Source organism: Netta rufina (assembly GCF_964035555.1).
Source record: "Netta rufina genome assembly, chromosome: 3".
Taxonomy (NCBI): domain Eukaryota; kingdom Metazoa; phylum Chordata; class Aves; order Anseriformes; family Anatidae; genus Netta; species Netta rufina.
The window spans coordinates 51,609,094-51,850,521 of record NC_140125.1 but is presented as its reverse complement, the minus strand read 5'-3'; the positions used below and the strand labels follow the sequence as shown (position 1 = coordinate 51,850,521).

At 39.2% G+C, this 241,428-nt stretch overlaps 1 protein-coding gene across 2 annotated transcripts; it reads right to left on the bottom strand.

The window, feature by feature from the left end:
- Window positions 1-48,455: 48,455 nt before the first annotated feature.
- Window positions 48,456-230,750, bottom strand: GRM1 (glutamate metabotropic receptor 1; the record flags this gene model as incomplete). Of its 2 annotated transcripts, none has more annotated exons than XM_084283902.1 (8): window positions 48,456-49,278; window positions 76,767-77,697; window positions 82,923-83,049; window positions 84,694-84,862; window positions 90,615-90,861; window positions 111,116-111,351; window positions 196,343-196,592; window positions 229,988-230,750. In XM_084283902.1, 8 exons carry the CDS (start codon window positions 230,748-230,750, stop codon window positions 48,456-48,458), a joined length of 3,546 nt encoding a protein of 1,181 aa, XP_084140028.1. The 2 variants fall into 2 exon arrangements, with proteins under 2 accessions (XP_084140028.1, XP_084140029.1); XM_084283903.1 differs by lacking the exon at window positions 48,456-49,278 and adding an exon at window positions 59,602-59,662 and having other exon boundaries at window positions 229,988-230,687.
- Window positions 230,751-241,428: the final 10,678 nt, after the last annotated feature.

The following is a 241,428-nucleotide window of genomic DNA, read 5'->3' as shown; positions in this document are numbered from 1 at the left end:
AAAATAACAAGCAACAACAAAAAATCATCTTTGGTAACTTGGAGCCACAGCATCCATCCGAGCCCCAAGGGAGGCAGCTGGGTGGCTCGGTCTCAGTGTCACGGCTGCTCCCCTACACCTGTGGCTGTTCGGTCACCAGTATGCTTGGGAGCGAAATGTCACCAGCAGGGTTAAAAGCCCTGGCAGCTAATCTGGCAAGCAGTCATCTGTTCACCCTGCTTTTATACTACTTTACTGCGTATGGTGATTCCTTTGCCATGCTTTCAGTTGGTGGCTTGAGTGCGACAAGCCCGGCTTCTTCAGTCAGCCTGGAGCATGCTCACTTCCTTGTCACACAAAGGTGATGCATGGAGTATAAATGGAAGCAGGTGGAGAGACTGGCAAAATGAGGCAAAAGAGCAAAATTTGTATTTAAAGGTTTTGGTCTAAAATTATTAATTTAAGCTGTCATGCTGTATTAACTTGAAGACAATTGCTTTAATTAGAATTTACTTTCCAGCAGCAGCAAGAACATCAGAATATAAACCAAGGACAGATTGGTACTCAACAATGAAATTATTATTTATTATTTATTTTTATTTTTTCTAGTGGAGGGTGGCATGGAGTAGCATCGGTTCTCCGGCAAGAGGTGGGATAGACAAGAAACACAGTCATTAGTTAGGAGGTTGGTAGTGAATGTGGGAGACATTACTTCAGGTATACACACCTTAACCAGCATGGGTTCTGGTAAACCTCTCTAACTGTATCAAGATTGACCTCTGTGTGCCCAGTTGTTGTCTGTTCAGATTGGGATTTGGCTGGTTTCTCTCCTTCTGGCAAAATCAAGGTGGGATGGGAGTACGCTGTCACATGCTCAGGTGGTGGTATGGCTTGGGGTTTAATATGGTTGCAGAGGCCTAGTTCCTCAGGCTGAGATACACATTTTGTGTCTTCATTCCATGCATGTCAGAGGGTGATTATGGTACTTTCCAACCTTACAGGAGCATTTCATTAATGGATTACTAGGCACACTCTGACATTATGTAGCCCAGGGTGCAGTGCTTGCTTATTCTAATTGCAGGCTTCTGATAATATTAGATAATTTGGTTTTGCATGCATAGATGGGATGGAACTTTTAGGCATTTCCTACCATTTGTTAGGCCTGCCTACTACCGTCTTTGTCTTACATGCCACAGAAATTCATTACTGCCATTATTTTCTTCATTCCTCCTCCTCATTTTGCAAAAGTAAGGGAACATAGATCATATCAGACAACTAAGTGAGCAACTATACTATCATTAAGAAGCTGAATACAAGTACTTCAGTATACTTGAAACTTGATATCAACAATTCAAAAGAAGCCTGTAGGTTGTTGTTTTTTGTTTTCTTTCTTTTTTTTCTTTCTTTCTTTTTTTTTTTTTTTTTTTTTCTCATGTACTGATTTTAAGCAATTAGAACCAACATCAAAAATAAAGAAGTCTGTAAAAGTCATGATCTGCTCACAGAAGACTCACAAACAGAAACAAGGGCAAAATGTGACTGATAATTTTACACAATTAATAGCTTGATCAGTTCTAATTACATTACAGCGTGCCAAACATATAGCAGTAGATCTTGCCTGAACTAGTAATTTGCCTTAATTTCATTATTATTCATTTCATTCAAGCTGGCTGATATCTATGTGGAACAGCTTGGCAAAATCCAGTCATTTGCAGTCCTGTTATTACTGTTCTGCCCCTCTATGGTGCAGTATAATCAACCATGCATGAGGTTATAGAATAAAGTATAATCACCATCTGCCTAGCACAGGGTAGATAATCTTTATTCTGTGAGTTAAATTTTGGTGTCACTTGGTCTTTTGCATGTAATTCTACTTTTTCATTGACTCCACTTTACTAGCTGAATGTCAGCAAAATTCCCCTACTGAACAAGGGTTGTTGGCATCATGGTATGGTAATTGGGATTACATTAAATTATATTGTTGCCTTCAGTTGCCTACACTGGCAGACAAGGTTATTATTGTGCCATTTTAACTAGCTTAGCTAGCTGGTTGCCTTTAAGTAAGGCTTCATATTTCAAATAGCAATTGTTGAAACTGTTTTTTTTTTCTTTCTTTTATTTTTCTTTCTTCTCTTTTCCATGCACTGAAGATGTCAAAAATGAGGAAGAAGAAACATAAATCTTACAAAACAGGCTTTTGGTATATTCTCAACCTTAACACTGAAGGCCAGTCTGAATAAAAAATAGCTATTTTTTTTACCCTTACTGTTTCCTGGAATTAGCCTTCCCATCCACTGAAGCTATTTGCTAAATTATCAGTTTATCCCCATTTCAGAATACTGTCTTCCCAGCGCAGTGGGGTTTGAGGAGCTGGATGCACAATGGAAAATTTTTCAGACTTTTAGTAACCTAATGATCATTACATGATGAATACCAAAGTACTGGTAAAATAGCTTTACTTGTAATAAGACATTTTGGCCTCCTTTTTTTTTTTTTTTTTGATCCTCAAAGTTGTTTTTTTGTTTGTTCTTTTTTTTTGTTTTGTTTTGTTTTTTTTGAATCTCTCTTCCTTCAAGACAGCCTCTTCTAATCTTTCCCATGTATGTTAGTCTATCCTCTACTTCCTCTACAACATCATTTTGCCTTATCAACCTTCTATTTTCATCATACCAACAGTAATTCTTCAATATCTTCCTACTTTGTCTTTTTTGTTGTTGTTTTCTATTTATATTTCCTTTTCCCTTAAATGTTCCCTTAAACCTCACCTCAGTTTAACCCTTTAATTTTTTAATTTTCTGTTTCATGATTTCTCCCTTTCATACTCACCTTCCTGTTCTTCTGAGCTTTTTATTCCCTGAGGTGAATAAGGGCTTCTCCATATTTCTTTGTGTCAGACTGCAGTGAGGAAGGGATAGCAGGTTCAGCCAGTCAGGTCAAGAGAGCTGCAGGAGGTGCTTTATTACCTGAAGTGCAGGGATGCATTTTGATTACTCTCTCCCGTAGTTGCATTAGAAGTGAAATTTGTAGCTGAAGGGGTGGTTAGGAGCTTGAAAAGTGGAAACTTTGGGCATACAGTGCAAGGAGGATTTCTCCATGCCCAGACAAGGAAACACAGCTGCTTGGGTTTGAAGACTAGGCAGACTAGCACATAACATTATAGGTCTCCATGCGCTTCTTTGACCAGGTAGAGCATACTTTCTCTTTTCTATGTAGATTTCCCAACAGTCATGAGTAGAGGAGAGGAGAGGAGAGGAGAGGAGTGGAGAGGAAAGGAGAGGAGAGGAGAGGAGAGGAGAGGAGAGGAGAGGAGAGGAGAGGAGAGGAGAGGAGAGGAGAGGAGAGGAGAGGAGAGGAGAGGAGAGGAGAGGAGAGGAGAGGAGAGGAGAGGAGAGGAGAGGAGAGGAGAGGAGAGGAGAGGAGAGGAGAGGAGGAAAAAAAGAAAAAGAATGTGTTGTAAAATAATATTGTTATAAGAGACAGATTGTACTGCCTGGAGCAGTGTAGGTGACAATGCTTTCTTTTAACTGTGCTTTTCTAGGAAAATAACCCAAAGTACTACTTTTAGTGATAGTAACATACAAACAGCAGAAATCAAAAAAAAAAAAGGCACACAAAGCTGGGGTTGGTCAGAAAAATACTGTGTCCAGTAATAATATGGCTAAAGCATATACACAACAGGATTGAATTGAAGTTACGTGAAAATTACATATGAGTTTACAATCCACAAACACATAGTTAGGTTTTGTCCACTGAAAATATTCTCCTTCAGTTATCAGAGAGCACCCATGAACATAAAGCTAAGATTATATGTAAGTGTTAGCCTCTCTGGGACTTCACTTCCTGCATGTTAATATGATATACTATCATCTCCTGACCACAAATGTAACTGTATTATGTAGACTTGAACTTGTAATGAGCACATAGCCTACATATATAGGACAATTCTACTTATACTTGAATGATGTGACTGTGGTAACACAGATGCCATATCTCTGTCAGTTGTAGAATGTAGCTTGGATGCCTGCAGGTGAAACTATTATTAGACAATCTTAAATGTATACTGGAAAATCTAGAAGAATAAAAATATTAAGCTTTTGTTAAAACCCATAAAATGGGCTATACGCTGAAGTTACAGATGAGTGCTTTTGTCTGGAAGAGGAAGAGAAGCCAGCCACGAGGAAGGTGTGTCAAGCACAGTCCTTGGTAAACCTCTGGAGAGAGGCCTGATGGTCTTCCAAAGAGGACAGGATATTCTCATTGAGACCAACTCTTTTGCAATCCGTGCAAATAAATGGTGCAGATCTTGGCCTGCCATGGCAATTGAGTGTGCTTGTTCCCCACTTACAGGCCTCCTGGCAATCAGTTTTTGGGCTGTGTTTGTTTTACCATGAAGTCTGCTCTTTGAGACAGCCTTTTGTAATAGTAATTTGCAGTAGTCAGGAAGTGAATGGATACAGTACTGCTGGGGCTCGAAAAGAGACTGGGAGACTGTCTAGTCTTCTTGCTGTGACTGCTTCTGTTGATGTTAGGATAGGCAACAACAAAAATGTTAGTATCTGTTGAAGTTTTCCTTGCCTTCTTTTGGTAAATTTAAGTCAAGGTAGACAACAGAATAAGAGAAACAGATTTTGAATTCTCTCTACTGCATTTTTTTCCTCTTTGCATCCTTTGCTTTCATTACAGCACTCTAAAAAAGTTAGTGGTTCAATCCTCCATTGTTGAACCAGTGTAATGCTCCCCAAATGTCATTGACAGGCAGATTTGTGGCAAAATCTTGCAGATTATCACTGCAGGGCTGAAGACTGAGGACCAAGAAGGAGGAAAGCAATTGAATGGAGTTCAGAGAAGCAAGACGGAACAATGTATGAAATACTGAGGGAAGCATTATTGTGTGTGGGTGCAGAAACCTCTTCCCATACTAACTGTTCCCTTCAGTTTGTGTGGGGATCTTATTTCCCCAGATTCCCCCAATACCTTTTCCAGTCTTCACTAGCCATAACACACATTTGTCCACAGTACTGCCAAGCCATGTGCTGGGAAGAGAACAGAAGTTCTTCCATGCAAGGCCCTTACTTTCCATCCACAATGCCTCTGCCTGGTCTCCTCCACAAAGTCAGGGTCATTTTGATCTCTTTTCAACACAGAACACTAGACAATGGCCTACCTGATGGTGACTAATGGGACTTACAGCCAAATACCATGGCTGCAAGTAGCCAAAGGTGGGGTGAGGTGAGGAGATTTACCCTAGCAGCACTGGTAACATATCCAGCTGTGCAATGGAGGGCTCTGCAGTAGGCACCAACCAGACAAAAGGCAAACACTTTTCATATGTTTTAAACCAGCTCTGATATTTGAGTTACCAGAAAGCAGTAGAAACTCCCAATTATTATGTTTACATTGATGCGTCACCATAATGTTTTGTGTCAATCTTATCTAAAATCCTTATCATTCTTAGCTCTTCTTGGTTGCTAAGTGTATTTTTCCTGTACTGCACTGAACAATATCTGCAGCTGTAGGAGTATGACAGAAGTAAGCTGACTTCGATAAACGGATAACAAACCACAACCATAATTAATGCAACAAGAATGAAAACCAGACTCTACTATACATACATATTGGAAATACATATTGGTACACATTTTTAATTGTAATTTGTTAAAACTTATTTCACTTGTAACAACCCTTTAAAGCAGCAGAATTTGTTATGTATTACATGTAGACCAAAATAGAAAAATTGAAATGAAAAGTATGTAAACTATGTTAAGCTAACTCCCCATTCTGCTTGCACATCTAAGCACATGTAACACTTCTGACACTGTGAGTCATCCCATAAGCTCCACTTTCTAGAGGTTATTCTTGTGCATGAGATTCATCACATGCAGCCAGCTTCTTGTTTTTTTGTGGTGAAGCAACAGAGAATAAAGAAGATCAATATTACATAAACCAGACCTGCAAATATAGCTAATACACATGTAAGCATAAATATACATCATACTTACTCATCATGGATTCAGCAGAAAATTTGGGTGCTTTCCTCTGCATCCTTTGCTACACAGTTTCACAGCTATGATAGGAGAAATGAAGAGGTATAAAATTATAGGCATTACTGAGGTATAAAATAGTTTCAATGTAATTTATATAAAGATTATGGTGGAAGTTAGGTTGTAACTGTTCCCCCTTCTTACGACTGATTTTAACTGCCAATCGCTAAAATAAATGTTCAGACTGAGGTGTCTAAGAAGCATCTGACCAATTTTGATATTATTTTTTTAATAGAGATGTTAAATTCAATTTATACTACCTCTGTGTCAGTGTTCAAGATCCTGCTGCTGAGTGGGGGAGTTCAAACCTTTCCAGTAAAAAGAAAGGTTTTGTTTTTATTTTTGTGTGGTTGATTTTTCCTTAACTTGGGACAGTCATTTTTTTCCTCTAATAGAAATGGTTGAACAGGTCTTGCTGACAAGTTCTAGAGGTTTTCAGCCTGAGGCTGACACCTAGCATGGATAAAGCTTGCTTAACTTTCATTCAGCCTACACAGCAGTAATGAAGATTGCCAGCTTTCATCATTGGGAAAGCCAGTAGCTTCCTCTGCAACACTGTGTCACCTTAAATCCACTGCTTCTCAGGGTTGTAGGTATTTGGATAGTGGTTTTGTAGGTGTGTCACCACTCCCATATATATACATATATAGAAATGCAACAACAACAACTTACCTGTTTCCATATTGCATCCAAATATTCTATCTGTTATTCTTTCTTCTTCAAAGACTTCCAGGACTGATGTATCTACATTAGCAAAATGTCGTCATATTAATTTTACATTCAGCATTCTTTAAGTGTGGAAATAATATATTTGGAATATAAATAAAGTGTGTGACTACCACGAGTGTGAGAATGAAGCTGGGTTTAACTCCCCAGTTGCTCTATGTGTATTTGGAGACAAAGCAGTCTACAGGCTCTATATCATTCACTGAATAAAGCACTTTTAGTTTGTTTGTTTGTATGTTTATTTTTCTTTTCTGTGCAGGGTTAGAGTGTCCTTGAAGCCAGTTTCTTTTCTTTTCTTGAGTGCATAATGCATCACAGTGCTCCAGTTCTTGACTTGCCCCCAGCCATAAGTGCCTTGCTTGGCAGATCCTTCCTGAGGAGCACTGCCACTCAGTCCATGGAGAGCTGGCAGACAGGAACTGGGACTGGGAGCTTCTGCCAGCTGGCTGATCAGCTGAGGGACAAAGACAATAGTTTATCTGGTTGGTTCCCAAGACATTCTTGTCCTTCAGACTGGCATCACTCTTGGATCTGTGAGGAATGTTTTAACAATTCGTGTCCATAACGAACAATTCTGTTTGAATCCTGTCTGCCTCTGGGCCCTGCACTGGCAATTTAATTCTTGAACCACAGATGCAGTGTGTCCCAGTCTCCCCCTCATTCTAGTCAATTTATCACTTCTTAAATTTATGAACCTGTTTGCTTTTGTTATTCCGGACTTCTATTTCTAACACTGCTATAGATGTGTCTGTGAATGGCTGGGGAAGAATGTTTTAATTACTCGTGTGTTTGGGAGTTTCAGAACAACTGATAACAACTAGTGACTGTTATGGGATACTATGTGGATCTTTGGTATCTGGTTAGGGGGGGCCGAGAGATAAAGAGGAAGGAGAAAGAAGCTGAAGGATGGCTGGGAGACAAGACTTGAAGAGGATGTTCTATAAACTTGGCATGGTGCCCAGTAAGTACAAAGGGGGAGAGGAAGACTACGAGCCTTCAGCATGAAAGACCCCTAGAGACCCCCAGAAGAGACCCCAGAGGAGACTGCGCATGCTCCAGTAGGAGGGACTGGACCCCGGAAGCTAATTATAATAATCTATTTTTTTAGAAGTAGTAATGAATATGTATTAGTCTAGGAGCATAAAAATCAGCTGCTTGATGTAACTGGGGTGCATCCTGGTGGAGCGGAGACTCCCGGTGCACCCAGCGCTGTTTGCTTACCTCTATTCCTTTATATTCTTTCAATAAATCCTATTTCTTTATTTAATCCTAATTTGAATCCTGAGCCATTTATAACAGATCCACGACAACTTTCATACTGTACTGCTGACCTATCTACATTTTGCTCCTTCTCACTATAGATACTTATCTTTTTTCCATAATTTTACTTTCATTTGTGGGGACTATCCCAGGCAGTGCTGCCTTTCATCTGCATTGATACAACAGATAGTTACATTTAAGCTACCATCATTTCAGTCTGCCTAAGGTACAGCATTATTCCCTCAACTTCTTACTTATTTTGTGGATAACTCATTGCCTATGCATTCCTGAACTGTCTGAACATAACAGAAAATAAAGAATTTACTCTAGGCAGAAGTTTTGGCAACTGGAAACCTGTGTTTAATGTTTACAATATGTTCTTCTAAAAGGTAACACTGCAGGATTTTATTATTTTTATTTTTTTTTTAATAATAGTTGTACACTTTTCCATACCTAAGTTTTCAAAAACTCTGGTTCATTATTATTATTTTTTATTATTTTTTTGCTTGCCTTTTTTTTTTTTTTTTTTTTAAATTTATTGAACTCATCAACTAGAAGGTGAAAGAACTAATTAAACAAATTATTAAGCCTAATTTTTGGAAGCTGAATAACAGTTATGTAAGATCAAACATTAGGATGTAAATGTTGCTAAACCCATGAGCAGCAATGAGTAAGGAAAAGGGCATCTGGTTTATTGTTTGTTATGAAGTTATATTACATATTATTAATGACTGATTATTTATGCTGGTTTTCAAACTACCATCAAGACAGTATGTAAAACTGCCAAGTTACATTGTTCGATTTTAGGATTATTCTTCCAACTGGACAATTAGAATCCTGACCTCACTTTCCATCTCATAATAGTAAGATTAATTATGTAGCAAATCTCTTTACTTGCAAATACTTTGTTTTGTGAATACAATCAGTTTATGTCTGAGATAATGTTCTCAGGCTTTACACTTTACATAATTCACAAGCAATAAATTCAGCACAGCCATCTCACAGTTCAGTCATAATGGTTCCCTAGCAGCCTATGAACAAGCTTTTGATTCGCTGCAAGATTTCCAACACATATTTGTCTCTAGGTTTACTAGAGGAGACTGATCACTCTTTATTAAGAAGACAGCAATTGCCTTTTAGCCTAGGAATCTGGAAGACGGTGTTTTCCTAGAGCTCTTTTGATGGGGGAAGAACCTTTCATCCCATAGTAGTTCAGGATAAACCTAGGGCAGTTTAAAGGCCTAGCAAAATTTGAAAAGATAGCAAATATGATGAATTCCTAAATTTGGACCAACCAACACAGCAAACAAATATGGTAGAAATGGAATGTATTCAATTACTGGCAGTTTTCAAGAAAATCAATGGAAGAAAGACAGACAAGGGAGAGCAAAATAAGATAAGATGCACACTTATTCCTAATCTCATAATCTTCAATTTCAGAAAGTTATCATATTGTGAAGAGGGACCCAAAACACACAAATCAAACACACAAATCAAAACCACAAAAGAGACAGAGACAATTGTACCAGGTTCCCGAAGAAAGTAGAAAGAGAACAAGAATTTTCTGTCACTCAGTGTAACTCATCACGGATTTAAAAAAAAAAAAAAAAAAAACGTTATCATGATGTTTGCCTGGCCCTCAGTCCTTAATAATCTCTAATTTCTAGGAAGCCACCACAATGTGAAATGTCAAACTCAGAATCTTGTTTAGTATTTTATTTTCAGCCACTATCAATTAGTCTGACATTTAATTTACAGAAACAAGAAGTTCTGGAATACTGCAAAAGTTGTGCGGTGTCTGTGGTTTGTTCCCTAGTTTGTTTAATCTACTCTTCTAACTGCTGGTATCAATCTCAGTTTTAAGGGCATCTAACCACTTTTGTCAAAGAAAAACTTCCCAACAGCACACAGAAAATTCAGTGGGACAAAGTATTTTAGGCTGCAAAGCACAAACCCACTCCTTTCCATGCTTTGTGTCTAAGACTTGTCTCTGTGATGGAGATACTAAAATCTTTGCACATGGCTTCCAGATGACATACATTTATTTTCCTCCTGACAACAAGCTGGCTGCTCGTTGATCTCAGGTATCAGCCCTTCTTAAATACTTTTGCAGCTTCTTAGCGAAGAAACAGGTGTAAAACATAAAAGAATCTGGTTCTTGGCAGAAAGAAACTCGCTCAAACAGTTTTTTGCTTTCTATACAGAAGTTCCATTTATTACTAAAGGTGTTTATTTTAAATGGCCCAAAGCTGCACTCAGAATTACTTCCTTTTGCTGGACCTAGCAAATGGTTTCTTTCTTATTTGCTTACACGTGCCTTGCAGATCAGAGAGCCCTTCTTCAAAAATAGTTTCTCAGATATGTATGAAGTCTTAACAGCCATAAACAGTCTTTTCACATAGCACCTTGTCACATGACACTAGATACCTGCCAAGATGCCTTTTTTTTTTTTTTTTCTTTCTTCTTTTTTAAGTCTTTTTGTTTAGTTTGGTTTGGTTTGGTTTTCAACTGACCTACTATTCTGTTTCTTCTCTCCAGAGAAATACCCAACATATTTGAAATTTGAAATGTTTAACCTAATAGTAATTTTGATTTTTGAAAATTACAATGTATTTTGAGATTCCTTATTTTAATTCCAGTGATTTTTCAGTTAATATCTATCAACTACTGTGAAGATCTATTCAAAAATATGGCTGGAGCAAATTCAATAGTTTTTGAAAACCACAAGGCTAACAAAAACAGTCTTGATCAAACAATATGTTTCCATAAGCTAGGTATTTAGCTATTTAGTTATTCAGGTAAGCTGAGGTGGTGCTCATGCCTCAAAGTTTACATGTATTTAAGTGCTTTATCAAATGACCTCTGAAAGAGCAAAGCCTACAGTTAGACCACATACAGCAATGGGTTTTTCTCCCATTTTACTCATTTTCTGGATTGAAGAATCTTTCATTGAGCGATGTCTTCACCTCTTTGTTGAATATGCCATTAAGTAGTGCCAATTATACTTAATGCAAATTCTAACCCACTGTTGTCACTTTAGTGGGTATTCTTCAGTGCACTTTTATGCACAGTACAATTGACTGAAACTAATTTTTGCTTTTTTATTATTTTTATTATTATTTTTTATATGGAAAATCCACTAAAAAACTTTAATTAAGAAATAAGGTTTCATTTGAAAAGTAAAGCTTTCAAAGTTTTGAAAAATTAGGCTGTTCATCCAACCTGAATTTGGAACCATATACGTACATTATAATATAATCTTTAATAACACAACCACCTCCTTCCCTACCTTCCCCTATTCCCAACTTCATTCACTGTAGTAGGCTGTGCTTAGAAAATCCTGCATCTGTTCAGTGTTTTTATCCATATCGCTTAACTAGTGACTACACCATATAATGAATGCAGAATTATTCCACTCGTTGTAATCCTTTCTAGAGCATTCTTCACAATAGTGCCCAAGTGAATCATAAACTTTAATGATTATATCTCTGCTATGAGATGAAATGCATTTTATCTCTATTTACAGTCTGTGGAAGTGGAAAAAAAATCCCTCTCTGGCGGCCATGCAGGGAATCAATAGCAGAACTGAAACCACAATAGAGGGCCCAATCCAGTGCTTGTTTCCCTGGATCAAACCACTTTGCTCTAGGAACTGCCAAGAAGCCTCAGCTCTCATTGACTTTGCAGTTTTGAGCATTTGTAATGCCTATTCATGCTCACAGCACTGGTAATTTGAAAAAGGTTGACCAGAAAATAAAAGTCCTAACAGGTAAATTTGTACCTGAGCAATGGAAATAAATACTTAGACTAAGCAAGTTTTTCAATGAACTGATGAAACCCGTTTAAGTTCTATGTTGTTGTTATCATTGTCATAATGATTCCCTATTCTCATTTCAAAAAATGCAGTTCTTCCTTGTGATTCCTGCAGTATGACTGCTGGGGAAGAAACCACATGTGCTAGGGTTGGCAGAGAACTACACTTGTGCTCTCAGGCCAAAGCAGATGTGACAACTGACCAGCACACCACTGACAAACTGAATGAGGGGTTGATGACCTTCATCTGCTTTTAATTATTTTTATTTATTTTTTTTTGGATCTTGGGCATGTACTCTGAATCTAGTTCCTGACTTTCATGTGACTTTTCAGGACTTACCCCTGTAATGTCACTTCCCTTTTCTTCATTTACATAAAACTAAAATGAACCAGCTTGTTCAACACCTAGTATGTTCAACACCATGAGCAAATGAATACATATACAACGTAAACACATAAGATGTCTTTCTGTAGCAAGCCAGAAGCGATATCAATTTCCTACCAAAAATAAATAGATAAATAAAAATCTACAGTAAGAGTTTCTAGCACCGAGAAGGCAAAAATATCTGCAGTCACATAAAGAGATTTTTTTCTTTCTGCCTTCTTTACATGGAGGCTGTCCAGGTACTTGCAGGGATAACAGCACTATAATGTTTTGGGGTAGATAAATAAAAGTAGTTTTCTTTCAAGTCTTATGTTGCCAACCTAGACAATAGAGTGTTGTTTTCAGACACAATAAAATGACATAAATTGGTCTTAAAAAAAAAAAAAAGTCTGAAAACCAAAAGCTCTATACTTTAGTACCTATGACTGATGTCATGCAGTTTTTTAACTTTAGAATTTCTGATAAAGTATTCCTTTTGATTCTTATAATATAGTTCAGTTAAGCTTTGTTAAAAAATAAATATAAAATTTCCTATGAAAATCTCTGTATGATAACTGTACAGTGACACTGCATTTTTTTGCTAAAATGCATTCCTCAGTGTGATTAGAGTTCATATTTTTCAAAGGAATTTCAGACAGTCAACACATTTCCTGGGCTTGTCTAGAATTTACATGTTCATGGCATAAAAGCTCAGCCAGAAAATTAGTCAACCCTTCATCTTTCTGGAAGCAGATAATTGGGTTTGATGTGGTATATGCCTGAGAGATTTTTCAGATGAGACATTAAAACTCAAAATCAGATCATATGTGCTTTGATTTCCACACATTTTTAGTAGCCATAACGGTTACATAAAAGGAAGCTTTAGTGGAGACTGGCAATGCTCAAGACCAATTCTGGCTGAAAGATATAACAAGAAGTGAAGTCATCTGGATCTTCTCCCTGTTTATCACTGACTAGCATGTTCATTTGCTGTCTTTCTCATGCCATGGTCACTTCTCTTCAAAAATAGTTCATTATGATAAAAACTTGCCACTGAATAATCATGGAATTGGATTCTGAATTTAAGTGCTTCATGTGCCATTAGATATTGCTCAAAGTTTGAATGATAACTCTGTTTGCCTTAAGCTATCACTGTATTACTTTAGTATTTTTCATTTTTCATTTCTCACACAAGAACTCTGAACAGCTGTGAGAACAATAATTTTGGGGCTACTGGTGTCTGCTACAGTATTTTAAACAGTCCCAAAATGAAACATCTAAATCATTGTTTTTTAAGTACCTGCAGCCTGTGTACAAAGAGTGGAACTAGAGACTGTAGCATATGTGTGACATATAATTAAACCTCTTTAGTGACACCCACTAAGTTCTCAGTGGAGAAACACCTCGCAGCAGTGGAAATATTTTCAGTTGCAAGGGGAAATTGCTTGCCACTGTATCTGCCAAGAACATGCCGCATGCTTGCGCATAGAGTAGACAGCAAGAAAGGCAAATGTCCCACAGTACAAAGTCCAAAATCTAAACAAGGCCAATGCACAAGTCAAGAGGAACTACAAAAGGATTTTTACATAAAGCACATCATCTATTATAATCCATTTTGCTTTGTTCTGTGTTTTGCAAAGTAATAAAAACTCACTCCCTTAATGGAATTGAGCTCATGGATATAATAGTAAAAAGGGAATTCTAAAGAGGAAATGTTCCCAAAGAACTTAAGCAGCGTATTATTTGAAGAGAGATTGTACAATGCACAAGGAAGTATTTAAAATAATTATCACACAGCATGACATGCAGATAGGTTGTTGTTCCTTGACAACTCTGACTATTTGCAATGAAATAAATCCATTCTGAACCTAATGAGCAAGATGTGGTTGTCCTTTCTTTTCACCTCTCCTTTCAGTTAGAAATGACTGTTAGGACAAGGAATGACTTTTGCTGAATTACGGAGCTTGCTTGACGTTATTCCTTGCTTTACAATGGGTTTCTTGAATTGTAGGGTTGCTGTGAAATGTAATGAGCGGACTGTGCAGATATGAAACTTCACACCAGAAGATCTAATTCCTTTATGTAATCATTCATTTCAACTCTGCAAGCTTTTGCTTGTACACCATGTTTCTCATCTTTGTCACCCTGAAATTAAAAACAAGCCTGCAGGGACCTATTTCTATTTAATAATGATCTGACTTAGTTAAGTCTCATAAGGTATAAGTCTACAAAGAGTGTAAATCTTTCTTACATTTCAGTTCCTCTCTGTAAACTAATCACTTTTTTTTTTTTTTTGAACTTGTTAGAAGAGGTAGCTGTAGTTATTTGAATGAATCAGTTACTTCTTCAATTCTAAAGAGTGATGATAAACCTTGTTCATAATTTAAAGTACTTACACTACATTTTCCACTAAAGAGCATGGATCAATAAGGATATCATGTCTAATTGCACAGGTGAATCATTGTAAGGCTCAGGATTCTTATTGTCACAAATTCTTTCTGGTAATCTGATATTTTCTCCCTGCGACCTAACTTACAGAAGACTGAAGCACCAGTGATATATCTAATTATCATGTTATCATAGCACATTGTCATTTCATTACCTGTGTTCAAAGTCTATGTGCACACATCCAACTGTTGAGCTCTAGTCAAGATCTAGGCCAGGAGAGCCATCAATTAATTTTTTTCCATATGGAAGCTGTCAGGCTATTATAATTTTTAATATATCTAAAACAGGTGGAAACAAACTTGTGCCTAATTATAATGGAATGTAATAAATTAGAATCTATTTTCACTCTAACAACATTTTATAATTTATACTTCCCATTTCTGCGATCTTTTTTTTTTTTTTTTTTTTTTTTTTTCCCCCTGAGAGCAAGACAATGTTCATGCAAAAAGCAATAGCAGCATTAACTATGCACCAGTTTTCTTCCATTTTCCCATCTTTACTTCTGAAAATAGTGTAAAAGTTTTTATTTTTCTAGACTATTTTGAGATACATTGAGTCTCTAGCTCAGATTCTTTTTCCTACTTATTGGCAATATACACAGAGGGTTTTCCCCTTGACCACACACCAAAAAGACACAAGATCTTCAGACAGGGGCATGGTTCCAGTTTTATGACCTATCATAGCAAAACTGATTTATAACTTTCTATTGTGCATATCAGACAAAAAGTGGTCTTCATCCTGTGTTTTTTTAACCATCATTTCTTTGGTTTTATTCACACAGTATCAGTTCTGGAGAAAGGGATACCAGCATTTCTGTTTGATCAATGAAAATCTTTTCTAAACTATTATTTTGCTTCCTCTCACCTCACTACATTTTTTTCTATTGGCTAAAACAGGAAAAGGATCTTCTGCTGAAGCTAGGTCAGCCACTGCTGTGCTAAACAGCTCTTCCTATTGATGTATTTGAACACAGGATTTGAACAAAACATTTGGGTTTTTTAATGGGGTAAGTTCTAGTTTCACAGCAGTCAGGTCAAATACATAACAATTATTTTGAGAATAACTAATCATTTATGGTTGCTGGTTTTATAGGCTGACTTACTCCTTTGCTGTGAACTACCAAGGTTAAAGATGCGTCTGAATCCTGCGGATGCAGAGAGATATGTCCAGACTGAATGCGGCTTTTTGGCAGGGCAGGTCTAGTGTGATCTGCATAGGACAGCAGTGTCAGCTGGTGTTGCAGAGTTATACCACCTTGCTGGATAACCCTATGCAGCCAGCCTCTCCTGGCAGATGCACAGAAGGAAGAGAGTTTTTGTCAGCTCCACTTGTGTTTGTGTAGCTGATACAACCAGATCAGCAGGGAAGCTATTCATATATGCTCTGTTTCCTTTCAGGGGCATTGCAGAAAGTCTTGCTCACAATTCAAAAATTTTGGTACTGCTTCTCCCATCAAAATCTGTGTGTGTGAAACAATAAGGATTGTCATGTCTAATTACATATTCACAAAGTATTGTTTGTATACATCAAGCCATCTGTTCTGATCTTTTTTTTTTCCACCTGTGTCAACTCAGAGCAAGACAAGGTTATGACTATCTTTATTTATAATATTACCCTCTTTTCTCTATCATGCTGACATTCATTTGTCATCTGACTTCCCACAATGTAAATTAGTTATAGCAGAAGGAACTCTGTAGTGTGAGCAAGAGATCCTTGCTACACTATTCCCAAGATCTGAGGGATGAGCAACAGCTCAGTCAACTCTGTGCAGCACATCTGGAGGGGAGCTTCAAAAAGACAAGAAAGTAGTCCATGTGGGAATGAGGCAGGAGCTGGGCCCTGGGTGGCAAAGATTTTTGACAAAGGCACTTTTCAGGTGAGGCTGAGCTACACGAAGATGAAAATCCATGACTTAGCATTTTGGGTCATTGCTTTTGTTATTGGCTCTATTATTATTTAAACTTTGTGAATAAAATTGCATACCACTTCCTGTGAGAATAAATATTTGAACTTTCTTATTCTTAAACAGTCCAATTTAGGTATTATTTAGGGGGTCCCTGGACTCTGAGGGTATAACGGAAGTAATTTCTGAAGCTAATAAGGAGACAACTTGCCACAAGCAGTTGGAAAGAAAAGAGGGAGCTAAGGTACGGCAAGAAACAAGTACTGAACAAATGAAGTTGAAATTGTCTGAAAGAAGGGAGTGGTTGAAAATGTTCAGCTAAGATGCGAAGTACAATCTATGGTCTTTGCACTAAACCTATGCAGTCTTTGTACTAAACTAGATCAGCTTTGTACCATGTCCAAAGAGAGAAATTGTGAACCAAGTCACCAAGTCACCTTCTTTTTCTTTTTCCTTTTTTTTTTTTCTTTTTTCCTCTTTTCTTTTTTCTTTTTCCTCTTTTATCTTTTTTCTCTCTTCTATTTTCTTTTTTCTTTTTTTTTTTTCTCTCTTTTTCTTTTTTCTCTTTTCTTTTTTTCCCTTTTCTTTCTTCTTTTCCACAGGCATTTTGATCCACTTAGTGAATAAGGTAACCCAGCAATGTCCTGTATACTGCTGGAGTTTATTTAGCAGCACACTGTGCATGTCTTACCAAGAATCCACAAAGTCCATTCTAGTCTATAGACACTCATGGCACTGCAATGGGCACCTTAAAGAAGGTCTCAAAGACAGTCAAGAAATACAGAACTTCACAAATGATGATAACCGGATTTAATCTGTCTTACCCTTTCACATGTGAATAGATTGGTATTCAAAACACAGAGCAAGTGTAAAGAAAATATGGGAGCAGGACACAGCCCCATGTTATAACCACTGGATAATCACAAGAGGATCCAAGGATAGGCAGTGCTTGTGTCTTCAGGTGAGCTTTGAGTGTATGCCTTCTGGTATTTTTTAATATTGCTGCTTTTATTTCTATAAGTTGTTTACTGCTAGAGCTTATAGGCATGAGTGGCATTAAGAAACTGGATTTCTTATTAGTGGAGAGAATCTTAAAATTATTAAGTAATTAAATATTGCTCTAAGCACAAAGAAATAAGCTTACCATGGAAATATTGCTCGTGCCATTGTGATACTTGTATCTCTTAACCTAAGGGAATCAGTTTAATAAAGTGAAGACTCCATGTGGTTTAATGAAAACCTATATGACAAAGTCTTAACTGCATTATGAAAATAAGGTCAATAGAAAGTAGCTTTAGTTTGGAATGGCTGTCTCAGGAGCAAAAATGAAAGCTTTATTCAGTTTTAAATATACTGAGAATCTCTATGAAATTACATTTGCCAGATCAAGTTTTAGGTTCTCATAATTACCGTAATTATTAAGCAAAACAGAAAGGCTTTTTTTCATTTGTTTGTTTGTCTGTTTTTCTCCACTTGAATGATACTGAATTTATTATTATATATAGTCCAATACCACTTGCAAGATGGGCATCCCACTGTGCCAAGTGTGATACCTGGGAATAGTGAGGAAGAGTCTCTCCAGCAAAGACAGACCAAGGGTTACAAGTCAGGATTGTTGTTCTCATTTGATATGAAGAACTGAAAGTCAGATCACATTGTTTGCAGAGAACCAGCCCTCACCAGAAAAAAAAAATAAAAAAATTTGAAAAAGATATTAAATTCACTTAAAGTTTGGACAAATTGAAAAAATGTTTTCCAGCAAAATAAAAATATAAAGATTAAAAAACAAAACAAAAAAAAAAAAAAGGAAAGAAGAAAAAAAGAGTATTATGAACATTTAGAAAATTAAGTAGAAGATAATTTAGGGAAAACACTTTTATATCAGAAAGTCAGACTATTTAACTATCAGAAAATTAAGAGAAAGTTCTAACCGTTAGATAATAAATTTTCTTCTTAAAATACTTTATGTAAAATGTTTTTTTGTCTTTCCTACTATTTGCTTCCTTTTCTAGGAGCAAATAGTAAACCAGTTAAACCCATACATGCTTATACAACATGGATATATACCCAAATCAAACAATTTCACATCAGAAGTGTGTTTATTTATGAACAAGAGATAAACTTCAGTGCTAGGAGCTGAATGCCATATTGACCTTCAAGTTCAAGGATGTCTTACAAACATGGTCTTTCAGCAAATTCTGAAGTTTATGTATATATTTCCTGGATCTTGATAATATTCATTTTTAGATAGCACTGACTGACAACATATTTAAGAAAAACGTTGTAGTTGGAAACTAATTAGCTGTAACTGTAAGTTGATTAAATACTTTTGATCTTAGAAAGAAAAGAAAATAGTAAATCCTGGGGGTAGCTTGAAGAAAATAGTCAAGCCTGGTGTAGTGGGTTTACGTGGCAAGGTTTTGGTAGCAGGGAGCCATAGGGGTGGTTTCTGTGAGAAAGATCTAGAAGCTGCCCCATGTTTGGGAAGGGCCCCATTGTTTTCCAGAGCTGAGCCAATAAGCGATGTTGTTTTGCGCCTCTGTGAGAGCATATTTAAGACAGGGAAAAAAACGCTGCGCCACACAGCAGCCGGGACAGTGAGAGGAGTGAGGAACAGCCTTGCAGGCGCCAAGGTCAGTGCAGAAGGAGGGGGAGACGTGCTCCAGGCGCCAGAGCAGAAGTCCCCTGCGGCCTGTGGTGAGGACCATGGTGAAGCAGGATGTCCCCCTGCAGCCCATGGAGTACCACAGTGGAGCAGGGTTCCACGCTGCAGCCCGTGGAGGAGACCACGGTGGAGCAGGTGGCCCTGCACCGACGGAGGCTGCCGCCTGTGGAAAACCCCTGCCGGAGCAGATTCTGGGCCGGACCTGTAGCCCGTGGAGAGGAGCCCACGCAGGAGCAGGTGACCTGGCAGGAGCTGCTGCCCGTAGGGGAGCCAGGTTGGAGCAGTTTTCTCCTGAGGGATGGACCCCGTGGTACGGACCCATATCTGGAGCAGTTCTGGAAGAGCTGCTGCCTGTGGGAAGCCCACACCGGATCAGTTCATCAAGGACTGCATCCCGTGGGTGGGACCCCACAGCACAGGGGACAAGAGTGACCGAGAAGGAGCGGCAGAGAAGAAGTGCTGTAGACTGACCATAACCCCCATTCCCCGTTCCCCTGCGCCGCTCGGGGGGAGGAGGTGGAAGAGGGTGGATGGGGGGGAAGGTGCTTTTGTTTTTTTTTTTTTTTTCCTTTGTTTTCTCACTTCTCTCGCTTGTTAGTAATAGGCAATAGATCTTACTATCTCCTTATGCCGAGTCTGTTTTGCCTGTTACAATACTTATTGCGTGATTTTCTCGTTCTTATCTCAACCCTTGAGCCCCTTTTCACATATTTTCTCCCCATTCCTCTTTGAGGAGGGGGAGTGAGAGAGCGGCTGTGGTGGAGCTCGGCCACCCACTCGAGCGGAACCACGACACCTGGGGATAGCTTTTCTGTCAAAAATCAGGATAATATCACTGATATATAATTGCCAGGGATTAGGTTTAGGCAGCATAATATGAAGAAGATCCCCTTGATCTATAACAGGGCCTTGAATGAAGATCCTGCACGGCTTATTATCACATGATGAATGTAAGCCAAGGACTTGCCTGGGGATGAGTATAATTTTGTGTGAAAAAATTCAGTAACCAAGTAACTAAAGATAGGAAAGACAGAGGTTTCCTTGTCTACTGGTATTGGTCGCATATGCCTTGAAGTTGTCCTGTCACTGTAATCAGAAGTGTTTTTTTTGTTGTTGTTGTTGTTTGATGATTTTTTAAAAAATACTGTTTCATCTTAAATGTAATAAGGAAACTTCAAAAATGTGCACATGAGCAAACACAACGAATTTGGCCATTGGTAAGCGCTGGACTGTTGAGCACTAACTGCAGGTACGAAGCCATACAGCCCATTGCATGATATGGCTCAGAGGGAAAGAGATGTTGCAATGAATTTCATCTTAATGCCCCTGCTTGTTGACTTCTCATCCAAATATCTTGTGGGGCTCATTTAACTTGAGAAAAGTCTCTAGAGATGCTTTCTGTGGGCTGCTCCAAATGCACAGTATTTTTGAACACTGAGAGACATTCACATGTCTCTGACCTCTACCTCTTGGAAAAGGAGCAGATAGAGTTCTGCTATAGAAACAAACAAACAAACTAGTATGGGTAGTTTTTGCTGAAAATCCACACCTTCTGAGGCCAAAGGACAAAAAAAGCCCCCATGCTGAACCTCAGGCCTTGTCCTCAAGACTCAGGTGCCTGGGCTGTGGGCCCTGGGGTAAGAGGTAACTTGTAAACATTGCACCTGCCTCCATGCACAGTCACAGGCTTCAGCTCGTAACTTCACAAAGTGCAGACAGGCTCTGATTTAGTTTTAGGGTAAAAGTTGATAGGGGGGGGGATTGCTTTTGCAAAATCACCAATGAGGAATGTGGAGAGTGTTTTATCCAAGCAGTGTCAAAAACAGGAGTATCTAATTGTGAGGCCTGTGTGTGCACCAGGCCTCTGCTGCTGGACACCACTGCTTTCCTGGCTGTGCCACCTCCTGTCCCTGTATCCTGGTCATACATGGATAATCTGTCCCTTACACCAGGCTTTCTTTCCTGAACCTGCCTCCCTTTCATACCTCCAATTTCTCCTATGTCTAGGAGATTTGTATCAAGCTGGTCACTTTTTTTTTTTTTTTTTTTTTTTTTTTTTTTTTTTCCAGGACTTCAACCTCTTAACAAACCTTGAATGCCTGCAGTGTCAATAAAAAATATATCTAAGCAGCAATGTCCATGCATTAAGAGATTTATAGACTTTCAGGACGATGGAGAGTATCTGATCAACTACTCTGGTCCTTGTGTAGCATCCACAGGTCATAGTATCCTTTCAGTATCGAGCTCAGTAACCAATTTTGACTGGTTCAGAAAATAAACTGCTTTGCTCTTGACACCAATTGATTTGGAAGTGTGGAAAAGTGCTAAAATATATCTCCACTAAGGAGAGAAGAAAGTTTTAAAAGAGAGAAGCCTGGATAGCTCAGAGCTTGAGTAAGCACAATCTATAGCATTTCCAGCTGTCTCCTTTTTTTTGTCCAGATGTCTGCCACTATCTAGGTCCTGCTGGCACCCTTGAGCTTGAAAATATTGTGAAATGTAAATGCCATTATTCTGAATGAAAATGATGCAAATGAGATAAGGCATAGATAGTGCCTGAAACTAGGGCCAGAATAAAGCAGGCACTAACAAACCACCATCTGCACAGCCTGAAGAATAATAACTCTGAAATGCTAATCTATGGATTGGTGTTGCTATCTGCTGTGGTTTCCAGCAAGCTTTCACTGAATTTTTCACTGCAGCTGATACCTATTGTCATGTATCCTTTAAAAAAGGCCAGTGATTAAGCAGAATTAAATTTTGATTTTGTGCATGACACTAAAAACACATCAGAGAGCATCATGTTCCTACCACCATTCAGGCACAGTCCTTTGCTCAGTTTGCTTCAGTGATTTTTGAATTTCCTTGGTTTGCCAAGCTCAAACCAACTAATTTAAAGGAATAAGGAACACCATCAGTTGGTTTGGTCATTTTTAATTTTTTTTTTCTTAAGAAAATAAATTAAGGAAGAAGTCATTTCAACATTTAATATGAGAGCCTCTGGGAATTTTAAGAATATTATGTTTTTCAAATATTGAGCAGTGTAAATTAAATAGTTTCCCATTGCTTTTCAGCATCAGAAAGACTTTATTTCCCTTTGAACTTTGTTCTTCACAGCACTTTTCAACCAGCTCAAATATTCTGTATATCAGGCTCTGGCAGGGCTACAATTCTTTCAATCTACTGTGGGAGTTTCTGAAAGTAATCTGTGATGTATTTTACTCTGCACACCTTTAAATCCTGGCTGCCATGGCTCACTTGGCACTTTTAAAACCGACAGACAACACCTTACGTCTGGACTTACTTCTTGGCATTACTGGGCAGCAGCAAATGCTTCAGTAACTTTTTTTCCCAACAGGACGTGGCTTTCAACAGGCTCTGACTGGGGCTGAGCTTCCTGTGATGCAGCCTGTGCCGAGGCATTAAAAAGAAAAACTGGTGTGGCCATCCCGGACAAGGGAAAGGGGAGGAGGGGACAAAGACAAAAGTCCAGGAACATCCTGGCTTGGAGCAGGAGAGAGCAGTGCCAAGCTGTGGCAGATGAGCCTGTACCTGGGAAGGCTGAGATCTCTGCCTTCATCCCCTCCTGGAGCATGGATGGTGCAGACCAAGGCAAAGGCATCCCCCAAGCAATCCCTGAGCATGGGGCATGGGTCAGCATCATCCAGGAACCATTCCCCAAGGCAACCTGAGTACAGCTCCTTCATTATGGAGAATAAGGGACTTTAGCTGTGGGGCTGGAGTTTAGGTCTGAGTCAGGTCATTAAGCACCCCTGCATCCCTTCTTGCAGGGCAGAGAATGTTTGCCTGTTATGTGCTGCCCTCTGACACTTGGACCTAGTGAATGCAGTGGTCACCTGCGCTGCCTGGTTTCAGACGGCATGCTCTGAAAGCTGCTGACTGGTTTTGTGTGGTGACTGTAGTGAGGATGAAATGAATTTGAGAGGTTGTATGGTGCCACCTACACCAAAAGCAAGTCCACTAGAAGTGGTCAACCTTGGGCACTTGGGAAGAAGCAAGATCAGACTCACATTGTCTCCTGAGCTCTATGACACTGATTCAGGACATGCCGCCCTCTTGCCTGAGACAGACTTTCTCCTCACCCAAACACAAGGGCAAAACTGAAAACTCAACTGAAATTGTCCTATAGGGTAATGTAGAGGGAAGAAACATGACTAAGAACACACGTGAAATCAGATTCTTCATAACTCTGGTAGGCTTATGAAAGCAGTTGGTGTGTAAAAGCTAATGACCCTTTTTCTATAAAAAAACAAATATAAAAAAAAATTTTGATTTGTCATCCTATGCTTTTGAATCATGTTATAAATTGTTTCTGTGCCCATATTTGGAATCAGCATTCAGGGGATACTGACACCATTAATAAAAATGGTAGTTCAGATGCCACTATTAATTATGCGCTTTGATCTGCAACATTTTCATATTAGTTTTACAATCTATTGAACTGACATTGCAAAGACAAAAGCTTTTGACAGCTGATTTTGTTCAGCTTGGATTCAAATGAAACAGTGTTTTATTAAGAATCCAATGAGATCTGTGCCTTTTTTCAATTCTTCTGTGAAATTAATTGTGTTATAGCTAGCAGAAGCTGAATTCTGACTTCTTCCTGTGTTTTGTTTTGTTTTGTTTTGTTTTGTTTTATTAATCTGAACACAAAAATAATGGTTGAATCAAAAATTGAATGCTTGAATTGTGGTCTAAATTAGAGCACATAATTAAAACACTCACCTTTAGTAAGACTAGCATTGAAAATTAGAATGCTAATAATTTCTATTCTTTTACTGATTTTTTTTTAATTATTTAATTTAAATTACATCAATGTTTTGAAACTTCGTTTGTTAAACTAAAAAAAGAATGTGAAATTTGTTTCTCTCTACTCGTTATGCAGTTTGTAGACGGGATGTGTAATATTTGCCTCCATATCTCACCATCAGGATCACATGGTAATTTAGTAAATATGACTGATGGTAGCTGAGGGTTCCAGTTAGACTAATCTCCAAAAGCAATAAGATCATCCATCATTTCTGCCTCATATTCAGGCTAGATTGGCCATTTATCTTGTTTGTTCTCAACAGGTATTCTATCTAATACTCTGTCAATAGTATCATTATAAATACCAATTTCCAAGAGTTTACACAAAGACCATCTTTCAGTTTCTTACATCCCACAGATCTTTGCTGAATTTTATTTTCTGCTAAATCCATGTAGCCTCCATGGGCTGCTCAAAAACAGCAGCAGATGTTGGGGGAGAGATGGAAGATACCTCCTTTATGTTACCTAAAAAGTGGGGAAAGGAAATTGTGGTTTATCAGGAAGGTTCAGGTCTAGCTATGAGGCTTTGCCTGTAGAGAATACAGAAAGCTCAAAGCATGCAAACTACAGATCTCATCAGGTACAGATAGATGCAGACTAATAGCAAAACCCCTCTAAAATGAAGCACTCTGATAGTTTTTCCGTGGAAAGTGATGATAGATAGCTCCTTAGTACCGAGGAATATTCCACATGGACAATTTTAATTGCACTGAAAATTCATTTTCCTCAAATTAATCAAGGTGTACTGTTCTCAGCAGCTCTACTCACAGACACTCCCCTGTGCACTCTGTGCACCCTGTGCAAAGTCTGGGCATATGCATGAATTTTTACAATTAAACATTTTAATGGAGCAGCTAGTGGTCTGCTTGGCCTGGAGCATTCTCTGATTTACTTATCCTTTCATTACTATTATTTTTTTTTTTTTTTTTCAGTTATCAGTATTCAGTTATTCTGTATTATTCAGTCCTATCTCATAAGAAAGTGGTAAAGTACTACAGTGGTATCTCCAAGTGTTATCATTTCACGGACTGCTCTTAATCTTCCCTTGAATATGTTCTTTCACCTCTGAGGGTTACAAAGGCATCCAAACAGGAAGGTCCATTTTCTATTTGTGTATATTTCAATCACAGACCTTGATCCAGTCTTCACCAATAGAAACTCTATCAGCTGTACTAAGTTCACATTTAATTTTTTGCCTTCAGTCTGACCCTGACAGAATTACTCCAATAATCTTTCTATGATGCTTTGCATAGAAAATCTACACAACTTAATTATTTGGAATAACTTTGATTACTGGAAAAAAACAGCAGCTCGAAATCCCTAGAAAACCATCTCTTTCCTTCAGCTGTTATTCCGCATGCAGCTGTGGAAATGTCTATTGTGTTCTTCTGTCTATTGTGGCTCCCCAGGCTCCCCAGGGAAGTGGTCACTGCACCGAGCCTGTCTGAATTTAAGAAGAGATTGGACTGTGCACTTAGTCACATGGTCTGAACTTTTGGATAGACCTGTGCGGTGTCAAGAGTTGGACTTGATGATCCTTAAGGGTCCCTTCCAACTCAGGATATTCTATGATTCTATGATTCTTTTGACAAAAGGTGCCTACCAGTGCAAGGATCTAGCTGTGCTGGTTTTACCAGCAGCCTCTTTCAAGTTAGTCACTGTGCTTAACAACAGAGGAGAGCTCAAACCTCTAGGCTCAATTGAGAATACTGCTTGTTGCTAAATATTCAGGATATTGTTGGCTACTAATAATGCCCACCTACAGGAATAATTATTCTTTTATAATTCTGAAATGTCACATGATGAAATTCAACTCTTACTCGTTTCTTCTCAGTCACTCTGTGCAAGTTATTTTGCTAGTTAGCACCAATGTTCCCATCAAGTTTCTGAATTTTATTAAATCATCATGTGACTTGCAAGTGACTGAATCGCATGGAGCTTTTAATGAAGTATTTAATTGGAAGGAAAAGCTATTGCCTTTTCAGCCCCAGCTCCCACCCTTCTTTGTTAAATCCATGATCTCTCTCTCATAAGTGTAGAGGACAGCAATTTAATAAAGAACTAGGTAGTATGATGCTAATGGGCTGCCATTACTCGGCAGCTTGCCAAGCTGTGCAGCTGTGTGTCCCAGCCAAAGATCTATTTTGATTAGTTACCACAACCACACTTGCTCATGCTGCATAGTATCGTTTTTATGAATGGAAGAACCACTCATGCCTTTAAACAGTATCCCTTTGTCAGACATCTGTGGTGTTGACTCCTTTTTCAGGAAAACAGGATTTTTCAGAGGTGTCATAGTAAAATGGCACTGGAAACTGAGTAATGGTAAAAGCAACAAGTGACTTCAGAACATACGTAGCAAATCAAAAATAATTAATAAATAAACTCGGAGCATTTTTCCAGAATTATTAAAACCTAATAGCTGAAAAGTAGGCTCACGTGTGTTTGCAGTCTCCTTACCACTGTGAGAGAGAAGCTATTGCAGGGTACATGTTGGTCTAAATCTGCAAAGCACTTACAAGCCTTGCTGGAAGAGATATCTCCAGAGCTGTGGTAGTATCACAGGAGATGTGCTCAGAGCTTTGGTGTTTACAGACATTGGGTTACCTCACTTTGGCAAAGTTTCTATGGACCTCAGATACCAGGGCAAAGCAACACTGCTATTGTGGGATTGACATCCTCTCTGTAGTCTTCACAGTTGTGTCAGTTTGAAACATTTAATATTACTTGAATAGGTTTTTAGATATACATTGGATATTTGTCTGTGTATACAGATATTTTTATCCTACCAGAGACTTAATCCTTTGGCAGTAAACTCTAAAGTGCTTTGGAGCACAGCCAAGATAATACTTTCTGAAATGTTTTTGAAGTTCTCCTTTTCTTCAAAACTGTGAAAATATATATATATATATATATTTTACCTCAGACTATCTTTTCTTTCTTTCTCTTATTTTTTAAAGGATACTGGCAGCCTTGTCAGCTTTGCATTATATATCACCAAGCATGCTTTGTGAACAAACCCAGATGTAAAGATGTCTGGCATTAAACCGAGTGTGTACTTTGGCATCCTACGGAGAGGACATTTTCAAGGACTCCTTATAGATGACTGGGATCTGTGTGTATAATAATGGATAGAGAAGGATAATAAAAGAGTAGCTTCTTTAATGATGTTACAACACCAGAGCACCTGATAGATGACCTTTTTTTTATTAAGATTATTGAATGTCAGTGATTTACCTGTGTCTCCCACTGACCCTGTAGACCCAGAGATGAGACATCAGCTAAAGTGGATTCGTGCAACAGACTTGGCCTTCTATCTTCCAACACCAGCAGGCTCAATTATTTGTGCAGGAATGAGTTATGCATTAATGAAATCAAAAATCTTCTCTGTCTACGGGATGAAAACTTGTGTTTCAGGGAGGAGAAAAGAAGGGAAGCAACACTTAAGCAAATGGCAGAAGCTCACATTCTGGTTCTTCCTGATTACTGCTAGACTTCTCTGTTGCTCCTGGTACTGCTTGCTTTGCTCTTCCTAATTACACTAAATGATTTTTCTTTTTTTTTTTTTTTCTTTTTTTTTTTTTTATAAGGGGGAGGCACAGGGGCGACACTATTTAATTTCTTCCTATTAGATGATATATGCATCTTTTTAACTTCAAACATATAAACCAAGGGAGAGTTAGAATAATTCTAAGCTCATGGAAGATTTAATTAAAATACTTTCAAACTCCTGATCTTTGTGCCTTATTTCAAATAGGTTGCTAAAGCTATAAGGAAATGGCCTAAAATACCAGATTTTTCTAATTTTTTTTTTTTTCTTCCCAGACAGATGCTTGTCTGTCTTAACAAACACAGGACATGATTTATCCCACTTTTGACCAGAAGAAAAATGTACTTGGATTTTCCTTGTTTTCACATTGCAGATGGAAAGAATTTTCATTTGCCATGGAGAAGCTCACTGAATATTATTCTCATTGTGAGAAAAGATTGAGCTGGCAACACTAATTATTTGTCATTCATAAATGATTCATTAAGGACTCTTATATCACATTACATCTATCTGCATAAGATAAGAAGCACACCCTCACGAATAATGTGAATTAAGGGTTAAAATATTAGAGCTTTTTGATGTCCTCATAAATCTGCCTTTTATTCCACCCCCACACAGACACCGGAGACCCAACAGCCCCTCTGTGGCTCTTTCCCCCCTGCCACCCACAGCAGTTTATGCTCCTTTCCACAGAGATGTACTCAGAAAACTAGGCCCCCACCACACAAGTACAGATTTAAAAAATAAACGGACCTGGCACCACATATATGACACTGTCCCACACAATATCCTTGTGTCTAAATTGGAAAGACATGGATTTGATGGATGGACATGCAGTGGGTAAGAAAATTGGCTGGGTGGTCTCACTCAAAGAGTTGTGGTCAACGGCTCAATGTCCAGGTGGAGATCAGTGACAAGTGGTGCTCCTCAGGGGTCAGTCTTGGGACCAGAATTGTTTAATGTCTTTGTCAGTGACATGGACAGTGGGATGGAGTGCACCCTGAGCAAGTTTCCCAATGACGTGAAGTTGTGTAGTGCAGTCAGCACACTGGAGAGAAGGGATGCCATCCAGAGTGACCTGGACAGGCTTGAGAGGGGGGCTTGTGCCAGTCTCATGAAGTTCAACTAGGCCAAGTGCAAGGTCCTGCACCTGGGTTGGGGCAATTCCAAGCACAAATACAGGCTGGGAGGAGAATGGATTGAGAGCAGCCCTGATGTAAAGGACTTTGGGGTGCTGGTAGATGAGAAGTTCAACATGAGCCATGTTGAACATGAGCAATGTGCGCTTGCAGCTGTAGTGGGTTTACGTGGCAAGGTTTTGGTAGCAAGGGGTCATAGGGGTGGTTTCTGTGAGAAAGATCTAGAAGCTGCCCCATGTTTGGGAAGGGCCCCATTGTTTTCCAGAGCTGAGCCAATAAGCGATGTTGTTTTGCGCCTCTGTGAGAGCATATTTAAGACAGGGAAAAAAACTCTGCGCCACACAGCAACTGGGAGAGTGAGAGCAGTGAGAAACAGCCTTGCAGGCGCCAAGGTCAGTGTAGAAGGAGGGGGAGAGGTGCTCCAGGCACTGGAGCAGAAGTCCCCTGCGGCCTGTGGTGAGGACCATGGTGAAGCAGGATGTCCCCCTGCAGCCCATGGAGTACCACGGTGGAGCAGGGCTCCACGCTGCAGCCCGTGGAGGAGACCACGGTGGAGCAGGTGGCCCTGCACTGACGGAGGCTGCCGCCTGTGGAAGACCCCTGCCGGAGCAGATTCCGGGCCGGACCTGTAGCCCGTGGAGAGGAGCCCACGCAGGAGCAGGTGACCTGGCAGGAGCCCGTAGGGGAGCCAGGTTGGAGCAGTTTTCTCCTGAGGGATGGACCCCGTGGTACGGACCCATATCTGGAGCAGTTCTGGAAGAGCTGCTGCCTGTGGGAAGCCCACACCGGATCAGTTCATCAAGGACTGTATCCCGTGGGTGGGACCCCACAGCACAGGGGTCGAGAGTGACCGAGAAGGAGCGGCAGAGAAGAAGTGCTGTAGACTGACCATAACCCCCATTCCCCCGTTCCCCTGCGCCGCTCGGGGGGAGGAGGTGGAAGAGGGTGGATGGGGGGGAAGGTGCTTTTGGTTTCTTTCCTTTGTTTCTCACTTCTCTAGCTTGTTAGTAATGAGCAATAAATCTTACTATCTTCTTATGCTGAGTCTGTTTTGCCCGTTACAATAATTATTGTGTGATTTTCTCGTCCTTATCTCAACCCTTGAGCCCTTTTCACATATTTTCTCCCCATTCCTCTTTGAGGAGGGGGAGTGAGAGAGTGGCTGTGGTAGAGCTCAGCTGCTCACTCGAGCGGAACCACGACAGCAGCCCAGAAAGCCAACCGTACCCTGGGCTGCATAAATTCAAAGAAGCATGGACAACAGGGTGAGGGAGGGGATTCTGCCTCTCTACTCTGGTCTTGTGAGACCCCACCTGGAGTGTGTTCAGCTCTGGGGCCTCCAGCACAAGAATATGGAGTATTAGAATGAGTCCAAAGAAGGGCCACATGTATGACTGGAATCCTGGAGCACCTCTCCTATGGAGACAGGCTGGGGGAGCTGGGGTTGTTCAGCCTGGAGAAGAGAAGACTCTGGGGAGACCTTACAGCAGCCTTCCAGTATGTAAAGGGCGCCTACAGCAAAGCAGAAGAGGGACTCTTTGTCAGGGGGTGTAGTGATAGGACAAGAAGTAATGGTTTTAAACTAAAAGAGCGGAGATTTATATTAGAGGTTAGGAGGAAATTATTTACTATGATTGTGGTAAGGCACTGGCACAGGCTGCCCAGAGAAGCTGTGGATGCCTCATCCCTGGAGGTGTTCAAGGCCAGGTTGGATGGGGCTTTGAGCAACCTGCTCTCATGGGAGGTGTCCTTGCCCATGGCAGGGGGTAGGAACGAGATAATCTTTAAGGTCCCTTCCTACCCAAACCATTATGTGATTCTGTGATATAGAATGGGGCTGCATAGGTGCCCCGATAGCATGTGTGGGGAGATGTGGGATAGAATAAGCTTTCTCAGTCTTCGCTGCATGTTTTTCGCAGATGACACCAAGTTAGGTGCGTGTGTCGATCTGCTTGAGGGTAGGAAAGCTCTGCAGGAGGATCTGGATAGGCTGCACCGATGGGCTGAGGTCAACTGCATGAAGTTTAACAAGGCCAAGTGCCGGGTCCTGCACCTGGGGCGCAATAACCCCAAGCAGAGCTACAGGCTGGGAGAGGAATGGTTGGAAAGCTGCCAGGCAGAGAAGGACCTGGGAGTGATGGTGGATAGTCGGCTGAATATGAGCCAGCAGTGTGCTCAGGTGGCCAAGAAGGCCAACGGCATCCTGGCTTGTATCAGGAACAGCATGACCAGCAGGGCTAGGGAGGTGATCGTCCCCCTGTACTCAGCTCTGGTGAGGCCGCACCTCGAGTACTGTGTTCAGTTTTGGGCCCCTCGCTACAAGAAGGACATGGAGGTGCTTGAGCGGGTGCAGAGAAGGGCGACGAAGCTGGTGAGGGGCCTGGAGAACAAGTCCTACGAGGAGCGGCTGAGGGAGCTGGGCTTGTTCAGCCTGGAGAAGAGGAGGCTCAGGGGTGACCTTATCGCTCTTTTTAGGTACCTCAAGGGAGGCTGTAGCGAGGTGGGGGTTGGCCTGTTCTCACACGTGCCTGGTGACAGGACGAGGGGGAATGGGCTTAAGTTGAGCCAGGGGAGTTTTAGGTTAGATGTTAGGAAGAACTTCTTCACTGAAAGGGTTGTGAGGCACTGGAACAGGCTGCCCAGGGAAGTGGTGGAGTCACCATCCCTGGAAGTCTTCAAAAGACGTTTAGATGTAGAGCTTAGGGATATGGTTTAGTGGAGGGCTGTTAGCGTTAGGTTGGAGGTTGGACTCGATGACCTTGAGGTCTCTTCCAACCTAGAAAATTCTGTGATTCTGTGATTCTGTGATTCTGTGTATGTCCTTCGTTTTGTGTCTTGTATATTGTGTCTGGGTATGTGACACAATTAAAAGCTGCTATGGAATTGTCTTTGCTAAGTTGGTGAGAAGTGACCTTATAATGGAACAGAGTATCAAAATTAGCACTGCCTAGCAAAGGAAGTTGCCAGATTTCTTAGGTGAACTATAGCATAAGAAAAAAAAAATGTGATTGTCTCTCATTTGATTAATTGTAGTGGCAACAAAAGCCCCAAATAACACCATTTATATTGTCAAATGATTCCTTGATGAAAAACTTTTCTTTCATCTAAATAGCACACAGTCACAATAAATGTCAGGGGATAATGGATGCATCTAGATTTTCAGCAAGACAGGCTGCTTGACAGTGGCTTAGAACTGCAAGAAATATACTGCTGAACAGAAATCAGAACAGCAAAGGTGCTTTTCTACACTTCTGAGTCTGGCTGACAGTCCACCCCAACACATGTCACTGAGGACTGCTGCCCTGACACTGAAAGCTTTACGGCATCTAGTGATATAAGGCTTTGCTTGCTGCTGCTTGAATTTTTTTTGAACTGTTTGGGCTGAGATTTTCCAACAGCCCAATTCCAATTTACTAAAATTTTAAAAGGCAGAATAAAATATTTCATTTTGTCAGTTAAAAAGAAAGTCCAGCAGCTTCTTTAACAAGCGCTGAAATTCAGTCTGCATTGACTATGGAGACCAGGCCTGCAAAGTGTGTGCCACAGGGATAGGACATAATGGAGATGGAGACTAGGACCCTCTCCCCTAAGCAGGGAAGTTTTAGGAGGTCAGTGGGGAAGGTGACAGATGTGTCAGGGAGATTAATTCTTCCAGAGGGAGCCAGAGACCTCAACACATGCCTGCAAACTCCCTGATCAAGTGTCCCACCACCTTTAGTTACTGGGGTGAGAACCCCTTTTTGCCACCTGGTTACTGTGAGAAATCTACAATGAACCAGCATATTCCAGGTCACAAGCAGCAGCCTCTGAGGCTGTCACTGCTCTGCTGCTGGGTGCAAACTGCAGGCTGTGCTGTGGATTGAAAAAGATGGTAAATTCTGTCCATAGGAACAACATTAACATGGACCTTCTGCAAAATTAAACTCTTAAAATGCGTAACATTGTTTTGCTTTCTTTGCACATACATGTGAAGACAGCTTTAAAAGATGGAGCAGACACTATTTTCCCATGGGCTACTTTCTATTCAATAACAGGATGAACTTGTTTTAGGAATGAATAAGGTTCATGTGGTAAATGAAATGCGTGCACTAAATCATGAGGGAGTTTAAGGTAGACAGAAAGACTGTCTTTCATCAACTTGAAATACTAGGCTTGATTTTCCAGCTTTGGGCAGTCATATGAAGTACTGAAGTAACTGGAAGCTGTGCTTTTATGTATGACTTCTATATAACATTATAATGTGATGTAAATTGAAGTAGGCTGGCCAAACTGAGGACCTAAAGTTAATGATTTGACCTTTCTTACTCTGTGTCTCCACTTTACATACAGCTTTTTGGGACTAAAAGTGTCCTTGTGTCTTACAGGAGAGTTCTGAAATAAAATTTATTTGGTTAAATTGAATGATGCATAGTAAAGAAAGCTTGCTCACATTCTCAACAGTGAAGAGCAAGAAAATATTGAGAAGCTATTCACTATCTGAGCACTGTCCAACTCCTGCAATGAAAGAGAGATCCTGTAAAAATCAGCTGGTTATGTGGTGACATAATTAAAGGCTTTGTCCCAGTGAATGTCTGAAAAGAAATCAGAACTATAGGTGAGTAAGCAGTCTGACTTTGGGCACATCTTATTATAGAATGCTAGCTGTGGGGCTAGATGGTACCAAGCTACATTACTGTAGCTTTTAATGTTCAAGATCAATATTGATAAATAATCATCCACAAGATGAAAGAGGAGAATCACTCCTGTTTCTGCTATGCTATAGGTCCCCATTTGTGCTACTGGATCCTTCTGTTGGGGCAGTAGTTTGACATATTTGCTCTGAGAAGCATCTAAATCTATTTGAAGCTAGATCAACAACAAAAATTTTATGCATGTGCTTAATATCTGCTGCTGCCATTAACTCCAGGAGAAGACAACGACTGAAACAGTACTATTATTTTTTTTCTTTAAATGTCAAAATAAGAATTTAGTGCTTAGCTTTAGGAAAATATTTGCAAATGTTGGTGTTAGTATGTGATGCATCAGCCTCCTCACCTGCCAAATGGGGAGGACAGTGCTACATCCCACACAAGCATGCTACATTGCAGACAGACTGAATCCATGATTATTTATGCTCTGTAAATCTGTAGGAGAGGAGCGCTTGTGGACATCCAGTCTTTGAGGAGCACAAGTCTAAGATGTTCTTCAAGGCTGAATAATGACATAAATCTCAGAGGCAGAAAAGACCTGTGACTAAGCTGCTTATATGTGAACACAATATTTTGGAAGATACGAAGTGGTCAGTTGAAAAAATCTTCAATGCATTTGTGAGCGAAAATGTAGATATTCATGAGGCTTAAATCTGTCTTGAGTAACTTCAGTGTTTCACTGGACATGATGGTAAATATTGGGTAAATATTTTTGCTCCCTCTTATGTTTTCCAATAAAAGTGCTGCTTACTGACAACCAAAAGGTGGGCTCATGTGTCTTAGTGATTAATTAAGACCAGTAACTACATTTTCTGCATGGCTTGATGGGAATGTCGATGATGAAGACTGACCGGTACAACCATTAGCAACTGAATATTGTCTTATAAATGTCAGGCTTTCTTACTAGAATACAAAATCTCTCTTTCCCCCCAGGGAATCAGCTTTACCCTATTTCTTTCTGTAGGGCAAACATGTCTTGGAGGTTGTCTTTTGCTGACAAACATTGAGCATATTTGTAGGAAAAGATGCAGCAGGGTGTGTAATTTTTCCATGGGCTTACACACAGCAGTCCTCTTGAAATAAAGGAAATAAATCAAACCTACTCTTCTGTTAAGGACTATTTTTCCTTGTCTGAACCTCTTTCAATGCATATCAGCCACTTGTGACAGTTATGAGTTGCCAGGAGAGGAGCTACCTTTGGGGAAAGTTAGCAAAACTGGCCTGACTGGGTGATTCACACCAGGCATTAACTCACTACGTCAGGTGTTCAACCTCAGCCAGGCAGCACAGAAAGACTGCAGACTGCATCTTTAAATGGAGTTGTTTTAGTAGAGAGTCAAATATTACCAAGGGCCTCAGGAAAAATACAAGCGGAGAATCATCTCCATTTTCTCCTTTAAGCCAAGCAGTACAGAACAGGTGACCAACACCTGATGTAAGAGCTGTGAAACAATTTCTGTACATACCTGATGATCTTCAGGAAGCTTAGTTTTGCAACATGTAAACTAATAATAAAATAAGCATCTCACTGCTTGAGAGAACCTTTCCGGATAGGGAGTGATACAAGTTTCCTTTGAAGTATTCGACAGACGCAGTGATGCTTTCATATTTAGGTTAAAGAAGAAAAAGACTTTTTGCCACTGTCATTCTATAACTTTCATATTAGAAACCGGATCCTGATGCCACTGTCCTGGCCACTTCACATTAATAACCCCTTTGAAACCTGGGGGTTTGAGTACCACTCAAAAAAATAAGAAAAAAGTTCAGATTTCCTCAAAAGTGCCAAAGATGGAGAAAACCTCAACACAGTGTTATTGCAAAACAAATATGAGATTTCTTGTTCCTTGATACCCTGCTAAGCATTGCTCGTAGTTTTTGTTTTGTTTTGTTTTGTTTTGTTTTATTTTCTGGACTGAACCTAAAGCACTAGGAGGAGAATCTTGAAAAACAAACAAACAAACAAAACAAACAAACAAACAAAAAATGTAACTCTTCAGCTAATGAGTTCAGTATCTGATATGGTCCCTTTTAAGAATTAGGTCTTCTAGGCAAGAGATGCACTGCTTACACTGGTAGGGCTTCTTCTCCTTTTGTGTTTTGTTGTCATTTCCAATGTGATCCACCACAACAGTGGGTGCTAACTCAAAGAAAATCCCCACTGACAGGGCCATCTGAGCTCAGCCCATCAGGGACAAGACAGAAATGTCTGATGGACAGAGTGCACCCCTTCACCCATGCAACCTAGTCCAAACTCTGAATATTCATGACGTAGCCCTGCTTTAATACACGCCAAAGTGAAACAACTTGGAGTGGCCTTTCATGCAGCACATACAGCCTCTCTCCCTTTGTTTCCACCTCTGTGTGCTGTCACTACAACACCCGCATAGCAGCCAGCACCGTTGCTCTCTATTCTCAGCTGGGACAGTGACAGCAGACCACCCACTGCCTCTTGTGACCTCAGAGGCAAGCACCACTTCTGATTTTGGTTTGTGTTTTGGTTAGAAATGTTAGTTGCATTTTGGCCAGATAATGCATCAGCAGAGACCCCTGGAGCAAACAAAATAACCAGGCATCTTCACCCAGGGCAGAGGAGAAGCCACGGAGACCTCAGGAGCTGCTTGGGCTCCTGTGGGCATGGGGAACCCTCCTGAGGGATGGGTTGCACTTCTGTAAAACAGTGTTCCTGTGCCACCTGTCCTTAAGTACTGAGAAGAAGTCTGTGCACAGAGTATCTTCTCTATCCCCTGTTTTTTCATTCGGGCTAGCTTCTTTGTGTCATAGGTGGAGTTATTTGTGACAGAAAGATAACACAGAGGTAAGGGAAAGTCCAAGCAATTGTACTAGGGAATTGAGGTTAAAAGGTAAATATTGCTGGCTGCAGTGTTTTCTGCCAGCTGCCTGTTTTTCATGCTGTTGTGAGCAGAGGTGCTGAGGCTCCCAGCTGCCAGCAGAGCTCAGAGGGCTCCAGATGCTGGAGGAAAACATGCACAACACAAATTTCTCAGTACAGTGTGCTGTGCAAGGCAGCTTGTTCTCTCCTTGGGTCCTGCTCCCAGGCTGCGCAGGGCCCAGTCTCTTGTAAACAGAGTGTGCCCTACCTTGCAGAAGATGACACCTGTCTCAAAAAACAGTAAGGAGAACGAAAAGGCTCTGAGTGTTTTGCAAGTGGTGCTATTGCAGCTGGCAATGAAGAGTTATGCTGTCTGGGCTGGAGCTGGGGCTCAAAGCCTAGTTCTCACAGGGAAAATTACTTCTCTTATACCTACTGCCTTTTCTGTCCTCTTGGGAGTTAACTGTGCTGTGGGTTGTGGCTTTATTTGATTATTTATATAGCTGCAGCACCTGAGCCAGCCCCAGCTGATACATCTGTTGTGGTTGGCTTTGTGTGGCCTTTTTATTCCACAAGTCTTCACAGACCTCCAGCGTCTTGCTTTAACATTGAACATGAGGTAACTGGAAACATGAATGAAAGTGAGGGATCCGACGTCCAGCCAAAACTATTGAACTAGGTGGTACCAGTTCTGCAGCCATGCTATATATGCTGTTGAAAAAGGCTGGAAAAGGTAACTAAGAATGAGAAAAAGTGAAGTAGCATTCAGATGAAGCTGTGAAAGAGAATAAAAGGGCTATGGAAACCCTAATGTCTTTATACACCCCTCTCTTGCATCTGGACATGAAACAGAGGGTAAGACAGTGGATGATTTCTCAAAGGTGTCTAAAGGATTTCCATACACAGCTTTTACTTGTATTATTTGTAAACTGCCATCCAGCTCCCTTGTTCAGCTTTGAAACACCTCTGTGTGGATGGATGGATGTCCTGAAGTCATTAAATGAGTCAACGGCTCTAATGGGGACAGAGCTCGTGGCCAGGCAGTGATGCACCAAATTTGTCCCCAGCAGCACGGCTGCTGCCATATATTAGCACCATACTAATGGTTCTGTGCAAATCCTGCTGTCAGGGACCATGGAAGGGCAAAACTTTCTTGTTCTGCATTTTTGAAAGTGAACAACTGTATTACCCAAGGGCAAAAAGCAGGATGGAAGGCAGGGCATGCAGCATAGCCAACTCTTTAAAAGGGAATACAGCTCAGAAGGAGAAGTTCTAAGCATTTTTGGGTGACTGCAGCCTAACACGCACAGGCACCCCACAACCGAGGTTGGTGAAAGCATGGCACAAAATTATATGACTAACAAGTGCCAGCAGCAAAAAGAGACAGATCCAAAGATCTTCATGACTGTAAAATGGAGCTGGGAGTGAGAAATGGTCTGTTAGGAAACTTAGAAGTTTAAGTACTCAAGGAAAATGATACAAATCAGGGCATTGGGTGATTCATACATTTTGAGGATCACACACTTAAAGACTTCAGCTTCTAAATGAACATTGTACAGATGCACATGGGAATCCCAGCGCAGTTACTAGTATTGCTGGCTATCCCAGGCAGTATTTTTAAGCAGAAAGAAGAAATACTTGCTGAAGTACATTTGAGTGTACGTTTGGAAGTAGTTGAATGGGCTTTACTTAGGTGTTTAGTACATCCCAGGAAAACACATCAGTTCTTGCCTCCTTCCTCAAACAGAAATACCTCTACTTGTCAGTGCCTTTTTAAGTCTATAAGGCACATTAAAAACCTCCTATACTATGATGTTGAAAACATTGTTCACATTCAGCTCCCATGACAGCTGCTACTCCCAGAGGTGGTTTTTACACATTTGCTTTAGTAGTTTTGTAGTCTGTCCATCTGAGTGTTAGCAAACAAGGGCAGGCAGAAGGGCCACGGGCCACCTCTTCAGATCCGTCTGAACACGAGTCACAGCAGCACAGGGGATTTTGTCAGATTGTAGGACCTAGCTGAACCTTTAGGCATACGCTCTGGTTCCCTCTCTTCTCCTTTCCACTTAAGGAGGGTGAAGGCTACAGGTAGCCCTCTGGGCTGCTCAGACCTCCCAGCAGTGGCAGCTCAGAGGGCAGCAGGCAGGACATTCCCATCGAGTGCAGGTGCAGGATCTGTGCACATGCCACAGGCATTTATGTGGCAGCCTGTGCTGCTGGGCATTCGGGAAAGTGATAGTCCATCACCTCCCAAATGAGGAGAGGGGCAGAGAGGTCTGCTCGGCTGCAGTGGGGGAGACTGGTCTCACCTCAGTCTTCATGGACTCTGTCAAAGGGAGCTGGGGAAACAGCTCTTGCTCGGATATTGTCTTCTTTTGAGGCCCTCCGCAGCACTGAATCCCCCATCATACATGGTGCCTGCAAAGAGAATACACTCTTGGTGCATTGCAAAGATGTGTACTGAAAGCGGTGCATCAAAGGAGTGGACCAGAGCCTCCTCCATGCCAGCCAATCCCCTGGGCAGACCACCTCTCCAGGGAGGAGGTCCCCTGGGGCCCTACCCCGACACAGATGCAGAGCAGCACAGGGCGCTAGGAGTCCCATGCACCATACCGTGGCGTGGGTGGGGGATGGATCTCATGCCACCTACACATTGCATGGTGTGCAATAAATAAGTAGGTGGATTGAATGTCATAGATGCATACCACTCCTAAACTCTTATCTGTCTGCACTGGTATCTGTGCCAGCTGCTTCTCCACCTACCTAGAGGCCTTCTGGTTATGGAAACCCACAACTCACAATGATATTTTACTTCTGTAGAGATACACTGCTTACGCCCACCCTTACAATTCAGTAGATAACAGATGCTCTTTCTTGGTACCCGTGACCTGCTTTCTCAGGTTGGAGCAGTCCTTTTCTGAGTGATTTACTGGAAACTGGAAGCTGAATTAGCGAAGACAAAGAATACTTTTATTGCTTATTGAGTTGGATAGGATTTACCTGTAGCACTGGAAATGGCAACAAGTCCAATCATACTGTGGGAAAGCATCGGAAGTAGAAGGGTGCTGTATGGAGTCCTACACAAGAGTCTGGGACACCAAAGAACAGCAAAACAACCAGCAAGTGGATCAGGCTGCTAAGACTGAAGTGGGTCAGGTGGACCTAGACTGGCAACGTAAGGGTGAATTATTTATAGCTCAATAGGCCCATGACACCTCAGGTCATCAAGTCAGAGAAGTAACATATAGATGGGGTCATGACTGAGGGGTGGACCTAACCATGAACACTATTGTACAGGTTATTCATGATATTAAAACATGTCCTAGAGCAAGTCCTATGGCAACATGGCACCCTGGAAAGAATCAAGTCAAACAGGATTCATTTCTAAAAAAAATTCATGGACAGGTGGGCCAGGCAGCATGGCACTGAGTGGGTATACCACATTCCTTATCATGCACCAGCCTCTGTAAAAATCAAATGATACAGTGGACTGTTACAGCAACTACACCATACTGAGAGCAATGGGTGTGGGGACATTCAAACATTGGGATACACATTTCAGGAAAAGACACCTGGTTAACTAGTTAACACTAGGGGATCTGCCAATTGAGCTGGCCTTACCCAATCAAAACTCCTATGTACTACCCAATCAAAACTCTTATGTACTGTAGAAGGGAATAAACTCCCTACAGTGCACATAAATAACATGCCGAGGAAGACAGCTTGGTTTATTCCTGCCTCATGCAAAGATAAACCCATCCAGGGGATTGTTTTTGTTAAAGGACCTTGGTGCACTTGGTGGGTAATGCTAAAGGATAGAGAAGTCCAATGTGTACTTCAAGGGGGTTTGATATTGGGTGAGAATAGCCCATGATTTGAATTGTATGAAGTTAAGTGCTACGTAATACTGTATGTCATCACTACTATGGTTGCTATATGCCATACCAACAGTACTGCAGTAAGAATCACCCATATTAATGAAAAATGAATTTTGACAGAACTGGAAAAGTGCAGCAGCGATGGAACCAGAACTGGCTTCAGCATTCAACAATCCAACACCACATACCTTCTCTCCTGCCCTGAAAGACTGTTATGACAAATGGAGCTCAAAGTCAATTCAACAGACATTTTAGGGGGGTGGCCCATAGACTAGGGGAACGATATGTGTGTGCATATATCAAAAGACAGAAAACATGGTGGTGATTAATTGGGATGTATTGGAAAGTCAAATAAAAAAGGGTCTAGAGCATGATGTAGATGACACTGAATAAGGGGTGGGTATTGTTCTGGTTTCAGCTGGATACAGTTAATTTTCTTCATAAGGGCTGGTATGTTCTGTGTTTTGGATCTAGAATAAAAATATTGCTGACAACACGCTGATGTTTTAGTTGCTGCAGAGCGATGCTCACACAGAGCTGAGGACTTTTTAGCTCCTTGTGCTGCCCTGCCCACAAGGAGGCTGGGGGTGCACTAGGAGCTGGGAGGGGACAGAACCAGGACAGCCAACCCAGGCTGTCCAGAGGGATATCCCATGCCATGTGGCATCATGCTGAGCATGGTGCTAAATCTGGGGGGGTTGCCTGGGAGAGGAAGGCATTTCTCAGGGACATGCTGGGTTTCAGTTGGAGGGTGGTGAGCAATTACATTGTGCATCACTTGCTTTGTATATTCTTTTATCATTGTCATTATTATTTATTGCTATTATTTACCCATCCTTTTCTGTTCTGTTAAAGTGTTTTTATCTCAACCCACGAGTTTTCACCATTTTTTTGATTCTCTCATCCCACTGGGGGCACTGAGCAAACAGCTGTGTGGTGCTGCATTGCCTGCCATGTTAAACCACAGCAGGTTTGGAGTTGTAGCTCTGGAAATGGCAACCAGTCACTCCTGCTCTCATCCACCATTTGGAATCTCATCCACTGTTTGGAATCTCGTAGCATTTGCCAAAACATGGGCTCAGGGCCAGCCATGGGGCCTGTGGCAGTACCACGCGCCTAGCTGCATGACAACCCGTCTCCATTTTTGCTAATATCCCTTTTGAAAATCTTGTGCAGATAAAAATAGGCCTTGATATTCACTAAAGAGTCTGCTTCTTCTTCCAAGTGATTTACAGACAGGTACTTGCCAAGTGTCTAGTGACTCATTTATTTGGAAAGAAAACCACCACAACAATACAATCTGCAAAACCACGCTTCTCCCACTCTCATGTAAGAAACATTTTCCACAGCCGCCCAGACCTTGGGCAGGACAGCTATTAGCAACCTGCTTCTCTCTTATTCCCTACAGAGTGACAAACACAACTCCAGAGGCCAAATTCCCATTGCCATTTGCTGCTGGTAGCCTTTTTGTGAGAAGTGGAGGCAACACACTTATCCTGGGCCCAGTGACCCAGCTTACAACAGGAGCTGAAGTCGTGTGGGCCTATCTGGTGGAGACTCCAACACACTGTGCTTGACAGGAGGCTGAGACTAAAGCAGAAACATGCTAAGCTGCTTTGCTGCTCCATGGTCCTGGACAATGATCCATTTGCTCAGTGCAAACCTTTTTTAGATGAGCTTTTTTGGCAGCTTGTGAATATTGTGTCCATTTCATCTGACCCCCCCTGCATAGTAGAAGCCTAGCAAGTATACTCTGTGAATTCTTCCTTAGTTTGAAAACTTGAAATTTGCTAAAATCTCCTAGCCATCTGCTGCAGTGCCCAATTATCTTGACAATTCAGATTTGCTTATTTCTAATTGAAAGCTTTCAGATTTGTGTCTCCCCAGTCTTGGATTTCATTACGCCTTTTCTTAGTTTAGATTAAGAGATGCGGTTGAAGGCATGTAACTCTGGTGCCTTTCTACCAGTCACATTACCAGCCGTTGAGGCTGGGGTCAAAGGACTTTGGAAAGACTATGTAGCACCAGAGTAGTCCTTTCTTTGTCAGACTAAAGCACATTTAGAACTGTTCTGGAAATCTAGAGCCTAATAAAGCAGCTTTAGCAGGCTAGAGCATCTGGCCTTCTACATATTTTCCCTTAGCACTTCCACCAACTGTTGTTTGCTCATATCTGCTGGAGTCTGTTTACATAGATTTTGCCCCAATCTGCTCTTTCTGGTAATGTTCATATCGTTGTATGTTTATGTGGAAAAATTAAAAAATAATAACAAAAATGAGAGAGAGGGAAAGAGAAAGATAGAATATGAGCTGAAATATTTATGTGGTCTAAAATGACTTCAACTGAAATGATCCTCATCCATGCTGGAGGCTCAAGCACAACAATACAAAAAACTGAAACTGTTGAAAAAAGTAAGACTTGCTGGGTTTCATTACATTAGTCAGGCTGTTTGGAAAGCCATGCATAAAACAATTAGTACTAACCTCCTATGAGAATACTGCAATTTGAAAATGAACTCATTTGCACAGCATATGTGTAGCTAGTTAGAGACCAGATAACAATTGTTATAATATTTCTTAGATAATTCTCAGATGTTACCATCATGGTTATTCCTGCATTCATTGTACTGGGTTTACTCTGGATGTTGATCTAGTGACAGAATGAGTACAATTTAACATTCCTCTAGGTAAGTGAAAAAGGATTAGGCCCATGATTTCAGGCCGTTTTTTAAAATACATATATATTGAAGGGAGAAGAGAAGAGAAGAGAAGAGAAGAGAAGAGAAGAGAAGAGAAGAGAAGAGAAGAGAAGAGAAGAGAAGAGAAGAGAAGAGAAGAGAAGAGAAGAGAAGAGAAGAGAAGAGAAGAGAAGAGAAGAGAAGAGAAGAGAAGAGAAGAGGAAGAGAAGAGAAGAGAAGAGAAGAGAGAAAGAAAGAGAAAGAGAGAGAGAGAAAGGAAGGAGGGAAGGAAGGAAGAAAAAGAAAGAAAGAAAGAAAGAAAGAAAGAAAGAAAGAAAGAAAGAAAGAAAGAAAGAAAGAAAGAAAGAAAGAAAGAAAGAAAGAAAGAAAGAAAGAAAAGAAAGAAAGAAGAAAGGAAGAAAGGAAGAAAGGAAGGAAGGAAGGAAGGAAGGAAGGAAGGAAGGAAGGAAGGAAGGAAGGAAGGAAGGAAGGAAGGAAGGAAGGAAGGAAGGAAGGAAGGAAGGAAGAAGGAAAGAAGGAAAGAAGGAAAGAAGGAAAGAAGGAAAGAAGGAAAGAAGGAAAGAAGGAAAGAAGGAAAGAAGGAAAGAAAAGAAAGAAAGAAAGAAGAAAGAAAGAAAGAAGAAGAAAGAAAGAAAGAAAGAAAGAAAGAAAGAAAGAAAGAAAGAAAGAAAGAAAGAGGGAGGGAGGGAGGGAGGGAGGGAGGGAGGGAGGGAGGGAGGGAGGGAGGGAGGAAAAACTGCAACAAAAACTCCTGCTCCTAATAAAGCAACTTATATTTGAAAATGTTATATTCTAATGTAGAAGTGTAGGTATATAGTACTGTTCATTTTCATAGGAATTTCTACAGTAGTTTTTCTCACAGATAATACTCTGTTGTATATTAAAAGTATTAGGACCTTAGCAAGTACAAGAAACTGAAGAGCTGATTCCAATACCAGATCTCTGTTACATATGGTAATCAGTACTGAATTAGGTTTTTAAGAGTTTTAGCATAGACGAGGTGAAATAAAAGCAAGATGAGGCATAAACCAGCAAAACCAAAGATGTGCGTCTTCACTATTAGGCTATGTTTCACATATTTTCCAGAAATGCATTGCAGGAAGCATACTTTGTTGCTAGAAGGAGCAAAGGCTGTGGGACTGGTTGCTGCTTCACCACAGATAATTGCAGTCTGCAGGGGGCTTCACCATGTGGGTACTGCAGCCTGTGGCCACCCCCAGCCCTCTCTGCTCCTGCCCAGGAACTTCAGCCCAGCAACAAGTCTCTGTCCCCAGCCCACACTTGCCTGCGAGTAGGAATAGCGTGCAAGGAGCGTGTTGGGATCCCATCCTGGGGGATGTCACCTACAGCCCCTGTGATTAAACAGCTACACAGGAGTAGCCTCCCAAAATGCTGCAGGTGAGTACTTATACATGCAGCATGGACAGGATCAGCTGCTGTGAGCTGGCTCCCCCAAACTGCAACTGGTTGCAAGGGTGGTGCTGGCAGCAGACTGGGTGCTCCGGAAGGGAGTGGTTCTGCTGTGTTAGCCTGAGGATGTGTTTATAATTATTAAAAATCCACTTGATCATCAGAACCTTTACTAAGAAATAGATTGCCTACTCTTAAATAAATAAAATGGGGGAAAGAAAACAAAGCAAAACAAAGCAAAAAATTCAAAACCTCTATGTGAAGAGACCAAACTTGTTGGCACTTACTACTGAGTCCAATGTCATTCTCCGTACTCCAGCAGTGCAGCAGTCATAGGTGGACTGACTCCTCAGATGTGGGCTTCTGCAAGGCCAGATCCAAAACAGGGAGCCACTACAAAAATGCCCAGTCGCAAGCCTAAAGAGAAAAAGAGCTAGATTTTCTGTTTAGTCACTTGGGCCTAAAAAATCTCAGTTGTGCTCCAGAAAAAGCTTTTATACTCCCATTTTAGCGAGCCCCTAGATGAGGCATATTGCAGTTCAGGGGTCACCAAAATGCCACATTGTGTGTGTTGCAGAGCAGGAAGGAGTCAACAGTCCCAGTACTATGCTCTAAACAGTGTCACTAAAGGAGGTACAAGATGTCTGGGATGGGTCAATGCCTATCACTTATAGCTGTCAAAAAAGCATATTCAAGCTTCTCTAATGGGACCTGACATCACACAGAGTCAAACATACATAGCGGACTTCCAGCAAAGGGCTGATATTTCTCTACGTCCTTGGGAAGCAAAATTTCCTGTCATTTCCCATTGAATTGTCTTCCACAACTTGTCAGCCCAAATGTGCACCTCTGTTGCTCCTGCTTTTTATGAGGAAGCCAAACAGCTGGTTTTGTTGTTGTTTTCTAAACAAAAATCCCCCAGCCCTCCACTGTCTCACCTACATGTCATAATCTAATCAATACCTACCTCCATTTGAGCATCCCACCGTCTCTCTCACAGGATGCTGAAAAGCCCTGGAACAATGTATTACTACATTGTAGTAATGAAATTTCTATTCTATACTTTGACTAGACATTTCTAGTTTATACTTTGGAAGCAAAAATTAACAATCTTGGCATTCTATTTTTAAATAATAAATAGAAAATATTTATTTTACAGCATTTTCAAGATCATTTTGACAAAAAGGCAGTTTTCATCAAGCATTTGACAGACCAAAAGAAAGAACTTTTACAGAAAGCTTCATAGCTCATACAACTACATACACAAGGTGAGTTCTTGCTCTGTAGATATATTTATGTATGTGTATGTTTCCAGTTTCAACAGTTACAAACTAAAAGCTAATATACTGAATTTCAAGAAAACTCCTACTCATGATATAGTTACATTGCAGTAATAAAATCAGTGCTTAATATGTTCAAAGTAGACAGATATGAAAACCATAATACTTTGCCATGTTACCATCTCCTCACCTATATGAGCCTTTTATGTTTCTTTTTCTCCTATATATCATTTATTCAAAGATTGGCTTCCTATTACTATCCCTGTGCTACTGACAACATATGTTCTTGGAAATAGCACAAGAAATCTTATACTAAGATTGTAAGAAGACAGAATTCATTGCCAGTGCAGTGATCAGCAAAGAAAATACAGCATTTTTCTCATTGTTTTCAAGAGTAATGTGCATAAAATAAAATAAAATAAAATAAAATAAAATAAAATAAAATAAAATAAAATAAAATAAAATAAAATAAATAAGAAACAACAATAACACACACACACACAGACACACAAAAAATAATCCCCCTAAAAGCTCCAAGCAGACAAAAATCAGCCAGCTGACCCTCAGGTGTCTATAGTTCATAATAAAGTAGAGACATCAATCTACTGACAAAGACATAACTGTGCCTTTGGGCAAAGTCAATTCATGCTTTCCACATAGGGTTGATGACAGCAAATGGCCACTAGTCATATTGAAAGGAGCAAACACTGTGAAAAGAGGATGAGGAAAAAAAGAATCCATCCCATTTTGAGAATCAGCCAAATCTCCCAGTACCACTATTATATTAGGTCAAAGTAAAGAGATTTGGATTTTAAGGGAAGAATTGAAGACCGGCAGCAGGACTTATTAAAATTCAAGTGAAAAGAAAGAAAAAGAGTAGAAATATGATGAATTTAGGGAAAAAAAAGGTTGGAATACTTACAATAAACATGTTTTAAAATATTCCTTTAAAATATCTTTGGAAGTAAATTATAGAATTATGGAACATATACTCAGGTAAATTCAAGATCACAAAGTTCATAGCAGCTAAAATTCTGTCCTGAATATATTTAATATGTACATTTATAAATTGGGTAATAATAATTATGATTAAATTCAAGCTGCAGCAGTTAGATCCAGACTTTGAACATGCCAGCCATTAGGGAACTTTGGATTAGGTCCATCTCTAGGAAAATATATGAAGGATAGAGAAGGAGGAATGAATGGCAGAGTATAGCTCCCTCAAAGTCACCTTTAAGATACAAGATTGTATATTAAATAGAAGTGAACATGTATAGAAAGAGCACAAAACTGAACACAACAGATTAAAAGAATGATTTAGAACAAACCCTGGGAATTTATGCACACATTAAGCACTGATGAAAGTTCCTGTCCAGACATGATTTAATTTTTAATTATCTGAAGCAACAAAAATATTTTAAGTACTTTTGCTTTCTCACCATTATAGACTTATACTGTTAAGTGCAAGATTCCTAAAACAGACTTTTTTCTTTTTCTTTTTCTTTTTCTTTTTCTTTTTCTTTTTCTTTTTCTTTTTCTTTTTCTTTTTCTTTTTCTTTTTCTTTTTCTTTTTCTTTTTCTTTTTCTTTTTCTTTTTCTTTTTCTTTTTCTTTTTCTTCCTTTGTTAACCACACTTGCTACAAACACGTAAAGTAACAAGTTCTCATTGCACTGGTTATAAATACTGTAGGTCTACTTCATAAAATATCTGCAAAATAAAGCACCCTATTATAAGGGTAACAACTGTCTCAGCTTGTATATGAAAAAAATGTGTTAGCACAGCATACAAACCTCCAAAGATCTATTGAATATTTGTAACAATGAGATATAAAACATGATTGAAACATAAAAATATTCATAGTATATTTATAAGACAATCTTCCAGTGGTAGTTATTGGACATTACGTTTCACACATACTGTACACACGCATACAGAGACACATACGCTCACTCTTGCTTCAAGACTGACTCTATAGCCCCCAATGAAGAATGGCCTTTCTTTCAGAATAATAGTTTTTGCTCTAAGTATACAGCTATTTTCCAATGCATTTGATTCCAAAGTAACACAAAGGAATGATGTACTCACATGGCAAATATGTTGTATTATGAAAAGTTAGTCAATAAATATTGTTCTGCTACAGTAAATGTTGTGTAACAGTTTAGCCAACATGGTTCGCAATTGTATACAAAAGGGCAGTTTTTCTAAGTCCTTATCATATTACAAGTACTACAGCAAGGGCTTTCATCAGAAACCTCTCAAGTGTTGGTGATATTCCTCCCTTTGTTCACAATCAGCCTTAAAAAAAAAGCCCAAATCCCCCAGAAAGCAGCCTAGAATGAAGAATAAATTGTTCCAACAAATGTCTTTAAGAGCCATGTGCTTTCACATTATCTCAGCTTCCCTCTCCCTAACACGTTATGCATGTATACCACCTGCAGAAATCAGAAAAAGATGATTTATGCATATATGTGTTGTATACAAGGAGCTTTGTTCCTCCTCACCACACTCCGCCCTTCCAGCTCCTGGACCAACTGGTGCTGTAGCAGGAAGGCTGCAGTCATGAGATGCACTAGGGACTTCTCCCAGGTCACAATTCCCAGAGTCCTTTTCAAGCATTGTCAAGAGAGGGTGTGTCTAAGTGTGATTTTTTTTTTTTTCCCAATGTATTTATTCATTTTTTTGCTATAGAAGTTGTCTTTTGGGTTTGTGCTTTGTTTTTTCCTGTCATTTTCTCAAAGTACAGTATTTTTAACAGCTAGAGAATTTTGAGCCCTCAGAATGGATTTTTTTTTTTCTTTATTTATTCTTTAAGTGCAGGATAAAGTTTTTGCCCTGTCATATGTGACTTTGCTTCCTCTCCCTCCACTGCCTCTGGGGAATACATCTCCCCAGGACCTAACAGCAGGCAGCTGCCAACGTCCTTCCCATCACGTCTCTCGCAGCGTCTGTGCTCTACAGGGTGGACGAGCTTTGCTTATAATCCCTCAGGATGACAGAGGCATAGGTCATGTCTGGGGGGGTGCAGAGCACCGACTCTGACACGGGGGAGCTGGGCACGGAGCTGCCCGAAGCCACCGAATCCCGGAAAGGGGACGGGGGCGTCAGCGCCGGTGAGTCTTCCAGGGTGAGCTTGCTGGTGGCCGGCTCCTCCTCCTCCTCGTCCTCTGGGTTCTTCTCATAAACATATCCCTGAATGAGCTTCAGCTTCTCACTTTCTGCTTCCTCAGACGGGGGAGACAGGGGCTCCCCGCTGAAGGCGGATGCCTGGAGAGGTGGCAGGGGTGGCTGCTGAGGAGGCCGCACACCGTTCCCTGAGCCAGGCGTGGGGAGCACGGCGTTGAAGTCGGGGATGCCAGTGGCCAACTTGTTGACCACCCCTTGCAGCTGCTCCATGAGAGATCGAGGCTGCAGGGGCAGGGTCTTGGGGGACTGGTCGGGCAAGAAGAGGTGGGTCTCCTCCGCCGAGGCCTGCAGCGGGGGTGTCGTTGCCACCCGCCTGTGCACCACCATTGAGGGGCTGCCTGGCTGGTTGAGGCGGACGGGCTCTCTCTCTTCTTCCTCCACCACATTGTACAGAGTCTTGCTGCTGATGTCGGTAAAAGTCAGGCTCTTGGTTTGGCCGTGGTAGCTTTTAGTGAGGGGTTTGATCACGGCTGTCTGATTGCACCCTGTCTCCTGGCTCTTCACATGCACTGAGAGTCTGTGCCACATGTGCTCGCCCTTGGGAGCTTGTCTTCCACCTGGTTCAGACCATGACACAGACTTTCCATTAGAACTATGAATAAAATAAAGATGGGTTTATTTGCATTTACATTACACAGACATGGGCAATATAGCAAACAAGCCTACATAAATCCCAATTGTTTTGCCTCTTTAACATGCTCCCCAACCCCCGCCCCTCTCCCAGTTCTTCATATCCTCCCAGAAATACTGCAGAAGGAAACAACAGCATCTTTTAACAACAGCAGTTACAGCAATTTTCATCCAAAGGAAATTACTCCACAATGGTTATGTGCCCCTTGGCCACCCTGGAAAGCCCAGCCTATGGAAAGGGCTCTGGGAAGACTGGCTGTGGTTTGAGGACCCTTAGCCTTTTCATTTTTTATCTAGGTTTGCTGACTGCACCTTGCAGGGGAAAGAGAAAAAGAAAAATAACATCACAGGAAGAGCTTTAATTAAGCCTGATTTACAGCTTATAGGAAACATTTTCAAACTGTTGAAAGATAAACATCCCACAGCCTTAGCCTTTGGCACCCTATATAGCAGGAGGAAGCATTAATAACCCCTCTTTTTATTCCCTACTCCCCATCACACTTGGGAACACATTAGCTATCACAGAAATGACAGGCACCCACCAGGGCCTCCTTCAGGTAGAAGGCAAAAGCATGCCCAATTCCTCTGCCTGCCCATCCCATGTGTCAGCCCTTTTTCACCTTCCCATGTCCAAACAAAGCCCCCTACTTAGGGACGTGCTGACACTGCAGGGACACCTTGCTGGCAGTCAGGACAGACAGAACATAGTTATTCCCCAGTGACCACTATTTACAAACCAGGATAAAATGTTGGGACTGAAAACAGTCGGTTTGTGTGGGCAGTGGGAGGAACAAGCAGCAACACGATCACAGTGAGTCGAACCCTCCAACTCCTCATGTGGGCTGGATCCCAGTGTTTGGACGTTTGGCTGAGGGGAAACTGGAGGGTCAGATCCATAGCTGAGGAGTGACAGTGTTTTTACAGCTCCCTTGGCCTTGCAAAGAGCAGCACTCAAAGCAGAGTGATACCTCATTAGCAGCTGGTGGGACGGAGAGCTGAGCTTCAGAGGACCAAGCAATTGTTTAATTGCAGGTCAGGCAGTGGAGATCATTCATAAATTACAATATGCATCACCTGGGTGGAAACCAAAGACTAGAGAGAAATTCTGAGATTATGTGTATGAACCAGCCTTATCTCAGGGTTTCATCCCTCAGGGGGCAGAAGTAAACAAAGGATTAAAATTCAGGCCCTGTGATTGCAGTGCAGGTGGGAGGCAGGGGTGGGAGGCTGGCACAGCAGTGCTGCCTCGTGGTGCTGCACACACCAGGGGAGATCACTTCCCTTACATACAGCCTGCAATATTTTTCTTAGTATTTTGCTTTTTCTTGCACTTCTCTTTCTCAGGGAGTAAATAATTACCCGTTGAATTTTGTGAAAATATTGTTGGCTAACTTTGTCATAACTGGGAGAAATTGGTACAACACAGATAATGAAAAACTGGCAAAAGGGAAAGAAATGTACATAATAACGTGGCACTTTTCTGCTTAGCAGTAAATATTCCTAGAGAAAAAGAGAATTTGTGCAGGATCCAAGCAGTGAGGTTCATCTCCAACTCTGGACCTATGACTCATTATCTTGGTAGGAACTGGCTCACCAGAAGAGGCCAATCTAAAAAATTCATAACTCCCCCAAGCACGTAGCTGGTAGGACCTGGAGATGTTTGGATTTAGAGCTTTAACATGGAGAAAAACAAAGTAGATGAGTTCCCAGCTGGCTAGAATGAAACCTCTTTATAGTTATTAATGAAAAGATAAGAATGAAGGTTTAGAAGCACACATTTTTGATCAAAATGAGGTCTGATATGACATTTTTTTGAAGTGCTATAGGGATAAACAAATTACTATAGCTGTTGGGTGTGAAAGATTTTTAAAGTAATGTTTTAAAATATAGAGATTTGCAAACTCTTCACACAGAAACATTTTGTCTGCTTTGAGTACAAAACAAGTCTGTTCTTGTAGAGAGGAAAATAAGTCAACCGCTCTCATTGTATTTTTGCTGATGCTATTGCTTACAAGTACTGCAAAAGGCTTTTCTGGAAAAACATGATGATTATCTGCTGTCTTTTATGCTAAGTCCACTTCTGCATCATTTACTTCTTCATATCTAGCTCTGGTGCATCATCGCACTTTCGAATCCCTCCTCACACCATCTGTTTAGTATCTATCTTACTTTGTTCCCAAGATCTTGTATTTTACATCAAAGGCAAGCGCTGTTATTTTAAGGAGCTCACTACCTCTGCCTTCAGATCTTCCTCCTATTCAGTTCTTTTTCCTCCCCCTCACTCTCAAATCCTGCTCTCCTGACTTCTTTCTTCTGTAGCACTCTCCATAACATACTTAATTGAGCCCAAGTCAACAGCCATACTTAAATCAAACTGTGCTGGGACTACAATACCCACCCGTGAACAAACCACTTAATCAGGTTTCATCTGTTACCAACTTGCTCTACAGGGAAAGCTGGTGCTGCTGGCACCTTGCCTCCACCTGCCAGGCCTCCAATAGCCTTGTGACAAATAGCTTTAGAGCCGCAGTGGCTCTTCACGGGGTCATTCAGGCGATTTCCACCAGGAAAACCTCTTTCTGTTATGACTCTCCTCAGTCTTTTGTTCTGGCTCTTTCCCTCAACTTACTCTGCTTGCTGTGTCCGTGCACCACGAGCCTGTCAATGAGTTGTATTTGAGATGGAGTCAGGAGATTGTTGTGGCAGTACCTGGGCTCTATCTTGCTGGGCAGCAGGCAGGCAGTCATGCAGTTGGTGCATTTAGGCAGAATTAACTATTAACATACAAGAAAAAAAAAACTGCTATCCTGAAACAAAGACTAGTCACCTTGAATGGTATTAATTGACACTTAGGCAAAAAGTAAAGATGGGGCTGGAAAAGCTCTGACCAGAAGTGAATATTGGCTGGACATCAATCAGCTCACATGTGCAAAGCAATGTGACAGTCCTAACTGCATGGTCACCATTTGCTAAGCAATCATCACACTTTTTTTGAAGGCTGCACCAATGGGAGAAGGTTAAAATCAAAATTATCTTTCATAATGGGGGAAAGGATGCTTTTCAACACAAAGGACAGTGTCATGGCTGGGTTATAGAAAACATGATACTCTCTGCTCAGTGAAAACTGGTGTCTTCTTGCTTTTGTCAATAAGAGATGCCTATGCAGGTATTTATTTGCCTTTCCTAACTTTCTCTCTCCATTATAAAATTTCCTACAGAGTTTAGACTTCGCACACAGTGCTTGGCAGTGAACTTCTTGGAGTCTCAAGTGACATTAAGGTTTATAGTCATGTTTATCCAGCATAACTATTTCTTCATATCTTTGTATCTAGCCTAGATGTCTAGATAGGCCCTTGGGTACCCTTTTAACACATAAGATGGGTTTGGTTTCACTAGATAGGCAACAGCATATATGGATTTTCGCTGCAGTTTCTGAACTTTCTTCACAGCTTTGTCTAGAACTTTTGTATTTTAGGGGAATAGGCACAAGTACATTACTGGTGTGAGTTTGTGTTACATGTGTGAGTTCCGTCAGCAAATCTATTGCTATTTTTCCTCAGTAATTCAAAGTGCTATTTTTAATACATGTACCAATTTTTACAATGTTTTCACTGCACGACTCTGGGCTAGTCAGTCACTTTCACGTATTTCCAGCTGATGATTATAGACACTAAACAAGCCAGAAAACAATTTCAAACCTTAATAGTTACTTACAGAAAGTCTTTAAAAGAAATGATGTGCCCAAATCCGAAACAGCAATCCAAAATATCCCTGCCCAGCCATTCCTCAGCTGAGGACATGCCTACAGCATTTTAGGTGGTTCACTGTTTTTTGTTAAGGGTCTCCATATGCCCAAAATCTTGTTCCTGCTTGTGACTAGGACTGCCTCAGTCTGAAGTCCCAACACAGTCAAAGAGGAGAGTCCTGCTCCTGATAGTGCCTAGGGTATTCGACCTTGTTGGCTTCCTTGGAGTGAAACCTGGGAACCCTGCAACAGTTAGTTCTTCCTCATACAGCATGGTCCTGAAGATGTCTTGGTTCAGACATCGGATGGCAAAGGTTTCTTCATATTTTAGACACTGAATGTTCCTGAGGTAGAAGGTGGTTGGCCCATCTCCAAATACCAGTGGTCTGTAGTAAACTAGTCTGTACAACTCTCTGATCCTATTACATTTCGCCAGTGAAGTTATAGCCTGAGACCCAGAGCATAAAGAATTTGGTGAACTTTCCATCCCGTGTGCTTGAACCTTTGTCTTTTTTGCCTTGATTTTTTTTGTGCATAAAAATCCTTAAATGACACCATAAGGAAAAGTTAAACCCAGTGATATACCCAGGTTGCTTCAATGAGGTTAGCTTTAGGAACCTATATGATATTGAGAAATGGCTCCTCATCTGATGTAGTGTTTGTCACTGCCAGAGTGAAACAGCTGGGGATGCAGTTAGGCAAAGTGCTTGAGGATGAAAAAGAAGGGACATTTCAGGAAATGCTAGATTTAATTCCTTGTTTCCTTTTGAGATACAAGAGCTTTGTTTGGTTACCTTTAGAGGGCAGATATATAGGATTGTTTTTGTTTGTTTGTTTGTTTTGTTTTGTTTTGTTTTGTTTTGTTTGTTTTGTTTTTTGTTTTTTGTTTTTTAAGCAGCAGTGGCAATCAATCAGCAGAAAAGATTACAGAAGAAAGAAGTTCCCTTTCTTTCATTGTCAGACTGATGTTTTGGTCAAGCCTACCTCCTCATAATCACTATAGTAACTGTTTGAAATGCCACTGCTGGTAGGAGGCATTGGGATAACCTAGTGTGAAACTAAAATTTTAGGAATGAACAATAAATGCAAGGGGCTGTCAATTTTGTAAACAAAAATTGGGTCCAAACCAAACCCTAAACTATCTGATCAGCAACCAGGTAAGACCAGTGTCAAGTGCTGCCCAGTCAACAAATGATGCTCTCCCCTTCACAGATTACCCTTCTAGGCAGGGGAATTTCTGCACTGCCTACAGAAAAGCAAGTAGCCGTTGACAAGCTTTCTTCAACTCTGCAGCCATGTAATCAGCAGTAATGAACCCAAGCAGAGCTCTGTCCCACAGCAGCCTCACCGCTCCCAGGACCCAAGCTAAATAGTTTAAGATTTAAGGCTAGTACCTGCACTGCAGCACACTGCAGTGTTTCGCTTCTGTCTCTAAGGTCTCCTCCATCATAGTATTCACTGCAGTAAGGCCGCTGTGGCATGAAATTTGACCTAGGGAGTGAACTGTCTTTCATCCAGCTTAGGGATATCTCCCTGTGCTAAGAAGGACCCTCTCCTTCGGGCCTTTAAGCCAGTGGGAGCAGCCAGCCCCGCCACTCATTAGCAGAGCAGGGCATGTTGGTTAACATGTTCGTGCAAGCGTGATTTTTAAAAGCATTCCTTCCAAGGGCTTATCTTTTTTACTAACCCAGGTTTAACCTCTCTGTGGTTCACCCTAGAGTGAGGGGCCCGTCACCCTCCCACCACACTCTGGGCATACACAGTCTAAGCATACACAATCCGGTGTATGCTCAGGATTTTTGCTGATAAATATCACTTTTTATCACCTAAAAAAAAAATAATAATAATCACAAAACAACTTCAGTGTTAGTCCATCTACAATGCAATCTCTTCTTCAGTGATAAGAGGATCTTACAACAGTTCTCACAGCGTGACTCCAACTCTTTCTTTGGTGCTGTATAATTAGAGCAAAGTTTAACCTCCCACTGGTGTTTCTGGAAATTCAAATTACTGAACTAACTTTTCTGTGTCGTTCCCCTCCCTTCCTTCAGGACAAAACAAATTGCTTGCCTTGCACATGGGACACAACGTTCTATGTAAATTAGAGAGCTATTTTAAATGTACCATGGAAGCAGCTACACAAAAAACAGGTATACACAAACTGCAGGAAAACATAACGCTGTCCCACTATACCACAGGGGCAGAGCCTGATGAGACCTGGGGTTGCAGTGGGTGTGCACAAACCCAGAGCCACCTTTCTAATCCCCTGCCTTGCCACAGGCTTGTGTCAAGTAAATCTAACCTAGTTATTCCTTGTTACTCTGCTGCAAGAGGTAAATGTTACTTTCATAATAACATTTCAGAGAACAATTTCAGAGAATAATTCACTGATAATACCAGCAAATGTAATTATAATTGCTAGTATTAATTTTTAGTCTCATCTGAAAATGCAGAAGCTATGTCACACTTCAGTCATCTATCTAATTATTAGTGACAAAACTTTTGGTTCACCAGTATGTTTTGCTACACAGAAATGATTAAAAATAAGTTACTGCAAATAATTTGGAAAAATATATTTGCAGAACTTGCAAAGAACTCCTGATCTGATAGCTTTGACATTATTAAAATGTCCCCAAATTGCGAAGCAGGTTGCAGCTTGCAAACTGTTCATTAAGTATTTTGAGAAGAATAACAAGTAGCTACTAAATAAATATGTGTTGCTTGGAGAAAACAACTTATTATAACAGATAATACAAAGTTCAGGATAATGAACAGTTTGTCCTAAACAGCAGGCAAATTCTTCCAGTGTTCAAGAAATGAAGATCAAAAACCTGCAAATCAAAGTGAATTTTAAAAAGTAATCTTATTATTGAAAAAAAATAATAATAATGAAATCTGTTTATTTTGTTGTTACTGATAATTTAAAAACAGCCAATATTCAGAATGAGTACATCCTACAGGATGACCATTGTATTGTTTTAAGGTTTTCAAAGTTAGTGCACAAGAAATGCGTGGTGTAAATCATCATAGATTCTCTGTGGCACCTCTATCAATGGAGAAGCACATTTGTATTACTTGAAGATGTGCCTCATGCTGCACACTTGAATAAATGTATACAGCAGTGCAGTCATTGACAATACCTTAACTGAAACATTTTTTTTTCAGACAGGCTTGAAAAGGAACACAGCTAATGCAACCTGAAAACTGAAAATTACAATGTGTTGAGCAAAGGAACCTGGAAAGCTGAGGAACACAGGAAGAAAATGATAGAATGAAATTAATTTAGGAAAAGCGTAGGCAGCAATAACTAAGACAAAATAGGCTGTAGAACTATAAAGCTATAAAGATCAACAACCTTCAAATACATTATTTTAAAAGAAGTATTGCAGAAAAAAGATCTAGAGCTGCTGTTGGATCAGAAATTAATGGGTTTCATATATAAACAAGCCACAAAATAGTTGACAAATTTTGTGTTCCCCACTCAAAAGCACCATAGCATGGTACAGAGATTCCTTTAGGAATGTGTAGGGAAGACCTTTCCTATAAATGCAGATTCATATTAATTAAGATTATGGTAGATTTTTCCTTGCTTTCTTTAATTCCTCTGTGGTTCTGTGGACACCACATTTTTAACCAGAAAGATATTGGCAAATGGGATGCCATATAGAGAAGAGCAATAAAAAGCCCCATCAGGAACAGAGAAAAAAAGTTCATGAGAGAAAGCTGAACTAACTGAATACGTTCAGTTTGATGAAAGAACTCGGTAACAGATTTCAAACATCTGAACGGCATTAACACGGAGAATGGAAGATATTCCACATAATGAGTAGATGCACAACTGAGAACCCTAGGTGAAGTTACAAAGGGGAAAATTATTCTGAAAATCCAGAATATTTCCTAGCCAATAGCTATATCATGACAGGAATAAATTCCTAATAGTTGCTCTGGATATTTGTTGCCAAAAAGTGTGCAGCAGTTTTATAGCAGTAAATGAGGTTTTTCTCCACCATAACTTGGCAGATTCTCTGGTATATTTGTGAATAAAATAAACTCCCGTCAGGTTAAACAGCGCTCAAAGAGACACCAGACTTGTTGTAACATGCTGCTGGTGGGAGGGCCAGCATTTCGAATGCAGCCTTAACCCAGTTGCCACAGGAAGCTTAGTCATGAGGCACCCCTTTTTTAATAGATCTAGCTCTAATATGCTGCAGGAGATAAACCAGCGAGCAAGGGCTGTGGCTTTTCTGGGTGTATCCGGACATTTCCATGGCAACGAACGTGCAGCTTCAGGAGAAAAGAGCCCTGAAGCTCAAAGCTGATGTTTCTGAGTTTATTAAGATGACAATCAGTTTTTATTATTCTATATTTTCATGGCTCTGCATTTTTGGCCATCTCCAGGATCACACGGAAAATTGAGATCAATGTTAGCACAATAACCAATGCTAAGTATTGCGTGCATCAAACACAAAAGTTTGGAGCCCCTCCAGCTATCTGCCTGTAACTGGAAGGCGAGGGAAAATGTAACAGCCTTGGTGATTTCTAGCATGTTGGGGCAGCAAAGTGAGGCTTCCCCAGCGAAATCCAGACTGGCTGACTGCTGCGGTTTTGCTGGCTGAGACCTGGGCACGAGGCCAGGAGGTGGTGATGGACATCCAGTGAGATGGCGGATGCCTGACTTTGTGCAGCTCAGCCTGGCCGCCAGGCCATGGGTTGGCAGAGGAGGATGCCCCTTCCCCTGGCTGCAGTGCAGCACTGCTGAGCCTCTGAAAGCACTGATTCTGCTGGAGGGAGAGGGAAGCCTGAGGGGCAGAGGAGGCGGAAGAAGCCGAAATAGCAAGCTTCATGCTCAGGAGGTCTGAAAAGCTCAGCTGCTTTTTAAAGCCTTTCTTATGTGTGCTGCTGCCACAAGTGTTTGAAGTCCCATGGACTGCTTGGCATCGCACCAGAGGTGCTTCTCAGGAGACCATGTGAATGAGGATTTTTTTTTTTTTTTACAAACTTAAAAAAAAAAAAAAAGAAATCCCAAGCGCTGTCATGCAAAGAGCATGAGCTTCAGCCTTCCCCATGCTCAGGAATTTTATTATTTGTATCCATGCTTTTTGAATATAATCTGTTGTTGCATTTGCCTTTCTTTGATTCCTAATGGTCAGATTCCTATTTCATCACCCATTTCTGTCTCCAGATATACAGTTGGCAATCTGTGCCCTGCAAATCTGCAGCATTAGCTCTACACCAGAAAAGAAGGACGTATTGTTAGACAGAAGTTAATAACAAAATGTTTGTACTTCTTCTTATGCTGGCTTTGCAAAATTTTTGTTTCAGGGAGGCAAATCTGGTTGCTGCCCAGGCCCTGCATAACCATCACTGCTGCGCCAAGTCTATGATGTAGACTAACTCTATTTCTTCTGATCTGCGAGTCAGAGGGGCAGATTTGGTTGAATTAACATCACTGCTACCTGTCCACAAGTTGCACAGCCTGTGCATTCCAGAGGCTGGAATGTTTTGTGGCTGATTATAGGAGCTGAACGGCAGCTTGGGCTGCACAGGGACTGTGCTGCTCAAAATGCTGTGTAAGTGCCTCAGAGGCAGATTTCTACCTCATCACTGCACAACCTTCCCTGGGGCAGGGAGCAGGACTGCTTCACATCTGCAGTTTATCGGATGGAAAAGATCATAAATCTGTCCTGGAAAAAAAGGAGGCGAGGCCTTTCCGTTTCTGCAAGAGCTAGCATGTTTTCTCCACTGAGTTTGTGTATGCTTAAGAGAAGGCAGTATTTGCACTTTTATTTTTGAACAGCTGAACTTTGTTCCTGTTCACTGAATGGAGAATATTCAGAAGCTGAATGTCTTTCAAGATCTGTAACAGTAAAATTTTCTCTGCTATTCTTTAGAGATATGCTAGGGCAGCTCTTTGTTCCTGTGTCAGATTCTGCAGTTTTTATTTACTGCACATCATTTCCCTACTCAGTGAATGCCACCAAACCAGCGTTTTCTGTGTTCCCTCTGCTGGCTTTGGAGCAGCAGTTTACTAACGAGCGCAGTTAGTGAGAGCTGTGCACAGCAAAGGTATCTTGCTATGAGACAGCCACTGGATTTTTGTTTAAAGCACACAGATTAATGTCATCTCCATGCAAAACTGTAAAGAAAAAAAAAAAAAGTTGGCTAAATGGAAAAAAGAAGATACAATTAGTACAAAAAAGGATGTATTTGCAAAGTTGCAAGCATTTACAAATAAAAGTGAAGGCTAGGCTTTTTCTTTTTTTTTTTTTCTTTTTCTTTTTTTTTTTCTTTTTTTTTTTTTCTTTTAAGTAAAAGCTGCAAAAAAAAAAAAATGTTGAGTGTCCTCTTCATCACATCTGGACAATCAGATTAAGGCATTGTGTGAAACAGGGGACATAAGCAAATTTCCCATCTTTAATGGCATGCACCACATTTGTCCCATCATTAGACATGATAAACCAATGAGAAAGAGAAAGCAAGGGGTAAAACCACTCTTTGTCATGCAGCTTCTCTTACACATTCACTGCAGTGTGGGATTTTTCAAAGCTGCACATGTGCCGACGGACACTGGCTGGTGGGCGAGAACTCTGGCTGCCTCTTCCTGAAGATTGAAAAGAAAAAGACACCCAGTGAGTGGTTATACACATGTGCACACATGGTGGTTTTACCACTCGATAGGGTGCCTGTCCCTGACCTACGTCTAAGGCTCACTGTGGTCCTTCCCGTATTTTTTCTTCTTCCTTGGGCCAGTCACCTCAACCTCCATGTAGGTTTCTCCTTGGCTCCAGCATGGTATTGTGTAAAATGGGTTCTTGTGGTGGTTGACCCCATTTTGTCTGCTGAGCCCTGATGCACTTTATGCCCAGATGGCAAGGGCTGCTGTGCACTCAGCTGTCAGTGGGAATTCTCCCCTGGTATTCTCAACACAGGGTTAAATGATGAAAAAGGAGCATCTGCATTTCTCATCTTATCTACAAAAGCATCAACAAAATTTTTGTTGGTGTAGTTTTTAATATATACAGCTCCTGATTTTTCTCTGTGTCTCTTATTCCCACAATATGGTTTTCTAACTGTTTGTATTTTTTTTTTGTTTGTTTTGATTTGTTTTGTTTTGTTTAGCTCTAGCTAAACCTAGTCACTAGGTTTCATTATATGTGATTTCAACGTATGTGTTTCTTTTTTCCTATTGACACATTGGCCTTTTTGAGGTAGACGTGAAATGAAGTCTCCCAGCCACTCTATCTCTGAAGATAATTCCAAAAAGGATTGCAGATTTCAGTTTTGGACATTAATGTAAGACAATTTCCACTATATTTTCTCCTTTCCCTTGCCCTATAAAGCAGACGCAAGCTCTCATTTATGTTCCCCAGTATCAATAAAAATATATTAACACGCGCGTGCTTTGACAAAAATGTCGGGTATTTTTGCACATGAAATGTGTCAATGAATTTCTGAAGAAAAAAAAAAAAAAGTTGTCATTGTATTGCAAATAAAATGCAAATAAAACTCAGCATTTCTCCCCATCAAACAAATAATCATTGTGCATGCTTGCCAGACTTCTGTTTACCTCAAAATAACAGATTCATGGATGGTATGTGCACATACTACATACTCAGTACATCTGCCAATAAGCCAAAAAAGCCATTCTTTTCACCACATACTAAAGCACAGGAGCACAACATGATGTACACAGAATACATGCATACCCATTTTGGAGAGGTAGATGCCTTGAGATGACTTCTGAACTATTATGAATAAAACACAAATAAGACATACTGCTGAGCAATTTTGTAAACCTACTCACTTTGAAGCTTCTAGAATAATTAAATTCTTTACCAGGAGTAATGACATCTCTGAGATTTAACAGTTTAAAGGAGGTAATAATTAGGAACTTATCTACTGTACTCTCTCCTACATCCTATTGAAGTTACAGAGATTATTAAACTTCTGATTAAACAGAACATCCAACATAACTACAGACCTTTGCTTTTCTTCACCTATTGACAGAACAAGAGCTTCCTACTTTCTGTGGTTGGTTTGTAAAAAGTTGAAATTAGTAGTTTATTCAGTCACAGGAGATAATTTTACAAAACATGTAGCAAGATGAGATTGATTATCCAAGAGAAAAATACCATTCTGAACATATTTCACATATACACACATGCCGTATGCACAACAGAGGGCACACAGCCACAGACAACCTTGCTCAAGGACCTTGGAAAAGGTGGAAAACTTCTGTTTCAGAATACTTCTTTGAACCTGCATCTTTGTGAGGCAACATGCTTTACCAGTCATTGTTCTTCAGCTAGTGCCATATGCTGCCACTTCTGGCTTCTTTAGCTGCATTCCTTGTTTCCCACCCTGTACTTCTTTTTATGCAGATACATCCCCAGAGTGAGCCCAGAGCATTTTGCTCTCCAAGCTCTGGGTATCTGTAGGTCTTGTTTTGAAATCCTGCTATGTGAAAGGAAGAAAGAATCCTGCTTCCTTAGTCCAAAATGCTTCCTACCATTCAAAGCACAGTGAATTATTTTCTTACTGTCATTGCAGATGTGCTCCTCGGCCAAAATCAAACACATATGCTACATATGTAGCAGCATGCAACCTCCTAAATGCCTTGTCAAGTTTGCATTTGGTGGGAGACTGCTGTTTGAACTGCTGCCATGCTCCACCAAAGCAGTGGTTTGCCTGTCGGTCAAAGTCAGGGGGATCCCCACATGGTGATACACAGGATATGCACTACAGAAATCAGAATCCCAAGGTTCACACTTCAGTAGAATTTGGATTTGGATTTAGAGTGAAATTTAGATTTATAGTGTTGTGGGAAATTCAGTGCACATGCTAATTATGCTTCAGTGAACTATTTTGCCATAATTAACCATTGTCAGCTGTATAAGTAATGATAAATGCTCTTGCAATATTCAGTTTGAAGTATCCTCATAGGCTTGCTTGCTTTTACTAGTAGTGTGTGGCAATACTCTCTTTACTTTTTTTTTTTTTTAATCCTATTTCTAATTAGGATGTATCTCCTCCCTTCTTCCTCCTGGCTTTGCAGGCAGTGATGACATTTCACACATTCCTCTGGTTACCAAAAATTAGGTAGCCTGCCCACCTTTAAAAATTCTGTTTAAAGGGCCATTTTTGGGGGCTGTCTTCTAAACAATAAAGGTAATTCCCATTGAGTCAATGACACTTATTTGTTTCCTGAGCCCAGAGGCAGGATGGATCTTCTGTGTGTTTGAATGAGGAGTTGCCGTACCATAGCAAAAGCATATGAACTGCTTTCTGATGAAATCCTGGGTGCAGTAACAGGGAGCCTGCCAGAGAAAGCAGGGTGACAGTGCAGAGGGGTCCTGAAGGAAGAGGATTAATTACTTTACATTCTTTGAAGCAGAAACATGCTTCTAGACAGTTGGTCAGAACTCAGGCTAGGAAGCAGGGCTGTAGAAATCTGCAGTGAGGAAAGTAAAGGGAAAGGGTCTGAGGGAAAAGTCACTCTTGCCACTATGTTTTCTCTTAAGTGTAAATGAATCATCCCATGAGGCAAAGAGCTGTGTCAGGATTGTAGGAAAGTGTAAAATTTCTATCTATAGTGTTTTCTATCCGAATAACTATGAAACATTCACCTTCTGCCCTGGAATTACTCTCTCTGTCCATCTAGACTGTCCACACAGACACAGACTGAATGAATCTGTCTGGTATCCAAGATAATATAAACGTGGGATGCTGTGTTACCTATCATCTGAAGCCAGTCAAAGATCTTCCACACTAGATGTTGTCTGAGCCATAAGAAAGACTTTCACATCTGATTCCATGATTTCCCATAGTCAAAAATATACAAGAAAGCACAGCCCCAGGTTTAACACAACCTAATTTGAAACAACTGAGCATTGATTACATTAGGAAGATAGTAAGTGGACAGAATTAAAGAGAAGTGGTGGTGGCATCACGCTGATACTTACAGTGGCATGATTGTCCTGAATCATTTCCTAGTTTTTATTCTTTATTAATTTATATGTAACCCTTAACTTCAGTAGAGGGAGGGAGAAGGCTTGTGCCACCTGCCCTGTGCATACTACCATCACAGCCTGGACTATTGCCTGCTCTAGCATTCAGACTGACTGCCCTCCTCACCCCAAAGGGGCAGCTCTGCAACAACACAAACTTTCCAGCCTGCTGTCTATTTCCTTGACTCCTTAGCAGCCTATGAGGTGACTGGGGAGGTATGCATACTTTGGATGTAGAATCAGATCAGTAAAGTGCTCAACAGAACTCCCACCCCCAATTCTCTTGCCAATCTAAATCTAACATCTTCTGAAGCAGAAGCATCAGCTTCTGATGTTTGTGTCCTTTAAAGTTCAGGTTTTATGTATAATTGTCATAGCTGGATCAAAAGCTATCCATTATAAAAGAAGCAAGCCCAGGTCCTTCTCCTGTAAGAAGAGGAGTTGAATTTCAATACCTTTTGCAGGAACCAGAATCTGATAGAAGATTTCTGCAATATTTAAAGCAATAGATAAGGTTGGGAAGATAAACTGGTTTTCAGTACAGATTCCTTTTTAAAACACAAACCCTGCCTTCTAACCAAGTGAAGGTTAGAAATAATTGCTCTGAGTTTTAACTTAATTATGCTAATCAATTGGACAGTGGCAGTTTTTGGAAAGAAAGAAATCATTAACAGCTGCAGAGCAGAGAGAGCTGTAAGTAGGAGGGAGGCTACATTGTCATTTGCCCTTGCCAGGCAGGGTGAGGCACACGGGTAGTTACTACCCATGGAGGACAGAGGAGCAGGAGAGATTTTTGCAATGCATTTTCTCTGTTGAATTGTGGGCATCTGCTGAAGAGGACAGAGGGGTCACTGGGCTGAACACAGTCCTAGTAAGATGCTCGGAAAGACTCAGAGCAGAGCTAAAGCTGCACCTCATGTCACCCCAGGCCAGCATGAGCCAGCTGTGTGCCCAGGGGAGCATCCAGCCCTCCATGCCAGCACAGCCCTGGGTGTGATTGCTCAATGAACTGGCAGGGTATGATGGGGACAACTAATGTGGGTTGCAACTAAACCAAAAAAAAAGGAAGAGGGGAGTGGGGGAAAGATGAGTTCCCTGCTCCAGTTAACAGCATCCAGGCACTTGTCCCTGTGTAAGTGAAGGGGCAGCACGGGGTAAGGAAGGCTTTGGGTGTCATTTCCGGCTTAGGGCAGCTTAAAGCATTTGTGGATTTATAGGCTATGATAGTCCAAAGCAGCTGCAGGCAAATATCTCGGCTGTCCAGGATGGCAGCAGGAGAGATTTCTGAGGTAAGATGTAAAACTGAAGACTGAGCAATGTGTATAATGGACGTTTCAGAGAATATTAGAAAGTAAAGAAAGTCCAAACTTCCTGTCAACTACAGATATCCTTGGGGCCATACATTGCACCTGCTTGAGCCTACACTTCCCCTCCACAAGGTCCCAGGGTGCAGAGGCAAGCCCCCGCTGTGCACACATGAGTTTCAAGGACCCTTGCGGAGCTGCTGGCCTGTCCCTGCACACCCATGGCATTAGCCTGCCACCGGGGCACAAAAGCTGGTGGCAGCACCCACGATCCAAGAGCTCACAGGGCTCTTCCTGCAGTCATCTGTGCTGCTGTGTATACTTTCAAGCATAGCACCTCATTGCTCCCAAGTCTGCTCAAGGTAGCTAATCCCTTCATGGGAGGTTACTCAGATTCTGGGATCTGTGTCTGTTTTTTGGTGGTGGTGGTGGATGGTTTGAAGGTATTTTGGGTTTCCTGTTGGATGGCTGTTTTGGGGGCTTTGGGATGTACAAAAGGGATAATGTGGAGTGAGTTCCAGTTTCCAAGCAATCCTAGATCTGGGAATGTAGGGCTTGTAAGTCAGCCCAAACTGGCTGGACCAAACCATCTGAAGGGACCTAGGTTGTGCCATGAAAAGAAATGGCCATAAGAGAACACAAAAGGAAGAATATTTTCTACAGAAGTAGAGTGGAAGACTACTGTCCTGAGCTTGAAGTAAGAAAGTGACAAGAGCAGAAATTCCTGCCTTTAACACACCCCAAGGATACGGAAAGATTAATAGTCTGCAGACAGCTCCGGGTTGAAAGGAGAATGGTGTTCTGGATGGAAGGTGGCTCCTGGATGGTCATTTACACCGAATCTGTGATTCTCTGGGGATACCTGCGACTGAATGGAGTGAAACTGTGAATACCAACAAACCACTGGCCAGTGAAAGGCTGCCAGAATCAGAGCTGGGGCACTTGTTTTGCTGGAGGGTAAGATCAGTGTTGACATCTCCAGCTGTGGTGCTGCAACAGAGCTGAGCTAACCTACTGGTTTGCTGCTGAAGGGGACAACTCTCACCCATGTTACCCAAACCAGGGGCAGCAGGGACAGCCTCTCTGTTGCTGACATTAATGCTTATCTGACCCTGAGGAGATCAGGCTCAAGGACAAACTTCCTGGCAATGACTCACTTGACTCACATTTTTTTCTTCTGTAAAGTTAATTTTGCAAGGTGGCAGAAAAATACAGCCTGCACGCCACAAAAGAACCACACAACAGAGAAGGGGAAATGACTTAAGAAGAGATAACTGAAGCAGTAAGCTAGAAATGGTAAATTGTTTGTAATGCAGTAATAAGGATCCTGGAGCTTTTCTTTCTCAAGTGGGCTTTTAAGTGACAAATTGTGTGATTACTTCTAGCCTGCACAATTATTCGCAGTTTATAGTGATAATGCCTTTTAACCTGTGCTTGTCAGGTGTGGGAGGCTGAATGCCAGAGCACATATATGCTTTGAAGAATTAGCTGACTTGTTATTTCAAAATTAAATACTCCTTAACAACTCTAATGTGGAGGCAGATGTTCTATTGATGCAATATACTTTGCTTTCAATTTCAACCTTTACTCAAAGTGGTTTCTTAAAGTCCTTTAGGTCTCTGAGAGAACATAACCCATGTTGTTGGCCACAATCACTAGTCATGCTTTGATAGTGGATGTCCTTCTGTGTGGACATTAACTCTGTCATAATGTCTGTTCTGCAGGCTTCCAGACTCAGGTCTGGAAACCCCAAGGAAATATCTGGTAGTACCAATTTTGCCCGTTCAGAGTCCTCAGGATGCAAATCTAATAACCAGGAGAACACAGAAGAACATGGTCATATCTCTGCTCTGGATGTAAATGGTACTCTGTGCACTTGGTGCTGATAGAAAACTGTATCAGATGGGTGGAAAACAAACCTTATTGCCTAGAAAAAGTATCAAAGTCAAGCAGGAAGTGAAGATGGAAGTTTTATAATTCCTCACTATTCTGCTTACAAACTCTTAAATCACCACGAAAAATAAAAAAAAAATAAAAAATCAACAGCCAAGAAAACATCTCTATTACAAACAGCAGTAGGACTGGCACTTTAGCAAAGACTGCATCCTGATTTTAGGCTGAATAGTGCGCCCGGAGTTAGCCTCTGCTTTGCCATGCATCATAACCAGCACAAATCTCTGCATCTTCTTCTGTGTTCAATGAAAATAAAATGAAGAATGTAAAACTTTTGGATGGCATAAAATGTCAGGGGAGGTAGTACATTTATCTGTAAATAAATGCGTCTGCATTTTGAAGTATTTTAGAAAAAAATGAACTTCTGCAGGTACCTAGATAATGTGCCGTGGCCTGTCCCTGCAATAGCTGGAATTCAGCTGATAATGATAAGGCACAAATGTTTGGAGGTTGTGGTCTCACAAAAGCTGGTGCAATTGGCAGTGGTTTGTACTGCTGGGACATATGTAAGCTGAGACTACTTGGTGTTTGTTTCCAAAGTTTAGTAATACTCCCTTTGCCATAAATACTTGTAGCTCTGAGAGTACCATGTGGGACAGGGGCTGTGCTACTGCTGGTGAGAATTTTTTTCAAAACCTTCCCTGAGATATGGAAGAGACTTGGAGAACATCCTAAATTTACACTGATGACCTAAGTCAGGGTAGACAGGTTTTTGTGTCTTGGTAACAGTGAGCATCATCCCGACAAATTTGCTCCCAAATACATTACTGATCAACTGACAGATCAAAGTGTGGACCTCTTTATTGCAGCCAGCAAAATGTATGTGCTGGTTTCTTCCACCAAGGTCTTCAAAGAAATTTCTTTAATAAAATATAGAGTGATATGGTGCTGAGACTAATTCTTTATTATCAGGATTAAACCCTGCTCAGATTTCATTTCTAATAGTGTGGTAAACCATACGTGCCTGACCAGGGAACTCTACAGTTCCTTAGCAGAGGTGGACCATCTTCTCTCTCCAGGACTGCGATTCACCTATGCATTACAAGGTCTTGATAAAAATCAGGTGCTCTGTCAGATGTTGCAAAAACATGCTGTAGTTTGGTTTGCAGCATTTAGCTATATGAGGGAGTCCTGCACTAAGGGGGGGTGCTCATTGCCAGCAGGTATATGTTTGGTGGGCAGAATATGAGATGCCTTTTTACATCAGTGGAAGAGGTGGAACAGGTGAACAAGAGATGTGGTCCTCTTTGTGGGCTCTCATGCTCATGTATTCACAAGCACTAAAAAGGATTAAATAAATTAGCAGCAGTTCTGCATTTCACACTAGCAACTTTGCACTAAATTGTTGGAATGAATCAAGAATATTTTTCAGACTACATCTTAACTTCAGGGGAAAACAAAACAAAACAAAACAAAATAACAACAACAACAAAAATTGTGCTTACTCTAGACAGTTATGTATAGTGCCTATGCTGTTTTATAGCTTTACCTTCATCCAGAGAGTATTAGAGATAGCAACTCTATCCTTCACTACCTGAATTTTTGTTCACCTCTACATTAGCTCAAAGATGTATGAAATTGCAAGGTGTCTCAGAGATCCTCAGAGAATAAGCACTTGCAGAATATCCTATGTGTTTATTCTAGCAAGTATTTGTACATGAATTATCATGTGTCCATGAAAAGTCACAGCTCTATTTCCTTCTGCTGAGGAAAGGTGAATAACTAAAGCCCAGGGCTGAAACATCACACCTTTGAGGATATGAAGGAGGTAAAATGCAATCTTGACTTAATCTTAAAATCTTAAAATTAGATTCTAGGAGACTTTTCATTTTGGTTCTTTATGCTGTTTCCATTTTAACATGCTGAATTAAATGAATAAACCTGTTATGCTTTTTAAAATGATATTTTAGTCACCCCCACTGAATATCTTTTTTTTTTTCTTTTTTTTTCTTTTTTTTTTTTTTTTCCCTTAGTATGTGCTTGTGGGTGTTAGAGTCTGATATATGTAATACAAGGAAATATCTAGGGTTTTATGTACTTACCAAGATGCAACCTGCAACACCAATTTATTTACCTGATGCTCTGAACAGGAGAATATTCCTTCCTTATTATTCTCACAGAGAGAATTCTAACCAAAACGATGTGAGATTATGGTGCTAAACAGATGAACAGCATTTGCTTATACCTACAAGTGAAGGCAATTGTTTGTATCACTCACTACTGAGTTGGTGCATTTTTACAGCATCCAAACTGAATTGTTATGACTGCATTTCAGAATAAAAAAGCAATAAATAATACATACAAATACAAAAATACAAGGAAATGTAATAAGTGATCAGTCAAGCAAGAAATTAAATTACAAGTGATGTTCCTATTCCTGTGTTTTATGCCAAAAAAGATGCTAGCCTCCCTCAGGCTTTCTGCAGTAGTGTGTTTGCTCCCCTTACAACAGGAAGCAGAGAAAGTGGTACATAGCTGCAAAGCTCCCCTCTGATATAATTGTGCATCTATGCATCATTGTGTTTGGATGGTAAAATTCATTATACAAGGCTGTCTGGTGCTACAGCAGTGCCCATAAGTAAAACAACATTTTATGATTCAGCATTTTGAGTGCAGCAAAATGAGACAAGCTGTAAAGTGAAATTCTCCACAACTCCTTTGATAAGAACCAGGCTGTATTCAGAGACCATTCCTTAGGTCTATCTCCTGTCAAAAGCCCCTGGGAGAACAGAGTAGTGAATATCCATGAAAAGAAAGTGGCAAAGCTGCCTGGGACAAGTACTTCTGAGAAAAGGAGGAAATCACAGAAAATCTTACACAACAGTCCTTTCACCTGAGGGAACTGACCAAATAAAATGTAGTTCTGACGGGTGATGAAGAAGCGGAATGCTGGATGGGAGCCCAGGGTACAGGTTCTGTGCCCAGTACACTGAATAATCTTGGGTTTTGTCTGTGGCTGGGCAGAGTGGGGAGGCTACCCTCACTGCCTTTACTGGGAGGCCACTGCAGAACCTCATAATTTTTCTATTTCTCTAAAATATAGTCTTGGCTAGCGTTTGCTTCATCACAGAAGTAAACCCAGAGGAATAAGCCTAGATCACCAGAACCCTTGTGCTGCACTGCATGTAAGCACAACTGTCCCAATGGTGTTGGATATCTGATCCTGTCCCCTCTCCTCAGCTTGTCTTAGGAGTGACTTGTAATTGTGCATGTGTTGGGATGTTCTTTAGCTGGGATAACTTGCAAGGAATACTTACAGTGACTTACTCAGCCTCCCCCTTATTTTTCATTAGAAGGAAAAGATAAATTCTCTATCTTCATACTAGCTATATTACATATATATAAGCAGGTACATCAGGTACATAGCTTGGTATATAATTTGGTATACACATTTGCCATGTCTGATTTTTAAATAAATATGATTTTTAGTATTTATTTAAATCACTAGGGAAAAAAAATGTAAGTGTGGAAGACACATCTCTGACTTATTTATCACCAATTTTATGGTTTTTTTTTTCAGATGTTTGGGATAGAACTACATCGTGTCTATTAAAGCAAATGCAAATTCAAGCTACCTAGCACAATGTTAGATATAACTATATAGCTCAAATTTAATAAACAATGTTGCAGCAAGGCTAGAAGAGATTGCTATTGGATTATTAAGTTTCAAATTCCCTTATTCTGTGTTTCTTTCCAATTCTTTCACATCAATTGTAAGAGTCCCTTGGAAATAGGTAACTGTCTTCTGGGAGTTTTAAATATTCACTTAAATCAATACACTGACAAGGACTGAACAGCTTGACTGAGTTTGTTGAATTTTCTTATTTGAAATTCACATCACATACAAGAGAGAACAGGGTAAGGGCTGTTACCTGTCACAGTGCTGTGTGTCCACAAAATCATTAATGGTTTAATCCTAGTAAATAGCCCAGCAAAGCCAGGAAACATACCAACTGCTGAGAGAGAGGTTTGGCATTAAAAACCTTCAATTATCCCTGTGAGCCTGAAAGATGGTTTCCCAAAAAGGTACTGTGACCTCAGAAAAGGGAGAAGGACTCAACTGCATAAGAATCTAAATGATCACTGGGGAGGGCTGCAGTGAGTGCAGCAATGGGTGCAAGTTGGCCTGCAGTAGGTGCTGCCTTCCTTCCCTGGGACAACTGTGGCACCATGGAACCAGACAAGAGCTGCCACATCTTCATCAGCGCTGTGAAGGAAGTGGACTGCTCTGTGATATTGCCTGGATCGGATGAGGCAGCACACTGAGAGCCCTGTGGACATGGTGCTCTGTGTCCTGACGGGGAGACAGGGGCCACACAGCCACATGCATGCTGCCATGGAGCAGCCCTGAACCAAAAACTGGGCCTGGACTACATAGTGGTTTTTGTTTGTTTGTTTGTTTGTTTTTATCTCTGTATTATTTCCCACTTTCAGGAGCTTACAGCCTCTGCTGTTTCAAAACTCTCTTCCATAATCTGCCTTACTCCTCTGGGTAAACCTTAGCAGGATGGCTGTGCAGACACAGCACATTTAAAGACTTTCTTGTAAATGCCTTGGAATGCAGTGTATTCCAAGGTCTGTAATGGTCAAAAAAAAAAAAAAAAGGGCTGTTGTATTGTGCATGCAATACTATCACAGTATATGGAAAGTTTACCCACAGCATCAATTTAATTCTCTGAACTGCAAAGCAAGCTGGCATACCATTTCCTTTTAGATTCAGTGATTGTCTCTGTACTGACCAGCTGTATGATAAGAAGGTAAAATTACAACATACAGTTATCTGTACAACAAATATTTAAAGATAACTCTTACAGGCTAGGAGTTGCAGTTTAGGACCAAAGAAAAAACTCTGTATTGCAGACATCTCAGATTGGGCTCACGTCCTAGAGTGTAGAAGTTTAGAAATATATATATATATTTATTTTTTTTTTGTAGGAGAAGGTACAATGCTTATTATTAGTCCTCCTTGCACTTTCCACTAAATCCTCATTTCAGATCTTTTGATGCATTTCAACCAGACAGAGTGAAATTATCTCTGTACAGCTGTGCCAAGTTGAGATTGTTTTTTATTTGATTTCACACATTTTAGCCTGCTGAGGTCAGAACAAAAGACATTGTTTTCCTTACATTACAAGTTTTTTCATCTTCTGTTCACACTTCTCTGCTGCCCCTTTGCTTCCGTAATACCCTACTTAAAGATAGCATATTGGCTGCATGGAGTAGTAACCTGAGAATGAGAAAAGGGAATACTCCCAGGCATCTCCTCCTGTGATGAGGTGCTCCAGTTGGATCAAGTGAGAGGCTGTGAATGATCTGCATTTGTATGACTGCAACTGAACATGCTGAACATTTACTCTCTGTTTCTGGAAGCTCCAACTCTTGCCATGCTGTACAGTGCAGTTGCCTCCTCCCACCACCATAAAAACAGTGAAACAAAATGTCCTACCTTCTGGCCATACTTATGCTAAGATTCCCCTCACTGCTTGTCTGTGGGAGGCTTTGAAACGGAAGGAGCTGAAGAGCCCAAAAGCCTTTTTGGACTGTGAGTCGCCAAGTGAAATGCATCCCAGAAAAACGTGGCATGTCAGCACAGCTTGCTCAAGATGAAATGGCAACTCAGCAAGTCAGTTTAAAGAGAAGGGGTAATTTAAGAATACCTGGAGAGAATTTTATAACTTGCAAGACAAAAAAGCAGATGGTTTCTAAGTCCTGGTAAGGGAGTACACATGAGTTACTAGAGGTAGCTGAGAAACATATTTCCCAGCTAAATTTCCCAGTACACACAAAAAAAGGATGAAGAACAGGAACAGGCTCATGTATAGAAAACCAGAGAGAATGTACTAGGAGATGCTGGGTTGCCTGACTCCCTTTTATTGGAATAAAATACAGCCACTTTGAAAGACTTTTTGTCCAAGTGACCGCCTGGACACTGCTTAGAGATGCCTGGGTGAGCAGACTAGAGGCATGGACAGCCAAAACAAGTCAAAAGCATAAATAAAAAGTATGGGCTTAGAAATATTTAAAAACAACCATTAATTTCTCAGTGCAGGCAGCTGGAGGAAAAATAACTGAATGCAAGTGTATTAAAAGGGTATACAAGGGTATACAGGTGGCTCAAGCACTAATGTGGAGTCCTGGCCACAAAGTGAGTCTTGCTAGTTGGCCTTCCCATCACCTCAAATTTTGCCACACAACTTATGCTGACAGCTAAATCCTTGCTTATTCTGATTCAAAATGCACTAAAATGGTGTCCAGACCTGGGCTCTTTACCAAAAATTTAAAATAATTTATGTGTGAGGACTGAGGCAGTAGCTCAGCATTACCACCAAAATGGCAGCTAATTACTCAGAGGTGCACAAAGAACTTAACTCCTATGTCCTCCTCAGCAATCCTCCTCCACTGATCCTTCTCTTGTGCAACCCACAAGAAGTCTCAGGTCTTGCTGAGTGTCTCAAGCTCTACCTGACATGCATGTGTGGACTACAGAAAAGCCATGCAAGAAACCCCACTCCAGCCTCCTGTACCTGACCAGGGTCCATTTGAAGCAGTGGCTGGAAAAGGCTGGAGAAGATCAGTATCTTCAAAATCAATGGTTATTTTTTTCTGCATGTAGCCCAGAAAGGAGCACTGCTTCCTTGGGGAGACATGTTGTAGGCTATGATGAGGGTGGAGGGAGCTCACTACAGAGTGAGAGACACATCAGGCAGGGCTGCATCCCACCTCAGCCCTTCCTCCCTTACATCTGCCCTTGATATCTGACAGGCATTTTCTCAGAGTGCTACTCTTCAAGCTGATTGAGCCTCATAGACCAAAGTACGATTCATGGTCAAGTACTAGGCAAGTACTTGACCACAGCAAGACCCATATTAGAAAGTTTCAATCTCACAGCTGGAAAAAAAGATGAAAAAGGCTCTCCTAAAAATGCTGCTATGTCATCATCCTGTAACAGCCAAGATCTTATAATGCCACCAAGCTGCACACTCTAACAATAACTGCCCCACCCCCAGCCTCAATAAATGCAGCAGAGATCACTCTCTCGATCTCTCCTGATGGAGCTGTTCCATTTTTTATAAATATTTAAATATTCATTTGACAAGAGGAAGAGACTGACAATATCTTAGTACTGAAGACATTCACAAGGGATCTCTCAGCCCCAGATTTGAGTTGTCTCACAGAATAATACAGAGTATTTCTCTAGGGTTTGCATCAGGATTTTTTTCCTCTTTTCCAGGACACACTGCTGGTCAAAAACAGAGAGAAAGGGGGAGACTTGCCCTGGAGCAATGTGTTGTCCAGCTATAGGACATTCATCTGGAATGTGAAGGAGATGTTCTTACCCTAAGTGAATACCTTAACTAGTGTCTGTTGGGGTAAAGATCCCTCACACCTTACCAATTGCTTCATCCCTACATGGGGAAAAAAAGTCATCCTGGCCCAGAGAGGATCTTTCCCATCAAAATCCAATTCTATGAAACATTTTGAGAGGCTAGAATTTTCTGATGGGAAACATACCCTACTGGAAAGTTCCCAGCAAGCTCTATTTAAAACAGTGTTGTCTGTAATCACTCACAGTTCAACTCAGCCAAGTAAGAGAGGGTTCACACCTTCATGATTGCACACAGCATCTTCAGAGTGCCACAGATAATAAAAGCAGCACACTTTGTTATTTATGTAAAGACCAATGTTACCGAATAATTTATTTTCATTGAAAGGTGTTGGTAGTTCAGCTGGGACAGCCATTTTCCAAGTTGACCTCTGTAACAGCACCAGATATAGCTGAAGGTTTTCTATTGACTAATAGATCCTATGTTAATGGATTTCCCTAGTTAATTCTTCTGCTCTACTTTACAAAGGAGAAAGGAAGAGCAGGTTGGCTGGCTCTACTTCTAAAGCTAGTAGTTAAACTAACAACACAACATTGAAGATTGGTCTTTTAACAAGGTTTGCGTAAGTTTGATTTGCCCTTGTAAATATAAACTAGCTTCCTCTATTAAAGTTAACTCAATTTAACTCTATATCTGCACACTAATGTAATTTAAATGGATACCACTTCTCTGTTTAGAGGAAGGAAATGGAATCACTAGATTAGCAGAGGAGAGGTTCAATGCAGACAGAAAGAGAAGGATGAAAATTGAGGAATAGTGAAAGAAAAACAATTTGGCAAGAGAAGGAAGAGATGACAAGAAAATTGAAAGTTTGTGAAAAACAGCTGGAAAACAAATCCTTTATGTGAAACTGATAGCCATTTACAGGGAGGGACATGTGGCTATATGGACGGACAATTACAGTATTAAGAATATCACTGCACTCAGGGATCTGACTTATTGAAGGAAAACTCAAAAATAAATCCCAAATTTCAATAGGAAAATAAAAACATTGAAAATCAGTCTGCAGGCCATTCCTATTGGCATTAAGCATGTTTCAGTTCTTTCAAACCCTGTTTTAGGAAAGACCTTAACACACATTTTAGTTAACTAAGTGCTTGCAAAGCTCTAACAAATTCTACCTTTTCCTTCTTGGTTTCCTCAGTGGCTCCCAGTTCTGTGCCTGTCAGCACAATGTCCTTAGAAACTTTGCAATAGACTCTGTTAGGAACTAAAATATCCTCCAAAACCCTAAAATGACCTTTTGTACTTCTTCGTGTCCATGTATGGAGAGGTATGCTGTCCTTCCTCATAAGCAAGCCTAGCATGCCCCTACCTCTGTGTTGGTTTAGGTGAGGAATATAGCAGTAACTGTGCAAGAGGTTTAGATCAGAGATTGACATTTTGCTTTGTAAAACAGCTGGCTGCTTGACCTGAGACTAAAAAGCAAAATTCATAGTAACTAGGTTTTGAGTTTTGAGTTGAGAAGAGTACCGTAAAACTCTGTATTGGCTTTCTGTCTCTGTTCCACTCACTGGGGCTCACCAGAGGCCAAGAAATACTTATAAAAATTATGCAACAAAGAATTTGATAAAAATCTCAGGAAAGCTTCATTGTTTTATGAAGGTGACAATGCTTAGGGGAAGCTGTTTTTTCAAGTAGAAGAAATCTTTTCTTATATTGTGAACTGTATTTGAAATTTACTAGATTTAGATATTTTTAAGCAGAGGGTGGTTTTGTTTTGTTTTGTTTTGTTTTGTTTTGTTTTTGTTTGTTTGTTTGTTTTTTAATTATTATTATTATCGTTTGTTTGTGGTTGTTGTTTTTTGTTTGTTTGTTTGTTTTCAGGAAGGTAAAAGAACAGTGAGGACTCCATGGCACACTGAGTTGCATATATGGGTTATTTATGTCTCCGTTCATTTTTTTTCCAACCCCTTTTCTGGTAACAAAATAAAATGTACTGAAGTAGCATAAAGTAAAAGTTAATTACAGCATCAGTTCTGTATGGTATTACCTTCATCCTTATCCTTTTCATCTCCAGGACATATGAAAACAGTTCTTATGCAAACTGAATCAAAACCAATTCTCAAGTGACTCAGAGAAACCTACAGATCCTAAAGAGATGGAAATTAACCAAATTTTAATTCTATCAGGAAACTCACTGGTTCTTCATTATTTTGATAAGTTTTTTCAAATTGTGACAAAAATAATCTAAGCTTATGTCTAGCCCCATGGTGCTTCTTTAAAGATTAAGAAGCAATAAGATAATAAAGATTGCAAACATTCTGACAGCTGCTCAGAGGGAGATGATGTTTAAAGTTCTCTCTCCCCCTCTCCTGCAGCATGGTTGTTTTTATTCTTTTACAAGGAGAATAACAGGCTCAACAGATGTGGATGCAAGCTCGTGTTCACCTTCAGTTGACCTCTACAACTTTTCACACCAACACTGGGTTTGGGAACATGGACAAGTTTACACTGCTGATGATTAAGAGACTTGTTCATAATTCTGAATATTAAATAGAGCACAGGCATAGTATGAAGGGTGCTTTTGGATGACAATCATGAGGACTGTAACAAAACACTACCTTACAAACTAATGTTCAAACCCCAGCTTTCACACACAGATCCCAATGGTCTCAGACAAGTACATGTGATTTACAACCACTCAGACACAGATTTCTGCTCCCCTTTCCCAAAAGGCTACGTTTGTACTTCAGTTTGGAGAGTAATGCAGAGCATCTGCTCATAGGGGTTTGTGACCCCTGTCTCATGAAGAGAGATGGGAGAAGATGGAATTGGAACTTGGTTTCTCTGCAGCGTAACCCGCCTGAGTCACCCCAGAGGTAGAAGGGGTTGTGTACAGGGCTGCCTTTAGAGCAGGAGAGAAAATGAGAAGCAACATGTCAACATCCATCTAAGATTTAGATCTAAAGGATCATTTCTACCTTTTCTGCTACACGTGAGATGAAAAAACTTTACATACCTTACTATTCAGCAAACTATGGTCAACCAAGAGAGGATGGCAAAGAGAGAGACATAAAATACAGATAGATCTGTACCTGCAGTCAATCACTTACTTTGGATTTCCAGCCCCTGGTTTCTTTCTCCGGAATATGTTGAGGAAAGTGTTGGACTTGCAAGGTGCCTTGCCGTCCCCGACATGCATACGCACCACATCTGAGGTGGTGAAGGCACTGCGGACATTCCTCTCGGGCTTGGCTATGATGATGTACATCTTAGGAGTGAACATGCACCCCAGGGCCACTGTCACACTCAGGCTCACTGCGAAACAAGTGGTGATAATCTTGTAGTTGCTCCCAAAATAGATAGGCACAAAGGCCAGCCAGATGATACAAGTGGTGTACATGGTGAATGCAATGTACTTGGCCTCATTGAAATTGGCAGGCACATTGCGAGTCTTGAAGGCATAGTATGTGCAGCTCATGATGAGGAGTCCATTGTAGCCCACAGGAGCCACAACTCCTAGGTTGCTGGTGTTGCAGATAAGGTAAACTTCCTTAATACTGGGGTAGGAGAGGATGGGCATTGGGGGCTCCAGGATGATCAGTGTGACCACCAGTGTCAGCTGCACACTGATCAAAATGGAGGCAATGACCACTTGGGCCCATGCACTCATGAAACGTGGCTTGCGGGTACAGATCTTCTTTTTGCTGCCTGCCAGAATGCGTGCAATGCGGTTGGTTTTGGTCACAAGGGCAGAATAACACATGGCAGAGGAGAGACCCACCAGAAGGCGCTGGAGGTAGCAGGATGTTGTGGTGGGTTTAGCTATAAGGGTGAAAGGGCAGACGTAACCCAGAAAGATGCCAGCAAGGATTATGTAGCAGAGCTCCCGGCTGGAGGATTTGACAACAGGGGTGTCCCTGTAGAGCACAAAGATAAGGGTGACAAACATGGTGACCAGGATCCCCAGGCAGGAAAAGACCACAGCCACAATAGACTCTATATTGCTCCACTGGAGGTACTTTACAGGGATGGGTTCACAGCCTGCAGTGTACAGAAAAGAAACAGAGTGTTAGAAAAGTATCTGCTTGAAGAAATAACTTTTTTCTTTTTTTCTGGCTTCCAATATAATCTAAATATTAGCTTATGCTTATGTGCCATCGATTATTAAAACCATTTTACAAATGGCTGAACTGCAGCATGAAAAGGTTTAGATGAAATATGCTCAAAAACACAGCCATCAATTTTGGGTGACCCAAACATTTGCTTATGATGCTACAAAGGGAAATGAGATTTAGAAAATATTTTCTTATTCATGTTGGAAGGACTGCATACAAGCCCAGCAAATCAAAGGCGGAACCCAACACCATCACTTCATTTCAGCATGAATGGGATTATTTCAAGTCAGAATGGCAGCTTTTTAACCTCTTCAGATTAATTTATTTTAATCTGCATCAAAACAAGTATAAAAACCCGCTACATTTTTCTGAGGTGATTTTATAAAGAAAATAGAGTATTTAAATATCTGTTACAGGCAGAAAAATCATAAATCCAAAGTCATAATGGAACTGCACCATGGATACCATACCTTCTCATATATTTCTGCTTCTTTTCTTTTTTTCCTTAACATTACCTTATTTTCACTTTTTCAAACCCTCTGCTCTTTGTTTTTCTTCTACACTCCTTTCATCAGCTCTATTAAATAATGTAATTCATTTCTTATGGAAAAGTCAAACCCACAAAACCTCTCTGCCTTTAGAAAATAAATGGAAAAGGACTCCTTTATGACTAGTACAGATGTGCAAGTATACGTATCAGTTCAAATGGTGCTTAACTGTCAGAGCTCTCTCTCACACCTCTCACCACAAAAAGGAATCTGTGCTGGAGATATAATATCATCAGTAAATATTACATAGCAAATAAAATCTTTTATGTTAATGGGATGTTGAGGTTGGGAAGCTGAGCTACTCTGAACTTTCATTCTGGCATTTCCTGATTTCTGTTCTTGACTTAGCAGTGTTAACATGCTTTATGGTTATTTTCTGAGGTTTAAAATAAAACCAGAACGAACAAGAGATCAGTACCTCCATGAGCCATTGGCAGAGCTGGGGTTGTCAAGCCACCAGACTAAAGGTGGTGGTATTTACCTTGCAAGAGAAACACTTTTTAACTCGGTTTCATTGCTGAATCTTAGCAAGTGTCCCAGTATTGTGATGAGCAAGAGTCATGCTCAGCCTTTTTCTCTTCAATATGGAGTATATCTTCAGAAGTCATCCTGTATGAACTAAGAGCTTCTGAGGCCCAGAATTCTGCCCAATCTGAATGTATATTCCACATGTTGACAAAAAAAATTACCAATCAATACTTATAACAAAATGTAAACTCCTCCCTTCTAAATACAGAATAAGTAAGCAGAGGTATGGATCAAGGCTGAGCAAACAGAGTTTTGCTGTAACCCCACTGTGAGAAAGAAAAAAGTTTTTTTTTGTTTAAATTAAAAAAAAAAAAAAGAAAAAAAGAAAAAAGAGTAAGCCTGAGGCAAAGTCATGACATGGAAAATTTCTGCATGAACTTTTAATGTCTTCCAATGTCATATGAACTGAAACAATGCCTTATAATTCTGTACTCGTTTTATCTAAGAGTGCCAGCTTGACTTAACTACAGGTAATGCTACCGCCTGTAACATCAAAAACAACAGGAATGATAGTGTGTGCATCTGGATGTCTTATTTTATAAAGGAAAGGGATTCTCTTTTGCTCAGAAAGATCTGTTCAAGACTCAGACGGGTGAGGAAAAACTGTTCTTCCAATCAGTATGTTTCTGGTGAAACGTAATTAAGAAAAAGCTTTTTATTAGAAGTAGGAGCCTCTGGCCATTAGCTGCAGCAGCCCTGAGCAGGAATTAGCTATTATTTTCATTTAATAGTGGACTAACAGTCAGAAGCTACTGTTCTTTGATTAATACATGCAGAGCTCTTTTCTTAAACCAGAAGAAGGTCTGTGGTTTCTGGAAGGCTTCAGTTTTAATGTGTGTTTTAAGCTTAGCAACATAAGCCATACTCATATTATTCTATCTTAACGTGTTTGAAAACTTTGCCCTGATTCAGCATGTAGGTAAGTCTATTGATCGCTTTAAGCTTATCCTGTGCAAGGTTTTAGAAACCTGTTTTGTTATATCAGTGCAATTCCTGCGCACTGTCAAGCCCCAAGAGCCACGTATGCTACAAACATTGCAAAAAACAGCCTGCACTGCTTATATCAGCAAACAGTTGTTGGTTGTCAGCATCTGTGAAGGTGGGTCGTTTCCCAGCTAAGAGACAGTAGGCTCAGGAAGCTTGTCAAGATAGGGGGAGGATGCTCAGGAAACAGTGTACTTACAAGTTGCATACATGAAATAAAAATAAAATAATAATAATAATAATAATAATGATTTAAAAAGAGAAAGAATCATTGTCAAAAACTTCACAGTTAAAAGTTTCTAGTAAAAAGCTTTTTGGTAGTTTTCATCTTCTATTGCACTTTAACCATGAGTCATTTCCCAGAGCAGGCTAATCAATTTTTCTTTTTTAAATTTTATTTTTAAATTTTGTTCATAATTCAAGGCCAATAAGACACTCCAAGATATTTTCTGAGGTCATTAACACATCCCAGGTAGCTGATAGCCCCAAGCCTTTGTAATTCGTTTCATAATAGCTCTATAAAACTTCTTCTCTTATCTTGTTTTAGTGCTTGTTTAAGATGGAGAAAAGTGGGTTTACTAGCCTGACATTCATTGCTCTTATACAATTTCTATTACTATAAAAGATCTCTCTTCTTCCTTGCACAAGACCTTAAGACACTAGTTTTAGTGATGATTTGTCAGATCAGTTTAACTGTACAGTTTACATTATTTATGGTGAGAAATTTCTTTGTGCCTGCTGACTCCACTTCACTGAATGCATATTTAGCAGATGTAATCTAAAAAATATTTTATATTTAAAACTAATATTTAAACCTCTGGAAAGGGTTGCTGAGCAGCAGAGACTAATTTCAAATGGAGAAAATATACATCTTGAAAAGTCTTAGGAAATAGGTTAGTATGCAATCCATGTTTCTTAAAAGGACTAAGGATTTTAAAACCTCCATCTGTGATGGAAAATAAGACTAAAATTGCACACATGTGTAGCATTTATGACTTAAGGTAAAGGGAAAAACAATCTGGAATGCGAGATGTTAACGTCTGTGTCTAGATGCTACAGTGACTGGCAGGGTATGAATACAACACACAAAACCAAATTATAAAAACATATTTGATGGGGGAAATACTGGCAAGGAAAAAGAATTTCATACTAAATAGCACCAACAGTGACTCAAGCAAAGCCCAAAAGTCAGAGTTTGTCTAGCTCAATTTCCCTTTCTGTAACCCTGATATAAGGGTTAAAAAAGAATCTTTCTCCTCGATTGGAAGGAATGAAGGAGCTGTACAGAAACAGACTGCCATTTTGATGTTCTCTAGGAAATCAGTCGATGGCTATGCTGTCATTTGACTGATGCCACTGTGATTTTAGAACAGCAGCAGCCCAGTCTCCTTGCTGAGAAGAAACACAAATCAGCAGGTCACTTACTGATTTCATTAAAAGTTAATAGATTGCAACATGCCCCTGAGATTTTTTCCAGCACTCATGCTTTCTTCAACTCCTTTCGGCAGTGTCTGTCATTTTGACATGCCCCCTTTTGAGCTATTTTGGGCAGCTAGTAGCACTGAACCATATTCGCTCAAGTGCACATTGATCTCTCACTATGTTCTTGTTCTGCCTTATTGATTAAAAAGAAGTCCTAGTTTTCTTCCCTGAATAGTAGATACAAACAATTCTGTGAACCTCCAAGAATGTGGTTCTCTGTGGATATCTGCTTTAAAATTAGCAGACATTGGTATCCCAGAAAGTGGGGGTTGAATCTGAGCTTTTCCAGTGATCAGGACATTTATAAAGGATGCTGTAGATTTTCTAGTGTCTAGAAAAACAATATGCTTTTCCACAACTGGGACCCTTATGGAGGTGTTTATTAAAAATTCCTCTTCTTTCAACCCATTTACATGAAACTTAAAGGAACCAAATGATCGTTGAGATCTCTGTATCCTGATAAATATGTTTGAAATAGGTTCCGTTGCACACCACAGAAAAAGAGGGAAGGAGACTGTTGGAGTCAGAGGTATGGGGTACAGACACACATATGGGAACTTGGAGAGCTTATTTTCCATTAAAAAAAAAAAAAAAAAAAAGTCAAATTTTCTATTTTGTTGTGATTAATAATACACTTTTTAGCTGGAAAAGTGGCCAGCTTTCCCTCCCAAAAGAAAACCCCTGAAAGTTCACTTGGCTTCAGTGACTAGCTATGTGTTTGGTGCTGTGGGAACATCCAGTTGCCCCCCAGTTATATTGAAGGACCATGATGTGATAAGTTGTACAGTTGATCGTCAGCTAGGTAGTGAAATCATTTCTCTGACTATACTCTGCTGAATACTGGCAGCAAAATTTTGCAGATGCAGCATGAGGCAAGGTCTTTCATAGTGATACAAAGTAAACCCCAAGGTCAAGGTGGTGCTTCTGAATGCATTATGTGTATTGTCTTGAGGTAATAGTTACTGTAAAGCCCAGAGCAGGTGTGAGCAGTTGACCTTGATAGGTAGAAAAGATCAGAAGGATGCCATAGCATACAACTCATTCAAAGCATATTCACAGGGGAGACAAATTCTAATTTTCCCTTTCCAAATTTTCCCTTTGTTCTGCCAGCCTTTTTTAAGATTTTATTGATGTTCCTTTTGCTGGTGGGTGTAGAAAGAATGATTTTTATACAAAAGGAAATTCTGATAGTTACTGCAAGCCTAGAAATCCCAAATAAATTATTACTAATTGCAAGATAGAACAAGAGGAAAGAGTTTCATGCCAAACTGACAAAGATGCACCGAGCTCTTGTGATATTCAGTGCTAAAATTGCAGCAAATACTGCTAAGTTCATTGGTAGTTTTAGCAGCTTTATTAATGCTGTTGCTACCTAACGGGGAGGAACAGACAAAATATGTCATTTCTTCTTGGTAAAATTTCACTGTCTATTTTCACTGCTGTTGAACTGAACCAAAACATGTAGCACCTTTCACCCTAACCTACACTGGGATGTGTGCTTAAATATGTCCCTTTACTATCTTTGCATACTATCACCTTACTCTCCACCACATGCCATTCTCATTGTGCCCTGTCAAATGGGAATGCATTTGGAGGGACACATCCCTACCTGTCAGTTCAGCATTCGGCCACCAGCCAAGCTCACAGGCTTTACAGGTGAATTCATCCTGAACAAATTCATTCTCCTTGCAAGCAGTGCAAATCCAGCAGCAGCTCACTTCTCCTTTCCTGATGACCTGTAATGCAAAACATATCCTCAGCAATGAGCCTCTATAAGAGAACACAGAACCCCCCACAGCAAACAGGCACTGCCTGCATTGTTTAAATGACAGGATTCCTGCATATGGGACATTGCAAACAATTAAAAAATGTGTCCTGGATTTATGTTTACCCCTTTGTGTTAAAAATTGTGCTTACAGGTTCAAAGATAATCTCTTAGGACAATTTATTTATTTATTTTCCTGAGTTGAAAGTGCAAAACCATTTTCCCTTTTAGTACAGTGTCACAGTAAGTGTTATATTTTCAACCAAACTTGAGAAGAGGTTTAGTCTGAGAAATGACTCAGGTTGGGACAAAGTCCTTCAGCTCACACTTAATATCTGTTGAATAGTAAAAAGCAGTAAACAAAGTCAAATATTAGAATAAAGACTGATTCATGCATTTACTTATATATTTTATAATATTATTTAATATATTTTATATATTATGTATATATTATATATATATACACACAAGCACAAGCACAAGCACATAATTTCTAATTTACAATAAAAATTGTAAATTAGATTCTGTCTCTGTTTGTCAGAAAGGAAGAATCCAGCCTTCTCTTCAGAATCTTCCTATCCATCTATATGCAGAGCTAAGAAAAATACAAAATGTTGTGGTTTTTTTTGTTTTTTTTTTTTTTTTTTTTAATTGAATGATGTATATATATTTTTGGTTAGCATTTCCTCCGGCATTCTGTGGAAAGAGTCCAATAGACTTCAATGGGAGATGAAGCTGGCATTTTGTATGCATGTTGTTTACATATACACACATACACAAACTGCACAATCTCAAAAACAGAAAAGATATTTTGGAGGGCAGTAAATACTAGTACTGTTTCCCCTCCAAGACTGCTGGAGTATGTCACTAAGCCTTTGCCAAATCAATCATCAATCATCTATGGCTCATAGTAGCAATATACAATTTAAAAGCTGCAGATATGTTTATTAAGTGAAATTAGAAAGGAGAATCTTTTTTAAGGTGATATTCCTGAATGGGCTTCTTGATATTTTAAACTTACTGTGTCCATAGCATTTTAATAGTGGTAGAACAGGTCTTTATGTCATCCAGACCAGATATGGCAGGTGGCAAAGTACAAGCTTGATACAAGTGCTACTGTTTGGTAAACAAAGAGTGATTTCATTTGTTTTTCCATACCTCCTGTTATGAACATGAGATATAAATGTGCTTTTTAATTATTATTTTTTTCTCACAGGTGCTATTTTTGGAACAAAATACTGGATTCCCATGGGTTACATTATTTTAATGCCCCTGAGTGAATCCCAGCCACTGACCAGTGTAGGCAATGACTAAGAGAAAATCTTGTTCTTTCTCACATAAAGGGAAATTTAATTCAAATCTTGTCATACTGAAAGATTCTGCATCAATGACAATTTTAGAAAGCATGGGCCTTTATATGGGATTTTAAGAATAAAATGTTGATCTAGGAGTCTTTCTACAATTTCGGCTTTCCTGCAGAAATTGTAGAAATATAATTTCCTGTTCTAAGTAACACCCTCTGTTTCCCTTGGCTTGAAAGAAGATTGCTTGGATTTAGTGAAAAAGCACTGCCTGGTTATTCACATTTCTATGGAACAAAGGATCTGATGCAAACCTTAATTTGCCCCTTCAAGCAAGGCTCGCTGCACACTGATCGGACCATCCCACTCTTGTTCATCTGAATCCTGTAGTCATCAATGTTGAGCACACCCTCGTGCCAGGTTCCAATGAGGACATAGTCATAGCGGTTGGGCTCTATGTACTGCAGGTTCATGATGTCATACCTGAAAGGGAAAAAATAGGAAGCTAGTCACTGACCTGCGATAGAAAGGATAAAACTCCCTAGGGACTAGGGTTTCACATTGTCAGCAAATACTGTGAGATTTGCAGTAGAATCATGGTAAATAACAACTCTGATTGTCACATAATTACTGATCGACTGCCCCATTCACATAAAACTGTGCGTAAAAAGTTGTGTGTCCAGGAAGAACTGTATACCAAAGAAAGAAAGCTCTGCTGAAGATTCACATACATGTATAAGCACTGTTTGGATGATGTGCTGTCTGGCCATTTTTCAGAACTTTAACATACACTCGGTGCCTACATATAGGTTGGTTGCAGTACTGCTTCTGCTGAGAACCGTGAAGTAATCATCCAGTAGAAGTATTTGAACTAACTAAACTGGTATGCCATAAGTTAACTGTAAGCACTAGTTCACTATTTTCCTTACCTAACTCAGTGAAACTGTCAGGAAAAGTTAGCAGCCCAGAAACAATATTTACTTCCTCTCCCTAGGCATACAGCATAGAACTTCCCAAGGCTAATATAAAAGAACCATAAAACACTGTTACAAAAGCATTCAATTTCCCTACTTCCATCGTTGCCCTCCATGTGATGTACCTGATGTGTGCACATCCCTTACTGCTAAGTGTTTGTCTCCTTCTTTTACCTACAGAATATGCCTTGTGCAAAGCAGTAATTAAGTATGGTAATTTCATAATAGGAAATAAGCAAGAATGGGAGAATGAATAGTGGAGAGAGGGGGAAAAAAAAAAAAAAAAAAAAAGAGGATGGACCTACAGGTTGGCCTCTTCAGACAAGAAGGTAAGTGACAGGTATGTGTGGGAGGGCTTTAGAAAAAGAGGATTGCAAACCAGAAATCAGTATTGGTGCTGAAAATAAGAAAGTGTCTTCTGTTTTACAAGCCTGGGAATTAGTTACTACCTTGTTTTTCTCTACTGGATTGTCTCAGTCTCTGGACAGAAAATTCTTTAGGTAATAATGAGTGTTGCTAATCTGTATGCACATTAGGAATGAAAGGCAAGAAAAACATGAGCTGTAAATAAAACCAGGATGCTTGTTTGCGGGCAAAGTGGGAGAAATATCTTTTCCCTTATTGAGATTCAAACATGCAAAATTTCAACTCTGCAGTTCACAGAGGAAAGGTGCTCAAACTACTCTCTAGATGCCTAGTTTTGGTAATTGAATCTTTGAGATCTCTCTAGCAAAAGATAGTTTAACGAAGTGCTTACTTACAACTGTATTTAGATCTCAGTCTTGCCAATGTGCATGCTCAGACGATGTTAGTGCCACTGCATGGCTCCACTGAACCATGTAGGAAATGGGACTCCTGCCATTGACTTCAATGGAGCTCCAAGCAGGTGCTTAAAAAGCAGCTCTATAGCTCCATGGTTATCAACTGGGTCTTAACTGAGGAGTTGCTATGGAAAGGGGTTAATTTCAAAGTCACCAGGAAACAATTCCTTCTCATTTCACATCTCTTACAAAGGAATAACATAAAAAGTCATTCTTTTTTTCAGCATTATGAAGAGTCAGAATAGCAAGAAGCAGTAACAGCAGGGCACTTTATAATGTAGATTCAACAAACAGGAGTAAAATTGAGCAGGGGTGTACGTGCTTCTTGCTAGCAAGCAGAACCTAATTGTTTTTTAGTGTGATGTTGAATTAGACCAATACAAAATCAGTTAAAATGGGCTGGAAAATTAATTCAGGAAGGGGAATAAAAGATTACTAAAACTTCATATTCCCTTAATGGAACTTTCTAGCCTACACAGATCGTTTTAATTTTTGCAAAAATATATTATAAGGCACAAATGGGCATTAATTTAATATCATTCAAGAGCTGGCAAATTCAGGAATATGATTTTATTTTAGGTTGGAAGCCATTCTTATGTTTTCCTATAACACTGTTCCCTTTTCTATCAGTTAACCATCAAAGAATAAAGTATGCAGTCTAAAAGATCTTAACACAGTCTTGCATATGACAAGATGTAGTACAATACTTGCAGCTTTGATATGCAGCTTGAATTTTAAGTGGAAAAATGTGATCTAACAAATATACTCGGCATGGAGGCATGCATAAGTTCTTTATCCTTTCTTCTTTTCTTAAATGAAAAATTCCATCTTTGAGTAAGGACAAATTCAGTGCTTCAATAACTCCCTGTCACCATTCCCCCAGCTACACATATACAACTTTAACAGTTTGGGGCTGCGTCCAAGCTACAAATGATTATCCCAAAATAAGTGAATTTGACGAGAGTTGTGAAGCTCCAAGAAAGTGAGGACTGTGGAGGCAGCTGGAAGCTACACGCATACAGCAGCATTTACAGAAACTATGAAAACATTCTGCACATAAGAAAATAAAACTTTATTTTAATGTAAGGATAAGCTCTAATGTATATTCGGAAATGTTATGACCAAGTCCTTGAGGTCATATGAACAAGACACTTGTGAGCCAAACTGTGATCCAGCTGGTCACAGACACACTCATACCCTGAGGTAAGTGCTGGTTAGCCTGAAATAGCTGAAGTTACCTTTCTCCACAGCTGTAGCACAGAGCTGGCAGTAAGTTCGGTATCCTGGAAGGCAGAATGGCAAACAAGATTGCTGAACCATGCTGGGATGTGACTTGACAAAACAACTACCCATGGAGCCAAACTCCAGAGCCAAAATCCAGTGTATATTTGCCTCATAGTTCTTTATATACTATGTGTTTTAAGTCTCTGCACTATGCATTAATAATTTACACAAAGCATAACAGTTGATTAAGTCACCAGATTTTAAGCCAGAACAGCTACTGGGTAGAGTTACATGGGTCTATATCTAAGTTTAGTTAGGGTAAAATGAACAACAATACTTCTGTTAGCTTGTGAACACGAGCATTTCTCCACACATGAAAGGTCAAGCATTGGTGCTGGACACTGACAGCTCCTGTCAGTTGTCCCGTAGTATTTTACAGTCAGAGGTCTAAGCGCATTGTTTGTCCTTGAGGGGTAAGCTTCCTCCTACTAGCCAGAAGGTAAAAGTAAGCAGTTACCCTAGACCAGACAAGAACTTGAGATGTTCTGTCCTGAAATACATGGCTGTCCTCTGCCCCTTGCATAGGCCCAAAGAAGGATGTGGTGTGGACTTTTGCATCCCTCACAGCTTCTCCAGACATTTCTTGGAATTTGGGTGATATGATCAATACTGAGCAAGCAAATGGGATGTACTCTATGAAAGTCAAATGTTGACAAAGCTGTAATGGATTCAAAACAAAATTTTATGAGTGTCTGCCAAGAATAACTACAGGCATCTCTACCTGATCTACCCACGACAAGCATAAACAGGAGGTTATGAGGATCTGTTGCTCAAAGAACCTTACTGATCTTGCAAGTTACTTCAGGCTTTTAAAAGGGAACATTGCCTTATTCCATCTTGTGAAGCTGATTTGTTTACATTATATGGTAACAAAACACTGAAAAACTGTGCATATTTATGATGCATTCTTTCACTGGCATAGAAAAGCCAACAAACCACATCTGTCTCTCTCTGCTTTATTTAGGTGTCATATGTGGTGTATAGTTTTTCATATAGCTGAGGTACACAAGTTCTTTGGCGTATTGATAGAGTGGTGTGGCACATTCACTTACCCACAAAGAGCTTTACTGTGTGGGACACTAGAAACACTAGGATGATTCTAGAATGACATACTGATACATACAGATCTACACGGGCATAAACTACTGCTGGTGTACAAAGATCTCACCAGCTGTACAGATATAAATGCCACAGACTGATACAAGGATTACAGCATGAATAACAAAAAGATTGTCTGAATTCTCTTGCCCAAACCAATGCTAACTTTCCAGCTGTGAAAATATATTAAAAAAAAAAAAAAAAAAAAAAAAGAAAGAAACTCTACCAAAAATAACTCATCAAATTCTAAATAGGCCAGGAAAGCAAGAGAAATGAACCTTGCTACAGACCAAAATTATAGAAGGGAGAAATTTTATCATCCTGACCTACTCTGGAAAATATCCTGATATAAACCCTCCTATATTTTGAATTCAGGAAGTGTTTGTTCTAATTCTGGAATTTATACTGATGAGAGTTGATGAGAGTCTCAGGTTACAAGATAATGTATAATATGGGACAAAATTGGAAAATGACACATAAACACCAAACTACATAGCTAAAAACTAGATAATGCAGCATATGCAAAGCTGGAGTAATGCTTTTATGGAGATAAATAGTGCATAAAAAGTTTAAAGATATGCTAAACAGTACTTTCTCAATATTATCTAAACTATATGTAGAAATATCTGATTTATACTTTTGTGTTAACAAGTATGTGCAAGAATGTAAGGGAATTGCTTGCCTCTAGTTTCAAAGTCTGACCTAGTTCATTTATACCTTTGACTAAAAAAAATACCGTATGCAGCACTTTATGAGAAACAAGACCAAACTGACCAGGTTTTTCTTATTTTAAATGTAATGAGCTGATTAAATGTATATACTGTGTTAATATAACAAGAAATGTAAATAGAAAATGGTAAAAAAGTTTGTCAGTTTTGATAACAAAAGATAGCAAGAGGAGTAAGAGTTGCTTTAAGGCCACCATGTCTTGCAAATACTCTTTGAAGGCATACACCACGCTGCACACTCTTGTTTATTCCAGAGCTCTCTCTTTGTGCAGTGTTGGCACTTAGATGCATTTATGCAATAAGCCCAAAGATGGAGTGAGAGAGTCTTTTATAACACTTTAATAACTCAGTAACAAAACTAACTTAAATGAAGTAACCCCTGAGTAGGATTCAGTTAATAATGAATCATGTACACCAGCAGCTAAATTAAATTTATTTAAAACAAATAAATAAATAAATTCATCTGGGAGATGCCTCACTTAAAAGAATTGGACAGAGTCCACAGACCTAAATGAAGAGGAAAAGATTTATCAGCTGGCTCCCTTAGGAGAAACAAAGGTGATGTCCAAGTTCACCAAATTGTTGTCTCTCTCCTTGCTTGGGTACATATTGTGTCTTCTAGGGAGGGGTAGACGGTAGCAACTAACAAAGCTGGAATTTACTGGACCCCAAATGAGTGAAACACTGTACCTTCTGGCAAACACTATTACTTATCCTGTTCTGTTCTGACCTATCTTTGAACTCTGGGACAGCTGAGCTTATTTGAAGCAAGATAAGGAAAGCACACAGGAGTTCAGCAAGCAAGACTAAATACTGTCTGGCACAGATGTACAGCTGTCTCACGGGGCACTTGGAGCAGCTGAGATCCAGTTGGAAAAGGATGTGCTCTATGGCCCTACCTTCAAAACCTCAGCAAGCAAATGCTTTGTTAAATTCCAAAAAATTGCAGTAGGCCCTTTATGTAATAAAGCCCTGGTGGTGAGCCCCAGTGCTAGCATAGACACCAAAAGTCTGTGAGATACATGGTCCGTCCTCTCCCAAAACACTAGAAATGTTACAGGCTGTAACAAGTACAAGTACTAGTAACTAGTAACTAGTACAAGTACTGTAACTAGTACAAGTAACTAGTACAAGCTGTAGCTATCAATGCACTATGTGTTACCAGTGTTATTCCTACCTGCTAGTAAGACTAACCTAGATAACTCTGTTTCTGTCTCACAATATGCATGCTTTTAGCAAAGCAGCCAGAGAAATCTCCATCACCAAATCCAGGAACATTGCCTCCTTCCCAGCGTTTGGTACAAATAATTGAGATAAAAAATCTCTTTACCTTCCAGGGGCATCTCCCTTTTCATCAAACCAAACTTCTTCTCCAGAAACACCGATGAATGTGGACTTCAGGAGAAACTCCAACAGCTTGCTGCCGTCAATTGGCTTCATAGCATCACACAGCCCAATGTGTCCAGGACAAAGTGAATGATGCATATTTTGGAGTCCGTGAGCCATAGCATATATAGCATTGATGACAAATCCCATTTTACTGTCCTGAACATAGTTTTCTTCTAGGCTTTCATTGCCTATGTTTGTAAAAAAAGAAGTTATAAACAAAAAAGGAATGTCAAATAACAGGAAATATGAAAAAAAAAAACAGTGAGAAATAAAAAAGGGATCTCTTATTTTTCTTATAAAGTTTTAGATATTTAAAAAACATAAACAAGGTGCCAGCAAGGAATTAAAGCAGTAATTAAAAAATGAAATAAAGTGAAATTGGCTCTTCAGAAAACCCCATTTTAATCAAATTGTCAGCTTTAATTTGTTCATTCTGGAATTTTTTGCTTGTCATTCCACAATGTTATTTATGGATAAAAGGGTTAAACAGCCCAGCATCAGAATTACACATGTAATCTGGTACAACTTTTGTAAGCAATTTGCTTAAAGTTTGATTTTTTGGCACATTTGAATGTTGTTTTTTTTATTTTTTTATTTTTTTTAGGGCTAAGATAGCAGTGTCTATTTCAGTGTAAGCAAGCAAACAATGTAAATCAGCATCACTTCTCAAGTTATCCGAAATAATCATGGTAGATAAAAGTAGTAGTAAGCGCACCAATTTGGGATTGCTACAGAAAGCCATACAAAGTTGGTCACACTAAGAGACATTTTATGTAACTGCGGCTTAGAAGATCCGGCCTGAGCTGGCATTGATGTCTCTGTCCATTGATTAGGAACAATGTGGCAGTGAAGGCTTTCCCTTTTCAGCCCTCATCTGCTGACATTCAGGCCCTGCCAGAGGGTGCCATTTGTGGCTGTGTTCCAAGCCAGGGCCCGCCGAGGCCGGGCCGTCCCCGGGTTTCCCGTCACGAGCTGCTGGATGCTGCCAGCACCAACCCTGAGTCACAGAGGACCTGAACTGCATGGGTCCTGAGGGCATAAGAAACCTCCCTGCTTTGTTTCCTTTCCCCTGAGTCATCCTATTTCAATATGCTCAAAACTGCAAGATGCTGTCATCTGTAGGCCTCCCACGTTACGCAGTGTTAACAGGCGTTTGCAACCCAGTCTCTGGTACTTTGTCTAAGTAACACCTTCTCTGTGCTAGGAAAGTAGGATGTGTGAGAGACTAGGTGTTAACTGACACTTCTCAAAGCCAGGTTGGAGAAGGTAGCTGTCATTTTCATATGAAGAAAAGAGGAAAAACTACAAGTTCACTGAAACTTTCAAGTTAAAAAACAGTTCCTTCTCCCAATGTAGATATTGTATGGCTTTCAAAGCAGGTAATCAAGACAATCCTTACATTCATCATTGGAAAAGACTGATTTGGGAGGTATTATCCATTTGTTTGCCAGAAAGGTCATCTGGGGATTAGCACAGATTCTGGAGAAAGGGATTTCTAGGTTTTGTTTGCTGGGTTTACCTTGTGCAGGACATTGGTTGCAACTGGGCAAGGAAGTCCTGCTTCAGTAGCTATTTTCCAGATGAGCAGAGCATAGCAAGCAGTTGTGATGGTGAAGAAAGAAAGCATTGTGAAAATACACATAATCTGACTGACTGGGTTCGTATGCTCCTCACACTGAGATGCACTCGCTGCCAGCACCACCAAACAAGGAGCAGCCAGATAAATATTTCCCAGAGGCAACATATCTGCCACTTTCCTAGCAGGAAAAGATTCGTAACTCCCATTCAAATCACACCCCATTCAGAACCATGTTATAGAACACAGTGAAAATAGAAACCTTATATGTACACTGACAGAATATTTAACCAGGGAAACAAACATTATGGCACTGCATGTACTACTCACTTACAGTACGTATGACATAGTCTAGACATTTGTTCCCCAAACTAGTTTATGTGTGGCCTGAATATATTATCTCCAGGTGTGATTTATCTGCTGATTAGTCCCTTAGGACTAACACAGTGTGAATTTACCACTGCTTCTGCCTTCTTCTAGAGGAAAATGAATGTAGAAAAATGAATGTGTTCTCCATCCTGACATGAAAGAGAGGTGGAAAGCCCCTGAACTCAGCACTGCAGTTCTCTGCCATGGTAGCCTCTTGATGGCCAGCGGCTGAAGAGATCACAAAACGACCGATAGGTAGAAATGGTTTTCTACCTGACAGTTTATCTGAGATGCCTTCCTAATTTCTCAATTAATGAAAAAAGTAGAGGAACATACACTTCAGTGACCCTTTCAAGAGATAATGGCAGTATCCATATACTTCTCCTGAGACGAACATTCAGATGGCTGCCAGAGGTAGAAATGTTTTAAAATGAGACTATTTTCCTCAAGTATGTATGACCTCAGCAAACCACAGATTTGGTTTCTCGTATTTCAATATAACATACATACCTCCTAAGAGAATAAATATTTGATGGTGGAAGGATTTGCTTTTGACTAAGTAGGAGTGAATAGCTTGCATTGAGGCTTGAAACGTAGCCCCACACTGCACGGGTGACTGCCTTTCTGCACTTGCAGAAAAAGTTGCACTCTAGTGGAAAGTAACATAAGAAACCTCATCTGGTAATGAATTGTCCACAGATCAGTAATATAAAATTCCCTATGTGCAAATAAGCTGTTTCACAGTAAATTCACCGTGAGAAGTCATGCTTTATCTAAATTTAACTTCCTGCTGGCAAAATCCAATTTATTTCATTTTCACCATTACAAGTTATTGATATACTCATGTATTTGGGCTTGTAAAAATTCACTTATGACAATAAGTAAGAACTGCTTTTTTAAGAAAGTGAGATCATGTAATTATGTTTAGCCAGAGATAAAATACAGGAAATCAATGATCAATTACACTTTCACAGGGCAGCTTTTTAAGAAATGTGAGAAATATATATTGTTTGTTATGGGCCTTATCTATAAAGTTACTATTTTTCCCCTAATGTATCTTTGAAAAGAGCAAAGCAGAATTCTGGACTGTGAAACTTTAACTTCTCCTCTCTCAAAAGTATCACTGATCTGCAAAAACTAACCTGAACACTAGGGTGAATTAACATTAAAAATAGAAAAGTATTTTGCTACCTTTCTTATTTATTTATTTTTTCAAGGGACTTTAGTTTTTACTAAGCAAAGGAAAATTGTAAGTCATGTTAGTACCAGATTAATTGAAATCACTTGAATTAGGCCATTACCTTTAGGAATGACATTGAAGCATTCAGATGTCCTGAATTTCACACTTATTTTTGTATTGGATACAATGCAAATATTTCTTTAATGATTTCCTTTAAACAGTTCCCAGAAACAAATTGTGAGTCTTTCCTTTTACTGTAATGTGCCTCAAATGTAACTAATATTATCTTCATATACTAGGTACTTACGAGGAGCTGAATGTAAAACAACCATGAATATAGTCTAGTGCCTTTGCTGTGTAGTAGGTGTGGGACTATCAGTATTCTCGAGAGCAGAGAGAGTACTCATACAATCTCATTTGATACACTGAAATTAAGAAAAAATATACTATCAAATGAGGGCTAAAAGTGATGTAAACTTTAAGGTAGAAGGTAAAGACAGGAAAAGCCTATACTAATATTCAACAAGAAATTAAGCACGAATGATTACTTGTTTGTGGTCCTCAGAAAGGTTAGGGCAGGAAGGAATTTGGGATGGAAAGAAATGTAAAAACATTTTGGTTGGAGAATCGGATCAATACCTAGCCAGTTGGTAAATTTTGAACAAATATGCACATTTGATAAAGAACACAGTCTGTTCACAGATGACTCTTGATTAGAGTAAAAAGCCAAAATCTGTTGAATAAAATTGTTATAAATGCTAATGTTTGATCTGGAATAAGCAGATATTTTTATAGTTTGTTTCAGACTCCAAAATGAACTGTCAAATGCTGAATATTTAATACCATATAAAAATATATTTTGTTCTCTTAGTCCAGTTATTAGCTATTATCAAAGCTATCGTCTTTTCTGGCAGTCATGACAGAGGGCTGAATATCTTATAGATGGTATACACTGCCTTCTTCAATTGTAGTGATCCTTCCCAGGACTGAAATGTTTTGTGGGTAAACCATATGAGATTTTAGCTTTATTGCCAGTTGCATGGTGGGGGGCTACATTCAATACGAGTGCTCATTTAAGCAAAGAAATTATTTTGGAAGTACAACCAGGGCTAAATTTCCCTGGGAAGATGAAAAAAAGAAATCTGCCGTACTTGGGCTGTGTGCAAAACAACCTGGCACAAAGCCACGCCAAAGAGTGAAGAGTGCTTTCCCGACAAGATGCCAGGCAGCAGATCATGGTAACTCCATGATCTGGTAGAGTGGTACCTAGGTTTGCAGCAAATGTCCCCATGTGTTGGAGAAATTGTGGAGGCAGATTTCCCATCCTCTCTTTCAGTCCCAACATACACTGCCTTACCAATGACTCCAAGCAAACATGACCATCTGGCTCTGTACAAGTCTGTGAGTGACATAACTTGCCCTTGGCAAATAACAGAAGTCTTGCAGTGTCTCATAAGAGAAGACCTGACAAACTTGGACCACACCAAATTTGTGCCATAGAATCTTGCAGGGAGCAGGGCAGAAGGCCAACATACTGCAAAGTTAGGTCATTTCAAATCTGGGTCCCCAACAGCAGCAGCTACATATTATTTTGGCAACTAAACGGCACATGAAAGGTGATGAACAGACTTAGCTCAATGTTGTTGGTTGTGGCTTTTTTTTTTTTTTTTTTTTTTTTTTGATGAATTTTAGGATATTTGTCTCCTTGGAAAAAATAGGGCACTCTTATTTGGATGCATAACTGTCTAATTAGAGCTTTATCTTTGGACATATAGGAGAGAAAAAGCTATTAATTCTACATTTCTCTTTTGTCACCTATTCCCTGAATATTTTTTCTTTTTCTTTATCAGGATGATTTTATCTTGTTCTTTATCAGGTTATTAAGAGACAAATTAAGATTCTATTAAATAACTTTTGCAAAAGGCTTCTTTTATTTAAGCTCATTTGGCATTATGGGTTCAGGTATTTTACAAATATTGCCAGTTCTTTCTTTCTCACGTTCTATTTATAACATCTCTTATGTTATCTAACAACAAAGATAACAATATAATTGTTTAACAAAATTCACCTTAAGGCATTGCAAAATGGGTACTAAAGATTATAATGCCTCTAAATGTAATTAGTATAGAGATGATGTGTTCGCAACCTGTACACTAAATGGCTTTCTCTGCATATCATCTTTTTAAAAACAAATGCATTCTGTTCATTAATATTATATGGCAATGGAATCTGAATAAAATCTTCATCTATTGGTGGTATAGAGAGGAATTTGTTGACTCCACTGCTCTCATTAAGTCCAAATGTAGTCAGAGCTAAGAAGTCAGATTCATAAAAGTTATTTCTTGTATACAAAAACATCCAAATGCCCATATGTTTCAGCCCACAATCAAATAAGCAGCTACAAAAAAAAAAAAATCTGAAGTTGTTTTCAAAAGTAACTGTCTGTTATCCAGGCAATTCCAGCTGTAGCTGCCTGCCTGAGAAGGAGAGGCCAGTAAGTGTTAGTGAGTTATCAGAACAGGTAATTGTGGATCAGGGCTGCAGGCTTTGCTTAGATTATTGTAATGGACTATCTCAATGACCTTGGTGGCTCTATGTAAAGCTAATGCAACTGCTGGAAATTTGTGGAAAACTGATTTTGTTTGTTTGTTTCACCAACCAAAAATAGGATAAGAAAATAAAAGGCTTTTTTTCAATGTGAATTTAAATATTACTTGCAATTTTCATGAGACAGAATGATAGACTGTAAAATTTGCCACGGACCATTATAAATGTTTCATTTAACCTAAAACAGATAATCCTATCAGAGTAAATTATTGTTTCAAGTATGGTTTCTGCCCCAGAAAGCAGCTCTTCTATTGTTTTCAAACAAAAGCAGACCATATGTGTAATGGTCACTTCCCACGTTGATGTCCATGTGTTTGCAGCAGGGAGGCAAGTTCTAGAAGTAGCTAAATACAGAGAGATGAGAGGGTCCTGCCTGATAGGACACACAGGAAGGATGGTAGAAGAGCTATCAAAAAGACACAAGATAAAACAGGTAATTGATTCCCATTGTAATGTAAACTATTTGTTTGACTGGATGAAACTCTACTACTTGTCAGGTAAGGGTCAGGAAGGAAGTATTATTTAAGAAAATGGATCTTTCCCTAACTGCCTCCTGTCACCAATCTATACAAAACACTGCAGTGCTCTCAATAGAATAGCAAGTGGCTCTGCCATTTGACAAGAGTACAGGAAGCTTTCACCAGGTAAAAGAGGGGGAATATCTTACAATGTGAGGGTTTGATTTGAAAACACACCAATAAACATTGGAAATTTTACAGTACTAGTGAAGCAATAAATGGAGTTCACAGGGTTGCAGACTTCATTTTCAGGCTGTCATTAAATCAGAAGGGTTTCTCTTCCATTCTTCAAATGTTTCGTATTTCCCCAAGCAAAGAGATTCTGTTCATGCAATTATATTTGATGTATTTTTTCTTTCCCTGAAAAGCTAGGATACGATTAGTTACCAGTTGAGATACCCTGCTATTTTCTTTCTGAGCACAAGGAAACCTACAGGTCTCCCGCATACTACTGCTACACCTGGTGAATGTTGCCTTTTAATTGGGATTGGTATATTACTAGTTTTAGATGAAACTACAGAGAAGTGAAAACAATTCAAAGGCCAAGGCATTAACTGGATGCTGACTGCAGCAGCAAAGTTAGACAAATAACTAATAACTTTTTTCTTCTCCTGGAATAAAGCTGATCTGGTGAATATATGAGGGTCTCTTTTTCCTTACTTTCACCTATGTATCTTTCACGGATATCAACTCAGTCACTAAAGGAAACCAAAATAAGAATTCAGCCATCAAGAGGTGCAGGTTCCTCTTTGGTTTAGATGTCTAACACTTAAACTTTAAAAGGTCAGTCCCATTTTTAGACACACTATACACCATTGTTGTCTTCAGCTTCCCTGCCTGTTTTTGTGAGGATGCCACATTATCCTTCAGTGTTCAAAAAGACGTGTCTTCCTTTTGTCTCTCCCTGTGTGTTAGAAGCAGTAGGGAAATTTTTAATTAAATTTACTTTCTTGGTTCTCCATATCACGTTATGTAAGTACATCAGGGCTTTAAGAGCTTAGTGTCAAAGACTCTAGAATGAAGCTGGCATACACTAATACAACAGTGCCACAGTGAAGCTGAAATGTTATGAGGGGAAATGTCTGCACAAGCTGCTGACTCACTCATTAATCAGATGCAGGAGAGTCTCAGAGTCACTAGGCTCTGGGCAGGGGACTGAGCAGTGCTGCCAGCCCTGAGATGATGCTGAACTCACAGGTCCAGCCCATACACAACACAACTTAGGAGCAAAACAAAAGGAAACAGATCTCCTAACTGCATTTGTCTTCCACAGTCTGCAAACTTTGCTAAGCAGGCACAGGAGCCTGAAGCTCCCTTCCCCTCCCTGCCTTTTCTGCCTCTCTCTATGGACATCCAGACTCTCACACAGCCATATCACTCCAGGAAAAGCAGATTTAAGATGTAAACACCAAGTGACAATGCACATAACTCATGCTCACACTGTGGGAGATGACAAACCCGTGTTCCAACGTGCCTGTGCCCAAGAGAGCAGAGAGAACTTTCCTTTTACATCTCCTCTTTACTGACCCACACAAGCTAGGCAGAAGATGAGACTGTCATTTCCCAAAGGCTGGCTGCAGCTTCACGCAAAGAGGAAGTAGAGCCATGCCTGATGTCTGTACGTGACAGTGCTCGGGTGAGCAGGCAAGCATGCCTGGGTGAGATATTATACATTCACTGACACTTCCAGATGATGTGCAGCACTACAGCCTTTCTTTGGCTTTGGGAGAGGCTAGGGGGAAGCTGGAGACCTCTGAGCAGCTAGCAGCATGACTGTGCCAGCACTGCATCACTGGAGAGGGAGGCAGGGGAGTGAAAAACAGGCCTGCAGTGGAGAAAAAGATCCTTTTCCCTTTCTCCATAAATCTGCATTGCCTGCCCCCTCTCTTGTGTTGGCTAGCAGAAAAGAGAGGGCTCAAAAGGAAATATAGTGTGCTACCTAAGGGCCATGCTAACAGCAGAGCTGCCTGCATAGCAGCCACACCAGGAGAGGGCTGCCCATGGCAAGGTTGTTGCTACCAGTAAGAGCTAAAAGAACCTGGTCACACACACACACAAAATAAAAAATAAAAAATAATAAAAAATAAAAAATAAAAAATAGAACTTTCTCTACAAGTTAATGAATATGGCACGTGGTGTTAAATACAGGTCTGGAGATAAATCCTTACACCAGATGGCTTGAGAGAAGCTCAACAGCCTAATAAAGCTTCTGCTGGGGATGACAGTATGGCCCAAAGCCTCTCTGTTTCTTCCTTCTGGGCTAAAATTCTGTTGATGTTAAGAATTTTACTGAAGAAAAAAATTAGGGTATATGGCCATATGAGGATGACTTGCTATTCTTTCTCCTCTAAACACATCTGCAAGGCAGTGTTTGAAACCTCTTCTGACACGACTGTACATATCCACTCCTATAAGCTGTCAAAGACCTAACAGGAAATCTTTGCACTGCTTCTCTTTGTTCCTAGCTTTTAGTAGAACGACCATCATGAAATAGCTCTGCAGTGATGACTGGTTTTTCTTAATGAAACAGACTGATAGATGTGCAGACTATAGCTCAGTGAAAGGAAAAAGAAAAACAGGCTCCCTTAGCCCCCCCCAGCCCCCCTCAAATAAAAAGGATCCATGCTCATGACCTCTGAGTGCGTTCTTGCGAGGCAATCAGCTTGAGAAATTTAATTCACATAATGTCCAGTAGTGAAGGAACATTACCAAAAATTGACAAGAAGGTTAATTTTTAAGGTTATTGATTACCCCATTTAGGCTATTATCTTAATTCTAGTACTTTGGAATTAATAGACTGGAAAACAACAGAAGAAAATACTTGTATTTATTTGAGATAAATCAATTTCTGTATCTTGGACTCCCAGGTAAACACAAGTCAGATTTTTTAGCATCAGTTCAAATGGTTTGAAAAGAAATATTACTTTGTATTTATGTGCTACCTGTTTCGTGGCAGCCAAACTGAGACAATACATACAACTGCTACAATGCATATAAAATAATGAACTTTCATTTTTATGCATTTTCTAATGATGATGATTGGAATTAATTCTATCATGAACAGAGTGATCTGTAGATACTTAACCTACTCAATGGTTAGAAAAACATCTATATGTGGCCCTTCTACCTTCTGGTCATTCATCACCAAATAAAATACTGTGATCAACTACTGGAAGACTCATGGAATTGTCCAGAAATCTGGCATGAAATTATAGTGGCTTATTAGTACCTACAGTCAAAACCCAAATGGAATGAATGATCAGATTCAAGCCTTAAAACTAGAAATCAATAAAACTCTACTTTCAATTCTGATCTTGGGGAATTCATCAAGTTAGAAGGAGTTTAGGCTTAAAAAAAAATCTGCTCTAATGCAGATAGTTAGGACATTAACACCGTGCTTGTTAATAACACTAATTGACGTGTTTATTAGAGAAATAGGCAACATAGGAGATAAACTGAAGTGATTCCAGTGCCTTTCTTAGAGACAGACAGTAATTATTATGAGAGCTTGACAAATAATTATTATGATTAATTTGTTTTTCTTAAAAGCTGGACTGCATACAAACTGCCTGCAAAATGACCACAGCATGTTCTATTATTTATTCAAGATTATTATTTAACTTCTGCAGCAAGTCATTATTTCTCAGCTCCTATTTTAATTAAAAATGAATATTTCATCTTATAAGCAGGAATAATATATGCAAGCAGATTTTTGTTGTTGTTGTTCCTTGATTGAATGGTTTGTACATGTAATCAGCAAAGACACTGATTTCAAATCCAGCTATAGCATCTGAAATCCATCTTATTATTTCACTAACTGACTAAAATTTAATGCTGACAAAGATATTTGAGCAGGCAAGCTCAACCTATGATTTTATATTACATATGCAATAACAATTGTTTTAATGGAAGATTCACAAACAGTATGAATGGAAAGGAGGCCATTTACCCCATCTGATCCAAAACAGACCATACTCTGATCAGGCATCCCAGTCCCCCCATCCCAAGACATTCTTTGACTGCTTTTTGTTTGTTTGTTTGTTTTGTTTCAAGTCTTTTATTTTCTTATGTCCTGTTTCTTGACAGCAATTCAATTTGTTACTCCTACTGCATATTCTATAGTTGCTTCTGTCATTCCCAGTCCAACCATAACCTGTCTCTGAGCCCCTTTTTCAGACTCTGCAGGGTTCCACGAATGCCCTCAAGATGCTCTCAAAGCCTCAGGCACCATTTTAATACGATTAGTTATTATCACAGAGACCTTGAATGCATCTGCTTTTCTTGATTTCTTTACAAATTGCTCAGCTAACTTCTTCCTCTATTGCCATCCTGGATCCTGACACAGGCAGGATTCTACAGAGAACATTTTCTAAATGACCTGTGGAGAAACGATTTAAAAAAAAAAAAAAAAAAAAAAAAAAGGAAAAACAACCTTCAGTTTTCCCCTCTCCCTCAGGTAACTATGTAACTATGTAACCTTGCTGCCTTACTTGCATACTCCATTAAAGACATATTTAGAACTACTATTCTTAACAGGTCTGCTATTTGGAACAAGTCTAGCAGATAATGACTTGCTGCTACTCTTACAGGAGGCAGGAATGAGCACACAAAATCAAAGTCATTTAGAAATCTAAAGAAATATTTGCAGATTTTGATGTTATTTGGCTAGATCAATCATGATTTTCATCATTAATAAATGAAATTGTTGAGTCAGATGCCCTTACAGATATCCTATTATAGCATACAGAGAAGGAGCAATCGAAAAGGACAGGAAACAGGACTGATTAAATTTCAAGTGTCATGCTATTCATACAAAGCCTGAGACTTTATCTGCAAGAGGAAGACAAAACTCAGTAATTGTGCTGCAGCTTTCAGAACATTAACCATCCTGGATACTTAAATTAGGAACCTGAATACATACTCAGGCAACTAATTAATTGATGTGATTAATACCTGAACTTCTCTAGTTGCTGTTGATTTCAATGGGAATTACGGGAGATCAGTGCCTTCAAAATCAGGCCAATTTATCTAGGTCTCAGAGTGTGCACTTCAGGAACCTAATTTTGAGCATGTTCATCAGAAAATGCAGACTCAGAGCAGAAAACAAGCAACTTTCATATAAAGCATAGAAGATATTACCACTGAACAGGGCAAAGAAGTAAACAAGAATCCAGTATCATTATATGTTAAACATTCTACACCAGTACAACACACAAACTACTAATCACAGTCTTTACATTAGGGTAGAAAAATATGATGAAATAATGAAATACATGTTATTCTTTAACCTATTCTCTCTGAAGATCTCTGCTCCAATCTGACATGGAGATGGCAAAACAGAAAAAAAAAATTGCACAAACTATTCTGAGTTCATTGATCTAGACCTGTAAATAACTAAGTTTTAGTTTCCAGTTGTCAGTATATGGGCGTGAGATCCTCAGACTGTCAAAGGTGTGGGTCAATAATACATGTTAACATTGGGCGAAGTACTTCATACATGGTAGGAGACTCTGTGGCTGGCAGGCACAGAGTGGCTGGCCTAACAGATCTTTTCCTAATTTAAATTCCAGTGGTTCTGTGTGAGTCTGAAGAACAGTCAGGAGAGGTACCTAATATTTATCAGTGTTAGGGACTGATCACAGCCCCCATTCCCCATTCTCCTGTGCCGCTCAAGTATGGCGGCTCAAAGATGGGCGACAGTGTTTCTGGTTGTTTTTTGTTTCTCACTGCTCTAGCTTGATAGTAATAAATTATATTAATTTCCCTCTGCTGTGTCCATTTTGCCTGTCACAATAATTGTTGAGTGATCTCCCTGTCCTTATCTCAACCCCTGAGCCCTTTCCATTGTACTTTCTGCCCCTTTCCCACAGCATATCTCTCATTAGCCAGTACTAGTGGTTTTCTTTTTTCTTTTATTATTACCATGAAGAAAAAAAAAACACTTTTTCCTCATTTCTGTTCTTAACATTAAGGTGGTATTAAGAACACCATCATTAACTTACCATGAATAAATTAATGTGAACACCAATGTGTATCACTAAATTCCCCGCATTTACTGATTATTTTTTTATTTTATTTTAAATACACTGTTTCCTCACACAAGAAACCTCTTGTTTGTGGGACTGGCTTCCTAGGACCACAGTGTTGCATGCTGATGTGTGGACTTCACATGTGCTAAGTAACTGCTGCCCACCCAGACAAGGCTGCAGCCCTGCAGCCACAGTTGCTCTCAGAGACTGCTCTTGTTTCCTGCGATCACAGGCAGCTGCTGCAGCTGCTCTGGCACTGGGGATGAAAAAAGTGGCCTCAGCTACCCTAACCAGAACCTAGCTGGATCATATTATAATTTAGCAGAGCACACTCACAGTTTTCTTTTTAAATTAAGGGTGGGTTTCAAATGCCTGGTAGAGATATCCAGATATTTCCTTGCAACTCTTGCAATATGCAGTGCATTAGTCACACATGCACAGATCGCAAAGATCCACTATATTTTGCCCTTAACAAGCTGACTGGACATATGCCCAGAGTTGTGTTTAAGTACCGTATCACAGAAAAAAATTCATTTTAAAGCAAAGCTAAGATTAGAAGCTTCTGAGTGACGTCTGCACAAGGACAATGCAGCACTGATTAGTAGCGAACTAGAGCTAAGCAAATCAGAAGACAAAATAAGTGGGCCTAATCTTTATTCATGCATTTAAAAAAAAAAAAACAGAAGCTGGTCTTTCAGATCTGAAAGAATTTCAAAAGCATTTATTTTAGTGCACCTCCTTTTTTCCTCAGTGTAGTCAGATATGACAATGCAGCAAAAAAAGGTCTATCTAGCCCAGCCAAACCCAAATTACTAAAGTACCTGGCATTTCATAAGAAAACTGGTCCTTGTGATGTGAACTCCTAGACAAAATAAGCCTGGAAAAACAGGCAGAACAAACTGGCTTTTTCAGAAAGTAGACGACACACTGCATAGCATGCTGCATAGAGTACTTTTGCTTTGAAGGGAATAGCCCTAAGTTTCTGTCCCTGTAAAGCTAAGTTTGAACCAAGAACTAAATTAAAGGTTTGAACTTGCAGGTTCCTCCAAAGTTACTTTCTACTATACAAATCATAAAAATCCAAGCTGAAAGATACCTCTGGAAATCATCATCTCACACCTTGCTGTGCTGCAGTAGCCCTCTCTGGCTCAGTCAGTAGCCCAGCCTAGCTCAAGAAGCTGTTTTCATTATTTTTCCCTAGTTCCACACTGGCAGAGTTCTTCACTTCCCAGGTCCTCCCAGTATGAGTGGAAAAGCAGCAGGTTGTTCTGGCAGCCCTACTCTTTGGAGCATGCACCTTCCATCAGATTATTCTCCTTATGGATATGAGTATAGTTTATTCTAGTAGGAAGACTTGTAATTTTTATGGTTCACGTTTTAATACTCCAGATCATAATTTATTGTTCTTTACACCACAGTTCACCCAAGATCTATTAAGAGGACCTTGTTCATTTTAAGAATTCTATTGCCTATTTTTCAGCAAATATCCTTGTGCACAAAGAGTCTCTCTGGGCTGCATCCAGACGTGTGAGTGGATGGGTGCACACCTACACATTAGATCCTGCTGTATCTCCTTTGCACCAGTATTTATGGAGTAATGAATGCCAGTAATGAAAACCTGTAAAACTGCTAGCTGAGTTTAACAACTTTCCACCTCCAGGTAAATGAGAAAAGGGAAGAAACAATCTAATAAAATACCAGGAGGGCTGACAGAAGGCAGCTGGCCTTGTTTTCTGATCAGTTACTGTTATTATTTCATCAGGTTTATTTACAGATTTGGTTAAATGCTTATATCTAGGGTAATTGGTCTGATGTGTGAACTGCACAAAAAAATTGATTTCTAGGAAAAAGTCAATTAATTTTAATTGCGCCCTTTTGTCCTCCCGACACTGCAGATACAAGTTCAAAGCATCTGTGACAGTCTGAGCAGCCAGGAGTGCCCCTGTCACTCTTCAGGCACAGCAGACGAGCACAGAGGAGGCACCAGGGAGCATGATTCATATGTCCTGTTCCTTTGCAGCTCCATCAGTTTACTCATGTAATGGAGAAGGCTGAATGTCACAAGCCTACCTGAGGACTGTTTTAATCCCAGAAGTGGGAACTTTGACTGTTAAAATCCACAATGGGAAATGTACATGTAAATATTAGAGTGAGAAAACTTTTGTGATATCCCACTATAGTACAAATATGTTCTGTTAACTGTCTTCTGTACTGTTACAGGGGCATACATATACTATTCTTTTCCTTTATTTGATGATGATCTCATTTTTTTATGGATTCCAAACAAAGAAAAATAGATATTGTGATTCTATTTTGATTGACAGCCTGGTTAAAATTTTTAGAAATATACAATATTGGATAAATGAAGCTACTTTCTTCAAAAAATAAGCTGGGAGCAAATGAACAAAAACCTGACTTCAGGTAATGTCTTCTCTTAATTATGCCTATGATTTATCACATATATGGACATTATTAAACTTCCTCCTCTTTAAACCTTAAAAGCCATCTGTTACTTTGTCTGGGAAATAATATAAGCCTCCAGCTCTCCTGTCTTATCTGCTTTAAAAAAGCCTTGACTAAAAAGTGTAGCAGCCATAGTTCTTTCAGATAAGTTGTACTTAATATGCTTCATTATAGGTGCCCAAGAGATTGAGATCAGAGAGTTTTGACCCCTTCTGTGCGATGAAGCTTAGATCTCCTGCCTTATACTGAGAACATAAAAAAAGAACTTCAGCTGCTTCTCTACTCCAGAGTATAAAAGTATGATAGAAATCCAAAGCAGTGGTTAGGAAGGGTGAGTCAGGATACATAAAGTACAATAGATCTTGAAGAAGTTATGATATGTCAATAGCTTGATTCTATTGCTATATGAGGTACTGTGTGAGAGAGCTTTATAGGATTAAAGGAATTTTCTCAGAGAAGCACCTATGGACACCTCTGACACAGCAGAATGAGTTCTAATAACATCTGCTGGATTTAATTTGCCCAGTACACAACATAGCCTTAGACGTTCTGAAAACTACTCACATCAGCTCTCAGTAGAAAAGCATTAATGCTTTCTGCAAAGGATAGAAACAATCAAGTACATAGCCCAAAGTGTTTTGCTAACTGATATGAGAAAATGAGGGCTCCATGCCATCTCATATAAAATAATCAAAACTAAAATTGGTCTTGAGAAAAAGTTCATGATGAAGACAAGTTCTGAAGTTCCTGAGCTACCTTCCAGCCTGAGTGATTATGTAATTCTGTGACTTTGGCTGCACTCAATCTGATTGCTTGTCTTTCTCTTGTACCCAGACAAGAATTAGCAGATAAAGCAATCCTTTTGGCATGTCCAAGGTATGAGTAATCATCCAAGGGAACTTGGCCTGCAATCTCCTCTGGAATAAAAAAAAATCTACATTTCTTGTTCTTGTCTGCCACAAATAGGTTCACAGACAAATAATCCTTCTCCTCAAAGATCAATTGAATCAATGAATGAATCATGAATTGCCCACTTTGTTCCACTTCACTCTGTCGAAAAATGTCTGTGCTGATTGCCTGCCAATGTATTTTGTTGTCCCAGCAGATGAACTGCTGTGAGCATAATCTGATGTTTGCATCAGTTCCATAACCAATTTCATAACTGTCTCCTGTGGTGCAGAGGAGTACTCATCCCACCCAGTTCACACAAATGGCAGCCATTGTATTATCTGCCAAGAGGTGAGCAGGCATTTTGTAAATCAGCAGTTAGACCTCCACACAAGTGTTTGAACTGTAGTGAGTTCTACATCCTTTCCATGTATGTGAGAATTGCATTTAACTCTAGTCTATGTGGGCTCTCCAAGTCCAGCAGAGAAACATTTGTCACTGTAGTTTTGTGGGGAGGAAAGGACTTCTATTCAGGTTATTTCTACCAGATCAGAGAGCAGAAAACATCCTAAAGATCTGTTGGAAGGGTGTTTGTCACTTGATAGGTACAGTCTATCACCTAATCTCATTGTCAGCATACAACCTTCAAAATGTTGAAATGGCTGCGTTTGATGAACTGAGGCAAGTTGTGACTGCTGCTTGGAGCAATGCCTGAGGTTGAGCATTAAGGGAACTCAGTGTCAGGTCCATCCTGAGCTAGGTAGCTTCTTAGCATCTCAAATTCAGAAGCAGCTTTTTACTGTTCATGTTAAAATGGACTACTCTGTTCTGACTTTTCATCTAAAGGGTATGAAGAATGTTGTGAAGTTCTAAACCTCCCATTGAGTCAGTGGTCCGTACAAAGATGCAGGACATGCTTGGTTTCCTGAAGAATGTAGTTACTAAATGGAAAACAGTGAAAATACATTAGTGGCATAAACAGTTGAAGAAAAGTAACTTGGTACTGGAAGTGGTTTTGGCCTTCTAGAAATCAAAGAATCTACAAGAGAAGATCATACAAAAATCTCTTTACTATTTACAAGAAATATTCTAGGCTTGAATCTAGTTGTGTTGAGAAGAGTATCTTCTATAGCCATGAGAAAGAGAGAGACAGACAGGTAGACACTTATGAGAGGCATTTGGCTATAACATTAACAAAGAATGAGTCAAAAATAGCCCCCACTCATTTGGCTGCCACCCAAATGGGAAAAGTAGTGTGTTGTTTTTGCTGGTTGTTTTCTTTTTTCTTTTTTTTTTTTTTTTATTATTATTATACGAAAGAAAGGAATGATCCAAAGGAGCAGGTTGTCTTCTCTTCCCAAGAACTTGTGCTGCTACTACTACATAGTACTAGTATATCCAGATAAAATATTTTGAAAATATGGTCAATTTTTAGTCAGCCCTCAGACTTCATAAATAGAAGGCATTTGGATTTGCTTCCTTCCAGTAATTCTTAGCCCACATAGACTTTTTTTTTTTTCCTTAAAAAAAGAAATTGCATGTACAGAGTTAATTGCAACATGAGAATTCCTGAAGGAGAACATCAGTTTTCTCAGGGACTGAGTGAGAGAATTCAAGTAGTAATTCCTGTCATCAGGGAAGGGCGATTTCTAGGAACTTCTTTTTCCTTGCTTCCTAGAAAGCCTGCAATCCCAAGCTAGTGCTGACTTGTCAGTAATGGTGTGTGAGAACTTGCAAATGCAGCAGCTGTAATTGCTTGAAGTCCTTGCCTATCCATAAATGTTAGAAATTGAACTCCACATTTCAGTGGCAATTCTGAATAAATTACCCAATAAAGTGATTAGGTTGTATATGAGAAAATTATACTGGGCAAGCAGTAATTGAAGACGTTCAACCACAAACTTCATAATTATATTTTCAAATTGTATAGATCCAAGGGTTTTGAATCTTTTTGAATAAGGTAGTTGGAGAAAAACACTCTCATCTCATTTTTTTGTTTGTGGTTGCTCCTAGGGATCCCACTGATGGGTAGCTACAAATACACTATGATCTCTTAGACAACAAAAGTAACTTTTGCCCTTGGTTTTCTTTTACACTAGGTAGCTTCCTGACGTGATAACTCTCCAGTGCCTGAAGATGAATCTACTACCTTTGAATCAATTCCTGTTTATACAAAAGTGCAGGTGTGCTGTGTTCTCAGTAATGACTACCAGTGCACTTCTGGAATACAGAACAGATCAGGACCAGACATAATCACGATGTATGCTAATAATGTACATGGAGTTCTGGGAGTACAGGGGACTCAGCTTTTTCCATAATGCAGGACCCTATGTAATTTGTTAAAGGAATACTGATGGCATACTGTGAGATGAGAACGAAAGCTCTCAAATATAATGGAGTTGAGGAGCTCGATACTAGTGTTCAATATTGATAACTTTCCTGGGGTGATGGAGTAGGACTTTAATTTGTAGTACAACAAGGAAGTCAGAACTTAGTCTGTTGGTACTTTTAATGGATTTCAAATTCTACTGTTTATTATTTATTGAGCAATATGGATTCTCTCCTTCAAATCTGTGCATGGAGACTTCTTTTTGAAGGACAGAAGAGGCGATTGAGACTTTTTTTTTTTTTTTTTTTTTTTTTTTTTTTCCAGAGAACTTGTGAAGAGGCCTGTCTCCAAACCTGTGATAGGTACAGAAGGCAGTTTCTTGGTGCTGTCATAGTAGACCTTGGAGATTAAGGCTTCATCAGCAACCATTGGAGCTGCTAGTATTTGGAGTAGCGCTCAACTCTGCAGAAAGGTTAGGCAAAGGTATGTGCGTAGAAAACTGGTGGTACCAGACAGTCACCAGTCAGCTCTGAGCAGTTAAATAAAAATACAAAAAAAAACATTGTATTGATCCCATACTCGCTGGGGACATGCATGTCTCTTGGTTTTATAGATATACTGTTATTAAGAATAGATGCCTTGTAGTGTTTCCCTTTTGTGATCTGAGACTTTTATGAATTTCTCTGTTCTATGTGATAAGCCTGAGGGTTATCAGTGGTTCATCCCCAATTGAACTGAATGCTTTTCAGAAAAGCCTAAGTATCACCTTTTGAAGTTTCACGCAAAAACTTACAGCTTCTTAGAGGAGGGAATCAGGGTCATAGAATGGCCTGGGTTGAAAAAGACCCTAAAGATCATCTAGTTTCAACCCCCCTGCTCTCGGCAGGGTTGCCAACCACTACAGCAGGCTGCCCAGAGCCTGGAAAGATTTTTGAGTGCCTGAATTATGACTATTAACTGTCAGAGTTTACCAATCCTTTTGTATTTCTGTAGTGTTACCCAAATGTAACCATTCCGGCCTCTGATACCTGTTGCCTTGAGAAGGACAAAACACTAGGGCAGGCATATGATACCTCTGCAGCAACCTCTCCAATGTCCACTGCCTTCAGCCCTGACATGTCCTCAGACAGATTGGTGTGTTATTGTTGTTTTTTCTCCCATAAAACAACCCTTATTCATTTGTTTGTTTTTCATAAAACAGCCCTTATTGGTTTTGTTTGTTTGTTTTTTCATGAATTTATTTAACTGCTTTTTGTCTCCAGTACAAATTTAGAGTCTATAGCAACCCATGTCTAACAACTCATTTGCATGTTCTGTGAAGAAGTACCCCTTTTAGTCCAGTTTGAACTTGGCACCTGGTATTTGCCTTTGATGAAATGGATGAAAAATGACCACGCTGGTTCTGACTAAAGTTCATAGTTTTATAACCAGAAGCTGCAAAACTACCTGTGCTTACAACAGCCACTGAGATTCCTCAAAAAATAGACATTTTTGTAGGATATCAGTTTGAAACTTATTTTTGTTAATGGAATGACCAAAACAAAGCAATTTTAGAAGTAATTTCTTAAGAAAGAAGGCCATGTATTTGCATTGTGTGTCCATCATTCAGTCTCCCCTTTGCAACTTCTGCCCTTGTTGGACTATATTAGCTTCTTTGTCTGAAGTGAAGCAGTCTCAAAAACAATTAAATATATATAACATGAAGGAACATTTTGGTATAATATGAAATTAATTACTCCTTTAAGGGAAAAAATATCAGTGCAAACTCAATAATTATTTAGCCAGTATGCCTTACCACTAGCCTCTAAGCACCCAGATGTGCCAGCCAGTCAGCATGTCAGACCAATTTTGAGTCAGCCACAATATTTTTGATATGACTCAACTGTAATAAGAGAACTGAGGGGAAACTAAAGGTAATGTGGAAGGTGTTGTTAAAAAGTGCCACTGATGGAGAAGGGAAGAACTAGAAATACTGTGGGCAGTCAGCTCAGGGAGCACATGAAGACCGATGGAGATTAATGTCATCACATAAAGGGGATGGAGATGGAAAGAACAGGACAAAAATCCAGGGGAAGCCAGACTTCATTATTTTTGTTTATCATGGGTAACTTCCTTACTATCAAAATGTACCTTTTTGACTAGAAATGAAATATTTACAAATTACAAACTAAAGGTTTATATTTGTTCCGATTTTTGTTAGAATGTAACTGTTACTTATTTTATCTCAGTCGTGACCAGGTAGCCATATTACACTCCTCTCAGTCTCAACATAGCTCTAAAACCTGAAAGGGGAACAATTTGCTCTATGACAGAGCAGATCTATATTGAGAGGAGGCTGTGCCAGACATATTCGTACCAGAGTTCAAATTCATATCTGCACAGTTTAGAACTGTTACTTTTCACCGGTTATTTAAAAACAAACAAAGCAAAGACAAATTTTTGCCTGACCACAGATTCAAATAGGAAAACAATTGACAGGTTACCTGTGCAGTTCTTCTGGAAGTTGGGATTCTCTAGTGGGTGTCCTGGGATGCGACACTGAAATCTGTGTTGCCAGAACTCAGGAAACCAGGGGTTGCGGGTGTTGGTGTCCAGACGCAGCTTCAGATAGTAGTCATCAAAAGACAAGACCTCTGGAGATTGCAGTTTGATAGTGATGCCTCCATTTGCTTCAGGTTCATAGCCTTCAATGACTTCATCTCTGTCTGCCCAACCATCACTGAAAAGAGGCAAAAAAAGCTTTATTATCCAGAAACAGGAAACTTGTTTTGAAAAAGTAACTAGGCAAAGGCAGGCCAGCACCCCCGGAAACAAGCAATTCAAGAGGAATGTAATGGCATATCTAAAATTCAGACCGAGTGGGAAAGAAGAAAGCACAGCGATACAGACTTGTAATGAGCAGTCTGACTGACTTCATGCCAAGCCCTCATTAACTCATCTGAAATGAAGAGGATTTAGTCTTGTCCCTCTGGAAAGCTTTTTGGGCATAGCTTCTAGTGTGATCTTTTTATGACTGAATCTCTTTGCCTTATTTAGGCTATCCTGTGAAGGTAGAATGAAAGAATTAACGTCAGTGGAAAGGAAACTAAACCAGGATCCTGGGTGTTTTGCAGGAGATCTGAACATGTACGGATTGTACACCTAGAAGAGTAATTGAAATTAAGCATAAAGTGAGGAATATATTGTGTTGGAAGAGAATTGAATACTCTATCAAGAATACTTGATAAGGTTGAACAAACTAAAAAGAAAACCACACGCTATTCTCATACTGTGTAGGGATGTGATAATGTTCTTTCTTTTTTTCTTTCTTTCTTTTTTACTCTTTATTATTAATATTATTATAGACAATGGCTTTCAATTTTACTTCTCTGTTTATTCATTTAGAGACATTCCTCAAAATCTGAAGATAAAACACTTTCTTGAAAACATTATTCCATGGAACATCTATTTTAACAGGTTTAAACAAAAGTCAATTTTGCTTAACATTTGAGTTTTAGTTAGTTCTTTTAACTAGAAGTCCATTGATTTAGTGTCATTCTCCCATTCCTATTAGGGTCCCCTAAGAATAGTGGTATTATGATCTAATTTAAGTGCAAACATGTCAGCCATTGCTTAGTTTTCACACACTGGACATGTCTTTAGGGAAATATATTACTCTGGCATCTCAGATCTATCTGTATCTGGACAGAATCGAAACAGCAGCACGGCTGCTGTGAAAATCAGATAGATGAAGCACTTTCAGCATGAAAAATATGACAGACTACTAAGAGAAATGTCCTTCTTTCACTCAAAAGTGTCTCTGCATCCTGCACTCCAGACAGAAAAAAAAAAAAAAAAAAAAAAAAGTTCCGTGTTAGGAGGCTCTTGCGCAAAGCATTGAGAAGAGCATCAGAATGCACAACACACCAACCAAGGGCTTTTATGAGGCACCTGGCATGGATGTGACTGGGAGTCCTAAATGGAAAACAGACAAGATATGAAGTAGCAAGTTCTGTCACAGTCCTCATCAAACAAATGTAGAGTGACTACGCATTGGTCATGTGGGAGTCTTTGGTCCCTAGCCACCAAACTGAGCATATGCATGGTTTAAGTGGCTGGGCTGCAGGCATCTGGAAAAAAAATAGCAGCTCTCCATGGAAATACAGGAAAACCCACGTACTGAGTGATTTTCACGCAGAACACAAGACCCGTGCCTTTATTACAGGAAATAATTTAAGATAGGGACATCTGGCAGCACTCTTAGTGAGTGATCAACACATTCCTTTCTACCTGGACTGGGAGTTGCCACACCTGAATACAGCACTACACGGCTCCTTTGAGCCAAGATTTCTTCTTTGTTTCACCATTTGCCAAGGCCTTGCAGTAGAACTGGACAAAATTTCTGGACTTACCTACCACTGACCAAAATCCTCTTGCAGCCAAGCAGCATAAGATACATACATAGTATGCATATTGTATCTCATATGCAGAATGAGATCAGAGAGCAGGAGAAGGCACAGGGAGCAGTTCATGGGAAGGAGGCAGCAATGGTTTATGAGTCCCTTTATGAAATGGCGGTGGGCATGAGACTGAACCTCAGAGACCATCCTTCCTGTAGGCTGAAGCCAGCAGCACCTGCTGGGTAACTTCCTCCTTCAGCCTGTGGGTTGCCTGGATCCCTTCTTACCAGCACAACCCTAGGGATAACCACGTGGCATGGCCTAGGCCTGACAGCTGCCTTTGAATGTTGTGGAAGTGCACAAGAGTTCAAAGGCTACAAATTGCCCATTTCTGCATCCTGCCCCACTAGATTGTCTTGAGATTTGGAGAGGGAAAGAAACCACAGCTCAGCCACTCCTCACTTGTCCACATGCTCAGTGCAGCTAGTAAAATGTACAGTGTGCCCCCTTACTACCTCATAGCAGGACACAGTCTACATGTAGATAACAAAAAGGTAAAGGTAAAGGTAAAACCAGGAGACCAAGCTTGCAGAATTTCACATAATTCAAGCCAGCAATTAGCACCAAAGAGAAGAAAAAGGCACATTATTTATTTTTATGTGGGGGAAAAACAAGCAAGAGGTCACTCTTACAGCATAAGTTACTGAGTCCTAATTGCATGATTACTTCATTATTTGTCACAATGTTTATGGCTTGAAAACTCTAGACTCAGGCAAAAACATTACTGAGTCAAAAAGATTAAGTAAATCAGGACATTTTTTACAAGATTTTCTAGAAAGGAGGTAGCTTCTCTAGTGGTTGGACTCCTACCAGCCAAACATTACAAGTGATTTATTTTCTCTCCCCTCCAAGTTTGCCTTGGAAAAGTGCCACACTCTGAAGGCAAAGCAGAGAAATTCTGCAAAGGCAAAAGAAAGTGTATTTCAAGATCTTTGAGTGCAGCTGATGGAAAAGTTCCCCTAAATTGGAACATGGATTGTCACCTAATGTTTCTTTCTCTCTTCCTAGCCTCAAATGTTTTTTGTTCTTTCTTCAACTTCCTCAAATTATTAAATCTCTCTGATAAGTTTTTGTTCTGAACCAAATGTGAAGAAAAGGCACTGGAATCAGAGATAAAAGTTCATATGTGTTGGATATCATACAGGAGCTTTGCTCCACTTTCAGTAAAGTCAAGAAAGCAAAAAGGAGTCCTCTGGTCTCTGAGGGCACCCCTGCCATCCTGGCTGGCTGTGCCGAAAAGTGCCCCAGGGGGGCCATGCAGCCTGATCAGCAGCAGTGGGAGGAGGATTATCAGAGACCTAAGGCCTTTTTTCAGTCTCTAATTAAATTCCTTTTTACTGTGAAAAAGAAACAAATAGAAAAAAATGTCTGGAAACTGTGCATAAAGATGCTATATGAATAAATGGGCAGTACTGCAGAAGGCAATGTTAATAAAAAAAAAAAAAAAAAAAAAAGCAGTGCATGCTACTTTTTTATTGTCAGAATCCAGTATTTTCCACCTACTTTCCTTTTTTATCCTGCTGAGTACAAAGTAGCACTGTGTGTTACCAGTGCATCTCTCCTGTGTGCCTCTACTGCAGATTTCAGGATGTGGCCCAATGTCCTTCACCCAAACTGCCTGCCCCTGGGACTGTCCACTGTGGCTATTGTGTGACTGTCAGGTGTCCTGTGCAACAGTTAATCAGAAGCTCTGTGAAAGCGTTTAAAGCATGAAGACATAAACAGTGAGGGACAGAAAAGTGTGGGTTTCAAACCACTCTGTTCACTGTTACGAGGAAAAAAAAAAAAATGCTTTTTTTTTTTTTTCAGTTTTGAGGTGTATATCACAATTGAAATGGCCACTAATATTTCACAAGCTACTCAGTCTGAGTCCCATTCCAGAGGTTGATATTCATGATGCCAAATCTAAATTTCAGCATTCAGTCACGCCCACCCCCCAGAAAAATCAGCCAGAAAGGGAAAAAAAACAGTTACTCTGTCTAGCTTTGGAAGTCCTATTTCCTACTACCACAGACTGAGTTTGAAGAAACTCAGAAGGGAAGGAATGCCATCCAGAGGGACCTAGGCAGGCTTGAGAGGTGGGCAAGTGTGAACCTCATGAAATTCAACAAGGCCAAGTGCAAGGTCCTGTATCTAGGCTGGGGCAACCTCAAACACAAATAGAGGCCGGGTGGAGAATGGATTGAAAGCGGCCCTGATGTAAGGGACTTTGGGGTATTGGTTGATGAGAAGCTCAACCTGAGTCAGCAATGTGTGCTTGCTGCCCGAAAGCCAATCATACCCTGGGCTGCATTAAAAGAAGCATGGCCAGCAGGGCGAGGGAGGGGATTCTGATCCTTGATTCTGCTCTTGTGAGGCTCCACCTCGAGTTCCGCATTTAGCTCTGAGGCCCAGAGCGCAAGAAGGACATGGAAGTGTGTTAGAACAAGTCCAGAATAGAGTCATGAAGATGCTCAAAGGGCTGGAGCACCTCGCCTACGAAGACAGGCTAAGGGAATTGGGGTTGTTCAGTCTGTCAGTCTGGGGAAGAGAAAACTCCAGGAAGACCTTATGGCAGTCATCCAGTACCTAAAATGAGCCTACAAGGAAAGTTGGAGAGGGTCTTTTTATAAGGGCATATAGTGATAGGACAAGGGGCAATGGCTTTAAACTAAAAGAGAGTAGATTTAGATTAGATATAAGGAAGAAATTATTTACTCTGAGGGTAGTGAAGCACTAGAACAGGGTGCCCAGAGAAGTTGTGGATGTCCCATCCCTGGAAGTGTTTAAGGGATGGACAGGGCTTTGAGCAACCTGGTGTAATGGGAGGTGTCCCTGCCCATGGCAAGGAGGTTGGAACTGAGTGATCTTTGAGGTCCATTCCAACACAAACCAATCTGTGATTCTATGCTTCTATGAAACAAAGCTATTTTTTTCTTAATTAACTTACCATGCTATTACTGTGTTATAATGGACATTTATGAATTGTGGCTTAAGTTGAATTGTTGAACTGAAGTCACGTATATTCTTGTGACTGAAATACCAGGAGAAATGTAATGGATTTCCCGTTTCCTCTCCTCTTCCAATCATGAACACCATCAGCTGCTTTTCACAAGGGCTGATGAGACAACCAGCAATCAAGCACTCTATTTTCGTCTCCCCAGGACTTAACTCTTAAACCATGATGCAGCAGTTCAACTCTGCTTCCCAGCACAGTACTCAGAGCATTACTGTTCCAGATGCTTTTTCCAAATAGGCAAATAAGTACACAGAAAAGAAACATGCTATTGCTTATGAAAACTACTTGGAAGTTGTTCTTTGATTTTTGTGGGAGGTAGCATCCTTTCACAGGAAAGGAAAATAACACATTTGTCTGTCATGGAAACTGACAGGGACTTTGAACTGTGCACCTTTATAGGGCTTGATTTGATGCACCAAAGGTATAGAGGGCAACTGAGGTGTGCTCTTGTGTCTGGAGTATGGCATTGTTGACAGCTTTGTCAACGCCATTTGCATTGGTGTAGGTGATGTTTTCTTAAGAAGTCTGCATTCATAACTTTTTTTTTTTTCCTGTTGTGTTGGACAAGTCGTATAAAATAAATTAAAGAAATTAAGAGCACAAAGCCCTTTATAAATGTCAAATAAACTATTTTCAGCAATAATCCTTCTGTCTGGGACAGATATTCTTGTTATTATAAAATGAAATGAAGCAGATATCCCTCTCAGGTATGGCAGTCTCAGGTAACCAACCATAACTGTCACACAAATGGTCAGAGTCTATATTCTTGCCTTTCTCTCCTTTCCACAAAACTAAAGCACATGTCAATATACTCTCCTTATAATGTCAATACACAGCCTTACAGGGCACGTTTCTAAGTGCCTTTTTACCATTGCTCTCAAGGCTGCCAGCTGGCCTGCTGCTATGTTAAACTTCTAATAGGTTTAAATATGAGGACAGCACCACTTAAAGAATTCAACACTCAATGAAGTGCCATGGCCATTTTGTTATTTATGTCAATAACTTTATTTTTAATGAAAATCATTATATGCTGCAATATTGATGCTTTATTTGGAAAATGCTTTTTGCACACTATCTTTCTGTGTGGTGAACAAACACCGCTTGTTTAGATTTTCAGACACAACTTACTTAGAGGCATTTCAAAATGTTACAACCCTCCAAATAGTGATAAGTGGAGTTTAAATAATTTGTAACTTGGTTCTGATAAATGCCAATCCTCTCGGTGGCTGGTCAGACCCAGAAGCCTACAAATTGTGTTTCTCTATCTCATATCTTCTGATAGTGCCCTAGTGGAAAATCCAGCACAGATTCTCACCTTTGGCTGCAGGAATATGATCCTAACAGCCTCTGTGTGCTTTTCTGGAAGAACATAAGGAAATGTAGAGCTCAGCATAAGAGCAGTCCAGGGAGTACCAGTGTGTCAGGTGGGGTAATTTCACATGCTCTTCCACCAAAAAGTCAGTGTTGATTTGATATGAGCAAAGGTGGCAGAATCAGGCCCAGAGTAATTTGCAAACAGAGTAATTTGGCTACTCAGCTGCCCTCTTCTGGGAATAGACTTCAAAACAAACACACAAACAAACAAACAAAAATATTAATTTTGCCAGCCTGATGCACTGGAAAGAAAAAAAAAAAAAAAGCTTATTGTGAAGGAGAATGAAATTATTCTCTGACAATAAGGAGCTCTATCTGAGATACTCAGTGTTTATGTAACAAGACTCAGAAGATGTCACATGAAGAACATGGAAACTACCCAATATTCACAAGTCGGCAGCTAGCAAAGTGATTTTCTTCCTTCAGCTTATGCATTGTGAGTCAATCCCACTGGTCACCAATATTAGCTGGAAGGTGCTGAGCATTACTATTAATAAGTATTAGGTCAAGCCTGAGAAGCAAAAGGCCATTTTTTTGGACTCATTCATTCAGCTAATTCAGCGGTACTACATACATGTATTGGAAGGTGGGAGAGCTTTCCTCAGTTGCAAAATTATAAACTCTTAAACATAACCTTATTTTTACATGTTTGATGAGTCCTGACAATCTTGTAGATTAGTCCAATGGCTACAGTGAAGCTTGTATCTCACTGCTGCAAGATCAGACTGAAAGGCTGTCTGTTATCATGCTATAATCTGGTGTTGCTGAGCATTGTCTGACCTCAAAACGAGAAGAATCAAATTCACTACCTCTTGTCAACTGGAAGAAAAAAACAGGGTAAATAGGTCAGTACTTTTGCTTCTGCAAGCATAGATGGAGGTGGGCAGGAGGCACCACTTTCCCAAACTGCCTGTCTTTTACAGAATGCATCACAAGGTACTGTGGGATTTGTACGCAGTCCCTTTCCACAAGCTGTATTGGGCTGAAATGTACCTTAAATTCCAGCCTTTAGATTTGTCCTAGATGTTGACCTTCACTGGTCACTCCAGACTCAAATCAGCTGAAAGCATTGTGAGAATATCAGCTCTGCAAACTGGAAACAGGACAACAAAACCACTGAAGCATCTTCTTGGAGAGCAATGGAAAGTAAAAGGGAGAGAGAAGATCACTGCCTTGACAATCTCCCCCATGCACAAGAGAAGGTACAAGAGGAGCAATTAAGGATCATTAGGTGCCAGACTGCAGTTACCAATTTTAGACTCATAATTCACATGGTGCTAATATGCCACCAGAGGTTGTAATCTTGTCATGGACTATTAACTGAAGAACATACCAAACTTGGTCAGGACTTGATAGATATCTCTAGAGAGCACCAATGTGACTCAGGAAGAGTCCAGTGTGATTTATCCATTAACTCTAATGCCTTTGAGTATGGGTTACCTATCAGGGTCTGAACTCTGACACCCCACAGGAGGTACTATTTTCTGAGTGAAATTGAAAGATGAGGTCTAAAAAAATCTCCAGGGCCACTTTCTTCAAGCATTTAGTCATAATTCTTAGTAAATTTTCTGTTCTTGCCAGTTTCATTTCATAACACTGCATATACAATTTTTCACTTCCTGTCCGTTATAACTGATGCTGCACAGTTGTAGTAGCACATTACTTCTTATCTTTTACACCAGCACAAACTGTTGGTAGGAGCTTCCAATTTTTATTTAGTGAATCAGTGGATTTTCTGAATGAATGATACTCTGTACAGAACCAAAGTTGATAAATGATTTGTCATTCTGTTTCACATGATTATCATCCACTTCTGTGTGAATTTTAAGAGTTTTTGCACCATTCATTTTTAAAATGTAGATTATAACCTCATGGACCATGGTGAATTGTCTATTTTGTAAATATGTATTTAGGAAGGTTTTAATTATTGTATGCAGTGCATGTATTTACATGTCATTTACATAATGAAATGTAACTGTCTATCATGCAGGCATCTATCCTGGGGAGTCATTGCTGTGAAGATTTGTGACATGGTTGGCATGTACACCTTTTTGTAAATGTAGTGGCTGCTTTTATGCAGGAAAGGTTTTACCATTCTCAAGGGTGCACAATGGTGCATATCTTGGAAAATCAGCAACCATACATAAATTCTCTAAGGTAATAGCTGATTTTCAGAAGGTGTACATATGCTTCCACCCCAGACTGTCAAGAGGATTGAATCCTTGCTCTGCATGTTTGAAATTCACAACATGAGGCAATATGAGTGCACAGTATCTTTTCCAAGTCAAAGCATATGGGAAGGTAGGGGGAGACAGTCCAATTTTAAACAAATACACAAATTTAGGAAGCCGCAATCTTAGCATTGTGCATCATATAAGGTGATCCTGGGCAATAATATGTGCAACTAAACCCAAGATTTTTAACAATTCATTAATACGACCCAATCTGAAAATAGAGAGATATTTTTTTTATTCTCTGTACCAGTGCCTGCAGATTTCTTTTTTATCCCATTGCTGCTGCTGTACTGCAAATTACATTCAATGAGGCTCCATTGCAGAACGAATACTGATAGTAAGGGGTAGTTCCTGCTAGGCAGAACTCAACTGTAGCTCATTTTCAGGGAGAATAGCAATATTCCTGGTAAGACTTCCATTCTGTTTGAAAGTCTTATAGACTGAAGTTTTTTTTCCGTCCAACATAAAGGGGAATAGTAGAGTGGTTCCTACCAGTGCTCCAGTCACCTACAAACTACTCAAGTCTCAGGGCTAGATCTGAAGAATTGGAAAGAGAGATCCCTTATGGAGAGAAATTCATGGCCTAGAAATTCATGGAAATGTATAGGAATATATACAAGAATGAGAACAGGTGAAGACATGGCCCTGACTACTTAATCCCACTCCAGTAGATTTTACTGAATGTTGGGATGTGATTCTGTTGTGCTTCCTACAAGATTACCATAGATATCTTCCTTAACCACAAGCAAGAAAAGTAGAAACATTTTCCTCCTTCTCTCCTTGTTTTCTGTTTTGAGATGCTGAGGAACAGGGAAATAGGAAGTATCTTAGAATCATATTTTCTTCTCTGTTTTTCAGACAAACTGTGCTGAACTAAAAAATACCTTGAATTCCAGCCTTTAGATTTCCCCAAGAGGGTGACTTTCATAGGATAGTCCAGAATTTTCCTTCAGTGGCTTATATTCTTATGATTCCCTCAAGGTACCCCTTAATGTAACCCTCTCATATGACAAGGCTTAAGAGAAATACATACGGAGTTTATAGTCCTTTTTCCAAATCAAATTTCAAATACACAGATCTAAAGAGGACAGCCTACATCTTACATCAAGTTGCTATTACTGGTTCAAATATGTCCTATTTCAATACCTGTACAAGGTTTCTGGAATGTTATTTCTGCACTTGTGTGAAAACCAAACCTTTAAACACTTCTATGCAAGAACTTCTCATTGTTTTGGTAGCTCTTAATTGAAATAATTTATATAGAAGAACGCATAGTGTAGATAAAAGCATACTATCTGCTCCGTACCAAAGCATACTGCTATGGGCTTTGAAATATCAAATTGAATAAAGTGGAAAACAAAAGCTGAAATATTATGAAACGTGATAGAATCACAACAGTTGTGAAGCTGTTAATCAAAGCCAAACATGTATCAGAAACAAATACTACAACAAAGCTAAACAAATATTAGAAGGATATTTCCACAACAGATTTTTCTACAAAAGTCATTTTAAATTTGTCCTCATCTGCAATCCTTCCTTCTTCATCTTTCATGGATACTTGAATGCTCAGGTTAGCATGATTGTTTATAAATAAGATATTCTCCACTCACATATTCAAAACTTGTTCATTTGAAGTTATATATTCACAAGTAAAGTATCCAATTTATACTATACCAGTGAGCCACCTAAGCATCTAAACCTTTCCAGAGAGAGAATCAATACTTTAAGGTTTTTACAGAATGAATAAAGCAAAATCATTAGACTTGGGTAGCCTGCTAGCACAGCATTGCATTGTGTCTGAAACGAACAGCAAATGAACCATTTGCAAACCAAGAAACTGGTGAAAAATGTGAATAAAGAATTCACCTGAAAATCAAGCAATCTGTTCAAAAATGGTAACTGAACATAAAAATAGGTGTAATATCTTGAATAATATTTTTTTGAGTAACCCACTTTGCTCAGGCAATACTGTTATAATTGACCCAAAGCAGCTATTATAGAGTATTTTCAGTATATATAAAAGCATTATAAAAGCATTATGGATTTACTTTTCTGCACTTAATGCTTAAAAATAAATGTTTATTCATGTAGCTACACAAATGTGAAATAAGAAATCTAAGTACAACCTAAGTACAATGCACCAAACTTAGCTCAATATCACCAGCTAACCTCTACTCCTTAAAAGCATTTGCCTTATCAAGCAGATGTACAGTAGGATGCTAGCAGCTTCTTAGGTATTTAGGTGTATGATATCCAATCTATATTAAAATAAAATATGCCCAGAATACATCTGGAAATGTATTCAGGTATTTTGCTTAGAGGAACCACTGAAATGCACCATCTTGCTTAAATGCTACTTATTTACTGCTGTTCATATTGTTCAAGCGTGACTCATTCTAGGTATCATGCTGGCATTGAGATAGCTAGGGTGACATATAGTCTCTGATGTAAGGAAAAGGTTCAAATAGAATCCTGCTAGCATGCGGTAGCTGAATATTATCACAGTGCGTTCCACAGTAACCTCATTTTGTAGCGTCAGGGGCACAGAATAGCTGTAACGAGGTGAGTGCTTAAATACAAACTTTGGATACAGCAATGCCACCTTACCAGTCTGGCTATCTAGGAATTAGAAAAAGCACTCATTGAATCATTTTATTCTATGTTAAAAATAATAATAATAAATATATTAAAAATAAAAATAAAAGACTACTGTGCAGATCTATCCAAGTGTTTGAGAGAAAATTACGTTTTCTAAAAGCTGTAGGTTTCATTGTAAGTTATATTAATCAGAAAAGTATACTGGAGATACATTCTTTGTTATTTCTGTACTGGAGATTGTGGGGGCAGCTGTTTTCCTTCAAGATATCATCTTGTATTTGAATTGGAAGACCTCTGGGCAATCATTACAGATATCTTTTCCAGTATTAGATGTTCTCTTTATGGTACCAAGAGTGTCGTGTGACTTTATTTAAATCCTCGAATCACTGAGTAACCACTCCATGAGTAGTTTGTACCCGCATTTCACCCTCCACAACTCAGGGGTTACCTCATGCTGTGGGGCTGGGGTGCTTCTGTGATGTACGAAAGTGCCCCAAGCTTCACATACAGTAAATCTTCCCTTCTATCATCTTACCTATCCACATTGTCTTGGTGATAGATTTTCTTAATCTGCCACTTTCTAAGCTGGCCTCAGCCAGTTTCTTACTGGATAAACATTCTTCTTTACTTTTGCATGCTTCCTTTAATATGAATTTGGGGGAAAATGGAAATACTTTAACTGAAAAATCCAGAACATCTACAATTGGCAAGTTCTGTTTCCACAAAATGGAAATACTTGGGTTACAAGTACAAGCTCCATGCTCAGTATCACACCGATCCCCTGGGCCTTCTGCAAATATCTGTGGGATTTTAACAGACACTTGCCTGGTTGAATGTTCACAATATAATGGTTAAATAAACTGCACAAGATTTGAACTAAAAATGCAATATGCATTGTATATGTACTCTTAAATACCTATAATGTGGTTCAACAATTACTTTCAGTATTTATTGGGGCAATTCTGACTCTCACATTGCCTCAAGGGCCTCCAGCTATTTCAGCCTGAACACCAGGGCACCATGGGGACCAGCAGCTCCCTGGGGGTGTTGGAGCTGCCCGTGGGTACATCAGGGCAGGGCCTGGCAGCTTGTCCCATCTCCTCACCCCACCAGGAGCAGGACACTAGGGGCACCAGGGCAGCACCAGCCCTGGCACCAGGCATCTCCCTGGGGACAGGGACAGGCTGAAGCTGGGACAGGCTGTGGGCCTGTGGGCAGTCAGGACAGCATTGGGAGATAGCAGGAGCAGCTCTGCCTGGACGAGCCCCCAGGAGACCGGCCAGACCAGGGCCTGTGAGCATGCATCCCCAGGCCACTGGGGAAGTCCACCCTCAGCTGTGCCCTCCCTAAGCTGTCTTTGAGCCCATGCTGACAGAAGCCAACAGGGGCGTGCCCATGGCCATGATGTTGGCCTTCATTAGGCCCTCAGGCATGGCTGAACCATCAGGTAGGCCCAGACAGCATGGTGTCCACGGAGAGGGTGGCCAAGTGGGGCCATGAAATCACACTGGCTAATCCCTCAGTCCAAAGTGTATTTGTCACAGCTTTTCTTCTGATTACTATGGGTTAATAGTAAATCAGAAGATTTACTATTCTTCTAAAAATAGTAAAAAGCTAGAGTAAAGCTACAGTAATTCTTCCTTTCCTCTCTCACTCACACAAACAATCCGTAGAGCATCAAAAGCCTGATTAAAAAGAGAATTAGAAACACATAGGCACTGGCAACATAACTGAATCTTAAGGGTATCCCTTGTTTTAAATGACAGATGTAGAAGTTCAGGTTTTAGCTTTAGTGAGCAACTGACAATACTGTTTTCCTACAGACAGACAAATTCTGTGCACACTGGCAGAGCAAAGGCTATGGCCTTCCAAGCAGACAGAATGAGGATAAAAAGCTCATTTTCTGTTCTGGAGCTTCCATTTTTTATGATATATGTATGTTCCTACAGCCACTGATCCCACATACTTGGTTCTTCAGAAAGCCTGGTCTTAAACCATTTGATTTAAGAGGTAGTTGGAGTGTTTTACTTCCTCTTGATGCTCATCTTTACAAGAAAGGGATGGGAGCTTTGCTTCTAATGTGGGGCTATGCTATTGTACTTTATTTATGGAATCATGGAATGCTTTAGGTTGGAAGAGATACTTAGAGACATTACATTTCATCAAACTATATGGTCCATGTAATCTCCCTTCAAGTAATTTGGCTCACTCCTGTCATTGTCTGTAGGTCTTTAAAGAAAATGTGAGTCACATAACAAAGGAGACAACAAATCTGCTACTATAACTTAAGCTCTATGCTTTTAATTAGGGAGCCAAAACTTCTTTTACATTTTTTTTAACCTATTGAGCATGAAACAAGCAAAGAACTCCTAGGACCAAATTTTAATAATGATGATGCCACAACTTACTAATGGAAAACTGAAGTAAGCTTTTTCAAAATAGAACCTGTTTTTTTCCAGCTTTTGTCCACAGGCACAATGGGGAAAGAGCGTGTGCACAGCCTTTCCTCTTACATGACACAGTGAGGTTTAAATATTTTACGTTTTCTACTCATGAACATTTCAATCATATATAGCTTTCCCAGGCAGAGAAGAGGGATGGGTATGGATCCAGATAAAATAAATAATTGTTTCATGCGGTAGTGGGGAGATATAAAAAAATAAAATAAAAAAATCTGAAAGACACAGTGCAGAAACTTCCCTTCAATAAAACTGCTGGGACTTAAATTTTAATTTTAGTAAACTTTACTGCTGGGCGGTAAAACTGCTTTCCTTACATGCAAGGAAAGGTGGAAGAGGTGGGGATCCCCAGGCTGGGCAGGGCCCCAAGACAGGGCTGACTGTGGCCAAGTGAGGGCAGCCAAGGAGAACCAATGGTCATGGTTGTGCTCAGCCAAGAGATGAGATCACTGGGCAGAGCATCTGAGGGTATTAATCCAAGATCCTACAGTGAAACCTTCCTTTCTGTTTTCAGCTTTTATTTAGAGACTTTTTAAATCTCTTAAATAGAAACAGGAAATATGCTTTCTCAATATTTCTCTTCCACAAATACAAAATTGCCATAGGTCATGACAAACATGCAACATGTGCAGACAGAAGAGAGAATGATCCCACAACAACACATTGGACCAAATGCCATTTTCTAGTGATCAGAAAGAAAAGAGAATTCAAAACCATGGAGGAGTTGACAAGTCCCCAATGTCATTATTTCCTTTTCCTTTATGTCTGAATAGTATGTAAGAATACATCTCAAAGGAAATAAACATAGTCTATCTCTATCAACAAAATCTAAAAGCAATATTTAAAATCCATGTTTATACATGGGAACAGGAAATAAGCAGTTAATTTCGAGAAACATGTAAAATAAAAAGTTTTGTTTTTGTTTTTGTTTTTGTTTTTGTTTTTTTCTTTTGTATTTATCCATTGAAAAAACAGTAAAATCTACAGTCCTAAAGATAAGTCACAGGTGTATTTTTAAAAAAATGAACAGTGGAATAAAGAAAGGAAAATGTCTTCTTCACCGAAAAATACTGTTGTGGGGCTAATGTAAGAACAGCAGTCTGAATTTTTTAGTCGTTTGGATACAAGGACTCATGTTCACAAAAAAGATAGAAGAGCTGAGGGAAGAAAAAATATGGAGAGGACAGAGCCAAATAAAGAGTTCTACACATTTTGTGTATTATCTTCTATGAGTTTGCATGGTTGGCACTAACAGGAGAAGCCTGGGATGTGATTAAAAAATAAACAGGCACAGTGTTTTCAGCTGCTTCCAGCTGTGTTAGGAAGGAAAATTGTTTGAGTTTTTCAAGGTTCCTTTAACCTTCTCTTGATTACACACTGTGCTTAGTCTTCTACTTTTCTGTGTACTTGAATCCTGGTGCTTTAAAACTCCTTGTTTTGCACCCCACTGGGAACTGAAGTATGGGTAGGCTTAATGTATACATGTAAAATGAGTGAAGATGGAGGAGTCTTAAGGAGCCTGAGTCCTTTCTGTTTGAGGGATCAGCTATTTCTCCTCTAACTGTGGTCTAGTAGCACTTGTCTGTGTGATACAATTAAAAATAAAAGATATTGCTCAGCATTAATAAATATTGGTCAATTAGAGAAAGATATGCATATGAAGATAATTTTGCCATTTAGCTTTTGGAAAATCCATCACAGGCAGAACACACAACTGTTGAGAAAGGATGTGGATGAGAAGACATTTGGAGATTTTTTAAGTAAGAAGACTGTAACAATCAGATATATAAGTACATTGGCAAAACCATAATTTCCCAAAAGACTTTAAAAGTAATGGAGGAGGAGGAGAAGGGAAGGAAGGAAGTAAATTACTACAGGACAGTCAATGCTCTTTGAAATAAAAACAACTCATAATCTATCCAATAGGTATTAGTCTTATTTCTGGTGTTAAGAAATGAAAATTATTTAGCCCAATGCCCATTTTGACAACATTTAGGAAATAATGTTGATGAAAAGAACAGAAAATCGGTGTTTTGTTTGTGGTGTTTTGTGTTTTGTTAGTTTTTTTTTTTTTCAATATCTTATTGAAATGCAGAAGTTTTTGTTTTGTTTTGTTTTACTTACATTAGAGTTGAAATATAACTCTTCAGCAAATAAAACCTAATTTAAAATCAGAATATGTTTACTAATCAACTAGAAATAGTTGTATATTTTCAAACTTTAGCAGTGAACTTCACTCTGCAGTTGTTACTGGCAAGAGAAGGGTAGCTGTGCAAATACAAAACCTGTAGTAGCCACAGATATAAGCCAAAGGGGAATTCACATGAATGGGAATTAACTCTATTTGCCAGTCAGTTTTCCTCATGTGACACTTGAGGAAACTTGCCTTCTCACTTAGAAGGACACTTTCCCATGCTGTGATAACAGGCTGGCTGTCTTCTGCATCATGACTCCTGCTGTGGCCAAGCAACCCCTTCTCACCCCATTCTTTTCTCTTTCCCATCTGCTTGTCTGTTATCTCCCCAGTTACCCGTCTTTTCTGCACTGCACAACCTCCAACATTTCACACTGTCCAGCTAATGGGGCTTCCTTTGAAGAACCCCCCTGGATATTGCCATAATGTAAGTGATAGAGAAGCATAAAACTTCACCAAGTATGAAGAAAAGGACATTTTTTATTAGTTACTATTTTTTATATGACATCTGTTGGAAAGTGTCCAGAGGAGGGCTACGAAGATGGTGAAAGGCCTGGAGGGGAAGACGTACGAGGAACGGCTGAGGTCACTGGGCCTGTTCAGCCTGGAGAAGAGGAGGCTGAGGGGAGACCTCATCACAGTCTACAACTTCCTCGTAAGTGGCTGTCAAGAGGCAGGAGACCTTTTCTCCATTAACACTAGTGACAGGACCCGCGGGAACGGGGTTAAGCTGAGGCAGGGGAAATTTAGGCTGGACGTCAGGAGGGGGTTCTTCACAGAGAGGGTGGTTGCACACTGGAACAGGCTCCCCAGGGAAGTGGTCACTGCACCGAGCCTGTCTGAATTTAAGAAGAGATTGGACTGTGAACTTAGGCACATGGTCTGAACTTTTGGGTAGACCTGTGCGGTGTCAAGAGTTGGACTTGATGATCCTTAAGGGTCCCTTCCAACTCAGGATATTCTATGATTCTATGATCTCTTCCAACCTAGAAATTCTGTGATTCTGTGATCTCTATATGCACAGCCAATGACTGCATGTTGGAAACTATGTTTTAGTCCCCGCTGAAATACAATAAAGTTGAAATATGCCATTTCACTTAAAAAGAATTATCTGTGAAAGAGTATCTGTGAAAGAGTGGCATTGTATTAATGATAACTATGTAGTTTTGGCAGAGGAAGAACAGAACTGTTCCTGGAAGACTGACTAAGTATAAAGAATGAGATCACTACAAGAATGTTATTTATTTCATTTGATACAGTAACATTAACTGCACTACAAGATGCATGAACTCCAACAAATTTATTAATTTTACATTTGCCTATTGCTAAGATTGGTCTTATAATAAATACACATTTGCATTCTAAATTTAAACAATGTAAATACATCTGTTTACCAAAATTAGAATTTGATCCACTACTCTAGAAGATGCTTGAACTCTCTAAAACATGAGTGATAGAACACCATAACACTTTCACTGAGAACTCAGTTAGGACTTGGAAACCATATTTTTTGCACAGAGAATAGAAGGAAAATTGGAACTATGTCATCAAGATGGAACTAAAATATCATTCCCAAAAAAGACACCCTTCTGTCATATTATAGTCATGTATATATATTATATATGTGTGCCAAGTAATTCTGCTAGGCAAGAAAACAGGAAAATAAGAAAGGGTCTGGGGAAAAAGCAATGACATTAGCAGATAATGAAAGCAATATTTGCTAGCTATGTTTTCATTGCCCTTTTGGGGAAGTCTCTACCTCAGGACTCAAAATCTACAGGCATCAATGAATTCAGGCTTGGGAATACGTTTTCTAATATCCAAAGAAAGAAGAGGCATTTCTTTGTTATGTGCCTGTCTAATCAATGGCCAGAAAAATAGCAAGGATTATTTTGCAGGGAAGGTTTGACAGGGAAGTGTCTGATGGGAATTGGTTTAATAAGATAACCTTTTAAAATTGTATATTCAGGAAATCCTTAGAGAAGCACATACCAATGTTAATTTGACAGCCTTTTCTGTAGATTTTTTTTTTTTTCTTAAAAGAAAATAAAGTAATTAAGCTCAATAGGGACAGACTCATTTTTCCTCTCTTCTTATTTTTCTTTAGTAAAATCCCAGGGTATAATTAACCAAACCTGTTGTTTGTTGTATTGAAACATAAGCTGTATTTGAAACATAAAAGGCTGTTTAACAGTGATGGAAAGGGATACTGTTGCTCCTTTATCCTTCTCCCAGACCACCTCATCAACATAAACCATCCATCGCATTGGTTGTTAGCTGTTTTGCAAATATTCTATTTTCTCATTTATTAAATCTATATGAAATCAGGAAAAAATCCTCTTTTTTACTGCCTCAGAAATTGAGATAAGGGTATTTCCTACCTGTGACACAACAATAACTTCTTCTGTCTCTGATCCAATGCACAGTACCCAAAGACACACTGATTCATCCTTATAAATGTTGCATACAGAATAGGATATAAAGCCTGTTTATTGTCAACTCTTCACATCTTATTCAAGTGTATTGTCCCTGTGATTTTTGCATTGCCATTAACCTAAATATTTGATGAGTAGACTATAAAATTGCAAGGTGTTCACAAATTAGGAGATATTAAAATATACAATATTTTCAGAGACTTTTTATAGCCTTCATGATTGACGTATTTCATTCTTTGAAGATTTCTTTGAAAACATAAGAGTTAAACAATTATTTTAAGTTAAATAGAAATCAAGTTTCTTATACTGTTCCATGCTTTCAGGAACTAGACCTGAATAGAAATATAAAATAATCTATAAATCACACATACAAAGTAGCTCTGCTCCTCCTACCAAGAGCAGAGAGGCATACTTAATAAGCAAAGTGCAGACACACAACACTAGGGCTAGGAAAAACTAGAGTGTTTTATTCTACAGTTTGCTCAAGTCTATTTTCTAGAAAATCTATTCACAAATAGCAGAAACTATTCATGGAAGGTATATCTGCTGATCTGTACTCATAATATAAATTCATTCTAAATTCAACTTAGGTTTGCATCTTCACAGAGCAAAGCAACTTGGCTTCTCAGATTGGTCCTACAGACTCATCACAGGTTTCTTCTTGTTTCAGAAAAATTCTTTGGAACCAAGAGTGCATGTGAGATCAGACATCTAAGGAGTATGCAGGAACACAAAAGGAGAAGAAAATATTGTTAATGATCATTTTTACTCTTCAGAAAATGCTGCATGATGTAAAGTTTATGCTAAAAGATTTTTGTTGATTTCAAGCCTCACATTCATGTAGAAATGCATTTAAAATTCTTCTCATGCTATCTTTATATGTATTCTATCCTCAAATTATCTCCTTCACTATATGTTTTTTAATGTTTTTATACACAAAACATAAATTTTCATCTCTCCTTCTCCTGTCTAACAGTTTACATCCTTGACATTTGCCTATTTGTTCATTTCTATATTTCATTTTTTCCCCTTACATCAACAGCTATATTTGAAATGCCCTTCAATACTTTTAGATGCCTATGTGCCTCATCTTCATTTCTCTTGAGACAAATTTAAACAGCAGCTAGTTTAGTCATTTTAAACTCATTATTTTCTATCTTTATTCATGAGTTTATTTCCTTCCTGCTTTTTATTTTTCCTCATTGTAATTTTATAAGCCTCTCTGATTTCTCTTAACACAGTAGCTATCTCCTTCTATATGTGTTGCAATTTCCTTTCTTTGCTCATTGTTCTTGTTTGGCTTACTGTCATATCCTTCCACTTGGCAGAAAACAAGAATGCTCAAATAGCCAGGCTGAACAAGTCTTATTCTGCAGAACACGTAGCACCTTGTTGATATGCATTTCTTATATACATTTTGAAATAATTGCTCTTGTAATTTATACTGCAACTTCTGAGAATAGAAAAAATCTCCGTCTTTGGAATTTCAGTATTTAATTTGAAATAATGCAAATCAGAAGCAACGCTTCTAATACATATTTGTAGTGGGTTTACGTGGCAAGGTTTTGGTAGCAGGGAGCCATAGGGGTGGTTTCTGTGAGAAAGATCTAGAAGCTGCCCCATGTTTGGGAAGGGCCCCATTGTTTTCCAGATCCGAGCCAATAAGCGATGTTGTTTTTCGCCTCTGTGAGAGCATATTTAAGACAGGGAAAAAACGCTGCGCCACACAGCAGCCGGGAGAGTGAGAGGAGCGAGGAACAGCCTTGCGCCAAGGTCAGTGTAGAAGGAGGGGGAGAGGTGCTCCAGGCGCCGGAGCAGAAGTCCCCTGCGGCCTGTGGTGAGGACCATGGTGAAGCAGGATGTCCCCCTGCAGCCCATGGGGTACCACGGTGGAGCAGGGTTCCACGCTGCAGCCCGTGGAGGAGACCACGGTGGAGCAGGTGGCCCTGCACCGATGGAGGCTGCCGCCTGTGGAAGACCCCTGCCGGAGCAGATTCCGGGCCGGACCTGTAGCCCGTGGAGAGGAGCCCACGCAGGAGCAGGTGACCCGGCAGGAGCTGCTGCCCGTAGGGGAGCCAGGTTGGAGCAGTTTTCTCCTGAGGGATGGACCCCGTGGTACGGACCCATATCTGGAGCAGTTCTGAAAGAGCTGCTGCCTGTGGGAAGCCCACGCCGGATCAGTTCATCAAGGACTGCATCCCGTGGGTGGGACCCCACAGCACAGGGGACGAGAGTGACCGAGAAGGAGCGGCAGAGAAGAAGTGCTGCAGACTGACCATAACCCCCATTCCCCCGTTCCCCTGCACCGCTCGGGGGGAGGAGGTGGAAGAGGGTGGATGGGGGGAAGGTGCTTTTGTTTTTTTTTCCTTTGTTTTCTCACTTCTCTCGCTTGTTAGTTGTAGGCAATAAATCTTACTATCTCCTTATGCCGAGTCTGTTTTGCCCGTTACAATAATTATTGCGTGATTTTCTCGTCCTTATCTCAATCCTTGAGCCCTTTTCACATATTTTCTCCCCATTCCTCTTTGAGGAGGGGGAGTGAGAGAGCGGCTGTGGTGGAGCTCGGCTGCCCACTCGAGCGGAACCACGACAGTCTTTTTTGGCGCCCAACGTGGGGCACGAGGAATTTGAGATAAGGATGATAGTTAGTAGAAGTAACGGGCAAAAATATGTGCAGGATGATTGTTAGGAATGTACAAGTTGTGAAGAATTTAAGAAAGCAGTAACTGTGATATGTTAGTGTGGTGAAGGGACGAGGGGTGGTGTGTGTGTAAAATGTCCACCTTGTCGGTGCTGTGATGATGTTATGTTCATTTTGGTGTGGTGAATTCTTTTTCTTTTTGATGTAAGTGAAGTTTGTGAAGGTTGTTGTGATAATTGTAAAGTAAGAGTATGTTGTGAGTAGTCTTAAATATGCTTTTAACAGAGGCGAGGGGTGGAATGTAGTGGGTTTACGTGGCAAGGTTTTGGTAGCAGGGAGCCATAGGGGTGGTTTCTGTGAGAAAGATCTAGAAGCTGCCCCATGTTTGGGAAGGGCCCCATTGTTTTCCAGATCCGAGCCAATAAGCGATGTTGTTTTTCGCCTCTGTGAGAGCATATTTAAGACAGGGAAAAAACGCTGCGCCACACAGCAGCCGGGAGAGTGAGAGGAGCGAGGAACAGCCTTGCGCCAAGGTCAGTGTAGAAGGAGGGGGAGAGGTGCTCCAGGCGCCGGAGCAGAAGTCCCCTGCGGCCTGTGGTGAGGACCATGGTGAAGCAGGATGTCCCCCTGCAGCCCATGGGGTACCACGGTGGAGCAGGGTTCCACGCTGCAGCCCGTGGAGGAGACCACGGTGGAGCAGGTGGCCCTGCACCGATGGAGGCTGCCGCCTGTGGAAGACCCCTGCCGGAGCAGATTCCGGGCCGGACCTGTAGCCCGTGGAGAGGAGCCCACGCAGGAGCAGGTGACCCGGCAGGAGCTGCTGCCCGTAGGGGAGCCAGGTTGGAGCAGTTTTCTCCTGAGGGATGGACCCCGTGGTACGGACCCATATCTGGAGCAGTTCTGAAAGAGCTGCTGCCTGTGGGAAGCCCACGCCGGATCAGTTCATCAAGGACTGCATCCCGTGGGTGGGACCCCACAGCACAGGGGACGAGAGTGACCGAGAAGGAGCGGCAGAGAAGAAGTGCTGTAGACTGACCATAACCCCCATTCCCCCGTTCCCCTGCGCCGCTCGGGGGGAGGAGGTGGAAGAGGGTGGATGGGGGGAAGGTGCTTTTGTTTTTTTTTCCTTTGTTTTCTCACTTCTCTCGCTTGTTAGTTGTAGGCAATAAATCTTACTATCTCCTTATGCCGAGTCTGTTTTGCCCGTTACAATAATTATTGCGTGATTTTCTCGTCCTTATCTCAATCCTTGAGCCCTTTTCACATATTTTCTCTCCATTCCTCTTTGAGGAGGGGGAGTGAGAGAGCGGCTGTGGTGGAGCTCGGCTGCCCACTCGAGCGGAACCACGACAATATTTCATTTAATCTTCAGACGTATATTACTTAGTACTTGATAGGGTGGGAAAGTTGAGTACAACAGCTCTAGGAGCAGATTAAGTATTGGTCTTGAGAGGATCTAAGAATTTTTGTATTGCCGTTTCTGTGTATTTTTTATGCGTTTGGATTACATATTTCTACGCACCTATATTAAAAAAAAAAAAAAAAAAGAAAATGTGTTACCTACTTACTATTGCCACTCATTTCAGAACAGCTCCTATATTCCCCACCTGTACAGAGATGTTGCAGGCCTCCCCTCTTCACTCAGATCTGCTCCTCCTGGAGCTCACCCAGTACCTGCCCTGGAAGAGTCGCCAGCACACATGCTGCTCAGCTTACACCAGGCACAAATGGACCTGCTCTTGCCTAGGAGACCAAAGGAGGAACTACAGGACATGATTTCTGGCAGCTAGTCCATTTCCAACACACACATGCTCCAGCCAAAGCTACAGACTTTTAACCTTCTCAGTTAAATAAACCCTTCTACTCAAAATGTACATTAAATTCATCCATGCATAAGAGAGGTGTGGGCTCACAGGGAAAGGAGTAAGGGAAGGCAAAAAAGCTCTGGACTGAATGTTCCTATGCAGGCACTTTGCTTGAAGAGGTACTGTGCATGGGAACTGGGAAATGGCTGCCTGTGGATTCCTGTGGATTGAGTGAAATCAGTTCTTTGCTAGTGTTAAATAGCTTTGAAAAATGAAGTGACTGGCTTTGAATATTTTCTCTTCAGAACTTTGGTCACTGAGCTGAAAAAAAAAAATTATTAGGATAGTGCTGTGCTCAGGAGGAACCCATACCCTTTCTCTGTTTCTTTCCTGAGAAAGACAGAAATCAGACTGGGCTGGTTGAGTTGTGGGGTTCCAGCTTATCTTGCCTCTCTACGGCATTTAAGTAGAGAAACTCAGAGATGAAGAGAAGGGGAGAAAATGGCACTGGGTAGTGGCAGGGGATACGGTCTTGGGCAAAGGAATTACCCAAACAAGATCCATTCCTGTTTACCTTTCTCTAGTGAAGAGCTTGTGTCATGCGTAACTGGCTGTGGATGGTATAGATCTTTTATACTTAGCAAAAGTATACAACATTTTGTATATCCTTATACAAAAAAAAAGAAAAAAGAAAAAAAGTACCTGTCAGACTCAAGTGAGCAGCAGCCATGTGTGGTAGCAACAGAAACATTATTAGGACAAGTGAGCATAGGGCCCTGGTTACACCTGCATCCTGACATCTCCAGCTGTAACAAGGTTGGCTGCTAGGTAGACAGGTAGATGTATGTATATCGGGAGTCTAAATCAGTGAACTCCAAAATATTACAGATTTTGCCTACAGTGTCTTTTGAATGTATGTATTGCCACATGTACTGGTTATCTGGTGTGGCTTTTGGATGGGCTGTTCTTAAGTGTGTGGACCCCAAAGCTTCCCCATGACATTCCCAGTCCTGCTCCTTGTCAGATATTTGCTCTTGCCCCCAAAGTACTTGGGAAAGTACTTGTAAGGATTACTGGAAGGTGCTTGTAGGGACTTTTTAATGGGACAGTGTCTGTGGGCCAGTGTTTGTAACAGGAGAAAGAGTTGGAATTGGTAATAAACCCAATAAACTTCAGGCATTGTATGAAAAGGTTATAAAAAGAGAAAATGGGGGAAGAAAAAAGAGAACTAGAGAAAAAAAAAGAAAAGAAAAAAAAAAAAAAAGGAAAAAAACAGAATAAGAAACCAAAATACCTAGTAGGAAATCCAGTAAAACTGAGAGATTATAATGGGAAGCTAAAAAGAGAAACTGTATGGTCTTTAACTGAGAGTCAAAATGAAACTGATTCAACTATAAGATCAGTGGGAACAAATATTTTGGTCTAAAACCAATTTTCTATTTTAAAACATGTTGCAGCAAGCAGAGGCTGTATGTGGTAAAAGAACCCAGAAATGGTAACGTAGAAGACCGGTTATCCTTATCAGCATGTGTACATTGGTCCTTGATCCTGTTCATTTAGAAATCTCTAAGCCAGAAATAGTCTTCTAGTCATGAGACAAACTCAAAGACAAACTCGACTGTTTAGTTAACAAGTGAAGAGAATAGAAAAGACCATTGAACATCTACTATTAATATTGAAAGAAAGTCTGCATTACTCAGTTTGTGTTTAGATCTAAGATAACTAAATAGGTTGTTAAACTTTTTTCCCTGAATGACATGTTAATCTTTTAACTACATTAAATATATCTGCCTTGCTCTTACAAATCTCCATGGATAAGAGGAGTTCAAGGCAAGCCACTTTCAATACACTATGCAGGATGTGGTACTTTCAAAGCTTCCTTTGGACTTAAATATAGTCCTGAGAATTTTCACTACATATTATCTAAAGGAATTGAATCTATCTAATGAAATGTATTGATGATGTTCTGACTTGTGAAAAAACAGCAATAGAACATCATAACAGACAAAAAAGTGCATTTGACAGGACTGTGGAATAATACCCAAATTATAGAACAAATGTAAAGCTTCAGGTTCTAGAAAATGTTTGCAAGAAGGGCTAAAGAAGATGGTACAAAGAAGAGAGTCAACTCCAGGCTATTCCAGACTTCAAAAATTGAAAGGCAAAGGAGCGTGCAAAATGGGAGGGATGGTAGAATCTGTGAAAAAAAATAATTCATATGAAACTTGACAGTCTTTATTAGTAGTTGTCAAGTGCTTGTAAAGAAGACCATACAATGGAACTCAAATGTCAAGTTGGACAGAGACTTTCAAATCTTACATCATTAATAAAGTTCCTATCTTCAAGTATTTTGTTACCAGTACACAGACCTTTTTCAGATACTTTGGAAAACAGTTAAATGATAGGATTCCTACAGAATATGCAGAATACCAGACATTCACCAAATTGCAATGTCCCTGTGCATTAGCAGAGAGAAAAAGAGTAGGTGAAAGAAGTTTCACATATTCACTTATGGAAATGTATCAATTGCAGGAACTAGTCACATAACATTTGTGCCCATAGCAAGGGTGGCTCGAGTTATAACTGCAAAACGGAAGGGGGGGGGATTGAGGGGAGAGTCTTCAGTGTATTTGCTAATATAGCATATACCAGGAAAAATACTGATAGATATTACCTAGTGATGGATTAGTTCATAATGGAGTATTACGCACATGGGAATGGTAAATAAAGTCCACCTCAGAAACTATACAGTTGGATTATTATGTGTGGTACCATAAGGCTACATGGAGAAATTCGTATCAAAAAATTATCAGGGGAAGCATTAAATCATTAAATCTGTATTTGTCAGACACAGAATCCTAGAAATTGTTTTATCTCATCATGGTCCACTGCTCAATGGATGGAACAGTCACAGAGGATCATGGATTTCAATGCATAACATATCAATTCCCAAACACCCTAAACTGAATGGTCTGTTGGAAAACAATATTAATGTAGGTAAAAGGTTTTCCCAAGCAGCTCTTTGACAGATATATGCTCACTGCTAATGAGTGTATGAGCAACATCTCTAAAATGATCTATCATTAGCTAAGGTTTTGTTTAACAGAAAAATCAAGAGCTTAGTCAAAAATACAATGGCAGACAAAGCTGGTCTGAATGTTAAATGTTACAAGCTTAGGAGTTACAATAGGAATTCTAGGGTGTTAAAATTTTGGAAGCCTGGATCTGAAGGCTATATGCATAATGTCATTTGATGTACTCAAGGCTGCAGTGACTAGCGAAACTCTAGGGAAACTGTGCTTTGCTCACCTTGTAGAAACTTGGGAACAAACTTTTAAAGACAATGTCTTTCTGAAAATAAAATAAAATAAAATAAAATAAAATAAAATAAAATAAAATAAAATAAAATAAATTTAAAAAGGAGAGGATACAAAAGCTACTTCTCCCTGAAAGCAAACCTTAAGCAGGATTCTCTCAGATATTACTCTTTACTTGCCAGATAGTGTACTTGACTTTTGCTTTATGCGTATAGCACATCAAAACACCAAGAGTGAATATGCTTGCTACTTGTAATAGAAGAGTATAATTTTGAATACAGCTACAGCTGCAGAGCCATAGTTGCAAGTAGATGTCTGGCTCCCCAGCAGCCAGAACAATTGCAGCCACATCAATAACCTCCCCAATACCAGAGTACAACAAAGATTTTTTGGGGTACCTCGAGCTACACTGATGTGACATTACTGGAAGGTATAAGACAGCTGTGGAAATGTGAAACTGGTAGGATTAAAAAAAAAAAAAAAAAAATCTGCAATAATTATACAGTTGGTTCTCATTCAAAAACGCTAGGAAATTGAAACTTCTCATTATCTGTACAACCATTTTAACTGTGTGAACTCTGTGTCCAACATGGAAAGTGAATTCTCACCTCACTAAGACTACAGTTACCCTAGAGCCATTGAAACCAATCGGGACACAGGACAATGTAGTGTAAAAATGTTCACCAGGATTTACATCTATCTTCATAATTGGACTTTTTTTTTAATTTAGACTTTCAAAAGCTTCTTGAGATGACAGTGAAGCAATACACTGGGATGGTATTAGTCCCTAGCATTCAGCTGCACTCAGGATTAACCTGCTCTCTGGTCTGCCTCTGCTCAGGATAGCCCAGAGCCAAGACATAACACAGTACAGCAAGCTGGTATTCAAAGACAATAAACTGAGATGGGCAGATTATGATGTACTGTTAGTGTGTCCTTTTGGCCTGATCAGGCATTTAAAAACACCTTTTCCCATAAACATGACATTTCCTTTGTGGAGAATATATGCGTAGGTTATCAGGGGATATTGTGTTCATGCAAAAATGTGTAGAAGAGCAGATATACAATCATGCTATCTTGAGAAAATGTCTTTTACTATCCTGAAGAAGTATATTAGGTCTCAAAGCAGAAAAGAGTAAAAAGTGAGATGACAAAAAGAGAAAGACCTGAGAATATGGAAGACTGTAACCTTAAGCCAAGAAAAGAATCTACCCATGTTACTTGTGGCATCATGAAAAATAGCAGCTAGACATACAAAAAGGAAGAGAGGTAGAAAAAGCTTTATTGGGCAGTGTCAGAATGAGTAAATGTCAAAAAAATAAAAAATAAAAAATCCTCACCCAGTCTTCATAAAAGAAAAGATCAGTACTTAAAAAAAAAAAAAAAAAAAAAAAAAAAAAACATTTCCCAGAGGTTGAAAATAGCAGGATAACCTTACAGGAATAAAATAAGTGTCCCACTTTTCTGAAAGTGACCTGTAGGATGAATTACTAAGATTTTAGCATAGGAAGCTGAAGATTGTGAAGACAGCATGTAGCTACAACTGAGCATGTACAGGACTAAGGATCTTAAAATATATGACTGAGGAAAGTCACAGAATAAGTCATAATCCATTTAATAAGCTTCAGATGTGAAAGGACAACAGCAACAGGTAGAATATCTATAATATGATACTATATTTAAAGCTAGATAACAAACACAGTAAATTAAGGGAAATTTTTATTCCCATATGAAATAAGGTTATGAAATAGAATTATGAAATATGAAATAGAATTCAAATATAGTTTGGCCCATTTAAGAAGATCCAATAAAGGTTGTAGCATCATATGAAAGGGGACAAATTAAAAATAAAATAATAAATAAATCTGATAGTGGATTAAAACTAAAAGAAATTCAGAAACAACTGTATTTAGAGTTAGTTCTATTTTCAGACTTTACATAGATACATGTACTTCTCCTAGTTTTTGATTTTCTTCCAGAGTATGACAATCTGGTCAGCAAATGCTCAACCCTGGTCCCTCTTTCAGCTGGATCTTCTGTAGCCTGTGGAGTCTGTACCTGAAACAGCTTGCTTAATCCAGTTCTGCTGCTTTTCAAGGAACAGTGCTAACTTTGCTATCTCAGTGGTGTCTATGCTCCTATCATTAAACTGAAAGTGTTTCCAGAGGTCGGCAGGAGTTTGAAGACTCACCAAATTCCTAATTGTGGTGTCAAGGAGGCCTCGCAGTTTTAACCTGGAGAAGACTGCAAATTATAATCATCTCATCATTAAGTCTGAAATTAAAGGACTTAAAACACAGTTACTTTATATCTTCTCAGCAGGAAGTCCACGGAAAGGAAGTAAAAACACAACCACTGAGAGGAGAGAACATTACAATGCGTAATGATCTAGTGTGTCCTGCCCAGTCCTAGGAAGCATCACATTAGGTTATGAAGCACAGCATATGTACTTCTAGCCACTGAAATGTGAAATTGAATAGAAAGCTTACTTGAGAAGAAGAGCCTTCTTGACATTAGCATTAAAATAGCCTGGAGTAAGTACTGAATATGTGCATGTTACTGGTTATACATGTTTGGCTAAATGAATTGAAAACATGTAGAGCACCCACACAGTTTTTCCAAGGTGTTAGGGCACCATATGATTATTTATGTTTTCATCTTTAAATGGAACTAAATTCCCAGAAAGTAAATGTGTGAGATCTGGATAGAGACAGCATCATTGTTCCTTCTACTTCCTCCCTTCATTTATTCCAGAACACGTTTACACTAAACCCTTTCCTGAAAAGCTGTTAGTAAGAACTTTGTTGAGTAATGAAGGGAATTGCTACAATTTTCAAGGCTGCATTAATTTATAGTTAAAAATAAAGCCCTATTTGACAGTGCCAAGGACCAGGTAGAACACAAATGATATACATAGCAGTTCATTAAAATCTCTGGTAGCTATATGATAAAAAATAGTCACATGTGGATGTGACTATTAAAGTTTATATTGGATTAAACCTTGGATTAAAGTTTACCACAGTAATGCAAATCTTGTAGACAGGGTCTCAAAATCTTATCAGAGGAAACTGAACTTTCCCAGAACATACGCTTATAAATTTGATTAAAAATATAGCAAAGTTACAGTTCTTTTTCAGACATGTTCTAATTATAAGCAGTATTGCAGAGACATGCAAATAATGCATCATTTAAAACTTAAAAATATTTCCAACTTTGTAAGGACAAAAATGTGTAATCAATATTTAAGCTGAACTATTTTACCAATCCCTACTCAAAAATCAATAGCAAATGTATCCTCTAAATTTCTTTTTTAGAAAAACAAACAAACAAACAAACAAAAAACAACTCTCCAGATCCAATAAGCTAACAGAAGGTAACACAAAACAGCTGAGAAAGAGATATCTCTGCAAACAACACAAAGCAGGTGTCCTCAGATCTGAGTTGATAAATACCAGTCAGCTTTTTTGGAGCATAACTACTAGAGGTCTTTTTCTAGCATACGGTCCGTATGATATTTCACATCAAATCAAGGTAAAGATTTTTAAATGGTGCTAATGTGTTAGGACAGTAAAGTGCCACTAAGATTTTCAAATACTGTCACTTTTTATAAACAGTATTTTATAAACATGATCACAAAGACCACGTAAAGACAGATTTTTCTGAGTCTAACCTTTCAAAAAACAGAGCTCTTAACTGGCTCACAATGTCGTTTTTAACCACTGGGTATTTCAATTTGGTTCTGCAACCCTTCATATCACAGAGAATAGTAAACCTGAACTGGTAGATTCACAGTCAGCAAAATATGATTACAGCAGTAACATATGAAGAGGAAATCATGCATAGAGAAGAGCTCTAGAGAAAAAGCCTCATATATAGTCTATAGTATAGAGATGTGTAATCTTATTTCTGTTATAATTTTACAAAATTGTGGGACACACATAGTTTAGCACAATGAAAGCTCACCATCCAAATACATCATAATAAAGTCTTAATGTGACAGAGAAGAGAAGTTGTGACATTAATTGCTATTTTTAATGCTGCATAGCTGAATCTGATAGCAGAATACAGAAAATACAGGAGCTAAATAGAAGGACATATCAAAATATAACCTTTCTGGCAAGCTGCAAAATAAAGCAGGGATCTCAGAACTTGAGATGCGTCCAACCATTTCAAGCCCATGAAATTCAAAAGATGCAAATAAACCATAATGACACTGGATTATAAAAGGAGTGGTCTACAGCCATATAAAAAATGCCACCTAGCAGCAGTGCAGAACAAGAAACTTTCCATCACATTATCTACTGAGGGAAAGAAGAATCCAAAGTAAAAGAGTCTTGTCTGCTTTTTAACATAACAACGTATTTTCAATTTACAGAAAAAAAAAAAAAAATCCCACGTCTTTTATGCTTCAGGTCATTTGATGTTCTTTATTGTCTTCAATGTTCATTTCAATAAGAGCTTATGAAAGAAGTCTTCCCTCTCCAGTATGCCTTCCAGGGTAAGTGTCCCTGGGGATTCGTGCAGTGTTGTATGTGTATACATACCTAGATCTGCTGTAACCAGTGTGTGTGGGAAGGTGGCTAACTAGTGGAACAGAGAAGCATAACAACATTTGCTGAATTTATCAAGCTGTATTCATGATAAAGTTCTTATGGTTACACACTTCAGAGGTTTTCCTGTCTGCATCTCCTGGCAATTTCACCTAATCACATGAGCATTTGTACTGGTATTGGGAGCCAAGCTTTACTCAACCTGTTGGTTTTTATTCAGGCTCTCATTCCCGACACCTCTCATAAATGCCGAGCTCATTTTCCCTCTGGATCAGGCACCAGTAACTTTTCCCATTCAACAAGATCTCATTTTGAGCAACCTTAAATGAAAAATCTAGCAAGCAGTCCAAGTAAGGAGATTGAATGAAAATTGGTAAATAAACCAACTGACCAACACATCTGGACTCAGCCCTACCAAAATGACAACCATTAAAGCATACAGATTGCTTGAATTATCTTACACTTTTTAATCCACTGGAAACAGCTTCCAGTAAATCCTTTTGCTCAGCTTGCACAACCTGAATGTTTACTAAAACTTGGGCTGATTTCTCCGCTTATTACTAAAATTGCCTGTTACTTCCTAGGGTAAGATTTTGTTTACAGTAATTTGTAACTTGCAAAAATACCTGTGTGGATGGAAACTCTCTTTGCCTGCTGTTTTCCTCCAGCTCTCCTTTTTTAAATACTTTTTAAAACATCATCCAGAACAGTTTTGTAGTTTCTAGGATAATGGCTGAGGAAACATATAGTTTTGGCTTTACAAAAATTCTCTTATGACCTTCTGAAAAACTCTTGCAAACTTCACCTTGAAATTTGCAAGGGAGTACACTGCAAAAATGCTACTGGGGGTACGCTGCTCAAAACAGGGCCAGCTCTGAGGTCAGACCTGGCTGAATCTCATGGGAAGAAGAAGCTCTACGATCAGGGTTGGATTTCTGTGCCAGATCAATAGGCTTCTAGTTCCAGCAGCGACCTCCACAAGCATCCATGTTATTTTTATGTGGGGTGGCATTGCTGCTTCTGGGGTTTGTTGGTTTACTAACATTTCAGAATTAAACCCCCTTCTCCCATGAAAAGAATTTTTAAAAGAACAGCAATATCAAGGCATCCATTAGATAATGAGTTATAAACTCTTAAAGACATCACTGCCCATTTCAGGGTGCACAACTGAAATGCTGCTCTGAAGACAGAATGACGACTTTTCCAGCAGTTAGGCATTGGAGAGAAAAAAAAAAAAAGAAAAAAAAAAAGAAAAAAAAAAAAAGCATTTGTCAGTTGTGTTGAGAGTATTCATCAAATCTTCACAAATTTTTGTTTTTGATTCCCCCAAAATGCCAGCTTCACTATAAAAAGGGCCTTCCAATACTACCTACGCATTTTTCCCATTGTGTAACTACAGAATATGAGGAATTTCTTAACAGTGAATTTATCTTCACAACACCCTTGCAAGAGGAGAGGGTTCAGTTATCACTTCTTAATAGAAGCTGAGCTAAAACATGAGACAGTAAGACAGTAAGTACAAAGTAATTTAGGCATCTGGTATGGATGCCTAGGACATGATCTTTCAAACTACATAGAATAGTGTATTTAAAAAAAAATGTTCTGTATGTGTTTTCCATTGATTTTGATTATAATTGAATGCACTCAGCACTTTTCAAAAATCTCATTCCAAGAGTTCGGTGCATGACCACCTACTAAAATCTTATTCTAAATTACTTGGTCAGCATCATATGGAAAAGTGATGACCCTTATCTTTAATACTGTCACTGAACTGTTGAAAGCAACAAACTCTCCGTCCTTGTCCTATTTTCCTCTGTTTTATTTACTACATACCTGATATTTTCCTCCATGTCCCCTGAAGCAGAGTTATTCCCAACAGCACTTGCCTTCTGACACAGCCTTGCCTGTCCCCAGCAGAGGTCTGCAGCATGTACTGAATAAGGCAGCCTCTTATGGAGAAAGAACCTTGTGGTTAAGTAATTCAGTATTGCTTCATTGCATATGTGTAGACAGCCTTAATGCTGGCACTTCTTAACTTCAAGGTGATTAACGTCATAACTTCAGGAATAAACTTTTAAATTAATTCCCCGTGGGTGCATCTGTGTGTGTGCCTGTGTGCACATTATGGATGTCCTTTTCTACCAATTATTTCCTTTCTTTTTAAGGAAGCATTTTCCAACAACACTATATAATAGCACTTAACTAGCTGTATGTTATCTACCCTTCTGAAACCATATCAAGCAAGAAAAAAATTAAGGATTTCAACACTGCTTTGATGATTCATGCATCTTTCCATTCCTGCACAGTTATGTTCAAAATCCTTTTCTTGCTTTCATTATTTTTACAAAATAAGGAATGATCCTCATAACAAGAAATCAGGCCAAGTATATGCAGGCCAGCATAAATAAGTGTATGACATTGAATATGTAGATTTTGCCCCATATTCCATGGGGAATCCATTTGATCTGTAAATATAATCACTTGGTGAACAACATCAGTTTTGAAAGTTTAGAAAAATTAAAATGGAAAGCACATGAACTGTAAAAATGTCTATCAGGATCAAATAATAATCTCTTTTTTGCATGAATGAGATGCCTCCAGAGGTCCTGACAGGTACTGATATGCCTGGGGGAAGGCGTAGGTGGTAGTTAATCCCTATCTTTTTGGATAGCATCTGCTCACAGGCCAGCAAGGAGATAATGTTAGGTTTGGTTTTGCTTTGTTTTTTATTAACCATGGGGCATTTGATTGTCAGAGATTGCTCCATGCTAGCATTATTAACTGAGTATTAATACACTTCTATAAATGCACTAATATGGTCTTAGTAACATATGGGGCCTCCTAAGGATTCTTCCCAGCCTTGAATACACTGCCTGCCTAGAAGTGAAATACAGTCCCTTTAGGAAGACAGATCCTACCTAATGCAGGTTCTAACATAGTCTAGTATGCTCTCTATGCTTTATGTCACTGACATAAAATTTCTTCTCTGCCATTACAAGGTGGATGTTTATTGCTCCTTATTATCAGTCTAAGGGCATCCACTATTCTCAGATCTAATCCTTTTTTATTATTTATTTATTTATTGTTCATGCGAGAAGATATCTTCAAAACTCTCAACAGTACAGTGTGAAGGAAAAGTTCACTGCTCACTGCCACTGAGGACAGGAAAGCATTAGCTTGGAAAAAATATGCAAAATGAAATGGGAAAATAGTGCTATGCAGAAGTAAATCTCAGGTCTTAAACTCGGAAGGTTTAGTTTCATGTTCTGAGTTAGACAATAAAATTCTCAAGAAAGACTGTTGTTTTTTTTCCTCAAAATCTACACAGTTTAGAAAAATGTTGATTCTAATTATCCATGTGAGAAAGACGGAGGAAAGAAAGTATTGCTTAGGGTATAGCAATTAGGAAAAGAATAGCATTGAGTTTTATTTGTTTTTTTCTTTTGACTTCCTTTTCATTGTTGAATCTTGATTCTCATTAAAAAATTAAACAGCCATTTTCTTCAGTGCACAGTAAGGAAGAAAAAAGAAAATCCATTTCAATCCTTGATGTAGGTTAAAGTCTTTTTTTATCAGCTCAGAGCTGATAATACAGTGGGGGCCTATTGTTTTCAGATCAAGTGTGACTACCACAGAGGTTAATGAGCAGATTCTTCTTTTTAATAGGACATAGGCACTGGAATACTCACGGAGATTAGCAAATTTGCTTTCAGATTTTTCTGTACAATGTCTGCTGAGGCTTTACCAGCATTTTCTGCTGCTTTGTGTGTCCTAAATGAGTATCTTTTTTAAGGAATGAGTGAAATGATCACTTTAGTAAAAGACTGCAAAATAGATATTACAATTGGGCTAATAAATTTGCTTGCTAATTTTGCAAATTCATATTAAATATGTATTAAGTGGCAATGTCCAGAAATATTTTTCCATTTGTGTGGTTTGACTACTAGAGGCTGTTTGCATGACTTTGTTGTTATGTTCTTCCTCAGCACAAATTTAAAGCTGCTGGCCTTAACTCACAGTAATATTGTGAGAAGAAAATCAAATTCCAGCTTCTTTCATCAATACTTAGATATTTAAGGAAGGGATCCAACAGGAAATTACAGCTGATAAATGAACACCTTTGACTTACTGCTTATGGCTATGATAAAGAAACTGATGCTCAGGTGAGATCTGTAAGTGAACAGTCTAACTCATTAAAAATAGCAACACACACACACAATTTATTGCTTTCTTCTGTTCATTATCAACCAAAGTTTAAAAAATCCAAGTAGTCAGTATGTTAAATGGTGGCTTGTACTATTTCAGCATCCAAGCAGCAGCTTCAGCACCTCCTTAACTTTTTCCTAAACCAAAATGTGGACAGTATCTGATGACACATTCAATCCTTAACAGTGAAAATATGCATATTTTTTAGTTTTAGGAAACATTTTGAATGGATAAAAGTCAGGGAAGGATATAATTGCAAGGCTGAACTGCTTATGTACCACTCAGAACAGAGCTTATGTTTTGATTTATTTTTTTTTCTCTCACTGACCTTCTCTTTTTCTCATGATAATGGGCATAAATCCACTCTTGATAACAAGAATCACAAGAACTGGTAATTTGAATATATCCTGTTGTCTAGCAAATTGGTTTCCTCCTATGTTTACCACTCAGTCTGTAGGGATGGGTTTTCAAAATAACACGTGGAAAATAAAGAGAAATTAAGCTATTGTACTTCCATTAAAATCACCAGGAGTCAAAGAGCTAAAACCTTGGGCACTGTTTTCAAAATGTCAGGGTGAGAATCAATTGAGTGGGTACTGCTGATATCTGGCAAGGGATCTGGATTTCAGCATAATTGAGACAGCATGGGTTCTCTCAACAGTAAATTACAATGGGTAAAATCGGAGATCACCCACTGCAATATCCATCCCACAAAATTAGCTTTCAGGATGATCCCAAGTATATGAACTCTCTCCTCTGTGAACTCTGTGAACCACTCAGCAATCAAATGACTAAAACACGTAGCACTGTTGTACTCTCTGCAGTGGTCTTTGTGAGCCAGAATCAATTTATCAAATGGGATAAGTGTATAGAATTGTCCAGCTGATGAAAATGGTTTCTGGACAATACCAGTACAGAGAGATATTTATTGCTAGTTATTCCTTTCTTTATATGGGGAAAGAAAAAATTGAAAATGAAGTCCCAGGAACCATTAGAGAGTTCTCCAAGAAGGACTTAGCCTTGCAAATATTTCTCACATGAAAAACTAGAAATTACTTTCTGTGGATGAAAGAGAAAGAAGCCTGTAGTATCTCCTGTTTCAGTTTGGGCATTCTTGATACTGAGATGATTCTACAGTTGTGAAAGAGATTGCTTCTCCCTTGAAATACTCTCACTCTGTATGCTGGCACACTATAATAGGTGAGGAATATGCAATAATGAACAATAGCAAAACTTATAATAAAAAAACAGTGCACCTACAAAACACAGCTTGCACAAGGTTTGAAAGTGCTATGTACCAAAAAACAAATAATACACCTGGGTAAAGTTCTGCAATATTTTAAGAAGAATAATCATGCCCTTTCTGACTGCTCCACAAAGAACTGAGACTTTCTATTAGCCTTTTTAACATATTAATCACTGAAATGCTGGAATCTATAAATCATGTGGCTTAAATAGCCATATTCCAGACCTTTCTCACTGAGGGAATATTAGATATCTCTTTTGGATGGACATTCTTCCCTAATTTATACAAGTCAAGATTTTTTTAAAAGTAACCAGCAATAATGTATAGTTGGAGAAATCATCATGCAACAGTAGCATCTAATCAGGCACAAATGCTCAAGAACATGAAAATGTTGAACTTGATTCAAAGTGCATATGCTTTTTTCTGGTGATCTCAGAGAGGTCTGGATCAGCTTGAGAAACCAGAAGCAACCTAGAACTAATGAATAGAAAGTGACATCCACATTATGGAGCTGCTGGTAAATTGCATGGAATGAAGTAAAAGAAGCAACAGCAAGGAAATTTGAAAAAGAAGGGTAAAAAAATAATAATAATTAAAAAAACTACCAATAATAGTTATAAAATTGTAAACAATACAGTTTGCAATACACCAGATTTTCCCTCTTTTAGCAGCTGTTGAATGCAAAAACTAAAAGCAGAATATTAAAAACAGGGATCTCTGCTGAATCACAACATGCCACAGTTGCAACTGGTACCTACCCTACAGCAACAAATTTAAGAGTCAGAAAATATTAGTATGTGTGCATATTTCTAAGGAATTCTCATTACAAAATTTGCTCCAAGTATAGCTATTTATTCCTACAGCAAATATAAAACATTTAAAATTTCTAAGTATGAGTACTAAGGCATACATGTATTTACACCTAACTGAGGAGTTTTAAAGATGAATACTTGTCGCTACTGATATTGGTCTAATCCAGCAAAAAAAAATCCACACAAACCTTTATGGTCCTGCACAGACTCGCTGATTTCAGTGGTTTCTCTACAGGCCAATTCAATAGATCATTATTACATTACAAGTTCAGGTCTCTGTTCAGCAGAATATTTAAGACCATACTTAAATCTGTACTTGTTCATCAGAGCACTTACCTTTAGGCATGGACTCAAGCCCCTCCAGAATCAATTTGACTTAAATGCTTTACTGATTGTGGGTAGATGTCTCGGCTGGGGCATTGTGTGTATACGCCAGCACATTGTGTTTCTTTTCTGCAGCTAGTAATATGTAATATTTATTGATACCGTGATTCATACTACTAATAATGTTGGATTTGGTTAAAAAAAATGTTAGATGATATTTGACCTAATATATTTATGTCTTTACTATTCAAGATGTTTATTGAAAGCATTAGTCTAGTAGAGCATTTCTATGATGGTTTTCACAGGAATTCAGCATGACCACACTTTTTATTACATTGACAAATTTGCTAGAAACAAATGGAAAGATGACCCACCAATTTTCACTGTCTACTTTAAAACAAATGCCAGCCCCAAAATTAATTTAGACAAATGTGCATACAAATAGCTAAGAAACTCATAAAATATGATTCTTTAAGCTGATTCAATGGCGATTTGCTCTGGTTTTAAATTAGAGTAAGCGTTCTGAGAGCTGAATATCTGAGGCAGAAAACACAGTAAGATCAGAAGTGCTAACTTGAAACCATTGCTACGATTAGTTAAATACTGAATAAAAAATAAATCTCTTTTCAATTTTTAACTTGAACACTTTCTGAAAGGTTGGTAGAATAAATTTATCCATGTAATTTATTTAAAATAAAATATACACCTCCAAACCTAGAGGTTGAAAGAAAACATCATTATTTCTGTTGATAAGGGAAGTGGAAGATACATAAAATACCACAATATTTATTTTGTGGTTTATATATTTTTAATGCAATTGGATTGTAGCCAGGGGATAAGGATGCTGCATCAGTTTGTGAAATAGAATGAGCTTTGGAAAGACAGACCAAAAAATACAAGAATTTTTCAAAACAAATAATCTGCAAACCACTCAAAATGAAGGAGTCTTTGATTTTAATATTATTCAGTTAAAAATTGAATGAAACTGCCATGTAATCAGAGTAAAAAAATAAATAAATAAATAAATAAATAAATAAATACATAAATAAATAAATAAATAAATAAATAAATAAATAAATAAAGTTCTTTGTTCAGAATGTCAAAAGCAGTTATACTCCTCTATGTAACGATAGTTGAAGTCTCTACAAAAATCAGCTGCATCCATCACAACACATAGCAAAGACCATTTTCATCTCTCTTCTTGCCACAAACTTCCCAGTGAAATAGTTCTGTGGACTTCTAAAATTGCTATCAGCATTTCAATGTGTCTTTTTAGTTCTATAAAGTCATTTATAATGTTAGCATTTTGATTGTGTTTCAATGGTATGTCAGCTGTAGTTGTAATTGCAGCAGTGAGTAATACACCGTACTACAACTTGCCTGCTACTGTTACAACACTAACGTAGAATGCAAAACAGTAGAAATAGCTGGATAAACTCATTTAAAAGCAGCTATGGCCCATAACTAGTTAATGCTGAATGCAGGTTATCTTCTTGTTTCTCTTGCTTGTGTTGGAATGAACTAGGGCAACAACTGTATCTGAGCGAGACAAGAGACCCCGTACCATACATGCTGACCAGCAGCCAGAAGCAGACCCCACCAGTCTCCTCATCTGTTGCTGTGTGGGTGTCTGCAATTGCTCTTTTCCCCTTCACCAGAACAGACAGGTAGCTTTGTGTAAAATCTGTACATAATATTGTTGCAATGTTGAAGACAAAATCATATTTTTTGAGGTTACTGAACGTATTTATACATAAGACAACATGCTTCAATGTTTGCAAAACAGGGAACAGCATGCAGATGTTGCAAAGGACACAGTCCCTACCATTACACAAGATGAATACCTTACCCCTGCGAGCTTGAACAGAGTTAATTACCAGTTTTGCAGTCTGCAGGTACAGCTGAGAAGTCATTAAGAGACCAGATTTTCTAGCCAATATTACACTTGCAGCAGAGGGAAAAACCTTGGTTTCTCTTAAATAGCATTAATAGCAGAAGTGAAGCCATACAAAGTCCAGGCTCTCTTCTCCCATGTAAGGGGCTGAGGCAGTACCTAGCTGTGCATTGGCACCACTCAGGGAACAGGAATCCTCCCTTGCTTGGGGCAGCCTGCTTCCTCCTGTGGCAGCCCTACCAGAACTGTAGAAAATCTTAACCACATTAAAATCAGTTTCAGTGGCTGGAAACTTAGATATAAATGGCAGATTTAATTCTCAAAAAGACAGATGAAGCTCCATATCCACAAATTATTTTAGACATAGAACTAGCAACACTGAAAGTCTTTTTAAAATAAATAAATAAATAAATAAAATTATTTTGACCTTTCTGGGAATGCATCAGTATAGAACAGATAGTTTATATAGGCACAGAAGAAATATTTTTCAAAAAACTAATCTGAATTTATTTGCCTTATCTATGTGAATTAACTTCCCAGAAGACTTATGTTTATTTTTCATAAGTATTGTTCTAACACATAGGAAGAAACTAAATAATTGATACAATAAATTCTGAGAGACTGTCAGTATTTCCAAACCTTTGCATTAACAAGATGCATATCATTTTCAATGGTGCAATTGTGAAGTTTTTAACAAACCAATCACTGAGTTGTTCTCTATAGGAGTGACTGAGTATTGCCACAGAGAGGCTATGGTGTCTCCCTTCTTGAAGATCTTCAAAAGCCACTTGGATGTGGTGCTGGACAGCCTGCTCTGGGTGTATCTGCTCGAGTAAAGGGTAGGACCAGAGGATCTCCAGAGGCCCCTGCCAACCTCAGCCGGTAAGAGTCTGATTCTGAGGTAGGTCTTGAGTTTCTTGTTATTCCTACTCCCCTCTTCATCCATGAATATTCGACTAAACTTTTCTGAAATAAATTATTAGACAAAAACTTATTCATGCAATACAAATTCAGCCTTTGAATACTATTTCATGTCCTTTTTCGCTAAGCAGAAAGCAGTCTAAGCCTACAGATGCTATAAACAATATGGAATGACTCCTCAGTCTCTTAAGTTGCTTTTGCACTGACAGCAGGAGGCATGTCAGCACAGTGCTTTCTGGGTGCTCCAAGAAACCCCTCCACCAGATTGCCAAGTAAGCTTGAATAGTCTCTCAGGCTCACATCTGGATGATCTCCTTGTTGTTATTTGTCATGTTTAGATTAGGAACTACTCCAGAAGTACTAGCAAGCCACTCAGAGAAGTCATTTGGAGAAGGCATCAATGAGGGCTTTGTGCAAAGTGCAGTTCACCTTGAAATGACTGCAAAAAATCTTATGACTGAAACAAAAGGAGGCACCAAGACAGTAATGAGCTTTTTCTTATTGTATTCTACAGACAAAAACCTGTCTCAAAAGAAAGAAGAGCAATGAGCTATGTCCATCTGGTCCCTCTGGCCTAAGGTTTTGTTAGTCTTAAAATATGCCAGGCAAGTCCCTCAGCTTCAGTGCTGAGCGATGGGACAAGTGCAATCCAACAAAGAATTGTGCCATTCTGTGTGGCTTCCTCTTGTGGAAAGGAAAACAGAGGGGGCTGACAGTAAAATGAAATTAAGAAAGGAATTTTTCAACATAGCACTGCTGACATCAATAGAAAGCACTGTGCAGCCAAAGGGAACAAGATCCTTTTACTCCTCTACAGTCCTTATATTTCATTGTTTTCTTTCTACTAATTTGAAGACTCAAGGTCTTGACAACCATCCTTGTTGAATAGCTCATTGTTAAATCAGTCCAGAATGGCTAAAAACTTGCCAGGACCTGTAATAAGCTCCCTCCCAACTGAAATATACTTCAAGTAGATGCAGCAGACAGCTTTTAGTCATACACAGAAGCAGTACACAGCAGTTTAAATAGAGAAAACAGAGAAGGAAAATTACACTCAATAACAAAATTCTAAAGGCACTCAATATAGCTACACAAAAAGTTCAGATTCAGGTAGTGGGTTCAAAGAAGACTCTATAGGCTCTGTACAGGCTTGTTTCACTCTGCAAGGAACAGCAGAAAAACAGCAGATCAGAGCATAAATCTGGGACACTTAAAGCTCCACCTGAACTGCAAGGTCCAGGAGTGCCTTCAAGCTCTTGGGCTCGGGTCAATGTGCAGCTCATGTCCTGCTCAATAGTGGGGACGAGCATGGACCTTAGCAGGTGTATGCCACCAGCTTAGACACAGCCTAAGTTGTCCTGTAAGGTATGTTGCTTTCAGAACTACAGGATCAAAATAAATAAATAAATAAATAAATGAGGGAGAAAAAAAAAAAAAAAAAGGCCTAATGAACACTGAGCACAGGTGAGAAATGAGCTCTAGGGGCTGTGCTCCATCTGACATTAAATTTCAAAATTTGAGTCTGCAAAATTCACAATGATTTGGCAATGAAGACGTGCAGGGTGGGAATTTTACTAAGCCAGGTTATTAAACAGCTGAAAAGTACGTCAAAGAGTGCTCATCAGCCAATGGAATACACATAGGCAGAAAATAAATGAATTTTGTCCTGCTCTGCCCTTTGGAAAGGCAAAATCTCACAGACTAACATTTGCTTCTCATATTCTGATGTCTTTGCAATACATAGCGTTGAGTCACTACAATTACAAGACTGGATACAAGGACTGTCCGCATACACTCACATCTACATCAAGAATTGTTGTGCTGGAGTACACGGGTTCTCCTGGAAGTGCCATACTCAGGCTCTTTTCTCACATTATTTACATCTCACATATTTATGTTTTTGTCTAGAGCTCTTCTGAAAGGCTTCCCATGCCAAAAACATCCAACTCTATGGAAGAAGCATTCCCTACCATTGACAGCACCCAGCCAGCTCCTTTGAAGCATCCCAGAGTGACAAGGTGCTTGGGTTTGGTGATGGGGAAAAATAAGTGACCCAGAGATACAAGCTCAAGTGCTCAAAACTGCTCAGAGCCTACCAGCACTTACAGCTCCCAGAAGCAGTCATGATTCACAGCATTTCTTGGGCACTGGCATGCAATTTTTATCTTCTGTGCATTTGACTGGAAAAAAAAAAAATCAGTAGTTTTGCTGCTTCCACTCTCCAACTTGTCGTAAACAAGTGAATTTATGAAGAGAAAATAATCCTCCTTCGTTGGACTGAACTTGTTGTTCCATGGCATTAACAGGCTGCTCCACAATGTGTAGCACTGTAAGAGAGACACTCTGTGGTACCAAAAATGTATTGAGAACTACAATAACTAGTCTTCTGTAGCTCCGGTATTTCAACTTTATTTTGGGGACTGGAAGGGGAGGGTTCGTTGCTGTTTGGAGCTTCGTATAAATGCAGCACCCACCAAAACTGTAAACGGGGGTTGCTTGGCAACTGCTTTAACAAGTGTTATTTGCTCTCAAAGAGACAAGCTGTTATTTCTTTCCTTTTAAAACAAAAACATACAAGAAAGAAAGAAAAGAAAAAAAAAAAAAAAAAAAAGGACTCAGAAAAAGAAAAAAGGAATAAGGTAATTACTTCACCAAATAATAGTGTAAAAGGCTCCATTATGCACACACGGTAGTGATGTGCAAGGTCTTCCTTGTTACCATGATATGATTTCCAACAGAGAACCTGCAGCAAAGAAGTTGTTTTTACAAGAAGTGAAACTGATATCTCATAGCAAGTCAGACAAAATATATTACATGCAAGTTGATATATTGAGAGATGATATATTGAGAGACCATTGGTCAGATCTGTTCAAAATTCTTTTTTTTTAACATGCTTGCTAGGAACTGCTTCTGGAAAAGCTGCAGCTCCCCCCAGTCCTCAATGCCTCCACTCAATGGTTAATTTCCCCAATTTAGAAAAGACAATGAATTGGCAGCGTGCTCAGCATTGCTCTAATGCTGGGCCCACAGGGCTCATGGGCTGGATGCAGCAGCAGAGTTAGGATGAGGCCATTGCAGACAGGAGCATCCTCCAGCACAGCGTACGCAGGCCTGGCACAGGTACTCCCTGCAGCAGCATTACGAGAGGCAGGACAGCCCTCGGCTCTCCAAGGAGGACACCCCTCATCCAGAAAGCTTTCCCGGGCTTTCACACATCCTTCTATCCATGCCTATCTACACATCTGTTTCTGTGTCATAAAAATACCCCAAGCGTAAGAGATCTAAAGCATTGACTCTTCTCTCCTCCAAGCATTGTGGTGGAGATGGTCCTAACCCTGTCACAACAGATACAACCAGTATGGAAGTAATGCATTTAATGGAGCAGCAGCTACCAGTTGTACATCAAATCCCAGTATCCACCTGTGTTGCCTGCCTCAAGCCATCATCTGACAGCAACAACAGGAGCTCCTAACTTGATTTAAAATGTAATAGATGGATAACTCTCTGATTTCTCATCAAAATAATCCAAAGACTGTACATGGGTTTTGGCATATGTGATATTCTAAAAATAGGGGAAAAACACTAAAATACAAGTATTTTTTAAAATACTTCCACTAAAGTGATCTTTTGTCTTTACTCCTTCTTTGGCTTTTTCTATAAATATTAATTCCTTAGAGCTCACTGAACTTCTTACTTTTGCAAGCAATAACTGACAAGATTCTGTTCTAATTGTACTCGACATCAAGAAGAAAAAAAATATGCAAATAATATATATATTTGCAGGAATATAATAAAACTTAAAAAGAGTAAAACATTACTCGTTTCTGAATCTTCTTGGTAAAAGCAAAATATTGCATGCAAAAGAGGATATAGGTAATATTACCAAGATCCTTGTATATGTTTACTTTACTTCCTTACTTGCCATAGGAAGGCTTCAGTTCAGAATATCACCCCCCACCCAATGCACAGCAGGAATCTGATGTGATATTTGGGATGCTTCCATGTGCAGAAAGAAACTTCATCACCATGCTGGTCTTTTTTTCTTTTTGTGTTAATTCATGCTGTTTCTAATGTGCAGTTGAACATTACAAGTAAATGCTCCCTGAGTAAATGAGATTTGCCATAAAGACTGGTAATTGTGGCAAGATATCATGTTTTTTTTATAGTTTACATGAAATGAAACAACTTCATTGGGATAAAGCAAGAGGGCAGGCCATCTCATTGCCTGTAAGACAAAACATGCAAGTTTCTGCTTGGATTTCATAAGCACAGCTGGACTTCATCCCTGAAAAGAGCACAATGCCCCAGTACAAGAAAAGTGCGAAATTTGGTTTACACCCCTTTCTGGCTCTGACATTTCTTGTCTCTCTCTGACATGTCTCGTCTCTCTGATGTGTAGAGGTAGCCTGGTTAGCCTTAGGTGACTGATCTAACGACTGGGTTTGAAGAAGCCTTCTCAGTTCACCCTGGCTGGCTTTTGAATGGTTTTGAACTCCCCAAACATTTCAGTCAACCTGAAATTATCGATCAAATTTAGCTCACAAAACTTGAATCAAGCCTAAATTAATTTTGCGATGACTGAAACCATGCTTTCCTATTCAGCTTATAATTTGCTGAACCCTAGAGGAGACTGGCAGTGGTACAGCTCTACCACTCATGGTTTGCACCAGGCCTAACAGCATCATGATTATTTGAACAACTGAAAAATGAATTCTGTTGTTGGTCACAAGAAAGACCCTGCTATTGTGTCATACTTTGATCACTGCTGCATTGATGCTGGAGAATGTGTGAAGCCTGATTCTTTCTCATATTCCTTGTGCTCAGGTTATGCCCAACAAAATGGCACTTGAAATTGAAGCCCACAAAAACAAATTATCAATGACTGCTCAAGACAAACATGTTGCATGTCTGTAGGTTCCACGACTTCCATCTGCCTCCATTTTCCTCCTTAGCAAGTAAATGACATAAAGTAAATGCCTTAGCTGAATTTTGCATGACTTCTCATTGTTCAGTGAGCATCATATTACATCTTAATAGCACTACTATGGGTTATCACTTCATTGTGTAAAAAGACAGATAATTTACAGAAAAGAGGCATGCTGAAGAGACCATGAAGTGATTAAAATAAGATATTTGCAGATTTGCTTGAAATACTCAGTTTGGATTGCAGTGTGGCATGACAGAATGTGCAGTTCATAAAGAAAACACAATTATTTTGGACAAATATTGTTGTAGGGTAGAGGTCCAGTTCAGACAAAAGAGTTTAACTTTTCTAAAGAAAGCACTCTAGGTACATACATGCCTTCAATTGGTCTTCAACACAAGGATATATATGTGTTTGTTTGTTTTATCTACTCTGAACAAGGAAGCAACAATCAGCTATCTGAATGTCTCTGCACAACAAATAGCAAGGAGGAGAATTGCTGATAAAATTAATTTGTATGTTAGAAAGCTTTAAATTTGTGTGCTACAGCTCTTAAATAAACTAGCAAGAAGATGGAATATACAACAGCTTAATATTCTTGTAATACTGACAGATGACTGGAGGTTAATAATAATCAGTTTTTTGTTAAGAATACCCTGCAGACGGTGAGAGTTCCCAAGTCAAAATGCAACAACTAGCTCAGCTAGTCTTCTGTAAGATTGAGTCACTTGAAAACGCTGTATGACTAGAGTTTGCAGATTTCATTTAATCTACCTAGAAAGCTTTGCACACAGTGAATTTTAATATCTGCTACCTAGCAAGAAAAAATGTGTAATAATGGAGGCATAGGTAGAAGTCGATACAAAGGCCAAGACTCATCAATTAGGCCTGTCTGAATACTTTGCATTACAAAGTATACTGATTGTGTTGCACCAGAGAAAATTTGTATTCAAGCGACGGACCTGTATCACTCTCAATTCTAAAGCTGGGCCACTGCAGCATAGGTCACTTTGACTGCATGAGGATTTATCTTCATTTATCCTTTTTTCAATAACTTTTCCCGTGTAAGAATGCACGTCTAGAGACTATCTATCTATCTATCTATCTATCTATCTATCTAGATGCTATCTATCTTAAATATTCTGTCGTGTCTGATGAACACCAAACCAGAGCCTGATTCCCACGTATTATATTCTCAAACCAGATTTTGAGATGACATTTTAGGATAAAATTTACTCCTGCAGAGGGGAATTAAGATGTTCTCACCTCAGAAAAAGAATTATATTAAATGTCTTTCCTGATCTGGTTCCAACAGTAGAAGAAAGAACATGTTTTCTGATATACACTAGAAAAAGTTCTTAAATCAACGACCTTAGAGATTTGCCTATTTTATGAAAAATGTCAAGGAAGTCCAACAGTGCTATTAAAGTGACATCAAACTTGTACTTTTATTCCAGGAGTGTGGGATTTTTGTTTTGTTTTGTTTTGTTGTTGTTTTGTTTTTGTTTTTGTTGTGGCTTGTCATTCAGAGGTTTATTTTCTATAATTCTTTTCTCAGAAAAAATGTTTAATGACTACAAGAAGTAACAGGAAAGGTAGATGCATGAAGTTATGTATCTTTGGTCCTTCACAACCTCTTCAGTGCCCCACCAGTGACAACCAGAAGTAATATTACTAGAACAGCTCTTTGCTGCCCCTGTTAATAGTGCAGAATCTGCAATCATCATTGCCAACTTTTAATTTGTTGGGGTGTCTTGTAAGGACTTAATGATTATACCAGACATTAGCAAAATGTAGCAGCGCATACGCATCAGATGGGCAACTGAGCAGCTGGCTAGCTGCCAGCCCTCTAAACACAGCAGTGGTAAAGTTACAAGGACGTTTCAATTCAATTTTGTTTTAATCTAAAGCAATATGCAAGAGAGGTGCATGAGGGACTGTGGTGAGAAGTAATAAACTGCTTTTCCTTCTGTGCAAGTCATAACTGACTCCAATAAAGCCAGCAGTGCTTCATCGCTGTGATCCTAGTGTCAGTCAATCAGATGGCAGGCACCTTAGTCCCCAGACAGTTTTTTTCCTCATAAAACTGTCAATAACATTAGGCAAAACATAATATGTGCAGTAGTTACTTTTTCAGAAAGCAATTTGTATTTCAGACTGCCAGAATTGGCTCCAGCAAGTTACAGAGTTCCTTCCCAGTGCTGGAATTACAGTAAATATGTATCTCTTTAGACTGCTCAGCTCTTTATAACACATGTACTTTATAATGTGGGCCAAATTCAGAGCACTTATCTGGTCATTCAAATTCTGTTATGCAGGGAGGGGAAAAAAATCAGAGCAATTTTAAGTGCTCAGGTTAGACACTGTATACAGTCAAACAGAGGTGTGAACACCTCTGCTAGGCAGTTGGAGGCTCCTTGACTCATCCTGACCAGGAATGGGCAGGCTGGTCCTCTCAGAGGACTCCTGTTTCAGGCTTCCTCAGGTGGGCAGGACCCACAGCACCCCTTCTAGAGGTCAGGACTAGGTCTGAGCAGGGACAACATCCACCTTTCCGCATCAACCTACCGGTGAAGCCACTTACACAAGTAGTGTCAGAAACCCAGGTTCATGTTGTTTCTCAGTCTAAGGATATTTTAAAGGCTGTTCTTTCCAGGTGTGTATCAAGACATTGGTGAAGCCAATGTGCACATTCAATTGCTTCAGCTAGAAGCTTCAATTGCTTCAGCTAGAAGCATCAGCTAGACCAAAGTCTGTAAAAGAAGATAAAAATGAGAGCATGCAAGTGGAGGCCATTTCCTGGAACTGGGCTAATAGAGTGAGGGGCAAGAAAGATTCTCAGCTTTCCATCTCTCTTTCCTGGACTCCTTATGCACTCTATTTTACTGTTTGTTTGTTTGTTTGTTTTCCTCTTACAAATGAAACAAGACACGAAATTCTTAATTAAAGGTATTCCATGTTGAACTTTACAATTACATATTCAGTTAAGCAGAGTGAGAAAATCGGATAAATTATGGAACTCCCTACACCATGGGATTTAGGGCATATTTTTAGGAGGTGGAAAATGTGCCTGGGTATAAGATTCAGTATGTAAGCAGGTAAAGAAAGGAAATAATCTGCATCTGCCACACACAAAGCAAGTGACCTAAGTACCGAGCTCTTGGATGCAGTGGTCATTCGGATGCCACAAACCATTCACTGGCAGGGGGGCTTTTTTTGTGCATGTTTTGCTGTTAGCATGTCCCCAAAGCAAAAGTGAAGAGTGCAAGATGAAAATGTTTGGACAGAAAATTTCAGAAATTCAATTTTCCTCTTGCCTGAAATGATAAATCTGACTTGATGAGTTACTTTAGATTGTTTGTTGTGTTGTTTGTTTTTGGTTTTGGTTTTTTTTTGTATGTTTGTTTTGTTTTGCATTGCTTTCCTGTTAAGCCAGAAGTGTTTTGAGATTAAAGAAAATATTACAAAATTGTAATAACTTATTCTTCAGTAACATAGGGGTAAAGTTGCTGGTCTTTGTACTTTGTTTTTGGTTTGTAAATATTTTCATTGGACAGCGTTTTATTTCTGCTCAAAAACTACACTCTTTTCTCAAGTGGCACCACCAGCCAATATCTGGGGCTTCCATATTTCTAAGGATTGCAGCTAACCTGCTGCAGTAGAATTATAAAATACCGTCCTTGAAATTAAAAGATTACCTCAATGTGCACTACATGCCAGCTCCAACATATTAACATTTATATAAATTTATTAAGTAATTGCAGTTAATTTAACCTTCTTACCATAAGAGGCACATCTATTAGCAAACACATTCTGTACAGTTTCACTGATTCCATCCAAGGCTTAAAGATCTTAGGTCTTGATACTGTTTTGACTTTTGGATGACATTCAGACTTTAAATTAGGTATTTTTTATTGAGGTATCTTCCCTGTCTGTAAGCTGGCAGCTGTATTCGTTATCTTTCCAGTAACAGTCTATATTGAACATGGATTTGTACTTCAGTTTAAGTAAAAGTTAGTAAGAAACATTATCTGTTGATAATGAAAAAATACATGTAATGAAGAAAGATGCTTGAGTCAACACAATGCTTGAGCAATAATCTAAAGTATGTATGGTTCCAAAATACTGATTGCAGGGATAGAGGGGGAAAGAAGGCTGACACACCCCTGAGCTGATCTGACCCTTTGAAATGCAGCCAGTCCTTTTTCCTTCATCTTGAAAAAATAAGCCAAAAGAAGCTGTTTCCAGCCTTCCAAGCTGATGTTTCATCAGACCAAAGGAGGACGCTGTCACAGTGGCATGGCCCCTGCAAAGGAGGAAATTTCTAACTTCTGGACCAACTGTGACAGCCCTGAAAGGAAGCTTCTCTGATTGCTTTCTCTCTTTTTTTTTTTTTTTTTTTTTTTTTTTGCCTGTTCTTTTTTGTAGTCCTCCTTTCTGGATCAGAAGCAGAAACTACAGGGACCCTTTCCAGCCTTTACGTAGTAAGGTCCCTTCCTTCCCTTTTGAAACTTTGCTCTCCCCTCTGAAGACACACCCCAATCCCATTTTGCTTCTCCCAGACTTTGGGAACATCCAGACACCTCTCAACTCTAAGCTTGGCTCTCACAGGAGGGCAGAATTTCAGCACAGCCCAGAGTGCAGCAAGCAGGATGAAATACAAACACCTCTTCTTCCTCTCCAACCCATCTGAAATTTTAAAAGCACATACAATGCTTAGCAAAATAGGAATAAATAACAAAGCATAGACTGCTCAAGTGGACAACAGTATGACTGAGTGAAAGAAACTAAATTAGGAAACTGTCTTTAGAAGAATTTAAATGAAAATTAAATATTTGGCAAAGCATGGGCCTTTGATCAACCTGAAGCATCTTTCACTGAAAACAGCTGCTGCTCATTTTCTGTTCCACTCTGGAATAAAAAGCTGCTGAATGGCTCAGACAAGCAGAATTTCTCCCCTTTCAGTTCCCCATTGTAAAGCTAATTGTTAGAAGTTCTGTTAAGGTAATACTGAAAAAAGACCACACAGGTTTTTCTTAACTTTTTTTTTTGCCCTGTCAGGATGAGCCATTCAAGAACATGATGCTGCTGCTTCTCTTTTCAAGGATTTTTCCTGTTGACAGGAGCATTTACATGAGAATACAGAACAGGCATTGACTGACACTATGTTGAGGCTCATATAACTATCAAATTATGCTAGATTAGAATAAATGTCATTGACATACAGGAACATTATACGCTCAGTAAAGCTTCTGCACTAACAGGTTTGAATATTTACTAAAGACTATTTAAAGGTAGTACAGCAATCTCTTCAACATTAAGAGGTTTTGGGAGGGGCTTTTTTTGTGTGTTGTTGAGAAAGGGAAACTATCGTTTATTTAAACTATTATGACAGGTGACATCTGATCAGTTTTGCCAATCTCACATTCCTGATGAAGACATGATTGAAAAGTATGCTGAAAAACGTATTCTAGAGATGAGGAAGGTATTTCTCTCCATACTTTATTATTTCCTGTAAACATATACATACACCTATTGAATGTGTCATGTGCAGAAATATAAAGAACAGTACCCAAAGAATAATGATAAACAGTTTACTGAGTATGATGTAAGACAGACAGAATGGGTCATTTACCAGTGGATTAATGCACTAAATGCAGAAGGATGTAATGTTTAACGAGCAGGAAAAAATAAGCCTACGACTTCATTTCTAACAAGGTCCATCCCCAGACCTCTGCATTTAACCATATCATCAGAAAGACCAGAGAACTGGAGGATAATGTAAAGAGCTGGAAAAATAAACAAGCAAATAACTAATGATAAAAGAATAAATAATTACATATGAACACAGCTAGACTAAGAGATAGCTACAGTTTGGAAAGTTTCAAGAACGTACCTAATGCATAAATACACATATATTCTAAACAATAATGTCAGTTAAAAACCTGTGGCAATACTGAGCAGTGGAAAGGAACTGGCTAAAATTAAGTCCGAGATGTTTATCATGAGTATTGGACAGTTCAATTCATCTGGCTGTGGAACAGATCAAAGGAAATGGCAGAAACCAGCAAAGCCGCTGCTTGCAATACTTCAGCCAGGTTTGGCAAATAACAAAAATGTGCTGTGAGCAACATTTCTTTGCACTAGCCACAAAATGGACTGCGTGATTTACAGAGATTTTTCAACTCTAAGTTCTATGATAAAATCTACAGCTCTTCAAACTGCAACAAAGCTATATTATTCTTGGTGGATAATACTCTAAACTTCGCAAAGATAGTTGTCTTTTAAAGTTATGTGGGACCTTATAAGTTTTTTTTTTCTCTCAGAAGGATAAGCCATGATTATTATAAAAGGAAAAAATTTGAATTAATGAGAAGGGACATCATATAAATAAATGATACGGAAGAAATTCATAACTTGCGTTTCTTAGTCAGAAGGCAATCTCACATAACTAATGGCAACATAGCCTCTGAAAATATAAAGTGTCAGGCAACAATCATGCCTGGTCTCTCACTGCTTTAAGAAACACTAATGTTTAGCATATGAATACACACAGAAAAGAAAATATCCAAAATTCTAATAGTTTTCCTGGAAAAAGAAAGAAGTTTTGAATCTATTATGCTGTATCATATGGTTATAGCTACCATCCTTTTATTAATTTTGTTGCATTATCAGTTTTGTTCATTTGTTTTTGAAACATCCTTTATTCTTAATTCTCTTGTACAATTTTAAACACAGTAGAAACTTGTTACCTCTTCACAACTTTCTCTGAGTTTTTGTCACTGTTGTTCAATATGGTACTCATCTTCACTTCTATTATATCCTGTTCTGTAATGGTGTAAGTTCTGAGCTTTCACTTCATGTGATTTTTCATTCTAAGAGAATTTCTGGAACAAGCAAGAATTTAAGGATTTCACTGGAGATTACGAGTCACCAAAGCCATAATAATTAGCTTTTTTTGATTTAGGAATACATGTGAAATGCCACACTATGGGCTTGTGTGGCTTTTGATTACTCAAGATTTTACCAGAGAACAAAATAAGAAAATGTACCTGAAAAGCAGAGTATCTTCAGGCAATGCAGTCCACAAAAGTACAATTGCATAGAAGTATTTCTACAAGTGATATAACCCAAAATACTGAATACTCATTACCTGAAGCAATTAGCATAGGTAAGATCGTTCTCACTTTACCAGTTGCATAAACCCTGCTCTGATTTAGAAGCACAACAATGTGCTTCTAAAAAATTTGGAAAACACAGAAAATTTGGCAGAGGTCAAAAAGCCCAATCTCTAGATGATCAATTTGCCTTCAGAATGGAACACGGAAAACTTTTCTTGTCTGAGTTTGTGGTCAGATCCATGAAGACTTTAGTCTGGGATTTTTAGTGTAATATGCCTTTCAATGACAGAGAGAGGCTCATCTTGAGCATAGTATCAGCAATGAGGGAGGATATATATCAGTATATCTCCCTGATATCTCACAGATAGAAACGCGTAAAGCATCTGCTTAAAGTAAGATAATAGCCTAAGCTTAAATTGTAAAGCCAGTATGGACAATTTATATCTTGACTATCTAATATAGAAGATATGATGAGCTTCCTCCTGAAGCTCCCTGTTCTCCCAGTGTCTGAGTCTGATACTTGTCCAGAGGAGAAATATTTGCTCTACTTGCTGAAGCAATTATGAGGACTAAATTAAAATGTCAGCACTAAGAAGGATATGCCTGCTACCTATCTTCAGCTTAAGGTAAAAACAAGTGTGATGAATTTCACACTGGGAAAACACCCAGTTTCATACTTAAAAAAAAAAAAAAAAGAGTGAGATGATGTAAAAGACATAAGACATACTGTAAAAGATGACACTAATGATATTTCTCTCAGAGCTTCAGTCTGCAACATGCTGTAAACAGCAGTTTTTGTGATTCTGCAAGACTTAAAAGTAAGGCTACAGTTTGGATTTTAAATATTTAGACAGTGTCTGGTTCTTTAACACACTGAGAAAATTATAACATATATCAATGGGTTGCTTGGGTCTTCAATGTACAATGTGTGATTTTAATGAGCAGAAAAAAATGACAAAAAATGGCAGTCTTCACTACTGCAAAATGAGGTTAAACAAGAATATAAAATTCTGTTTTGAGACATGAAATTGTTGATTATCAGTCTAAATATACATGATATGATTGAGAGTCACTACCATTCTGAGTTTAAAATCCTTTTTATTTTTCCTGTTTTAGTGCTTATGTCTAGAAAAGTTTGTCCTGTGGACAGCAGAAGCTCCTCTTAGGCTGGTTTAAGAACAAAACAAACCTGTTATCCATGGATGCCCATTTCCTGAAATGAATTAGGACCTCTTCGGAATCTTTACCTGGCAGGTAAGGAAGGGAGGCTCTGCCACAGGAACTCTGTTCTTTGTAAAGGATGGTATATATCATCAAAGCACTGGGTCACTGGAATGTGTAAAATAGCAGTCCACAAAGTTTTCTGATAAGAACTGGGTCTATGCTTGTCAGATAACTTTGTTTTCCACAGTAGTCATTCATAAAAAGCATTCTGTGATGAGATCTAGTATCTAACAGATCTCGTGCTCAGCCTAGGCCAAGCTCACATTCGTAAGAAAGTGTGTGGGAAGAAAAGTAGTGGTATTCTTTCTTCTATACAACCAGTATTATTGCTAACATGATCCTGAGGTTATCCTCAGGAGCATGTATAAAGTAAGGACAGAAAATGGAGAAAAAAAAAAAAAAAAAAAAAAGAAGCAGCAGCAGGACATGAGGGTTGTCATAAAATTAAAAAATGTTACTGACCATAAGAGCCTCTGTGAGCATACCCAGGCCCTGTCCTGCCTGCCCTTCATTCTCCAATAGGAAAGAGCAGGCAATGGACCTTTTTGCAAATGTATTCTTAGTCCAATTTGATTTTCATAGCACTGTGATGCCAGCTAAAAGTAGTATAAATGTGTATCAGCAACAGAAGTTGATAAGCAGTAGCTGTTGCTCGGAGAGCATTACCAAGTGCTGATGAGACACAGTTAAACCTTCTGAAGGCAGTGAATGAAAAGGAAGTGAAAATCAGCAGTGTGGGGATTCCTTCTTTGTCTGATTATCTCATGGATTTCTCATTTTGTTCTTTCATTTCCTTTTTTACTTCCATTCTTTACACATCTCCCGTAACAATGTCAATAATTTACCAATCTACCACTTAGATCCCAACATAATTCTTCCAACTCATTTCCACACCTCAGTTTCCTTAGAAATTCATTTGTACACCTCCCCAGAAGTTTAAACAAAATGTAGTGCATTGATTTCTAGCTTTCTGCTCCCCTCCATTCCTCCTATCACTCTTGACCCCAGCAGCACTTTCTTTGCAGCCCCAGTTCCCAATCTACATTCATTTTCAACTCTCCCCTTTACTTTTCTGCTTCAATAACATTCTTAAATGTTCAGTTCGTGTATGCTTGCAGAGCTCATGTCTTGATCCGACTGTTGCTTTTCTTTTTGTTTGCTCCATTCAATCAAAACTATACAACAGAACCTTTCTAGTCAGTTGATTTAATCAATTTTCTCTAGTTCCTCTACATTAACTTTCCTTATGCCAATTTTCATTTCTGTCCCTTGCCATATTACCTAGTTCTTTCCTCTCCACCAGATTTCTCCACACTTACTTTTCCACAGCCTCTTCTCTGCTTTTTCCCCAAGGCTCACTCTAACTATCCTCCTGCAAGTGTGCTGCCTTTGCCACTCATGTGTTTTCACAATGGCCCATTTATGGCTTGACAAGCGCATACAGCAAATTGTAACATTTTCTGGATACAGGAAAAAAATACTTCCCACTGTTCCATGACCTTGATAAGCAACCAAATTTTACAGCTATAACATCTCTGTGTGCCATCTCCATTCTTCTGGTCACTTTCTCTATTATAGCATTTTTTCTCTTTTAATAAGCCCTTTATATCAAAGATCACATCATTATATTTGCACTTTGCCATTCTTGCTTATATTCTCTTCCCAGACTAATGTAATAATTGGAATTATTATGGTTGAAGTAGTCATAAAAAAAAAAAACTCCAGAATCACAATATTAGGGTGATTAGGGTGTAGGTGGGGTAGTTGTATTCAGTATTAAGAGAAAGAAACCAAGGCAGGTCTAGAGACAGATGCTGAAAAGCCAAGCTGCATCAGAACAAAATTGCTGACTTACAACTAGGATGAGAACACAAGCAAAGAGATATGGAGATGAAGCAAATTCAAAGGAGAGATCAAAGGCAAGAATAGACAAAAAGCAAAATCAGGAAATTTAGACTGAAAATGAAAAGAAGGAAGAAGAAAAAGTAGGGGAACACTGAGCAGACATCTTGCTGTGGTGAGAGGCAAAGCTATGTACCATTATACACTTCAGCCTCTCTGAAGCTCCTTCTCTGGGACACTCAACAAAAACACAGCAAGACAACTAAGGAGCTTGTGTTTACCCTTCCCTACTGTGAAAGGAACAGAATTCTTTGACAGAGAAGTAAAACTCTGTCCAAGGGCCACATATCTCTTCAAATATTTATAGTCACTGAGCATACTGAGGGTACTAGTGATTAATCAGCAAATTAATTTACTCAAAATGAAAGCACAAAAGGAAGAGTCAAGCAGGCTTTGATCATAAATGCCAAGATTTTTCTTACCAGACTTATAGAAAGGGCTGAGAAAAGAATGATAATGTCAGATACAGAAGTGTAGGTATATGGCAGTGAACATCTACCAGAAAGACTGAAACTTTTTTTTTGATGTGTCTGTTTAGAAGAAGAGGCTTATAGATTTCTAGCCCAGTCTCAGTTGCATGAGAAGTGGCTGGAAAATGTACCCAATGGTGAGAGAGAAAATTACCAGGCAGGTGCTGCTGTGGCAAATGATTTAGTTTGAGTAATTATTTTCATAGGCCTTTTTGGCTAAAGATACAAATATTTCCCAGAATTCACATATAGCAACCCAGGAAGTTTTTCAAGTTGACTACAAACACACACACACACACACACCAAAAAAAAAAAAAAAAAATAAAGTAATTCTCTATATTGCACATACTTGAAAAGAACACAGTTTGACAACAAAGACATTTCCCCCTCTTCCAAATTACTGCGTGTGGTTACTATTTTGACCAGTCAGGTATGAGTCCTTTTCTTCTGTGTAGTAAATTGTTAAGGAAGGTGGGAGCATTATTCATACTAGCAATTAGATGATTCAATGTTTGTTTGTACCCAGTATTTGCAATAAGGTGATTTACATTTTAGCTGGTTGTTGAATGATGACATCATTACTGGTCCACTGCGGTTGCCATAGAAACACAACTGGATTTTTCACAGGCCAGGCAGTTGAAAAGCTTTAGAGATGTGCTTGTTTCTGGTTTTAATAAATGGCTTGTCAGTCACAGCGTTAACGTCTAATACCTTTTACTTTTTGGAGAATAGAAATAGTGAAGAGTAAGTTATCTATATCCTAAGAAGTGTGGATTTGATAAGACGGATGCTAAATTATAAGTTTCTCTTGCAGTTCAACCCTATAAACAGACCACAGTTCCAGCTGTGGAAGGACTTGTACCCAAAACAAGCAGAACAATCTCACATATAAGCATCCTCACTCTGGCTTAAACAGGAAAGTCCAAGTCATGGTTCTTATCTTATACCTCTCCACTGCATCTACATTTAGATGTTACTAGCTGTGTTTATTACATTACCATTATAATGTAAAAAAACAAACAAAAAAAAAATGCCAAGCCCAAAAGTGAGCATTCAGACAGACATCCTCCTATTTAAATCTCCCATGAAATTGGAAGTACCTCAGAGACCATTGTGAATTTGACTCTGCCACCATACCCTGAATTTCTGCAAAGCTCACATTGCATATTCTCCAGGGCTATATTCCCTGAGCATGACACACTTTGGGAGTATACAACATTTGGTATTTGCAGTTCGAAAGAAAACCTGGATTGACCCTTTGTAAGACATGTTCAAAAATGAAAGCATACTTTTATGCTTGCATGGTTCACCATAGCAATGCTAATCATAGCTGTGAGAGGAGGCAATTATACAGGTGATTTCCCAGTTTACTTTTGAACTACTAGGTTTTAAATTTAAAAACACAAAACATTTTGAATTTTCTCTTTTCAATAAAATAATGTTTAATTTTGGTTTAGATATTTTGTAGTAAACAGTAATTTACATTTTTATAGTTGCTTTGAAAAGAAAACCTAAGAGTCAATGATTTCATAGAATGTGTAAAAGTGTCATTTCACCCCATCAGCCTCTTGAAAAATCTTTCAGAAACACTTTTCATCAAAAACAGTGCAATCTTAATTCCTTACATTGTACTGAATGCTACAAATTCCAAAATAGACATGCTGGTTGGGATTCAGACTCACAGTATGAAGGCCTAATTTATGAGTGCACATGGAGGCATGTTTACTCATATTCCTGTGTGTGAGGTAGGTGTCAAAAGCTGTCATTGCAAACAAAGCAAATTCAATCAAACGGAGACAACACGGACTAGGCAGTGGTTTAGACAGCCAGGCAGTACATGTCTGCTTTAGGGAGACTGAACCTGTTTCTAGGCTGTATCGACTTGTTCTCCAGTAACTACAATGGGAACTTAGTCAAGTGGGAGACACCTACGCAGAGCTGCTTTAGTTTAGATGTCAACCTGTAGGTACACCTCCACCATATATTTAAAAAATATTTTAATCCTTCCATATTGAAATAAACACAATAAAGAGGGCAATGGTAAAGTAATGCATTGTGTTCTCACTTGGAAAAGCAAAAGTTGTGTATAAGTGCATGAAAAAGCGGCCTCCTACACAGGAGGAAACTTAGTGTCAGGGATAGCTTTAACAAAAAGAGGGCCTAACTGGACTGTTACAGAAATTTGTCATGCAATGAACAAGCTACTGGAGAGCCTTGCTGTCCTTATCCACACCATAACAGCTCCGGCCAACTCATTTCAACCCTAGGAACATTCATTTGCCTCCGCAGCTCAAACTAGTTTAAAAAGGAAGAAAATCAAGCACTATATGTTTCAAACCTTTATGCCTTGACACTATTCAAACTTACTATTTTCCTAAAATAAATGTTAAACAGACTTGGCAAAGTACATTTATTTTCTGAGGAAAAAGTAGAATTCCAGTACAGACTATTTGTATGTTCCAGAAATGAATCTTAAACCCACAGGAAACTTTCAGCAATTAAAAAAAAAAACCAGCCATCCTAGTATACCTGCACTATCATTGCTTAGCTCAGAAAGGTTTCAAGGAAAGGCTGCATTTCCTTTTTATTACCAAGTATAGACACTCACGCTTGGGAGTGTCTATACAAGCAACTTCACATTTCTTTTAATCACTGTTACTAGAAAGCAGCTTATCAGTATTATAAAATGGAAAAAAAGAAAAAAAAAAAAGAAAAAGAAAAAAAAAACTTATTACAGTATGATTTGCATGCCAGGGTAATAATGTTCAATGGTTTATTAAGGACTCTCAAGCTTTAAGCTGTTCTGCAAAAAGCATCAGGTAATTACTTCCCTTGCTTAAGGAGATTATATAAGCATTTATAAAAGTGTGCAAAGAAATATATCCTATATTAAATTCTGTTGGTTATAATTTGTTATTCTTTCACTGAACAATTACATGAACGTTTCTACTGAAGTCATCATGACCACTTCAGTAATGAAGTGTTCATCTAGATGACTAAGGGAAAAACTACATTTTATTATTGCATTATTGTGAATAAAGCCTGATATTCTGTCAGATTTTTCTACTATGAATATAACAATATAACCACTTCTGTGTATACACAGAAGATGATAAATTTTGTCCACTAGGATTTCAAAAAATGTTTTCCAAGTGCCTACAAAAGATTTAGAGAAAATACCAACTCTGATGTAATTACAGTGATGCCGCTCCTGTGTATCCATGTATCTGCTACAGCACTTAAGCAGTGGTGCCTCCCAAAATGAATAGGATGGAGCGGCATAGTAGAACAGCAGATAATAAACAATAAAAATAATTCTCCTTTCAAAATCCTTTTGCAAAACATGTTTCCTCTCTACTTTAATTATAACCATCCTAATCCCAGCATTTCCATTTTTCTAATTGTTCACATGTTTTATTTAACACTGAAATCTTTTATTTATACATGGTTGTGTGGGTAATTTATTTATGACAGAGGTTACTTAACTGAACCAGCAGTGAATCATGCATAAGAGCACCTGTGTCTGCAGGGAGCTCAAGTGAAGCCACTCAGATCCAACACAGCTCAAAGATCTACTCTGATGCAGTGATGCTTTGGGATGTGACCTTCCTCATGGCACTTAGCTTTTCCTTTCAATAGAGTGTTAAAAGGATGTTGAGGTGCAGAGGGTGCCAAGAGATATATGGTGTCCACCGTAGCTGTGTGTTTCCCACTCCCTTCCAAGTTACAGGTTTGTTAATTCCCAGTTGCAGTTCTGGAGCCTCCAGTACCAACCTCTGCCTGTGCTTTAAGATCTCTGCTGTCACCCCGTGGCTTTTCTGCTCTGTGCTGCAGTTTATTCTACACTTACAGGCACTTCATTCCAGATAGAACAAGTAATTATCTGTTAGCTGCAAAAATAACAAGAAGCATTGCAACTGCACAACCGTAGAGAACGAAACGAAAGCTAAACAAAGTAGGTAATAGTCACCTGGTCATTAAATAATTGGATAATTAGATTTAACTGCAAGCTAAAACATATCACCAGGAAGGCCAAGGCAAATCTGGCAAAACCTTGTGCTTTAGCCTAGCAGGAAGCCTATGGCCCTTTACAAGCTGTAATATCACCACATTTACTGAGCTACAGCATTATGTATGTCATCATCAAGGACACAGGTAAACTTAGCTGATGGTCTCTAGGTCAGAGAAAAAAAAAAATCAGCAACAGTTATTTGTTTTTGTTTTTTCCTGTAGTAAAAATGGATCTAGAATCTACCTTTGAACACCATATGTGATAAAGCTGACAGAACAACATGCTTGAAGTTAAGTCTACCAAAGTTATGAGATATACAGAAAATAAGGTAAGACTTTTATCTGCTTACAGATATACATACACAGGAGGGTATATTTATATGCTTAATTGTCTGTATTATACCCCAGAGTAACAAGCCACATATGTATAATGTTTATATGCCTAGTCTCTCTCTAGTTCTTCCTGACCTGTCTGCTCAGCCAAACAATCCAACAAACAAATCCCAAAGGAAACATCTACAAAAGGATTTTGAACCCTGCCTTCAGAAATCTTTAAGGAGCATCACTGTTCTAATCTTCTATTTAATCCTACATGGTCACCACAAACCCAACACATTTCACTGCACGATGCCACCTGGGTGATACGAAATTTTTCATTCTACAGTGTGACAGGCAAGATCACAACTTCTCATGCAAGGCTTTTCTTATGTTGATCACTATATGTTGTTGATAACATCATGTGACTTCTTCTGTATGTGATTGCTTCCTTTCTGCTGTTTGCATCACCTTCCGTCTATGTTCATCTCTATCTTCACTGTTTACACATTAAAGTTTAAAAACAATCCCATTTTAATCTTTGTCTTTTAATAAAACTTTTATGAATATTGCATAGATGCTATGGGAACCAAAAAGTGAAGCAATGATTTGTATATCCACCAAGTTGGTGAGCAAAGAAGCATCTTTTCCATTATATGCTGTATGACTGCAGGAAAGATTTAGGGAAGATGTATTCCCTATGGGAAGGAAACCTATAGGTAGCAAGGTAAGAATAACTTGCTCAAAGTTATATGAAAACTTCCTGTTTCAATACAATTTTTTTTGGGGGGTGGGGAGAGGAGCAAGAGTGCACAGTGAAAGGTTCCACTTCCTTATATCAAATTGTTCTGTATTCTATTCACACTATCTGAAAGAAACAGTTTATTTTCACATTATGGTATTGTCCTTTATAATATAGACCTTCACAGAAGGTGATCTGAAAAGGGAACAGGAAGCCAAAAATATTCAAAGGAAAAGTCCTTCACATTTGAGACAGCTATGTCTAGCATATTTGAAATTTCAAGCGAACTGTTGGTATGGCAACAAAAACATTCATAGTTCAAAGGTAGAATTGGTAGTGTGAGATATACCACAAAAATACATCTTAAAGCCTCTGTTATTTGATTAGTTTTAAGGACAGATGCTCCTTGTTACATATTTTCCAACCAATAAATACCAAAGAAAGATATTTTAAAATAATGATTGTAAATGATTACCATTCCCTCCAAAGCAACTAGGAAAACATTTTCCTGACCAGTCTCATATAACATAAGTTGATCATACACATTTGTGAACATAACCTGTGTGTTGGTGGTGGTGTTTTTTTTTCCTTCTCTTTCCTTTGGTGCAGTTTCTGAAGTTTCACAGCAGGGGAATTTGACAGTAGAATGAAAAAAAAAAATAAAAATCAGATACAGCACAAACAGGCACCTTGTAGATGCAAAGATGTAATTTTAAGTATCAAGCAAAAAAGGCATTTATGAAAACCAGCCCTCATCTCAAATTAACTTCAGTTATAGCCTCAATTCCAAAATCCTTTTGATATGATAAAGCAAAAGATTCATCTAGACGTTCTCTGAAATACATGACACGTGGGAGCTGGCTCCTTCTTGTACCATTTTGTCTGCCTAGTTTGCCTATGCATGTTCTGAACATGCTTCGCTAGAAGAAATGTTGCCAAAGGTATGATTTAGCCCTCTTACATTAAAGAGCAATAGTCATTTTATTGCTTATAGCCGTACTAAGAGCACATACAGACAGATGCTTAGGCAGATGTGCTCATTCTCCCTGCACTAAATTAAAAACTGGTATAAGGCACCCAGGCATCTTTCTGATGTTCCCCACATGATGACCTTAGCCAAAAACATTCATCATCCATGAGCAGAGAGCATTCAGCACCCCACTTAAATGAAGCTACACTGTGCCGTTTTTAAGGATGGTCCAAAAGGCTGTGTCACTACCCTTTCTTCTCAATGAATGAGAAAGCACCTGTAAGAGTAAAATCCAGCATCTGAGTTCCACCTACTACAGAGCATGGCCAGATAATTAAATCTGTGAACTGCATCTATCATGTCCAAGTACGCTGGTAAAAGGGATCCCAGAACTGTCTTCTACTCTCTTTACAGAAGTAACTAAACACCCCTGGTGTAGCTTTTTACATGTCCTTATCCACCTACTCTTAATGAAAGCATTATCAATGCCACAAAAGGTAACCTCATGATCATCATATATCACCAGTAACTGTCTATCTCATTTTCATTCACTGCAAATATTTCACCTCACTGATACGTTACTAAAGCATATTAGATCAAGCAGATAATGTGAATTTGCTGTGTAGAGTACTCTAGTAATGTAAACACTCCAAGAAAACTGGCAAAAGGTATAGTTTGTGACACTTGGCAAGAGAAAGCAGTACGTGAAAGCAACACATCTTCAGAGAAAACAAGCAAGCAAACCAACAACAGGCATTTCATTGTTTTCAGTACTTACTTTGCTCTAAGGCATTTACTTCCATTAACTGTATAGTATCCGTATAGAGAGAAGGGGTGGAGGGAGAGTCACTACAGCAAGCTTTCTGGTAAACTCTGCTTCTGCACTATGCTCTGCAATTTAGCCAAATCCTTAACTGGAATTCTGTGACGCAAGGCCTCTTGAAAGTAATCAACCACTGGCTTTATTAAATCATATTTTAAACTTATGCTAGAGTGGGCAGATACCATTTCTGAACAGTCAGCAAATCTCATTTATTGTGTCCAAGGTCACATTTTCTACTGTGAACTAAATAATCCATCTCTACCTTCACTTTGGCCAAAACTGTTACTGTGCTTAATTTTAGTCTGTGTATACACCAATGAGTTTCCTCCAGGTTTAGTGGCCCTTGCTAAGCTATTTAAGTAATAACTGTAAAAAGAAAGAATTTTCCAATTTTTTGAAGGGTTAAGAGTGTTTACAGCCAAGCTCAGTATCCACATTTTGGAGTGCAAATGAAATGTTGGAAAGCTGAAGGAATAGCAAACTCCATTTGCAATGCTAATTGCATTACATTAAAAGAACAATACCATTTTATCTTTTCTTATATCCTCTTTATGCCAGAATTCCATGTGTGTTTTTTTTTTTTTCCAGATTATGCAGTGAAAAACTCTTTTCTTAATGGATATGCAGTACTAACTCATTTATACAAATTTATTTCAGAAACAAATCAATTCCACAAGCATCACAACTAACAGAGCATCAATTCCCTACCTATCAGGGTTCTGCAATCCTAGACAGCTCCCCCAAGGAATACCTGCAGATTTTCTGCTACTTCCTTCTTTTCTGTGATCTCACACTCAACAGAAGTACCTCTGGTCCACCTTTCCTAAGCCCTTTCTTTGTTTCTTCAGCTCCTCCCATGGCTACTATCTGGGAAGGAATGGGGTCAGCACTGTGTGCTGCTTCCAAGCCCCATCCACGCTACCTGCCTGGCCAGGGACAAGGTATCCTTGGAGAGCTAGACGGCACAAGTGGCTATGTGAGCTCCCACCGTGTTCTTCCCTCCAGTGAGGGCACTGCTTCAGCATTTCCCCTCTGCACGGATACTGGTTGTGGTCAGGCTGGAAGGGACTTAAATCCTGATGAACTCCACCTCTCTGCCAAATCTCTTTGGAACTGCCAAGAGGCTCAATACTTATTCTAGGCTGCCTGGTAGGCAGGCAGATGGCCTGATCAGTCAGCTTTTTTCATCTGTAGAAGCTAGGTCAAGAAAGAGAGTGAATTTCAGCTGAATTAATTCCCTTTCACATTCACTTTTCTAGCTAAAATTTTGTAACTACATTTGATTTTCCATAATGTAAAAGAAAACCTACCCTCAGTGTCTTCCATTTGAAAGGTTCATCTGAACATGAGCTAACCTACTGCTAGCAAAGCAATGGCAGCGTCTGCACAGAGGGATGGGCACTGCAAATACCTGTGTCAATAGATTACCTACCCCTTCTTCCTCCAGTCTGCCACCTTCTCCTAGATGCTATTAACCACTCTATTAACCACTCCTTCCTGACCCACAGGAGTTAAAATGAGCTGCTGCTAGTCACAGACTCTGCTGAAGCTAAACCCACATTTTTTCACTGAAACAGAGCAGGGAGCATTCGAATTATCAGCTCCATCAGTAAATATGCAGGCCTGCAAAGTTGTGGTGGTGGGCCAATCAATTTTGTTCTCAGATTCAGCAGATCTCTCTCCACAAACCTACACTATATGAGCTTGCATGAAGCACTGGAAGAATCCTGTATAGAGAATATCAGTGTGGGGATGGTGGTAGTGATAATTCCCAGCTGAGGGAAAAAACAGTTGAGCAGTGGTAGTATCATTTGCTGGCAGAACTGTAAAGCAAATATGTACAATATCCTCTATATTATTTTAAAAGCATGCAAGAGTATTTCTGAGTTTTTTTGTTGTGAAGGGGAATTGTATGTTAAGTAAGTCTAGGTAATGAAAAGCCCCAGATTCTAAAGCTTCTCCAGGACACAGTCAACTGTTTTCTTAATTATACTTTTTTATTCTTACAGACAAATAGATTACAAATGTTTATGTGTTTGTATCTGTATCCAGAGTCATATCCTTTTTATTTCACACAGAATATTTCTTATTACTGACTAATGGTACATTTCTTGCTAATGTGAGATGCTCACTTCAGTTCAGAAACAAGTAGCATATCTATATTTTTTCCTCCCTCCCCAGTTTTTTCCTTTCATGAAAAAGATATTTTTATTTTAAAATATTTGATTGGGAAACCTTTGAACATTGTTGTGGGTAACAAAGTAAACTTAGTGCTTTCAAATAATTTCTTTAAAAAAATCAATATCCATAAGAACCAGATAGTTTACAGAATTGGGATGTGAAGCTTTCTATCAGCAGTCATGTTCAGTCTTACTGTAGAGAAGTAGAAACTTGTTGAGTAGATCACCATATCAGCGACTGCTACTGAAGGTTTACTGATGTGAATCCATTTTTTAATGAAAAAGAGTACCGTTGAACCACAGACACAGCTGACGTCAATTGATGTCAGCATACAGAAAGCCAAAGGTGATTGTCCTCTTTAACTTTGAGCATTACTTTGTCAGGTGTTACACTATATCTCTTTTGTACATAAAGGAAAGATTTCTTGCTGATTCCCTTTAGTATCCCATGTGACAACTATCTTCACTTTTTTTTTTTTCCAGAAATAGTTTGAAAAAGGAATTAATATATTTTGATTAGATAGCACACATTTATCCCCCCGATCTCCCTTATATAACCAAATTGTCATTTGACTTTCAGCATGTTTTTACTTCAGGACAACCGAGAGAAATATAAAGGAGCAATCAGTATTCATAGGTAACACCTGATTACACAGAGCTCTTCTAATCTGTAAAGCAACAGTAAATCATTAATACATTAATTCTCTCAACATTCCTGTGGATATGAAAAGACAAGAAGGCAATACTAGAAGGCAATACCCATTTCACAGACTGCAAAAAGACCTGGCATTTACAGGGGTGATTTATGCAGCGCCACAAAGCAGTAAGAATAATAACTCAGCATTTTCTTCATATCAAGCCTCAGCTAAAGATGACTATCTCCCTTCTCTAAGCTGAAAATAACATACAGCCCCTAGTCTGCAATCCATAACACTAGTCAAATAGAAGTAGCAGTACAATCCTAATTTTTTCTGGAAAAAATGGGCCAGTATTGTAGCTCATATCCTGGTACAATTAGAATCATTGAAGGTTACTGCTTTAAAAGGTGCTGGAAAAGAAAAAAAAAAGCAAAGAACAGGTGTTTGTGCTGACAGGGATCAGTATGAAATTCAATATGCTTTTCTGTTCTCTTGGTAACCCCTACTTCATGATTTTTCATGTCCAACTTTAATGACCCTAGATGTCGTGAAAGTCAGCTATGCCAGAAATGTGAAGCAGTGATTTAAAAAGCGTTCCCTAGTAATGCAGCAGCACCTTACCACAAAATTCAGGATTCAAAGTGTCTCATGACTCAGTTTCATATAAAGAAAATACTACCCATGTTTGTCAGTCACCTCTTAAACAAATAGAAGCCACAGAGCATGAACATGTCCGTAAAGACCAGTCTCTAATAAGTGTATTCTAATGTATTATTTTTTTTTTGTAAAGTACATTTGATTGCACTTGTTCCCTATTGCATAGTTGAATGGTCTATGCTGACATAAGTGAAACACTTGCCAGACTGCAAGGCAGTAAGATTCTTTATGAAGCAAACATGCATTATCCAGGATAGCCAGTAGCTGTTCCTTAACTTTGGTCTATGAAACACGGTAAGTAGTCCTTACCATGTCATAACCAACCAGGAGAACAAGTCTGCAGCTGTGCTCCCAGGACAGCGCTGCAGTCCCTCCCTCACCACATCCACTGACACATCAAATACATCATCTGGGTTCAGTAAACTTTGCATCAGGTCCTGCTTATACATGATGGTCTGGTGAAAAAGAAAATTTAGGGAACAACTCATCTGTAATAATCACAATTGTGGAAGAAACTGATAGTTACCTAAACCTCGGTGCCTGAGATTCTTGACAGGCTCGCTCCATTATTAGAACATGTTAATTAGTGTACGCTCTCTGGTTTTCTCCCTGCTACTCTTCTTGGCATGTAGGAAAAAAGAAGTTGAAAATAAGTGTTAATTCACCTTATAAATTAACACATACCCAATAGAGAGGTGTTATTTGACTATTTTCAGTTTGACTAACTTCATAACACTTTAAAAACAAAAACAAAACTTGCATGAAATTAGCTGCCAGTAAGAATTTTGTATCAAATATTACAGCCACAATGTGTTGATGAACAGGGTTTTTCATTTTGATGCAAGTATGGAGAGTGTCAGCTGGTAATCAAGAAAGTGCTTAGCAAGATTTTCTTTCTTGCACTAATTTCCAAAAGAGAAGGGAGGTGTCTGGTGTGAGACAAACTGAGGAGGAAGAGAGAGGAGAAAAGAAATTCTTGCTCATCAGCAGATCAGAAGTCTTGAAAGATTCAATAATAGTAGCCAAGATAGTTCCCAGCTTCTTTTAGGACAATGTTCCTGGTGCTCTGTATCCAGGCACCAGGTTACTTCTGGGCCTATCTGATAGCTATTAATCTTCCTGCTCAGAGCAGAATAGTTCCCAGTGTGAGAGTTACGGTAGACTTTCAAAAGAACTAAGCACACAGAGAAAAGTCTAGCCTTGTTTAGGAATGCTGAGCAGTTCTGAAATCTTTCCTGCACTGCTAAAATCCTGACCAGCATGACATGGGTTAGATGGAAAGTGAAGGAAGGAAAACTGATGGCTTTCCTTCTCAAAGTAGAACAGAATTATTCTGAAGTATTTGTGAGCCAGCCATATGTGCCTAGCAAACATGTCTTTTGACTCTGGCAATACACCAGAGAGAGCCCTGCAGAGAATACCAACACAGGGCAAGGGGACCTTGCCTGGGGATGTGGGACCTGGACAGGTTGTACCTGGCCAACAGTGCCAAGCCACTGATAATTAAAATGGCATCGACAGCTTTTATGCAAGTGGCAGCTTGAAATACGTTATTATACATTGTCTGTGAAAGTCTTTCTGTACCCAAAAAAAAAAAAAAAAAAAAAAAAAAAGGAAAGAAAACAACAGCAATGTTTTCCAGATTTTGATTGGTGAAATTGTAATTCTGGAGAACAAACCGGAAACAGTTGCTGCTAACTACAGAGATAATGACACTGATGATATGCTGTCTTTTGCTGTAAATATCACCCTTTGTTCCTCAAAATAAAGGGCTGCTATTTACTTGCTTGTTGCAGCCAAGGTTCAGTTTCTCCAGTAGGTCAGAGCAGAAGATTACTTAATTACATCCTTTTATGACAGAAAGTCACTGATTCACATCTGCCTTTGTATCAGAGTATATCTGCATTTCATCTAGTTATATTAATTGCATCAAATATACAGTCTTCATGCTGGTGTAAATGAAAAGTGCATCTAATTTTCTAATACAAACAATAGATTCAGGAAATTAGTCATATTTTACATTGAAAAGTTAGGACGCTGTTTTGTTAAATAATTTAAAATGTGTTTTCATACCACAGTTGATTGTCAACATGAAGCCAAATTACTTTTCTATTACCACGAATACGAACTCAATCTTTAAGTATATCCAAAGGGCAACAAAGCTGGTGAAGAGTCTAGAGAACAAGTCTTATAAGGAGCAGCTGAGGGAGCTGGGGTTGTTTAGCCTGGAGAAAAGGAGGCTCAGGGTAGACCTTACTGTACTCTACAGCTACATCAAAGGAGGTTGTAGTGAGGTGGGGATTGGTCTCTACTCCCAAGCACCAAGTGATAAGAGGAAATGGCCTTAAGTTGATCCAGGGGAGGTTTTGGTTGGATATATTTGGAAAAAAATTCTTCACTGAAAGGGTTGTGAAGTGTTGGAACAAGCTGCCCAGGGAAGTAGTTGAATCGCCATCCCTGGAGGTCTTCAGAAAAAGTGTAGAAATAGAACTTAGAGACATGGCTTAATGGTGGACTTTGCAGTGCTAAGTTAAAGGTTGGACTTGATGATCTTAGAGGTCTTTTCCAACCTGTATGATACTCTCCCGCTCTTTAAACCTAAATGTAAATTAGGTCTTCTTGTCTGTCTAAAATAGCCCCAAGGTTACTTATAGCAGTCATTAGCTCTGAAAAACTTCCAGCACTAAACTTTAGAAGCTAGTATTAAAAGCCTAAAATTTTTCAAGGAAAACTGAATTGTAAGGAAGCTGAACACACCATGTCAGTGACAAGTTCTATATCAATAGGTTTGCAAGCTTAAGGAGCTCTCTAGCTTTTAGAACAACCAACTTTTCTTATGTACTGTGACACTCAGTGGAAACCACAAACAAAAGAGGAGTCCAGAGGTATCAAAGCAGTTGTCAAGGCCCCAGAGATTTACAGAGCTCTCAGCGATCCCTCTCCTGAGCTTCTGCAAGGACAGAAGAGCCTCCAGTGCTGTTGGCTTCAGCTACGGTCCCATGTCTGAACCAGCACCCTTGGGCCAGCTCTCCTCACCCTAACTGTGCCAAGCAAAAAACTCACTGGAGACAAATTCAGGCTTTTCTTTTCCTGTAAGTCCCAGTTTCAAAGTTTTTCTTCTCCCCAGGGTTTGTAAAGTACAACTTAATCACCTTGAGACTCTTATGCCTTTGGAAACAAAATACTCCCATCTCACAACTAAATTTAACATTAATCAGGACAAAAATGTCTCAGCATTATAACTCTTTGTTTCTGTAGCAATAAAGAGTGTGCATGCTACTGTAGATATGACAAAGAAGGTATGTGAATTGTACATATTTATCTTTTCCAACATTAAGCTTATTTTATGAAGAGACATAAAAATGTAGATAATATGAAGTATAAGGCTGGAAAAAATGACAAGGAAGAACATGGCTGCACTGGCTGTTCTACTAACATAAATTTATACACTTGCTAAAAAATGTTTTGATGTACAGACATCCCCTTCTCCTCTGAAAACATCATCACATCTTTTAGCCACAAGATATATGCTAGAAACAAAGAGAAACTGAAAGTTCAGTGAACTTACCCCTCAGAAAACTCAGTTCTTAAATCATAAGACAAAATGAAATTTAAATAAAACCTTAAACACAGTAAATGGTGAATAAATAAAGAGCAATTAGATAACTTTTGTCATCGTGACAAGTATATCACACATTTTAACAGTATGAAATACACGATTATATAGACACTGTAAGAGAAAGAAAAAGATTAGACCAAAGTCAAATTCTACTAATATAACCTAGTGAATACAGTTTTCAGAAGCCTCTTCGCTTTTTAACATTGACATAAAACTGCATCACTCTCTTCCATGACTACTTTGTTGTATGAATACTTAGTTATCCTTGAATATATAAATTAACAAACCTATGTCTATCAAGAAGTCATTTGATGCCATACAATTGTTACAAACACATCTGTTAGCTTTCTGATCAAACTTATTTCCTGACCTTTGTGACTGATATGTCTCAGCTTGTTTTTTGTTTCTGAATTTTTCTGTCCTTCTTTGTTTTCAAGTCATCTTTAACTAGAATGATTAAAGCTAATCTAGAGGTATTTTGGCCATAACCTTTACTCACTCTTTGATAAGCCACTGTTATTGTAGGCTGCTTCTTAAACTATAACATAACCTTATTGCTAACATTTTATACTTGTAATAACTTAATTAGTAGTCCAGAATATAAGGTTAAACTATAAGTGTATGCTTTTCATCATTACCACACAAATTCTCGAAGCTCTCTATTTACCTTAGCCTTTACAAACCCTTTCAAGAAATCAGCATGAAACACAGACCATGTGTGCTCTATAATATCTCAGTTAAATCACCATAAAGGTCTCACTTTTTTTTTTTTTTTTTTCCCCCAACAGTAACCAGACAAACATTTTCCAAAATTTTATTCTGTGGAATTTCAAGTGCACAGCTGAGAGTTTTTCTGATCAGTAGCAACATCATCTCCTTCACCTTGATCAAGTTCAGGTTTAAGGTTTTTTTTTGTTGTTTTTTTCTCCAGCTTCAATATTTTTGAAATAAGTATTTCCAATGGTGCTGGCATCTTCATTGCACAGAGAAGTATCCCTCAGCATTTTATTCTACTTTTAAAATATATATATATATATATATATATATACACATATATCAGCAATTTAGAAGTCAATATGATGTACAGGCTGTTTTGAAACAACTGTAAACAGAATCAATTTTCATTTGAGGATTCAAAATTCAGTTACTGGTACATCCAGCCTTCAAAGGGCCAAAGACTACGCAAGAACAAGTTCATAGTACCAGCACCTCCATGAAAGTGCTCTGTATCCTATTTCAGTCTGGATACAGTCTGACATCATTTAAACATCACTGGCATAAGAAAGCAAGAATTACACAACTAGGACACTGTCTATCAACAGTCTTCACAGGTTTCTGCACTGCAGTGGCTGTAATAATATCAGAACTGAACTGTGAATCAACATGAAAGTTTAGCATGCAGGATGCAGGCTTAATAATCTGGATTTTGTGAAGTGGAGTGAAGCCATGGAGTTAAAAGCAGGCAGCTGTAACACAATAGTTTTATATGATGTAAAATAAAAGAATCTTGGGGAAAAAATAGGTTAGTGAAAGAGCACTGAGTCAGAAAACAACGTGAAAAAGACCAAGTCAACAGAGTATACAAACAGACAACAAAAGGAAGTAAAATAGGGCATGGGAATATTCAGCAAAATCAAAAATTGGACATGTTGTTTAAGTGCCTTTTTTTTAAAAAAAAAAAAAAAAAAAAAGCTATTCAGAACAAGAACATTGCCCCTACTCCAACCTGTACAGCCCCAATAAGAAATGCAAGGACAGAAATAGGAAGTCCACGTGGGACGAACAACCACATTTCCCAGAAGACTGAAGTGACAGAGAACAAGTAAAACTACACCAAAACGTGATCTCCAGCTCACACCTGGTTTAAAAGGGACCCTTCTGGTAACAGAGGGTGGGAGAAATTAGGTTGTTGCCTCCTCACTGAGGACCTTCCCTCCCTCCTCAGCAGCATACCTGCTGCTGTCGACACAGGATTCTTCCCTGCCCTGACAGGCAGAAATCTTTCATGGAAAGCCTCTTTCTTCCCCATTCTATAAATGTCTTCAAATCCCCATGTCAGATGCAGGAATTGGAAGTCTGGTTTTCTCTTGCTTAACTTTGGATACGTGTTTCCCTGGTAACCAGTGGAGTGGCAATAAGGAGACAGAGGGAAGGACAGACAGACAGCTGCCCTCAGGGAGCAGCTCCAACAGCTGTAGGGAGCTCACAGTCACTGCTTTATCAGGCAGTACAGGAAAGAGCCAAACCTCCAACAGGAGGACTGTGGGCCTGAGCAACCTCCTCTCAGTCTATTCAGTCTCCAATAGAGTACTGTGCATATATATATATATATATACACACACACACATATATATATACACATATAATCTTTCTATGGAGTTGTTTGTTTAGGGGGCATTCACTCTGTGCTCTCATCATGCATATATTTTTATCAATATTTATGAGAGAAGCCAGCACTGAAGTCATATATGTTACACTCTACATCTTAAGGCCATTCTCGGACAGACGTGCTGCATTTTGCACAAAACTGCTTCACACTATTACAGAAAAAACTTTTCTGCCATTTGGGTGAAGACATTGGCCACTGGTTTTACCCCAAAAGGGTCTGGATGCCTTGTAGATAGCTTTGTCACAGATCATCAAGTTCCTTAAGGATAAAGAGAAACTGACCTTCAGTAAGGATTTTGAAGCCAAGTCACTATTCTGTGGGAAGTCAGTGCAAATAGATCGATGGATTCGATGTGCCCATGGTAACCTGCGCTGCTGAGGAAGTGTGTCACAGTGTCCCATACTCATAAGGACTTGAGTCTGTGTAATTACATTGTGTTGCAGTAGTTCATAAAGCAAAAATTTTAAGGTTTATATTACTATCATTATCCACAGGAACATGATGGAGTCTCAGACTACAGAAAATGGTGGGAGATTTTGGTATGTAGAGTCACTATCAGCAGGGATCTCAAAAGCATTATTGAAACTACAAAGAAATGGATGAATAATACATCTGCTAGAAATTACACTTGAGGGGAGATCAAAATTATTCACCAATTTGGAAATCATGCAGGGTTAAATATTATGACAATTTATTTTGACATTCTGTGGATGAAATAGTTTCAATATTTTCAAAATAGGAACATTCTGACTTTCTATTTTGAAATAGCATATTTGTTTTGAAATTGACACAACATTGTTTTGGATTTAACAAAAACGTTTCAGGTTGGCAAAGAATAAGATTATTCTTCCTGCTGGGAAAAGGAAACAAAATATTAAATTCATTTAAAGTTGTTTCAACTTGTTGTTATAAGCATCGCCTCCAAAGTGTTTAGTTCAGCCACTAGACTTTCAAAAAGATCAAATGCATCATTCCTACAGCTCTTTGACAAAAAAAAAAAAAAAAAAGGAAAAAAAAAAAAGGAAAAAAAAAAGGAAAAAAAAAAAAAGGAAAAAAATGAAAACAAACAGCAAGCAAACAAAACTGGAGAAGTAGACCTTTAAAGGACCCCTTTGACTACTATCCCACTGCCACATAAATTGAGATCCTATATTTTAAAACCAAGATAAGCAGATACCTAGAGTACTGTACAGCAGTTTGTCCCACTGTACATTTGCCCTCATCATTTAGCTCCCCTTGTACTCCATAATAGTCAATAGACTCTGGCTCCTTCAAGAAGGATGTAAATCTCTACCTACCTTCTGGGGGGATTTCAGTTACACAGCGAGACTCCGGCTTCCCAGACTAAAAATTTGTGGCAAATTCATTTAAATGAATCACAGAGCTTTATATTAAGTTACATTCGTGGGATAATGCAGTCAATACAACAGTTCATGTCTTATTTTTATGTTAAATTCAATTTATTCTAACAACATCTCCACTATTTCAGCTTTTTAACATGCTGCAGACTTAGGCATTAACAATGCATGAAGTTTATTTTAGAGGCTGCCAAGAGCAGAGCATTGGAGAATCTGGGCAGGTAAGAGGCAGATACATGAAGCCTTCCTTGCCTGGGGACACATGAAAGTGATTTGGGGTTAACAAGAGAAGTAAAATTGAATCTGGTAAAATACTTGGCAATGAAACAGTGAGTCTAAGATTGTGAAGCCTAGTTCTGCAGGGAACCGTGGTCTCAAAGTCATAGACTACATAGAGCTTTGAATATTACTACTGACTCAAAAGTAGTTTTCTCTAACAGAAGTATTCTGGAATAAGGAAAACTTGAGTTTTTAAAAGATGAAGGAGTAGATTCTGTACTATATCTCTCCTTGGCTCAAGCCAGGGAAAGGAGGAGGATGACATAAGGTAGTTCTCTGTCACTTTGCAGTATCTGTTTTTGGAGCTCTGTCAGAGAAACTGAAGCTTTACTCAGTGCACCCATAGAGTCTGAAAGAACTGTACCACAGAATACAGACATTTTCCTTTCCACTTTCCTAGCAGAACCTTTGAAACAGTGCATTTACTCACAAAGATATGCAAGGACAAACATGATGTTATGTCTAACAAACGATGAAAATAAATCCAAGTAGACTCCTGTTCTCTTTCCCATTAGGAAGACATGATTAAATTTAAAGCCAACAAATGTAAAGTACACTGAGGACTTACTCTTATATTCAGACTAATGTGTGGAACTCACAGACGCCACTGAGTTTTTGTGGAAGTAAATAGCTTGGGATGCTCTAAACAAGAATCAGGTATTAACAAACAAGCATGTCATCTCTAATTTCCATACCAAGGATGAAAATTATAAGGTATGTCAGTCATCTGGCTTGAGACAAATCAGCCAGTCAGCAAATACACAGGAGATGTTTTGTCACAAAGGAGAAAAAATGGAAGTGAAAGATCTTCCTTTGAATCAGAAACACTGAATATTCACCTCTGATAAAAACACAGTCCTAGAAGACATGGACAATTTTCTCTCTTAACAAGCGAGCACTATGTATCAGAAAGTTATTCTCAATTCACACCCACCTTAGCAGCACTGCTGACCAGACAGTTGTTCATGATTCACAGCATCATGAAAACAGAATTCATCTCTTGGTGCTAGAGAGCTCTAGTAACAACAGCAGTGTTCCTGTATTGAATTCTGATGGGCTAACAGCACACTGCTTTCTCCAGTTTGGAGTCATGATTCTGCTTCCCTTACTCGGAAGTGCAATTTATAGAGACTCAGCTTGTTTCACTTATCTAACACATCTCAGGTTTGATTAGCATTGACAATCCTTGCCTGAAACCAAAACCCTACCACTCACCATCTCCTCATTACTTACAGAACACTGTAATTCATCCTCTCCCACTTGCACATTCTATTTGCCTTCTTACCTACATTGTGTGTTTTCTTTCTCACATCTTATCACCACCTCTTCTCCTTTCTAAGCCTTTTATCTTTCCTACTTTTCAATTCTGTCTGCCTCTCTCTATGATTGCAACTCTTACCACTGCTAGAGTAGTAGCTTGTGCAATTACTTAAGTTTATGCTTCCCATCTAAAAAATTTTCAAAAAAAACACACTGGCAAACAGAAAAAAGAAATCGGTCATATTTCAACAACAGAACTCCAGAGAGACTTTTTTGTGCTCTGTCATCCTCTATTTCTCTTCTCATGATTACCAGAGAAATGGTGGCAAGCTTCTTGTGAAGGCTTTAAACTCTCCATTCCCTTTCTGGGTTCATTTAACATACATTGTAATCACACTGCTGAGACAAATTCATTTGAAATGCATGCAGATTAACGCATCTAATTTTGTACTCTAGGTGTTCTAGCCTTGGTATTGGCCTTAGCAGTGGTACTTTCAATAACGTGCAGTATCTCATTTGTTTGCTTACATTATAATACTTCTGAGTGAGTCCTCACATTTACTCAGTTTGCAGCTCTGAAAATGATCAACTGCCAGCCTGCAAAATCAGAACAACCGTCTAGCCTTTCCCTTTATACCATTGCCTATCCTCAAAAATCATTTTAAAATGTTATAGTAATGTGTGAGACCAGCCACCCATATAGCATTTCAGGTCTGTAAAGACAATAGTTCTTAAAATGGTAAAGGCTTCATGCTATATTTTTCTCATGGCAATAGTGATACAAGGTCCCATCAAGAACAGTTGGAAAAGGTCTTACATAGCTGCAGAGTTACTTGTTTTTTGATTTTCTTTTTTTTATATATACATATTTTGGGGAGGGGGGGTGGGGGGAAAGGTCTTTCTTTTTTGCAAAGAACATAAAGCAATAAAGAGGCAGAGTAAAAGCACATATTCAGCGATTTATTAGGGTAAAAGCAGAGAAAATGTAGAGATTTCCCATAAGAAATAGCAGTTTACAATGATTTAGTCTTCTGTGAGAAATCAGCTGAAACTGTAACCAGAGTCACATACAGGTTGTTATTCCTGCATATGGAGTATTTAAATCTGACCTATTATGCAGGCTTCCTAATCGTCATGTTAACATGAAAGAGCTGATAATCAGCCTCTTCCTTGTGATGCCTTCATCGGAAATCAAAGAATTCACTTTTATTAAACAGAAGTTTAAAAAAAAAAAAAAAAGGTATTAAAAAAGTATATTAAAAAGTATATAAAAATAGTATTAAAGCTATTTATGTAAAGCAGAAGTATAACACATTCAATTTCTGCCAAACTAAATAACAGTAGGGTTTTTGTTGTTGTTGTTTTTCTAGCTAAATTGGACTTGTATTGAATCCCTGAAGTCCTTTAGGCAAAGAAGCACAGGAGAAAAACTTACACTTACTCCCCACAGCACCGATAAATACAGCCAAATCACCAGCATGGAAAATAACTGCATGAGCCCTAGGTACCAAAGCTTACCCACAAATAGCTCATAGTGAATAATGCATACGGCTTAAAGCCAGTTAAAATAAGTGCCAGGTCAGTTATCAGACAGCAGTGAATTTGCAAGGCTTTGAAACAATTTTTTTTTATTTTATTTTATTTTTTACCTCCCTCTCTGAGGTACAAATAACTAAACTAAGATGCAGAGAATAATGACTGAAGTGGGTTGTGGGCAAGAGTTGGCCACTCAGTAGAACTGGAGTGTTTCAGTCCTACATCAAAACAGACTGGTGGTGCTGAAGAGGCAATAGTAACATGAAAGAGCCAGCTTTCACTCTGAAGTGAGTTCTTGACATCATTTTGGGTCCTGAAGAATTACCATATCACAGAAATTGAAGGAATTTGTCTTGGATGAAAATTTCAGCAGAAAAACAAGAGACTAAGAATCTATCACTGTGAGCCAGTTGCCTTCATTCCAGTTTAATTTCAGCTTTAAAATCACTTTTTTGCTCAGCCAGACTATAACATGTGAATGATCTGAAACTTCCAGTTTGTAAGTTCACACCAATGAGTTATGACTAGACTGAATTCACAGGAATTCCACTTCTTTGAGTGCTGAATGCTGGGCATGTTTTCTAACCTTGGAAAGGTACCAAGGTTTGTCCTGCAAGGCCGTTAGGCTGAGGACATTCATAAAAACAATAGATAAATAAATAAATAAAAATAAAAATAAACCGGGAAATACGTGGTCTTTCCCCACAACATTGTAACCTGCTCTTATTCTGCCTTCTCTGTCAGAAACATTTCTATCTGAGCACCGAAACAACTCTGAAAGTAAATCTCAGAAATTCCATAGGTCACGGCATTAGGATCTTGTTTTAATTGTTGCAAGTAGAAATATAACTGCTTAGTTTCCTAAACATTTATAAGGAATTCTAGTCTTACAGAGGCATGCCTGAAAAACATTTGGCCTCTAGCAAATTATGCAAAGATCCTTGATGTAACATCATTCGGTATCATTCATTCACATAAAATTACAAAATATTCTTCCAGGTGAGCAACAACAACCCAGCTACTGGTTTCTACAGCTGTTTGGTAAAACATGCATTATCTTATAAATAAACCATCAACAACACAGAGCACAATGTATTAACTCAATGATTCTAATGTCCATACTCATTCATATACAAAATGCAGACGTTGAGCTGTTGCACTTTTCCAGCACTGGAAGATTTTGCAGAAAATGTAAAGGTAAATATATTTACTACCAAGGATGTTCTTTCTTGGCATTTTGTTACTAGCATAGATAACTCTCTCTGCGGAATCCATCCCAAAATCATCTGGAACCACTGAACCTGGTCTTAGCTTTCCTTTGCTAAGCAAGAAACATGAAGTGCTATGGAATCATCTAAGTTTTTACCAGAAATCTAGAAACAAGAATTTTTTCCTCACAAGTTTTCCTGTTGTCAATTTTAAGCTTTGCATTTTGTGCCACACTTCAAGGTACTTAATTGTCTGCTAAGTAAAACTTAGCCTTATACTTAATTCAATAACATTATCACCAAGCAACAGCCATGTTTTCTTTACTTTAAGCTTTTGAACCACTACTAGTTTTCTCCCTCAGAATATGGTCAGCCACACGCTCAAAAAAAAAAAAAAAAAAAAAAACACCACGGTTTGGATTACATGCATTTTGTTATGCTAGATTACTCCCAGTTTTCTTAACACCACATTTCCACTCATGGCAAGTTGGCAGAAAGCACTACCATTAGCAACAGTGTTATATCTACTATTTTCACCAGATTTACAAGGTTCAAACCTATCCTAGAGAAGCTAGGCTTGCACAAGGCATTTTTCCCCCATTGCCATCATAATGCTAGCCATTACTTATTTCTTTTTAATCACTTACATACTTAAAAAGAGCCAATATTTTTGGGGGGAAATGGATTTAAAAACATTGGCCCTGCAAAACATTTCAACTCCTTTGGGTAAGGTCGACCCTTCTCACTGATTTTTCATAAACTTGGGGCAGCCCCTGCAGTAAATGAAGACACTGCGTTAGAGTACAGCGTATTTCTTTCAGCTAGTCTAACTTTAACAAACAGTAGCACACTCAGATGGTCATCTTTATGAAAAACTTCCCAATCTAGCAGTAGTATATTCTCAGACACTTTGTAGGTAGTGCATGAATCACTAGCACCAGAAACTCATCTGGGGGGAAGAGTCAAGTAGTCATTTTGGCTAGATATAGAAGGTGATACTGATGATACTTCATGGTCTTTATGATATTTCTGATGTTCGAACCGAAAGAAAGAAAGAAGGAGAACTGCCTGTCATTACATTGCTGGCAGTGCAGTCCATGTCATCTGTGGTGGGTTAGCCTTGGCTAGCAGCTAAATGCCCACTCACAGCCACTTGTCAACTTCCCCTTCTCAACAGCACTGGGGTAGAAAATAGATTATAAAAAAAATCTCACCGGTCAAGATAAAGACAGGGAGATTTTTTAACTGTTACCACCACAGGCAAAATGTACAAAACTTGGATCAAATTAAATCAATTTGTTACCATCACTAATTTATATGATGACCCGTGAGGGGATACTTCACCATCACACTTGACAAGAACTACCTCCAGAAGCTGTGGGTTGTTGCCTCTCTACCAATTTTTTTGTCCATCTTCCCATTCCATAGCGAGAGATCCCAGCTTACCTTTTGATTTCTGATTGTCATACCCAGTATCCCAACATCAAAGCAGCCAGGCAGCAATCCATTCACCTGGCTAGCAAATGTAATCTTTCTGCATATCTCAAAGTTCGCTCAGGGTCACTCAGGTGCTTTTTGACTGTTAGGTGATTTCTGTCACTTCCTCCTCCCATTTTCTTGCCAAAGGACCAGCTTTCTAATTAAACCATTCCTCCTTTTCCCTTGCTAATGTATGGACCTGTCAGTCTCTGCTTCCAGTTTTTCTTTTTGACTCCTGGAGTGATTACTATAGATAGGTTTTGTGTCCCTCTCTTAACCTGAGGTGTCTTCAGATGCTGAGGCCCTTCTTACCCTGCTCTTGTGATGGAGGTGAAAGGAGGCTAAATAATCACAGGCCAAGCTCCAAATCAGTACTATGAATTGGTAGGTCCCAATGGAGTAGACAAGTCATCTTTCTGTCAAATGGTTCCCCATTTTAATGGGATTACATGTCTCTTCAGCCATAAAATTGCAGACTATCAAAGGTGATAACTGCCCTGTGCACCTGGTCAAATCCTCCCATACACCTTGTCACCCAGGGATTGTGCTCTGAATGGCACATTTTTATGTTGCCTCACCAACAAGTTGTTCACTCTTATATCAGGTTGATGAAATCAGGTTCCACATACCCAATGAAAAGCCAACAAAAGATAATGGGACTAAACAGCTTTGTACAGATCTACAAAAACCTCAGAAGCCCATGCAACAAAGCTAGGGACACCAATGCCAGAAACAAGAAGGGAGGTGTAATCCCTCATTCTTAAGATAGCTCACCCAGCAAAAGAACATGATCCATGCCTGGGCCATATGCCAGCACAAATGCATGGCCTTTTTTTTTTTTTCTTTTTTTTTTTTTTTATCAACATGGTCACAGGCACAACAAAATAGAGTGATAAGCAGCCCAGAGAACAGCAAAATCCAGAAGTGACCACTAGCCTCTAGCTTTTAATATACAGTAAAACAAGCAAACTTCATGACCAGCACAGAATCCTGCCAATTAACAGACACAACAGCTACAGCACACAATCGGATCAAAGCTGTTATCTCAGGCCACACATTAGGCACCAAAAATGACTGTGGTGGGATGACCCTGGCCAACAGCCAAACACCCAGCCAACCTAAATCCCTTCTCCCACAAGACAGAGGGAAAATAGAAATTTGTGGTTAAAAATAATGAGAGTTTAAGAAGGCAAGTAAAAGCTGAGTGTAGAAGCAAAGTGAAAAGAGGAATTCATTCCTCTCCATAGACAGGCAGATGTCCAGTCACTTGCTGAAAAGTAAAGCATCAACGCACATAAAAGTTGCTTCAGAAGCATCATAACCACGAATTCTCTTTTCACTGAGCTTGTACTGCTGAACACTTCATCATATAGAATAGAATATTCCTTCGGTCAGTTTGGGTCAGCTGCATCCCCTCCCAGCGCATTGCCCACTCCAAGCCTGCTACCTGAGAGGGCTTGGGAGGTAGAGAGAACAACTTGATGCTGCACAAACACTGATCAAGAGTAAAAACATTGGTGTTATCCACACTGTTTTAGCCACAAATGAAAGCACAGCACCATGCAGACTGCTGTGAAATTAACTACATCCCCACCAGACCCACCTACATCATTTCATTATATTCCCCAAAGCTGTCAAGGGGCTGATGAACAGGAGTGGTGACAGAACTGAGCCCTCAGGACTTTTGTGGGAAGGAGAACCTGCCCATCACGCCCACTGGGAAGAAATAAGTGAAACCAGCTTAAGAAATCTCTTAAATCCTACCAGGGCATGCTGCCATGTCAACGGGACTTTGTTATCAATCACAGAAATTTAATAATAGGCCAGTATTACCTAGGCTGTATCTGATCTGGCCAGCACCAAAAGCAATTCATTCATAAGTTTTGCACTGGTGTTTTGCCTTGCAAAGTAAAATTGAATTGGGTCCAGCATAGCAATTAGTGAGATTTGCTAAATTACATTTTCTTGAGGATGCATTCACTTCCACAAGAAACCAGAAAACTCTTGGTTGTTTCTGAGTGTCTCCATATTTAATGAAATGCAGAGACCAAACTTCAAAGACTTAGTTGTTAGGGTCTCCATTTCTGTGTCCTAACAGAAGATTTTCCTTGGTCACTGGTGTCATATGTGACCATAAAATTGTTTTCTCCCCTGCTGAACTTGAAAACCTCAGCAACATTTCAGAAAATGTGAAGTTAAATGCCAGAAACACCATCATTAATACTGCCTTATGAAGGGAGGGCAGTCAAGTAAAATTTCATCACACCATCCACCTTGAAAGCTTTGTCATCCTATGCTAAAAGAGCTTTATTATGTAGAAAAAAAAATCACTTTTCCCTCTGAAAATGTACTCAGTTCACAGCAGAGATGCCAACCATATCTTCACTGCCAAATGTTTAGATCTTCATAAGACATCACCCTACCAGCACTTAAAATTCATGGTTCTACAACAGCCTATAGAGCAATACAAATGAATACCATAAAACATTGTAAAGCCTACGGAAACAAAGCAATATATATTCCACTACTTGGTGTTATATTGAAACTGCAGGTACAATAACGTCTCTCTTTCTTCCTAAAACTCCTCATACATTTACACAAACTATTTTGTGTAGGAGTCTAAGAAATTTTGAAATTACAAAAGAGCATTTTGATTTCCAACTGTTTATCTAACATGTCAATTCTCCATTGATCTCAGAGTAACTATTGAACTCTGGGATTTTGTTTGCATCTTTCATTTGCTTTGCATTACTCACAGATGCTGACAAGTCAGTTACATGCTTTGACTTGATGCATCATTTCAGAGGATGTACAGATTCATCCATCTTGAAAGATTCTCACAAGGCCTAATTTATGCTTATTAAGTAATATAGAAGCCAGTGGTCTATGTAAACATAATTAGAAGCATAATGTTGAGCATCTTTCTATGTAGTCACTTCATATAAAAACTAGCCTCTGTTAAAAGACATATCACCTGAATTTTCCTTAAGAGAGGGCTTAATTTCTTAATAGAATTTTTGCCTTTGGTTACAGCAATACTGTTGCAATCACTGTTTTTAAATAAAGCCATTTAATTTTATTTTTTTTTACTTCCTTTCCTGTATATTATCAGCCTGTTGTTTTTTCAGCTTTCTTGTCCTTAATTTTATAACTTAATAGTTTTCTTTCTAGATTCTTCACTACATTTGGACACTGTATTAGTTTCAGAATCATCTGCTATTCTCCCTCAAGTGGGATTATAATCCTTTCTCCTGTCATGTTTTACCCTTGCTTCCTTCCAGATTCAGAAATAGAAATTCCCTTTACAACAGACTGTGTTTTCCAGTGGCAAAGTAGACTGAACTTCTACTCAGACCTTTGATCTGAATTTAGGAACAATTGCTTAGATACGGCACAAATAGGCTCCTAACTCCATGCCTGAGAATAGTCAACCCATCCTGGAAAATTCCCCCATATCTGACAACCCAGTCCCAGTTCAGTGCAACCCCCTATAATTCCCAATGTATCATTCCCAATTTAAACTAAAGTCAAATTTAGTTCTCAGCTCTCTTTCTGATACCTTGAATTTAGTTGAGCTTGTCAATGCCTGTCTGCTTTCACCAATAGCAATACTGAAGATATAGCAGAAAGAGCACTATTTAGCCAGGTGTCCTTTTGTAAAGGCTTCCTCTTTACAGTGAGTCAGAGTAGATTATGGAGTTGATATAGTGTAGCTGATAATGAACCTGTGGGCAAATTAAAGGCTTTGTTTAGCTCACTATTGCAAAAAGTCTTGATTTCACATTCAGTCCCATTTCCCTCAATAAAAAGAATGCTCTTAAAAGGCTTTTGGTTTTTTGCTTAGCTGGGTACTTGAGTGAGAATGACTAAACAGCATGTCAGAGCAATGTTAGTACATGCCTCAGCTCCTGTTTGTATACAGATGACCAAATTCATAGCACTGCAGTTTCACTGCAACTTACTTGTGAATAAGTTTGCTAGATTTGCCATTTTTTTAATGTCCTAATCAGAACAATTCAAAGAAAATATCTTTTCTTTTAGTTCTGCAAGCATTTAGAAAACATGTGCAAGCCCTATAATATTTTTTATTTCTACCATCTGTTGAGCACAATCCGGACTGTGCACAGCCAGTCTGTTTTACAACCAGATCACCTAAAAAGGCAGATCCGACCCAGTCCTAAAAATGATTCTCCCATGCTCTATTACCAGCATAAAATAAGACTATGTTGAAGCCTATCTGAAAAACATATTTGTGAAATTTTATTATTAACATTTAATAGTTGAGAGGTTCTGACAAAGTGCAGAGCAATGTTTTTGGGCAGATTCTAAGAAAAACAATTGAACCAGAGTATCATAATGTTTTGTAAAAGCTTTTAGTCAAATTTTGAAGCTAAAATATATTATCCATAAATAAGGGGATCAAGTAAATGACCTAATAAGAAACTGATGTTTGTACTACCATCATACTGAGTTTTGGTGTTTGAAGTAAGAGACTTATTTCCTTTGTCTCTTTTGTAGAGCCAGAGAAAGTACCAAAATCAGGTGAATAATAAGACACCACTACAAAGCAACAACACATGAATACAGTACACTGTCTAAAGCTGCCAGGGTATTTACAGAATGACCAGGGATTCCATGATCCAGACTAATTTTATTATAGTCAGGTTCTTCAATTCACTGAAACAGTCCTGAAAGGTTCCTTTATTCATTGCATATTATTCAGTGCATATTGAATGATGCAGATGAAAAGCACATGCACAAATCTAAAACAGAATATCATTTTCCATACTACTTTCATTTTAATGCTGAAGGCTTTCCAAATGTGCTACATCTTGTCTACACACTCTTCTAGAGAAACAATCTCTGCTTTAAACAGATTAGAATCAAAAAATGTAACAAAAAAAGAGCAATGAAAGGAGAACCATTGATTGCTTTCAGATGATTACTTAAGTAAAGTTAGCTATCTGATTTATGGGAATCATAACTGTGATTTTTGAGGAGTGATGCAAGAAAAGAGCAATATTATAGTACAGGGCTAAAGGACGACATTGCAGCCACAAGACTGACAGACAAAAACTTCAGGGAGAGAAAGGGACAAAAAAGTTTGATAGATCAGAATGACAACAGAATAAGGAAACAGAAGCTGAGTAGTTAAGACTGTCAAAGACCTTGAAGGAATGGTGTTTAAACAATAGATAAGAGAAAAACTAAGAGTGAATAGAAGGATTAAAAAAGACATTATCAATCTAACAGACAAGACAGAAAATGTCAGCCCTCATCATCAAAACAAGATTCACTGAAATGGAAAACCAGACATAAAGACATTGCAAAAATCAAGGTGCAAGTCAGAAATAAGAGTTATTTTAACACTTGAAATAACTCTTGAAATAAGAGTTATCACAAAAATGGCAATGTGGATAGATCACTTATGATAGAAATAAAATGACCATATTCCAGTGGATATCTAATAAAGAACTGATAAATTCTAGAGGAAATAAGTCAGTCTTTGCCTGTCCAATACACATCAGCTTTGTTCAGTAATGTAAGTGCAAACATATATACTGAGTTGGCCATCAGCAAGATTGATATTTTAAAAACTAAAAAAATCCTTGTAATCTCAGTACCCTAACTCTGAACAGCAAAGCTCAGAATAAAGTATACAACAGCAAATGCCAGTTTGTAACCTTAAGGCTGTGAAAAAAGTTCAAGTAATCAAAACCATTTGAAAATTTATGCTTTCAAATTACAAAAAGATAGTCAGTACTTCCTTAGTAAAACCACATGAAATGCTATTGTATCGCATTTCCAGCTCACATTCTGAAATCAGAATTCTTCATCCCATATTTTACTTCTAAAATATGCAGATGAAATATTTCTCCAGAGTGCGTGGAAGCATAAAAATGCTAATATCTTATGTCTATAAAAAACAGATAATAATTAACATTTACTTCAGCAAAAGTTAACAACACCAATTAAGTTGCCATCCATCTTCATATCCTTTTCCCAAGATCTGCTCTACCATCTTGCCATTTCTTTTCATTCATTAGAAAAGTAAATACGAAAATTATGAGTAGCCTGTATTGCAGAGTTCTGAAACAAAGGACTGCCTGCAGGATGAGATGGAGAAGAGCTGCAGTGAAATTCACTCAAAGCCTTACCTTCCAATTAGCAGAAACTCCCCAAGCACTCCCAGGCGTCTCATGGCGATGAGGATCCCCCTCACTGTCATTCCCTCACAGAAGCAAACCACCACTCTAGCCTTGGGTAACCTTTCTCGTAGTTTGCGGAGCAGGCGATCAAAGCTCTTTTCCCCAGCGTTGCTGTAGATTTTGTCAGAATGAGCAATGCAGAGACCCTCTTGGGCAGCCAGCTCTTTGAAGGCCTCCATTCCACTTTCCCCATAATTTCCTGTTTTAAAAGAAAAAGGAAAAAAGGTATTAAATCAGGCATTTGCCCAATTAAGGGTGGGAAATCAACTACAAAAAGTAAAGGAGGTCCTCCAAAGTGAACATGCTCAGAGTTTGGTGAAATAATGATATACTTGTGGATCAGTGGGTCTTAAGTGACCTGGAGACTGAAGGTTTCTTATATTGATTTACCAGTGGATATTAAAGACAAATAAGGTGTGGAGAGGTAGAAAAGTGGACAAAGCGTTTAGACAGTAAATCTAACATTCTATTAACATTTTTCTTGCAATTATCACAGCTGTTCTACTACAGGAAAACCGTGACAATAAAGAGAAAAAATAACATTTTTTCATTCTAATCTGTTGCATACCACATGTATTCCCCAGTAGTAAAAATGAATAAAAAATTATTGCAAACATAAAACATCCTGATCTGGTTACATTTTAAAAGCCGTTTGCACCAATCTGACTGACCAGTGTTCATGACAGTTAAAATTTAGGCCTGATGTTTCTCTTGTAATAGGAGACCATCTGTAAGGACTTCCAAAACAGCTCTTTTTAATACAAAAACATTTTGACTTTGTGGTTCAGATAATACCAAAGTTGATTCTAAAATTCTTTTTTTTTTTTTCTTCTCTTTTCCTATATTTTTGAATCCCTAAAACAGCTTTGTAAAACTCAAACTGCCTTCAGCTATGGAGACAGGTGAAATCTCAAATTTTCTTTGAATATTTTATGCCTGCCATGAGCACAGGATTTATGATGAACATCAATCAGAGAAGAGGAGCAGATGGATTACAATAAATTGTCTATTAACAGCAACAAGAGATCATTCAAAAAGAGAAGCCCAATTTTTTCGCTATCCACATTTGTAATATTTGCTCGGTTTCTTGAGGGAGTAACATCAAATATGTTCAATACTTCCAGACACAGACCTTTCCAAACCTGTGGTAACTGAAGAGTTGCAACTCCCCTCTTTGCAGAGACAGTTTCAAATAGCAAATTGCAATGAGGAGCACTTCTGAATCAGCCTAAATTCATTCACCAGAAAAAATGTACAACACCCCAAAATGCACAGCTACGGGGCAGAAAATTCAGCGGGAGACAGATCAAGCATTCTGTATAAATCAAACAAAAATAGTACAGTTTTTCCAGAAATTTGGATTCTTTGCAGCAGATGCAACAAACTGTGCAGTTTCATATAGTCATAATTGTACGAAGATATAGCCAAACCTTCCACGTCTATTTTCAAGCACAAAATGCAAGTTTCAAAGTCTTTTGCACTGAGCTAACCTAGTTCCTCACAAATTTGCAGCTCAGCGGCATGGCCTCTTTTCCAATCTGTGACTCAATGACAGATACAGCACACAGGTCTGTCTGCTCTGCTGCCTGTGAGCCAGACGTACTCCAGAACGGGAACAAAGCCATGGCCCTGCACGGCTGTGGGGAGAAGAGAGGAAGGGCTGTGCCTGGTGGGAATGCACCAGCAAGCAGCCCCACACTGCTCAGCCCTGTCCCATGCCCCTGCACCTGGGGAAGCACCGTTACCTCTCACAGGGGTTGTCATAGTGAGATGGATTCTCAGAGGAGACACTGTCAAGGTATTTCCATATATTTATAGGACATAACTCACAGTCACCAAGGAATTTACTGCAGGACCTGAGGCTGGGCAGTTTGAGCTACAATGCTTTTATGACCTGTCTCAGGCCCCAGGCTGCAGCAGGACAGCCTTGCTGCCGACTTGCATTAGCAAGCACCTCATACTTTGGAAAGAAATTGGAATATAATGCCCAGTTTCACAGAATCACAGTACTGTATGGGTTGGAAGGGACCTCAAGAGATCATTGGATCCCTCCCCTCCCCCCCCTCCAGTTTCATGCGGAACTTCATGCAACAAGTAAACTCATTTGAAGTCAGTGGGATTATTCCTGAAGTAAAATCTTACCTAAGCTGAGCCACTGGAGTAAACTGAATCTTCTTAGATATTTAGGCAATGTGTATTACAAAACAAATATAATAAGTTTCCTACCTAATTTAATAATGCCCTAAATGTAAGGGTAGGATGGGATTTTCTCGTACATCAATACAACACTAACTCTGTTCTAACCGAAGCTAATGATTTCAACAAATACAAAATTAAATCCACTTAGAATGCTTTTTTCCAGCTTTAATTTGATGGAATAACAATCATCCCAAACACACAGCCACATCTGCACTAACAGTAAAACAGCGTACAAAAATTACACTAATAGGAAGTAGTGTTGCCTATACATTCAATAAAGGCAATTAAGAACCTAAAAGGTATAAAAGCTCATTAAGATCAAGAATCACGCACACAGAAGAACAAAAAAGCAAAAACAAAGCAAAAAAAAAATGAGGCTGGAAACAAAAACTTTCTAACCTTTCTCTGAAGTTGTGAAACAGCTTTCCAATAGCAGTACAAGGAAAGACATCTTATTTTAGAATGGAGCTGGTAAGCTCACAAGAGCATTACATAATGTAGATGTCTGCAACAGACGGAGATGAAACTTGATGAAACAGGTCCTTTTGAAGCCTGTTTCCTGCACTCCCCAAGCAAGACAGCACACTGCACACCTTCCTCCTCCAGGGGAAATGACCAGGAAGAGAATGAACATGTGGCAGATGTTAGACGCATTGTTCAGTGCACTCAGCTACCGGGGAAAGCACACTGTAAGGGTATATACAAAACAGAAAACACTAATTAATTCTGTGCAACAGCCAAGAATATATCCATCTGTACCAGCTTGCTGGGTACATCAATTTCAATCAACACATGCAACAGCTGAGAAGGGAAACGTGTAATGAAAGAAATCTGCACAAGATGGCAGTCAGTGAAGAGTTTCAACAGGATCAACAATTGCAACACCACCATGGACTGAGGGTCATTTTTCCTTTGAAAGAGCAATCGAAAATTCAATCTCATTCATAACTGCCTTTTTGTTACTAGAATAAATTGGGAAATGACTAAGTATTTATTATCTTAAGGCCACAAACAACCAAGTTTTATTCTGAATAGTACCCAAATGCTAGCTGTGCCAGGAACATATTTTAAGCCCCATGGTACCTTGCTAACTTTTTAAAAATATTTGCTTTTTTTGTTTGTTTGTTTGTTTGTTTGTTTTTAAATACCTCTTAAATAATAATAATAAAAAATAAAAGTTCTATTCAATTTGTATCCTGTTCAGAAAATGAGATATTCTCCTTTCATGCTTCAAGTAGAGTCCATACAGCACTGTAAAGGCAAATTCTAACCCTATCATGACTACAATTGTACTAAGAGCACTGTCCTCTCAGTGACAGCTTTGCTTCACCACTCTAAGAATCCTACATAAGGCTATTCCAGATGAAGGATCCAAGTACCTGAAGATGCTGGTGAGAGCTATGCATAGTGAGAATTATTCTAACTCTCTGTATTTTATGCAGTTAAATAACAAAAATATGAAGATGAAGCTGTAGTAGAAATCAAAGATGTCAGCCTAATGAAAAGAAAAAAGACATTTTCACTTAACAATCAACTTGTATAACTCTTTGTTTCAAAGCCCCCCAAAAGTAATTCAAAAATTTACCTTCATAAAATGCTCCTGTGAGACATTCAAGTCACAGCTGCCAAAGGAAGTTACACTATTTACTTGTATTAGCACTTCAGCAGTGTGGGGAGCTGAGCCCAGGAGCTTCATCTAAAAGGTTTATACTGTCCTTTTTATTAGAGTTGTCTGGCAATTTTACTTCCATTCTCTTTGTCAAGAAAGACATTTTTTTTTCCCATGTATGAAATGAAGCGGAAATGTAGCCTTAACAATCAGATGCTTATGAGAATCCTGGATATTGTCTTTTTGAGGGATGCACAGAGTATGGATCCGCCTGAGCCATGTGACAAAGTGCTGCATTTCCAAGGGGCTATATTCTATATTGGGTTATAACCGAAACAGAGCATCCCATGTCCTTCAATGGCTGATTTCATTCAAGGATAGCAATTATCCGTGAGGCAGCATAAGGCAACATGAACCACTCATATTTGTGCTACAGAAATATATTCCCAATATATTCCAAGAGCTGTTTCAAAAAATAAAATAAAATAAAATAAAATAAAATAAAATAAAATAAAATAAAATAAAATAAAATAAAATAAAATAAAATAAAATAAAATAAAATAAAATAAAATAAAATAAAATAAAATAAAAAAATCTAGAGGCAATGTTAAATAAATCTAGAGGCAATGTTAAATATAACAATAACTGTACAGTTTCAAAATACATGTCTGGAAGGTTTTGGACCACTTAACAGATTTAAAATAAAGTTTTTTTAAAATTGTCAGTTTTCTCCCCTACAAAATCCACTATTTCCTTTCACCATCAGGGTATCTTTGAATAGGGTCAGTTAGTGAGAAACGATTGAGTTGTCTCATTTTAATGTTTCTTATCAGTCAAGCCATATTAAATAAACGTGTGCATACTCCTAGTCCATTGCAAACTAAAATTAAAAAGGCCAACAATCAGATTTAAATTAGCATGTTTGCAATAGGCTGGGAACGTATACACTATTGGCTAATGTGGCTCAGCTGATAAGCACTCAGTTTCTAAGCTGTAGAAATTCAACCCTTTAGACCCATTTTTCGACACTTTTGATCTACAGAGTTAAAAATAAAAGCCTAAGTCTAAAGCCATTCTATCAGTGCAATAGATTGGCAAAAAAATTAGATGCTGAAGAATGGATCTGCCCACCTATCTTATTTCTGTACTTCCCATGTGTAAGTATTATACTCACAACAAGAGTAATACCTTCTTCTGGGGAAGCAAAAGCAGCCCTGTTGGCACAGGGCTTCCAGGACAATTGTGCCAACACAGCCCCCCAGATTTCTCTGTCACTGTGGAAAGGGTAGAAATAAAACACTAAAACATTTTTCCCTAGAAAATCTTTTTCAATGCTAAAATCACACTGTTGTCAAAGGGGCTACATTTTATGAGTTATCAGTTATTCCAAACAGAATTTGTCTTTCATTTTCAGTGAACGTTCTGCACTTAATGTTGACTTCAATGCCTAAAGCCCTTTACCACAGTTTCTTTTCAGAGTTCAGATAGCTTTTTCAACACCACTTTCTTCATTGAGTATATTTTAGCTCACATGTTTTTAAGAGGAAACTTCAAAGCAGAAGAGTTAGGCTACGAGAGTACTTTAGAAACCCTAAGGGATCAGCCACTTTACAATAAGAACACTGCATGGATATGAGCTCCAGTTCTGATATCAGTTAGAACAGAACAGTGGAGAAAGTATCAAAAGAAAAAAAAAAAAAAAAAAAAAAAAAAAAAAGTCAGTAAACCTAAAACCCCACTCTAACACTCAAAGCTTAAAAGGAAAATCCTACCTCTTATTTATTCTAACTAGCTTGCAAATAAATCAGCAAAGAAACAAATTTTTCAACAAATAATGCCAAAGTAGCTATTTCAATTTCTCTAAGTACAATGGTGTTTGGAGACCAGCTGGATTGCCTACTACTCCCTGAGTGCCTTTCACTCACTTCATGTCCCAGCTGCTTGGTTCTAAAGTTGCTTTTAGCAATGGATATTGGGGACCTCCTTACCACCAGTATGCATCCCAGGCCAACTCATGAATCTGTGGAAGTCAGACTTTCCCTCATGTTTCCACGCTCATTTTTCTTTGACAGCACCTGAGAGATTTTGCATTGTGTGGAGGCCTCACTCTTTTTTCAGTGACAGAGGGGAACTCATAATCAGAAATTGAGGTAGTGGTGTAAACACTCCACATTCTTTTAAAGTACCTTGGCAAAGTTTCCTGTGCTTACCATAGATTTCAAACCAACAGTACTCCAGCCTGATGAAAGCCAGAAAGATGCATTAAATGAATGAACTGAGTCATCTCTGGTGCTCTACAATACTCTGCCATCTGTGCTTATGGCCTATTTTCCTCCAAACTTCAGGCCCTTGTAGAAATGCAGAAAGGGAGCTGTTGAGTCAAGACTAGTCTTCATTTTCTGAACTCAAATGAAACTGAATACAAGGGAGAAAATAAAAACAGTAAATGAGAGGTTGGCGTTTGATGATTGCTGTAGCCATAAAATAATACAGCCTTCCTATCATAGTTCAGTTTTTCAGAGGAATGAAACTATATTTCAGATAAGAAAACTCCCATTATTTTATTAAATGCTAGGTTACCTTCTGTCATTAATTACAAAGTATGCACATTCTGCCAACAGCTCACCGTAGCTATGTATTATCTCCATAAAGTAAACCCAAACATAGGTAAAACATTGCTGTCAGATGAAATGGTTATATTTAAACCTTCATCTTGTATGAGGCACGTGCATCATCTTGAACAACTAATTGATATTCTTGTCAGAAACAGAAGCACAGGTGAAGTCAGTCTTGATGTGGTGAGAGTAGTGCTAAATAACATTCCCAAAACAAGAAAAATGTCCCAAATTTTTATTTTTTTCCCTAAATTTATTCAAAGGATACACCTAGTGCTTATTTATTTCATTTATAACAAGGAGCTTTAGAGATTTATTTATATTCTAATGGATCTTTTTCAGATAAATCCTTGCCTGATATACAATACTTATAAAAAAAAAAAAAATTACTCACTGAACCTATTCTTTTGTTGTTGTTCGTGAGTTATCAGTAGCTTCCAGCTTTCTTTAGAATTTAGTGAAAGTAATCCAACAACCCCTAACATTAACCATTGGTTAGGGCTGTTCTTTGGCAATGATTGGACAGTAGTCACAGATGTTTTCTCTTTCTTGATCAGACAGAAGAAAGTAAACACAGAATAAGTTCCAGTGAGAACATTCTCCTATGAATAATCTATTGTTTCTTCAAAGCTCTCTGTGATTATTACAGTTGGTAAAATTCTTCTGGAAAGAATACTCAAAAGGCACATCAAAAAGTAGGAGAACCGTATTCTCTTTCTTATTTTATTTTTAAATATGAGCACATGTTTCAAAATGAAAGAATGAAATTAATGCTTAGTTCTGTTCATGCTTCGGCAATTATGCAATTAGTTTAGCTTACATTTCAAGCACAAGATTTAAAATACTGATGGCAACCCTGAGCAATCAAAAATTACACATGTACCCTACTGTGAATGAAGCTTTGAACATAAATAAATTAATGGAAAACTAAAAATAAAATTAAAAAAAATAAAAATAAAATAAAGAGACATTTCTACTGGCTGTCTAGTTTCCGAATCTGAGGGCACAGAGAAATCAGTTTATTAATTAAAAATTATTAATTTTTAAGAGGGACAAACTATTAAATTTTATTACTTACTGTCTGTTAACATTGAAAAAAATATATCCAAAAAGCTACTGACCTCATCTATAATACCATATGTAAATATTCACTGCACCAAGCCTGTCTGAATTTAAGAAGCAATTGGACTGTGCACTTAGTCACATGGTCTAAACTTTTGGGTAGACTTGTGCTGTGCCAGGAGTTGGACTTGTTGATCCTTATGGGTCCCTTCCAACTCAGGATATTCTATGATTTAGAGCAATTTTGGCTTATGTATTATTTTAGACACCTATATTTTCTGTTTATGGGAGCCACGCCTCCTGATGTTAATTATGTCAATTTTGGAATACTGTGTAAGTGATAAATCTTAGTGTTGTGTGTAAGAAGCTGTACCTAATCACAGTTTATCTATCACCAGAGAAATTGTTCATGTAGATGGAATAAACTTCTGGGGTTTACTGCAAATGAGAAGAAAGACTTTTTTGATGCATGCTTAATCAAATCCCTTGATACTGTAACATAATTATTCAGAAGATGATTATGTAATTTTAGAAATAATTGTGTTTTAATTTAAACTCACTTATGAAAGAAAGTTACTGCTTTGCTTTTTATGTCCATTAAAGAATTTGATGAAAATAAATATAATTTTCTAATATTATCTGAACTATCTACTCTCACTCAAAGACTACTTTTGACTTTGATTACTATGACTAATCATCTGTAATAAATATCAGCACAGCTGGAAGAAACCCAGAATAACTTATTTAATAATTCTGCCTCTTAGATTTATGTAAAAAGAAACAAAGAAACATAAAAAGGTTTAGATGCTGAGTCTGAAATCTAGAAATAAGGAGCAAAACCACATTTTTAATAATTTAAGAACAAGCCTAGGAAAAGAGAACTGCATAAGCAAAAATAAAAATTATCTAAACAGAAGTGTTTCATTTTTAGAGAATCAACATTTTCAAAAAATTGTATTTAACTTCATAAATATTTTTCAGCAACAACCCCCCGCCAAATAAAACATTTAGTCAAAATATTTCCAATTACCTCTAAGCTGAAATCCATGTTCTGCAAACACTGTCACATATGGTGATTCCAGTACTCACAGTAATGCTTTAAAAGACTTACAGCAGAACAGTCGAATACATAGCAGAAATGTTTGTAAGATTTGCGCCTAACAGAAATAAATTGAAAACAAACAAGCAAAAAAATAAAATCCTAATTTTGAGTAGTTCTTCCATCAATAAAGCTGAGGTAAGATATTGATGCCAACATTTCCAACTGAGTTAATAACCTCAAGGATTAACACAATGTAAATGTTTAAATTCCACAATGTTAAAAGGCGTTTCTGATGCTGATCGATGAAATGTTTGAAATATCTTTCTCTACAGGCTACTGTAGTATCTGCAGGTGAAAAGGTGAATAATGCTGAGAATCTAGGCAGCCCATACAGGGAATGAATGTACAACCACAAGGAGAGAATTATTAGTTTACTTTGTGTAGCTCCCACTGTGGTGAATTTAAAAGACTGAGATTCAGAAGGGCACACTTGTGAGATAGAAAAACTGGCTAAATGCAATTAGGACAAAGTTATAAAGCCGAAAATGTGAGATATTATAGAAACTTAAAATACTACTTGTAAATTAAATGCAAAAATGAACAGTTCATCTTCTCTTCTCTGAATTGCCATTAAGCTACGGAAGCATAAACTGGGATTGAGCGTAGGCACTGAGTTAGACAAGTCCTAAAAGAACAAAACTGTCACAACTGTCAGAAAATTAACAACAAACTCTATGACTGACAGTCTTGCATTCTTGACTGGTTTGCTTTTATCTCTGTCTCTTTATCACCGTGTTATTGCTAATTAGGATCAGAATAACAAACATAAATATTCAGGAATTTCAAAGTAAATTTAAAACCTTCAGTGCCAGTTCTCCCCTACTGAAAAATATTTCAACTGGGAAAGAAAATCCTAGATGAGCAGCATAACGATTTGATGCATCAGCATCACTGAAGTCCTATGACACTTGCAAGAATGCATCTCACTCTTTAGCACACACCTCTTTGGGGGGGGGGGAGGGAGGGAGGGAGAAAAAAACAACACAGCATTTCAGTTATTCACAATTTCTGATTTCTGAAGGCTGAAAGAAATGTGTCATTTATTCATGAAGTTCTTGAAGCCACACACACCTGCTATCCCATGACTTTCTTTTTTAACTAAGGCAAGTACCAAGCAATTGTTTGAACTGATCCCCTAGGTGAATGAAGAAAAAGCAACATTGCCAAGTCCCTCCTGGCTTTTTCCTGTCTTACGAGAAGAATGAAATCTTTTTTGTACTGGAAAAAAATACAAAAATACACAAATTTCATGAAGACAGACAAGAGAGATGCCACCTCAGCAGGTGCTCCAGAACAATCAGATACCTTTTATTTTATGCCCTTATCCTGCCTCTTAGCTGTTCTATTTGCACACTACTATTGATAACAAAAAGTCAAGAAACATGTAAATTAAAGATTAAGAGAGATTAAATGTGGATTTATGAAATACTTGGCTTGTTTAATTCTTTAATTCAGTAAGTATGAGGTAGGGCTTTTCCTGCATTTTTATTGATAGATTTCTTGTAACCTATTAGTTGTGCCCCTTGTCTCCCTCCCCTCCCCCCCCCCCAAAAAAAAAAAAAGAAAAAATAGTTTTTATTCCTCCTCTTCTGCTTTCACACTTACTATTTTCACATCAGAAATACCTACCTCATTCATAGTCTCTTTCTTTCCCTGATATTTCTCACTCAAGTTTCCCTAGATGCTAAGGAAAGGTTTTAAAGAATAGTGATCCAAGAAAAACTTGGAAAAAATAATGAAATGATCTGACTGTTATGCAAATCTGGCAGCCAGGAACTACAGGCTGCCTGCCAGAGCTTTGCATACCAACCTAGAAGTGCAGTGGTCCTGTGTACAAGTGGCTTCATCAGGCTGTGCTTCAGCAGGGACACCTTGGACCACGCAAGTCCTCTGGCATCTGCACCTGGTCACAAAGACACCCCGAGATCACCTCCAGCACCTTCCATTCTGCAAATTGGATGGGGAGAGGCTTCTGGGATGAGGCCTTTGTAGCACACCTTATGAATGCCTTCTCACATTGTGTGTCTCACAGACATGTATGTAACACTGCTATGCAGACCAGTAAGACAGCTGGTTGGAGGGAGAAAGGAAAGATTCTTTCCCAGGTTTTGAGGCAGAAGACAATGCATGGACAAAGCATTAAAGTTGTTTGTTTGTTTGTTTTTTCCCCTACACAACATGAATTTGCTTTCTCCACACTCACAGCACTTTGGCTTACAGACAGCTCTTGAGGTACGACATCTTGGTACTCAACAAGGAGTGCTGTTATCCAGAAAGCCCTCGCAGCCTCCTCACTCCAGTTTAAAACAACATGATCCCAAACACATAACTCAAGCACAGCTTCATCTGCTCACCCTCCAGGTAAAAGTTCCCAGAAGGAGACACTAGATGAAGAAACCCTCTGCTGAAGTCCCATGAGCTGACTGCAGTCCCCTTAGTCCTGCGCTGGGTGGTGGGCACTACGGAGGGAGGGTATAGCCCTGTGTGCTCGCACTGCCACATCTTTTCCCAAATCACACCTATGAGGGCTGAAGCACTCAGAAAAACTAAGCACTAGAGAACAGGGCTGGCAGAGAGGCCACTGCCAGGCCCTGGAGATGGGGCAGAGCCCCGAGATGGGCTTCAGGCTTGTGTGGCAGCAGCCTGTCAGCCCTGCTGCCCTGTTTCCTGGAGGCGGCTGCCTGTGGGGTGGGTGTCTCAGCTGGACCGCATCTGGTTAATTGGCATGGTGACTCAGCTGAGAGGAAAATGGGGAGAGAAGGAGGGCTTGAGTAGGCGGGTGAACCTGGACAGCAGGTTCCTGGTGGGGATGAGCCTCTGGTGGCTGGTAGAAATGTGAGGAGAGAGGCTGATGCCAAGCACAAGCTGAACACATCCAAGCACAGCAGCTGCTGAGGGCAGGGCAAGCTATTCACATACCCCTTGCTGCATGTGAGCTCTCCAGGAAGACTGTAATTAACCACTGTCAGGGCCAGCAGTGAGATGGCAGACCGCAAAGCAGATCTGGGCTGTTACCAGCCTCAGCGCTGGCACCTCACTGGCAGCATGAAGCAAGGCTCTGGCAGAGGAGCCAGCTGTCTGTAAAAGCTGACAGGCTGCTTCAGTGCAGCCTCTACAGCTCTCACAGCCGTGGGAATGAGGAGAAATCTGCTTGCAGACATAGTACCCGCCTGTCTTCTTTCTGGTGAGACTCCTCAGCAAGACCAGGCCATTGCTCTGGCACTGTGAATGAGGGCAGCCCCACATGTGAGGGATATCTTTTACAAGAGTCTCCATCAAGGATGTAGGGGGGCAATGGGTCTTTTCAGGGTGTCATATGTGTCTGCCTTGGTGGAATCAATAAATGTCCATGCAGAGGCTTCTTGTTCTTGTGACAGTGAGTCTGGTGGATCTAATCTGTGCAAGCATGGTACTAAAACACTCCATGTATTTCCATCCAGCAATTAAAGACCTACTTTTAACAAAAAGGAATACAGAATCTCAATGGATGTGCTTCTACAATTGCAAATATTAGAAAATCAGTCCCCAAGGTCCTGACTGGACACCACAGGTATGTGACCCCCAAAAAAATAGACTTCAAACTCTATTTTGACATTGTATAACCCAGCATCATTAACATGCCTCTGGTATAAAATAACATAAATGTTCTGTGACAAGATGTAAGTAACACAGAGTGAAAAGATACCAAATTCCTCAGACACATAGAATGTTTTCAGGCCAGATATCATCTGCCTCTTGTATCTAATCCAAATATAATCGACTAAATTGAAGCTGATACCAAAACACACGTGAGTTCCAAAATAAACAAATTTTTAGTTGTTAATTACACTGGACAATTTTCTTTCTCTTTCTTTCTATCTTTCTCTTTTCTTGTTGTTCTTTCTTTGTTAAAAGAACAAAATAAACAACCAGGTTATTTATGACAAAAAGCTCATGAAGATTTCATAATAGTGATAGATATATGGACAGGCAGAATAAGTCTCAGAGAAAAAAATCATCATTGCAAATTCTGTATACCACTGAAGAGCCACATACACTCCTTTTCTGTTCATTAAAGTATATCCAGCACTAAAGTGAAGACCTGGTAGTCCTTTGTATGAGTCTCACATAACCTCCTCTTCTCCAAAGTAAGCAAGATATTTAAAAAAAAGCAAGATATTTAAGTTAGATTTTATGGTTCTTAGTACAGTATCAAGATTTCACCAAGAGAACAAAAGTATGCTTCCCACATTTTATAGAAAGAAGATGATTCTTCGTAACAAAGAGATACACCAGTCACATTCCATTTTGTCTGGCACTGATATGTCCCTTTTATTGATTTTAATTTTTCTCTTTCTTATTACTATTTTTTCATGCAACTGAGTAGTTTGTATGGTTTGCATGCACTTTCCCATTTGAGTAGCTGATCATAATACAGTGATCCTACAGGGCAATTTTAATTAAATGAGATTTGTCTTAAAGAGGCTGTTTTGAAGAACACTCTCCTATTAGACCTCCTATGATGTTACTCTAAGTATGTGATTCTATATAGAAACAAAACCACAGATGATTGGAATAGGGAAGTTCAGGGCATCTGTGAACCTGTATTATATAAGAGCAGAGACACTCAGGGACTGAGTAAAGCTCATTTTCATACTAAGGAACTATGTAGAAACTGTTTAGCTGTTACATTAGCAGCAGGATTTCTACTGTTTCTAAAATGCTACTATGAATTCCACCATCCATGTCTTCAATAGAAAAGCTAACTGTTTTTATTTAAAATGCAGTCTGAATGCAAATCTTTCTTTATCTTCCTTGAAACTGTTTGGAGCCTCAGAAGGTTATACTGAAATAAGCCACTGCTCATTTCCTTTGGTGCCATCAGGATCCAGTTCAAGACTCTTTCTGGTTGCATAGACGTAAAATATGAACAGCTCTTGATAAACAAAACTATACACAAACTGTGGTCTCAGATTTCAGAATATTTTCTCTATGGATCCAGCTCATAACCCTCTAGGATGCTTACACAGAAGAATAAGGAGATAAGAAAGTCTATCACGTATACAGTGTGCACAACTTCCACAAGCAATGCAAAGCAACTGATTCTATGCTGTTACTCTTCTGTATGGAGAGAGAGGAAATGTGCCCATCAAGAACCATCTGACCCTCACTCTGTCCTTTTGATGCAATGGTTTCTCCTCCATCACCACAACAACCCCACAAAAGAGGGTTTTGATGTGTTTTTGTTGCATTTAAGAGGGTGAGTACAAATGCAGAAGGCTGCTCTTGAAATATCAGCCTGTTGACAGGAATTACTGGCACAACTGTGAGCAAGCTCCTTCCTGCAAAACCTTTGGCAACAATGAATATCAAAATCATGGACAGAATTTGTATAAATACGTACATCTTCTGAACATTTGTTATATTCTTCAGTGGTCTCATCTCCTTTATAACAGTGGTTAGGTTAAGTTTTGTATTTTATGTGTATGAGATTTTCTGTCTAAGATCAGTTTTATCCTTAAAAACATCTCCTGCATTGCTATGGTATTTTCAAAGGAACTACAATCTTATCATATACATCTGTCCAGGTTTTAATATAATCAGAAAAGCATATGGTTATGCATATTAACATATTATGAAACGGAGATGCTTTAGGCAGACCTCAGTTTTCAGCTTTATAATTTGACTTTTTATATGCCATTGGAAAGCACATTAAATGATACAGTGAGGGACAAAATCTACTCTGTGAAACTGAATTTCTATGGATTTTATTTTCAAAAACAGAGGTTCAAGCAAATGATTGCTGATAAAATCGAGGGTTACTAGTTTGCATAATACCTCTGAGTATTTTTACAATATAGAATAGCAATATTTCTGAGCCATCTTATTGCATCTTCCTTAGCTTACAAAGAAGGCATATCAAACCAATAAGACATGCTAGAAATGAAATGAGGTGATAAATAAAATAATAATAATAATAATAATAATAATAATAATAATAATAATAATAATAATAATAATAATAATAATAATAAAACAGGATCTGACAAAAAATGTAAACCACTAGACTCTTCTAGAGGTAAATTTAACTTCTTTATTATAGGCACTATTTAAAGGTAGTGTTTTTTAAGAAAACACCTGACAGCTTACTTAAATAAATTATTATTAAAAAAAAAAAAAAAAGAAGAAGAAGAAAAGGAAAAACAGGAAGATCATTAATTTACTGAGTTAATATACAGGACTTGATGATCCTTATGGGTCCCTTCCAACTTGGGATATTCTATGATTCTATGATTTTCTGAAATAAATGTTTTTGCATAGCGGTCTGTAGTGAAAAGAACCATATCTGATGACTCTTTTTCCTTTCTGTCCTCTGCTCACTAAGATCATTACTCATACATTCAGATGTCAGCGGGGAGGGGGAAACATGTTCAGAAAGACAACTGAGTAGCCAAATACTTATTGGAACTAGGACTATCTTTGGTGGTGGCACACAGCTAATACACATGCCCAAAGAGAATCACCTCTCTTCATAAAGGCATTCATTGGTCCCTAACTGGTGCAGTGGCTGTTCAGCTTTTTGCCCTGTACTGCTTGCTGAGAGTAGTTGTGTTTGATGCTTTCTTTGGAAACACTTTCAGTTCATAACTGTTGGAGATGCTTCATCATAACATCTAAAGAAAATCTCAGGAATGGCAGAACCTTGATCAGGACATGAATCTTTTTGGTATAATGAGTCTTTCTGGGCACTTCTTGGCTGCAGCAGAGATTACAGTTTATCAGTAACCAGCAAAAAAAAAAACAAAACATGATGACTGATAATTAGATCTAAAATACTTTGCTGGAATACCTCTGAAATATCTTGCTGGAACACATCTGCCAAACTTGCTTTCAACCCTGCATCTCAAAGACAGCTGTAACTGAAGTTTTACAAGAAACTGGCTTGCAAGTGTTCCCCTCATAGCAATCTATCTTGTTAAATCTCATCAACATTTATAATAAGATGTTTGTATCTCCAATCAAAGACTCCAACTTGAGACAGAAAAGGCTGTTAACAAAAGTCATGCTTTAAAATGTCACCTCACATATTGCCTAGGAAAAGAGGTTAGACATTTCTATTTTCTCTGGCAACGTTAATCAAATTAATTACTTAATTTTGTGTGTAATCTAAGAAGCTACTGTTTTCACCGCTTTTGTAGGTAGATATCTATCCTATAAAAAATGATAAAAAATAAATTAATTTAAGAAAAGAAACCCAAATGTGAATTATATATGTCACTGACATCATAGAGCTAGGAAAAAAAATTAAAGCGTTGCTTCCTGAATTGCATCCACTTTAGTCACATTTTGTTATAGGTGTCAACTCTGTCAGAATATCATCTGTCAAAACGAATTAGTGGAAAATTTAGTACTTCACTTTTAATGAAGAATAAGATTGTAATGCATTTTCAATTTTCCTTCATCCTCTTGTTAGCACTTGATAAATGCTCCTTCTGAAGCACTGCTGTTCTTCTGACATGATGCCTGATCTCTCATCTAGCAAATCTAAAGAAAGTCAGAAGCAGAAAGAATTCTGGTTTTCTTAACATTTCATGAGATCTCTGCAAACTATTTTCATCTTGATTACTTAATTTTAAGTAGATTAGTTGCTTTTTTTTTCTCCCCTATTAAATAATACCTTTATTTTGAGTGGATAGCCATGTTAGCAGATATTAATGAACAAAAAAAAATATGTAAATAAAAACATCTGAAGCATTTCAGTATGTTCATGTGGGTATATTCAACAGAAAGAAGATGAACTATATTGTCTTTTCTTAATGGGGTGCTGTGAAGAATTTTGATTTAATCACAAAGGACCATTTGCCTTTATTTTTTTTTCCGGGAGTTGTGGTTCATTATAATACTACATGGGGAATAAGCACTTTTCTTTGTGATGTTTACTGTACTTATTATCACTGAGAAACAAAAGATATTTTTCTTCAATGCAACACCCATATTTTTTTTCACTTAGTGATTGAAGTGGCTCAAATGTTGGCTGGGCAACCTTTCTGGTTGATGCCATGAGACATTTGCCTTCTTCTGGCAAAAAAAGGGGAGGGAAGGTTGGACTTGATGATCCTGAGGTCTCTTCCAACCTAGACAATTCTGTGATTCTGTGGAAGGGAAGGGACAGGAAGGGAAGGGACTTGAAAGGAAGGGACATGGGACGGGACGGGACGGGACGGGACGGGACGGGACGGGAAGGGAAGGGACGGGAAGGGAAGGGAAGGGAAGGGAAGGGAAGGGAAGGGAAGGGAAGGGAAGGGAAGGGAAGGGAAGGGAAGGGAAGGGAAGGGAAGGGAAGGGAAGGGAAGGGAAGGGAAGGGAAGGGAAGGGAAGGGAAGGGAAGGGAAGGGAAGGGAAGGGAAGGGAAGGGAAGGGAAGGGAAGGGAAGGGAAGGGAAGGGAAGGGAAGGGAAGGGAAGGGAAGGGAAGGGAAGGGAAGGGAAGGGAAGGGAAGGGAAGGGAAGGGAAGGGAAGGGAAGGGAAGGGAAGGGAAGGGAAGGGAAGGGAAGGGAAGGGAAGGGAAGGGAAGGGAAGGGAAGGGAAGGGAAGGGAAGGGAAGGGAAGGGAAGGGAAGGGAAGGGAAGGGAAGGGAAGGGAAGGGAAGGGAAGGGAAGGGAAGGGAAGGGAAGGGAAGGGAAGGGAAGGGAAGGGAAGGGAAGGGAAGGGAAGGGAAGGGAAGGGAAGGGAAGGGGGAATGCTGATAAAGGATTATGATGTTGTGTCACTGCTGGAAGGGACTCTGCAGAACAGGAAGAAGCATTTGGCAAGTTTTTATGTTCTGTATTTTGTGAAAGACACAGACAGTGTATACATACCAAAAGATGATGATGGTGTTGATGGTGATGATGAATAGATAATTTGCTTTGCCAGCTCAGAAGAAAATGAAGTGGAAGCTCCAAAAAGCAGGCATTTTAAGATGCATATGTTCAGATAACTTCTGAAAGAAGAGGCTGATGAATTCTCTGAACTACTAGAAATGACACTCAATAGCTGTTGGAAGTCTTAAAGTGCTAGAGGATTGCAACAAAGGCAGTGTTGTGCAATACTTCAAAAGAAAAAGTGAGTTAACCTGAGTAACTACTGATCTGTCAGCCTGACATCCATTCTGGACAAAATAACTCAGGAGCTGATGTGGAACTTCAGTGATAAAAAATAAAAATAAATAAGAATGGGAACATGATAATGTAAGAGGTGCCAATTTTGAATATGTGGAAACCAGATTTTTCAAATTCGGTTATCTAAAATATCTTTAATCCATGGATTTGCAAGTTTGGCTATTAAAAGTAATAATGCAGGACATCTAACTTTATTTTACATTACATATTTGCTATGGACCTGGAATGATAGGAATCAATGTTGCATGCATAAAATAGATTAAAATCTGTATGTTAAGTTTCAACATATACTAGCATTGAAGGAACACTCATAGAATGGTTGTCTTTTTATTGTGTCCCACAAGAGTCTGTTCTTAGATTTTACTTGTTAACATTAACCAGTGACCTGGAGGAAAAAAAAAAAAAAAAAGTTTAAGCACATTTTCAATAACACTCACAAATTACAAAGATTGGGAGACAAGTTACTAATACATCATGATCTAGGTCATTCATTAAACTAGGCATGACCAAAAAATTATGCAGATAAATACACATACGTATAAACTCTCAGGAATTTAAAATTCTGTACACAAAAGATATTGCATCCCATCATGGGACAAAATTACTGGCTTGGGAATTATAATATATAAGCACTAGCCATAATGCTCTGACTAAATATATAGAGAGATAATTGTTTTTGTTGTTGTTGTTGCTTTTGTTTTGTTTTGTTTTGTTTTCATGTATGTAAACAATACAATACTGTAGCAACAGAGAGATCATACTACCTTCATTCTATTTGGCAGCAGTATGACTGCTTCTGCAATAATATCCAGTACTAAAAGATATTGAAAAACTGGTGAAGATTTAATGAGTACCCATCAAGACAATGCAAGAGAGGAAGATGTTACTTAAAGTAAGCTATTCAAGGATTCAATCTCCTCAGATCAAAAGAAGAACACAAAGCATGAAGCAGCTTTTAATTGTAGGTAGAATGAAATTCTAGGACAACATTCCAAGAGAAGCATTGTTATTAAGGATCCTACCAGGCTGGATTTTAAAATGGGTTAAGTATACACACTTCATTATATCATGTGGGAATTCTGTGCAGATGTGGGAATAATTGCATGAGTTTGAGTTGGACTGTATCTTCAAAATCTTCTCAAATGGCACCAAAGCTGGACCTCTGCCTTTACTCTGCATTCCTAAAATATGTATCCTATTTCAAAACACTTGAAGTTCTCAATGCAAATGTAATATGTCCTTAGCTATAACATGTACCTATAACTTGTCAGCACAGTTGTTAACATGAATATCCAGATTACTACATCCAAGATGGGACCTGTTCAATAGAGTGCTCTATGTGGTAAATCCAGATTAAATATTACACTTCTCAGTACTTGACTAGCTACATTCTGTAAGGCTAATGCTATTAACTCTAACAGGTTAGTTTTGAAAGCTTCAGTATGCCAACATTACAAATTCAATGAGGGCTCTGCAGACATAAAAGTTTAAGTCAAGCAGTTCAGAGTTTAGAGCACTCATCAAAGAAGTGGACAATACACTTCACTTTTGACTTTCTCTCAGGAAAGTGACATAATCACTGAAATCACTGAAATGGATATTCCATATTATATTACATGCTATCATGCTCAGCAATAAAAACTGAGGTAGAAGAGGGTTGGGGTCGTTGAATAAGGTAGAAGATGGTTATTGTTTGGAGACTGGTAAGTCATAAGTCTGCCTGCCTGAGGTGGTGAGAAATTTCCTTTGTTTTGCTTGTTTATTTTTGTTTGTTTGTTTGTTCACTTTCTTGCATCTATTAAGTTGTCTTCATCTTGACCCAAGAGTTTTCTCACTTTTTTCCTTCTTATTTTCTCCTCCTGTCCTGTTGGCATGGGATGAAGAGGAGTGAGTGAGTGGCTGTGTGGGTGACTGGTTGCTGTCAAGGGTCAACCCAGCACATGGACCAATGAACACATTAAAACATCTTGCAGAACACAGCAGTGTAATATTTGACAGCAAAGCTTCACAAAATGATATTCCAGTCTTCTCAGAGGAAAAGATGACCCAGAATCTCCTCCAGTTAGGCAGATCTGAGATAATGTTTCCCTCTCTCCCTAGCTTTTTTTTTTTTTTTAAAGTACCCCAGAATAAAACAGTTTTAATACTGCAATAATTCATTTTCACTAGTCCAAAGCACTTTTTTGCACAATTAATACATGAATGAATTAATGGCTCTACAGCAGAGCCAATCACCCTTTCAAAGTGAATTAGGATTAGGGCAAAATGTCCACGTTTTTTTGTTTCTCTTGTATAACTGAGTATACTTGGATCCTTCTTTTCTACCAGATCTATTCCCTAATTAGCAGTGAAGCAGAACTCCTTGATGCATAACTTATATGCTCTGAGTAAAATTACTGTTGTAGAAATTAAGGGTAAAACCTCTGTGTTTGCAGGTGTGCATCATCCCCACCCTCTTGTTGATTAAAATGTATGCCTTTGTCTATTGCTGCTCTTGATTACAATATATCAAATACCCTTTCTGTTTATTCTAAGCAACAATGGCCTTTGTCACCACAAAGATAATTAGTAGCAGCATAAAACCAATTTTCCCTGAGACTGAAATTCAAATAGGCATTGCCATGAAGAAATTCTTTGTAAAGATTTACACTTTTTATAATGCAACCCTGGAATACTTCTACATAAAAGGAAGGCAGATTGATGAAATATTGTTTCTATTAGTCAGATATACAGGCTTTCCCTTAGTTCTCCTCTTTTTCCTAGTGTTTTCCCTCATATATATAGGGACGTACATTTGCATTGGAATTGTGTAATAATTATACCCCAAACCATTTCCTACAGAAATCAGTGGCAAATCCATTTACAACAATGGAATCAGGTTGAAGCACTTTTCTACTTTTAGTTTAAAATATCTTACGATAATGAGGCTAATTATGATCTAACTGTAATGAAAACTAAACCATTCTCAAATTCTTTGCCTTTGCCTGCCTGAAAACTAAGCTTGTATGTCAGCTCAGATGGATTTTTTTCCCTAGTTAGAAGAAAACATACTTCCCAATGACTAAGGATAGAACATCAATTATGTATGGTTCAGGGATGCTTACACCTGGCTGTTTAAATTAACATAATATGTTTCTTTGTTTATTTATTTTTTTTTTTCAATAAAAACCTGGAAAGAAAGAACAATACTGAAGAAGAGAGATTTGTTTTCATAATTCTCTGAAACACAGAATTCTGAGGCCATTTGGTTTCCCTCTAGCCTAACCTACTACACAGACATTAACAAGGTTTCTAAATATTAATTGTATCTATAGAAAACTTGTCTTTAATGTGAGATAAAGCACCCAGTGCCTAAGCTTATAAAGCGCTGGACACTTCTGTGATATGACCAATCCTCAGAAAACATGTCCTATAAGTATATGGTTAATTCTTGTCTTCCATAATTCAAGCACTTGGAGTTGAGTCAGTGTTCACATGCCTTTTTGGATCAAGCAAGAGTGTTTTGCACCTTAAAGTTTCTCCCCATAGAGTCAGATGCATTGCTAAATTTCAGTCAATAGCTAATCTCCCATTGACTTCATTAAGGCAGAATCATAGGTCTGAATGTAAATACAGATGTATAGCCAGAATTTTAAAGAGCATTTTATTATTCATATGTCCTCAGGATATGAACTATAAAAAGCAGTGATGTGTCTTAGGATATTTGTGGCACCAGCACATTTCTGCTTCATACTTCATGGGCAACACCATAGCTATGACAAAAGTTGAATACATTTTTTAACATACATTTGGACTCAGTAGAATAGACAGAAGTGGGTACGACAAACTCATTAAGATTTCAAGCATGACTATACTTGAAATTGCCTTGTAAGAGCACATTAAGATGCTCCTTGCATGAAGGGATAGCATCTATAACATGCTACTTACATTCTGGAATAACAGAAGACATAATGCCTATGTATTGTCTGTTAAAATTACAGAACATATTCACAAAATTCACTATGGCATTCCTTTCTAGAAAAACTGCTGGGTAAAAATGTTAATTGTCCTAGCTACCAGTTTCTTGTTTTCATCCATGGTGTTTTGTTTTGCTGTGTTACTTTGCATGTGCTGTCAGATGAATTATATCATTTTAGATTCAATGTGGTGTTTGAATTCATGAGACCATGAGAAAAACGTCACTGCATCCTTTTAGAAAACGTGCTGTTTTTTTCTCTCACAAGGGAAATATTCTGTCATAGGTAAGAGAACAGGGCAGTATAAAATTTGCATGAAAACTGAAATTTCCACCAAGCAAACAAAAACAGTAAGAACTAAAGGGCTCTGTAAACTGAGGGTAAAATGTATAACAAAGCACCAATTGCTCGTAAATGAACAAATATTGACTCAAAATAAAGGATGGAAATTGGATCACTGGACTAACTTTGACTAAAGGTGTTGTTTAGTCCTAAATTTATTTTCCCATAGGATCAATATCAACAGCACAGGATTCTTTTAATTTTACAAGGCAGCTGAGACAATTAGTGAACACATGAATGTTAAGGAACTCTTTAAATTAAATGTTTCTCCTCTCTGCTTACATAATCAGAAGTATCAATAAATGCATAGGATTTAGTGTTAGAAAGAACCATCAGCTCATCATACCTGACCACCTGTATAGCGCCAGCTATACTCTGCGTGAACTGTGCTGTGTCCAGTGATTTGCATTTGAGTAAAACTGGTCTGGAACATCTGCAGCACATTTTGGTTAGACAACATTGAAAGACTGTAAATGTATCATTTTCCTCAGTCATTTGTCACAGTGGTTAATCATCTTCAAAAGTACAAGTGTTTGTCTTGTTTCTAATTGAAGTTGTTCACCTACCAGCGTTTGGCACTTGCTATGCATTTAACCATTAGGATACAGAGCCTTTCATTCCTACTGGTTTTGTTTGTTTGGAGGAAATTAAACATTTTGGGGGGGTAAAATAGGCTGCTTTTTTTTTTTTTTTTTTTTGCAAATCAGATAGAATAAATGGTTTTAGTTTCCTTCTATAAGGCATTCTTTCAGCCCTCATATCATTTAGAGAATTTTATCCTTATCTCTTTCCAATATTTAACTTTATTTCTTCCTAAAATATCGATAACAGAACTGAACAGAGAATAGCAAGGTTAATAAAAATAATCCTTACATTGAGGTCAAATTCCCTCTCTCTCAAGAATGATATTAGCTTTTTGAATCTTGAGGTTGTTTTGTCTGATTTTTGATGCAGCTTCTCTGTAACCATACACTGTATTTAAGACTCCTTTCAGAGGCACAATTCTTTTCCTGTGCAAGTGGCACATGTGCCTTAATCCTGCATATGTGGTTGGCATTTGACTGTATTAGCATGTATTTTCTTAGACTGGGCCTAGCTTCCCAAGAGATATGAATCTTTCCTTTTCTCCCCAGTACTTATCTTTCCACAAACTTGTATATCTTATCAGCAATTATGCTTTCTATATCATTGATGAAGACAGCGAGGCATTAGACACTGCTGATCTCTGTGCAATGCAGTTTAAATAACCCCATTTGATGGGGTCACTCTCCACTTACAGAGGTCAATGTGCTAAGTTTTAATTTATGTGGTCTGTTTTGCTAATATTTCATAGTGTGTTTTTAATCAAAATATCCTGTAACACTAATTCCAAAAATCCAAGATACTCCACCTGCACAGTTACCTTTAGTTACCAAGTCTGCACTTCCATCAAAGAACAAGATCAGGTTGGTGTGATACCTATTTTCTGCAGAGTCACACTGATGGGCTATAATTTAATTATATATATTTTTTGTCATTGGAATCCTGAATCACCATCTTATTATTTTCTGAAGATCACTGTCTTGGTACCCAGAGTTGTCTGGGATAGCTCACTTGAGTTTTGCTTTGGGATTTTTGGCACAACTCAACACTATCCATTTTTGCCTTTTCCGTAATATAATTAAATCAATATTCATTGCCTCTCTCAACTTCATAACATCAGTTTTTGACATCATTCTCCTTATGCTGCAGACTCACACTTACTACATCCTACCTTTTCACAGGATGCCAACATTGGAGGACATCATTATGGGCATGTTTAGGGATAGATTTAAGAGAACATCAGCCGTCTCTTTCTGAGGTCAGTGACAAATCCAGAAGGAGATCCTGGAAAATCTTCTCATCATTTCCACTTGGGTTGGCAGCCACTTGGGAAGGTGGAAGAAATCTGGTTCTGCACTGGGTGACTGACACTGGTGCTGTCACTTAACATACACAGGCTAAACAGTTGGATGTTGGACTCCTGGACAAATCTGGCAGTGAACAAAGACTGGTTTGACACAGCCAGATATCCACATGAAAGAGAAAGACTAATGCTATATTTACAAGGTAATTCAGTGACACTTGACGACCACGATCCTAGCGTCTTAAAGAGGAAGGGAACAAGAAATGACTAATGAAAAGGCACATGGCTTAGCTGAAGGACCTACTGACTGGTAAGCTGTGGCTGAGTGATACCCAGGCTGCCAAGGCTCCTGCCTGGCTCCTTCCCCCTTTTAAAATCTTGAACACTTTTGTTCCAGCATAGTGATTTGACTGTCCCAGCACAGCACTTCACTTCACATAGACATGGATTTTTTAATCTGATCCTGAATATGAGTTTATGCTCCCAGGGAATTGTGGCCTGGCAAATAAAGGCATTCTCTGAAAGAATATTTTTGGCCCAGGGCTGTAACCCATTCTACCCAGTTCAGTATTAGTGGATTTCAACATTCCAGTCTCTCACATCATCCTACCAGCTTTAGCAATGCTGATAATATAGCATTCCTTTACAGAGCTGTCAATATTTCATTTTTTTGCTGCTCAGGCAAGAGACTGAGATTTATACATGTGGAGCCTGCAGTCAGAGAAATACATTCTCACTAGGAGAATTATCATCTTTCAATATCCAGCACTTAACAAAATCACTACTGTGGCCTACATGCCAAATTTCCTTGCACTCAAGCCTCTCCACCAAGCACCATATGGGTAAGATATATAAATAAGCATGAAATGTTTCCTCAGTTCCTCATAATTAATGATAATTATCTTTCATATTCTACTCTACATTGGACCAAACATTCAATGTTCAGTTGAGCCTAGCCAGATGTTTTAAGGAAGTATTTATGAGTATCTATTCAGATTTCCAATGACTGTCACTTCAGCAGTTTTCATGCCTTGTTCTTATTGTTGTTGCCTGGATGAGTTTTGTCTGAAAAAAACGTTTGAGGAATAAGGATGAAAGTTGATAGTCAAACAACTGCAAATTGTGACTGCATTTAAGAAAATGAAAGTTTGTCCCACTAACAATATGCAGAGAGAAAGAAGAGTTAAATTCACTGGAGAATTTGTATTTAGAAGTGAACTAGATTCAACCTTCTTCCAGTTGGAAGGAAAAAAAAATATGTATATGAATGTCTTTTAATATCTATGCAAATTCAGTAAATTGTTTGTCTTCACACAGTTTTACACTACGTTCCTTTAACTATGAGATGCTTCTGACTGCAGGATTCACAAGCCCTGGGGATTTTTAGTGCTCTCTGAGGAATGACACTTCCATAACATGAAAAGATAATATATGATAGCAATGTTAAGCCCCATTCAGGATCCACTGAACTCAAATAGAGGATCATCAGACAACTTCAATGAACAGTGGATCAAGAGCCCTAAAGCTGCACTTACTCTCTGCACCAGCACAGGACACAATGTATTCTGCTTTGTCTAGCAGAACTGCCAAATGCCTTTCCTTACAACATTTCTATCACATTTCAAAGGGATTTATAAATCATTGTTGTCTGTTAATATAATGCAGATATTCTTTAAGTAATTCACTTGTTCAAAAACATTCAACAGAGAATACAAATGGAAATTGTTCAAAACGAGGACCACTGCACTGTATAACAAACATCATGACTTTTCAGTAAAATGAAACATCTGTCACGCCAGTTCTTGATAGACACAAGCCATCCAGATAGTGGCAGGTAGCAAGAGGAAAGGACAGCTTGTGATAAACAGTACTTTTCATTAAAAAGCACCCCACGTGTCACAAAACACTATTAACACACCCTGGATCCGTATGCAGTACTGCAAAGCTGTAGGTTAGCCAATGGAAAATGAAGGCAAATCTTACATGCTGTGTATTGATTTACTTTTCATGTGTGTTTTGACTCATCTGCTCACTGAACTCACAAAAGAGTAAGCAAGTCTTGATTTAGTCTTGAGAAGTATACAAAGCCTTATTAAGACCTAACTATATTTAAAAAAAAAAAAAAAAAAAAAAAAGTGTAAGTCTGGCTCTATTAATATTTTGAAAGAGCTGTGAGTGAAATAAAAATCAGTTACAGTGGTGTTTGATTGAAAACAAAATAAATTATAAAAAAAGGAGAAACCTAATTTCAAGGAAGTTAAAAAGAGAAAAATAAAATACTAAGAAATTACATGGAAAATACTTAGAAATATATAAGAGACTAAGATGTAAGAGGCTAAGAGCACTTTTATAAGCCACCACTCAAAAAAAAAAAAAAAAAAGTTCTGAAAGGATGAAAAAAGCCAGCATGATAGAACAGAAAAGTAAATTTCCTAAAGCTATTAAAATAAAATAAAATAAAATAAAATAAAATAAAATAAAATAAAATAAAATAAAATAAAATAAAATAAAATAAAATAAAATAAATAAAAAGTGGAATTTGTGTACTAAAGAGGAAAAGAGAACAGGGTATACCTTGTCAAACAAAATATAAAACCACAATAAAACAATATGAAACAATTTTGAGACATAAAGATGTAAAATATAATAATCCACCATTCTGTAAATATTCCAGAAATGGGAAACTTGCCTGATATTCAGTGATAATCAGATATATAAAAAGAGCAGTCATGGAAGATAAAACCATAGCAGAGAAGTTAAATTAATTCTCTGGATCTGCACTGTCTGTGAAGGGGGATAGGATGGTTCTCATAGAAAGGTCATTCCTTTTGTAGACAAGTCTGAACAGTTGTCTCAGAGTGTCAATATTTCATAACAAATCCATAACATGGATTTGACAAATTGCCAATACCAGCTAATTTTCAAAGCAGAATTCTGCTGTGATGCATTGCCACCCATTAAACTGGCCTTGATACCAAAACAGATGGCAATGATAAGGTGGAAAAAGTAATTTTATATTTTCACATATCAGCTTTAATTATTTAATGGAATTTATAGAGCATTTATAGGCATGGGGGTAACAATGAACAACAGACTTGGGACATTTCTGCCCAAAGCTAATTGGTAAGAACCATAACAAAAAATGTATTAATGCATACATAAATAATTATGCCATATTCAGGAAGAACCGAAACAGCTTTTACAGAGAAAATATGTGCCTCAGAAGATTAATGGTCTCGTTTGCTGGAGCAGATAACCATTGAATGATACAAAAACTATGAAGCACTTGGAATTTAAGAAAGCTTTTGATGAGGTCCCTGACTCTCACAGAAGCAAAGATAATATAGAATAAGACAGAAGGTGCTGCTATGGATTAATAATTGGCCAACAGATAGGAACAAAACTGTAGGAAATATATTGTGTGTTAACATATGGAGAGTAACGCACATGAGTAAACTCCTGAATATGATGGCCTCTAAAATAGGCTTTACCATTTAAGAGAAAGTCTTTGTGGTAATCTTAAAGTTTTTTTCTGATGGCATCTGTTCAGTGCATTGTGGTAGCTAAAAAGGTAATGGAATGCTAGAAGTTTCTCAGGAAAAGTCTGAGAGCAATACAAAACATTACTTCATGAGTGAGTTTAACCATGGTGCACCCCTGCCTCAAACACTGCATACAGCTCTGTTGGCTCACACTTCCTATTGAAATTAGAACAGGATAATGATCAGGATTAACAAACTATGATAAATTTTGTACAAATATATGAATGTAATGCAGGCGTTAAGGAACAGGTTTAACTGAATAACAGGAAACACTTGTTCATACAACATATGATTAAGTTATAGAGTTCTCTGTTATGACACTAGGGAGACTGCAATATAAATAGGTGCAAAAAAAGGATTAGACTAATTCATAAAGGAAAGGTCCATTGGTGGCTGGTAATCTGGTATTTGGGAAGATCCTACAAACAGGAGCTGTGAAAGCGTGCTCTGTGCATGCCCTGCTCCTGCTCCTTTTAATATTCACCCTCTACTGAAGGACCAGTACAGCGGTTTTGATATTTCCCTATGTGTTAACAGAGTCCTCAGCCAATGACAGTTTATTTTTAAAGAACCTCTTTTATCTCTTTAAGTTATATATTAATAGTAATAATAATGCAATATCAGATTTGGGAAAAGATCCAGTCTGACAAGTTAGCCAGCAAAACCAATCTGGTGATACACTGGATGGCTTTCATTTGTTGTGCGTATCTTCCCACCCACCTTTGGTGTTATTGCTTAGCAAAGAGATGGAGGGATGGTTTCCTTCAGTGAAAAACTGTTCTAATTCATGTCCAATCAGTCTCAGGCCTTCCTGATCAGACTGTCAGCACAGGTGTTAATTAGTGTCATGGGTGATGGTGGCTTATGCTGTGAACACCTGCCACACATAAAATATACTGAAATCACTGGTTTGTTTCATGTGGTCCAGTGAGCACCAGTTATAATGACTTTGACCATTACTTTTCTGGGTTTTGTGTGGCAGGTACAATGCTTCTGGTCTCCAACAGTTACCAACTCACTGGTTCATCAGACCCCTGAAAAATCTTTCTCAATGGGTGACACTACTCCTAGTCATATTACACATCACACAGTTTTTGTTTTTCTGTCTGAGAAACCTAAGAACAAGCACCTTCATATTATGAACTACAGTTCAAAGCAATACTATAGAGGTATTTTTATGTGGCCTTTTGAGAAAATACAGTTCATTTTCTTAAAACAATATTCACTGCGACAAGTACCCTGCAGGAGTTTCCAAGAAATGTGGGACATACAAATATGAAAACAAGGAGATAATGAAAAAAAGAAAAAAATAGAAGTAAAGCACAAATGAACATATGGTATCTACCGATAAATATGAACTCTAATAATATTGCTGGAAGGCAGGCATCGAAGTTAGATGATTCTTCTGAGGTGATTTAACTCATGCAGCTGCCAGTTGTGCAGTTGAAAAGTTCGATTATTTGTGAATTTAGGAGTACTGCAAAGCAATATATTTTCCAGAACAAATTTCTCTTGCTCCTCTATGGCATTTGCCACCTGCAGTAATTTTGTCAACATCAATCAATGTAAACGATTCTCCCAGCACTTTCTAATAAATACAATAAATTTGTCCAATACAGGGAATACTCTAGTCCCCACTTGCTTTTAAATTAATTTCTATCCCCATCAGGACATTTCTCTCTCATTTTTTCCTTATCCTGAAGCTTCTGATGAAGGTAGGTGAAGCAAGTTAAACAGAGAAAGAAATAGATTGGGGTATTCATTTGTGACCACACATCTCACAACACTTTATGAGGTTTAAGAGAATTTTTATAGCTGTTTTTTTATAGCTGTTGATAGAAACGCTTGTAAACTCTGAAATTTCAAGCATATGAATTGGAGTTGCTGTTCACTATTGCCTGACCATAATTTTATCAGAAAGTATCAATCAGCCAGTAATGCTATGGAATTAATAATGTACCATTGCTAGGAATAACTGCAAGAACAGCTTGTGAGAAATTAAACACAGCCCTATTATATGAAAATTATTCCTTTGAACCATCTGGTGGATATTGCCCCACTTATCTTTAAACAGGAGTATTATTTTCTATCACATCTAAAGCTACTTTAGTGAGTCCTACCAAAAGAAATTATTTCCTGTGAAAACTGCAATTAAGTGCAAGGCTTACATCCTGCCATTCTCATTCCAGCATATATGACCATGCATATGAGTTCCCTATATGTTACTACAATGCAGTGTGTGGTAGTCAGATTAACAAAAATCATTATGAAGATGACTAAATACCCTACTGTCTACTTTGAGCTGAAAGCCTTTACAGTTGTGCCATCTGTTTCATCATAGTTCATTTCAAGCCTTTTACTCAAGCAAAAGGAACAGCCTTGTAATACATATCTGGCAAATTTGATCATGACCAGAAACATCTCAGTGTTATCAGTAAAATTAATCTATAAATAATAAGAATTTGGTGCAATTAACTTTAATGGTCCATTTACAAAGATATTTCTACGAAGTCCACATGTCGACCTGCTAGAATTAAAATTTTATTTGTAAAGGGGTATTTGTACACTAAAGTGCAAGAATAGTCAATAAATAGACTATGGTGGTCAAACAGATCTATTCTGCAAATTTGTATTTTGCATTCACAAAATTAAAAAAATCTTACATACATTTTATAAGGCCAACATGTATGCCGTGATTGAAATGAAAAGCGAGGCACAGGCATGAAGTATTTCTATTTGTTTCTTCAGAAGTGATCTCCTTGGAAAATGAGATGATAAAAGGACTTCTTACGCCCTCATCTTGCCTGCTTTAAAGGTGATGGAATAAAGGTGAGGGAATTGCTGGAGACTCTGTGCTGGTTACCAGCCAATGTGTAGGCGTCTTGTGGTTTTGGATGGTGGTGTAATGTACCGTAATCTCTGCTTTCTGGAGACAGCCCTGCTACCTTCTGTGCCTTCAGAGCCACACAGCACAGAGGTGGTGCTCACTATCTCTGCTCAGCATTTCTGGCCTTGTCCCAGGACAGCTGAGGGGCTGTTCTCTGGCCACAGAAGAAGGTAGTCCCCACCATTCTTCCCAGTTCTACCACATGTAGAACCAGTGGCTGTCCAGTGAGGTGAAAATAATACCTGTCTCTGAAGGTATCTCATGTAGCAAGTAACCCTTAGCAAGAAAGACTCCTTCTGCCCTGATCACACCTGCTATGTGTGAATACAACCTGAATTCAGGAGCACCCCTAGGATTGTGCCTAGCTCCATGCAGGTGCTTTTAATCCCTTTGATTTCCACAGGATGCCTTGGCTTGGCGTTAGACATACACTTATCTGCATTTCTAGATAAGGATGCCTTCCAAGCCTAAGAGCTGAGAAGATGTACCCATGCCAAGAGCTCCAATACTGAAGGACCTTTGAAGATTCCTTTAAAAAAAATAGTAGTCTTGGAAATGCCTTGCAGCTACTCTGTCACACAGCCTTCCACAAGCAGACGCACAGATTTCTCACATCATTTCATGACTACTGCCTACTCTGAAGTGAATGCACTCTCATGATGTGTAACTCTGCTCAGCTGAGATACACAATAACCAAGCATAGTAACTTGACTTTGTTTTTTTCTCCAATGTGGAGCTCTATGTGCCAAGTTTAAATCTAAAAGGAGTTATGTGGGCCTTTGAAAACAGATTTTATTCACTAACTGAGAAGTTTCTAACCAAGTGCAATGTTTATGTATCTTAATAAACAATGGTGAAAAGAAAAAGAAATGGCATGGCATGCCTCCATGCAATGTCATGTAACAGTATGTGGAGATTGTGTATATTGTTAAATGTGGTCACCAATAATGGCATTAACACAAAAAGAACGAACCTTCACGTCAAATGCAAAGAAGGATACTGAGAACTACCTGAAAGACATCATGCTACAGATTGGGTGACTTTACTGTCCTGATTCTCATGGCATGTGTAGGCTCCATGTTAAGAAATGTATGCACCAAATAGTGTGCTATTTATTTCTGACTTTCATTAGAAGCATATTTCTATAGACTAGTGTTGTTCTGGGAATTCAGATAACTCCAGCCAGAGCATTGGAGCAGAGGAAGGGGACTGGAGGAGTTGAATGGTTCAGACTGCCTGAGAAAGAGCTCATCACCTCTGGGTTATTTCTGTGACCCTGCCCTGGGTCAGTGTTGACTGAGGAGCACTGCTGGCTGACACAGGTAGGCAAGTTTGTGGTCTCATTGCATCCCCTTGTGGTTGGGTGGCTACAAGAGCTGAGGATTGTCCACCCCATGAGAACAAGGGACTGAGTGGAGAGACTGGTTGGATGCTCCATGGTACCCTGGAATCCCCCCCAACACATTTTGCAGCCCACCATAAAGACAGTATGGAGGCCTGTGAGTAAATGTGGAGGAGGAATGTTTCCAACTACACTTTATTCCTGTATTTCCGAACATAGCATGGCTGGAGCAGCTCCGATTCAAACAGGCTACTATTCAGAGTGGCTCTGTGTTGTCTGTGAAGCATGAGCCTACCTTTAGCACATCACCAAGCAGCAATCTCACAGTGAATGCACAGAAATTCAGGCAACAGAAATTGAATAATTCACACTGATTTTCATGTGTACTAATTTCACTTCACATGGGGAAAAAAAAAGAAAAGAAAAAAAAAAAAGTCTTTGAAATCCACCCAACAGCAATTGCAACGGGGATTAATGACATCTTCCTGAAAGGAACAAAGAAGTTGAAGTTTATTAAACATATTGCCAGTGGAATCAGTATCTTAACTCTAACAATAAAGGTATGGCAGATACAGCTTTTTTTAAGAGACCAAAAAGAGAGAGAGAGAGAGAGGGAGAAACTTGAGCTGCATAATCTACAAAATCTTGATGACACTTCCTAAGAGAAGACTGTGACCTTGTGGGGTAGAACCGATCCACTATCTTCAAAAGTATCACTCTAAATCCTACAAAAATATCTTGCAGCAAGCATTATTCATCACTTGGGAGCTTATTTGTAAAAACAGATATTGAATTAAAATTTTTCACAAGCAATGAATAGAATTGCTACGTATAATGATCTTAAAAAAAAAAAAAAAAATGAAGAAATAACTTTCATAATCTATTGTCTTTTCCAAAAGAGAGAAATCCCACTAGTGTTAATGATAGTTACATCTACAGAGAGAGAAAGAGAGAGCAGATCCCTTAAGGCAGATCCTCAGCCAATGTGAATTAGCAAAGCTCCCAGGAAGTACACTGAAGGGAGATGTGGCAATTTACATCCACAAAGAATTTACCCCTTTGATGTTTATTTTTGACCCTGGCCTGCCACAAGATCTAATCCTATCTGTCAACAATAGGGAACCTTAACAGCTCATATATGCAACTCTATAGCAGTTCCTTTCCTCATCTGTGACAGGGCAGAAAATGAACTGCAAATGTCAGGTCATTGCTTCCTTCTCTTGCATAGGCTTTTCAGAACTGCTGCACTTCGTCTTTTAAGGGTCCAGTTTAATCCATTTCACCTTTGCATGTTGTATACACAACTCTTAGTGGAGACTCTTATTTATTCATAACAGGGTATGTTCTTAGCACTTCTTACTTTGCCATCTCTGTGAGGATAGAAGGTGTGGAGTCAGCTCAGAAAGCAGAGGAGGGAATCGTTAATCAAACCCAGGAAAGAGATACACTTAGATGAAGCGAACAGGTGCACAACTGCAACAGCAATACCCCAGCTTTGCAGTTTCATACTTAAAAAAAACCCTTTTAGGGTGATAGCTGGACTACAGAAATGCCACAGAAAGACATCAGGAGAGCTCGCCTTTCCCCAAAAGACGAATTCCTCACTTTACATCGGTGCACCTCGCCTGGCTGCAACCCCCGGGCTCCTTTCCGAGCATCCTCAACCTCGGCGCCCCTCTCGCCGCCCGGAGTGGCCGCGACCTGTTGGGTGCCGGCGGCAGGACGGGGGCAGCGCCGCCGGCGGCTGCTGGGACCCTCGTTTGGGGGTTGCTGGAGCCGCCCCCAGCTCCGGAGCCTCCGATCCCCGGGGACCCTCCCGCGGGCGTGGGGCTGCGCGACCCCGGCTTTCGCCCACTTGGGACCCTGTCTCGCGTGTCTCCCAGAGGGGAGCTGCGGGGGCCGCCCCGTACCTACCTTCCGTGTGGACGGCGGACACGTAGGTCCAGTTGTAGCGCTTGACGATGTCGAGCATGGCCCGGGCTTGCAGCGTGTCGGAGGGGACCACCCGCAGGAAGTACTTGTAGAGGGTTTTGTCGCTCAGGTCGATGCTGGTGGCCGAGTAGGCGATCTGCGGGATGTCGAAGAGCTGCAGCAGGTTCTGCACCTGGATGGCCACCGAGCTGGAGCCCGGGCCGATGACCCCCGCGATGGGTTTTTTCAGCCTGCTCTGGGGCTGAGGCTGCGAGTCCGAAAGGCAGCGGCTGCCGCCGTCCCTGTCGTCCCTGATGGAGATGAGGGAGTCCCGTATGAACTCGATGCTCTGCTCCAGGGCCACCGAGGAGTGCCAGCACGAGTCCCGGATCTCGCTGCCCAGGGTGATGTTGGGCAGCAGGACCGGGTCGGCGTTGATCTTATCCAAAGTGTGGAACATGGCTTCCACCCGCTGGATGCCGTACTGCTCGCGGATTTCCCCGCACTTCCTCTCGGGCACTTTCTCGGCCGGGGGCTGGTGGTGGACGGAGAAGAGGGCTCCGATGATGACATCGCCGTCCATGCGGGCCACCGAGCGCTGCGAGGAGGCGGCGGAGAGCAGCGCCCTGCGCCCCGTGCCCCGGGGAAGCACCTCCGCCTCCAGCAGCAGCGCGGGGACGAAGACCAGCAGCACGCCGATCATTTTGTTGCACGACGTCGTCCAGACCCAGGCGACGAATTTCAAGGGCTCCCCTTGCCTGCACATGGTTTAAAGGCGTGTAGGAAATGGCATCCGCTCGCCCCCGCCGGCTCCCGGCTCGCTCCGAGCAGCATCACAGCGAGGTCTCTCTCGCAGCGCCAGGCAGCCGTCAGCCTAGGGACTTCCAACCTGGTGGCACAGAAACGGGGGACAAAACACGCTAGCGGGGGGCGCTCTCAAACCCCAGCCCGGCGGCACATCCCCGCTCCGCCACTCTCCCAGACGCCCGGCTCAACCCGCTTCATCCGAGGCTCCCGGGAGCAACTTTCCGGAGGGAGATGGAAACAAAGCGTGAGCCTATTTCCCTCGGCACGCCATCGGGCACACCAGCATGCGTGGGGCTGGGAGATCCCATTCCTCTTTGCAGCCAAAGCTCCCGTTTCGAGCCCCACCCCCTGCCGGTTCTGCCCCGCTCCCCCCAAGTTCGGAAGTTTCCCCGGGCACCCGGCCTCGCTCGGCCCCGGCGGCAGGAGGCGGCGCTGCCCTCCTCACCTTGGGGCTCCCCGGAGGGGTCTTTCCCCGGCTCGGGGGGGTCCTCTCCCAGGGGAGACAAGGGGGTGGAAAGAGAGCCGAGGAATCTGCCCCGCCGCCGCCGGGAAATGTCATTTAAAGGTCAGCGGAGGGAAGGAGCGGGAGGGAGCCCCTTTGCAGTTTACCTGAACTTTTCCGTGCGGAAGGGGCGAACCCGTAATGCAGCCGGGGTCACACACACACACACACACGCCATGGGGAGGTGTGGGGGGGAAATCCATGCTAGTTACTACGGCAACGGCGGGCAAAGTCCCGCTGCGCTTTACCGGCACGCCTGCCTCGCAGCCAGGCTCCGGGCCGGGAGAGGCGGCGAGACCGGCGGCGGCGAGCGGAGACCTCGAGAGGGACGGGCGGCGAGACCGGCACCGGCACCGGGAGCCGGCAGCGGGGAGCGGGGAGCGCGGCCGGGCCGGGTCCCTGTTGCTCGGCGGCGCCGTCAGCACCCGGGACAGCGCCCGGCTCCCGGTGCCCCCGCCCCTGCCCCCGCATCCCGGCCGCGAGCACCCCTGGGTGCTTCCCCCAAACTTCTGCCCCTCTGCTGCCGCGGTCCCCCCGCATGCACCGACACACGGACACCCCGACACACGGACACCCCGACACCCCGACACACGGACATACCGACACACCGACACCCCGACACGCGGACATACCGACACACGGACACCCCGACACCCCGACACACGGACACCCCCGACACCCCGACACACACCCCCCGGTGCAGGCAGCCTGTCCGTCCCGGTGCTCGTCCAGCCGGGCGGGCAGCCTCGCTGGGGGGAGGCTTCCCCCGCCTGCAGCCCCCCGCCCGCAGCCCCCCGCCGCAGCCCGGTGCCGGTGCGGGCCGGGCCGGGCCGGGCCGTACCTGTCCCGGTGGGGCGGCCGCTCCCCGGGCGCCCCGAGCAGGCACCGGCGGCTCCCCGGGCGCCCCGAGCTGGCGCGCTGGCGGCGGGGCGACGGCTGTGGGCTGGGCGCTGGTGCCCTCTGTCTTCAGCGCCGCTCCACCGCAAGGAAAAAAACAGGTCATCCCGGGCTCATCCATTATCTCACACGGAAGGCTCAGGCATTTTCTCCCCCTCCTTAATTTCTTCCCCCGTTCGCCTCGCAAGCGAGCAAGGGAGCGTCACCCGGAGCACGCAGCCGCTGCAAGGGGGGGGTCTGTCTCTCCTCCCCCCCCCCAGGCTCTTTATTTATTACCCGCTGGCCACAGTTAGCAAGAGCAAAGGCGAGGGACGGGGCCTCGAAGGCGACCCCGACCACGCTCAGGGGACTCGAGATGGCGAAATGTGCCGAGCTTCCTCGCAGGCACGGTTTCGCTATTCAAACAAACACACGTATATTTACACACACATGTATACGCATATATATGTATACAAAAAGGTACTGCATCGGGATAAATCACCTGTAAGGATAAAGGCATTGAGATTACAGTTTTCAGGTCAAGATGAAGCTAAATGAAGCACGTGAGAGGCATGTCAGATTAAAATAATACCAGATTGAATAATCATAATTCAGACGACCTGCTTGCATCCCTCACGCGGGTCTCGGGTGTTTTACTTGACTGTACGAAAGTTAAAGTTAGATTACCTCCCCGCTGGGAACTCTATAGATATTTGTCCTACTTTTGAAAGAAAGAGGCAAGGACAAACATTTAACTATTGCTCATTCAGCGAAGGGTTTGCAGCGAAGGCTGCCTCAGGGGTGTCTTCTCCCTGTGTCAATATTTGTGCTTTCTCTCCTGTCACGCAGCTAGTTATTTGCCTGCCTCGTGTGTTGATCCATGAGGCACGCTTATTGCAGAAGACTCAGCACGAGGCTCCCGCAGGGCCCCCAGGCCCAGCCCAGGGCATCTCCACCAGCACCAGGCCTGGGGGCACGGAGCTGTGTGGGGTGGCAGCAGGGAGGGGAGCTGAGGGGGTCTGGGGCTCCTGTAAGGACACGTGGGATGTGTGAAGGCTTTGGGAACTGCTCCCCAGATCCCAAAGAGGGCAGTGGGACCACAGGAGCCTCAGTCTGCCTCTTCTTGCTGGCACCACCCTCGCAGGCAGCCTGGTGTGCCCCAGGGTCCCCAGAAGACTAGCAGAGCAGGCTGTATTGTCCTCTTGGTGTTGGTGCTCCGGTCTGCACGGTGTCACCCTGTGCCACCCTGACCCTGTCACTACCCACAGATCCAGCACTTCTGCCCTCACAAACAGCCCGTGCCCCCCATCTCACTGTCTCCCCACATTTCTGAACACACGGGACATTCACCATATGGTAACCATCCTTGGGGCACTGCACAGGACTGATTTTTTTGAAGAGCTATGAGCTGCCACCAGATGAGAGAAGGATCAGGGCGGTAACAGAGCAGGGGCTGTAAGCAGTACTTGCTTTCTGTGGAAAACTACCTGATGTGGAATATATTATTTGTTCATGAAACAGGGGAAAAGTGAACAATTTCCAGTCTCCTATGAAACACAATTTGAAAATCACTTGGAGGTTGATTGAAATATTCTATTTTGATAGCATCAAAAGTGTTTTGTTCTTACTCCAGTTTAAACATTTTATACTACGTAGCACAGAGTGTCATTATTTTTACTTCAAATGAAATCAATCATCAGCTTAAAATGGAAGCTCTTTTCCAGTATTTTTCCAAAAGATATATTTTTGTCTGCAACAGGCATAATCCTGTTAAATGTTTCTTTTTTAACAACATGGCTTTTTTGCATCAGAGAATCTATAGGAAAAGTTCTGGTCAGCTGTAAAGAGAAAGGCCAGCATATTGTAGAAAACATTTTGAAAGGCAACTAGTTTGGGGTAGCAAGGACTTGGTAACTTGGCTTGCTGAGACCCCATTTTGGTCCTCCCTCCTCTGCTTTCTACCAATTCAGATTGACTGTTTAATTGTGCAGACTCTCCAGCAACATTACTGGGCAGACTTAAAGCTACTCTGCAAGGATCAGTGCCTCTAAAATTATGTAGTTTTATTCTGCCTTGAAAACAAGAGGAATTTTCATATATTTTCCTGTTTGAAGTCAGTTAACACATATACACTAGCTATGTCATAAATTCTCAGTAATCCTTTCCATTCTGCTCACTCAAAAGCTTTCCTTTCATGATTTACACAAGCCATCTACTATATATACAGAGTATGCATGCAAAACATGCACAGGTATCCCTCTGTTGTAGTATTTCATTTCAGTATCATGTTTGCTTGTGAACAAGGATTTAGAGTCATAGAATCATCAGGCAGGCTCGTTCTGTAGAAACAAGGATTTTAATCTTCCTAATATATTCAGCATGTTTTCTCCTCTTCTCTTAGCAAAGCTAATGCTTCTCATTGGTTCCACTTAAAAACAAAAAAAAAATGTGCCAGCTACAGCACCATTTTTACCCTCTTTCTTATATTTAAGCTATGAAGTCACCCTATCTGTTAAGATGCAAAGAAACGGCATTTTAAACAGTTTGATTACTTACCCTTATTTGCTTCAATTGCTAGGAAGTGAACATTAAAGGATCGATGTCAGTATATACGGAGCTTCATAAAGGTCTGATTGCTCAGCTGTTCCTTGTACCAGTAGATCCATTAAAATTAAGTAGGATTAACCCATGAAATTTAGGTCTCACTTCTGTGATATTTAGAATCTAGAAACAGCATCCACACAGACCTGCAGTTTTATTGGGCTACTCTCCTCTGCTCTTTTTTTTTTTGACAGGCATACACACCCCTCAACCACAAGGATTCCCAGAAATATGAAAGCTTCCATTGCTAGTCGTCCAGCTCCTGCTTATCCCCTGTCTCAAGTCACAGCATCCTGAGCACATTTCACGGGCTTAGGAGATTTCACATCCTTTTAAAATAACCAAAATACCTCCTCAGAGATTTAGTCAGGAGGTTATGATTTCAAACATCTTTCAAATAAATGTGAGATCCAAATCAGTGCAAAACTCAGTACTTGGAGACATCTTGCAGATTTTTGACACTCTTTAAGGATTATAGGCTTCATGATGTGATGAGCAGACCAGATTTATTCATACATTCAGCAGTTTCAATCTCTGGCTAGCAGATATGTTAATAAACCAAAAACAATTCTTTTTGCATTTTTAAATAAATGATTGGTTGCTTTATAAGGTCATATTAAAACAAACAAACAAACAAAAAAAACCACTCTCAGCCAAAGTTCTTCATGAAGACTGTCAAGGAGAGGGATCACACCACCATGCTCTCATAGGGAAGAGGCCTGGGTTTTCCTGAAGGAAAGCTCAACTCTCAAATTGTTTCTCAGCATGAACACGTGCCATCCAAACAATGAAATGTGATAGCCAAAAGCACCCCCTTTCCCTTCACCACAAGAAAAGGCACATGCCCCAAAGGCTGCATGACTGCCCTAGGTCTCCCTGTTGTGCAGGTGTCTCAAGAATTTTGTCCTTCTGGTCCTTGTGGACATGCTCACGATGAATGAACGAGAAGCCAGATGAACGTCCCCAGCACAAAGGAAGCTGGATACTCAGTCCTGGATAATGTTCCAAGCCATCCCTGTATTTATTTATTTCTTAACTGCAAAAATGTACTTATGGTGCCCTCTAGACCAAAATGCTGAGCAATATTTACGATAAATTCTTACACACACCAATTCTATCTGGCTTAATTAGTTTTGATTAAGCTCTCTTGCCTTGAAATCCTCTGATTTCCCTGAAATAATCCGCTAAGAAACAACCTGAGCAAATAGATAAATCTGTTCTGGGTCCTGCATACCAACAAGCTTGTGTTACAACAGGCCAAAGAGAAAAGTGCATTCCAAAGTCAGAGGTCCACCATTTCTGAGCTTCGGACTCCCCTTTTAAAATATACAAATCTCTCACTACATTTGGAAATGTCAGTCTGGATCTCTCTGGCAGGACTCACCAGATAGGGACTTACATTGTGTGAGTATGAAGGGAGAGAAACTACCTTTGCAATATGGGGTTAATTCGGGTTAGCTAGAGGCATCTGCTGAGCTACACTACTAACAAATGGAGCACAGAGTTTATCTGGAAGTCCCTGTACTCTATGGAGAACAATTTAGTGCTCTGTTTGTGGGAAGCCTGACAGTTAAAGCATCTGCAGGCTGGAAATTTTCAGTGATTTTCAAGGACAGTTCTGCGTAAAGCCACCTGCAGGAATCCAATCTGGTGCCACAAAAAATGGTAAAATCTGCACATGGAAAGAAGGTCTTTGCAGTACAAGTGAGAAAATGGCATTCCTGCTCCTTCTGCCATCCAGACTTTCAGGCTACACCTGTGGGTCAGTAAGCCCTTACACTGAAAAATTTAGTTACAAAAGGAAAAAGTAACTCACGAAGAGCAAAAGTTCACTCAGAGTACTAATTTCTGAAAATTCCCTAGTAACTATGGTCAGCACTGAAGAAAACAGCTCTGTATTTACCAGCTGATATTTGTGTCCTTCATTTCACCACATATTTCCCTTCCAGATATTTTGTATAACAAAAAAGGGGTAAGAAAAAAGTCTCATTAAAAATCACAAATGTCAGAGACAGAAAAGGCTAGCCGTCTTTCCAAAACAGGATCATTTTACACTTGACTAAAGAAACAATGGAGGTTTTGCAAATGTCATTTTAGCAATCAAACCATGTGTAAGAAATCTCTGACACATTTTTAAGAACCTATCTAATGCTCAAAAAATAATAAATAAATAAATAAATAAATAAATAAAATGAATGGTTCAAAACTGATACACTGACTTAGGCTGATTATCCCAGGCAGTTGCTTTTGCCATTTACAGTCTATTCCCACTTACGTAGCACTGTGTACAAGAGACATTATCATCTTCTATAAGTACCTGTTTTTGAAGTCTTTGCAATAGCAAATAAACGTAAGAATGGAAAACCTTAAAGATACATTGGGGTTTATGATGACCTTTAACTGAAATGATCTTATTTTCCACCTTGCACCTACCTTCTTTATGCATTTACATTTGTTCAGAATGGATGGAAAATATTCCTGAAAATCACTGACATCAGACAGGTTGCTGTTATCCATTCTCACTATACATGGGTGTAAATGAACAGAGAGGAAGAAAGTTTAGAAGAAAAGGTGTGTCTCAGAGTGAGCTACAGAGATGTGAGTGGATTCAAATGGACTGAGGTGTCATGGCTTTCCTCTGAGGTTGTATTGGTCTTGCCTGCATTACGTAAAACATAGTGTATGAACACTATGGATTGAGAAGAGCAAGTGAATTGATTAACAGGCTGAAGAAAACATGTTTTGGATTCATATTATGATGAACCAGAGAGAAAGAGGTATCAGAAATGCACCATATCCTGTAAACAGCAGTAGAAAAATACCTCCTGCCAGGAAAAGGAAAGGGGAGCAGCTATGTTTTTTTATGAAATCCATATGGCTGTCTGCAGCCAACATATTTATATCTGTGCAGTTTATATGCTTCCCATGTTTTAGGCTGAACCTAATGGTTCAGTGAAGGAAACATGACAAAATATCAGGCAATACTGTATTTATTTTTAATACATAGTTGTATTAGGTGACTTTAAGCATAACTTACAGAATAAAGAAACTGATACCCAAGTATGATGTACAAACTTTATTATTTGCAAACTGCTTGGTTCATTTGTTCAAAAAATTGATACATTAAAGCACCACAACTGCAAAATAAGATGCTTGTTCAGAGAAAATACAAAGCAGTTCTTATTAAGTGTTTACATGTCATGACATCTTCTTTACTGTCAAAAACAAACAAGAACAATATATGAGTACATATGTTTCTTTTAAGTACTTCTTTTATTTATAGCCCTCATGAGGAATTGCCTAGATAACAGGATTTCCATACAGACTTTATCACTTTGACTTTCCAGCTAGGCAAAGCATTTCTGGAAGCATTTCATTACTTCAAGATCTATTAGGATCATTGTAATAACTCTCTTTCCTCTCACTTCCCTGACAGTGTGCTGCTGTGGTTTGGTGACACATTAATTGTTTTTTCTCTGCCATTTCTTTCTGGTCAAGTGCCTGCACTGTCTCACAGGCCCACTGCCATTTCAGGGATGCCAAGTCCTTGCTCCTCACCTGGGGTACCTGGCTCCTTAGCCATGAGCAGTAACTGATTGGTCCTTACGGTGCTTCATATCCCAGTTACTCCAGAATCAGACATTTTTACTCTTGCCCAGCTATGCAGCTATACTTAACATTGGATTTATCACAAAATTGTCTTCATTAAGGTAGGATAAGAAATGTCAAGTATAACACCACTATTGGTGATGAAATGGATGAGGCCCAGGTGATGCTTGAATGCACTGACTGTGAATGATGGTTTCACTATGTATATTCAAATGTTTTCTGGCTTGCATTTCTATCAGCTATTTGCCTTTTGCTACCCATTCTCTAACTAGGTGATATTTCCTTTATTTCTCCAGTCCACTTATGAGTAATGGATTGTATTTGGTTCATGCATTAGGTCACACAGCTTCAAACACCATACTTCGATTTTTGCTCTCCTGCGTATCCTCCTCATATAATTCCCTTTTTCATGACTGATACAGGTTTCCCAGAGTTTTTGGATTCCAGACCCCAGCAGTTCATCCTGCTGTGATTAACTCTGGCTCAAGTACTTCTCTGAAGTACCTCATAACCCCTGCAGTACCATGTTGGTACTGATGACAGTTCAGCTGTACTTTAAATCCCTGTAAAGGATCAGTGATCCTCTACTGTGTTAGAGTTTGCTGTATAATTCCTTTTCTAATGAATACTATTTTTTGACAGCACATCTTCGAAAATTACTAGAGCTAAAAACTTAACTCTACATAACTCTGAGAGTAGCGTCAGGCGGACCACTTCCTCAGGCAGACCTCCCCCTGGATCAGTCACCCCCTAAGAGGGCAGCTTTGGGACCAAGCTACACCACTGCTCTGAGATGTCCAGTGGCAGCCTGTAGGTCTTGGTAAGACATTTTAGATCATTTTAGATGTTGGTCTACAGGTCCAAAGAGCTGCCTACTGTAGGAATCATTTTTCTCCCTATGCTATGCTGCTACAGAGGGGATCAAGATGTTGCTGAAAACAGGAAGGGTACACTCTGTAAAGTTGCTGAGATATTAGAACTTGTAATACACCTTTAGGGCAATTTTCAAGTTACAGCACAGAAGACGTTTGTTTGCCATTGCCTCTGGAAGGGACATCATAAATAATGAAGGAACCAGGTAGTGACTTGGGTGACCTGCTGAAATTCTTTGTAATCAAAGCTGAAGCAGTCTATATTTACTAACTAAATAACTGCAAAGCTACAAAACCAAAAACCTGGACACACATCAATATGCTAAAACTAAATAAACTGAACAGAAGACAAGTTATTTGTCTTTTTTAACATGTCATTGGAAACTGTTGATAACGAGCAAACCTGTCAATTTGGAGACTTCACAGTGTTTGTTTGACCGTTGTAGTCTTGTAATTTAAATTATTCACCTATGCCCAGAAGCATATTTGATTTCACATTTTTGCTGTTCAATTTTTGTTGTTGTTGTTCTTGTTGAGCAAAACATACATGTAGTTATCAAGACATAAACTGGTCCTGATTTTCTGTAAACATTGGAATAACAATGCTCTGAAATTTTGAACCCCTCATATACTTTGAGTTGGACATTAAGAAAAATGATGCACCTAAATCCATTATTTTCTTTAGGAAAACTTACTGTCTGTATCCAGGGGGTTGAAATGAAAATGATCAAAAAGGGAAGCCAGAAGCATTGAACAAAACCCAAAGAGTTTTGTTCAACCCCACATATTATTAATTACAGAACATTTTATCTTAGTTGTCTAAGCATATACAAGCTGCTGTGTTTGCTCTGCCTACTGATGTAACCCTCCTCCCCCAAATACCAGTAACTATTCAGTCTGAAACTGGAAAAAATATCACTGAAATTTGAAAAAGTCTTAAAGATATATACATTTGTTCAGCTGTTTTGAAGGTCCACAGCTGACTAGAAGTAGACCTGTATAAATAGCCATATTGGAAGAGAAGCAGGCAAAGCAACACCAGTGACAACCAAGTGCCCAGTTGGCATTGTGTTGGGCCAGCCACGGAGTGGGATTTCTTTGCCCTGGGGACTAAAGAGAGGTGACTACTAGAGTTTGGAGTGATCATGAGGCAGATGTTTCATATGCACATGGTTACTAGAGTTGGGTATGAAGGTGGGTTCCTCACAGAAACACTAATACCCTCATGTGTGTAAATTGTATTTATAGATTATTAATCATAACTCATAGGGTGACTCTAGAAACTTAATTCACGATGGATGAAGGGACAGGAAGAATACATGATTGAGGTGTTCTGCCATCATACTATAAATCAAAAAGCATTTAGGTAATCAATATTTGCGTCACTGAATTAAGAGAACTCACTTAAGGGAAATTTTCTAAATATCAATTAGTTGTATTATTTAGAGAACATCTGCATATTCACAATTATGAGTTTAAGGTAAAGTGGCCTTGTGGTTTTCAAATCATCTGTATATGCCTATTGTGTGAGCACATATTATTTTAATGGTATATCATTTTATTTTTATTCTGGAGGACATTATCTTGATAACTAAAGCATGCACTTGTTTTTGTTTTCCTCTTTCTTGGCAACAGCTTCTGAAAAGACTCTTTTTCATCTTCACTGCACTTTTTCTTTCTTTAGCTGAAAAAACATAAGAACCCAATAAATTACCTCAAACCAGCTCAATTGATTTAACAGCTGCTGCTAACTGTCACTACAGGAATGGGCAGTGATTGATTTCCATGTCATTATTTAAATTCAACAGACGCTTGCTAGTGCTGCATAGGAAACATCTTAATTCTATTGTGTTTCTGATTTCTAAATGGTACCTGCACTTAGTCTTCCTTGCATTGTGTTCAAATCACAGGAAAATGGCTTTTTCAAATCTATTATTAGATCTCCTGGACTAACTGAACATCTTATTTCCTCACTGGCTTTTATTTTTCTCTAAATTCCAGCCACTGTCAAGAGGAAGCAAATTTGCACACCATTCTTTCATATTACTCTCCTCTACCAGCCAATTTAGCATGTGCCACTCAAATAATTTATATAACATTTTCAGCCTGTTTTCTATATGAGCCTGAATTTGGATGAAAAATCTTCCCTGTTTGCTTCCATTTTGTGGCTTCATGTA